The sequence below is a fragment of the Diabrotica virgifera genome, chromosome 8 (assembly GCF_917563875.1).
Source record: "Diabrotica virgifera virgifera chromosome 8, PGI_DIABVI_V3a".
In the NCBI taxonomy this organism is placed as follows: domain Eukaryota; kingdom Metazoa; phylum Arthropoda; class Insecta; order Coleoptera; family Chrysomelidae; genus Diabrotica; species Diabrotica virgifera.
Window position 1 is genome coordinate 20065663 of NC_065450.1, and position 209360 is coordinate 20275022.

At 32.4% G+C, this 209360-nt stretch overlaps 1 protein-coding gene across 4 annotated transcripts; it reads right to left on the reverse strand.

Annotated features, from left to right (window-relative positions):
* Positions 1–63683: 63683 nt before the first annotated feature.
* LOC126889283 (uncharacterized) lies at positions 63684–201984 on the reverse strand. Of its 4 annotated transcripts, none has more exons than XM_050657405.1 (9): positions 201885–201984; positions 178305–178428; positions 155302–155453; positions 140890–141073; positions 132545–132699; positions 122696–122836; positions 88166–88277; positions 71246–71533; positions 63684–63925 (listed from the first exon to the last, which is right to left on the reverse strand). In XM_050657405.1, the coding sequence occupies exons 4-9, from the start codon at positions 140999–141001 to the stop codon at positions 63816–63818; spliced, it is 918 nt and encodes a 305-aa protein (XP_050513362.1). In that variant the 5' UTR covers positions 141002–141073; positions 155302–155453; positions 178305–178428; positions 201885–201984; the 3' UTR covers positions 63684–63815. The 4 variants fall into 4 exon arrangements, with proteins under 4 accessions (XP_050513362.1, XP_050513361.1, XP_050513363.1 ...); XM_050657404.1 differs by having other exon boundaries at positions 155261–155453; XM_050657406.1 differs by lacking the exon at positions 178305–178428 and having other exon boundaries at positions 155261–155453; positions 201885–201959.
* Between the last annotated feature and the right edge of the window lie 7376 nt (positions 201985–209360).

Sequence of the window (209360 nt, forward strand, 5' to 3'; positions counted from 1 at the left end):
TTTTGCACTTCTTGGAAGGGGAAAAAGTATTGAAATTGCGATCGTCATCACTTCGCTGAAATAAATTTTGTACGTATATAAATTAGGTGTATGTATATATAAATAGTATAGGGCATACGCATCGCGTATATGATATGGTTATAGCACGTATTTTTGGATAGGGAAAATGCATTCACCTCGTTATTTATATACTATAAGAAGTTTTCACTTCTGTCGGCACTCCGACGAGTGCCTTCATTTTTTTTTATTTCTTAAATACAATCTGTTACATCACAAAAAAAAAGTAACACTAAGCATTTTTGTTGAACGAACAAATGTGAGAGGAGTTTTAGTCCAAAGACTATCAACTCCTAGTAGATTTGTTACTAATAACTAAACTAAGTCACTTATTTTCACTTAAAAATCTTAAAACACTTTAAAACACTTATGTTTTAAATGGCAAGTCAAGAGGAGTTCTAATTTTCAGTCTATTTAGTTGTGTAGAGTTGTCCAATAAATTCACTGCTAATTCGTTGGGGTGCTTTTCCAGTCGTTTGAAATATTTATCACTGCATTTTATGATCATCTGCTTCACTGTCTCGATCTTTAAGTCCCTGTAAATGTCTGCATTTGGAATGAACCACGGTGCATTTGTGATAGCACGAAGAACCTTGGATTAAAGCCGCTTCATTATTGCTAGGTTGCTGTCTGCTGCAGTTCCCCACAGTTCAATCCCGTATGTCCATATGAGCCGGATGATTGCTTTATACACTAATATTTTGTTAGATAGAGATAAGGTGGATTTTCGGCCGAGTAACCAGTAGTGTTTTTTGTATTTTATTCCTAATTGCTTCCTCTTTGTTCAGATGTGTGTTCGGTATGTAAGCCCCTTGTCAAGGTGTAATCCGAGATATTTTACAGTATTATTTTTAGGAATATTCTTGTTATGCATTAGGGTATTCGATGATTTTTTGTGACATTTAGTGAATACTACGTTAACTAATTTTGCTTCGTTGATTTTTATTTTCCATTTCTTAGCCCATATTTCAATTAGATGTAGGTTTTGTTGCAATATTTCAGCTGCCTGTATGGGATCTGGGTTGTTTACCAGAATTGCAGTGTCATCTGCTAATGTTGCGATTGTAGATTCTTCTCCAGTTGGGAAGTCAGCTGTAAAGATTGTGTATAGAATTGGTCCCAAGACGCTGCCTTGCGGGACCTCAGCATTTATGTTGTGAATTTCAGACACACTTTCTTCATATCTTGTGTAAAATAGCCTTTCTTCGAGATATGATTTTAGTATTGTATATAGCGGCTGTGAGATTTCTTTCTTCAATTTGAATAACAATCCTGGATGCCAGACCTTGTCAAATGCTTGAGTTCCATCCAGAAAAATGGCATTACAATAGCTCTTTTCCTGGAAGGCTGATTGTATCTTATCTACCACCCTATTCACTTTTTCAGTTGTGCCGTGGTTTTGGCGAAAACCTAACTGATGATTTGGCGTAATATTGTTTGTCTGTATATCAATAATTAGTCTACTTGCAGTGATTTCCTCTGCAACTTTGGACATAATTGGTAATAGGCTAATGAGTCGGTAAGATGTAATCTCATGTGGAGGTCTTCCTGGTTTTGGAATCGTTATGATTTCTGCTAACTTCCATTGTGCTGGAGCCTGTTCTTAGTATCGAGTTAATGATCTGTGTTAAACTTACTGTTCCTTTTCTGGGTAGGTTATTTAATATGTTGGCCGTTATCAGATCTTGTCCAGGGGACTTCTTTTTATTGAGATTTTTTATTAGACCTTTTACTTCTTTAGTAGTTGCCCATTTGGGTGGTAGATTCATTTGATTAGGACTAACTAAATATTCATAGACGTCGTCAGCTTCATAGGCTCTGTTTGTTAGTGGCTGAAATACCTTTCCTAGGTGTTTTGCGAAAGCGTCTGCTTTTTCCTGATCTGTCTTTAACCACTTTAAATCTTCTATTCTAATAGCCAATTTATCTAGTCCAAAAATGTTTCTAAGAGAACTGGAGCTCTTTGAAGATGACACCTTTTAAGTTTAGTTTAGTTTTTTAGATACTTCTACTAGAGAACGCTCCTATTTATCAACCAGAATAAAAAACCGCTAAACGCCGTAAAAATGAGTGGCGCATACAATATTCCAACTACAAAAGAGCTGATATGAATATTACGTGGTGCAAAAACATATTTTTCCGCAAATCGCCAGGAAATTTTGACATTCCTGTCAAAATTTCTTGAAGAAAAAGTCAGGACTTCCTTACTGTAAGGAAATGTCATTTCCTTACTGTAAGGAAATGATATTTCCGTACAGTTGTTAGTGTTCTACATAAATGATAGAAAAAACTACAAAAAACCTCAATACGTTTCCATAGTAACCCAAGTAATTTTATTAGGAATTTCAAAGCACCATTTATTTGGGAATAAAATTATCGCGTTTTTTTTTAAATCAATCAATATCTGTCGAATTTTAAACGATTTGCGGAAAAATAGTATGTTTACCTCGTAGGAAAAGCCACATTCCTGGACTCTGTGTTGCTAAGTCTCGGCTTGCGCCTCGACTTAGCAATCTTCACAGTCGTCCAGGAATGTTAAGCTTTTCCTACCCGGTAAACAATGTACTAATAATTTTGATGGAAAATTTTATAGTTTTATTTTGAAAGATTTTTCATAGTAATTGCTGTATTTAAAGTAAAAAGTACCACAAAATAGCCTCAAACTGCAAACTTTATTAAGGGTACTCTCTTGTAGCGCGTTTTATTCAAATATAGCAAATACTATGGAAAATCTTTAAAAATCTTTTATTTTCCATCAAAATGAAAAGCATTTTTGCGCCACGTAATGTTCATATTATCAGCTGTTTTGTAGCTGGGATATTGTGTGTGCCATTAATTTTTCAGGCGTTTAGTGGTTTTTATTCTCGTATCAGGAGTTTTTCAAAGTTTTTTTATTAGTTAGATGTATGAACTTAAACTTTTAAATGGATTAACCGATTTTCATTATTAAACATGAGTTTGACAGGTATTTACAAGTAGTGTCTGATTCAACTTCCGATCAGCTGTTAACCACAAAAATACTAATAGAAAACTGTAGCGAATACAAGTTTCCAGTTTTTATAGCATTTGTAGACTACGAAAAAGCTTTCGACACTATAGAACACACGGCTTTAATAAACGAAATGCAAAATTGTAGAATAGACAGCAGATATATTAACCCTTAAGTACTAACACCCCGTCTCTCATAGGGCATCGCTTGTTGAAAGTGGGATATTTCCCTTTCTATAAAATTTTGAAGGTCGCCCGTTTATGACTTTTCAAGTTGGGTTGTTCTTTAGTAGTATTGAATTAGGCAATTTACTGCAGGTTTTTATTCAAAAGATATTTAGACTCAAAATGTGATTTCCGTCTAATAGACGGTTAGTATTTGTGCCCAGTTCGTCATTACACATAATGTGACCCAGTTCGTCAAAAAAAACATCAAATAAGGGAATAAAGACTTTGAGGAAACTCTTTTGAAATGGTTTGGTGAGTTAGAAGACGACATAAGCGAAGTGGAATCAATTTGTGATGAAAATGTTGCCACTGACTACCATTGCTACACTGTAATAAATATAGTACCTGTCAGGTTTTTTTGGCTTAACATTTTTAAAAAACTTTTTATTTTTATGTTTCCTACTGTTTGTTTAACTCGATTATAATTTTTTAACAAGATTGCTTGAATTTGTTTAATTTTTATCAAAATTTTTTTTAGGAGCAAAAAGGCACGGGTCTAGGAAAGTTGGTCGAGAACACTTCGTCGACGGAAAATTGGTCGACAACATTTGGTCGACAAACAGTTGGTCGAATGCACAATTCATCGAATGGACAATTCGTCGACGAACATTTGATCGAATGGAATTTTCGTCGACAAACTATTATTTATCTTTAGGATAAAGGGATTAATGGTGACAAACGACCGACGGGTTGTTGGTATTTATTTTGTGAACGGGAATTTTGTATTAGGGTGATTCCATTTCAAATCACTCAATTTTGGATCGAAAAAACTTTTGGATCTCCGTTTTTTCTGAAACTTGGTGTATAGCTTCTGCGGGACGTAAAAATAAGAGATTTAAGGTCAAAAAATCTTCTGCTTCTTTTTTTTTTTTTTTTTTTTTTTTTTCAAAATGTTATTTTAAGCGAGTTTACAGTGATTTGGTATTTATTTAACAAATTTGCATTTTCTGTCGTAAAGTATCAATGAAAAAATTGATATTTTAATAAAAGGTACTCAAAAATGTCATTATATGACATTATGACAAGTTAATTTTACTCATAACAAGCTTTTGGTCAAATTTTATAGTGTAGAAAACGGTAAAATACCGTTTTTTACATTTTACTCCATTCCCAAAATACATCATAATCGATTTGGCTGAAAATTTGCCCGCAGATAGCCAAAACATAGGACTTTGAGTGGTTAGAGGGATTTGAATTATATTACAATACCAAAAAAGTTACATGCAATATCATAGTCAAAAATATAGGCGTCTACTGTAAGTATAATTAACTCGGAAAATATCGACCTCACGACAAAAATTGTTTCAGTTCCTACCATTTTTGTCGCAAAGTTGACTAATATACTTTTGAGTATGATATTATTGCATGTAACTTTTTTAGTATTGTAATATAATTAAAATCCTTCTAACTACTTAAAGTACTATGTTTTGGCTATCTGTGGGCAAATTTTCAGTAGTAATAACCCAAGGACATTGATAATTGTTCGAAAAAATTTTATAACAGATTTCGAAAGCTTGTTGCTTGGAAACAGACCGACGCCGTAGGCGGAGGTCTGTTGCCTGTAAGCAACAAGCTTGAGAAAGTTGTTAAAAAATTTTTGAGCATTTATCAATGTTCGAGGGTTATTCGGATAGAAAATTTTTTGCTGGTTATGAAAAAAAAATACAGAGCAGAAACAATTTATTTAAATGTGCAATTAACAAAGGAACAATTAGAAAAATTTAATGAAGATCCAGACATGTTAGTTTCTATAACTGATGAAGATGTAGTTCCACTACGCATGCTGTTAATAATTTTATTATGATGTTCTTCGTCAATGTTCAAGTACGGTTTTATTGACATTTTGAAATATTGAATATTTGAAATGTCAAAATCGAAATGAAACGAAATGTAGGTATCCATAGCTACATGATTGAGTGAAAACAGCCCATGGGATCTGTTTTCAGTATAATGTTGGTTTTATTGGTTGTATTCAATCAGATGACCACAAATTAATTGATTTCATTGGATTTCTAATTGAGCAAAAAATTTTCAGCCAAATCGATTATGTCGTATTTGGGAATGGAGGAAAATGTAAAAACGGCATTTTAACGTTTTCTACACTATAAAATTTGATCAAAAACTTGTTTTAAATCAAAATAACTTGTTATAATGCCATATAATGACATTTTTGGGTCCCATCTATTAAAATACATATTATTTTTTCCATTGACACTACGATAGAAAATGCAAAGGATACCCCCCGTTAAGACAGGCAAAATGCCCTCACTACCAGAATTCAATTTTTTTTTCATTTTTTTACGTCCTATGTAGTTAAAATATAAGATTACGCGGATTTTTAGCTCGCCATCCCCCTTACCCCTCCCCCACAGCCAAAAACTTAGATTTTTAGATTTATTTTTTTTTAGTTAGGCTGAAATTGATTTAACAATTTTAAAAAATTCACGCGTATAGCTGAGGCTTTCACAAAACATGCCCATTTTTTATGGACTCGTCGGTCTAGTGTATAACCTCAATTATTTTTTGTTTTTTTTTTTAAACTTATAACTTTTTTTTTTTAAGATGGCTGCAGGTCCAATTTTCTTTGCATTTTGTATATTTTATCAAAAACTATTTATCTGATTTTTTTCAGATTTTTCCGTTAACTGGGCCATCTTGAAAAATCCGGAAAACCGTTTTTTAGGGGGTTTTTGGGGACTTTCTCCATTTTATAGACTTCAAAATAGATCAACTCAAGGTTTTGTTGATAGATCATGTATAATTTGAAATAAGAGAGTATTTTATGATATTTAAAAATTGGACGAATCACTTTTAAACCCCCCAAAAACCATGTTTTTAAAGTTTTGTAAGGGTTTTTGCAGGTCTAATCATATTTTTTGAGGTCGATACAGCCTGAATATTTTTTTTTTTTAATTATTGTACGTTCTATGTGATTAAAAAAATTGACTCACCGCAATTTTTGCTCACCACCCCTTCCCCTTTCCCCACATCCAAAAATGTTAATTTTTCGATTTTATTTTTTTTTTAAGTTGGTTTGCAATTAAATTATAAATTACAAAATTCACACGCACAGCTGAGGCTTTTACAAAACATCTATTTTTATGGACCCGAAGGTCGAGTGTACATAACCTCAATTTTTTTTGTTTTTTTAATAGGTACATATAACTTTTTTGGCGATGGCTGCATGTCTAATTTTTTTTGCGTTTTGTGAATTTTATCAAAAACTATATTTCTGACTTTTTTCAGATTTATTCGTAAGGTGCGCCATCTTCAAAAATCCGGAAAACCAGTATTTTTGGTAGTTTTTTTTGGGATTTTCTCAATTTTATATACTTCAGAATAGACTAACTCAAGGTTTTTTATAGGTTACGTACATATAATTTGAAATATCTAAGTTTTTAGGGATATTCAAAAATTGTGTAAAACACCTCTAAACCCCCCCAAAAACTATGTTTTTTCAAATTCTTAAAAGTTTCTAATTCTTTCGTAATACCCCATGAAGTTTAATTACAAAGCCATTAAAATATAACTAGAGGTGATTCATACCTACCATCTCAATTGAATGTAATCATCGGCAAAAGCATCTATAGTGTCACCCCCAAAAATCTACCTGGGTCTTAAAATGCAGGTACTTGTTGCGTTAAGCGTCGTTTAAACACAACGATAAGTCACAGCAACTAGTTGTGATGACAAGTTGAAACACTGTTTAGACGCTGCGATTCAATGCGATACCACCTTCAACCCAACTCCAACTTTGATAAGTTGTGCGATGCACCGTTTACACACAATGATAAGTTGCAACAACTCGATTGACCTTGATAAGTTGTTTGATTTATCGCTGTGTTTAAACGACCCTTTAAGGTTCTATCTACAGCGCCTTAAAGGGTCGTTTAAACACAGCGATAAATCAAACAACTTATCAAGGTCAATCGAGTTGTTGCAACTTATCACTGTGGGTCACTTTAAGGGTCGTTTAAACACAGCGATAAATCAAACAACTTATCAAGGTCAATCGAGTTGTTGCAACTTATCACTGTGTGTAAACGGTGCATCGCACAACTTATCAAAGTTGGAGTTGGGTTGAAGGTGGTATCGCATTGAATCGCAGCGTCTAAACAGCGTTTCAGCTTGTCATCACAACTAGTTGCTGTGACTTATCGTTGTGTTTAAACGACGCTTTATAATTACCTAAAGAGTCTATCTTTTAAAATTTTGTAGTAGAGCATTTCTATAGCTATAGTGAGTTTATTGCCCTACCTCTTTATGTGACTTAATGATTTGGATGGTAAACACAGATAAGAAAGGGTGTGATAGACCAGAGAAATTAGCAAATAAATGGCCTCTTTCGCGACATTCATTGATACAGGTATAGGTACATATCTAAGAACTGCTTAGGGTAAATTTGGTTACAACGATATCCAATATAAAAATTATGCAAAAAGTCAAACGTACTTTTTAACTTATAAACAATATATAAACAATTAAAGATCACTATTTGATTTTAAATATTAAAGGTGGAGACCGGTATGCTGTATGGAAAGGTGATACAATTTTATTGAAGAAGCATAGAAAATTCTTTAAAATGAGTGTTTGGAAAGTTCTTTTTGTTAATTTGTTGCTTAGCTCTTGGGAAAATAGCTTCAAAAGTCGATTTTTTGTAAATGATTAATAACTTTTCTAAAAATACACTAAAAACTTTATTTTCGCGTAAGTAAAGGAACAATATTAGAAGTATTCAGCCGTTAAAATTTCAAGAAGTTTTACATAATAGTTATTGCAAAATTGAAATTTTTTATCCCAAAAAGCTTCTATCTACAGCGTTATTATGCATAAACTATTAGGTCAACATAAATTCTAAAGATATCAAATCAAAGAGAAAAGCTCAATTTATCAAATTAGATCAAGTTTTGATTAAAAAGTTTATAATAAATATTATAAAATAATTTTGAAAAAGTAGTGTTATTTGAAGCTTATAAACAACTAAAATAACTCAACCGCATTAACTTGTAGGAATTAACTAATTTTGATGGGAAATAAGCCACAATTTTACTAAAAAAATGGTTTTATTTTGACAATGACACCCAACTTAAGCATCGAAACGTTAATAAAATCATTTTTTTAGTAAAATTGTTGCTTATTTCCCATCAAAACTAGTTAGTTGCAAAAATGCCACAAGAAAATAGCTTCAGAACAACAACATGTAGGAAGTTAATTTTTTTTATTCGACATGTTGGTATTCTTATACAAACTGAAAAAAAAAGTTAATGCCCTACAACCCTTAAACCCCGAGTTAGCCACCTTTATTCAAAAATTCACTGGGGCTTTGTTTATAAATATTAGAAAATTTGAAAAGCAACATTTAAACGACTGAAAGAGCATTTTTGTAAAAAAAAATTAAAACGATTCTTGTAAAAATGAGCCGTCCATGATGCGCCAAAAGTGAAGAGTTTAAAAGTAAAGCGATTCTTACCCTCTTGATTTTATTATCAAAAACTTAATTCACAACTACACATTTATAAAAGGCGCAATACCTTCTTACCAACGAAAATTTATGTTCTTTTTGAAGTGAATACTTGTAATCGCTTGGTATGGAAATTTGACGCCAAATACTAAATACGTATTTGGCGTCATTCAAAAGTCGTGACGCGAGTGGTAACCTTGCGGTATACCGTACATATATAACACTTAATTTAACTTTCATAGTAAACCTGATACTGAATTTTCTACTGTTTGAATGGTTTCGGGATGACTTCAACTATACATCGCGAATTTTAAATAATTAATTGGGATTAGGTCGTTTCAACCCTAGAGGGGTGATGTATTAAATTTTTCTTAAAAATAAAGTACGACACATGCTTTTATGGTAAAACTAAATATAGATTCCAATTTTTTTATGATCGGCTGTCTTCGGGGTGGTTTCAACAATATAATTTGTAAAAATTTTTCAAAAATTATAGTAGATACGACACACATGTTTTTATAATAAATCACCCTGAAACCAGCCAAACAGTAGAAAATTCAGGATCATACTATGAAAGTTCGAATAAGTGTATATTACAGTGTAATAATAAATATTGACATTAAGGTATACCGCACGCTTACCACTCGCGTCACGATTTTTTTATAACGCCAAATACGAATTTAGTATTTGGCGACAAATTTCCATACAAAGCGATAAGAAGTATTCACTTCAAAAAGAACGTCAATTTCCGTTGATTAGAATAGGAGGTATTGCGACTTTTATAAATAATGTGCACTTGTGAATTAAGTTTTTGATAATAAAATCAAGATGGTAAGAATCGCTTTACTTTTAAACCCTCCACTTTTGGCGCATCATGAATGGCTCATTTTTACAAGAATCGTTTTGAAATTTTTTTGTATAAAAATGATCTTTCAGTTGTTTAAATGTTGCATTTTAAATGTTCTCATGCTTATAAAGAAAGCTTCGTTTAGAAAGAAAGTTTATTGCAGTCGAAAACATTGTACGGAATTGCGTCGATTCCCTAACAATTTATTGACCTCAGCATCTCGCATAATTCGTCTTATCCGCAAGTGCCCCCAAATTTGACTTGTCCGGAAATGCTCCGTTCGCAAGTACGCCGACACCAAAAAGAAGAACGGTACAACATCATGTTACCAAGAAAGACGCTTTCTCTGTAACAGCTATAGTTAATTTAAAGAAAACAAACAAATAAAAGTCAGACCATAGAGATTTGAGACTTCTCTGGGGTGGGTTAGAAAACATAAGAAGGAATCATTTTAGTCTGGCCTAAAATGATTTATTCAAAGTAGATTTTAGGAATATCTAATTACAGGGCGCCAGCAAAAATATGTGAGAATTATAAATTAAATAGTAAATACATATAACTTTATTACCAAAACAAATATTATTTATTATAAACATCAATATAATAAGTATATCGTTACAATGTTTGAAATGAAAGAGAAAAACACTTGCTAAAAAGTCACCTCGAAGAGGTTTCAACTAAAGTACCTAAATTCCCTAAGAGCTCTTTACATTATTTTAAAATAAAACTGTTGAATAATAATTTTATTATGACTTTAATGAAGTAATAAAATATTATCTATCTTAGGAACAGATTGACTAGTGAGATGTTGAGGTGTCTCTCAAATAAAAAAACAAACAAAAGAATAGTCTTTTCTACGCGAAAGTAGTGATGTAAATAATTTCACTAACCTTTAGTTCCAAAACTTGAACGTCTTCACACCATCAACATTCTTACAAACAACCAATAGAAAAAGTTGCATCCAACAACTTCATTACTGCATTTCGGCAAACATCAAATCGGAATAAATATCCGACTTCAGCGGACAAAGTTCTCCAACTAATATTTAAAATACATATAATTCACAGCCTGTATACAAAATTCTGGAAAATCTATGCGGTGGAAACACGTGGTTTTTTTCTTCGTGCAAAAAATGTATGACTAACGAAGGCTTTCACAGAAACTAGATTCTATAATCTCCAACAAGGAATCGGAAAACTAAGTCCATACGATGTTCCACAAACTGATGTAATCTTTAGAATAATCCAAAATATAATTTGTGATAATATATGCACATCTTGATCGAAGTCTGATCGGTTTACTTAAAAAACCATGCTTTTACTTCAAGCTATCAACGAAGACCAGCCTCAAAATTAATTATCTATTTCGCACCTGACAGAAACCTTGAACTTAGCCCAATCAAAATAAAATATAGTATTTACTATTTCCGTTACTATTTAAATGTTAAATAAGGCCTAATAGGTATACAACTTGTTATACATCTTATCAAAATTTGATATTCATTATGAATTATACAAGAACTTTGAGAAAAAGACCTTTCAACCGTAACAACTCCCCCAAAAACCGTGCAAAAAAAACTCGAAAGGGTTTTTTTTCTCTTTCCTACCAACCAAAATAACAAAAAAAAAATTCACTCATTGATGTAGACAATAATGAACCACATATTTATTAATGAGATCTCTTCCTTTCGTAAGAAATCGTGACAAGCAACAAAAACAAAAAAAAATATATTTCAACTAAAGGTTCTATATTGCCAAATACCAAAATTTAGGCCAACCAATCAAAAGAATTGAGCTCTCTGTTGCAGATACTCGTACATTTCTCCTAACACACACCTTTTATTCGGGCCCGCAATACAGATTCATCTACAATCATTCGCTCATCCATACAGCATCGTGCTTCAGATCACTTTCAAATCTGATTACCTGATCTAAACAAAAAAGTAAGGCATACGATACGAATATTTAGTAATATCCCTAACTACGAAATCCGTAACTTTTGAAGATCAGAACTATCCTGAAGAGCTATCAGTATCATCCATCGATGGATAGTTTTGAGAGCGGCCTCGCAGGATGTAAATTGCGCCGTGGCTCTGAACTCAAACCTCACACTATACACTATTCATATGAAAGAAAATCCGACAACACTCCAGTATGAACTTCGCAAACAAAAGAAACATCATTCACTTTGTACTCAAAACAAAATCCACGTACAAATCTAGAATTTAGGACAAATCCAAGTACTCCCAACTAAACCCTAGTAAATTATAGAATTTACCAATCTAAAATTTTTGACTCTACTAATTTACAATTGAGTGGTACTCCGACTAAAGTACTATGAATAATCTAACGAATCTGCAGAAGAGACCATGTTAGCAAGATAGCAGTAGTGCTGATCAGCTTAGTCGATAGCGACCCGTAGGAATATCTATCTACCCAACCAAATACAATCCACGTCGAACTCTGAAAACTTCTTTGTCATTAAAGACACAGTTTCGTAACCCATTCATACCACTAAAGATAAAGTCTAACAAAAAAAACCAATCAAAATTTAAAAAAAAATATATCTATATATATTAGGACAACCCTAAGTTACTACATATTATATCCTTCTCACCGAAATTCCTACAAAACCATTTATAACAGCGGTGAACTTACAAAAATATATATGTATACGTACATATATCAGGTCACTACAACCAAAATATCTACATACATAACTAAATTTGGGGTTATGAAATGTTTACCATAACACGTTGTATCTTTTACTGACTTAAACTTATCAGAAGTTAAAACACAACTTAAGGTATTGTGTACTGAGAGCTAACAATTAAAAGTACAATAGAATAGGTCAAATAAGGTGACCACTACCATACACCTATAAAATGCTTAAGGAAGTGTCACTTAACAACTGGATCATAGCTAAAGACACGAAAGTCTTGAATTAGGAAGCCAGAAAGCAGAAGTTTCCATGAAAATCTTACAGATTTACAGACAACAATTTCATATACACCAACTTAATGTTCTATTTACCTACCAAAGTAAATCAAAATTATGAATATAATTCCTTTGCACCAACTAACTAAATGGGATACATAAAATCAACCATTTATCGTTTGAACAAAACTAACATTAGAATTATGACTAAGCTCAACAGCTTTACCAAACTATAGTGTCGTGAACTTGACCGCAACAACAAAATCGAATGGAAGTTGTAACTATTAACTTAAGAAGTAAGTAATTAAAAGAACAACAAAAACCAGAATAGAAAGAGAACTGAAAAATTACGGACAACTAAGTTCTAAGCTTGTCATAATACTTATCATTAACTACTTATTTCAATAGAAACTACATCACCACATACTAAACTTTCATTGTATCCGGTTTGTATTAGTAATTAACAAAGTGAAATACATATATTCAACAAAGACAAAAACAAAATAACCACTCAAAAATAAAGGTTCCCAAATTCAACCTAAATGGAAAAATGTGTACCATTTACAAGACAATAACTCTATTACTAAACAGAGGAGTCAGAAGACTCATCATATTTATCATCATTGTTATCACCATCATGCACAGAACTATCAGAGTCATCAAAACCCGTAGTATCTGGGCGCAAAGTAGAAATATGCCATCTACCCAGACGTGTTCCATCTCGCGATTTAAGCTCATATACTAATGGACTAATAACCCGAGTTATTACACAAGGAACATACTTTGGCAACAATTTAGCTGCAGTATAATTACTTTTGTCAGACTTTTGGAAATTCTTCTTCCAAACAGCATCTCCAACATGAAACTGAATATTCCTTTTTCGCAAATCATAACGAGCTTTAGACTTTACATACGAGTTCTTGATACGTTTTCTGACATCTTCAAAAATCTTTGGCATGACTTGAGTATCTTCCAAACGATGAATCTTACTTTCAATTGACCATAGATTATCAGCGTTTTCATGAATTTTACCATAAAAGTCTCCACTTATTGGAACTTGACGAGCAAAAACCAAAAATGATGGTGTTTGTCCGGTTATTTCATGCTTGGATAGGCGAATAGCTTGACCTATCTGATGTATGTTTTCATCCCAAGTACGATGATTTTCGTGACAATACGAACGTATAGCAGTAACGATGGACTTGTTTACACGTTCTGTGTGATTAACTTGGGGATGGAAATTCGCATTATAAAAAATTTTCTGAACAGAATACTTAGACATAAGATTCTTAAACATGGTAGAGGTAAATTGCTTACCATTATCACAACACACAATTTGTGGAGCTCCAAAAATAAGAAAAACATGATTCTCTAAAAATCTACATACAGCTCTTGAAGTAGCTTTAGACAAAGGTGAACTAATGAACATTTCGTAAACCAATCCACAATAACAAACACGAATGAGTTACCATTTTTAGAACGAGGATAAGGACCTAACAGATCACATGACACCATCTGAAATGGATGATTAATATTTCTATACGAACCCATCAAACCAGCTTGAGGGAGATTTGAAGGTTTACAAGCAGCACATACTTGACATTTACGAACATAATTGTGAATAGTTTTTCGCATCTTAGGCCAATAATACAACTCTGATACACGAGCTAAAGTTTTATATACGCCAAGATGACTTGCAGTAGGATCATCATGAAATTGAGAAATTACTTCAGAACGATGGGCATTTGGTACAACTATTTTCCAGTTGGACTGAGAAGAAAGAAGATCAAAGCGATTAAAAAGATGTTTGTACAGAAGGCCATTTTCAACCTTATAAGTAGGGTATTTATCTGGATCCTCTATAACATTACTGATCATCTGACGGTACCATTTGTCAATTTTCAATTGTGACAAATCCAATAGATTGACATCATGAACTCTAGACAATGCATCAGCTACAACAGTACCAGAAGCTTTACGATGAACAACTTCAAAATCAAAAGCGGACAGACGAATAATCCAACGAGCTAACCTAGAAGAAGGAGTCTTCAAATTTTTAAGCCAAACTAGTGCTGAGTGATCGGTCACAGCATAGAAAAAACGACCATCCAAATAGTACCTAAAGTGTTCTACTCCATGCAAAATAGCTAATAATTCTTTCTCAGTGGTTGAAAATTTTTGTTCATTTTTGTTGAACTTCTTACTCATATAAGCAATAGGGTGTTCCAAACCATCCTCAATCTGGAACAATACACATCCCGTTCCTACATTACTAGCATCACACATGAGATAGAAAGTTTTAGTAAAATCAGGACTACTTAGCACAGGGGCAGTAGTTAAAGCTACTTTAATTTGCTCGAAGGACATTTGAGCGTCTGCATTCCAAACAATATTCTGACCTTTTTTCCTATCACGCAACAGATTAGAAATAGGGGTTGCTAAAGTTGCATAATTAACTAAAAAACGACGATAATAATTAGTCATTCCTAAGAAACGTCTCACTTGAGTAGTAGTCCTGGGAACAGGGAAATCACATATCGTAGAAACCTTATCTGGATCAGTTCTGAGTCCAAACTGATCTACAACATATCCTAAATATTTTAAAGAAGGACGACAAAACTTACACTTTAATAGATTAACTGTCAAGTTCGCTTCTTTCAATCTTTCAAAAACTTTCTTTAAGATTTCAAGATGAGTCTCAAAAGTGGGCGTAACGATCACAATATCATCCAGATACCAAAAAACATATTCATCAAATGCGGGACCTAGTACTAAGTCCATCAAACGACACATGGTTTGGGGTGCGGACACAAGACCAAAGTGCATAACACGAAATTGGTACAGTCCTTTACCATGAACAGCAAAAGCCGTCTTAGCTTTTGAACTTTCTTCCAATGGAATTTGAAAAAAAGCATTTTTCAAGTCAATAGACGAAATATAACGAGCATCACGAAGTTTAGACAGAATAGTGTCAATCAGAGGTAGTGGGAAGGCATCTTTGTTAACAGTGACTGAATTTAGTTTTCTACCATCAAAACAAATACGGTATGTATCATCAGATTTTTTAACAAGCCAAATAGGAGAAGCGTATGATGATTTACTCTCTTCAATAATTCCCAACTTTAACATATGATCGAGTTCTTTCAATAGATGTTCTTGCATAGCATGAGATAAAGGATATTGTCTCTGCTTAAAAGGAGGGGAATCACCAGTATCAATATAGTGTTCCAAAAGTGAAGTTCTCCCTAATCGATCATCAGAACCAATTTCTTTAAACAAATTTACAATTTGATCAAGTTGTTCCTTTTGACTCTTATTCAAGCAACCAAAATCTTGAATAGTGTTCACAATACATAAAGATAGTGATGACATTTCACAATTCTTCCTTGAGAAATCTATACTAACCTTAAATTGATTTAAAAAGTCCATTCCTAAAATTAAATCATGCTTGACAGAGGAAATCATAAAAAATTTTACAATTTTATTTTTACCGGAAAAAGTTACTAAAATGTCTACACAACCTAAGACTTCTTGAATCTGTCCATCAGCAGTAGAAACAGATAGATCTTTTACAGGGCTAAAAGTCAAACTAGAATCCTGAACTAAATTAATAAACTTCCCACCAATGACTGAAATATTTGAACCTGAATCAACTAATCCATTAAAATGACCATCTAACATTGACAAAGGCAAATATACTCTATTATCTAACGCGTCACCGAAACCAATAGAATCTATGTTTGGTTGGTATGAAAGGATACCATACTTCACAAAATTCTTCACAATTTTCAACCAATTTTTCCATTCACAAGAAGACCTACTAATACTTTCGACTAAATTTTCTGTCCTAACATAATCTGAACTATCATTACTAACACTATTTAAACTATTCATAACAGGACACTGACTAGATGAACCTAACTTATTCTTAACTCTGGAAAATCGTATTGATGAGATGGGCCTGGATTTCCTTTGGATTTTTGATTGTTCCTTCGTTGCATTCCTTTGCCTTGTTTTGGTGTGGTAACTTCGATTCCTGTTGTTTCCTGAGGAGAACTGCCGGAACTCACAATTTCCTCCTTTTTGAAGTTTTTTGAACAGTTCACACAATGAGAACGAATGACACCAGAAAGACCACATCCATAACAAAACATCCGTCTAGGAGCCGAACAACCAGAAGCCATATGACCACTTCCTTTACAATTCCAACAAACAATGTCTGAACTAAGAGCAGAAACATTCATAAAGTTCTTTGAAGTTTGATTGCGAGAGGTAGAAGCAGTATAACGAGAGAACTGAGAATTTTCTCTTTGAATAGGATCGGTAGGAACAGTCGATGAAGCTTTCATCCAAACTTGAGCTTCTTCCAAACGCCTACATTTATCAGTTAACTCACTAACAGTATTAATATCCAGTAGTGATAACGATTGGATATATTCTGGCAGCAAATTCTTACGAATAAATCTAACAATCTGATTTTCCTCTAAAGGTGTCTCCAATCTATGACATAAATTTTGAACAGCATTAATGAAAATGGTGACTGGTTCATTTACTTTTTGTCTTCGGTTCTTAATTTCAACCAAAATGTGATCCTGGTAGTCATAAGGCAGATAATTTGACTTAAGATTTCGAACTAAATCTGACCAAGACTGAAATAAAGACTTATTATTCTTGTACCATACAAAAGCTGAGCCAACAAATAAATCACCAGCAGACAAGAAAAGTTGTGTCTCACTTATATCCCTTGATGCACAAAGACATTCCAGGCGTTCCAAGAAGTCAATCACAGATTCACTCTTCTCATCCCCTGAAAAAGACAGTCCCAACTTATGCACAGGAAAAGATTTTTGACTGGTAAGATTCTGACTAACTCTAGGAATAGGAGAAGACTGAGCCAAAGGTACCTCACTATCAGTTTTTTCAACCAAAACACCTTCTAAACTAAAAACTTCATTTAACCATTTAGATTTCTTCATTTCTTCTTCTTCACTCTGACAAATTAACCTTAAAATACGACCTGTTACATGTGAAATCCTAGATAAGAGTTTTGCATAACTATTGGAGCTAGTATTTCCAGAAAAATTATCAATATTTGCTTTTAAATCTAGACGAGTGGACTGAATAGCGGCTTCCTCTTGCTTAAAGTCCATCATAACAGTTGTATCTAAGACACTCCTATTAGTAACTTCTTGATGTATTACTCCCCCCAAAGTTGACATTTTTAACTCAACAGTAGATGGTATCTTAAGTCCTCTAACTTTTAACTCATAGTCTAATTCTTCAGGAAGCAAATGTTCAACTTTAAATCTGGATGGAGCCATACTATCAATAAACTTTATTTCAGATACTAGTATTAACACTCAGAAAATAACACAGATCAACAAAAATCCGTTGGTTCAAAAGAAGTATCTACAATTCACCTATTCTTTACTATACTTACTTAAAATTCCAACATTACATCATAAAAGTAAAAGCATCTTCATTAAAAACTCGACAAAAAAAATTTAATATATTTCCATTGTTCAAAACTATTTAACTCTCACATATACTTGCAAAATCAATACCTAACCAAATAGATAGTTCAAAACTGTCCAAAACAAAAAAAAATAAAAACAACAAACAACCTTAATTCCTAAAATGAACTCCCTACGTATTCTCAAACAAAAATGTTACTAAACTATATCAGGTTTTATTATCCAATATAAAAAAAATAGCAGAGACTAAACCTATGATCAATTTATAATCATATACGAGACAATCAGTATAAGAAAAATTAGCAAAATAAGAAAATTATTTTAAGTTAGTTCAATGATCGAAAATAATAATACTTATATAAGAAAAATTAGCAAAATGAGAAATGATTTTAAGTTAGTTTAATGATCAAAAACAATAATACTAATTAGCAAGGACAATCTGTATAAAAGAATCAACCATTAGAAACAACATTAATTTACTTCAATAAACCAGTCAATTAACATTAATCAATTAACTAGTAATTAACATCAATTAGTGTACACATAAATATTTAGCAAACACCGAAGAAAACCAAAACAGGCTAGCACTAAAAATCATACAGCACAAAAAATAAAAAGAACAACAAAAGAAATGTCTGACCGGCAAAAAAGTACAAAATCGGGCCCCACGTTGGGCGCCAAAATATATTGTTACCAAGAAAGACGCTTTCTCTGTAACAGCTATAGTTAATTTAAAGAAAACAAACAAATAAAAGTCAGACCATAGAGATTTGAGACTTCTCTGGGGTGGGTTAGAAAACATAAGAAGGAATCATTTTAGTCTGGCCTAAAATGATTTATTCAAAGTAGATTTTAGGAATATCTAATTACAGGGCGCCAGCAAAAATATGTGAGAATTATAAATTAAATAGTAAATACATATAACTTTATTACCAAAACAAATATTATTTATTATAAACATCAATATAATAAGTATATCGTTACAATGTTTGAAATGAAAGAGAAAAACACTTGCTAAAAAGTCACCTCGAAGAGGTTTCAACTAAAGTACCTAAATTCCCTAAGAGCTCTTTACATTATTTTAAAATAAAACTGTTGAATAATAATTTTATTATGGCTTTAATGAAGTAATAAAATATTATCTATCTTAGGAACAGATTGACTAGTGAGATGTTGAAGTGTCTCTCAAATAAAAAAACAAACAAAAGAATAGTCTTTTCTACGCGAAAGTAGTGATGTAAATAATTTCACTAACCTTTAGTTCCAAAACTTGAACGTCTTCACACCATCAACATTCTTACAAACAACCAATAGAAAAAGTTGCATCCAACAACTTCATTACTGCATTTCGGCAAACATCAAATCGGAATAAATATCCGACTTCAGCGGACAAAGGTCTCCAACTAATATTTAAAATACATATAATTCACAGCCTGTATACAAAATTCTGGAAAATCTATGCGGTGGAAACACGTGGTTTTTTTCTTCGTGCAAAAAATGTATGGCTAACGAAGGCTTTCACAGAAACTAGATTCTATAATCTCCAACAAGGAATCGGAAAACTAAGTCCATACGATGTTCCACAAACTGATGTAATCTTTAGAATAATCCAAAATATAATTTGTGATAATATATGCACATCTTGATCGAAGTCTGATCGGTTTACTTAAAAAATCATGCTTTTACTTCAAGCTATCAACGAAGACCAGCCTCAAAATTAATTATCTATTTCGCACCTGACAGAAACCTTGAACTTAGCCCAATCAAAATAAAATATAGTATTTACTATTTCCGTTACTATTTAAATGTTAAATAAGGCCTAATAGGTATACAACTTGTTATACATCTTATCAAAATTTGATATTCATTATGAATTATACAAGAACTTTGAGAAAAAGGCCTTTCAACCGTAACAATCACTAATTAAAATATCGGTTTATATTTGCTGTCTGCTCTCCCACCGCAGCCAATTTGTTTATTAAATTTAAAATTAATTAAGATTTAGAAAAAAATTAACAAAACCCAAAAAAAAATAAAATGTAAATACAATATTCCAGTTAACAAAATAAAAACCAACAACTCGTCGGCGTCGTTTATCCAACCCAAAAAAAATAAAATCTATAATACAATATTCCAGTTACCCGTCGTTTGTCACCATTAATCCCTTTATCCTAAAGATAAATAACATTTTGTCGACGAAAATTCCATTCGATCAAATGTTCGTCGACGAATTGTCCATTCGATGAATTGTGCATTCGACCAACTGTTTGTCGACCAAATGTTGTCGACCAATTTTCCGTCGACGAAGTGTTCTCGACCAACTTTCTGACACCGTTAAAATCAGTATAAAGAGGAGAATCCACATATCAAATAAAAAAAGGTGGAAGTAATTTAACAAAAGGGATGGTGTGGGGGTGAGAGGGTGCCTTTCCCAGCAAGCTTAAGTATGGCATAATGTCTCCCCCTTCAATTATTATTTGACGTGTTTTTGCGCTTTTCCTAAAAATCATTGGTACATAAGTTATTTAAGGTGGATAGTTTTATCTGAAGAACCCTATACATATGTTAATAATTGTGTACTCAAATGAAAAATTTTAATCCTATTTTATTTTGCAGGAGAAAATCCAGCAGCTATGCAGCACGGTGGCAGAGGATTGTCCTGGCTACAATGTAGCCCATCATCATGGTTATTAATAATTTCTGTTATAATTGTGTGGTGCTAATAACTAATATTATAATTACAAGCAAGTACCATTGAAACTTGTGTCTAAAACGTGTGAACACATAGAAGTGAAGTGAATTTTTACTAAATATTTGATAATTACAAAAGTATTTCACGAAATCTTGTAATGCAGACTGCCCGAATCAAATTAAAAACAAGATAGTAAATATTTTATACATAAGTAGTTGTACATATACCGTAATCAGTAAATTTTCTAAATAATTTTACAACACTGAAGTCATATTTGTGTTATAGCGTTATAAATGGGGACATTAAACGTGAAACAAATATTGATGCACGTTACAGTTTACTCGTTGTTATATTTTGAATCTGGTGATACAATACGAAATGAATTACCTATTTGACTTGTTTAGCAAGTGAAACCTTCTCTAATTTACTTGTCATAAAATCGTAGAAGTGATGACTTTATTTGAGATGAGTTATATTTTTTATATAGTGATATTTTATCTTGTAGAAAAACTATAATATTCATTATATAGAAAATTATGTGCCGAAAAGGATATTTTTCAATAACTGTATGTCTCAGGTTGACTCTGTCTGAATAAAATGAGTACCTGGGTAAAACTAGGGGTAATAATAGGAGGTTAAAGCATATCACTGGCTCTGTTACCGGTATAACCTAGGCCAAGAGATAGCAGAGTACTCTGCTATAATCCCACAGCTGCTCTAGCGCTATAAAGGGAAACTCCTCTCCTCATTTCTTAAGCACTTGTCAGGAAGTGGTGACACTCTAAATCTTGTTAGTTTGTTGTGTCCATGGGCTGCGATCCTGTACCACATGGACAGATTCATGTGAAGATTTTCCCACCATAGTCTTCATTTCGTTTGCTCATCATGTTGGCCATCTTTGGCCTTCTTGATTTTCTTCTCCTACGAATAAATTTAAAGAGCTATTCCAGGTCAAATCAACACACTTTGAATTATTATTTTCTGACCTATTTAGACTTTGTTAAAATTGAAAGTGATCCCGACACCAATATGGTAGAAGGGAATTTGATTATATAAAATTTAGAGTACTCATAGTGGATGATTAGGTGAAGAAAAATACAAAATTTTAAATTTGTATCTCAAGCAGTTTCCGAAATATGGTTATGTAAAGTTTTCCAAAAAAATCCAAAACATCGCGACCATAGTTTATTGGAATGGTTGTAGAAGCTGTCCTAATTAAGCTAGAATGCTGGGAGAGGTATCATTTTGCAGCATTTTTAAAGCTCTTTTCAGTATTATAAAATATAAAGCATGATGTTATGATAAACAAATTTTTCTTAAACAAAAAATAAATTTTTATTAAGTTTTTTTCCAAAAAGTACATAATTAGTACAGTACAAAAGTACATAATATTCCTACAAAAACATAGTACTGTTGTTAATACCATTATAAAAAATTTATCATGGGATGGTGATGGGTTTAGCATAAAAAAATAAATTTTACACATACAGTATGGTGCAAATGAAAGGAATACATTCGTAATGTCGCAAGCTGGCGATTTTAAGGAAAAATCCAGAAATAGGTCTATTTTCTATATATCTATAGAAGATACATAGAAGATAATCTTGTATATCTATATAAGAAAAGAAGACGGTATGTAATTTATTTAATTTAAAATAGATTTTAGTGTTGCCAGAAGCAGATAAATGACATACGTTCTCCTTTTTTGTCAATTAATTTAATAAAAAGAAACTTTTTGCCACCCTGTATAAAAGTTTATATTACTGTTTATATTACTAAACAGAGAATTAAATAAACATTCAAATGAGCTAACCAGCGGCCTATAGTCTTATTTAAAAAAAAATCATCGATTACATCATCACGCCCAGATGGATGACGTCAATAGTATCATATGTATGCCAAACAATTACAATTTAAAAATAAAAATTGACCTATTTCGGGATTTTTCCTTAACCTTCCGATGACCAACCTTTTTTTGTTACACGGATGACCAACGGGGGTAAAAAATGTCCCCAGTCAAAAATGACAATTGACAAAAAAAATTAAGTTGTTTTAAGAAATAAAATAATGTATTCGTAATTTTAATATTAGTATTGTATCAATAAATGATAAATAAACATTAGTAAAACATATTTTAAGTACAACTGAACAAAAACAGGAATCATCATTCTGAACATAGAACTAAAGAAATTTTAAAATATACGCTAATTTACGTCACCACAGGCTTAACAAACAATTTTTTAAGATTGCAATGTTTCTTACAAACAATTCCACGTAATAGACGGTATGTATTTACTTACTATAAAATTTAAATATGGAAGGCCAAGGAAGTTCGCATTTGACTCCAAATTTAGATTTTTTTTTTGTAAAATATAGGGATTTTTTTTATTACAAAATATGAGGGTAACAAGAACGATATTAAAGTCAAATAAAAAAATAATGAGTTCAAATTGAAAATATTTCTGAATGTATTGAATAAAAACATACATTGGGGTCAAAATTTACCCCCTTGGTTATCCGAAGGTTAAAGTCGTCAGCTTGCGACATTGCGAATTTTTTCCTTTCATTTGCACCATACTGTATGCGTAAAATTTATTTTTTTTTATGTTAAACCCACCACCATGCCATGATAAAATTTGTATATGTTATTAACAACAGTATTATGTATTTGTAGGAATATTATGAAAATTTTGAATTATGTACATTTTGGAAAAACACTTAATATTTTTTTATTTGAGAAAAACTTGTTTATCATAACATCATACTGTATATATCACTGTCAATAGCTTTAAAAATGATACAAAATGACACCTTTCCCAGCATTTTAGCTCAATTCGGCAGCTTCTACAACCATTCCAATAAATTATGGTCGCGGTGTTTTGGATTTTTTTGGAAAACTTTACATCACTATATTTCGGAGACAGCTTGAAATAAAAATTTTAAATGTTGTATTTTTGTTTCCCGTATTAGCCACTATGAGTATTCCAAATTATAACCAAATCTGAAGAGGGGTTGGAAATTAGGCGGCAAATGGTAGTGTAAATGAAATGCTCGTTGTACACGCACAAAACTATCACCATTTTTGTAATAAGCTTTCCCAGCAAATGCGCGTTGTTTACAAGACCATGCCTCCATTATAGCTAAACTTCCCTCTCTCTAGATTCACCACGTTTACGTCTCAAGCCCGAGGCTCCTCTATTTTATCGTCAGCAGCGTTGTCAAATCGTACCGTTTCACTGAATCTCCCTTTATTTTCTTTTTATATTTATATATTTATTATTTATTAATGACATAACTGTATTTGTAACGTGTATCGCTATTTATTTTGCTGTTACTATAGAACCCTGATTAGTGGTAGGTGTTTACAGATAATAATGTTACTGACGCAAGATAAACAAGTTATTTTAATATATATTATTGTTATTAAAATTATGGTATAGTATTGTTACTTTGTTTTAAAGAATATACCTATTATATTAGACTAAATTTTACCTAAATTATTGCTTTTAATAATATATTACTCCAAAAAATTAAAGAAAAACTACAAGAAACCAATTTTAGTCTTCTTTGGAAAATACAGTGAAAATCAAATAACGAAATATTGGAGACAGTTTTCGATTTACAGAAAGAGCACATGCTCAAAACATTTTCAATAAAAAGTTCACTGTCGAAACCTATGGAACTGAATTTTCAGATCTCAAATCCAGATAAATCAGATATAATACCAGGTGTCCACTTATATTTCCCCCAATTTTAACTGCCTATAACTTCTAAACGGCTTAAGATAGAAATATTCGGTTTTCGCTGAAATGTTTTTTTTTAGTAAAAGTGTTGTTTGAATGGATTGGATTTTTTATATCGCTTTTAGTTACGAAAAAAATGGCGGATTTGTGAAAAAAATGTTGTTGACTTTTTTTAATGGAATACCCAGTATATTTTTTCGTAGATTAAAAGAACGGTCCTTCACCTATCCAGCGATATAAAGTTTTTTTAAATCGGTTGTCAAATGACTGAGTAATTAATTATTAAAATGAGAGATGCAACGTGGAAATCACATAAATAAATAACATATTAAAATATCTAAGCAAATTGATATTCTGTTATGTGATTTCCACATTTGCATCTCTCATTTTAAAAAATAATTACTCAGTCTCATTTTACAACCGATTTTAAAAACTTTTTTGCACGATTGCTCATTTTTGACTGTTTACCGTGACAGATTTTACGTCAGGAGGTGACATTTACTAGCAACTCGACGGTAAGTACTCCAACTCGACGGTAAGTAATTCACTTACCGTCGAGTTAAAAATCTCTTAATTTTAATTTATTTTTTGAAAAAATAAAGAAAACTAACGAATTATTTATTAATATTGAAACTTGTGGTACAATTTGTTAAATTATTTAATGAAATCCCACTTGTTTGGGCTGTGGTTTCACTTCTAACAGAAACTCCTGCAGAATCGCATACATTAGTAGTATTACTAGTATTGCACAATATTTTTTCGGCAAAATCTATTTTATTTTGAAGAAAAACGGTGGATTTAATCATTGAATATTCTGCCTAGAGGCTTCCAGGAGCTTTCAAATGCATATGTCTTTGAACGAAATATGCCAATAGAGTATTTTCTTCGATTCTTAAATTCTTGCCTTCGCACCATTTTTTAAAACTTTGGTAGGTATTTTGATAACGGATTTTGGATTTTTCGGGAATAATTGCGGAACACCCTTCTTCCCAAGCCCTTTCAATTTCTTCAAATTCACTTTCGCTCATATTTTAATTTATAATAATCAAAATTTTACTTAAAATTATTGACAACTAAATAAAAACTCAATTCTCCATTGTTGTTATGCACCCTAGTTACTACCTAACAACCAAAGTATCTATCTTGATAAAATGAATGAAACTAGTCAATATGACGAAAATGTTTAATTTTATAATTTATAATGGTATCAATCGTGCAAAAAACGTTATAAGCATGTCGAACGTTATGGGTAACCGATCTCAGACAATAATTGGAGTCGTCGCTCCGCTCCTCCTCCAAACAATTGTCTTCGATCGGTATAAAACCATTACCGTTCTCCATACTTAATATACTATATATCGCTGGGTAGGTGAATAATCGTTCTTCCACTTTACAAAAAAATATACCGGGTATTTTTTAAGAATAGTAGTTTACTAAAATAAAACCTTTCAGCCAAAACCGCCTATTTCTATTTTCAGCCGTTTAGAAGTTATAGGATAAGTGGACACCCGGTATAGTCCTGTCGCCAGGGGGGGTACAACGGCCTCGTTAATTCAGATGGACTTACTCAAGTTTTTTTTATGTATTTTGACCCGTAGAACACGAATTTTTTGGGTAACAGTTGATCCGGATGTCGATAAGATTGTTATAGACCAAGAACTTGAGGAATCAAATAACAGCGATTTTTGGCAAAACAAAACAATATTTTGTATTTTTTGGGCCATTTTAAGTAAAAAATATTTCTACAAGTTTTTTCGTAGGATGCACAGTTTTCGAGATAAACGCGGTCGAACTTTAAAAAAATCGAAAAATTGCAATTTTTGAACCCGAATAACTTTTGATTAAAAAATAAAATAGCAAGTCTGCTTACCGCATTTGAAAGTTTAAGTCAAATTATATCGGTTTTGATTATTTGCATTGGTAAAAATTTATTTTTTTATTGTTTAACAAAGCTATAAATACGTAGGGTTTCCCGTGCTTTTACATGCGTTTTAACGCATGTAACGTAGAAATAGTCTTGATTGCACTAGTACCTATTCTACCTACTCGTTCGATTTTAAATGAGAAATCATAGAAACATCACTCACGCACTAGTTGTTTGTAGCTTTGTTTAACAATAACACAATAAATTTTTAGCAATGCAAATAATCAAAACCGACATAATTTGACTTGAACTTTCAAAGGCGCTAAGCAGAATTGCTATTTTATTTTTTAATCAAAAGTTATTCGGGTTTAAAAATTGCAGTTTTTCGATTTTTTGAAAGTTCAACCGCGTTTATCTCGAAAACTGTGCATCCTACTAAAAAACTTGTAGAAATACTTTTTGCTTAAAATGACCCAAAAAATACAAAATATTGTTTTGTTTTGCCAAAAATCGCTGTTATTTGATTCCTCAAGTTCTTGGTCTATAACAATCTTATCGACATCCGGATCAACTGTTACCCAAAAAATTCGTGTTCTACGGGTCAAAATACATAAAAAAAACTTGGGTAAGTCCATCTGAATTAACGAGGCCGTTGTACCCCCCCTGGCGACAGGACTAGTATATCTAATAGGCCACTCATCTTGAGATTCCTAATATAAATATGTCAGTTAAACTTTAAATCAATTTGCTTAAATTATATCTGAATTTAATAGATTATCACGCAAAGAACAAGTGTGTAACAAGTAACGGGCCATCTTTCGCATTAGAAACCAGGGCCTTGTAGTAATAAGGCTGGTGATGAGTGTACCTATCTGCGGTGATGAGTTTAGGGGTCCCCAAAGGATACCGGTAATCAGTTTGCTATCAATTTTATGGGGGGCTATAAAGTGATTAGTTTGTACACGTCCATTTTCAGAGCAACCGTCTCTAAATTTCGAATAACTAAAATGTTTGCCGACTTCCGTCGCTGAGATGTCACTGAAAGATAATTTGTATTTAGTTTTTAGGTTATTGATTACGTATTTTAGAAAGGAACTACAACGTTAACGGGGTTTTATTGTTTCATATAGTCAATGGACCTCTAGATATGAAAAAACCGCGGAGTGCTATCATTTAGTGGGGTGCGTTTTTGAGAAAGGGATGAATTAGTCCCTAGGCACAGGGCGAATTAGGGTGAGTTCTATGCACGTTTGGTACAAACACTTCTACAGGAAAAATGTTCTAGGTTAAATTTACTATCGAAATATTACATTTTAAAGTCAAAAATATTTTTTTTACAAAAATATATTCAAAAGAAAAGCAAGAAAAAAACACCTAAGGTAGCATTTTTGTTTCTTGTCCCATAACTTTTTTTCACGGCGATATAGGTATAGGCATTACTCCACAGAAAAAAAACTTCCATCCTTCCTCTTTAAAATGACGTTTGGTATAAGTCTCTAGGATTTATAGTTTCCAAAATATGATTTTTGAAATTTCACCACTCACAGCGATTTTGTGCCATTTTCCTTGTTACTTTGCAAACATTGTTCTGTAACTATTTTTTACACAGCTTTAGGTATATGCAATGTTACATTTAGTAGGAAGAAAAGTCAATTACCTTTAAAATGGTCTATCGTAGAAGACTGTATGATTATTTTTAAGCAAGATATGGTTTTTCAAAATTTTATGCTTTTAATGATTTTTGATATATTTTACGATTATTTTTAACCCCCTCTGTGGCGCAGTGGTAAGAGCGCCCACCTTTGAAACGAAAGGTCGGGAGTTCGAATCCTACCTGGGGCAGAAATTTTTCATTTATTATAAATTAATAAATGAAAAATAGTTTCTGTCCTTGTGGGATCGGTACTCACCGGAGGGACCGCAGACGTTCGGAAACAATTAGCGTCTCTTTGCAAAGACAATGACGTCGACTTTGCAAAGTAACAAGACACTTACTCAACACACACACTACACATTACTCCCCTGACTTAGTGATAAGTTATACAATTACGTGGCTAAAGGTTCTAGTTCTAAACCAAAGTCAGAATCAGAGAAAAAAAAACGATTATTTTTAAATTTCTCATTATAACTTTTTTTATTGTATATTTAGGTATATACATTGTCCAATAAAAAAGAAAGCCTATTTTCTTATTTTAAAATGGTGTAATGTAAAAAATTATAGGTCTATTTTTGAAGAAGATATGCTTTTTCAAAGCTTGGCATATACACATGCAATTGGTCCCACTAAGTTGGAACCATATGGAAAACATTTTATTATTAACTTTACGAAAAAACTTATTATTTATAAAATGCTCTGCATAGTCTAAAACCTAAGATGTAATCATCACTTATAAAATTTTATCAATAGTGTACGAGGTATGTTAAAAAATATGAATTTCGCTCAAGAGTAAAGTACCTTTATATTTCACAATATCGAAAAGTGTTATTAAGAAAAGTTACTTGGAATTAAAAATTATATTACAATATGCAATTATATTCTTCTAATTGAAAAAATAAAATTTTTTCAAATTTTTCTCAAATTACGGATACTCTTGGATATCCTACGGATATCTTGTTTAAAAATAGTCCTAGAGGTGTTTGCAATACACCCTTTTAAAGTAAAGAAAATAAGCTTTTTTTATTCCACAATGTATATACCTAAATGTACAAGAAAACAAGTCATAAAAAGAAGTTTAAAAAATAATCATAAACAATATCAAAAATCATTAAAAGTATAAAACCTTGAAAAAGCATAACTTGTTTAAAAATAGGCGTACAGCCTTATACAATAGACCAGTTTAAAGGTAATTGACTTCTCTTTCTACTAAATGTACCATTGCATATACCTAGAAATGCGTAGAAAAAAGTTACAGAACAATGTTTGCGAAATAATGGGGAAAATGGCTCAAAAATTCTGTGAGCGGCAAATTTTGAAAAATCCTATTTCGGAAACTATAAATCCTAGAGACTTCTTCCAAACGTTATTTTAAAGAGGAAGGATGTTAGTTATTTTTCGCTGAAGCAATGCCTATACCTATATCGCTGTGGAAAAAAGTTATGGGGCAAAAAACAAAATTGCTTTCTTCCGTGTTTTTTTATTGCTTTTCTTTTGAATATATTTTTGTAAAAAAAAATACTTTGGACTTTAAGATATGATATTTCTATAGTAAATTTAACCTGGAACAATTTTCCTGTAGAAGTGTTTGTACCAAGAGTGAATAGAACTCACCCTAATTCGCCCTGTGCCTAGGGACTAATTCACCCCTTTCTCAAAAACGCACCCATTTAAATGGTAGCACTCCGCGGTTTTTTCAAACTTGGAGGCCCATTGGCCAGATGAGACAATAAAATCCCATTAAAGTTGTAGTTCCTTTTAGCTCTCTTATTTTGAACATAATCAATAGCCTATTTAGCAACGTTAAATATTTAAACTCATGTTTTTTGTAAATCAAGAGTACAGGGGAAAAACAAGGAATGTTACATTTTACACATATTTTGATAAACACGAATAAAGGTTTAATTCTTATGATATCTAAAAACTACTTAGGAAATTCTTAGCAGAATTCTAGAGTTTATAATCTTAATATATCATTAATCTATATTAACTTATTAATTTAATAATGCATCAAAAAACTGCTAATATTCCTTATTTTTGTTCAGTGGCGTGCGGACAATCCTGGTCCTTCGCCCGGATACAAATTTTTAGAAAATATATTAGTCCATTTAAATGTTACATTTAGGGTTTCATTTCTAAGAGGAGTCAATTTTATTTTTCTAATGTGTAGGAGTGCTCAGTAGAAGCTTAAGTTCAAGTTTTTGGGCTTGCAGCCCTTGTCCCCAGGCCGCCATCTTGGAAAAAGAGGTGCAAAGGGCTTTCGTGCTGTATCTCCTAAACTAGCAACCATACAGAAAATTTAATTTTACATAAACTGTAGTAAATTAAATTTTCTACAATTTTATATTCATCACTTTTTATCGTAAGTGACCAACAAAAAAGTTATAAACAAAAATAAGAGAAAATGTTGTAACAAGTTTTCTTTTGGAGGTTATAACTTTTTTTCTGTTCATTTTACAATAAAATCACATCATAGCGATTTTATAGAGGATTTTTCAACGAACAATTTTCAGTAAAAAGTTGTTTAATTTTATTTATTTATCTAGGTTTTACAGCGCTCTAAACTTGACCAGATTCTCGAATTCTCATAGGAATAAAATAAAAACAAATCCTTGATATTACTTTTCTATCTATATATCATTTATTATGATTTTTACATTCCTATGCTACTATTAAGCTATTTTTGACCCTTTTCCCGGCCACCTAAGAGGTAGAGTCTGGAGGCGCGTTTTTTGTGTGGTATCTCCAATAGGTCTAATCCACGGACAATTTCTAGACAAAATAATATTATTTATTATTATATGTTGAAAGAGATCTATCGCAGTTATTATTTTTTCATTTTTTTCGATGGTCCAGGCTGCAAGTCAAGATCGGAGTTAGTATCCGAGGTAAATTTTTGTGGTATAATGAGAGTTAGAGTTGGCGTCATTGTCGGTAATTCATCTACCAATATATTTTCTTCAATAATTAATGTTGATATGTCAACGATGTTGCTGCAACTTTCACCACCACAATAGAGGCACCCTGCTGAACATTTGAAGTCTGCTTTTCGGCAACCACATGCACTTCCAGTTTCAATTGCATCTGCTAAAAATGAATTTCATAAGCTGGGGGGTACTGGCGGCTTGGAATTTTGGATTGGTATCCAAAATTTTCCATGATTTTGCTAGCCCCAATTTTCTGGATCACAATGTTTACCGAGCCATGACTGAATCTGGTGATAGTCTCGGAGTCTATGGAAACGGGCTGCATCTTGTGTTGGAGGAAGTGACAAAATATTAAATGCATTTTTTGTCACTGTTTTATCGAGTCGTTTTTATCTCAGGGTTTCAAGAGAATCGTCTTTATTTACGCCATATAAAGAGACGAAAAACGTTCGCCGACAACAGTAAGTAAAGATGGCTCGACTGTCCCACTTACAAATAATTTTTCCTAGAGGTTTCTTACAAATAAGTTAACCATCACTCATGATGCGCTCTTAGAAAAAACACAAAATGCTTATCTAATGACAAAAATATAAATTTTACCCACAAGATTTTCAATAGTATTATCTATAAAACTCAAAAAACTTTGCACAATTTTTAATACGACTGCACGTGGCCAAATAGTTAGCACAACTGTAAGAATAAGTTAAGTAAAGGGGGACCGACTGCTGTGCCACCTAGGATAAATTATAATAATAAAAGTAATAGCAGGCAGATATTCAGTCCGGTACGGAAGAAAAATGACGTACTTGCAAATTTTGTCAATTAGTGTTTATTGCGCAATTAACTTCTAAAATACTATGTAAAGATGATACAAAAAACCGAACTGTAAAAACGTGCTAAGCCACTATAGGGTAGTTGCGTCATTACTGAAATACGCGCTATGTTAGACCTTGTTTCAGATGCATAATGACGCAACTGTATATAGGGTTGAAAATATCGATGAAAATAAAAGCCATCGTTGTCAAAAAAACAAACGCCATACCAATGCTCCTGGACGATTACTCTTCATTTAATTCCTATTTTAAATATTTAAAAATCGTTTTTTTTGCTCTTCTAAAGAATTTTGCATTTTTCGGTTGCGTCATTCTTCTTCTGGACCGGCGAATTTGTCCTCAAACAACTTCTTAAGCCTTTTCTATATATGCTTAGGGTTCTAAGTTTTATAGTGGGGAGAAAGGTCAAAAATAGATTAGTAATAGCATAGGAATGTTAAAATCACAATAAATTATATGAATAAAAAATAATAAGATAAAAAAGTAAGCCTAACGTTTTGTTTTTATTGTATCCCTATGAGCATTCTGGTCTATGAGAATCTGGTCACGTTTGGAGCGCTCTAAAACCTAGATAAATAAATAGAATTAAACACCTTTATAGTGGAAATTGTTCGCTGAAAAACTCTATACAAATTGCTATAATATTATTTTAACGTAAAATGAACTGAAAAAGTTATAACCTCCAAAAGGAAACTCGTTAAAAAATTTTACTTACTTTTGTTTATATCTTTATTGTTGGTCACTTGACGGTAAAAAGTAATAGAAACAAAATTGTAGAAAATTTAATTTGCTACATTTTATGTTTTATTAGATTTTTCGTAAGGTTGGTAGTTTACGAGATATGTATAGCGCGAAACCCCTTTGCACCCCTTTTCCAACATGGCGACCGGGGGACAAGGGTGGCGACTCCAAAAACTTCAACTTAAGCTTCTACTGATCCCTCCTACACATTAAAAAAATAAAATTGACTCCTCTAACAAATGCAAGGTATGGCCTAAAAAATGTAACATTTCAATTAACTATATTATAGACTGAACTTTCTGGTTATTGTTCTGAATCGATAGTCTAGTCGATAGTACTCAGTTTTTGCTACCACATGGCAAGAAAAGCCAAAATTCATGAAAAAGTGACATTCCTTGTTTTGCCCCTGTAGGTACTCTTTAAATGATCTTTAATTTTTGGAGGAATATATTCAAAATATTGTTCTGTATTTAAAATATTAATTAAATTAAAGGTTGTATGGTTATTTAGAATCTTTTATGTATTTCAAAAATGCTACAAGTGTATTGGAAAAGTAGAAAAGATTTTGCGGAGTCCCATTAAAAGTATTATAAAACGTTCTGTAAAAGCAATATCGGTCTTTATTGCATTTAATAATGATTTATGAATTTGAAGCTAAAAGTGAGCCGTTAGTGTTCGGTAGATTAGTCAAGAACAATAATGTCACTTTCTGCTTTTAATACGAGATTTTTATACATTTTTTCTAGGACCACTTAATAAATTTGAAGTGTTTTTAATTGAAATATGTATTCATACCAGTTACAACAGTAAAGTAAAGAAGTAATTTGTTTTTAGTATTATTTAGAATTCGTGAGTGAAAGATATAGTATTCTTTTTCTTATACTTGATCTGTCGATCTATTAATTTCGACGTTGAAGTATTTCTTTAGAGGTAGACTGCCAGCTATCTCTCCATTTTTTTGGTGGTCTCTCCGGTGGACGCTTGCTAGCTGGTTTTCCTTCTAGCGCAATAATTCTTGGTAGTCTGTGCTCCTACATTCTTTTTACCGTCCATTATTTGACCCTTATGTAATACCTGGAATGTTATTTATACATAATTTGTATTATTCTAATGATCTTAGGTGGAATTTTCGCGAGGCTTAAAATGTTTCAAAGAGCTTTGTGTTTTATGCTGTCAAACGCTTTGGCAAAGTCTACAAACGTCATTATTAGTACCGTAAAATGAGGCTACTTTGTGACACTTTTTTAGGTTTTGTGATGATATAGTACATACACTTTCGGTTTATTATAATTTTAAGAATATCACCTGAAAGCTCAATCTTTCCTCTATGTTCAGTGACAACTAGAATATGCTATATGTTATATAAATCAAGAAAATCTCAAAAAAAGTTGTCACAAAGTCGCCCCATGGGTGGGGGTTTCTTTGTGACATGTAAGTTTTTCTGCCATATTTATATGAAATTCTAACTGTGGCACAAAGAAACACCCGTACATTTTTTACAAACAACATTTTAATGTTGAATGAAGGTAACATTTGTGTTAAAATATAAATTTATTTGGTAGAAATATCTTCAAAAAATTCTACTTTAAAAGTCAAAGTTTTCACGCTAACCTAAAAGCACCTGTTTTGACGATGACCAAATCAGCTGTGGCATGACGAGCGAAGTTGCACTAGGAATTTTGGTTATTGTTCCCTAGATAGTGCACATAGTCTACTATTGAAATAAAACATTTTAATTATTTCAGCATTTCTAATGGCTCGGCCAAGTTAATAAGTTTAACTTTAGAGGCCACTGTCACAAAGTAACCATATGTGTCACAAAGTAGCCTCACTTTACGGTACTGCATTCTTTTCTTTAATTTCTTCTATAATGATACGTGATGTAGCAATCTGGTCAATACAGAATCTTCCCCTTCTAAAACCCGCTTATTCATTGCGAAGATTTCAATCGATTTCGACGTTAATTCTTTGATGTATAATATAGGCTAGTATTTTATTTATAGAACATAATAGCGTTACACCTCTCCAGTTCTCGCATAGCTGCGCGTCACCTTTTTTGTGAGATTTATTATGATTCCATTATTCCACTCTGTAGTTACATGTTCTTCATTCCATATCTCTGCCAGCAATGGTGCCAGTAACTCCAATGTTCCCTCAATGTCAGCTTTCCACAATTCGGATAGGATATTGTCAATTCCCGCTGCTTTGTTACTCCTCAGGTGGCGGATTGCTTCACATAATTTTTTCTTCGTTGGGCTCTCTGCATTTATTTTTAAACAGTTTTCAACTGGTCCTGCTGCATGGTCTTCTTGCGCAAATGGTTCCTTTTCTTGCTCTGCTATGAGTTTTTTGTAATACTCTTGCCGGTTATGGGTCTGTTCTTCTGTCGTTGTGAGAAGTTGCCCTCTTTTGTCTTTTAGTGGTTTGTTATTGTTTGTGTTCCTGTTTGCCAAACACTTGGTGTTTCTATATAATTCTCTTTGGTAATTTGTTGCTGCTGCTCGAGCCATTCGTCTGCCCATTTTCTCTTGTCTCCTCTAGCACTCTTTTTTACCTGTTTATTTGCAGCTTCATATTCTTGGGCTATTTTAATTTTGTTGGCACTTCTTTATACTCTATTTACTGTCGCTTTGAGGTCCTTTCTTTTTCTAATAAGTTGCAGGTATTTCCACTCTTTCCGTTCTTCTTCTTGATATCCTAAGATTTCCTGCGCATTTTAATGTACGGCAAGTTTAATCGATTCCCATTTCTCTTCTACACTTATCTGCATGTTGGTTATAGTTTCTGCATTCAGTTTTATTCTATTATTCCATTCATTATGAGTTTCGCTATCTTTCAGTTGTTGTATGTTGTATTTCTTGCGTCTGTTGAGTTGCTTATTCCTGTTTTTCGCCTTAATTTTTACTTTTATTTCTCCCAATAGTAGGTGGTGGTCACTCCCTCCATCTGCTGATCGCTTATTTCTTACATCCAGTAGACTGCTTATCCATTATGCTTATAATAAAAGAACGGAAAGTACAATATTTTAATCACGTCGTAATAAATCAAAAGTATAAACTGATCCAACTTATAAATTGAAGGCAAAATCAATAGCAAAAGACAGCCAGGAAAAAGACGCAACTCTACGGAAATGGACAAATATGACCTCCATAGAACTATTCAGGGCGGCTGCAAACAATACTAAATGGGCAAATGTAATGTCCAACGTCTTTAAGGATAAGTCATCCTAAGAAAAACACTTTTCCCTAACTGGTGTACTGCGTGTATGGATTTCCTGTCCGGTGCCTACTTAGAACGTACATTCCAACAGTCATAGTTCCTTTTGTTGAGATTGTCGTTATCCGTATGTATCCTTTCGAGGCAAATTTACAGTTTTCGTAACAGGTTGTTTTTTACAAAGGCAGATTGTTGGTTGCAGGCTGTTGGCATTATCGATAATAATCTTTTTTAATTACCTTATACCTTAAATTCTTTGATCGTTCCAAATTCCTTTTCTGATTGGTTTCCTTGAGTTTAAGTCAAATCTTAGAGACTGAAATCCAGTGCCTATTTATTCTGGATAAAGGCAAATAATATGGATATCCTTACTTTGCTGGTAGCTGCTCGTAATAGTCCGGTTGAAGACCATTCTCTCAGTGTCATTGTTTTATTAAGTGATTGTAGAATAAACGTATCAAATCGTTCTCTCTAGTACTGTATATTGTAATAAAGATATTGTAGCATTGTTGAAAGCACCATTGAGAGAAGTGCGGTTAAAATATTGTTAATAAATATAAATCCCAGTTCATAACAAAAATTGTATATTATAGTATAGACAATTACAAATTAAATAATAAACATCTATTTTAACCAGTATATTTTTACACCCCGGTTCTGAGAATCTGTTTTTTACCTTATATATGAAGTTAGTTTAATCTAGGAGAGATTTGACCTAGGATCAGAAAACTACGGCTTTAGTTGGATAATATGAAAATAAGGGAGTTATTAAAAGTAGTATTTGTATACAAAAAGTGGGGAGCATCCATTACAATTTTGCTAAGAGTAGACCTTGATTATTACAAACACATTTTTCAAGCTACATACCAAACAGACGACTGTGTACATGGCGATCGCCAACAGGTACATTGTAGAGAGTAGTTAGGAATCACCCACATAACAATGATGTTCGTATCATGTTCTAAGCATATCCTACCAACATTCGTCGAAGTATATCCTTTTTAGTATATGCGTAGTACAAGCATAGCATGTATCATAAAAAACATTCTAAATTTCATGTTCTTTGCATGTGCTTCAAAGAATATTCTTGCACCGAATATACTAAGCACATTCGTGTACGTAGTATCTCGGAATGTTCGTAAAAGTTTATTCTTAGAATATACCTTAATCGAATATTCTTAGTATATGCGTAAGTATATGCAAAAGTAATATGCTTAACACATACTTGTATATACTTTTAAAATATCTTAAAAATAATATACTGTATGTACCTATAGGAAGAAGAATAATATTAGCCTATAGATTATCAACTTCGCGTTAAGAATAATTAATAAAATTTAGGTATTTTGGTAGGAACTATACTGAACTATCTATTTCATTTTTTTAAACCGTTTTAATTGTATGGTAAAAAAGTTTAAAACTTAATTCTATTGAAGAAAAATGAGAAATTCTCGTTTCATTTTCAATTGCAATGAATATACCATTTTGATTTGAGTTTATACCATAAGTATTTTTACCTATAATTTTCGGGAATCCGGAAACGGCCATTCATTGTCATTCTGACCCTTGCATTGCATATTTTATACCTGCACAAGGGAAGGGGATAGGTAACAAAAGGGCAAAATATCAAAATAGTTTCATAGATGAGGGAGTGGAGTACAGTTCTACAGTTAGGTTAGGCATTTATGTCTACGCTGTTAGGACAAAGCGAAGACAAAGTATTTTTGGCTACAAGGACTAAAATATTTTTAAGAACATAAAAAGCAGTAAATATTTCCTAAATACCTAGTAAGTAAAATATGTATAATGTATATACCTATAAATTTAATAATTTACATACGTATTATATATATTTGGCTATTATATAACATATAAGCAGAATTTTTATTTTGATGTGCACATAATAACTAAATATATTACTTATATTTTATATATAGGCTACTTACCCATATAATATTTATTATACATAGGTACCTATACAGTGCTAGTCAAAAGTCCGTACCCCCCCTCGTATCTTTTGAACGGTTATACATATAATAGTGAAATTTGGAGGGAGGAAATAAACGGACGTACGCTTCTTAACTAGTCATGGCAGGTGACGTAATAGTGACAGATGACGTTACAGAGCCACTGTGACCGATAATTTTAAATGGGACCTTATGGCAAGTGATACCTCGTTTGAAAGGTATTCAAAATACCTATTCAGTCATACTAATTTTTTTGGGCTTAAGTTGATTTTGATTTTGGTGAATAAATTAAATAAATATAATATTGTAGTTTCGCATTTAATTATTAAAAATTCAAATCTCCGCCCATGGTTATTTTGTCAAAAAAGTTGACATTTTTCAGCTCTCTAGTAGTTTTTACGTCAACGTCAACCTTTTTGACAAGTAACCATAGGCGGAGGTTTGAATTTTTATTAATTAAATGCGAGACTACAATTTTATATTATTTCATTTATTTATCCAAATGAGCTTAAACTCAAACAAAATTAGTATAGCTGAATAAGTATTTTCAATACCTATCAAACGAGGTATCGCTTACCATAGGGTACCATTTAAAATTATCTGTCACAGTGGCGCTGTAAAGTCATCTGTCACTTTTACGTCACCTGTCATATCTAGTTAAGAAGCATACGTCCGTTCATTTGCTCCCTCCAAATTTCACTATTATAAGTATAACCGTTCAAAAGATACGAGGGGGGGTACGGACTTTTGACTAGCACTGTATAACTAACTAAAGTTTATACATTTTATAATTACTTTTTAGGTAATATTTGTAGAATGTAATAACTACATTCTCATATGCAATTAGAATATATAAATATAATATATTAGTAGAACCTAGGATGAGATTGGGTGATGTTGAAAACATACTTCTGAGAAATATAGCACATCCTTGGAATATTCTTCCCATATACTAAAAATATGTGCGATAGTACATTCTAAGTATATACATAGAAGGTGTATAGCACTTCCTTGGAATATTCTTCCCATATACTAAAAATATGTGCGATAGTACATGTACATTTTAAGTATATAAATAAAAGGTTTATAGCACCTCCTTAGAACCTTCTAAAAAGTATGTTCTTGGTATATACTGAATAGAAGTGCGGTAGTACATTCTAAGTATATACATAGAACGTTTAAGTACTGTAATGTAGTATATACTCAGTATATGCTCTGCACATTCGCAATGGTAATTACGCATATTCTAAGTACATACTTTTTCTGAAAAGTATGTTCTATGCATCTACTAAGAACACGAAATTGTTATGTGGGCAGATAGACTACAATCCGACAAGCGAGACCTGGCGGCTGACCTTCTCGTATTGTGTATTTCTCGTTGTGTATTTTCGCTCAAGGTCACCCGCCAGCTATCGTTTGTCGGATTTTACATTACGATAAGTGAAAGTTACCGTAATAATAATAAACTTTAAAAGCATATCGCGAAACAATCGTGGCCTCAGACCACAATCCACTTATCGTCAGGATTACACAAACACTTATAAATATTAAAAGACATCAAGGAATTCCTACAATAGACACAAGCAAGCTTAAAGAACGAAACGTAAAACAATGAGTCCAACACAAACCAATACTTCATAACTTTTATTATTGATACACCATTTAGGTTTCGCAAAGACCTAGGAACACGTCAATTTTTTTTCACTTAATATATTGATATAAAGGTTCCTGGACGTTAGTGAAAATATATAATTAAGATATATATTTTATGGACTTATATGGATTTATATGGATATGGATTTGGATTTTATGGATTTATTTATTATATTTAGCATGGACATAGAAGAAAACGAACACGGAAGTGTTACGAGAAATGGGTAGAGAATGCGAAATAATAAACACAATAAAAATAAGAAAAATAAAATTACACTTTTATAAAAAAGAACTTTTTTATAGAAAACCTTTTTATTATTTATAGGAGAGAATATAAAATAATTTAGCGATATTAAATGCTTAAAATTCCAAAAATTACACTGTAATAAAAAAGTACTTTTTATAATATCACGGTTTTGTTATTGTACATTATACAGTGCGTCCATAAAGTAACGCATAAATTCATTATTTCGTAAACCGGCGTCATTAAGGAAAAATCCCGAAACAGGTCGATTTTTATTTTTAAATTCCGATTTTTTGGCATATATATCATACTAGTGACGTCATCCATCTGGGCATGATGACGTAATCGATGATTTTTTTAAATGAGAATAGGGGTCATGTGATAGCTCATTTGAAAGGGTATTCAATTCTCTATTCACTAATATAAACATTAACATATTTATTTATACAGCGTGTTCAAAAAACATTTTTTTAATTAAAATAATTGAGACGAAAATAAGAATGTATGTAATTTATTTAATTCAAAATACGTTTTACTGTTGTCAGAAAACAGGAAAAACATGTTTATTTGACAAACAAATATTGTTTTTATATTGTTTTTTTTTTTTGACAAACAAAATCAAATGTTTATTTGTCAAATAATTTTTTTTTCTCTTTACTGACAGTAGTAAAATGCATTTTGATTTAAAATAAATTACATATATTATTCTTTTTGTCTCACTTATTTTAATTAAAAAAATGTTTTTTGAACACCCTGTATAAATAATTATGTTAATGTTTATATTATTGGATAGAGAATTAAATACCCTTTCAAATGAGCTATCACATGATCCCTATTCACATTTAAAAAAATCATCGATTACGTCATCACGCCCAGATGGATGACGTCACTAGGATAATATATATGCCAAAAAATCGTAATTTAAAAATAAAAATCGACCTGTTTCGGGATTTTTCCTTAAAGTCGCCGGTTTACGAAATAACGAATTTATGCGTTACTTTATGGACGCACTGTATAACACAACATAAAGACAACGTAAAGAATAATTAACTTACAAAATATGAATTATTAGTAGGTGTATTTTGTTATTTATAATTATGAATCCAAAAATTACACTAGTATAAAATAGTACTTTTTATAATACCACGGTTGTTTAAAATAGTATATATAGTTTTAAGTATATAAACTTTTAAATATTTATTAAAACAATTAAAAAAAGATACGCAACAGCAGGGGTTCCAACTCGGGACCTCTCGATCTGCAGTCTAATGCCACTGAGCCACCATCAAGTTTTATGTAGCAGATATCGATTTATTAACGTACTTTAAAATATCATTGCATTAGTTACATTTTTAAAATAGTTTGAAATTTAAAAAAATCGATTTATCCATACTGTGTGATTGGTTAGTGGGGTAAAGTTCTGTAGATCCGTTATAGTAATAGATAGTAATAAAAGTTAATAACAAAAATTGTAACTTTGATTATAGATTGATAATCAGTAATCGTAAATTGTCAGTTTTAGACAATTCAGTCATGGCTTACTTAAAATTTGGAAAGATTTAGACCCGTAATTATTCATAATTTTGCTCTGAAAAATGAAAATATCTCGAAAACTAATAAATTTACACATAGGCAATGTTAAGTATATAAAAATTAAAGTATGGTAATGGTACTTTTCGATGATATAAAATACAGGGTGTTCTATTTAAAATTACTGAGAAAATAATTTACTTGCACTTTGACTCACCCTGTATTCAATATAAATAAAATTAGCAATATCAATCATTTACGAAAATTTTGACCATAAGTAAAACAATATGACATCAATAAACCATTGCTCTTGTGCTTACTTTTATTTATACAGGGAGTTGAGCTTGTTACAATTTTCATATAAAATTGGTTATAACTTTGTAAATACCCTGTATAACATACCAAACCTTTATATTTTTGTAATGGAAAAGTTATGAAGAGTTCGAATATAAAATAAAATACAGGGTGTACTATTAAAAAAAACATAAGTTTGGTCTGCCACTATGTTATCGACCACCTTGTAATATTCTAACTAATTTTTTATTATGCCGCTCAAAGTTCGCTACAATTTTTGATATTAAGTTTTATCGCTATACATTACTATAACGGATCTACAAACCTTTACCCCACTAATTAATCACACTGTATAATAGCAGTTAAATATTGCATTGTTAGCTAGTTCTGAGATTTTCTGAAAATTTCAGGTGCCTAGGTAGCCTAGAACTATTTTTAAAATGGATTACAAAATTTGCGAAGTCCGTGACACCAACCAAGCCAAGGATATATAAAAAGGTTTTAATAATATTCAATAGTTTTCACAAATAAAATATGCAATTGATATGACATATAAAGTAACGCCATCTATTAAAAGTAAACATCAACCGAGTAAAGTAGTAGCGTCATCTTTTGTATAAAGCCGCAGCGAAATAACAAGAACGAACACTGCGGTTTCTGTCGTTGTAATATGGTCTTTCAACCAATTATGAGATATATCAGATTTTTATCAACATCCTAAGTGCTTTTAACTTTGTTGCAAACACACGCTAAACACAGTTACTCGAAATAATATATAGTGTAGTTTAAACTCCGAGGTCCAGATTATAATTCCAAACATTACACTAGTATAAAAAAAACTTCTTTTTATAATACCACGGTTATTTAAAATGCCATATATAATAATTAACTTATAAAGTATGAATTTTAAGTATATTAACTTTTAATTATGTATTAAAAAAATTTAAAAAAAGGTAAGCAAGAGGTAGGATTTGAACTCAGGACCAGTATATCTCCGGCCCAACGTTCTACCACTGAGCTATCAGTACTCGTTAAAATGGAATTGAAATGTCATAGCATTAGTCACATTTTTAAAATAGTTTGGAATTTAATAAAAAATTCATTTATCCATACAATAGCAGGTAATGGTTTTTCAACCAATTATGAGATATATCAGATCTTTATTATTATCCTAAGTGCTCTTAACTTTATTGCAAACACACGTTAAAAAGAGTTACTCGAAATAACATAGTGTAGTTGTTTACCTCCGAATTCAAGATTATTTTCCAAGAATTACACTAGTATAAAAAAGTACTTTTTCTAATACCACGGTTGTTTACAATGGCATAATATAATAATTAACTTATAAAATATGAATTTTAAGTATATTAAGTTTTAATTATGTATTAAAAAAATAAAAAAAAAGGTAAGCGAGAGGTATGATTTGAACTCAGGACCAGTAGATCCCCGATCTAATGCTCTACCACAGAGCTATCGGCCCTCGACGTGTTGACGTACGTTAAAATGGAATTCAAATATAATAGTTAATATAAAATGTCATAAAAATCACATTTGTAAAACAGTTTGAAATTTAAAAAAGAATCCATTTATCCATACAATAGCAGTTAAATATTGCATTGTTAGTCAGCTCTTAGCTATCCTGAAAATTTCAAGTATTTACCTAGTTAGTCTAGAACTATTGTTAAAATGGATTACAAAATTTGCGGAGTCCGTGACACCAACCAAGCCAAGTATATGAAAAGGTTTTAAAAAGTAGGTTGAATACTCGAATATATGGAATCTATAGGTATAAAAGGCAGGTGAAATGTTCTGCACAAAAACATTTGGATGAACCCAAAACAAATCTTTATTGGACTACATATCAAATACAACTGGTTAATTCTTTTACCTGTAACTGACTAAAATATAATGCGATAATTAGCAATACATGAGCGTCGCCAGTGGGGTTTATAATTACATGGCCAATACATTACATCACCCCACCCTAAAATCCTACTTATAACTAAATTTAGGAACACAACAAAACTAAACTCCTAAATACTATATTTCGAATCCAAAACGTTTTGGTTCTTTTCTAGATCTTATTGGACGTCTATGTGGGATGCCTGACTCTTGGGTAACATCACTATCATTTTGAGAGTCTAGCTGAGGCTCCCCACCTAGATTTCCTGTTGAGCTTGTAGCGGCTTGGATAACATTTTCCTCGTTATTTTGAATATTATTTTCCTCTGAACTATCGTGCATCGTCTCCGCAAAGGTAATACCTTCTAAATTACTATTAAAAACTATTTTAATTTGATTACAATGTCTTTTCCACGTAAGTTTACTCCCTAACGGATTTACCAAATATGCTCTTCTACCTAAAATTCGTAAAATCTTTGCTTTGCACCACGACACCTTGGTGTTTCTATAATCTTTAACTAAAACGATATCCCCCACTACAAACTCTACCTGTCTCCTCCCCCTATAATATTTCTTATTATTTTCTTGCGCTTGCATCAAGTTACGTCTAATTTGTGTTAAATCAACTGGGTTTGATTGTTGGTTTTGTAAATCATCAGGTTTAATTAAATCTAGACGCGTTCGCAAAGCCCTTCCAAAAAATATCTTAGCGGGAGAAGTACCTGTCGACAGGTGCACTGTGTTCCTATATGTCAATAAAAATTTAGACAATGATAAATTAATATTCCTTTGATCAATATCTTTTAACAAAAATTGCTTGACTGTTTTAACGCTATTTTCAGCGGCACCGTTGCAATGTGCTGAAAAAGGAGGTATTGTTATATGTTTAATACCATTAATTAAAGTAAAATGTTTAAATTCTTGCGATGTTAGCTGCGGGCCGTTATCGCTGACAAGTACTTCCGGTAAACCATAACGAGCAAAACACTCCCTAAGTTTAGCAATCGTAGCCATTGAGGTGACTGAAGACATTGGACAAACTTCTACCCATTTAGAAAAAGCATCCAAAATGATAAGAAAATGAGTTTTTCGCGTTTCGGCAAAATCTATATGCACGCGTGACCAAACATTTTGAGGAATGCTCCAGCCTTGTAAGGGAACCTTAGGAGGATCTGCCTGCATGTGCTGACATGGAATGCAGTTCTTGCTGAGAACTTCAATTTCTGTATTTAATGATGGCCACCAAATATAAGACCTAGCTAATAATTTCATCTTAACTATACCAAAGTGAGCTGAATGCAATTCATTCAGTAATTTGTTTCGTAGTTTACTAGGAACAATTACTCTTTGTCCCCACAATAAGACGCCATCTTCAATAGATATTTCATTTCGTTTAAGGAAATAGGGTTTAATCTCTAATTCAACATTTGTGGGCCATTTGGCCATATCATATTCAGTTACACGAGACAAAATCGGATCTAATTTTGTTTCTTTCCTTATATCACTCACATTAATAGGAATTTCTTCGCTGTCTGCTAAATAATTTAAATTAACAGTTTCCTCTATATTAAACTTAGAAGAATCTAGCCTTATCGGCTTATTTGAAGGCAATCTACTTAAAAAGTCTGCTACATTTTTTTGTGTCGATACATGCTTTATATTAATATTGAAACCACTTAAAAATACTGCATATCGCTGCAATCTATTTGCCGCTGTAACCGGTATCCCATTTTTAGGGCCAAAAATGGATACTAACGCCTTGTTATCTGTGATTAAATTGAACTCCTTCCCATATAAAAATTGGTAGAAACGTTTGATTCCCCACACTATAGCAGTTGCTTCTTTATCTAGAGTCGAATAAGCCTTTTCGGTATCGCTGAGCGTTCTACTAGCAAAATAGATTGGTTTGTCGCTACCATCTTTCAAACTATGCGAGAGAACAGCTCCGATCCCATAATCTGAACTATCAACCGTTAAATTTAATTCTGAGGTTGGGTCGTAATGAACTAATACTAGATCTGAAGCTAACATCTGTTTAACAGTGTCAAAAGCTAATTGACATTCTTCATCCCAGTGCCAAACTACATTTTGTTTTAAAAGCTTATATAAACAATGAAGAATGTTTGGGAGATTTGGAATGAATCGATTATAATAATTTATACTTCCCAAAAACGATTTTAGTTGTGTCACATTCGTAGGTTCTGGGATATCCTCAATAGCCCGAATTTTATCTTGACTTTTATGCAAGCCCCTTTTATCAATTATAAATCCAAGATAAGATACTGATTCCGCGAAAAACGTACATTTTTCTTTTTTTACTGTAAGACCACATTCTTGTAAAATCGCTAAAACTTTACACAAATTCTTAGTGTGTTCTTCCCTATTCCTTCCTGTAATTAGAATATCATCTAAAAAAAATAGATATACTTGGCATATTGAGAAATATTTGTTCCATAATACGTTGGAACTGGGATGGACCTGATACAACTCCGTACGGTAGACGATTAAATGCAAATAATCCCTTATGAGTACTAATAACCGTATATTTCCGGAAATCTGGATGAATCACAACTTGCTGATAAGCTCGACTCAGGTCAATTTTAGAAAACTCTTGACCACCCTGTAAATTAGCAAATAAATCATCGATCCGTGGTAACGGATATTTATCCGCTTCGATAAAAGGATTGATAGTTATTTTGAAATCACCACAAATCCTAACACCTCCATCATTTTTTAAAATCGGTACTATGGGTGTTCCCCATTCCGAAAATTCAACTGGAGATATAATGCCCTCCTGAACCATTTTATCTAATTCCATCTCTACCTTGTTTCTTAAAGAAAAAGGAACCACTCTGGGTTTAAAAAATTTAGGTCTGGCATCTGGTTTAATATTAAATTTTAACTGAAATTTATTAAATGTGCCCAATTTGTCAGAAACTACAGTGGGAAAATCTTTCATTAACCACCCCATTATTTCATTATGTTTATCTGCCTCAATAAAATTTAGTTCCCTGAAACCCATATTATAACACCTAATAAAATTTCTACCTAGCAAGGCTGGAGTTTCTCGATGCATAACATAAAAATCCAAATTATTTGTTTGTTTTGAAAAAGTTACTGGTAAGTTAATTTTGCCCTTAGGATGAACCTTGTCTCCCGAAAAATTAACTAACGATACATTAACTTGAGATAACGGTTGTGTATTAAAATATTTGTTATATATACTAAAAGGTAGGACAGAGACCGCGGCGCCCGAATCTAATTCAAATTTAAACATTTTACCTCTAATACTGATATCAATATAAATTGGCTGATCATTATTTGCTGATATACATAATACAGATGATTCAGTTCCTTCTTCTAATGAATTTAAAAATCTATTTCTACATACCCGTTTTAAGTGTCCTCGAACGTTACATAAATTGCAGATATAATCCTTATAGGGACATACTGCAGGCGGATGTCTTTTAGCACACCTGAAACACTTTTGAACACTACCACTGAACTCATCACGATTAAAATCCGAACTATGTCTCTGCATCCCTGAAGTTGAAGGTCTAGTCTCCTTAAATCGCCGTTCTTGTTGATGTGCTCTGCCATGTGATACTTGCAATATTTCCTTACTGCAACTTCCACTCGTTATTTGACACACCTCTCTTTCTTCTACTGGTTCCACTTTCACCACACTTCTGCTATCTACTTCGTTAATGCCAGTTATTGCTGCTTCTTCAATTTGTGCTGTTTCCATAGCTTTATTAAATGTGATATCTGACTTCAGTGCAAATAGCGTATTCTTTACTTTTCCCTCATTATATTTTGAAATAAACATATCTGTTAATTTCGTTTCCAAATTATTTCCAAATTCACAAGTACCGGCTAGTTTTTTTAAACGTACACTCCAATTTTGTACACTTTCACTTTTTGTTTTCGAAGCACCATAAAACTTTGCCCTTTCTACCCACACTAAACAAGTTTTGTTATAGTAGCTATCTAGGCTTTTTACAATGACATTAAATTCACATTCTTCAGGTTTTTTAGGCACGGACAAGTCGGATAGCAAGATATAAGCTTCTTCTGAAAGGCTATATAACAAAATAGCTCTTTTAATATTAACATCTGTAATTTCTCTAGCGATGAAATATTGTTCTAGTCTTTTTATAAACACATTCCATTCACAAATTCTGGGATTAAATTCCAAATTTAACGATAAATCTAATTTCCCGTTTTTCGACATTTTGTATTCACTTATACACACTTTAAAAACGTTTTTATCTTCGTCGCCATGAAATGTTCTGCACAAAAACACTTGGATGAACCCAAAACAAATCTTTATTGGACTACATATCAAATACAACTGGTTAATTCTTTTACCTGTAACTGACTAAAATATAATGCGATAATTAGCAATACATGAGCGTCGCCAGTGGGGTTTATAATTACATGGCCAATACATTACAGCAGGTTTCGAGCATCTAGTTTATTAAGTCTGGCCCAAGTATACTTTCGCTAACTTAGCATCATCAAGGGCATCTCAAATAAGCCAAAAAAACGCCATTGTATCAAAATAAGTAGGTGGAAAAAACTTTGACAAAAAATCGAAGTTGAAGTTAAACAAAAAGAATTACTTGAAGACTTACCTACTTAACACTTACTTGAAGACTACCGCCATAATAAGGAACTGTCATTAGTGTCATTCATTGCTCCTTCATTTTGACTTGCTAAGATTTAGCATAATTTTTATTTGATTGATTTTGATCTGTTTGTCCTTTGTCCAGTGTTTGTTATATGTATTTATTAGTTTCAAATTTTTAAAATTTCTTGCCAATGTTGCACTTTGCTGGGATATCTTGCTAATTTGACGAAGTAAGTCTACGCTATTTTAATTTTTTGTTTAACTTCAACTTCGATTTTTTGTCAAAGTTTTTTACACCTACTTCTGTTGCTACAATGGCGTTTTTTTGGCTTATTTCAGATGCTCCTGATGATGCTAAGTTAGTGAAAGTATATTTGGGCCAGGTTTAATAAACTATGGAGATCTTATCCAAAAACATTGAAGATATTCAAAACTTAAAGAAATAACAAGAATCTTATAATAAACAGAATCTATGTTCCACGGGTAGACAAATATGCATATCTTGGAACAATGACTAACTTTACAAATGATTACTTCCAGGAAATCAAAATCTGAATATAAAAGGCTAGAGCCATTTAAAAAAAAGAATGTGTGTGTACTTGGTACGCACGTAAAAAGTTATACTTCTATTATGTAATTTCAACGAAATTAATATACATAATATATATGTACTTTAAACAGTTTATTTATACCTATTTTATTTAAATATTAAACTAATTTTAATACTTAATAGTTTCCAAAAAAATTTATTAACAATACCAAACATTAAAAAAATTAAAGGATACAACACACACAAACACGTCGAAAAATGCCACAAGAAATTATTTCTGAACAATATAATTGTTGGCAGAAATTTTGACCAAATACGCATTTTCTGAAAAAAAAAGATGTATACCTATAACAAATACACTTACAATCATAAAATGTATAAAAAAAATTAAAAAAAAAAAATAAAAACTCGCATTGGGATTCGAACCCGCACATTTTAGCGTGCTTAGATTTATAATCGGAGCCCCTACTCATTTACCCATCTACACATATCTGTCATTTGGGATGATAGGCGAGCTGAGCTGATTCTGAATTTAATTAAATTAGTTTGATTTTTGTGAAATTAAAATATTAAAATACAACAATACATAGAGTAAGAAAATTATCTAAATCAAAGCATTACCTACTAGGTAGGTAATACCTATTTTCCATTTTTCAAGTAGGTAAGTACCTATGTAATTTTTTTATTACATTACTGAAACATTTTCAATTACGTACCTACCTGTTGCTTATAAAAACTATTTAAAAAGTCGCTACAATAAAATTATAAGCTTGCTTTTGTCTGTGTCCTCACAACAATAAAAACTAATATACACAACACTTGTTTACCCATAACCATTGATGTATTAATAAAATAACCACATATTGAACAATTATATTGTTGATAGGTCATTGTAATTACCCAATCAGAGCACATTTAACGGTTCAGCTGCGCTCAGGATCAAGACTTTTGATGAATTCGCGCACATATAAATTTACTCCCAACGCGCCTAAAGAAGTATAACTTCAAAAATGACAAGATCTCTGTACACGACATTTAAAGTTGGAACTAAGAGTTAAGTTGATGAGGTGCTAAGTTTTTTTTTACTTTCTTTCATTGAATTGAAGTTTTTACCTTATGAAATTTGGAATTCATAAAATTTGGAATTCATGAAATTTGGAATGGTGAAGCGTATTCCTTACGGATAACGAATGGATTTTTTCAACACAGATCCATCCATAAATACACATGGACGCAGCCAACCCGACAATTGAAATCGATTATAGATTACGTCATCATGAAGCAGAAATCATCAATTGTGACGAAAGATGTACGAGTCTATAGAGGTGCAGAATGTGGAACTGACCACTTTTTACTCAGAGCAGATCTATACTTTCCATATATCTTGAACAACAAAATTGAAGAGACCCAGGAAGAGATTACAGAAGAACACCAGCCTCAGTACAAATACAACATCGACGCACTGAAAGATAATTCAATCTCCTTTCTTTTTAAATTAAGACTGAGCCAAAAGATAACCAATACACAGTTTAATACAAGAACAGCAGATGAAAAATATGATCGGCTAAAAAAGTGCTTACATGAAGCTGCATTCGAAGCGTTAGGGGAAAAATCCTCAAATAACACTAATCACCCTTGGTTTACAGATTCTTTAAAAGAAAAGACGAGGGAAAAAAAAGAAGCATATCAAAAATGGCTCAGTACCAATTGCTCAGAAGACCGAAAAACCTACGCAAGAATAAGAATGGAAACAAAAAAAGAAGTGATTAAAACCAAAGAAAATATGTGGCTGAAGAAATGTGAAGAAATAGACACTCTTATGGGAGGAACAAAAAGCAGAGAAGCTTGGAGAACAATATCAAATACAAGACAAAACGTACAAGAAAGATGCCAGATATCCCTTATAAGTGTAAACGAGTGGGAAACATACTTTAGAAACCTATTGCAAGAGAATAGACAGGAATATGTAAGGCAAACCATCATCGCCCCAAACAACCTGGAACAACTAGAAGATATAACTATTCGAGAACTAGAACTAACGTTAAGAGAAATGAAAAACAATAAAGCTCCTGGTCCCGGAGGTATTCCAATTGAACTCATTAAGCACAGCACGACACAGGCAAAAGAAATTTTAGTTGAAATATTCAACGGATGCCTTTCAGGCAATAGTGGCGTGCCCTCTGAGTGGAAAAACTCCATAACTACCCCTATATACAAAAAGGGTGGTAGAAAAAATTGTAATAATTACAGAGGCATTAGTGTGACCAGCTCAGTTGGAAGACTGTACGGACGAATAATAAAGAAACGGATAGAAAAGGAGTGGCAAGATTCCGAAGAACAAAGTGGATTTAGGGCAGGTAGATCATGCACAGATAACATTTTCTGCATAAGGCAATTGCTACAAAAACGTTCTGCTAGAAATCTAGAAACTCACATGGTATTTGTAGACTTAAAAAAAGCATACGATACCGTTCCCAGAGGAAAAATGTTTGAGGTATTACAACAAACCACTTTAAATAGAAAATACATCCAAACAATAAAAGATCTCTATGCTAATGCAACAACAGCAATTAAAATTGGAACGAAACTTTCAAATACCTTTGAAACTTCGAAAGGCCTTTTGCAGGGATGCTGTCTGTCGCCCACTTTATTTAAAATTTACCTTACACATGTGTTAAAATATTGGACTAGGAAATGCCAAACAATGGGGATACCAGTAGGAGATTCTTATTTGTATACGTTGCTATTTGCTGACGACCAAGTTGTGATTGCTGCTGATAAAGATGACGCCAGTTACATGATTAGAAAATTGAAAGAGGAGTACCAAAAATGGGGTTTGGAAATGAGCATGGAGAAAACTGAATACCTTGTAGTCGGAGGTGATACTGAAGACTTAGAATTAGAAGGGGAATACATAAAAGGATGTGATGAATTTAAATATCTAGGTTCAATTTTTGACAAAAACTCCACATGCGATCAAGATATAGAATATCGAATAAGCCAAGGAAGAAAAGCTATAAAACAGCTAAATGGCATTTGGTGGAGTACAGGACTGCAAAATCAGACAAAGAAAAAAATCTACCAAACTATCGTGGAAGGAATTGTCCTGTACAACTCGGAAGTGTGGGAAGTAAAAGACCGACAAAATAAAAGACTTCAAGCTTTAGAAATGGACGCGCTTAGAAGAAGCTGCAGAATATCTAAACTGCAGCATATCCCAAACGAAGAAATAAAAGAAAGAATGGAAGTAGAAAAGGATATTATAGACAGAATAGAACAAAAAAGATTAATATGGTACGGGCATGTCCAGAGAATGGGACCAACAAGATGGCCCAAGAAAATGATCCAGTATGTACCACCCGAGAGAAGAAAAAGAGGCAGACCGAAGAGAACATGGATACAAGATGTAGAGAAAGCAATGAACAGTAGACAACTCAACGAGGAAGATATTCGTGACCGAAAAGCATGGCGAATAGGATGCGGGAAACGGCGAATGCTGTAGAACACCCGATATATATATATAAATTTGGAATTCTGGAGCACAAATACTTACGATGTCGGGATAGTATCAGGAGGTTTTCCTGGTTTTCCCTGTCGTGTTCATATTGACAATGATATATCGAATTCATCTCCAAATGCCAACATTGGTCCAAGAAACAAATTCGACATAACATCACCAACACCAACACGGCGAGCATGAGACTTTATGTGGGTTCTTGTATTCTACTCCTCTGCATTCTCCAGGCATATGGTACACTATCAGTAAAAAGGAATGAATTTCGGTATAAATACTTTATTTTCTCATTTCATTGGTTATAATTTAGGATCTACATTATAGTCACTGTGAAGCTAATTTATATAAAAAAACTGTCTCTGATGACAGGCAAATATAAGATTCAATTAAAGACTTAGCTTGTGGTGTGAAGGTTTCTTCCGATGCTGTTCTAGGTTTTCTACAGCTCCAGATCTTCTTAGGGAGGTGTCAGGTGGTAGTTTGACGTACTGATAGTTCGGTGGTTGCCTCCGCAGCTGTCTAACTATTCGTCGAACCCATGGGTGATGGTCCTGAAGAACTGCTATTTACCATTTGCGATGTAATTTACTTTATGGGGAACATTCTGTTATCAGGGCCAAAACAGACGATGTAAAGCTAGGGCCACGCCCTTCTCCTGGGTGCCTAGAAGAGAAATAAAGATGTAGATAACCCGTAGAATAAATTTATGAAGGGCCCCTACTACCCAAGTCAACAAAACCCTAATATTCCCCACCAGCAGCACAGAAAATCTTAGAGGTGACTTCTAAACCAAATGTAAACCCCAAGTGTTTTAATTTAAACACCCCAATTACAAAATACAATTACATAAATAAATAAAAATAAATTCATTAAATCCCACATATTTCTATAAAATTAACGTACTAAATTAAACTTGAAAATAATTAATATTTAATACAACTGCTGATGCTAATGAATTAGCATTCACGGAAAATAAATCAACAAATACTCCAAAATTATTTTCTTATTGGATGAATCAAATTTGCAATACAAATAGGTAAAAACCTAAATATATTCTGCAAATTCGAGTTAGTCAATTAATAAAAAATATGATCTGAAAACTAAACGATAAAAACACAAAAACAACTTACCAATTATGTCTGCAGTTGTTCGATGCCTACCTAGTTGGCGAAGATTATAGAAATGAAGTAGAAAGGCACCAGCATGGTATTTATGAAGGTAAAAGAAATTAATTGAAGGTCAGTATTAACTGATAACGAAAAAGACACTCTTATTGAAACTAACAAAGTTGAACGTTTTAAAATTACAAAAAATTAATGGCTTGATAAATAATTTTGCTTCGGAATAAAATATTTAGAAAGAATGAAAACTGGAAATAATTAAAATGTTTAAAATGAAAATGACAATAATATTTTCTCAATAAATATTTTTCGAGATGATGGAAATAAGTTTTCTAATTTAAATCAGGCATCATTAATTTCATCATAGAATTGAAAATGTATATACAGGGTGCACAAAAACAGTATAGATGGAACGACTAATGAATGTTTGCTAAAAATGAAAAACAACAGCTACCTGGGAGGACCTCTAAATGCAGAGTGGGTCTCATTAAAATAAATTCTACAAAGTAGCGGGTTTGCAGGCTACATCCCTCGTGATTTACTATAGAGTCTCTAGCGCGAGAATTTTACTACCACCGTTGCATTTGGTTGTATTTTTAAAGACAGATCACATGCTATGATTTTTGTGGCATATATTCTTGAGTTGGGTTGATTGCATGTAATTAAATGAACTCTCTTTTAGTAAAGTCGTCCCAGGAATGCAACTCATCAATATTGGCAATATCATTTTAAAGTCTTCTACCTTAAAATGTATAATACATGTCTGAATTGCCGATATAAATGAGTCAGATTAAATAAATTATTAGAAGAATGTTTTACTAAGTAACAACATTTTTGTTTAATTTAGTATTATTTTGTATTTTGACAACGACACCCGACTTGGGCGTCGAAACGTTAATAAAATCATTTTTTTGGTAAAATTTTGGCTTATTTCCCATTGAAAATAGTTGAATATAAAAATGCCACAAGAAAATAGCTTCAGAATAACACGGGGAAAATTTGCTACCAAAATGTTTAATGAAAAACTGCACAACTTTTTAAAATACAATTTGTAGATTGAAATGCAGGAACATTAGGGAAGATGCGCCATATATGTATGAAATACCGTTTTGCATTTGGATTTATAATTATTTTGGATTTAAAAAAAATGTTTGATTCTTTGTTCATAATAAAAATAGGATGCTGCATGCCGAATTAATTAAAAAGTAATATATGAGAAGGAGGAATTTTGGACCCACTATGGAATATGTACATAATATGGAAAATGTTATGCTACTAATACACGGTAACATGCATGTAAATGGAAAAATATAAATGTACAAAAAGTATGAAAATCAAAGACATCTTGTTTCATTTTGGTTCAGAGATGATCAATCATCCCCTTACGTATGTTTCAATCCCCAAACCTCATCATAGGAGCACATGATCACCTCTGGTGATCAGAGAGATGATCAATTATTCTCTTACCTACGTTTTAGTCCCCAAACCTCATCAAAGGGGCACATAATCACTTCTAGTGATCAGAGAGGTGATCATGTAGCCGGTCTGATAAGGTCTGGAATGACTGAAACGTACGTAAGGGAATGATTGATCATCTCTGAATAGAAATTAAACATAGGATATCTTTCATTTTCTCAGTTTACTCAGATTCTGAGTACACTGAACCAACATTCGTGGGAATATTTTCCTAGACGAATAGACTGAATGTGACTGCATATTGTAGAGTCCCTTTTCTCTGATTTATTCGTCGTGTCCTTGCCTTATAATTTACAAAAGGCACAGATAAAGGTTGTAACCAGAAATTGGTTCCACGAGAGGTTTCAAATTTATGGATCTGAGACTTCTTCTTCTAGAAAAGTAATATTTAAAATAGAACATACATGTTTCTTCGTTCTTAATTTTTATATTTTAAACATTAGGATTTAGAGATTTTCTACCCCTTGACAAAATATATTAATTATCTTTGCAAATCTCGCAAACAAAAAGATTTCAAAAATAAAAAAAAAATGTATAAACATTTATAATTTCTTTGCAACACAAAAATGCAGCAGCTGCATACTTTTTCTTCTTCTTCTTCTACGGCACTACAGCCCGAATTGAGCCTTGGCCTCCTTTATTTTTTGCCTCCACCCTTGCCTGTCTGTGGCTGCTCTTCTCCATATACGGACTCCTAAAAGGGCTTGTGCGTCGCTGTTTACTGTGTCTTCCCAGCGCTTCCGTGGCTTCCCAACCGGTCTCTTTCCTTGCATTCTAGCATTCAGTGCTCGTTTTGGTAGCCTATCCTCTCCCATTCTTATCACATGTTCGGCACACTGCAATATTTGTATTCTAATGAAGTCTGACAGGGGCGTTTCCTTATAAAGTTGATAAAGCTCGTTGTTGTATCGACTTCTGAAGGTTCCGTTTTCCCTCACAGGTCCTAGTATTCCGCTAAGTACTTTCCTTTCGAATGTGTCGAGTTTGTTTTTGGATGTTTCTTTCAGGACTCAGGCTTCATTGCCATAGCTTATTATTGGTCGAATTAAGGTTTTATAGATTCTCATCTTTGTATTTCGGTGGACACTTTTAGACCGAAATATATGGGAGAAGGCAAAATAAGCTCTGTTTGCCTGCGTTATTCTCTTCCGTATTTCTCCATCTTCTGATCCGTCGGCATATATTTCTACTCCCAGGTATGTAAACTTTTCAACCGTTTCAATGTCATCTTCATGTATAATGTTTTCTGGGACTATATTTCTTCTCGTCTGAGTCATTATCTTTGTTTTTTCTGTGTTAATTTCCAGACCTAGCATATTTGTTTGTGTTTTTAACTCTGCATATGTTTCCTGTGCTCCAGTTGATGTTCTGCTGCACGAAAATGCAGCAGCTGCTTACTACTCTGGTTAAATCGGAGAGTACAGGAAGAGTCTATACCGGTTTCGGAAGTCTTTTCCCCCTCATCAGTAGTCCCATATCCTCTTATCTCCGATTTCTCCAGGTATCACATTTTGGGCCTTTCCAAATTGCAAAGAAAGAAATGTCACAGATGAACTAGAGCCATCTACCGAAAAACAAAGTAAGTTATCAATCGATGTAGCACAGAAAACGACAATAAATACCGTTCCCATACCACCAGATTGACAACAGATGGAATACTTTCTTTGGTTACACCTCCTCAGATTTTCAAAATTGATAAATCAAACAGGAAATTAAGTTTTGCTTATTTAAAATTCTCTCATCTAAATTTCCTCGGCATACTGTGTGATTTATAAATTTTGAAAATCTCAGGAGGTGTAACCAAAGAAAGTATTCCACCTGTTGTGAATCTGGTGGTATGGGAACGATGTTTATTTTCGTTTTCTGTGCTACTTCCATTGATAACTTACTTTGTTTTTCGGTAGATGGCTCTAGTTCATCCGTGACATTTCTTTCTTTCAATTCGGAAAGGCCCAAAGTGTGATACCTGGAGAAATCGGAAAGAAGAGGATATGGGACTACTGATGAGGGGGAAAGACCTCCGAAACCGGTGTAGACTCTTCCTGCACTCTCCGATTAAACGTGAGTATTATGCAGCTGCTGCATTTTCGTGTTGCAAAGAAATTGAAAATGTTTATACATTTTTAATTCAACACCAAAGAACTCTTTGATAAAGTCAGACTACTCACACGTAAATTCAAACAGAAATCTTGGTCTATCAAAGATGATGAAGGTAATGTACATACGGATTTGGACAAGGTTATTGATGTTTGGAGGGCGTATTGTAAGTCTTTATACGCCAATACGGACCAGATGCCGGCGGACACCCCGTTTGTACCTGACTGCCAGACCTCCACTTTCCATTCTCCTTCAACAGAGACACACCACACTAGTTTTGAATCTGAACCTGACATACTTTTTTCCGAGGTGGAATTCGCTTTAAAAAGACTTAAGTTAAACAAAGCAGCAGGATATGATTTCATTACTGCAGACGTCTTGAAGCATCTTCCGGAATGTGGAGTGAAAATATTACATCGATTGTGTAATGAAATATGGCACACAGGCGTTTGGCCTGAGGATTGGAGAAAGACCATAATCATACCTCTTCATAAGAAAGGTTCAACAAATAATTGTAACAACTACAGGCTATTAGCTCTAATATCACACGCCAGTAAAGTGATCCTCTACATACTGCAACGGCGTCTAGAAAACTTCATAAGTTGGCAAATAGCACCTGAGCAGGCTGGATTTGTAAAGGGCAGAGGTACTAGAGAACAAATCCTTAATGTAAGAAACATCATAGAAAAAGCCAGAGAATACCAGATCCCGATATTTATATGTTTCTTCGATTATACAAAGGCCTTTGATAATGTTAGATGAGACAAACTATGGAACATATTGACGACAATGGGTGTACCTAAACACTTGACTCACCTTATTAGCAAACTGTACCAAGATAACCTGGCATATATTCGAATGGACGGATACCTGTCTGACAAATGCACTTTGGAGAAGGGAGTACGTCAAGGATGCGTTTTATCTCCCTTATTATTTAACATCTATTCGGAGTTCATAATGCGCAGAGTCTTGGATGGTTGGGAGGGAGGAGTAAACCTAGGTGGTGTTAAGATACCTAACTTGCGTTTCGCAGACGACACTACACTTCTAGCCTCTACTCCAGAAGAAATTATTGAATTATTAAAAAAACTCGAGGAAGAAAGTGCTAAATTTGGACTCATGGTTAACTACAACAAAACCAAAATCATGGTTATTGATCGCCAACAACAGTTTCCTGAAACCCAAACTATTGCGGGATGCGAGGTAGTCTCATCTATGATATATCTTGGAGCTCTAGTTAACAACACATGCAGTTGTGAACCCGAAATTAGAAGACGCATTCAACTAGCAAGAGCAGCAATGATTGAACTAAACGGGGTCTGGCGTGATCGTCACATTACTATGACAAACAAAAAGAGACTCGTTTCAACTCTGGTCTTTTCCATATTTTACTATGCATGCGAGACATGGACAGTCAAAGAATCAGATAGACGACGTATAGACGCCTTTGAAATGTGGACATGGAGACGCCTGCTTCGAATTCCATGGACGGCTCGCCGTACAAATGTCTCGGTTCTGGATGAAATTAAACCGGATCAGCGTCTCTCCAGTACCGTTTACTCTAGAATTTTAAAGTTCTTTGGTCATATCCATCGGAGTGATCACAAAATGGAGCGGTTGGTGGTCCAAGGAAGGCCTCAGACTCAACGCCAACGCGGAAGCTCTCCACAGCGATGGGCGGACATTACTAAAAAGCTTCTCAACAAACAGTATACTGAGGCAATACATGTAACTGATGACCGCGACCAGTGGAGAAATATTATCAATCAAACTGTCCGAGCTGCTGAAGCCCAATTATGAACCACAACACATCTACTAAGATGTTAATGACTATGATGATGATAAATTCATTTACCCTTTGGTAGGAGTATTAAGAAATCTTTATTGTTGGAACTTTTGCCACGCTGAGCTGATGAGTTGTGACTTATTTTAATTCTCTCATCTTAATATCCTCGGCATCTTGTTCGATTTATAAATTTTGAAAATCTCTGGAGGTGTAACCAAAGAAAGTATTCCACCTGTTGTCAATCTGGTGGTATGGGAACGATATTTATTGTCGTTTTCTGTGCTACTTCGATTGATAACTTACTTTGAAAAAGATATCAGTTTCTCACCCGGACCAATTTTTATGTCACAATTCTTTGTAGACAATCTATTCCATACTCTTCTCTCCTTTTCTGTCATCCAAAAATTTTCTATCGCAATAAAAAGAAGTAGTAACTTCTTCCTCTGGATTCTCTGCTGTAATATCTATCATGTCATCATCATAAAAATCGTCTTTAAGACTTACTTACACTATATTTCCTTCCACTACACCCTCTACTTACCGAACGATTACCGGTATAAGTAATCCCCCATTTGTTGGTCAACAGCTACGGGTGGAGGAACCGACACTTGGTAGGGCACTTCATTGTCCTGAAGCTCGGAAATTGACTCCGAAGACGGATGAGCTAAATTAGCCAACGGAATGTAGATGTGGAAAGCCACGGGATGACTAGCACATTAAAGATCCATAAGGATATCCCCAGGACATCACAATGGCTGAAAACCCAAAACAAACGGCCCTCAGTCCCGGGCAACTCTTAAGTGGGGAGAGGGTGTTAAGAATCCCCTGGTCAGCCAATAATGTCCCAAAAGTGAAAAAGATCGGTACGTGGAACATTCGAAGCATGTATCAAGCAGGCAAGGCAGCAAATATTATTCAAGAAATGACTCGCCTAAACATAGATATTTTAGGATGCAGTGAAGTTCGATGGCCAAATTCTGGCATAAAAATTATAGGTGAACACCATATCTATTATTTGGGAGATGACACAACAAGAAACAAAAATGGCGTAGCTCTGATAGTGAAAAAGGAAATAGCTAAAGCAGTAATATGATTTACGCCCATATCAGACAGAGTTATGCTATTGAAGATTAATTCAAGTCCCTCTAATATAAATATCATTCAGGTCTACGCACCAACATCCGAATCAACTGAAGAAGAAATAGAAAATTTCTACCAGAATCTAGAAAACTCTCTAAAGCTGACAAAAAAACATGAGCTAACTATCATCATGGGCGATTTTAACGCCAAAATAAGACTAGGTACAGTCAAGAATGTTGTGGGGTCATATGGTCTTGGCACAAGAAACGAAAGAGGAGAAATGCTGATACAATTCCGCCAAGAGACGGATATGGTTGTAATAAACACGTTTTTTAAATTACATCCAAGAAGGCTTTATACATGGAAAGCACCCGGTGATACCCCAGGGAAAATAATAAGAAACTAAATTGATTTTATCAACATAAGCAGAAGGTTTAGAAATTCTGTCACCTCAACAAAAACATATCCAAGCGCCGATGTCTTCTCAGATCATAGTCTGTTAGTTGCAAATATCAACATACGACTCAAAATAATTCATAAGAGAATGAGACCCAAGATAGATATAAAACTACTGAAAGAAAATAACATGCAGGAAAAACTAAAAACAGAGATTAATAAGAATTTTGCGAAAATAGTTGAAGACGCTCCTAGTGGCATAGAAGAACAATGGAATAAAATGAAGACATGTATTAACACACTTTCGCATAAATATCTTAAATCAAAAAGAGAAAAGAAGCTAGAATGGATGACAGATCAAATATTGCAGATGATTGAAGAGAGGAGCAAATTACAAGGTAGAAATTACAATGAATACAAAAAGTTACATAAGAGTATACTAAGGGAAATAAAAGGGGCAGAATAAGCATGAAATGTACAGAAATTGAAATACTACAACGCAAACATGACGATTTCCATATGCACAAAAAATTAAAGAAGTACAGAACATCAGAAAACAACGCAATACAGGCATAGTAGTAGAAGTTGAAGGTCAGATTTTGACTACAATTGAAGATAAATTAAGAAGATGGAAAGAATATTATGCAAGAATTATTCGAAGATGCTGCACGAAGTCCGTATGAAATAGTCAAACCCTACGGCCCAGAAATAACAAACGAAGAAGTAACTATGGCCATTAATCGGATTAAAGATGGGAAATCACCAAGACCTGACGAAGTGCATGGTGAAATTTTGTAGCTATTAGAGGCACACCAAATTACAGCTCTTACGAAGTTATTCAACAACATATACGAGACTGGTTACTTACCAAAAGACTGGTTACTATCCATATTCATTTCACTTCCCAAAAAAGTCCACGGTAGAAAATGTGAAGGACATAGATTAATTAGTTTGATGAGCCATGTACTTAAAGTACTCCTTACTATCCTTCACTTGCGCATATACACCAAATTAGAAGAACAGCTGAGTAAAGTTCAATGTGGATTCAGAGCCGAACTCGGAACGAGGGAAGCAATTTTCAGCTGTCAAGTTCTACTACAGAGAGCCAGGGATGTCAACTGCGATGTGTATGCATGTTTCATAGATTTCTAGAAGGCATTTGATAAGGTCCCACATGGAAAACTAATCGATATCCTAAAAATATCAGGACTCGATGGTAAGGATATAAGACTGGTTTCAAACTTATATCTCCAACAAAAAGCCACAGTTCGATTCGAAAATGAACTGTCCGAAATCTTCACAGTCGAAAAAGGAGTCAGACAGGGTTGCATACTCTCACCAGCATTATTTAACATGTACTCTGAAAACATCTTTAGAGAGGCCTTGGACGAATCAGAAGATGGTATTGCAGTAAATGGACAACTTATAAATAATATTAGATATACGGACGATACAGTATTGCTGGCAGATAGTGCGCAGGGGCTCCAAAGGATCATGGATAATGTTGTAGAAGCATGTAACAAATACGGCCTAAAACTAAACTGTAAGAAGACAAAAATAATGATCATTAGTAAAAACACCAATATAAACGCCCAAATTACAGTAAACAATACACCCTTAGAGAGAGTACAGAAAATATGCTATCTGGGCTGCAACATTAAGGATACTTGGGATGATAGCTACGAAATAAAAACTGGTATTAAAAAAGCCAGAAGCTCTTTTAACAGTCTTAGGAAAATTCTGTGCAACTTGTCTTTAAGTATCAATATTATACCCATAAGAATTCTTAGATGTTACGTCTTTAGTGTCCTCCTATAAGGAGTTGAAAGCTGGAGCCTGACAGAAGATGCCATAAAACGGTTAGAGGCGTTTGAAATGTGGTGCTACCGACGTATGTTGAGGGTGTCATATGAACTGTTCACCAATAATATAACTATTCTCCAGATACTAAGAAAAGACAAAGAAATAATTAGCACCGTAAAGAACAGAAAATTGGCTTACTTCGGTCACATTATGCGTAATGAAAAATACCGACTGCTACAGTTGATTCTACAAGGCAAGATTAAGGGCAGGAGAGGCCCTGGATGTAGACGTATATCCTGGCTGGCTAATCTTAGGAAGTGGACTGGTCTAACGTCAACTGATCTATTTCGAGCTGCCGTAAATAGAATAAGATGGGTCAATGTGGTCGCCAACATCTCCAGAAGATAGTCACTTTTAGAAGAAGAAGAAAACTTACTGATTCGGATTCATGAATGACTCTGTCTGTTGTTTCAATGTGCCTCCAGTAAGTTGTCGCTCCATCGTTTTCGTGGTCTTCCCACTGATCTTCTTACTATTGGAGAACCGTCTCTCGCTGCCCTTACTACTCTATCTGTTGTCATTAGGCTTATGTGAACATTCCATTCTACTCTTCTGTTTCTTACCGAGTTATTCATGTTGTCTACCTTGCATCTCCGTCGTATATCTGTACTTCTAGCTCTGTCCCATAGAGTCTTACCATCTACTTATCTGACCCTTCAGCTCCAGTTTACATCTTATTGGATTTGCTGTTATAACCATACATTTTTTCTTTTTGGGGAAATTAACATATTACATTTTCTGGCAGATACAGTGCGGTGGAATAAGTGTTGCCCCCCCCTGTTAACTTGTTTATTTTAAGAATATAAGCAAAACGCTCGGACAGGTCGATTTTTAAACTAATCATAGTATATCATAGCATCAACGTTTCGAACTTACGCGATCCCTCTTCAGGTGACAGGCATAACTTTGATTTTTTTAAATGGTAAAGTACATCATGTGACACCTCATTTAACAGCTTTTAAAATACTGATTTTAAAAATGTATAATACTTTAACCCTTTTTGAGATCGCAGGCCCAAAATTTCGGTCGAACTCTTTTTAAACGCATTTATTTTTTTCGAATTCTGAGAAAACTAATAAGTATTTTTGAAAAATTTAAACGCAGAATGAAAGATTAGATTATTACCGAAGGCTGACAGTTCCCTAGAATAAACAAAAAGTTTCTTTTGAATGATATATTTGAAATTAAAAATCACACTAAATTTTCTCCTTTTTCCACCACTGTGACTTATTAAAATAAACATTATAGGAGTTCTCAGGGACTTTGGACCATCGAGAACACTGTAATATTTTATTCTGCGTTTAAATTTTTAAAAATATTTAATAGTTTTTTCAGGATTCGAAAAAAATGATTGCATTTAGAAAGAATTCGACCGAAATTTTGCGCCTACGCTCTCAAACAGGATTAAAATATTATACATTTTTGAACTCAGTATTTTAAGAGCTTTTAAATGAGGTGTCACATGATGTACTTTCCCGTTTAAAAAAATCAAAGTTATGGCTGTCACCTGAAGCGGTATCGCGTAAAGTTCGAAACGTTGACGCTATAATATACTATGATTTGTTTAAAAATCGACCTGTGCGAGCGTTTTGCTTATATTCTTAAAATAAACAAGTTAACAGGGGGGGGGCAACACTTATTCCACCGCACTGTATATTAAATTGATGCAGCATACGTTGTAAATCATCTTTACTTTTTGAGAGCTTATTATTAGGTACATCTTCTGCATGGCAGGAGTATTTTAAGTTGTTTTTCTCCCATTTGGTATCCTCTTTTAGTTCTTACATGTTTTATTATTTCAACAATAATCAGGTTGCACAATAAAGGACTCAAGGAATCTCCCTCAGTACCAAATGTATGCAAGTAAAATAAAAGATAGGTGCTTTAAAATATAGAGGGTAAAGAAACAAAGTTAATGTTTAAAATTTTATTTCACATGAAACAGTTCATAATTTGACCAATTTGTTATTTGATAATAAGATACTTTTTATTTAGTGGAGAACTTGAAATTATACAAATTGGTAACTTTCTAAAAATCTTATATCTAATCATTGTCTAAGAAAACAAAACAGGATTATTAATATAAAGATAGTCATATGTCGTTCTTGGTGTGTCATTTTAGTACCATTACCATCTCCGAATGGATCACATCCTACCTCTAAAACACAAGAAATATACAATTGTTAGCTGCGATAAAGTAAACTGACTTTGTTATTTTAACCAGAACACCCTATATATTAATGCATTTTTAGATGATGCGCAAAATTCTAAACACATTTCTGTTAGATAATATAGGTCAAAACTTCATATTTTTTAAATTATTTATCCTTTTTCAAAAATTTTTATACAACCAATCTGTCAATGTCAGAAGACCCTGCCTTTCAGGGCGACGACCAACACAGTCACGGAGGTAAAGCTACCTGCGGAAAGAAAAGCCAATACCTTAAGAAATAACGGATGTTAAGTAAGCAAGTAAAACTATAAATATAGAAAAGACAAATCATTGGCAAAAAACTCGCAATGTGAATGTGAATACAAAATTAAAAATATAAAAAGATGGAATGCAACTGCAGACACGTGTTTCTGACTCATTAGTCGTCATCAGTACAGTGTAGCCAAGTTAGAAGAAGGAGCAGTTTAACTTGGAAATGGATCACTACAAGAGCAATGTTACCATTTGTGACAACAACGTCAGAAGCCCTGTCTTTAAGGGCGACGACCAACACAGTTACGGAGGTAAAGCTACCTGAGGAAAGAAAAGCCAAAACCTTAAGAAATAAAGGATGCTAAGTAATCGAGTACAACTATAAATATAGAAAAGACAAATCGTTGGCAAAAACTCTCAATGTGAATTTAAATACAAAATTAAATAAAAACGAAATTAAAAAAAACAGGCAGTTTATAGCGGTGTCGGAAAGTTGGTCGAGAACACTTCGTCGACGGAAAATTAGTCGACAACATTTGGTCGACCAACAGTTGGTCGAATGCACAATTCATCGAATGGACAATTCGTCGACTAACATTTGATCAAATGGATTTTTCGTCGACAAAGACCCACAGGGAATAATGGGTACAAATGAAGGATTATCGACTTTTATTTTTTTTCATGATTTTGTTTAAATTTTCTGCTGTAGTTTAAAATGTTGATAAGTATCAGTTTAAAAGTACATATAAACTCATATAGTACATGGTATTCACACCCTTTCTTATCTGAGTTTACAATCCAAATCATTAAGCCACATAAAAAGGTGTAGGGCAATAAACCCACTATAGACCAGTAAGGATCTTTTTTTAGGTAGATGTGAGAGGTGGCATTTAGATTTTTGCGGATAAAGTTAGGCGATACTTTCGTTAATAATAATTGATTTATGCTCCTTCTCAAATATGCCCGGATCATTAATAAAAAAAAATAAAATATTTCAAAATTTCAAAAAATTTCGTTTTTTTTTCTAATTTTTTTGCTTATAACTTTAAAACGATTCATTTTGGAACAAAGTCGTATAGGAATAAAACAAAGATAATTAAATTTTCTATCATATGTGATTGGTTAAAAATGTCTTAATTTATCACCCTTGCTGCAAAATAGAAATAAATATAAAATAAGGGGGCAAAACAAGCCTGTCCTTATTCAATAATTTTCCATCACTTAGATTACACTTGGAACCTTCTTAATTCGCTTAGAAAATTTTTGTAATATGCTGAAACCGTACACCAAATTTCATTAAAATTGCAATTCATAATTTTGCAATCTAAACTTTTTTAAAAAATTAAAATATTTATAATCTTGCACAAAAAAAACTAGAACATACAAAGATTTGTCAATTTTTTTGTATATAAATAAGCACTCTACCTATCTAATGCACTTTACAGAATTGAAATCGGATTATTTAAGCAGCCTCAGCAATGTTTTAAAGTTATAAACAATTTTTTGGCTTATAAACAAATTAGTCCTGTGGCCAGGAGGGGTGCTACGGGCTCCTTTATTTAGATGGACTTACCCAAGATTTTTATGTATTTTTTGACCCGTAGAATACGATTTTTTTGGGTCACAGTAGATCCGGATGTCGATAAGATTGTTATAAACAAAGAACTTAAATAATTACATAACATCGATTTTTCGAAAAATAAAACATTTTTTTGTATTTCTTGGGTAATTCTAAGTAAAAAATGTTCTTACAAGTTTTTTCGTAGGATGCATAGTTTTCGAGATAAACGCAGTGGAACTTTCAAAAATTCGAAAAATTGCAATTTTTGAACGCGAATAACTTTTGATTAAAAATTAAAATAGCAATTCTGCTGACAGCATTTGAAAGCCTAAGTCAAATTATACCGGTTTTAATTATTTGCATTGCTAAAAATTAATTTTTTTATTATTAAACAAAGCTATTTGTTTATAAGCCAAAAAATTGTTTATAAGTTTAAAGCATTGCTGAGGCCCCTTAACTAATCCGATTTTAATTCTGTAAAATGTATTAGATAGGTAGAGCACCTCCTTATATGCAAAAAAAATTAGACAACTTCTAAATGGTCTACTTTTTGTTCAAAAAGATTTTAAAAAATTTGAACTTTTTTTAAAACATTTAGATTGAAAATTTAATTTGCAAAATCTATTTGCAAAGTCGATTTTAATGAAATTTGGTACAGGGTTTAAGTATGTTACGATGAATTTCCTAAGCAAATTACTAAGGTTCTAAGTGCCACCAAAGTGGTTAAAACTATTGAATAACCACAGGCGTATTTTGCCCCATTATTTTGTATTTATTGCTATATTTCAGAAAAGATAATACGTTAAGACGTTTTTGACCAGTCGTATATCATACAAAATTTAATTATCTTAATTTTATTTCTGTACGACTTTGTTCCAAAACGAATCGTTTTAAAGTTATAAGCAAAGAAAACAGAAAAAAATTGACGTTTTTCGAAATTTTTAGATATTTTAATTTTTTTATTAATGTTCTGGGCATATTTGAGAAGGAGCATAAGTCAATTATTATTACTGAAGGTGTCACCTAACTTTATCTGCAAAAATCTGAATGCCACCTTCCACATCCAAAAACAGACGTTTTTCACAGATCCTTACTGGTCTACTATAGCTATAGAAATTATTTACTACAAAATTTTAAAAGATAGGACTCTTTAGGTAATTACAAATCAAGAATATTTAGAACAAAAATTAACAAAGCCCCAAGATAAATAAATGCAGATATGTATAATACAATATTCCAGTTAACAAAATAAAAACCGATAATCCGTCCTTTGCCACCATTAATCCCTTTATCTTAAAAATACATAACGGCTTGTCGACGAAAAATCTATTCGAAGAAATGTTCGTCGACGAATTGTACATTCGATGAATTGTGCATTCGACCAACTTTTTGTCGACCAAATGTTTTCGACTAATTTTCCGTCGACGACGTGTTCTTGACCAACTTTCCTAGACCCATTTATAACAGGCGGGCTGAATAATTCGTAGGCTAACATAGAAAAAAATTTGTTCTTGATAAAATTGGATTTTAATATTCAATATAGTTACCTTCGAGGGTGACACAACGATTATGGCGGCCATACAAGTTTTTAGTACCATTTTTATAATAAATTTGTCTTTAGCCTCAAAATAAGCCTCAGTTTCGGCAATTAACTCTTCATTGGTGCTAAATCTCCTTCCAGCGAGCATTTTATTGAGATCAGCTAACAGGAAGTAGTCAGTGGGAGCCATATCTGGTGAATACGGTGGCTGCGGAGGCAATTCAAAGCTCAATTCATGAAATTTTGCCATCATTTTTATTAATTTATTACACGGTGCGTTGTCTTGATAAAACAGCACTTTATTTTTTTTAATGGGGCCATTTTTGAGCGATTTAGTCTTTCAAACGCCCCACTACTGCAACGTAATAGTCGCTGTTAATGGGTTTTTCCTTTTCAAAGTAGTCGGTAAATATGATACCATGCTCATCCCAAAATATTGACGCCATAACCTTGCCAGCCAACTATTGCTTCTTTCCACGCTTTGGAGTCGTTTCATCACGTGCAGTGGACCCGGCAGACTTTCGATTGGACTCTGGTGTGAAATTATGGAGCTATGTTTCATCCGCTGTAATATATCGACGCTAAAATTCGGCTTTATTACGATTGAATAGCTTCAAATACTTCTCACAAACACCAATTTGTTGTTGGCTTTGAGCGCCTGTGAGCTCTCGCGGCACCCACTTTGCACAGAGCTTTCGCATACCCAAATATTCATGCACAATATATCCAACACATTTCTTTCATCCAAACAACTTTACTTAAGGGTCATCAAAAATTATTTTGTGGACTTTTTTGATGTTTTCATCGGTAAGAGCCTCTTTGGGGCGTCCACTGCATGCATCATCCTCGGTGCTAATTTCGCCTCGTTTATACTTAGCAAACCATTTCTCAACGGTTGATTTTCCTGGTGCATAGTCCGAATATTGTTTATCAAATCAAGCTTTGGCTTCAACAGTATTTTTTTTGTCAAAAAGCTATAAATTATTAAGGTACGAAATTCCTTTTTATCCATTTTTTTAAAACTAACATGTGCTTCACTCAAAATGCTATATAGACAAGGCGGAAACGGCGGGTTCGTTGGGAAAAATATTCCCATGAGATATTTTTGCATAATCACATTCGTGAGACATCCCAGAATAAGGTTCAAGAGGTCGCCCACGAGAAAAGTGGGCCAATTTTTTTTTAACAATTTTTTTTTAATCAAATTGCAAAAATCAATATTTTGGCCCGGACTAATTTTTTTTAGATTTTTTGGACCATTCTGGACAAAAAAGGTCTCTTATAATTTTTCTCTAAAGTTGATCTTTTTCGAGTTATAAGCAAGTTAAAATTTGAAAAACGCGAAAATAGCCATTTTTAAAGCTTAATAACTCGGTCAAAAATTATTATTTTGAAAGTCAGAAAGTGATTAAATCAAAGTTTAAAGTCGCCGTTACATGATCCTGAAGAAATCTGTGTCATTAATTTACTACTAAGCTGTTATTTTTAATTAATAACAATGAGTGGTTGTATCGTATTGACGCTGCTGTAAATGTGAGTGCGAGTAAGATGCACAATTGGACTGCTGGAATAGCTTCTCTCTCGCACTCAGCATTTACAGCCCCGCACACGTTCATGGCGCTTATTATTATTACTTAAAAATAACAGCTTAGTAATAAAATAATGACAAAAATTTCTTCAGGATCTTGTAGGGGGGGCTTCAAACTTTGATTTAGTCATATATTGACTTTCATAATAATAACTTTTAACTGAGTTATTAAGCCTTGAAAATCGCCATTTTTCGTTTTTTTCAATTTTAAACTGCTTATAAGTTGAAAACGATCAACTTTAGAGAAAAATTATAAGAGACCTTTTTTGTCCAGAATGGTCCAAAAAATTAAAGAAAAAATTGTTCGGGCCAAAAATATTGATTCTTGCAATTTGATTAAAAAAAAAATTGTTAAAAAAAAATTGGCCCACTTTTCACTTGGGCGACTTCTTGAACCTTATTCTGGGATGTCTCACGAATGTGATTATGCAAAAAAATCTCATGGGAATATTTTTCCCTTCGAACCCGCCGTTTTCGCCTTGTCTAATATCTCATAAACTAATAGGTCGACAACTGTCAAATTTATAAACGGATCTTTTGAAGGTTAGGGCTGACTAAAAATCATATGGATTTAATACCAGTAGCGCCATCTATGTGTCAGCCTACGAACTTTTCAGCCCGCCGATTAGATATTCTAAACTACTTTTAAAATTCGTTTGAGATATGACAATACAAACACTGTATAATTTTTTATAAATTATTTTTCAAAATTTCAAATGTTAAATCGCACGAGTATAACGTTCGCCAAATGACGCTTGGTAATTTTTGCCTTTCAGCCGTCGATATTTTTTCTACTGCAGAATAAACAAGCTGAAAATGCGAGCATTATCATAACGAAAACTTTGTTTATTTACGTATTTTAATTCATAATGGAAAATTACTATTATGAAAAGTAGTTTAGAATTAATAATTATCTTTTAATGTGCAATTATATCATTCTAATTTAAACATGTTATGAACTATAAAGGTAGTTTACTGTTGATCGAAATTCATATTTTTTATATACCTGGTATAAAATTAATAAAATTTTACATATTATGATGGTTGCATCATAAATCTTAGAACATAAAGAGCTTTTTATGAAGAATAACTTTTCTTCGTCAAATTAAAAATAAAAGATTTAAAAATGAAAATGTTGTTGGTATCCATAATTTGAGAAAAATCTTCAATTTTTTTTTCCATTAAGAGGATGTAATTGCACATATCAGACCATACTTTTTTTATACCAAACAATATTATTTCATATACTGTCGGTTCGCTAAACTCAAACCCAACTGGTTAGTGATTTTAGTCAATAATTTTGCCAATTTAGCAAAAAAATAATTACTAATTAGTTAATAATTACTAAATATTTAGTAATTTTGTCAATTTTGGCAAAATTCACAAAAACAAAAAAAATACCTACTAAAATCACTAGCCAGTTGTGTCCAGTTTAGCGAACCGACTATATTTTAATTTCATAGCAAATGGAACAGTCCATTTATCATAAAGGGGAGGCCGTATCCTCGAATAAACCTTTTTAAAGCTGTTAATAAATTATTGCTTTTAAAATATACTCAAATTGTATTTTTGAACATCTTATATATTTTATATAATAATTAAATTCACTATCAAATGTCATTGATGTTTTATTAATACTTAATTTAAAATTTAGTTTGACATTCACGAAGTGACAAACTCAAATGTAAATAACCTATGCTTTGCCTAACAAATCGAGATTAAAAAACTAGCCTACTTAATAAAAACGATTTCAGCTGGACGTGTAGTGTGTCGGAAGAAAATAAAACGATTGTGACGTCACATTTTAAATTTTGAGGTCGATTATCTCGATGACAGTTAAAAATATCGAAATGCCGTTTTCATATTTGTGTGTGTGTGTATGTTTATGTTTTATTGGCACTGGTTTAAGCAACCAACTGGCCAGTCAATGTGTTTTGAATTCTCTCTTTTACAAAATATATGCTTAGTATCTAAATTTAAAACTATTAGTACTACTGTTTTTTTTACTCTGTTTTTTTTATTATTTTTTTATTATATTTTTTAACATTTTTTTATTACATTTTTTATTTTTTTTTTAGTTTTTTTTTTTTTTTTTTTTTTTTGTATATTTTTTTATCGCGCTAAGACCTAAACCCGATTCAACCTCGCATATTTGGATTCAATATTTTTTCATATTTGGATATCGTTTTCATATTTGGATTCAGAATAAAAAACTACATAAGAATCCATCGATAAATCTGATCTGAGTATTGCAGGAACGGCAACGCAATAACACACACACTTTTGCGAATTTATAAACGAAATGTTTTCGTTGAAAAGTGAGCATTGTAGGGTTAAGAAAAAAATACGTATATATGTTCTCACCTCCGTAATACACCGTAACACTATCCAACCTCGCGTTCGACGGCACGCACGAGTAGTTCCCCGCGTGCGTTTTGTTCGCTTTCTGAAAGATCAGTTCGCTTCCCTGAGGTCCTTCTCTGACGGTGGCCCCGTCCTCGAGGTCATAGTTTATCATCCTGTCCCCATGATACCAAAATATATAAGACGGCTTTTCCATCGAGTTTATCAGCTCGCAGCTAAGGCGAAGGGGAAGCTCTTTGTCACTCGGTATCACCTTTACAGGACCTCCAATTATTTTTGCACGTGCCTCTTAAAACAAAATGGAACATTATTATTAAAATTTTAAATAAGTTTAATTTGAAAACATGGAAGAAAAGTTTGCTTGTTTTCTAAACTGCTTACCACTTAATGCGAGGTTTTTTCTGTGAAATGAAGTCACAAAAAAATCAAAAAATCAGGTTTTTTTGTTTTTATTTATAATGTTGATAAAGTAGAAATCATAATATAAACTTATGCAAAAGGGCACCTTTGATTTCACTCCCGTCTTGAGCAGGTAGTTATTTTATTAGTCGAGTTCACTCCTGACACTATTCGAATTCACTCCGTAGCGATTTTACAATAAAGGACGATTAAAGAATATTATTTTTCTGAAATTTAAACATTGTTGTAAAATAGTACTTTTAACGCAAAACGCAACTTCATATATAATATGTGAGCGTTCGAGTATTTTATAGAAGTATTTAAATCTATAACCAGTCAACAGTTTTTCTCAAAAGTTATAACAGTAGATTTTGAGGCAAGTATACATAGGCCTCGAGAAGCTTTTCCAGATACTGAACTTAAGGTTTACCTGTTTCACCTGCGTCAAAGTTGGTATAGATAAATTCAAAAGTTGGGACTGTCCCACAGATATTAGTTAATTAACGGTGCAGAAACAGATCTGAATGTCTTACTTATACAGGGTGTTTCATTGGGAAACGGAAATACTTTAATGGTGAATAGAGGTCACCTAGCCGGTTCTAGATATACTACATTTTTTGCCCTACCGACTTTTATAACCGAGTTACAGGGTGTTTTATCGATTTTGCCCATTTTTGTACTAAGCCATACATTTGGAACCACCCTCTATATTTTTTTGATATTTGGTACACATATGTCTCATTTAAAACCCAAACGACTGACATATTCCCCATAAGAAAAATCCAGGTCCGGACCAACAAAAAATTACAAAGTAATTGTGACCTTAAAACAACACCCTGTATATTCAAATTTTTGAAAATCTGTTTGCATATTTGAATAGAGCACAAAAAAACTAAATTTAATGGTCCGCTTCAATTTTTCGGCCAGATAATTTTATGACTTTAATTTTGAAATTATATTGAATTTTTTAAGAACTCTGACATTAAAAAGCTGCCACTATTAACTTTTAGTTACAAATTATTAAAGTTAATGAATAAATACTCATTTCAAAAATAATCAATACTTATTTACCACATTGGAACGACCCAATTACTAATCACAAGAAAAATCTAGGTCCGGATTAACAAAAAAATATAAAGTAATTGTGACCATGAAACAACACCCTGTATATTGAAATTTTGAAAATTTGTTTGCATATTTTAAAAGAGAATAAACAACTACGTTAAAACGTGCATATCAAATTTTTGCGCTGATAATTTAATTACGGCAATTTTGAAATCATATTGATTAATTCTGTCACGGTGACAAGAAGTTGCCAAAAAAATTAAGGTAGTTAGAATATCGATTCGAAATCTTTTAAAACGAGCAAGTAAATGCATCGAAAAAATGGCAGACACTTTGAGCAACTGCTATAGTTCAAATATTTTTAATTTGTGTTAAATTGTTGAATTGTTTAAACGAATTTTTTTTATTAGATATAGCTGTTTTTTGATTTTTTTACTAAATCATTAAAATATCCCAATTCTCGCAATCCTAATTTATAATTATGTGCATACAGCTTCAAATCCAAAGAATCCATGAAGCCAGCGTAGGTAGTAAATAAGTAGTATTAAGTATTTTTAAAATTATTATTGATGCATTAACATTAAATTATTAAAAGTTAATAATACCTGGTTTTTAATCTTTAGTTCTTTAAAATTTCAATATAATTTCAAAATTGATGTAATTAAATCATCTGCGCAAAAAATTAAAATGAACCTTTAACCACAGTTTTTTATGCTCTTTGAAAATGCGCAGACAAATTTTCAAATTTTCAATATACAGGGTGTTGGTTCAAGATCAAAATTATTTTATTTTTGTTAATCCGGACCTGGATTTTTCTTATCATTAGTAATTGGGTCGTCCCAATGTGGTAAATAATTATTGATTAGTTTTAAAATGAGTATTTATTCATTAACTTTAATAATTTATAATTAAGTTAATGTTGCTTTTTAATGACAGAGTTCTTAAAAAAATCAATATATTTTCAAAATTAAAGTCAAAACATTGTCTGGCCGAAAAATTGAAGCGAACAAATAAACTTAGTTTTTTGTGCTCTTTTCAAATATCCAAACAGATTTTCAAAATTTCAATATACAGGGTATTGTTTTAAGGTCAGAATTACTTTATAATTTTTTGCTAATCCAGACCTGGGTTTTTCCAGTGATTAGTATGTCGATGGTTTGGGTCTAAAATAAGACATATGTGTACCAAATATTAAAAAAACATACAAGGTGGTTCTAAAGTTATGGTTTAGAAAAGAAATGAGCAAAATCGATAAAACACCCTGTAACTCGGTTACACAAGTCGGTAGGGCAAAAAATGTAGTACATCTAGAACTGCCTCAGTGACCTCTATTCACCATTAAAGTATTTCCGTTTCCCAATGAAACGCTCTGTATATTTGGTTTACCATTTCTCAAAGCAGAGGACGTTGGGGATTGCTTTGCCATAGATCTTGTTGCAATTCAATCAGAAGATGAAAGAGTGGTTAAGTTTGGTGACTATTTACTTGAAACCTATATTGAAGAAACATCAACATTTCTTCCTCACATTTGGGATGAAAATTCTTCGTCTTTACAACGGACAACAAATGCATGTGAGTCTTTTCACTCTCGAAATAATGCTTTATTTTACAATACACATCCAAATTTTAAACAGTTTATTCATGTCCTTTGAAATTTTCAATTAAATACTTATATAAAACTTTATAGTATATATGTATACCGTTGTGAAAGTATACGATAGAAAAGTAATATTGAGAAAAATCTTTATATGGAATAATTTGAAAGAACTACAATATAATATCAAATATGTTGTAAAAAAAGTAAGCGGGGCAGTTATAGCAACTTCATCTTTATTCTAATGTATGTATTCAATGAAACTTGGTGACCAAATATTAACAAAACATATACCCCATTCCACGAATATACGTCTGTTTTGGATTATCGCGACAACGAATATTTTACTGTGCAAAATAAGAAGAACGAAAGTAAATTGCAAATTGTATTGTTGTTTATTGGAGTAATTATTAGAGCAAAATACTTTTGTACGTCTTATGTTGCACACTAAAATATTCGTTGTCGCGATAATCCAAAACAGACCTATTAGTATGATAAAATTTATCCAAATAATGGCATAACCCAGACATCCAAAGTGAAAGTTATCCTCTTACACCAAATTGTTCTATATGGTCCACATAATGTTCAGAAAAAGATCACACCATTTTGAGCGTTGGGTTTGGGGGGAGAGGGGGAAGAAATCGGTAAATTCGTAGTTTTTTTAAGTTTGTCGTCAATATTTCTAAAACTATGCGGTTTAGCATGAACCATTTTCCATACAAAAATATTCTACATTAAATTTGAAATAAAAAAGGTCCTATGCATAATCCTTCTAAAATGAACGGTTCCAAAGTTACGGGGGTGGTATAGTCTAATTGGTCCAAAAAACGCCTAAACCAGACATCCAAAGTAAAAGTTTTCCTCAAACTCCAAATTGCTCTATATGGTCCACATATTGTTCAGTAAAAATTTACATCATTTTGAGCGTCCGGTTTGGGGAGGGAGATGGGAGAGAAGTCGGTAAATTAGTAGATTTTTTAGGTTTTTCGTCAATAGTTCTAAAACTCTGCTTTAGCGTAAACAATGTTCTATACGAAAATGTTCTACATAAAATTTAAAACAAAAAAGGTCCTATACATAATTGGTATAAAATCAACGGTTCCAGAGTTACGGAGGGTGAAAAGTGGAGGTATTCGATACTTTTTATATTATTTGGACAATTGATGATGATTTTGGATGGTGAGGTTGACGTTTCTTCAAGGGCTTATCACTAACATACCATCGGCCACTGAAATAGCAAATTTTATTTAGAAAAAAATTTCTTTCATCAGTAAAAATATAATAAATTGCTTAAAATATATAAAAATTATCGAAAACCTCCACTTTCCACCCTCCGTAACTCTGGAACCGTTGATTTTATAAGAATTATTTATTGGACCTTTTTTCTTTTAAATTTTATGTAGAAAATTTGAGTATAGAACCTAATTTACGCTAAAGCACAGTTTTAGAAATATTGATGAAAAACCTAAAACAACTACTAATTTACCGACTTCTCCCCATCTCCCCCCCCCCCCAACCGGACGCTCAATTTTTACTGAACAATATGTGGACCATATAGAACAATTTGGTGTTGGACGATAACTTTCACTTTGGATGTCTGGGTTTGGGTCTAGGTATACTATACTATATAAGCATTCGTGGAATACACCATAACAATGAAACTTTGTTTTCTTTAATTACTACAAAGTTGCATTTTTCAAAATCTTCCCAATTAGATGTAGATCTGCAAGAACGCTAAATAAAAAATATACTTTTAAACGAATGTTTTGTCAACAGTGTTCAGATTTTAAGGTATAATAATAGACGGCCAGAGTGTGACGTCACGGCCAACTGCGAATATATTCAGTGTTATGATGATCACCTTCCAAACAAAGATGGTAAACACGTTAAAAAGTAAGGTATTACCGAATCGCAAGACTTTTTAATTAGTATAGAATCTAAAAAAAAATAAAATAAAATATAAAATCCAATATTTCTATAAATCAAATAAATTCTAACCTTACTTCACCCATACATATATTTTATTGCTATGTATATAAAACATCATGATTTATTATTTACGCAACCTTGTAAAATTGTTGTAGTAACTATAACAATACTTACATATTGCAAAAGACGGAAATATTCTCTGGAAAAACTGAAAAAAAAAATACAAATTTGCCACAATAAACAACGTTTGTTTGGAATGGTTTGGAAAAATCTGACATGACATATGTCAATAAAAATTGACACTTCTACGTCATCACTCCGGCCGTCCATTACTTATACTAATGACGGCTTGAAATCGCCTGGGAGTGAATTAAATCATTACCTTTTACGGAATCAGGCAATATCCATATTTTGAATTCAATCATTACCTTTTACGGAATCAGGTAATATTCATATTTTGGGAGTGAACTCAACTCGTCCCATGCAAAAACATACAAAATTAAAAAACGTTAGTTTTATAAAAAAAATTAAAAATTTAACTTTGTGATAAATCTTATAGATTTATACCTTTATCTGGAGCGATACCTTCTCGCCCGTTTTTATTCCATAGAGCAATGAGAATATAATATACATTGTGCTGTTTTTGCCATGTTGTCATTTTTGTTTTCTTTTTCTATGATACCCTCAGTGTCTAATCCACTTTCAATCGACGTCTCTTACGTGAAAATCGAATCAACAGCAAAGAAGATACGATATATTGCACTTTTGGCAATGTCGATGTGTTTGTTTTTTATCTACCCTTTCATTAAACGTCTTTTACGTCAAAATCGTATCAATTACAACGTAGATATCATATAGTGCTCTATTGACAATACCATTGTATTTGTATTTTTCTCTGTTAGCATCGATATCCCCTTCCGTTTTATGTTTTTATGTTACGTGTCAAACGTAGGAATCGCACCAATAACAACGAAGATATGATGTAATATCGTTTTGGCAAGGGAGAAGCAGTATGTTAGTACCTGTCTACAAAAACAAGGGAGACATACAACAATGCACAAGCTACAGGGCTATAAAACTACTTAGCCACACCATGAAAATATGGGAGAAATTAATTGATAGACGGATACGTGAAGAAACCGAAATATCCGATAATCAATTTGGCTTTATGCACAGCAGATCAACAAGAGATGCAATTTTCATTGTAAGACAACTGATGGAAAAGTACAGGAATAAATAGACCAACGCTAATATGGTATTCATTGATCTTGAGAAAGCATATGATAGAGTTCCTCGAGAGATTCTGTGGTGGGCACTCAATAAGCAAGCGAATATGTCCCTGATTTCCAGTCTGGCGACAGAATATGTCGCCAGAGTCCCTGGCGAATATGTAAAGATTGTGAGAGATATGTATGAGGAAGTAACGACTAGTGTTAGGACATGTGTGGGAGAGACTGATAAATTTCAGGTGAAAGTAGGATTGCACCAAGGCTCGGTGCTTAGTCCTTATTTATTCTCATTAGTTTTGGACCAGATAACAGCGAAACTACAGGGTAGTGTTCCATGGTACCTATGTATGCTGATGATGTAGTAATAATAGGAAATAGTGAAAGAGACTTAGAACAAAAGCTAGAACAGTGGAGACAAGCTCTGGAGGAAAAAGGTTTAAAACTTAGTAGGACAAAAACAGAGTATTTGGAATGTTAATTTAAAGAAGGAGTTACTACAAATAAAATGGTATATTTGGATGGTGAAATGATTGTGAAAAGCAATAGTTTTAAGTACCTACATAGGATCGGTATTACAGAGTAATGGAGAAATAGATGGAGATGCATGTAGTAGAATTAGGGCTGGATGGATGAAGTGGAAAGAAGCGAGGGGTGTGTTGTGTGACAGAAAATTTCCAATGAAGCTGAAGGGAAAATTCTATAAAACAGCCATAAGACCGGCTATGATGCACGGAACTGAATGTTGGGCAGTGAAAAAGAAAGAGGAACAACGAATGCATGTGGCGGAAATGAGAATGCTTAGATGGATGAGTGGAGTGACAAAGAAGGATAAAATTAGAATTGAGTATATTAGAAGAAGTCTACCTGTGGCACCAATTGATGCCAAAATGAGAGAGCATAGGTTAAGATGGTTTGGTCATGTTCAACGTCGAGACGTTAATCACCCAATACGAAGAATAGCTGAAGTGCAGATTCCTGGAAGGAGTAGGAGAGGAAGACCAAAGAAGACCTGGGGAGGCGATAAGGCAGGACATGTTGGTAAAGAGGATTAACATTGCTATGACCCAAGATAGAGTTGTGTGGAGAAATGCAATTAGGGAAGCCGACCCCGCATAGGGATAAGGCAAAGAGAATGATGATGATCGTTTTGGCAGTGCCACCATGTTTAATTTTTTCATGTCTTTTTATTTACCATCATCTTCCCTTTTCAAACGACCCCTCTTATATTACGATCCGACGAGTCTACACCACAAAAGCACGAGCAGAATGGACCTTAGATTTTGGTGGAGGCATCCATGTTATTTCTTATAGGCGTATCCACCAAATCAAAGTTTATAGTTTCTTTTTACTCTATCTTGTTCTTAAAGTGCCTATCCTTTCCTGATGTTGGCGATCATCATGGTTATCTTGACTTTGTTAACCTTAGCACGGAACAGTTCAGTGATAGTCGTGTTATACCACGTAAATTTTGAAGCCAGGAAATGCGTCTTCTTCCTGGTCCCCTCTTGGAGAATCAGTTGGAGAAGGCCGTAACGTTTTTGATTTCTCATTACACGTCCTTCTTCTTTTTCTTCTTCGTCTAGCCATTCACGTCCACATCTGAACATAAGCCTCTTCAAGACTTCCTTTCCATTGTTTTTTGTTGTACGCTACTTGTAGCCAATTTTTCGCGGCAGTTCGTTTCAGATCATCTGACCATCTCATAGGAGGTCTGCCTCTGGGTCTTTTGTGTTCGTATGGTCTCCAGGTTAGAATTGTTCTGTGCCATTTGTTAAGATCGCTCCTAGCTACATGTCCAGCGTATTCCCATTTCAATTTAAGTGATTTTTGTACCACATCGGTGACTTTGGTTTTCTGTCTTATCCATGTGTTTGTTTTTCTGTCCTTAAGTGATATGCCAAGCATTGCTCTTTCCATCGCGTGTTGAGTGACTCTGAGTATGTTCTTATTCTTTTTTGTGATTGTCCATGTTTGTGCCCCATATGTTAATATCGGAATAATGCATGCATCAAAAACTTTAGATCTAAGATATAGTTGAATTTGCTGATTTCTGAGTATATAGTTCAGTTTGCCGAATGCTGCCCATGCTAACTTTCTTCTTCTTTTTATTTCTTCCGTTTGAATTTCCCTATTTATTATTATTTTTTGTCCTGAGTATATATTCTTCAACTTTTTCTATAACTTTGTTGTTTATTATTGTCATCGTTTCTTCGGAGTGCATGACTTTTGTTTTGTTTAAATTCATTTTCAGTCCTATTTTAGAAGATTCTGTGTGTAGTTCTGAAAGCATGGTTTGCAGTTCTTGTAGGTCAGTAGCTATCAGGATTATGTCATCCGCATATCGTAGATTACTGAGGTAGCGGCCATTGATGTTTATTCCCTTATATTTCCAATTTAGATTTTTAAAAACGTCCTCCAAAACTAAGGTGAACAGTTTGGGTGATAGAGTGTCTCCCTGATTGACTCCCCTGTTTAATGGTACAGGGCTCGTGTATTCATTTTCATTTAGGTAGTATGTAGCTGTAGCTTGGTTCATAGTTTCTTTTATTAAGTTAATATATCTGCTGTCTATTCTACAATTTTGCATTGCGTTTATTACGGCCGTGTGTTCTATAGTGTTGAAAGCTTTTTCGTATTCTACAAATTCTATAAAAACTGGAAACTTGTATTCGTTACATTTTTCTATTAATATTTTTGTGGTTAACAGGTGATCGGAAGTTGAATAGCCTTTTCTAAAACCTGCCTGTTCATATTGGTTGGTATTCATCTAATTTTCTTGTTAGTCGGGTAGTTATGACTTTGGTGAGTATTTTAAATAGGTGTGACAATAGACTGATGGGCCTGTAGTTTTCCAACTTTCGATTATCACCTTTCTTGTGTAATAAGATTACTTTAGAGTTGTTCCAGCTCTTAGGGACTTTGCCCTGGTGTAAACAACTGTCTATAAGCTTAGTTACAATTGCAATGAGTTCCTTACCTCCTTCTGATATCATATCTCTAGTAATACTATCTCCTCCTGCAGCTTTATTTTTCTTCATGTTTCCCAATGCTGTAGTTACCTCTGAAATTTTTACTTTTGGCATTATTTCTGATCCAGCATTTTTTATTAATTTCCGTGCTGGTCTCATTACATCGTCTTGTTGATGTGTTCTGTAGAGTTCCGTGTAAAATTCTTCTATTCGTTTCAGTATGCTTTCCCTAGTTGCGATTTCATTTTCGTCTTTTCTCATTAATTATATTATCTGACGTCGTCCTAGTGTCTCTCATACTCTTATTTTTTCAATAGTTGTTGTTATTAATTTTTCTTCTTCTTTTCTTTTTTGTTTTCTGATTCCTTTTCTAATCTGCCTATTAAGTTCTCTATATTCTGCGGTTCTCTTTTTGTTAGATTTATTTAAGATCTTAATTTTTCTATTTGTTGTAATATTTCTTTATCTAATTCATTGTGTGTTGTTTTTGGTTTTTTCAGTTGCAGAAAGCTTTTGTTCACTATTTCGGTTATAAGGTTATTCAAATCATCAACATCCTTGGAGTTGATCTGCTGCATGTTAACTTGATTTAATTCATGCATTATATTTTTATTAAATTCACTATTTTTTATTTCTTCAGATGTCCATTTGTATCTTTTTTTCATGTATTCTTTTTCTTTCTAGTTTTTTGTTTATTACTAGTTTCGTTTTTACTAGTCTATGGTCGCTTCCTAGGTCAAAATGATTTAATACCGATACGTCTTTTACTAGGTTTCTATTTTTCGTTAAGGTATAATCTATTTCATACTTTGTCTTTTTATCGGGGCTCATCCATGTCCATTTTCTGCTTGGTTTTTTTATTGAAAAAGGAGTTCATTAGGTACATGTTATGTTCATTCATGAAATTGAGAAGCATTTCTCCTCTATCGTTTCTTTGCCCGTAGCCATAATTGCCAATTAAATGTTCATAACCTTCTTCTTTTTTGCCCAATTTAGCATTAAAATCTCCTAATAGTATTTCGTAGTTTGCTTTATTTGTTTCTATAGCTGCTCTTATTTCATCATAAAATATTTCTACTTCTTCTTCATGGTGGCTTTTGGTTGGTGCGTATACTTGGAGCACTTTCAGAGTGGCTCTTTTATTAATTCTGATGATAAGATATGCTACTCTGTCTGATATGGGCTTGAATTCTTCGATACACTGTGTGAGACTTTGTTTTACCAAGAATCCCACTCCAGTGTATATTCGCCACCTTTATGCATAAAATGTGTGCCATTTTTTAGTATTATATACTCATCACTTTTTCTGCTGATTTCGCATATACCCAGGATATCCCATTTTATATCCTTTAGTTTATTTTCTATTTCTGGGAATCTATTGTCGTCCGTCAAAGTTCGAATATTGTAATAACAGAGCCAAATTGTCATCTTGTGGCAGCCGGGTCCTGCCCAGGGATTCTTGGCACCTCCTCTTCCGTCTGTTGTTTGATCGCTGCCTTGATCAAGAGTTTGGGAAGTGCTGGGGACTGGCGGACTTTTCTTTTTTGTGCTATCCATTGACTTGAAGGTTTGGACCGTTATCTCCTCACGCTGGTCCAGTGCGGGTTGAGGAGGGAAGGATTTGGGTAGGTTTGGGTTGGTGGGTAGGATATAGGGACTAGGATCCGCTTCTCTCTCGGAAGAGGATTGGGAGAAAAAGCCGAGCTCGCGTACGCAAGGGCACGTCCTAGATATTCCAATTTCTTAGTTATGATGGTCATGAGCATTTCACACTCTTTCCCCATTCTCCACAGGACTTCCACATTAGTAATTCGGTCAACCCAGAAAATACGTAATATGCGCCTATAACACCACATTTCGAAAGTTTCGAGCCGATTCATTGATCAACAGTCAGTGTCCATGGTTCCATTCTGTAGAGCAGAACCGTGAATATGTAGCATTTTAACAGAAGGTATTTTTTTTAATGATACGTAACGACTGTTGAAAGCCCTCTCATTCTAACGTATGCTGCCTTTGCTTTTATTATTTGCTGTTTAATTTTTGTTGAGTGGTCCCATTGGCTATTTAAATTGGTGCCCAGATATGTACACTGCGGTGAAAAAAATCGATCTACTAAAAATTTGGTCATTTTTGATGTTTCGATTTTCCTAAACCTGTTTTCCGATTTAAGTGATTTTTACCACGTTATGTTCTCGATACTACAATATGGACTTGAAAGCTGGACATTAAAGCAAGAACACATAAATAAGCTACAGTCATTTGAAATGTGGTGTTACAGAAGAATGCTTAGAATAGCATGGACACAGAGGAAAACGAACACGGAAGTACTGCGAGAAATGGGTAAAGAATGCGAAATAATAAACACAATAAAAATAAGAAAGTTACAATATCTGGGACACGTAATGAGGGGACCGCGATATGAAATGCTAAGACTGATAATACAGGGAAAGATAAGAGGCGGAAGGAGTATAGGAAGAAGGAGAGTGTCATGGTTAAAGAATTTAAGGGACTGGTTTAGATGTAGTTCTATAGAACTCTTTAGAGCAGCGGTGGATAGAGTAAAGATAGTGATGATGATATCCAACCTCCGATTAGGAGACGGCACTTGAAGAAGAAGACCACGTTATAGCCTTATTCATGGCCATCGAAATTAACTGTGACAACTATCAAAGTCGTCTAGATGTTAGAAATTAAAATAATTAAGTCGTCGCGTCGGTGGGATTTGCGTCTCCCTGGTTACAGTGGTTTGACAGTTGTTTGCAATTATTAAAGACAGCTTATTGTTGTTGCAACCGCAAGCGCAAATTTAGTGCGAAAATGGAAAACCTAAACGAAATTGAGTCCGCGGCTAATGATGCAGTAGCACGTTTGGGGCCCTCCAAGTTCGGAATAAAGTATCGGTTAGCGTACAAGCACTTCCAAGAGTGGTGCGATACAAGAGGAGTACGGCAAGTTACCGAAGACGTTTTACTGGCATATTTTAATATAATGGAAAATGAAAATAAATGGAAATATTCTACAATGTGGTCACGATACTCTATGATAAAATCCGAGTTAGTTATTAGAAAAAATGTGGATATAAGCAAATTTTTAAAGTTACGTGCCTTTCTGAAAAAGACAAGCGAAGGATATACTGCAAAGAAGTCTAAAGTTTTCACTAAAGACGAGTTTGATAAATTTTTGTTTCAAGCGCCAGGTAAGTTGTATTTAGGATTAAAGGTAAAAAAAATTATATTGCAAAGCATGTAGTATACTCTACTAAATTATAAAAATATTTCAGATTGTTTTGTTAATTGGGGTTACCGGCGCCTGTCGATGCGACGAAATGGTAAAAATGAAGACTGTGGACATTGAGGATAAAGAAAATGTAATAATTATCAAAATCCCAGACAGTAAAACACGACAAATTAGATCTTTTACGATAATTGGTCAAAACTACATTAAACTGTATAAAAAGTATGCATCACTGCGGCCTGAAAATTTCACAGAAAACCGATTTTTTATCAAGTACCAAAATGGAAAGTGTTACCGAAGCGTCATGGGAATACATTCGATCAGCGCAGTAGCCCAAAAAGTAGCTAGTTATTTAAATTTAAACGATGCAAGCGCATACACGGGTCACTCTTTACGACGAACTTCAGCAACACTTTTAATTGATGGAGGCGGAAATCTAGAATGCCTCAAACGACATGGGGGCTGGAAATCAAGCACGGTTGCCGAAGGATATATAGAGGATTCAATAAGAAATAAGAAAGATAATGCTCAAAAAATTTTAAACCCTCATGATTCGCCAACATCGGGAATGATTGCTGAAAGTTGTGCTCGACCATCAGTATCATCAACAATTACCAATGCGTATCAAGAGTCGGGAACATTTTTTCACGGATTCAATTTTGAAAATGTCTCATTAACTAATTGTACTTTTAACATTACTATAAATAAAAATGATGTTTAATTGTTGTTAATGACATTTGTATTGTGGCTTTGTGACATGTTTCATATTGTTGCCATGACAACATTTTTCCCTCTGTCGTAAAGAAATGGGAAAAAAACTGCTGCCGACGGAGAAATCAAACTTTGACAGGATCAAGTTAGATAAGTAATGTCATCATTATTTGACGTTTGAAGAAAAAAGGTATTTATGTACCAAGTCAGTAAAGTCACTGGTCTGTTATTCGCCTCGCTCGCTAACGCTCGCTCTGCTCATAATATCAGACTCGTTCGATAGAGTCTTTACTGATGTGGTGCATACAAAATTGTATGGTCAATCATAAAAAACATTAACACTTACTTAGCACGTAAGAGGTTATACTTCTATTGCTATAATTTCAACGAAATAATGGAAATAAATATATTTTAAGCAGTTTAATTGTATTTTTATTTAAATATTAAACCAATTTTAGCACTTAAAATAGAATATCAAAAATTAAAAATACCGTTAATAATTACGTTATTATTTATGAAGTGTAGTCTTTCAAAGCGCAGTTGCTCTTCCCTGGATGAATTGTAGAAAATCTGAATAAATATATTTGCTAACAAATTACCATTAATATCTGTGACCGTCCTATATATAATCGAATTAACAAAAACACCATTTTATAATATATTTGCATTAATACAAAACTTAAAAGATTTAAGAATTTTATTAATTTAGACGAAATAAAAATTTCGTATGACAGTAATGACGATGACAGAATGCTTTTGCATGATGGCCGATTTTAATCGATAGTTGTTCAAGTAATCAATATTGAATAAGTACCTAATTACTAAATCTGTAAAGTTTTAATTTATGTTTTATGAATATGATACAATAAAATTGTGTTTTGACTGGGAAAGTTTTGGGGTAGTTCTGATTTCTTTCATTGTATATGGCTTCTGGGCTGCTGAATCCGAATATGAGGTTTGCGGACAAAATTTCTTGCCGGAACATTGAAAAAATCGCGAAAAAGGCGAAAAATTTTAGCTTTTTTCCGCTTTTTTGCTCAAATCTCGAAAACTATTAATTTTTAGTAAATGGTCTGTTAACAGAAATTAAAGTACTTAGAATTATCTACAAACATCACTAATTAATTTTTTCTCAGACGAACCGTTCGGTCTAAAGTACAAGTTTAAAATTGCCAATTTTTAACGGTCTCGGCAAAACCCAATTTTTACATTCCAAAATTTTATTTTTAATTAGAATGCTGTCATTTGATAAATTCCTCCTAGTTTTCTGTACAAATAATAAATGTTAGTTCATAGGTATGGTATGTCTCTTGTGACAGCTTCCATGAGTCCATTCCGTCCTAAGAGGCCGCGAATGTCTCTGCTTTTCCCTTAGAGCCGCAGAAGATCAGGCACAGATGGAGTCACAGTTTCAGTTGGTTTGAACATTTCCTTCGGATCTGTTATCTTGCTTTCTGATAAACCTTGAGGTTTTGTCCTTTTAAAATGAATTAGTTGAACAGCTCCCTGACTTCCATAAACCTCAGGCGCGGGTTTCTTTTTTATCCGAGGAATGGATTGCTTAGGAGCTACTGCATGTTTTGGTGCAATACAAGAAATGCCACATATGACGTGAACAGTGTGGTATTCGTCAATTGTATGTACGTTAAAATCAGCGGTATCGTACACCTGCTGTGTAAAGCACGGCAGGTCAATTTTCTGCGGATCGCCTGCGAATACTGACACTTCCAGGCGAATAGCTTCTGTATAGGATGAACAAAACTCCAAAGAGGAAACTACATCAACCTATTTTCTTGAGCCGTACTTTTTGTAGAGAAAACGGTCAACCCTGCAAGGAATGGTGAGACCAACTATCTGGGCCTTACTGCCGCTACAAGACCTTGAGCAAGCGCGTTGCTTATCTGGAAGTGTCAGCAATCGCAAGCGATCCGCAGAAAATTGACCAGCCGTGCTTTACACAACAGGTGTACGAAAATGCTGATTTTAACCCTTTCTATGCCAGGCCTTAACTTGAAAATTGGTCCCTTAATCCCAAAGGTGTTTTCATGCTTAGAGTCCCATTGCCTTATATATACGTCGCATATAAATAAGCAAATAAATGATCAAAACATGTTTTTTAATGAGTTTTTTAACCAACTTAAACGTTTTCTTTTCAAAAGTACTAATCAGAGAGCAAAACCAACTTGAAAAAATATAACTAGCTTAAAAAAAATAATGTAATGTAAATTAACATTAAAAGTTTTCTTTTGTGTGGTACTCCTCAAAACATGACACTACGCAAAGACCGACCCCGCATCTTGCATACATGTATCATCTCGATTCACTTCTTTTTTTTTGGTCTTTTCTGTAGCTACAAACGCTTCACCTTCTAGCAGCTACCTGTAAGCGTTGCCACCAGTGCTACAATAAAGCATATATCTAAAATATGTGAACAAATATAAGCGGCAATGGGTCCGCATGACCTGTCTTAGGTGCCAACATTTTGAGGCTTTGGGAACAATAATCTAACATTTTCGAACATATTTCTACCGCATTGGGACACCAATGTCTAAAATTTTATAAGCAACGCATATTTTCGGCTTTGGTAAATTTTATATACGGCGGCTGGGAATACAGACCCACTTTTTTAAAAACATATATATGTAGCGTTGGGACGGAAAGGGTTAACGTACATAAAATCGACGGATACCACACTTTTTACGTCATGGGTGGCATTTCTTTTATTGCACCAAAACATGCAATAGCTCCTAACCAATCCATTCCTCGGCTAAAAACTAAACCCGCACCTGAGATTTATGGAAGTCAGAGAGCTGTTCAACTAATACATTTTGAAAGGACAAAACCTCAAGTTTTATCAGAAATCAAGATCCGAAGTGAATGTCCACACCAACTGAAACTGTGACTCCATCTGTGCCTGATCTTCTGGGCTCTAAGGTAAGGGAAAAACAGAGACATTCCCGCTATTTTAGGATGGAATGGATTCATGGAAGCTGTGAGAAGAGACATAGCATATTCATATTATGAAATAACATTTATTATTTGTACAGAAAACTAGAAGAAATTTATCACATGACAATATTCTAATAAAAACTGGATTTTTATTAAACTGGGTAAAGTTTTGGAATGTAAAAAGTGGGTTTTGCCGAGACCGTTAAAAATTGGCAATTTTCAACTTGCACTTTAGACCGAACGGTTCGTCTGAAAAAAAAAGTAATTAGTGATGTTTGTAGATAATTTAAGTACTTAGTTTCTGCTAACAGACCATGTACTAGAAGTTAATAGTTTTCGAGATTTGAGCAAAAAAGCGGAAAAAAGATGAAATTTTTGGCTTTTCTCGCGATTTTTTCAATGTCCGGCAAGAAATTTTGTTCGCAAACCTCATATTCGGATTCAGCAGCCCAAAATCCATATATAATGAAAGAAATCAGAACTACCCCAAAACTTTCCCACTAGAGGGCTCGTAGAGTACAATTTCACTGAATCAATATATATGTAATTGCAAAATACTACAAAATTTCACTTTCTGACATAAATTTAATTAATAATAACGTAAACCTTGTACAATATTTTTAATAATAATTAATGTAAATAAATTTTTAGTTCACTCAAATAAATAATCGATTACTGCCATCTACCGCTTAAATTCAATCTCAGTTAAGTTGATTACTCGCGGCAGATAAAGTAAAATTCTTCTTTCAGTACAATAAAGAGTTACTTTACTGTCGCAAATGAGGGCAAATGAATACAACAATGAATGGCTTTAGTGACGCTTGGCGATAAAATATCTTACCTTGAAGTTTGAGGTGGACAATAGACGTAGAGCATTTCTCAAAAATGCATATTTCGCATTGGTAATTTCCAGCGTCTGAGAGTTGTGCAAATTTTATAGTGAGAATCCAATCCTAAAATTTAAAATGCAAGAGCTGATCTGACAAATAATTTACTAAAATTAAGCAAATGCATATAAGGTCAGGTGGGGTAAGTGTGTAGCAAAATATTAAAAGTTAGTATAGTTACCTCCCGGATTTTGAGACCAAGTAAGATTTGAAGCTAATGTTTTAATATAATATTTTAATATGTATTACCTACAACTGCTTCATTTTATAACTTTCCACGGCAATGACGTCACCATATTTTAATTTTTTTTTAAAACTATGTCCGTAGTACACACTTTCCCCTTTAAATGGGGGAAGTGTGTCTACGATTTATTTTTTAGACATGAATCAATAGAAATGGAATCTGGGTAAGTGTGTAAAAGTAGAATGTTCATTCTATCGTTAGCTAGTTAAATATTTTAAATAATCGTGAAACTGTCAAAGTTACAAACTTTTAATTTAATAAAGTTCAATACAAATGGCCTATGCTAGGTAAAAAAAAAACAACTTATTGAATATTATAATTAGTAAAAGTGACACTGAATCGGTGTAATCCTCTTTTGGTCACCACTGGCTCTGGAAGAACCAGTACAATGTCATCAATTCCTACAAAACTTTTTTCCTCTGGGTCTGCCCAAATAAAGGAATTGGAAGCAGACATATCTAACGACCTCACCTTTCTTGTAAACTTTATTTCCACTTCATCATCTGCTTTATTTACTGAGACAATTTGGCCGATATAATGTTTAAGTGTTTTTTTAGATGGGAAGACCACCAATACCCAATCATTACAATCCACATTTTTTTGGTGTTTTGTTTATTTGATGCAAATAGTTGTTCAAGTCTTCTTCCTCTCTAAGCTCTTCTTCAATGTCATTATTAGAATCCTCACATATTACTTCCTTCTCCCCTTCTTCCGATGATGATTCTTCTGACTCAATTACAGAAACTTTTTTTTTCTTTGAGGGCTTCTTAGTTTCTTTTTCTTGTAGACGCTTAAGTACCTCTGGAGTTGTTATTATTTCAGCACCAGTTGCAATTTTTCTCTTCGGTTTTATTCGATCTAAAGGTTGGTGTTGTTTTACCATGTCTAATAAGAGTTCTTGAAATGTTACAGTATGCTCATTCGAAGTGCCAGAAACTGATAGTTCCTCTATGTGTCCATTATTTTCTTCTTCTAAGCGAGGGATATTAGGGCTCTTTTTGTATGTTTCCCATCGCTTTAACGCCAGCGGGTCATACTGGTCTGTTGAGATAACATTCGAATTAAAAGGATATATTCCACCTTTTCTAAACCCATTGCTTATAATTTCAGTATTTGCTTCAGACCATATCTTTCCAATCAACGTACTAAAATGTTTTTTGGGAATTCGTTGACCCTGGTTATGCCTTTGCCACTCGACAAGTTTTGAATCCCATCGTAATTTAAGCGAACGAAAAACACTCAAATCGAGTGGTTGAAGCAAATGACTAGAATGTGGAGGGATCTTTAGTATTGTTACATTGTTTTTCAATGCGCATTCTATTAGACGTTCATCTACATGGGATACATGACCGTCATATATTACAAGGACAGGTCTAGCATCACCGATTTCGTTCAAGAAGCTTTTCTTAAAATAGTTCAAAAATATTTCAGATTCCATCCATCCGTTAGCTGTGGCGGCATATGTAGTTCCTCGAAAATCTTTTCCTTCAGGCGCAACCCATCCATCCCAAATATTTTTACCTTTAAAAACTATTAATGGGGGCGCCTTATGTCCTGCTGCATTTGCGGCCATTAGAACGGTTATATTATCTCTTCCACCTCCTGCTGTCGTTCTGGAAGAAGCAGTTCCCTTCTTTCCCACAATTTTTACCTTAGAAGGGTCAAGACAAAATCCTGATTCATCCAAATTCCAAATAAATTGTGGTTTATTTTTTAAATCTAAGTCATTTAGAGACTTCTCTAATAACTGAAAATATTCGCCAATAATAAATGGGTCCATACACTTTTTGCGGGAAAATTCAACCGACTGGGGTTTTTTAATAGATAAACCATGCCGCTTTGTAAATCCTAGGAACCAGTTTTCGCCGGGCACACCATTTTTAAAGGGAGTTTTAAGTTTATTGCGTGCGACATAATTACCTACGATGCTTAAGACTTCCATCCGACTTAAACCCCAACCCCACTTCATTTTTTGTAGGAGTAGGTGGAGAAAATGAGGTATTCATTATTTTCCTTTTTTTTTGCCTGTTTCTTACCCTTACCCATTCTGTTTCTTTAGCCAGTTCCTCTTCATCAGTCTCGTATTCTTGCCTGGGAGGAGGCGTTGCCTCAGTATTTTTAGCGTTATTATTTGATTGATTGCAAATCTGTTTGATTTGATTTTCTAGCATACTTATATGTGTTTGCATTTGCGTGATCATACTATGTAGTTGATCTTTTTCATTGCTGACTTTTACCCATTCTGTATATAATAATTGTTCGTTTTGGGAACGCTGACAATTTTCTTGAAATAAATTATTATTTTGTTGCATTAAAAATGCTTCGTTTATTGTAGTCGGTTGCATTCCTCCTGCAGCCATATTTATATTTTATTTTTTATCCAAACACGGTTAACCTGTATTTGTTTTGAATTTAACTTTAATCAACATTTTCGATAAATGTAATTCTTAAATTATATTATTTAAAATAACCACTTACCGACCTGAATCGTGTGGTCCACAAAAAGAAGTTTCTGTCCAAGTAGTAGTTAAGCACTTAATGAGTTTTTAATTTACCGCACTTAAACTACAATAGTTTGTAAATTTCGCGTATGAAGAAATTTTGCCCACTTCGACAAAAGGCGCAGATTTCTTCTTAAAAACACTATTATTTAGTTTGTTTTAGTATAATTAATAACTTTAATTTAAAGTCTAAATAACTGTTTCATATCACAACAGATTTATTTTTGTGTTTAAATTTATCTAAATTTTAAGTAAGCCATGACTGAATTGTCAATTGAAGATTACCGATTATAAATCCGGTAATCAATGTAACACTGTAGCAAACAAAGAAATAAAAATAATTTATTAGTAATACATTTAGTATTAGTAGTACAAAATTAGTAATTAATTTTACAAAAAAACACACAAACACAAAATGCAATATTTTGTGAAGACAATTAAACACTATTTTTGTATGTAAATATAACAATGTAAAAAATAAAGAACGAAACATAATTTATCAGTAATACATTGTGCAAAAAAACATGTTTGAAAAAATTAGAAGCTACTTTTAATAAAATATTTTTAATATTTAATTACTTAAGGTATTCAAAATTATCTCCTTACACATTTATGTACGCCTAAAAACGATCATTGAATGAGCTACTCTCTACGGAGCATTTGTAACTTAACACATTGAAATATACTTTGTATTCTATTTTTCATCTTATCTCTTGTTGTTGGAGGTATTTTATAAACTTCATTATTAACGTAACCCCAAAAAAATCAGTTCAGTTTATTAAATTTTGGTGATTTGGGTGGCCACGCTACTGGTCCGTTAAAAAATGAAAATATCTCGAAAACTAATAAATTTACACATAGGGAATGTTATCTAAAAATTAATGGTACTTTTCAATAGTGACATAAAGTACAGGGTGTTCCATTTAAAATTACTGAGAAAATAATGTACAGGGATTTGACTCACCCTGTATTTGATATAAAGAAAATTAGCAATAGCGACCATTTTTGAAAATTTTGACAATACGCTAAAAAATATGGCATTAATAAACCATTGTTGTTTTGCTTATTTTTATTTATACAGGGAGTTTAGTTTGTTACGATTTTCATAAAAAAATTGGTTATAACTTTTTAAATACCCTGTATAACATTACAAACCTTTATATTTTTGTGATGAAGAAGTTAACAGGATTTCGAATTTAAAATAAAATATAAGGTGTTACGTTTAAAAAAACCTAAGTTTGGTCTGCCACTGTGTTATCGAACACCCTGTGACATTCTAACTAATTTTGTAATGTAAAGCTCAAAGGTGGCTAAAGTTTTTGTTATTACCTTTTATTGCTATCTATTACTATAGCGGAGCTATTGAGCTTTACCCTACTAATCAATCACCCTGTATTTGATTATGTCAAAAATAATAACAATGAGGAACTTGCACATTTTCATTTTATTACATAATAATGTTCAGTTTCGTTTAAAAATAGGATTTTGAAAATTTTACGCCTTTAAACCTCATACTAACTTAGAAGCAGAGATTTAAAATCTTCTTTATTTAAATCATTTCAAACGATCAAAAACGCGCGCGAGCCCCTGTGACGTCATATAATTATATTTTGTAATGAAATTTCTCCTGTCTCATAAAATTATAATTCATTTGGTTTACTTTCGAGTTTAATACAGTTTTTGAAGAGGTACTATTCAATTGTGTGTGTTGTGTTAGACCTGGATCCCGCGTACCTGGATTCCCCGTAGGGGAAGTTTTAATTGTGGAACAGTTTAAAAATTTGGAACGCCAGATTACGAAAACGTTCCATGTATTTTGTCGGACAGAACATCCAATTGATTTGTTAGCCTTTCATTATACTCTCATGCAAAAATCATAGGCTATTGATTATGTACTATAGAAAGGAACTACAACGTTAATGTGGTTTTATTATTTCATATGGTCAATGAATCTCTATATATGAAAAAACCGCGGAGTGCTACCATCTAAAGGGGTGCGTTTTTGAGAAATGGGTGAATTAGTCCCTGAGCACCGGTTACATTAGGGTGAGTTCTATGCACCTTTTTGGTATAAACACGTCTACATAAAAATTTTTCCTGGTTAAATTTCCTATCTAAATATAACTTTTTAAAGTCAAAGATACTTTTTTTTACAAAAATATATTCAAAAGAAGAAGCACAAAAAAACCCAAAAGAAAGAATTTTATTTTTTGTCCCATAACTTTTGTCCACGGGGATATAGGTGTAGACATTGCTTCACAGAAAAAAAGCTTACATATTTTGTCTTAAAACTGATGTTTGGTAGAGGTCATTAGGATTTATAGTTTTCGAAATATGATTTTTCAAAATTCGCCACTCACAGCAATTTTTATCAATTTTTTTTTGTTATTTCGCAAATATTGTTCTGTAACTTTTTCCTACGTAACTTTAGGCATATGCAGTGGTACATGTAAGAGGAATAGAAATCAAATACCTATAAAACGCTGTACTGTATAATGTTGTACGACTTCTTTTAAAGAGGTTATCTTTTTCAAGACTTTATACTTTTAACTAGTTTTTATATTTTTTACGATTATTTTTTCAATTTCCCATTATAACTTTTGTTTGTCTACATTTAGGTATATATTATATAATAAAAAAGAAAGCTTATTCTGTTTACTTTAAAATGGGGCATTATAAAGTTCTAGGATTATTTTTGATTAAGATATGCTTTTTCAAAATGTAATAAGTACTTGCAACGATTTTTAATTTTATGATTATTTTTTAAATTCCTCATTATAAATTTTTTACGTGATTGTGTGTTATGATTGAATCTTATTTTTTATTGGTAATACTTTGGATCCACTTGACTAGGCAAACTTCAAAATATGGATTAATTCCATTATTTACTGTCAAAGCTCCTGCACCACAAGCTTTGCTTGAAAAAATAGCATGCAAATGTACCAAAGGATGTACAAAAAACTGCGGTTGTAGGAAGATAGGAATTAGTTGTTCAATATTCTGCAAAAGGTGCGTGTGCATGGGTACTAATTGTGGGAACTCTAAGATAACTGAGGTGTCAGAGGAAGATATTGAAGCTAATGCTAACGAAGAGATGGACTTTGATATTAAAAATATTTTAAATGTCAACGTTTAAATAATTTTAACTAAAGTGATGTTTTCTAAGACTAATGTTTATGTAATTTTTTAAAAGAAATAATTTTAAATAATACAGGTAAAAAAATATCAAAGAATTACTCGGTTTCCATTACATATTTAAATATAGATGATACACCACTTTAAAGAACAGAAAGTAAGCCCTCTTTATTGAGCAATATATAGTATATTCATGTACAAGAAAAAAAAGTTATAATGAGAAATTTCAAAGATAATCGTAAAAAATGTAAAAAAAAATATTTTTTTATATAAGGTATTATATGATATATAATATAATATTATATTATATATATATATATATATATATATATATATATATATATATATATATATATATATATATATATATATATATATATATATATATATATATATATATATATATATATTAATGTGATATTCAAAGATCGGTGTGCTCAAAGCACTTGATTAGATAATTAACTAATTAATTAAATTTAATTTTAATGATGCACTTATGATTTAATCACACTATTTAATGCTCTAATCTCAGGGTTTTATATTCTCGTGCTTCAATATCTCCTTTGCTTTACATATGATAAATAAGGTCAAAGATTATCGGAATAAAACACATATATGGTACAAAAGCATCTATTGAAATAAATTCACCCTCAAAATATCCTCTAAAAATAATATTTCCTATTCTGATTATTGAAATAACCCTACCACTATCTAAAGTACTTATTGAAATTTGTTCTAAAGTACTTATCCCTTTGTTCGTTCGTATTCCTAGTCGGAGGATTTTGTGCATCTCTGTTTCTGTTGTGATTTTCATATGTTCTATTTTTTTCGTGATTTCTGTTATCATAATTTTGTTGTCTATTGTAATTTTGGTATTCTCTCGGCCTATCTTCGTTTGTTGATTGGGCATGTCGGTTTCTCTGGTCATAATTTGATTGATACCTTCTTGCCGGTCCATTATATTGTTCATGTTGTCTTCTGTTTCGCATTTCTCTTCTTTTTGCTTCCCTTACTTGAAGGAATTGGCACAAACTATCAATATCTTGATAGTTTCTCAAAATCACGTGGTCCTCCAGCGTTTCTTCGAAATGTCTGCTTATCATTTCTACCAGTTGTTCGGTAGAGTATTTGTAGTCTAGATATTTGGAATTGTTATATATCTGCAAAGCATATCTTTCTTCCGATATTCCCATTTTCTCGTGATATCTTCCATTCTGTAGCTCTTGGTTGATTTCCCTCTGTTTAACTTTCCCCCAGAAATAGTTGAGAAATTTATTTTCGAAATCTGTCCAATTTTCAAACTCATCTTCTTTACTTTCATACCATAACGCTGCTCCTTCTTTCAGATGGTTTCTAATTGTTTCTTTGCAGTCGTCAAAATATCTAATATGTTGCAATTTGGTTTTCAAATTTTTAACAAATGGTACTGGGTGTGTTTTTCTAATATCCCCTCCAAATTGTATTTTCGCGTCGCTTGTACCAAGGATAATCATTTCCCTTCTTTCTCCACAATTCTGTTGATTCTTGAGTTCCGCAATTTGTTTTTCGTTTTGCTTAAATTTTTCTTCTATTTCTCGCCTGTCTTCTTGTATTGCATTTTCAAATTTGCTTTCTAACTGTTCTAATTCCATCTTCTGCACAGTCTTAATATCCCTCATTTTAGTTTCTATTTCTTCTCGTTGCATCTTCAGTTTCCTTTCTGTTTCTTCTCTAACTTTTTCTAAACAGGCTTTCACTTCATTTTCATATTTTTCCAAATGCTTTTCCAATTTGCCATCATTCTCTTCCAATTTCTGTTCTATTCTCTGTGATATTTCTCTTTGTGTTTCTTCCATTTTTTGTTGTGTTATTTCCATGGCTCGTTTTGCTTCCTGTTGATTTTTCTCTATTTTTTGTTGTGTTTCTTCCATGGCTCGTTTTGATTCCTGTTGATTTTCTTGCATTGTCCTTTTTGTTTCCTGTTGATTTCTATCCATTTGTTGTGATTGGAGTTGCATCAGTTGCAATAGTTTCTCTATTCCTGTTAATTCCTGTTCTTTTCTCTCCATAATCGTTGTATCTCCTTCATTACCCAATCCTTCTTCAACAATTTTTTCCTCTTCTCTGTTATTCTCTCTGCTTTCTTGCATTTTGCTTTGCCTCCTTGTGGTCGACATGTTGTTTCTTTTTGTTACTGTTTTCTTTGTCCCCGCCAAATGTGAAATTTTACAACACTCTATAAGTTGCAGAACACGACAAATATTTCTCCCCAAATTTAATAAATTTTCGCCACAAATATCAAATATGCAATCAGTAAATTTCAAAATAAATATCAAATGTACGATTGGTAAAAATATTAAATAATTCAATAGCAGTAAATATCAACTACCTACGATCAATCCATAAATCAAAAATATTTTTACACCTGGAAAAATTGTCAAATTATCTCTGCATCACCTGTAGTTATTCCTTATCTCTTTCCCTACCATCAAATGCAAAGCTGCGATATTTTTTAAGCCACCACGTTCTGGGCTCCAGTTAATGTGATATTCAAAGATCGGTGTGCTCAAAGCACTTGATTAGATAATTAACTAATTAATTAAATTTAATTTTAATGATGCACTTATGATTTAATCACACTATTTAATGCTCTAATCTCAGGGTTTTATATTCTCGTGCTTCAATATCTCCTTTGCTTTACATATGATAAATAAGGTCAAAGATTATCGGAATAAAACACATATATGGTACAAAAGCATCTATTGAAATAAATTCACCCTCAAAATATCCTCTAAAAATAATATTTCCTATTCTGATTATTGAAATAACCCTACCACTATCTAAAGTACTTATTGAAATTTGCGTTATGAATAATTCTACAAAAAAATTAAACTGTCTCTCGGATGATGAGTTGTCCAAATTCTTGTCTCTGGTCGCCTACAATTTACTCTTAGCAGCCCCCTATGTAGTCAGCAATCTCGCAACAAATTATTGCAAGCCTATTGTCATTAATGACCCCCTACAGATGCACGTATCTTTCAAAAAACAATGCTAGCCTTTTCTCCTCTCGATAAACTGAATCTATTTCTCGTTCCGGCATGCAACGGTGACTCTTGGAATATAAGTAGAACAATATAACTTACAATGCTTTACGTGATGAGCTTCCGTCAGGACACTTATTTCAACAAACTCACAACTATTCACTTATCTGCCTTACTAATTCAGGAGACTCTTAGAGATCACCACTAGTCGACTTAACGATCATTTCACAACTGACTCTTCTTCCACCCTCTAACATTTCGCTAAACTCCCATTCTTCATACCTAGCCCCTCCTTTTTCCTTCTTCACCAATCCGAGTTCCTCAATTTTATCCCCATCTACCTTTCAGATAACAAACACCAATTTTCCCTACCATTAGAAATTTCCTAAAACTAATTACATGCCAATCGGTTTTTTTTTCCTTTCTTAATATCTAAACAAAGATTACATTCATCTAAATTTCTAAATACAATTGTTCCCTCGCCGCAAAAGTCCATTTGGGAAACCCGGTCTCATTGTCCAAACACATAACCACTTTCTTATCATACTAACTGTACAAAGAAAATACTTAATCCCTATTTAAATTTTGTTTACCTACGGCCATCCAAAGATAATTGACTTTCATTTCTTCGAAATGAATTTTGGTATATTTTTATTATATGTTTTAACTTTTCTAAAATATTAAGATCGAAACCATATTAATTCAAATTTTACATATCTTAACAACTCCCCGCCATTTGATTTACCGAAAAAATTCTGTTATTTATTTAAATGACACAAGTTTTTTTAGGATCAAATTATTCCATTATGTTACCAAACTCTACTCATGATACTTATAAATGTCGTGAATGTTAAAAATAACCCGTATCTTGCCTGTCTCTATATGCGTTAATTCATAACTATTTACCCCATTTTCCGTATTGACCCTATATGGACCTTCAAATACCGGCATCAATTTAGCACAAATACCATTTTGTAAATTGGACACCCTCAGTGCCCTCACTAAAACTTTATCCCCTTTCTGGAATGTAACCGGCCTTCTTCTTCGGGTCCTCTCTTGCCTTTGGAGATATTTCTCTCCACTTCGTCTCAATCTTCGTTGAACCACCTCGATCACTTCTTCGTATTGTCTGGGGGCGGTGTCTTCCCACGGTCTCGTAGGCATTGTTCCTTTCATTACATATAAAGGCGTCTCCTTGGTAACCGTATTTGGTGCACAGTTCAAATACGTCTCTATTTCAAACACTTTTCTGTCCCAATGTCGATGATGTTCTTCCGCAGCAATTCTTAGAAATTTTGTGACTTCTTGTATAAAACGCTCTGATGGGTTGCTCTGTGGATGTCGGATGCTTACAAATTTTGTATTTATGCCTCTCTCTCTTAATTCCAATTTAAAACGGTCATTCCTAAAGTATGTCGCACTGTCCAACAAAATATTGTCTGGTCTTCCCACTGTTTCGATAAAATCGTGTATCTTCCGAAGTATTTCAGCTCCTTTCGTGGTTCTACATGGGTACAGTTTTAAATACTTTTGAGAAAACATCCACCATAACTAATATGTGTTTATTCCTCTGTGTTGTTGTTATTAAATCGCTCAACATATCAATGGCGACAATATCCAGTTTCTTCCGAGCTATGACGTTTTTTGTGATGTTTTCGTTTTTGAAATTCTTACTTTTACACTTTTGGCATGTCTCGCAATTTCGAGTCATCTCTTTGGCTATTGTATAGTCCTGTCGACAAATGTAGTTCTCCCTGAACATAAGCCACACCTTCCTGCTTCCAATGTGTCCGTTGTCACAGTGTAATTTTGCTAAAACTTCTTTTGCCATCTGTTCCGTGATTACATATAGTTCTTTACCATCGACCCTCTTAAAATATAAGTTATCTTCTTGTTCGGCCCTTTGCTTTTCTCTTTCATCCAGTTGTTCCTGATTTTCCCTGATCTGAGCCAAAGAAAATAAGCCTGCTTCTTCTCTCATTATGTTCATGCCAACGTGGAGAGTTTTGTGGTCCTCTTTGCGGAATTGTTCATCTCTCGTCAACGCATCAGCCAAGATATTGTCAGTTCCTTTGATATATTTAAATTCAAAATCATACTCTTGAAGTAAAAGAATGCCCCTATGAATTCTATTATTTACCAGCCTATTTTTCATTATATGTACCAAAGCTGCATGGTCTGTTTCAACGGTGAATTTTGCCCCTAGTAGGTAAAACCGTAATTTATTTACACAAAATAACACACTGGCGAACTCTAATTCAGTAACGCTGTACTTTCTCTCATATGTTTTGGTTACACGGGAGACAAAACAGATTGGCACCTCTACATCGTCTTGGATCTGTGATAACACCCCTGCGAATTTTGTTATGGAAGCATCGGTCCGGAGAATGAAAGGTTGATCATATCTTGGGTGGTGTACTCTTACAGCTGTGGAGAAAGCTCCTTTTAAATTTTTGAAAGCCATTTCTTGTTCCGTTCCCCATTTCCACCTAACATTTTTCTTAAGTAATGCTATCAACGGTATTTCTTTTGTGCTGATGTCTGGTATTAGTTTTTTGAAATAGTTTACCATTCCCAAAAATCCCCGCAATGTTTTTAAATTGGTTGGCCTAGCGTAGTTATTTATAATTTCGATTCTATCTTCTGCAAGACTAATCCCTTTTGTGTCTAATTTGAATCCTAAATACAGTATTTCCTTTTGGAAAAACTGACACTTTTGAATATTTAATTTCAATCCCGCTTGATCCAGTTCTTCTAGCACAGTGTGAATATGTCGTAGATGGCTTGTTATATCTGGTGAGAAAATTAATAAATCATCTATGTAATGTACAACAAATTCTTCATGCCTATTTAAGATTGTGTTCAATGCGCGAACCAAAGCAGCGCATGCACTCTGTAGGCCAAATGGTACCACCCTAAATCGGTATACCACTCCGTCGATCGAAAAAGCGGTATAATTTCGACATTTCTCTGCCAAAGGTATTAACCAAAAACTATGTTTCAAATCGATTTTGGAAAAAATGTGTGACCCTGTGATTCGTCCAAATATGGCTTCGATGTTCAAAGGCGCTTCGTATTGCGCGATTGTGTGTGAATTAATGTTTCTTGCATCTAAACATAATCGCAAATCACCACTCGATTTTTTAACGCATACTATCGGGTTGATATATGGAGAGTCACATCTTTCTATCACCTTGTCTTCGATCATTTTTTCAATTTCCTGTCCGACGCTTTGCCTGTATTTATACGGGATTGGATATGTCTTGGATTTAAAATTTTCTAAGTTTTTAACTTTAAAAGAATGTTCATAATTTTTAGCCACTCGGCTTTCTTCATTAATCAAATCTCCATAATTTTCTAGAATCTTCTCTACTTCCTTTTCCATGTTTTCTCCACATTTTAATTTTCTTTCATCCTCATTTTGTTCGCATGTGTTCACTGTCCATAATATTTCTTCATAAAATTCTGGATTCTCGTCCATTATTGCCATTTCTTCTCTGTCCTCATCCTTTATTTCTTCTTCTGTTTTTTTTTTATCTTCAATTTCCATTTGGTATCCCGAGCACCATGTTTCTACTGCTTTCATTTCTCTTATGAGAACTTCCTTTTCTTCCTGCTTCCTTTCTGTTTTATCGTCGATTGCCGACAATTCTTCCGTATCTTCGATTTCCTGTCTTTCTCTTGTATCCACCGTGTTTTCCTTCTTTCTTTTTGAACTCTTCTTCTTTTTCTTCCTTCTTTTTTTTTTCTGGTTGATTTTTTTCTTGTACTTTCGGTTTTTCCTCTACAGTCATATTGATTTCTTTATGTTTTTCCTGTTCATTTATCTTTTCAACAATTATTTTCCTCTCTATTTCCGTTTCTTCTTCTATGTTGTCTGGTTCTGCTCTGATTTCCAGTTTATTCTCCGAAAAATTTATGGTGATATGTTTTTCACTCAATTCATCAATTCCCGCTATCATATCATGGTTTAAATCTTCGATCACCACACATTGCATAATATAGTATTTGTCTCCCACTCTGATCCGCACTCCCAAACCTTTATTTACTGTCGTCAATTTTTTGTTGTTTGCACCCACTAAAGCAACCCTAGGAATTTTATACACAAATCTGTCCAAATTTAATTCTTTTACTAGTTTCTTATTGATTAACGATATCTCCGATCCAGAATCAATCAAAATTTTAATCGCTTTATGTTTTATAAATGCATCTAAGAATATTAAATTTGAATTAGAACTTTGTCTTTCATTTCCCGCCAACTGTATAAACTCTCTCGGATGACAAAATATACCGGAGAGTTGTTTATGTTTGTTCAGTGGATGCTTTATTGAAAATCCTGTCTGGATTCATTGCATACATCTTCTTCCTCGTTTTCTATTGTTACATGATTCATCTCCCTTCTATTTTGTCGTTGGAAATTCTGATTGTTTCTACCGTCCCTTTGTTCGTTCGTATTCCTAGTCGGAGGATTTTGTGCATCTCTGTTTCTGTTGTGATTTTCATATGTTCTATTTTTTTCGTGATTTCTGTTATCATAATTTTGTTGTCTATTGTAATTTTGGTATTCTCTCGGCCTATCTTCGTTTGTTGATTGGGCATGTCGGTTTCTCTGGTCATAATTTGATTGATACCTTCTTGCCGGTCCATTATATTGTTCATGTTGTCTTCTGTTTCGCATTTCTCTTCTTTTTGCTTCCCTTACTTGAAGGAATTGGCACAAACTATCAATATCTTGATAGTTTCTCAAAATCACGTGGTCCTCCAGCGTTTCTTCGAAATGTCTGCTTATCATTTCTACCAGTTGTTCGGTAGAGTATTTGTAGTCTAGATATTTGGAATTGTTATATATCTGCAAAGCATATCTTTCTTCCGATATTCCCATTTTCTCGTGATATCTTCCATTCTGTAGCTCTTGGTTGATTTCCCTCTGTTTAACTTTCCCCCAGAAATAGTTGAGAAATTTATTTTCGAAATCTGTCCAATTTTCAAACTCATCTTCTTTACTTTCATACCATAACGCTGCTCCTTCTTTCAGATGGTTTCTAATTGTTTCTTTGCAGTCGTCAAAATATCTAATATGTTGCAATTTGGTTTTCAAATTTTTAACAAATGGTACTGGGTGTGTTTTTCTAATATCTCCTCCAAATTGTATTTTCGCGTCGCTTGTACCAAGGATAATCATTTCCCTTCTTTCTCCACAATTCTGTTGATTCTTGAGTTCCGCAATTTGTTTTTCGTTTTGCTTAAATTTTTCTTCTATTTCTCGCCTGTCTTCTTGTATTGCATTTTCAAATTTGCTTTCTAACTGTTCTAATTCCATCTTCTGCACAGTCTTAATATCCCTCATTTTAGTTTCTATTTCTTCTCGTTGCATCTTCAGTTTCCTTTCTGTTTCTTCTCTAACTTTTTCTAAACAGGCTTTCACTTCATTTTCATATTTTTCCAAATGCTTTTCCAATTTGCCATCATTCTCTTCCAATTTCTGTTCTATTCTCTGTGATATTTCTCTTTGTGTTTCTTCCATTTTTTGTTGTGTTATTTCCATGGCTCGTTTTGCTTCCTGTTGATTTTTCTCTATTTTTTGTTGTGTTTCTTCCATGGCTCGTTTTGATTCCTGTTGATTTTCTTGCATTGTCCTTTTTGTTTCCTGTTGATTTCTATCCATTTGTTGTGATTGGAGTTGCATCAGTTGCAATAGTTTCTCTATTCCTGTTAATTCCTGTTCTTTTCTCTCCATAATCGTTGTATCTCCTTCATTACCCAATCCTTCTTCAACAATTTTTTCCTCTTCTCTGTTATTCTCTCTGCTTTCTTGCATTTTGCTTTGCCTCCTTGTGGTCGACATGTTGTTTCTTTTTGTTACTGTTTTCTTTGTCCCCGCCAAATGTGAAATTTTACAACACTCTATAAGTTGCAGAACACGACAAATATTTCTCCCCAAATTTAATAAATTTTCGCCACAAATATCAAATATGCAATCAGTAAATTTCAAAATAAATATCAAATGTACGATTGGTAAAAATATTAAATAATTCAATAGCAGTAAATATCAACTACCTACGATCAATCCATAAATCAAAAATATTTTTACACCTGGAAAAATTGTCAAATTATCTCTGCATCACCTGTAGTTATTCCTTATCTCTTTCCCTACCATCAAATGCAAAGCTGCGATATTTTTTAAGCCACCACGTTCTGGGCTCCAGTTAATGTGATATTCAAAGATCGGTGTGCTCAAAGCACTTGATTAGATAATTAACTAATTAATTAAATTTAATTTTAATGATGCACTTATGATTTAATCACACTATTTAATGCTCTAATCTCAGGGTTTTATATTCTCGTGCTTCAATATCTCCTTTGCTTTACATATGATAAATAAGGTCAAAGATTATCGGAATAAAACACATATATGGTACAAAAGCATCTATTGAAATAAATTCACCCTCAAAATATCCTCTAAAAATAATATTTCCTATTCTGATTATTGAAATAACCCTACCACTATCTAAAGTACTTATTGAAATTTGCGTTATGAATAATTCTACAAAAAAATTAAACTGTCTCTCGGATGATGAGTTGTCCAAATTCTTGTCTCTGGTCGCCTACAATTTACTCTTAGCAGCCCCCTATGTAGTCAGCAATCTCGCAACAAATTATTGCAAGCCTATTGTCATTAATGACCCCCTACAGATGCACGTATCTTTCAAAAAACAATGCTAGCCTTTTCTCCTCTCGATAAACTGAATCTATTTCTCGTTCCGGCATGCAACGGTGACTCTTGGAATATAAGTAGAACAATATAAATTACAATGCTTTACGTGATGAGCTTCCGTCAGGACACTTATTTCAACAAACTCACAACTATTCACTTATCTGCCTTACTAATTCAGGAGACTCTTAGAGATCACCACTAGTCGACTTAACGATCATTTCACAACTGACTCTTCTTCCACCCTCTAACATTTCGCTAAACTCCCATTCTTCATACCTAGCCCCTCCTTTTTCCTTCTTCACCAATCCGAGTTCCTCAATTTTATCCCCATCTACCTTTCAGATAACAAACACCAATTTTCCCTACCATTAGAAATTTCCTAAAACTAATTACATGCCAATCGGTTTTTTTTTTCCTTTCTTAATATCTAAACAAAGATTACATTCATTTAAATTTCTAAATACAATTGTTCCCTCGCCGCAAAAGTCCATTTGGGAAACCCGGTCTCATTGTCCAAACACATAACCACTTTCTTATCATACTAACTGTACAAAGAAAATACTTAATCCCTATTTAAATTTTGTTTACCTACGGCCATCCAAAGATAATTGACTTTCATTTCTTCGAAATGAATTTTGGTATATTTTTATTATATGTTTTAACTTTTCTAAAATATTAAGATCGAAACCATATTAATTCAAATTTTACATATCTTAACAATATATATATATATATATATATATATATATATATATATATATATATATATATATATATATATATATATATATATATATATATATATATATATATATATATATATATATATATATATAAGGAAGATATATATATATATATATATATATATATAAAAAACAAAATATGCACAAGGTGGAATGCAACCATAGACACGTGTTTCTGACTTATTAGTCGTCATCAGTATGATATAGCTAAACAGGAGCAATGCAACCAATTTGTGGCTATAATGTTAGAAGACCCTCAGGATTCGAGAGCAACAACTAACAAATCCACGGAGGAAGCTACAGCTACCTGAGGCAAGGAATGCCAAACGTTTAGAACGTTTTAAACAATCAAACAAGGAGAGGTTAGCGCGAGTTAATAAATATCGGCATGGCTCGCAATAAGTATGAAAAACAAAATATGCACAAGGTGGAATGCAACCATAGACACGTGTTTCTGACTTATTAGTCGTCATCAGTATGATATAGCTAAACAGGAGCAATGCAACCAATTTGTGGCTATAATGTTAGAAGACCCTCAGGATTCGAGAGCAACAACTAACAAATCCACGGAGGAAGCTACAGCTACCTGAGGCAAGGAATGCCAAACGTTTAGAACGTTTTAAACAATCAAACAAGGAGAGGTTAGCGCGAGTTAATAAATATCGGCATGGCTCGCAATAAGTATGAAAAACAAAATATGCACAAGGTGGAATGCAACCATAGACACGTGTTTCTGACTTATTAGTCGTCATCAGTATGATATAGCTAAACAGGAGCAATGCAACCAATTTGTGGCTATAATGTTAGAAGACCCTCAGGATTCGAGAGCAACAACTAACAAATCCACGGAGGAAGCTACAGCTACCTGAGGCAAGGAATGCCAAACGTTTAGAACGTTTTAAACAATCAAACAAGGAGAGGTTAGCGCGAGTTAATAAATATCGGCATGGCTCGCAATAAGTATGAAAAACAAAATATGCACAAGGTGGAATGCAACCATAGACACGTGTTTCTGACTTATTAGTCGTCATCAGTATGATATAGCTAAACAGGAGCAATGCAACCAATTTGTGGCTATAATGTTAGAAGACCCTCAGGATTCGAGAGCAACAACTAACAAATCCACGGAGGAAGCTACAGCTACCTGAGGCAAGGAATGCCAAACGTTTAGAACGTTTTAAACAATCAAACAAGGAGAGGTTAGCGCGAGTTAATAAATATCGGCATGGCTCGCAATAAGTATGAAAAACAAAATATGCACAAGGTGGAATGCAACCATAGACACGTGTTTCTGACTTATTAGTCGTCATCAGTATGATATAGCTAAACAGGAGCAATGCAACCAATTTGTGGCTATAATGTTAGAAGACCCTCAGGATTCGAGAGCAACAACTAACAAATCCACGGAGGAAGCTACAGCTACCTGAGGCAAGGAATGCCAAACGTTTAGAACGTTTTAAACAATCAAACAAGGAGAGGTTAGCGCGAGTTAATAAATATCGGCATGGCTCGCAATAAGTATGAAAAACAAAATATGCACAAGGTGGAATGCAACCATAGACACGTGTTTCTGACTTATTAGTCGTCATCAGTATGATATAGCTAAACAGGAGCAATGCAACCAATTTGTGGCTATAATGTTAGAAGACCCTCAGGATTCGAGAGCAACAACTAACAAATCCACGGAGGAAGCTACAGCTACCTGAGGCAAGGAATGCCAAACGTTTAGAACGTTTTAAACAATCAAACAAGGAGAGGTTAGCGCGAGTTAATAAATATCGGGTTAATAAATTATAGCCACAAATTGGTTGCATTGCTCCTGTTTAGCTATATCATACTGATGACGACTAATAAGTCAGAAACACGTGTCTATGGTTGCATTCCACCTTGTGCATATTTTGTTTTTCATACTTATTGCGAGCCATGCCGATATTTATTAACTCGCGCTAACCTCTCCTTGTTTGATTGTTTAAAACGTTCTAAACGTTTGGCATTCCTTGCCTCAGGTAGCTGTAGCTTCCTCCGTGGATTTGTTAGTTGTTGCTCTCGAATCCTGAGGGTCTTCTAACATTATAGCCACAAATTGGTTGCATTGCTCCTGTTTAGCTATATCATACTGATGACGACTAATAAGTCAGAAACACGTGTCTATGGTTGCATTCCACCTTGTGCATATTTTGTTTTTCATACTTATTGCGAGCCATGCCGATATTTATTAACTCGCGCTAACCTCTCCTTGTTTGATTGTTTAAAACGTTCTAAACGTTTGGCATTCCTTGCCTCAGGTAGCTGTAGCTTCCTCCGTGGATTTGTTAGTTATTGCTCTCGAATCCTGAGGGTCTTCTAACATTATAGCCACAAATTGGTTGCATTGCTCCTGTTTAGCTATATCATACTGATGACGACTAATAAGTCAGAAACACGTGTCTATGGTTGCATTCCACCTTGTGCATATTTTGTTTTTCATACTTATTGCGAGCCATGCCGATATTTATTAACTCGCGCTAACCTCTCCTTGTTTGATTGTTTAAAACGTTCTAAACGTTTGGCATTCCTTGCCTCAGGTAGCTGTAGCTTCCTCCGTGGATTTGTTAGTTGTTGCTCTCGAATCCTGAGGGTCTTCTAACATTATAGCCACAAATTGGTTGCATTGCTCCTGTTTAGCTATATCATACTGATGACGACTAATAAGTCAGAAACACGTGTCTATGGTTGCATTCCACCTTGTGCATATTTTGTTTTTCATACTTATTGCGAGCCATGCCGATATTTATTAACTCGCGCTAACCTCTCCTTGCTATATATATATATATATATATATATATATATATATATATATATATATATATATATATATATATATATATATATATATATATATATACAGGGTGGTTCATCTTATTCGCCTCGGTCTCTGTACGGAAAACCACTTGATATTTTAAATAAATTTCTTCACAGAAATATACAGGGCCTTTAATACTACAACCTAAAAATAATGTGAATTATACAGGGTGTTCCAAAAAAGAGTGGTATATCAAAGTTATATTTTTTCTTATGGAATGCCCTATATCTGATAACATTATTGAATTGACCTTGAAAAATAAGCTATATTTTCATAAGGGTTCCCTATACCTAAATACAGCGTGTTTTGATTTATTTCGATTTTTATAAAAATGTAAGGTTTTAGAAAAAAATAAATATCTACGAATCTAAGAAGCAGTAACAAATTCTTTCTTGGATCTTAATAATAGACTATTTGGCATACTTAAACAGATGCTTATTGCAACAAAATTTCTTACAGGGTGGTCAAAATATGAGATTGTTCTATTAACAAATTCAAGCTGTAATAACTTACTTATTTTAAATGGAACACCCTGTATCTTACTAGTCTATCGCGTAGAAAATTTTCTTAGCTTTCAATTTGTATTAGGGTTTCTATACCTATCTTTTTACAGGGTGGTCAAAATATTAGATTGTTCTATTAACAAATTCAAGCTGTAATAACTTACTTATTTTAAATGGAACACCCTGTAGCTTACTAGTCTATCGAGTAGAAAATTTACTTAGCTTTCAATTCTTATTAAGGTTTCCTATACCTATCTCCCTTCATTTTTTAAATATTTAAAGATTTCCTAATTTGTAAGCTTTAAAAATTAGAATTAAGTACCTATGTCGTGGTTATGTACAACACATCACCAACACCGGCAATATACTTAGAAAAGATACTGTCATTAATAATAAAATTTTCATTGTTATCATGTAATCACACAGAGTGTTGTATTATTTTAGTTGATTTTGGCCTACATGTGAAATTGAATAATATGTTTATCTTAAACTGCATACCCTATATTAGATGCCGTATTCTGGAAGATATTTAAATTATATTTCATTCCGTATAAGTATTTTCCATATCTTAACCCAACGGTTATTAAGTAAATTTAAGAACGCCACTTTTTGTTCGAATCTTTAAATCGCAATTACAAACAATTAAATGCAATGGCTACTTTGACTAAAACGAGCCTATTGTACAAAAATATGTAAAAATGGGTATTTACAGAATAACATGGGAATTTATATTTACAGAATAACATGTGTATTGAGAATGTTAACATGGAATTGAAGAGATTTTAAATATCTTCCATTATAAAGAATAGAATATCGAGTATGTCATTTAAAATAAGAACACTCTGTGTGATTAAATGATAAAAATGTGAATTTTATTAATGAAACTATCTTGACTAAGATATTTAAGTATATTGCCGGTGTTGGTGATGTGTTGTACATGACCACGACATAGGTACTTAATTCTAATTTTTAAAGCTTACAAATTGGAAATCTTTAAATATTTAAAAAATGAAGCTAGATAGGTATAGGAAACCCTAATAATAATTTAAAGCTAAGTAAAGTTTCTACTCGATAGACTAGTAAGATACAGGGTGTTCCATTTAAAATAAGTAAGTTATTACAGCTTGAATTTGTTAATAGAACAATCTAATATTTTGACCACCCTGTAAAAAGATAGGTATAGGAAACCCTAATACAAATTGAAAGCTAAGTAAATTTTCTACGCGATAGACTAGTAAGATACAGGGTGTTCCATTTAAAATAAGTAAGTTATTACAGCTTGAATTTATTAATAGAACACTCTCATATTTTGACCACCCTGTAAGAAATTTTGTTGCAATAAGCATCTGTTTAAGTATGCTAAATAGTCTATTATTAAGATCCAAGAAAGAATTTGTTACTGCTTCTTAGATTCGTAGATATTTATTTTTCTCTAAAACCTTACATTTTTATAAAAATCGAAATAAATCAAAACACTCTTTATTTAGGTATAGGGAACCCTTATGAAAGTATAGCTTATTTTTTAAGGTCAATTCAATAATGTCATCAGATATAGGGCATTCCATAAGAAAAAATATAACTTTGATATACCACTCTTTTTTGGAACACCCTGTATAATTCATATTATTTTTACGTTGTAGTATTAAAGGCCCTGTACATTCCTGTGAAGAAATTTTTTTAAAATATCAAGTGGTTTTCCGTACAGAGACCGAGGCGAATAAGATGAACCACCCTGTATATATATATATATATATATATATATATATATATATATATATATATATATATATATTATATAATATAATATTGTATATTATATAATATATTATATGTATTATTTTATTTTTATATTATATAATAAAAAATCGCTAAAAGTATAAAACCGTGAAAACCCATAATCTCTTTAAAAAAAGTCGTACAACGTTATACAGTAGACCATTTTAAAGGTAATTGATTTCTATTCCTATTACGTGTACCTAAAGTTACGTAGAAAAAAGTTACAGAACAATATTTGCGAAATAACAAGGAAAACTGCCCAAAATTGCTCTGAGTGGTGAAATTTGAAAAATCATATTTCGAAAACTATAAATCCTAATTACCTCTAATAAACATAATTTTAAAGAAGAAATATGTAGATTTTTTTTCTGTAAAGCAATGTCTACACCTATATCCTCGTGGACAAAAGTTATGGGACAAAAAACAAAGTTTCTTTCTTTTGTGTTTCTTTGGGCTTTTTCTTTTGAATATATTTTTGTAAAAAAAATACCATTGACTTTAAAAAGTGATAATTAGATAGTAAATTTAACCAGGACCAATTTTTATGTGGACGTGTTTGTACCAAAAGCGCATAGAACTCACGCTAATGTAACCTGTGCCCAGGGACTAATTCACCCATTTCTCAAAAACGCACCCCTTTAAATGGTAGCACTCCGCGGTTTTTTCTTATATAGATGTCGATTCACCATATGAAATAATAAAACCCCGTTAACGTTGTAGTTCCTTTTAGCTATCTTATTTTGAATATAATCAATAGCCTATCAGACTGCTATTAATAACCAACATGATTCCTGTCATTTGACACGTTCTTCGTGTTCCTCTCATTAAAATGGTCAGTTGATGATAAACACCAGTCTGATTTTTGCATGAGAGTTTAATGAAACGATCTGACGTTTAAAATTTTTAACCTATTCCACAATTAAAACTTCCCTTTTCCGGTGTTCCCATACATCAAAGTTTGTTCGACTAGACACCGTTAAGCTATTAACAAATTTTCAGCTTGCTATTAAGGATGGGAAAAACCTACCGGTTAAAACCTAAAACCGGTTTTTTTAGTTCGCAATAACCGGTTTTTGCGGTTGTTTTTTTCTCCCGGTTATTACCAGTTTTTTTTTACAGTAATAACCGGTTAACAACCGGATAAGTTACTTCTAAAAAAAATAAGGAATTTGAAGAAAAAGTATTGTTTGTTTAAATTCATCAATAATTCTTGATTTGTTTATGAGATGTTTATACATATTCGTTAATGACTCTCGCACCCTCTGAAATGTGTTTAAGGAATGTGATAAGCTGAATTGGCTATTTTGATGAAATTGAGAATAAACTTATATTTATAAATCCAGGAGAAAAAAACCATTCCTCTGGAATCACTTAAAAAAATGAAAATAATAAAATTGTTTTGTGTACCTATATTGTGCAAAAAGGTTTTTTTCGGAAATACAATATACATATTATTGTGTTTTCAATTTTATCAATCAAAGGCAAAATAAAAATTAAATTAAATTAATTTTTTTTTTAAATAACGCGGGCACATAAATTTGATACACCCTGTATATTGAGCTGTAAATATTTATTAGAATTTAGTTTGGATGTAAGTGGATTTCTCTTTTTAATGAGCTTTCCGATGAACCATTAAAGACTTTTGTGAATAATTAAAGTGAAAAGGACGATGTATTTAGATTTAAAATGAAAATAGATTATTTATTACGAGAACTATAGAATCCACAGGTAGATGTAATTATCACTTTCTGGGAAAGTGGTTTAAAAAGAAAGTTTGGAATTTTAATATCTTTGTTCAACACGAGTAAATGTTGTAGAGTTTCTCCGAAAGTAATTAGGATGGTCGGAATAATTTTGAAAATGACTGTTTGTTTGTCGAATGGAAAAGTAGATGTTTCTGATTCTTGGCAATGTGGAAGGGGAAAAGTGGATTGGATGATTGAGAGAGTTTGAAAAAGAAATCAGTATGTTATTTGGCAGCGCTGAGGAGCGGTCGACGTTTTGGTGGATAAGTAGTTAGCAAGTACCAGGGGTTGTTTGATAGTGGAGAATAGTGTTGAAAAGTGGAACGAGAGACAGATCAAATTGAGACGAAATACCTCTTTGATTCTGTATTATTGTGAGAAGGAGAGCAGAGAATTTTTTGAGTTTTGTTTGAATCGAGTACGTGTCAAAAGAGGCTCGGCTTGTTGGAGAATTGGTGCTGGTATGCTGATAGTTTTGAAGCTGGAGAACGGAGAGGGCTTTGATGAGTAGCCTTTAACATAGTCAACGAGGGAGAGCTGTTTTTGAGTCACGAGAAGACATCAGAGTGAGTGAAGAAAAAGGTCAGTCAACTTATGTGAAAGATATTTTTATGTTCGGAAACTAAAATTTTGAGTAAAAAGCATATGAGTTAAAATTCCAATATTTCTAAAAGTATAGCTAATCTTGCGAATACATAAATTTGTGTTGTTTAGTTTGTTTTACCAAAGTCATCGGGAACAAACCGATAAATTGTTTTTTTTTTACTATAATAAATTTAAGTGGTAAAAATTTCATTCGGACATCTGTGTCCACAGGTTTTTAGATTTGATAGATTTTAGAGTATTGATTTTGATAAATAAAAGACAATTCTGTATTTTTATTTTAATATTTTGCTTTATTTATCTTATTGCTCTTTATTTCTTTTCCCTATTTTATCCCGATTAGGATCAACTAAGAGATACTGAACCCACGAGAGAAGATAAGTATAACGTGAGATAATTTGGATTTTTTTTAATAGTATGAAAAGGCACCCTGAGAGTTTTTATTCATTTTTTATGTATGATTTGCGACAATTAACTAATTAATCAAATAAATAGTAATTAATATAAAATTAATAAGAAGCAGATCATAACAACATGGCGAGCCAACGTAGGACATTAAAATATCTCTGGTTGTGAATTTGAGGGGAATAGGAAACGGAAAAACAGGCGAAGAAAAATTTATTTGCCCGTCGGAAAGAGTTTGATATATTTAAAATTTTTTGAAATATTTGTTTGACTTAATTTTTTTATCTCGGTACAATTTTACATATTTATTTTATTTTTGATTTATTTGAATTTTGAAATATTTAAAAATTTGTGGAATAAATTGATTATATTTGGGGAGAGAAAAATTTTCGTCTCGACAGCATACAAGGTATTTTCGAATTTCATATTAGGCGGGGATAAATTTTAACTACATGTCGATAACAACCAGAAGCAAAAGCAAAGAAAACAAAAAACAAGAAGAACATATAGAACAAGAAGACGGGACAAGAACAAGGAATTATCAGGAATAGATAAAGTAATACAACTGATGGAACTCCAGTTACAAAGATGGGACGAAATATTAAATAAAAGGGATAAAAATCAGGAAGAAACATCAAATAAATTGGATAAAATGGATAAAATGCAAGAAAATCAGGAAGAAACAAAACGAGCGATGAAGGAGACACAACAAAAAATGGATAACAATCAACAGGAAACAAAACAAGCAAAAGAAAAAGAACAGGACATTCTGGAAATGGACAAGGAACATGAGAAACGGAAAAAGGATAATTTTGACAAAAAACAAACGGTGGAAATGAATTTGGCAATGAAGCAAGGACAGAGAAGAAAGAGGAGAAAGCAACAGAAGATCAATAAAAACAATGAAGCCTGGGATTCCTCGAAAAAAGAGATGAGCCCAGAAGAAGAAAAAGAAGAAAAAAGAGTGACAAAGGAAACTGACGATTGGAATTCCTCGAAAAAAGAGATGAGTCCAGAAGAAGAAAAAGAAGAAAGAAGATTGATAAAAGAAAATGAAGATTGGGATTCCTCGAAAAAAGAGATGAGCCCAGAAGAAGAAAAAGAAGAAAGAAAATTGTCAAAAGAAAATGAAGATTGGGATTCCTCGAAAAAAGAGATGAGCCCAGAAGAAGAAAAAGAAGAAAGAAGATTGACACAGGAAAATGAAGCTTGGGATTCCTCAAAACATGAGATGAGCCCAGAAGAAGAAGAGATCAGAATAGAAAAATAAGGCGAAAGAGATATCTTTGAAACTGTGTTATTTGAAGAAGAAGTAAACAGAGGAGAAGCCAGAATTGAAAAAAGTGGTATTTGCGCAGCAGTCGCGCTGAGATATTATTTTATTTACGAAAATGTATGCGGAGGAGAACCTGAACTTCGTTTTGTGCAACATCCCTTAATCGAACTAGAAGTTGATATTCCAAAAGAGGACAAAGAGGAAGAACTAACTCCAGAAAACGTGGACTATGAAGACGATGTAGAATATTTGAGAAGTTTAGACCCTAAAGAATGGAAGTCACAAGATCATTACAAAGTCCTAGGTATCCCAGATATAAAATACAAAGCAACAGATGACATTATCAAAACTGCCTACAGGAAGAAAGTCTTAAAGCAACATCCTGACAAACATAAAGCGCTAGGGGAAGAAATCAAAACAGATGATGACTATGTTACCTGTATAACAATGGTTTATGAAACTCTAGGAAATATAAGTAGGAGAAGAGCGTACGATTCTTTTGATCCACAATTCGACAATGATCTACCTTGTACTAGTGATATAAAAAAAGACTTTTATAAAGCGTTTACGTATTATTTTGACTTAAACTCCCGATGGTCAGAAAAAATACGGGTGCCCAAATTAGGAACTGAAAATTCGACAAAGGAAGAGGTGGAACACTTTTATTCGTTTTGGTATGATTTTAAATCATGGAAGGAATATTCCTATGAAGACGAAGAGGATAAAGGTAAATGTCAAGATCGTGATGGGAGAAGGTATGTGGATAAGTTAAACAAAGCTGAGAGATTAAGAAAGAAAAAAGAAGAAATAAAATTGATATGTGGAGAAGAAAAGGAGAAGGAACTACGTGTAATATTGAGGGAATGTGAAAATTTAATAAATAAAGAGAACAGAGTAGCCAAAAAGTATGAAAATTCATTTGAGACTAAAGACTTAGGAAATTTTCGAGCGAAAACTTACCATATCCCATCTAAGTACAGACAGTGGGAAAAAGAAAGCAATTGTTTTTCAGGTGGGACTAAATATTTTGACGCAATAGAAAAGTGTTGTTGTCGAGAGAAAATCATATTTTTGTTGCACTTATTAATACTAATTTTATCTCAAAACAAGGCGGGGATGTTATTGTGTTTTCAATTTTATCAATCAAAGGCAAAATAAAAATAAAATTAAATTTTTTTTAAATAACGCGGGCACATAAATTTGATACACCCTGTATATTGAGCTGTAAATATTTATTAGAATTTAGTTTGGATGTAAGTGGATTTCTCTTTTTAATGAGATTTCCGATGAACCATTAAAGACTTTTGTGAATAATTAAAGTGAAAAGGACGATGTATTTAGATTTAAAATGAAAATAGATTGTTTATTACGAGAACTATAGAATCCACAGGTAGATGTAATTATCACTTTCTGGGAAAGTGGTTTAAAAAAAAGTTTGGAATTTTAATATCTTTGTTCAACACGAGTAAATGTTGTAGAGTTTCTCCGAAAGTAATTAGGATGGTCGGAATAATTTTGAAAATGACTGTTTGCTTGTCGAATGGAAAAGTCGATGTTTCTGATTATTGGCAATCTGGAAGGGGAAAAGTGGATTGGATGATTGAGAGAGTTTGAAAAAGAAATCAGTATGTTATTTGGCAGCGCTGAGGAGCGGTCGACGTTTTGGTGGATAAGTAGTTAGCAAGTGCCAGTGGTTGTTTGATAGTGGAGAATAGTGTTGAAAAGTGGAACGAGAGACAGGTCAAATTGAGACGAAATACCTCTTTGATTCTGTATTATTGTGAGAAGGAGAGCAGAGAGTTTTTTGAGTTTTGTTTAAATCGAGTACGTGTCAAAAGAGGCCCGGTTTGTTGGAGAATTGGTGCTGGTATGCTGATAGTTTTGAAGCTGGAGAACGGAGAGGGCTTTGATGAGTAGCCTTTAACATAGTCAACGAGGGAGAGCTGTTTTTGGGTCACGAGAAGACATCAGAGTGAGTGAAGAAAAAGGTCAGTCAACTTATGTGAAAGATATTTTTATGTTCGGAAACTAAAATTTTGAGTAAAAAGCATATGAGTTAAAATTCCAATATTTCTAAAAGTATAGCTAATCTTGCGAATACATAAATTTGTGTTGTTTAGTTTGTTTTACCAAAGTCATAGGGAACAAACCGATAAATTGTTTTTTTTTTAACTATAATAAATTTAAGTGGTAAAAATTTCATTCGGACAGCTGTGTCCACAGGTTTTTAGATTTGATAGATTTTAGAGTATTGATTTTGATAAATAAAAGGCAATTCTGTATTTTTATTTTAATATTTTGCTTTATTTCTTTTCCCTATTTTATCCCGATTAGGATCAACTAAGAGATACTGAACCCACGAGAAAAGATAAGTATAACGTGAGATAATTTGGATTTTTTTTAATAGTATAAAAAGGCACCCTGAGAGTTTTTATTCATTTTTTATGTATGATTTGCGACAATTAAATAATTAATCAAATAAATAGTAATTAATATAAAATTAATAAGAAGCAGATCATAACAATATATACAAATTGAAAACAATAATACATCCACTTCAGAATTTCAAGATTGATTTTATAAGTTTTAGCATTTTTGATGTCACATTTTTGTTTTTATATTTCATTATATATATAGCTCTACTTACACGTTATAATATAATTTCCTTCATAATTTATTACGTTTATAGTCTTATACCTAATTTCACCACCATTTGTATTTTGCAATAATTATTTGATATGATTTGGAGCCGAAATGTTCATTGCGTTAGTTTATTATAAAAGGTGCAACAAAAAGGTAGGTAAGAAATTAAATCACATATTCTGGGACCAAAACTAGATCCATTGAACCTAACTTACGTTAGTACAAAAGTGTACATAAAAAAAGTTGCTGACCTTAGAAATTCCAAAATGAAAATATATTTTTTGCAATATATCGAAAACTGTTAGGGATTTTATATTAAAAATGGGCATGTGGAGTATCACAAACTAAAGTGCAATACAAATTTAACGTTTTAACCTATTGGGTATTGAATATTGATTCAAAAAACCGAAAACCGGTTTTTGGAATAACCGGTTTTTTGACCGGTTATAACCGCCAGGTTAAACCGTAAGTAAAAAAACCGGTATAACCGAAAACCGGTGTTTTGACAAAAACCGCCATCCCTACTTGCTATTAATCAACTTTTTTTGGTACGCGGGATCCAGGTATATGTGTCTGCTGTGTAAAATAGAACTAAAGACTAAGTGCTGTTTAGTACCATTGTGTTAAAAAACAACCATTAAAACCCCCAATAAAATATTTATTAGATTACCAGTCGATAAGGAATGGCATTTTATAAAGTGATTACATGCATGTTGAAAGGACATTAAAGACATTTTAGTTCATTCTCAAGGTCTTGATGTATCTGAAAATAATTTTAATGTAAGTATTTAATTTCTGTTTTCTGCCTCATTTTTTTTAATAAATCAAGTGTATTTTGAACAAAAATAAAATATATCTTTTGGTGTATTTTGGTACACTGTATTGTACATTATAGATTAAATGATATTTATTAATTTTTTATTATTTTATTAAAATAAACTAATCATTATAGTAAAGATTTATGTCCATAATGGATAAGTTATCATACTGCCCTTTAGAACATCCCTCTTCAGTAATTAAAAAAAAATGGTCTTAACAAAAGCACTCAAATATTAGGTTTGTTCGTAGAACGCAACTGCTTTCTAAGGGAGCTAGAGCTCTAAAGATGTCGTCTTGGAATTAGTTTTTCTTAATTATCTCCAGAACGCCTCTATTTCGAAAAACTAATAGTGGTACGCTTATTTATCTCCCTGAGATAAATCGATTCCATTAATTATGAATTTCTAGTACCGGTCATTGGCGTCTATTTTGGGTAAAGCAATTAACCCAATTCATCTAGTCCGAAAATGCTTCCTAAGGGAGCTAGATCTCTTTGAAAATGTCGTCTTGGAATTAGTTTTCCTTGAATATCTCCAGAACCCTTCTATTTAAAAAACGAAAAACTGGTACTTTTATTTATCTTCCAGAAATAAATCGATTTCATCAATTACGAATTTCTCGTACCAGTCATAGGTGTCCGTTTTGGGTAGGGCAACGGTTATTTTATCGCATAACTTCTTTAACTTCTTAGTATTTTTGACACTATATTATTAAATTACGAGGCATTCTATTACTAAAAAGTACTTTTACTTTGAGTCGGTAGAATGCACTGTTTTCTAGAAAAATCGAATTGAAAATCTTTAGTTTTTTGACGGATAAAATATCCGTTGCCCTACTCAAAACAAACGCCTATGACCGGTACTTAAAATTCGTAATTAATTGAATCAATTTATCCCAGGAAGATAAATAATCGTACCACTTTTCGTTTTTGTAAATAGAAGCGTTCTGGAGATATTTAAGGAAAACTAAGTCCAAGACGCCATCTTCAAAGAGCTCTTTTAGCCCTTTTAGGAAGCATATTCGGACTAGCTGGATTGGGTTAAATTATGTAGTTGTAAAAGCTCTAACGTATTGTGCAACTCTAAATACCATAATGCTTCAACATGTGAGAATAAATACTAATTTGTTTATTTTAATTACGACAATATAAAACTAATAAACATGAAAATTTTAAAATGACGTTTTATTAAACCTAATCTAACAAACGCAGCACACTAGTTCGCTCCCGTGGTCAAAAAACTCTTTTAATTATATACTAGTTCGCTCCCATGGCTAAAGCGGATTAAATATTTATCTACTAAGTTCTAGGAGAATTAATATCGGCAAAATTGGTTCTGTGATTTTTGTATTTTATATAGAAATTATATTAAAATATTATTTGTTACATATTTATTTACAAGGTAGTTAAATTAGATTATTTGTATAATATTCACTTCAAATTGTGAACAGCCGTATCTTAACCAAATATTTTACTTAGAGTAAAACCAAATACCAACACCTTTAGGAAAGCAAAACCTACATTTTATACTCCTTGAGATTTTTAGTATCATTAATAATTTTTAACTTATTTTGAAAAAAAAAATATTTTTGGAAAAGAACTTAAAAATAAAATGTTTTTAAATTAAAACTTTTTTTTCCAAACTGGGCACTTTAAATCGATTAAACTTACAGATCATAGTACAATACATACAGTGAGCACGTAAAAGTTGGAATAAATTCATTTTCTCAAGAACGGACGATTTTGGAAAAAAAATCCAGGAACAGGTCAATTTTTATTTTTAAATTACGACTTTTTGGCATATATATCATACTAGTGACGTCACCCGTCTGGGCGTGATGACGTCATCGATGATTTTTGTAATGAGAATAAGGATCGTATGATAGCTCATTTGAAAGGTAATTCAATTCTTTATTCAGTAATATAAACATTAACATAATTATTTATACAGGGTGCCTAAAAAGATTTTTTTTAATTAAATTTATTGACATAAAAAGAAGAATGTGTGTAATTTATTTAATTCAAAATATATTTTACTGCTATCAGAAAACAGAAAAAATGTTTGTTGGCAAATAAATGTTGTTTTTTTTGCTTAAATTTAATATTAAAACAGCCACCCACCAGCCTCGTGACAATTTGAACATTTAATTTAAGCCAATATCAATGATTATTTTTCAAATATTCATTTTTTTCTGTTTTCTGAGAGCAGTAAAATATATTTTGAATTAAATAAATTACATATAATATTCTTCTTTTCATGTCAATAAATTTAAACAAAAAAAATTTTTGGACACCCTGTATAAATAATTATGTTAATGTTTATACTACTGAATAGAGAATTGAATTACCTTTCAAATGAGCTATCACACGACCACTATTCCCATTTAAAAAAATCATCGATGACGTCATCACGCCCAGATGGGTGACGTCACTAGTATGATATATATGCCAAAAAGTCGTAATTTAAAAATAAAAATTGACCTGTTTTGGGATTTTTCCAAAATCGTCCATTCTCGAGAAAATGAATTTATCCCAACCTTTACGTGCTCACTGTATAACGTGTAGAACGTTAATGATTAATTTTATTAGGGATGCTAATTAGTGGGTAATTTTTACGATTTTTTTGCCCAAAAAAAAGGAACCAACTTTATTTTGAGCGTAACTTACTTACACTTGATGCTAGAAACTTTTTAAAAAACAAAAATAAAGCTTTTTTAAATACTTTAAAAAAGTTGTGATGAGTTTTCCCGCAGAAGTGGGAAACTCCACAAGGAATTCAATCACAAAAATTGGAAAAAATACTTTGTAAAAGGTATAAAATTTTTATTAAAAATCCCTTTAAGGGACAGGACGTTTTCGATTTTATAAAAAAACCATCATCAGTGTTAAATATGTTGGATTCCAGCTGTGCCACCAAAGAAATATTAGGATAAAACCCTTTAAATATAATATAGATGCATTAAAGGTGCATAATTTAATAAAACTCCTTAGGATGGATAAATTATATACGATAATACGCCCTTAGGTAAGGTTTGGACCTTCCCAACACGTGGGGTGTAAATTGAGTTGTTTACACCATACTCATGCATCTATATAATAGTTAAAGGGTTTTTACTCTAATATTTCTTTGGTGGCTCAGCTGGCATCCAACCTGTATAACACTGATGATGGTTTTTTATAAAATAAATAAATTTATTTTTTGGTTATTTCACGTTGAAATAGTGGATTTGGAATTTGACGAATACGAACCTACTTTTCATTAGTTACAACTCTGCTTCGACTGGGTCTATAAACTTCATATACACAACATTTTTTATCTTTTTTATAAGCCATATTTTTGCTGAAAATATTTTTTCAATAAGATGCTTATGGTAGGGGAGCGCGTCAGATTATCATATGGGAGAAACCTGGTACCCTGCAGATGTACCTCTACCATATATTGGTTCTTAACACAGGGAGGTTCGTTAAGGGGGGTCCGAAAAAAAATATCTATGGTTAAAAATACTCAAAATTGTCATATTAAGATAAGGTGAGTTAGGTACATGCCAGAGAGTGTCTATTTAAAAAATCTGACGATTTGAGTGAGGCGTAAGGAAATGGGTGAGTCAAAAAGTTTCACAAAAGAAAAGCGAATATTTCGCGAAATGAACCTCAGATCGAAAAACTAAAAAACACGTCTTAATATATTTTTCATATAAAAATATTTTTCAAAAATCTATCGAATGGTATTAAACATTACCCCAACGGAGAGGGGTGGGGGTAAATTTAAAATTTTAAATACAAACCCCCCGATATTTCGCAAAATGAACATCAGATCGAAAAACTGCAAAATACACTTTCAAAATGTTTTTGAAAAATCTATCGAATGGTACCAAACACGACCCCACGGGGGCGGGGTGGGGGATACTTTAAAATCTTAAAAGGGACCCCCAAATTTTTACTGCAGATTTGGATTGTTTACGTACAAATAAGCAATTTTTATTCGAGACATTTTTTCGAATTATGGATAGATGGCGCTATAATCGGGAAAAACGATTGTTTGAAATGGAAAATCAAATTAAAAAATGGCAAGCGCCCGCTAAAATGGAAAATTTTACTTAAGAGTAAACAGTAGCGATCAACAGGTAGCAACAAAATATAACTTCGGGAGATAGTATCATAAACTTTGGCTACACTGGTAATCTTTGACATTATCTAAGATTAATATTTTGACAATATCATACTCGCGCTAAATGGAAGTAATAGAAAACGAGTTCATTATTAATATATAGATATTTATAAAAATAAACCAAAATGGGTGAAAATTTTATGTTAAGATAGGTATTTAGAGAGGTATTTGCATGAAATATCTAATAATAAAACAATAATAAATAATAATTTTTTGTTGTGAAGCGAAACAAATTGCGATTTTCGCGTAATTTTGGCACGGTTTTTAATGGACTTTTTCTTGGAAGGTTTCACTTTATTTTTCGTTTGATTTACTTTTTCCATTTTGTTAAACTATATCTGTACATGATGGTATGCATGTCGTGGCGTCAGCTGCTCAAAACAATCGACAGTTTTGCTTTTATTAAAATTAAAACAATATTGAAAACAAAACTTTATAGGGACCAATTTTTTGGTAAAACCTTCGTAATTTCTGAAATTTGCAAATCGACGAATTGCCGAAGCAAAGAATTTTACCGCGTTAGAGAGGCGAGAAGTGAAATGTAACTTTTAGATCTCCCTCAGCCCTTTTTGCTCCGGCAATTCGTTGGTTTGCAAGTTTTATATACCACGAAGGTTTTGCCAGAAAAACTTTCGCTTGTTTTAGTAGCTTGTTAAATAGTTGTCGCCATGACATCCGTACCATCATATTATTTTATTGTAAGTCGATACTGGCAACCTGAATTTTAGTTTTTTCAGAGGTAATCATATATGCACTCTTTAATAATAACCTAATAAGGTTTGAAACCGGTTAGGGTGCTTATGATGCTCTCTGAACAAACTGAAATATAAGACGAAATGATAATTTATTTATCTATATATTTACTTATCGGAGTATGCGGGCCAATTTTTCGTTGGAATTTTACCGCGCTGGACAGGTGAGAAGTGAGATGCAACTTTTACATGTCCCTTAGCCGTCTGTGCCCCGGCAATTCATTAGTTTGCAAATTTTAAAATCAACGCAGGTATTACTAGAAAATTGGTCCCAATAAAGTTTCGTTTTTAATATTATTTTAATTTTATTTACACTTCAAAAGTTTCTCTTGTCTAAAGGTACGATTCCGACAACGACTACAGACGGCAGACGGCAACTGTAGACGTCAGTTGCAGTTTTCGCTATGACAGACGTCACTACTTTGCACTATTAATATGTATAAGACTGATTCCGATATCTGACTGCAACTGCTGTTCGGCACAATATCAGTTGCTAATATTTATACAAATTAATAGTACAAAATACTGACGTCTGACGTCTGTAGTCTTTGTCGGAATCGTACCTTATAAATACGTTACAATTTTTTTCTACTTACTTTATCTTCTTGGTCTAATGTTGAATTATACCTTTTATCGTCACCAACCCACATCGACGATGATACGTTCACCATGTATGTTGTGTCTAATGTTGTTAAAGGAAAAAATTCATTGGAAGATTGCTGTTTTGACCATTTAAACTAAAATGTAGAAACATATTGATTATAGTGTCTATCTACTATTAAAACAAATGTGTATTGAACGGTTACGATGTAAGGTGAGAGTTGGACAACAATACTCGGACGGAGACATTTGAAATAAACGATGAACTAAAACAGGGAGATGCACTTTACCACAACTCGTCAACTTATGCCATAATCAGAAGTGCAAGAATCGAATGCCGACTACAATACTTCATCGAGAAGGACCAAACTTGGTGTTGGCATTTGCAGATGATATCGATCTAATAGGAAACTCCTGATTAAGTATGTAAATGAAATATGGTGGGTTTTAGAAGGTAGTTATGGCGCATTTTTTGACATACAATTAAGAATTTTGTATTTGTCATTGGCGCGCATACGGCAATCGGTTTAATTGTTTAAAGAAAAGAATTGTAGGTACGCCACTGATATATTTTTTCATATGGGGCACCATTTTTATGCAAAAAAATTAAAGGACTTTGGCGCGCATTTTTCATTTCTTAATTTTATCAAGAACTGTCCAATACAATAATACTAAACTAGAACAATGACAGAATATAATAAGATTTTAACTAGATGCAAAGTTACAAAAATGTTCAAACGGGTGATGTCGAGTTCGCTCCGCTTCGTTCAGGTATATTTTAGAAGGGTACGAATTGGCTCCCGCATGAATGCGGGTAGGCTCTCATGTAATCGCGGAAACAGTAGACATTTTTGCCAAATCGTGTAATATTTATACTGCTTAGGAAATTTACATAGTGATATAGACTTTTTATAGGAAAATTATACATTTAGACAAATACTTTTAGAGTTTATTTTAGTTCAACATTGGCATATGTGGCAATTTTAACACAAATTATCGGTGTCGGCCGGTATGCGCTCGAACGTTTTGCGCTCTTACCTGAAATCGGCCGGTTTGCGCTCTACACTCTAATACCCGAAAGTTAAGTTAGGACCGAAGGGTTAGGTCTTCCTCCTTTCCCATAGATATTTCTAGGAAGGTACCTGTTTCTAACAAAAAGAGAAAATTTGAAAGAAGTGACAACGCTGGCTGATATTTTCGACATGTTTAGGTAAAATAAATTTTGTCTATGGAAGCCAATTCGGACTCTACCTTTTTTAGTTCAGGTAAAATTCTTACCATTGGGAGCGAACTCGACCCCGTCCTTTCAAACTGTCCTCCCTTAGAGGAGAGGTGATATAAGAATGTTTTATTCATCATTGACGCACGTACGGGAAATGGTCTGAATTTTTTAAAGAAAAACATAGTAGGTACTATCAGTTATAGAATTTCTCGTTCAATTTGACAAAAAATCTTTCATAAGAGGCGCAGTTTTTATGCAAAAATATAAAACATCTTAACCTTTATAAAGTATTTGAAATAAGTTTCTATGCATATATCAAAACTACCTAGAGTACTTTGTAAGCGTTAAGATGTTTTATTTTTTGTATAAAAACGGCGCCGCATAGGAAAAAAAGGCAAGATATATTTTTTATCACAAATTATACGAGAAATTTAAAAATAATTTTTAATTTGACATATCCTAGTGGAGTTATTTTTTTCTTTTAAAAAGTAAGACCATTACCCGTGCGCGAGTGGCGGATCCAGAAAATTTTTTTGGGAGGGGTCATGGGCCTTGAGGGTGACTTAATTACTTCTCTCTGATGCAAGATCACTTAGTCTTACCAACCCTAGGATAAGGTGGTTTACAATTATGGGGGGGGGTCATGACCCCCGTGACACCCCCCCTGGATCCGCCAGTGAGCGCGGGCCAGTGATGAATATAAAATTCTTCTGTAACCAATTAAGGAGATCATTTTGAACATTTGTTGTAGCTTTGCACCTAGTTAAAATCTTATTATTAATAATAATTTCTGTTATTTTTCTAGGTTAGTATTATTATATTGGATTGTTCTTGAAATGTATTAAGAAATGGAAAATACGCGCCAATATTATGTCTAATTTTTTTGCATAAAAACGGTGCACCATATGAAAATATGACGAGTGAGGTTTTTTATCACAAAGGACCCCGCAAACACTCCTTATGGAAAAGTGGTCCCGGTCAAATTTAACGAAACTTCGAAACTTTGGTCAATGATAGCTCTCAGTGAGTAGATTAAAAAAGTCCATAGCACCTGGGTCTGAAAAACTATTATTCTCCAGCTACAGCCTTCTGAAGTTCTTAAATTTAGGTACTCGGTTTACGCTAAGTGCACTAATTCACGGTAAATGAAAATATCTATTACTGAAAGAAGATTGACTAATTTTCTACATGTATATTTGCGTGTTGCATATAAATTCGTGGTCAAAAATAGATGCATCGTATTTTAGCCTTCAGAAAGTCTCCGAAAATTCCTCAGATAACTGAAGAAGTGCCATAGAAAATGTGGTGCTAGAGTGGCATAACAATTATCATGTTTTCAAGAATGCTTTACACTTATCCAATACCAGCATATCTGCAGTTCCACCTTATCTTAAAAGACTATTGAACAGTGGCTGATTTAGGGGGAATAGGGGAATTCCCCCCGTATCACGGTCCAGAATTAAAGAAAAAATGTGGAAACATAATTATTACACGTTTATGTTAGTTTATATGCAACTTACTACAGACAGACAAATTCAACCCAATTATCTCAACGGTTAGGAAAATAAAGAGTACTTATTGCACATGCCATGTTCTTACCTATATCTATTATGTAGTTTGGGTTCATCTATTTTATATAGTATATATTTTGGGGTTGGTGTTTTATTGGAAGTCGCCCCCTTTCCCCAAGGAAAATGTTCCGCCATTGCTACTACGCCTGTGCATCTAACCGAAATCAGCAAAATCTTAACGTACAGATAGTCGAATATCACATAAATTCGTATTTTTCCATAGAAGATTGCAATTAATATTTCGTGTTTACCTACTACCATGTATGTACTTTGTTTTTTCTTTTCGTATTGAGATCAAGTCCATTTTATCTACTCGTATCTGATATGCTGGAGATTATCATTTGCAAATAATCTAAGCCATTTGCAAGAACTACTGCTTTGTCGACATCCCATCCATCCATCCAATAGCACTACAGCCCAAATCGAGCCTTGGCCTCCTTCAACAAGCTTTTCCAATCATTTAGATTTACCGCTGTTCTTTTCCATGAATGCGTTCCCAGGAAGTTCCTGGCATCCTTATCGACTTCGTCTTCCCATCTCTTTTTAGGTCTTCCAACAGGTCTTTTTCCCTGCATTCTTGCATTTAGCAATTTTCTGGGGATTCTATTCTCATGCATGCGGACCACGTGCCCTGCCCACCGTAATCTCTGCAGTTTAATGTATTGTGCTAGAGTTGGTTCGCTATATTGCTCGTATATTTCTCTATTATGCCTAATTCGCCAGTTGTTATCTATGCTTTGTCGGCATATCTAATGATTTTTAGAGGCACTCTATTCTGCTTGCGTGAAAACGTGAGATGTCTTGTTCTGCTCTAGCACCATTTATTGTGGTTGTTCCTTAATTTATTGAAGGCGCTTTACTAGCAGTGGTGGAACATTTGCCTTGGGACAGGGGGCGATTTCTAATAAAACACGAACCAATAAATACATAAAATAGATAAACCTAAACTACAAGACATAGATAATGACATGTGCAATAAGGTCCCTTAATTTTCCTAACGGTCGAGATATTTTCATTGAATTTGTTTGTCTGTAGTAAGTTTCATCATCATTCAGCCTACACTTGTCCACTGCTGAACGACTCCTGTAGTTCACCTCACAAATTCCTGTCCTGAACCGCTTGCATCCAATTTTGGCATATCCGCTTCAGGTCATCTGTCCATCTTGTTGGTGGTTGCCCTCTGCTTCGAAGGGCTGGGTCTATCTGCCGTCCTTCGCTCGCGCAATATGCTCTGCCCAGTTCCATTTTAAGGTCTATATTCTTTTGATTGCGTCGGTCACTCCTGATCTACGGCGGAATTCTGTGTTGGTTATTCGGTCTCTTAGGGTGCGTTCACTACGGAGATTAAAGGATGGTATCCTAGCCTAGAGCATTGTATCGTACTCTTCATATTCGTGAATTCTCGCATTTAAAATATTGCATTTATTTTACATAGCGATTGATAATATAGTTTCGCTCGCCAGGTAAAATAAATACATTATTTTAAATGCGAGAATTCACGAATATGAAGAGTACGATACCATGCTCTAGGCTAGGATACCATCCTTTAGTCTCCGTAGTGAGCACACGCTTAGGGTTAATCCCAACATGCCACATTCCATTGTTCTCTGTGTTGTTCGAATATTGTTTTGTGTTACGTGTAAGTGTTACGTGTATTACGTGTTTTGTGTAAGTTTCATGTAAGCTAATATATTTTTTATGTTTCAACAATTTTTTTTAATTCTGGACCTTGTTACGGGGCGAATTACCCTGTTCCCCCTAGATCCGCCGCTGTTCAGTAGTTTTCTGAAGATAAGGAGAAACTGCAGCTATGGTGGTATTGGCTAAGTCTGAACCATTTATGAAAACATGATAATTCTTATGTCGCTGTAGCAACACATTTTCTATCGCATTTCTTCAATTTTTTGAATACTTTTCGGCGGTTTTCTGAAGACTAAAATACCATACATCTATTTTTAACCATGAATTCATATGCAACACGCAAATATGCATGAAGACAATTAGTATCTCTTCTTTCAATCATAGATATTTTCATTCACTTGACCGTGAATTAGTGCACTTAACGTAAACCGAGTACCTGAATTTAAAAGGTTCAGAAGGCTGTAGCTCGAGAATAATAGTTTTTCAGGCCCAGGTGCCATGGACTTTTTTAATCTACTCACTGAAAACTATCATTGACCAAAGTTTCGTTAAATTTGACCGGGGCCACTTTTCCATAAGGAGTGTTGCGGGGTCCAAATTAAATGTGGTATTTAGAAATGATTTTTAGTTTGGCATATCTCAGTTGGGTACTAAGTATTTTTGTCTTTAAAAACTATTCAGACCACTACCCGTAGGCAAAAAATGATAAATAAAATTTTTTTAATTGTACGTCAAAAAATGCGCACCCGTCAAAAAAACCCATACCTAAGTATTAAATATTTGTATCGACTACTCTAAAAGTATTTGACATATCCTTATTAGTATGATAGAATTGATTCAAAAAATGACATAACCCAGACATCCAAAGTGAAAGTTATCCTCCAACACCAAATTGTTCTATATGGTCCATATAATGTTCAGAAAAAAGTCACACCTTTTTGAGCGTCGGGTTTGGGGGGGAGAGAGGGGAGAAGTCGGTAAATTCGTAGTTGTTTATGTTGTTCGTCAATATTTCTAAAACTATGAGGTTTAGCATGATCAACCTTCTATACAAACATGTTCTACATTCAATTTGAAATAAAAAGGCCCTTATACATAACGAACGGTTCCAAATTTACGGAGGTAGTATAGTATAATTGGTCCAAAAAAATGCCTAACCCAGACATCCACAGTAAAAGTTTTCCTCCAACACCAAATTGTTCTATATGGTCCACATATTGTTCAGTAAAAAGTTACACCATTTTGAACGTCCGGTTTGGGATGGAGATGGGGGAGAAGTCGGTAAATTAGTAGTTTCTTTACGTTTTTATATGACGTTTTTATTACGTTAAAATTCTACATAAAATTTAAAACAAAAATGATCCTATCCATAATTGTGATAAAATCAACGGTTCCAGAGTTACGGAGGGCAAAATGTGATGCTTTTTATATTTTTTGGGCAATTGATGATGATTTTGGGTGGTAAGGTTGACGTTTCTTCAAGGGACTATCACTAACATACCATCGGCCACTGAAATAGCAAATCCTGTTAAAGAAAATTTATTTTAATCAGTAAAAGTATTATAAATTGCCCAAAGAATATAAAAAGTATCGAAAACCTCCAATTTTCGCCCTCCATAACTCTGGAATCGTTGATTTTATAACAATTATGTATCGGGCCTTTTTTGTTTTAAATTAGATGTGCAGAACATTTTTGCATTGAACATTGTTTACGCTAAAGCATTTTTTAGAAATTCTGACGAAAAACATAAAAAACTACTAATCTACCGATTTCTCTCCCATCCCCCCCCCCCCAAACGGGACCTTCAAAATGGTGTAACTTTTTACTGAACAATATCTGGACCATATAGAACAATTTGGTGTTGGAGGAAAACTTTTACTTTTAATATCTGGGTTAGGCCTTTTTTGGACCAATTATACTATAATACCTCCGTAACTTTGGAATCGTTCATTTTAGAAGGATTACGCATAGGCCCTTTTTTGTTTCAAATTTAATGTAGAACATTTTTTTATAGAAGGTTGTTCATGCTAAACCGCATAGTTTTAGAAATAAAAACGAAAAACTTAAAAAACTACGAATTTACCGATTGCTCCCCCCCCCCCCCAAACCCGACGCTCAAAATGGTGTGACTTTTTTCTGAACATTATGTGGACCATATACAACAATTTGGTGTTGGAGGATAACTTTCACTTTGGATGTCTGGGTTTGGATCTAGTGATACCATACTATATCATACTTAGCAGAAAGTGTAGGTATTGTACACACTAACAAAGTATGTTAAATAAACCTATGTAACTACTACCAGATGCGTACTACGGGGGAAAGTGAATGGTTGACCCATCCCACATTCTACGCCACTGGCGGAAGTACTATTTTAGCCCAATCTTTAAATTCTCCAATAAAATATAATATGTAAATAATATACCTACTCTTCATTTGTAACGATAAAATCATTAGTTTTCGAGATCTTTGAAGTTAAATATTAAGGGGCAAAATACATTAATCAAAATAGCTGTGCCGTTTCATTTTCAATTTCAAATATCTCGAAAACTAATGTCTTTAACGTTACGAATGAAGAGTAGATTATTTACATAGAAAGTATTAGAGAACCCAAATATTTAAATTATGGAGAAAATAGCAATTCTACCAGTGGCGTAGAATTTGAGAAGGGTCATCCATTCACTGTTCCCTATCGTACGCCTCTGGTAGTAGCCAGAAACGTTTATTTATCATAGTTTAATAAAGTGTATAGTACGTAGACTTTTTGACAAGTATGAGAAGTATATGTCAAATAGTTTTAAAGTATAGTGGGTAAAAATAGTTATATAATTTTTAAATCAAACCGCCCTGTAACTCAGTAACGAGCCACATTTTATTTAAGCGATTTTGGTTAAATCTTAATATTTTGAGATCTAGCTAGAGCAGTCATGTCAAAGATACGGCCCGCGGGCCGCATCCGGCCCCCGGGCCATACCAATACGGCCCGCGATCGCAATGTGTCACAGAAAGAAGAATGATGTTTTTTAGAGCTTTTAGACTTCACTCGATTGCTCTACGGAAGTTTTAAAATGCGTACACTACACTACATTTATAAGTCATTTCAAAGGCAGCGCGTGCCTAGACAAGCGAGAGAGATAGGCAGTAACACCATCTCTTAGCGGAAACACCCTATTATTTTTGTTGAGAACAATAGAATCTTCCATGCGCTTCGAGTCTAGACTAGAACCTTCCTTATCGATATTCCTGAAGTAGTGGTTGAGAAGGTATTGTACATTTGTTTGTGTCGTGCGTGTGCGATATCCATAATTGTGTCGAGTTCCATATTTGTTACGATTTCGGCATAATGTCACAAAAACGTAAAGTTGATAGTGAACGTAGAGTTTTTCAGTCTAAATGGGAAAATGCATATTTTTTCATAGAATGGAAAGGTAAACCACTGTGTTTGATTTGCAATCAAACAGTTGCTGTTTGTAAGGAGTTTAACTTGAAGAGACACTATGATACGAATCACAAATCAAAATTCGATTGTTACACTGAAAAAATAAGAATGGACAGATTGTCATCTTTAAACTCTAAACTTCAAGGTCAACAATCGATGTTTACTAAAGCTAATACTGAGAGCGAAGATGCCCTGAAATCAAGTTTTATTATTGCATTAGAAATCGCGAAGAGATCAAAACCTTTCACTGATGGTGATTTTATTAAAGACTGTATGTTGAAAGTTGCCGATGTTTCATTTCCATTTCAAAAGTCAATAATTCAAAATATTTCGCTGTCAAGAAACACTGTTGCCTCAAGAATAAATGATTTATCTCAAAATTTGGTTCTTCAACTGAAGGAGAAAATTAAGGAATTTACAAACTTTTCACTGGCTGTTGATGAGAGCACTGATACTGTTGATACAGCTCAACTTGCTGTTTTTATACGAGGTATTAACAGTAACTTTGAAATAACTGAAGAACTATTAAAGTGCGTTCCATTGACAGGTACTACAACAGCAAATGATATTTATTCTGCATTGGAGCATTTGATGGCAGAATATGGACTCGATTGGAATATACTTAGCAGCACAACTACGGATGGCGCTCCTGCCATGGTTGGCCAACATTCGGGCGTTGTAACTAAATTAAAACAGAAAACATCAGGAAATTTTGTGGGATTTCACTGTATAATTCACCAGGAATCATTGGCATCCAAACATTTAAAAATGGACCATGTCATGCAACCTATAATTAAAATAGTAATTTTATAAGGAGCAGAGGACTAAATCACCGACAGTTCAGGCAGTTTTTACAAGATTTGGACGAAAAGTTTTCTGATGTCCCTTATTTCACCGAAGTTCGTTGGCTCAGTCGAGGAGTAGTTTTAGAAAGATTTTTTGCATTACGTGACCCTATTCAAGCTTTCATGTTAGAAAAAGGCAACCCAATTGATTATGACAATGACTGGTGGGTTGATTGTGCCTTTTTGGTAGATATGAATAAACACTTGACTGATCTGAATGTAAAGTTACAGGGTAAAAATCTGATTGTCACTCAAATGTACTCATGTATTCAAGCCTTTGAAACAAAGTTGAGGCTGTGGGAAAATCAGGTAAAAAATCAAACTTTGGATCATTTCCCTCATTTAAAATCATTTGGCACAGTGGATCAAAAAAAATTGGATCAATATTCTCAACTTCTGCAAAATCTTATCACGGAATTCAACAATCGTTTTGAAGACTTCCACAAAATGAATGAAATGGAATTCCCAATTTTCAACAATCCATTCAATTTTGAAGCTTCACAGGCACCAGTTCATTTGCAAATGGAGTTGATAGATCTTCAATCGGACAGTATTTTGAAAGAAAAATTTAAAGAGGTTAACGCACTTACATTTTATACACAATATTTCAAGAGTTTGGATAACTACCCGGAATTAAAAAAGCATGCAGCACGCATTCTGTGCATGTTTGGTAGCACCTATTTATGTGAGCAGATGTTTTCCGTCATGAAAATAAATAAGAACAAACATCGCACAAGACTTACAAATGAACATCTCCAATCAATTCTTAAAATAAATACAACGAATATGATACCTGACATCAATGAGCTTGTCAAAAACAAGAGAAGTCAGGTATCTGGATCCTCGGGCTCAAAATAATTACCCTCTTTTATAACTTTGATATGATTTTTAACAACCGTATATCATAAGTATACTATTAAATAAAATGTTATAATAATTCAGTACATTTTTTTTTATTTGAATCTGACCCGCCGACACATTCTGAATTTAATATATGGCCCTCTGCAAAATTTAGTTTGACACCCCTGAGCTAGAGTCTACAACTCAGTGATTGGACATTCTTAGCGAATCACCCTGTATATTATATTAGTGTAATTATTAATTTCTTGTTTAGTATTTTACTTACTGTAACATTCTGCTTTCCTATGGTTGGAACAGTACAATGTAATTTGGAGGTTGACCAAGTTTGTCCCTTAACAGTTGGGACATGTTTTTTTTGTGGATCCAGTTGAACTTTTCTTTTTTGTACTTTATGATTTGAATTTGTTACTTGTTTCTGATCTAAAAAATTTAAAAAATGTTTTGGGTATGTACCTGCTTCTAATTATTAAAATTTTCTCTCCCTTTCTAAAATATCATACAAACATATACAGGGTGGGCCAAAGAAAACAGTCCACCTCGATATTTGGCAGTATTTATTAAATTTTAACGAACTGACGAACCAGGTCGATTTTTGATCTAAAGGGGACATTGTCACATATCAACCCCATCCCTTCCACTTTCACCACTCCTTATTTTTAAATAGGAAATAGGGGTCGTCTGCTAGCTCATTTGAAAGATTATTCAATTTTTGATTCAGTAATATAAACATTAATATAATTATTTGTACAGGGTGTCCAAGAAAAAAAATTAATTAAATTGGTCTGCCAATACTTCTTCGTCCATTTGGTGACGTATCTCGTGTTATTCGTGGTATCCTATCCTCTGCCATTCTACTAATGTGTTGGTTCCACTTCTATTTCCGTTTTGTCACCCATACATTTATGTCTTCTACATTGCATGATCTTCTTATGTTTTCGCTTCTCTCCCTATCCTTATCCAACACACTTTTCCCTGATATTCGTCGGAGTATTTTCATCTCTGTTGTTTCTAGTAGTCGTCTCGTTTTAGATGTGTTAGGTCTTGTCTCCGCCGTGTATGTCAATATAGGTCTAATTGCTGCTTTACAGATTCTTGCTCTTGTGTCTTGTCTTAGGTGTTTGTTCTTCCAGATTGTGTCGTTAAGGAATCCCGCCACTTTACTTGCGTTTAAGCTTTGTTGTCGTACTTCCTCTTCAACATCTCCGTAACTGGTTATATCTCTTCCCAGATATCTAAACCTTGCTTCTTGCTTTATTATTTTCCCATCAATTTCGATTTTACATCGTAATGGGTATTTAGATGTTGTCATACATTTGGTTTTTTCTGGTGATATTATCATATTGTATTTCTTGGCTGTTGTATTGAAGATGTGTGTTAACCTTTGGAGATCATCTTCTGTCTCGGCGATTATTGCGGCGTCGTATGCATAACATAATATTTGGATTTCTTTTTTCCCCATTCTGTAACCATGACCTTTTCGTACTGCTTCTATTATTTCATCCATTATTATATTAAAGAGCAGTGGGCCTAATGAGTCACCTTGTCTGACTCCGCTGTGTAATGGTATAAACTGCGTTAGTTTTCCATTTATTTTTGTCTGGAAAAATGTATGTAATTTATTTAATTCAAAATACACTCTACTGATGTCACAAAACAGGAAAAAAATGTTTTTTGATAAATAAACATGGCTTTTCGCTTAATTTCAATGTTCAAGCTGCCACCCATCTGCCTCGTGGTAGGTTGAATATTGAATTTAAGAAACAAACAATGTTTATTTATAAAATAAACTTTTTTTTCTGTTTTTCGTCAGAAGTAAAATGTATTATGAGTTAAATAAATTACTTACATTCTTCTTTCTGTATCAATTAATTTAATTCAAAATAATTTTTCTTTGACATCCTGTATAGGGATTGCAAACCAGCAGCAGTTTCAATCCAGCTGGATTTTTGCAAGATTGGCCTAAATCCAGCTGGATCCAGCGCGAATCCAGCAAAATGTGGAATCCAAATAAAAACACGATTTTAATGATTTTTTGTCTGTATTCTAAATTTCTAAACAACCGAAACAAGATTATTTAGTTTTTTGGAAGTGAGACCTAAAAAACATATTTTATCTATCGTCTTATCTCCTAACCTACTTTGTACAGAACTGCACATACTGCTGGTTGCGGAAAAAGCATTTTCGGCCTCTATACTGGTCGGTGTTAAGGGTATCAAATAGACATAGACCATGGACAATGATCGCCTATCACTCATTCGGTCTCATAAACGGCCATTTCCTTTTCCAAAATCTTTTCGTAATTTTTTTAAGAACCAGTTTTTTTGGTTATAGAAGTTTTCTCTTTCTCGTTTCAATTCAATCTCAACTTCTTGTTCCAAAGTAAAATTCACGGGCTCTGGATTAGTTGGTCCATCTTCTTCTAATAAATCCTTTTGCGCTAGTTCCACAATCACTTGTTTTAAGTATTTTCTATGGGAAATAAGCCACAATTTTACTAAAAAACGAATTTATTAACGTTTCGAAGCCCAAATCGGGTTTCGTTGTCAAAATACAAAATACTATTAAAATATACAAAAATGTTGTTGCTAAGTAAAAAAATTCTTCTAATAATTTATTTAATCTGACTCATTTATATTGGCAATTCAGACGTATATTATACATTTTAAAGTAGAAGACTTTAAAATGATATCGCCAATATTTATGAGTTGCGTTCCTGGGGCGACTTTATTAAAAGATAGTTCATTCGATTACATGAAATCAATCCCAACTCAAGAATAACCGTCGCAAAAAAAATCATAGCATATGATCTGTCTTTAAAAAGACAACCAAATGCAACGATGACAGTAAAATTCTCGCGTTAGAGATTCATTATAGATTGATTTCATGTAATCGAATGAACTATATTTTAGTAAAGTCGTCCCAGGAACGCAACTCATAAATATTGGCGATATCATTTTAAAGTCTTCTACTTTAAAATGTATAATATACGTCTGAATTGCCAATATAAATGAGTCAGATTAAATAAATTATTAGAAGAATTTTTTTACTTAGCAACAACATTTTTGTATATTTTAATAGTATTTTGTATTTTGACAACGAAACCCGATTTGGGCTTCGAAACGTTAATAAATTAATTTTTTAGTAAAATTGTGGCTTATTTCACATAGCAAATACTTAATTATGAAAATGCCACAAGGAAATAGCTTCAGAACAAAATCACTTGTTTAATGTTGTTCTGTTGCGTAATGTTTCCGATAGGTCGGCACTAAGGCTAGAGTCCTGGCTATTTAGTTTTTCTAAGACAAATTTCATGGTTGTATCGGCTGTTATCAAATGGCCAGTTCTACAACCAGTTTTACCGGTTAAAGAGTGGCGATCAACTCATTGATTATTGAGCAAAGAATTTTATCGCAAAATCAATGTCTATCAACGCTATATCGATGCAAACTTTTAGGCTGTAGAAACTTTCCAGCATACTGAGCTACTGCTAGCGCGATAGAATGGCAAGTTGTCGACTCACGGCTTTGAATAAAGCGGCTAATGAAGACATTAAGTAACAGGGTTTACCCTTTTTAAGGTCTGGCGCATATTGAACCTAAGCGAGTCACAACCTGCGCTGGTGGGACCGGTGACCTGTGCAGTTATTTTTCTAGCGTGGCGCATATTGATCACAAGCTAACCCGACCGTCGGCTGTCGCCGTAACGAATAGAGATGGGCAAAATAAGTGCAAACGTGTAACGGTTACTATTGATACCGGTTCTCAGTGGTACTGAGTACAAATACTGATTAAAAAATACTGATGTATCTGATCCTTGTACTGAATTGAGTAGGCAACTAAAAAACGGTAGTTCCGTACATGTAACTAGTAACGTTTTAAAAATATCTTACACGTCCCTAGTAGTCGTAGCGGTATGACTTTCGAAAACATCGAATTTGATCATAAGCGGCTGCACAAAAAGACATCTTACACTGAGTATTCTATTTCTACATAACTTTATAATAACAAGCATAAGTTAAACACTGCATTGATTGTGATTGCAAAAACGGTTCGCATGTTTAATAGCTATTTGTATAACAAGGGAAGAAAGTGCTACTTTTCCTCCCGAGAATGAAGTTTACTGCCCGACGCGTAGCGGAGGGCAGTAATCATTCAAGGGAGGAAAAGGCACTTTATTCCCATGTTATACATATGGTTTTTCCACCTTCCTCAAATTAATAACAAGTCATTTTTCATTTTTACTTAATTTATTTATGTAACTAACCAACAAAACTTATTAAAACTAAAACTAGCAAGTAGGTACAATATAACCGTCAACTGTCAAATATAAGTCAAATTATTAATGTAAACATTGTTAAATCAAAATAACAATTTACTGTTTTCTACCATTCTGTAAAATACAGGGTGTTTATAAATAAACGTTAAAATGTATAGATACTTACGTAATAGAAAATAGATATTGTACAGGGCGTCAATAAGTTATATTTCATGAATCAAATACCATGACGTCACTTTTACTTTTCCTCCCTAGGGAGGAAAAATATTTTCCTCCCTAGGGAGGAAAAGTACAACTTTGCTCCCTACAATCAGGTCCGGAAAAGTATACTTTCGGCAGAGGTAGGTGGAAAAATAAGATTTTTGCTGATTATGTTTTTGAAAAATATTAAATTACACAAAAAATACAATTCACAACCATCATTTCATTTTTAACGATAAACAAAAGTCTAATAAATATATGATGCCAAGTTTAAAATTGATCGACTTTGTCGATAACAGTGTCATTAATAGATATTTTTTACCATGAATCATTTTCCAATGATTGTGTGGATTTAGAAATACATAATAAACAATTTTTTGATCTGTAGAAAGGAGATTATAATTATGACACATTATGGTACTCCTTATTTTTCAAATAGTATGCTCTTCTAAACGCATAACTTTGATTTATTGGCTAAAGCCACACTAACTACAGAGCCGTGCGGTACATCTTTTTAATATGATGCAAGTCTTCGAAATTCCGCCTCTTGAGTATTACAGAAACTTAACTTTTATTTTTATTAAACGAACCTACACAAAATGAAGGACATCTTTTATTTTAAAAATAAAACACTTTATGGACCTGGATCCGGCAAACTGAAAATTTGTTAGTAGCTTAACGGTGTCGATTCGGACAAACTTTGATGTACAGGAACACTGGAACAGGGGAAGGTTTAATAGTGGAACAGTTTAAAAATTTGGAACGTCACATTACGAAAACGTCCCATGTATTTTGTCGGACAGAACAAAAAATCGATTTGTTACCCTTTCATTAAACTCTCATGCAAAAATCAGACTGCTATTACTAACAAACATGATTCCTGTTATTTGACATGTTCTTCCTGTTTCACTCATTAAAATGCCCAGTTAGTGATAAACACCAGTCTAATTTTTCCATGAGAGTTTAATGAAATGGTAACAAATCAATTGGAAGTTCTGTCCGACAAAATATATGGAACGTTTTTGTAGTCTGACGTTCCAAATTTTTAACCTGTTCCACAATTAAAACTTCCCCTGTTTCAGTGTTCCCGTACATCAAAGTTTGTCTGACGAGACACCGTTAAGCTATTAACAAATTTTCAGCTTGCTATTAATCAACTATTTGTTGGTACGCGGAATCCAGGCCTAGAAATACTATGTCACAAATGATGGCGTAATCCCTTTTTTATAGGTATAAAAATTTTGTAAATATCATTCATTTCTTAAATCTACACAACATTATCATTAAAAATGATCCATTATTAAAAACCGTTAAGCATATCTGTGAATATAGTATAACCCTCAAATAAAATGTGTCATCATACCGGGCTTGTTCATGCTTAAAAATAAAATATGTAGACAAGATATAAATATATGTAATAGGTAAGCAGTTTTTGCAACGACAATCCAATCACAGTCAGTGTTCTTTATAATAATAGTAATTCCGAACGAATTCTATTAGCTTCTCTACGTCCATCTCGAAAACAAAACCGCAACTGAGAATTGAGTCACGCGTCCCACGACACCAGAAAACTGTACGCCGATGACAAACGTTCGCATGGCTAGACCTGGCACCGTATTGACTGATATTAGGATGCGCAGAACTCTCTACGCAACTCGCAGGTGCCAGGTTGTGTTCGCTTAGGATCAATTTGCGCCGGGACTAAAGTTTTAAGTAACTTATTTCGAATTTGACACGTTTGCGGATCCGCGCTGCTGGATCCAGCCCGGTTTGCTGGATCCAGCATGTAAAAAAGCGCTGGATCCAGCAGGATTGCTGGATTCTGGATCCAGCAATTGCAATCTCTAATCTTGTATAAATAATTATGTCAATGTTAATATTACTGACTAGAAAATTGAATAGCATTTCGAATGAGCTAGCACACGTCCCCTATTACCTATTTATAAATAAGGGGTGGGGAAGTGGAAGGGAGGGGTTGACAAATGACAGATGTATGTACCCTATAAATATGTCCTCCTTAGATCAAAAATCGACCTGTTTCGTCATTTCCTTAAAACCTAATAAATACTGCCAAATATCGAGGTGAACTATTTCTTTGGCCCACCCTGTATATATATCATTGATATTTTGTGTGACCCCAAATTTATGTTTAGTATAAATTATGGGCGATCTTCGTAAGAGTAACCAAACCGATCATGTGTTTATCACGTGATTACACGCTCCATGATTTTTGCATAAATACACGCCCTGTAGCAGTTAGCCCGTATACTCAATGGGTTTAAAATTAGCCAAATATTCTTAAAAGGTGTAAATTGTATTTCAAAAGTCTTTGAGTATTCCATCTCGATTAGAAAAGTTCTCATTGGATGTAAAAATCGGGAACTAAAAATAATGCATAAATTAAATAAACGAGAGACGTACATACCTAGGTACATACAAATCAATGGTATTACCCTCCAGAGTTCCCAAAGCTTCAGATACCTAGGCAGAGAGCTAAATAGCCAGCTAGACCACTCGAAAGAAATTAAAAGACGCATTGTAATAACAAGGTCTAGTTTTATGAACATGCGTAAAATGCTCTGTAACCCCAAGCGCTATCAGTCACAATAAGATTGAGAACACTAAAGTGTTATAATATGTGGTCCCTATTACTGTCTGTAAGACCTGGACATTAAAACAGTATGACGTCAACAAATTTAATTCATTCGAAATGTGGATGTAGGTACCGCCGAATACTAAGAATAAGTTGGACCAGTAGAACTATGAACGAAGAAGTACTGAAAATAATGAACACAGGTCCTCATCTGGTACATACAATCAAAATTAGAAAAGCGTCATATCTAAAACACATAATGCGCCATAGAGAATTTGAGCAGCTCCAGGTAATATTCGAAGGCAAAATCGAAGATAAAGGGTTATAGGAAAAAAGAAAAAATCCTGGCTACGAAACATCAGAGATTGGACTTTCACAACAGGGAACGACTTAAACTCATCAAGCCCAGAACAGAGAGATATTTGCCATATTGATCGTCAACCTCAATAGGGGTTGGCGATCCTCCACTTAGGAGGAGGAGGACCTACTTGCCACTTCCACGTCAGCTTCCTTTATACCACAAAAAACTTTTCTCAAAAATTTCCTCCCCAGATCTCTAACAGTTTTCCTTCTTTCTGATTCATTATCCAAGTTTCACAGAGACGCATAAAGCACTGTTATGGTCCTTTTCATGAGCATTTTTCAGTGCATCACAAATGATAGAAAAAAAGGTAAGTCCGTGATAATACACATTTAAAACATTTATTCTAACATGACATTTTAATTAAATCTGACAATTGTTTTATTTGCAATTTGGCATAAAAACAAATCAATTGTGTTTATTGCATTTATAAAATGGTATTTTCTTTGATTTGTATAGTCTTATAAATTGTACAGATTATATCCGTAGATATATTATATAATTCGTAAATTTTTTTTTCGATTATAGTGCCATCTATCGACAACTAGAATAAATGTTATAAATGTGTGCAATCACCGACGTGCCTTTTTTTCTGTCACATACAATTTAATGCGTTAGAAGGAAATCGAAAAACTGTGATGCACTGAAAGGTGATCATGAGAAAAAGATAGTCTCACTATTGTTTCATAAGTTCGAATCTTCGCTGCCCTTGAAAAGTTCTTCTCCTTCAACAGTGTATTTAATGATCCTATTACTCTGCTATTTTTCAATAACCGTTTATCTATTTACCTCTCTTCGCCTCCTCTATTGGTAACTGTTACTCAAATTCTTTTACGTTCTCACTTTAATACTCTTTTATCTTTCATTCATCTTTAAAGTGGTCCATTTATTTTCTTCTGCATTTTCCCTTTTCATTTCCATATAATATTATGTACTTCGTTTCTTCTTGATTTATAGTCAGGCTATATTTTCTAGCTTCTTCTTCAAATTTTGTACGAATGAAAACATTTTTCGAAGATTTACATAGTGTAAACCTACTTATATATTTGAAAAATCGCTGGAGTATTGTGGTTTGAAATTTGCAGGAGGTATTACATATGTCTTAGAAATTCTACATAATCTACCTACAATAAATATTAAACCAAAAATTTTAAAATGTAATATAAAAACTTATATCTACCTAGAAATTTTATAGGGTAGATGTTATTCGAGATGATACTACATATTCCCAAGTCGAAACCAAGTATTAAAACCATTAGTGATGCATTCATGTGTTTGTAATTAATATTCATGTTAAGTTCATATATATATGAAGCTTATTTTTAACAATATGAAAAATTTTGGATTTTCTTCAAAAGAGAAAGCTAAAATTTAATAAATATATAAATAGTAATATGGTACGATTCAATGTTTTATTCACTGTTGCACACATAATTTTCTACAAATTGGGGTTTGATGCTTGAAATGGCAAGAAAAGACTGAATCCACGGAATGAAGAAGAAGAGAACAAATAGTTTTAAACATCGGTGTAGTTTTCTAATTAAAGCTTTTCATAAGTCAATTAACGCCAGGTTTATTAGAAGGCTGTATTGGTTGAGGTTTTCTGTTGGTTTTTAAAAATTACATCTCAAGATTATCGTTTGCAGCGTATACATTTCGCACCTTCGGTCAAACAGTGCAGTGCCATAATAAGTCAAAAAAGCAAAATATCGAGAAAACGACGTTTAAAATTTGTGCTACTACTTTTCCGGGTTTAATTCAAAAACTATTAAAATTAGTATAATAACTGTTTGTCAGTTAAAAAGGTTTTTGAAGTTCTACAGAATACTATATTAATTCTGCTAAAAATATTTAAAAAAAAATTTTTTTTGAGCTGTAACACTACACACGTAAAATAACGAAACATTTACGAAATATTATTTATCAAAAGTGGCTCTTGTAGTATAAAATATAATATCATAGGCGTATAATATCATAAATATAATATCATATATATAATAAAATATATATATCATATAATATCATATAGAATTTTAATTCAGAAAAAATCAAACAAGATAGAACTTTTTGTAATTTCATTGAGAAATGTTTAATAAACAACATATCAAAAAAGAATGTGTGTGTACTTTGTACGCTCGTAAGAAGTTATACTTCTATTATATGATTTAAACGAAATTAATATACTTTTTATTTATATTTTATTTAAATATTAAACTAATTTATACTTACTACTTCTCAAACATTTTTATTAAAACAGTGCCAAAAATTAAAATAATAAAAGAACACAACACACACAAACACATTAAAAATGCCACAAATGATTTCTGAACATTAATTGTCGGAAATATTTTTTTAACTAAATACGTATTTTCTGAAAATAAAATTATATAATAAATATACTTACAATCATAAAATGTAAAAAACAATAAAATAATAAAAGTTTCTATTGGGGTTCGAACCAGCTTATCAGCGCGGTTGGTATTGGCGTTGTATTGTGGTTCATTCGCCTTAAACGCTTCGCCACGGAGACAATGTGTCATTATGTGCGAAGATCGACTAACTCAACGGATTAAACTTTTGAAATTTTTGAATTAAATCAAATTATTTTGATCTTGAATTGAAATTATTTAGAATTGAAAAAATACAACAAAACATAGAGTAAGAAAACAATAATATATTAGGTGAATATTGATAGAAATTTTGATGGTAATCAAATTATGTAAATAATAGTCTTTTTGATAGCAGTTGCCGCTAGGGCATCTGTTCCATTTCGTTCGTTGCAATCCTGGACTGCACGCTGGGGTTTGTTTTGGTTGGATCGGGGAGAGCAGCATATGTACCTCCTGATGAGAGACTTATAAGTTTCGAAACCGGTAGAGGTGTTTGAAGCACTCTCTGATTGTACTAGAATATGGTTCGGCTGTATTTTCGTTTCGCAACGAAATTGAAAATGGTTATTCATTTTTTTTTGTAAATAAAAGTATTACATACTATGTATTTTCGTAGGTTCAAATGGGTAGGTACCTATGATACATTTACAATTATTACGTACCTGTTGCTTTAAAAACTATTTAAACGTCACTACAATTATAAACTTTTTTGTTTCTGTCCTCACAGCAATAAAACTAATATATTATACATTTTTTGTTTACCTTCATATTGAACAATTATTTATTATTGACAGATCATTTCAACACCCAATCAGAGCCCGCATAACGACTAATACCATACTGTCGGTGTGCGCATGCGCGCAGATCAGTATAAATTCACCCTCAATTTCAATCGCGCCTAAAAAAGTATAACTTCAAAAAGTTCTACTCGAGAAGTGGGTGCTTCATTTTTTATTAAACAAATGAACTACGAAGTTTTATGTTTTTTTTTAATAACTCCGAAAATATAAATCTCGTATTCAAAAAATTCATATTTTTTACATACCTCGTATAAAACTAAAAAAGTTTAATACATGATGGTTTTATCGTAGATTTTAGATGAGGGAGAGCATTTTATGAAGAATAACTTTTTTTCGTAAAAGTGATAATAAAATAGTTGTCATAATTGTAATAAAATGATGATGAGTAACCGTAATTTGAGAATAAATTGAAAAAAAATTTCGATTAGAATAATGTAATTGTATATTTAAACATAGTTTTTAATTTCTAACAACTTTTCATAATAGCATTTTTTGATATTCTGAAATATAAAGGTACTTTACTCTTTAATGAAATTCATATTTTTGACATAACTCGTATAAAATTGATAAAATTTGATATCTGATGGTTGAGTTTTAGATTTTTGACTATCCAGAGCATTTTATGAAGAATAACTTTTTTTCGTTAAATTGATAATAAAAAAGTTTTCCATGTGGTTCCTAGCTACGCAGACATACTGTATAAGAGCTTCTGTATAAGAATTTTTAAATTGCAATGCCATATTCGGATTCAGTATAATCAAAAACAAAATAGAAACATATTTGATCAAAGTAAAATGATGAATTTAACGATATTTTTAAAATTATTAATACAAAACAATTGTTATTGTTTAAACAAATAATAGACAATTAGCGGCCAAATCCGCGAGTAGAACTTTTTATTTTAACATGTATATAAACTAACAAAAAAAAGATTTAGAAAAATATATTTGTTTGAATTTTTCCGAAACAATGCATGTTTTCGTTCTAATTGCACTCCCCTATCAATATTATTATCCGGTTAACAGACTTATACTTCTTAATGGTGTAACTTTAATTTCAAGTAACAACATTGAACAAAAAATACTGCAAAAAGAAAGATAAATAAACTAAAAAGGGATACTTCCCTGGGTTAACTGTATACCATATAGTTAACAAACTCAAACACCGAAGTAAAACAACTTCTATGTAATAGGTATATTAAAAAATTCTAAAAAATCCCAATGGATTGTCTACAATGTGTTCAGAACGAACGTTTTCGGACCTATCAGTCCATCATCAGTGAACTCAAATACTTGCTAACTAGCCCCAGAAGCAAACAATGGTTGTAATTAAAATTCAGTCTATAGTATAGTGTGTTGAAATTAAGAAGGCTTAACACCGATGTTAGAAGATTCCTCTGGGAACATGGTGAAACCCTAAACGAAATCTTTTACAACCATCTTGGGCCACGAATGTCCTTGGCATGTTCTTGAATGTCCTTGACATTCGTGGCACAAGATGGTTGTTAAAGGTTTCGTTTAGGGTTTCACCATGTTCCCAGAAGAATCTTCTAACATCGGCGTTAAGCCTTCTTAATTTCAACACACTATAATGTAAACTGAATTTTAATTACAGCCATTGTTTGCTTCTGGGCAAGTTAGCAAGTATTTCGTCCTATTAGAGGTAAAACTCACTAACTACACTTTTCAGAAAGTGGAGAAAAATCGATTTAAGGGTACAAATTGTTTTTTAAATTCACCTGACTTGAATATTGGAATTTTTTAATGCAACTTTAAAGAATAAATAAAAACAGATATTTTAAGCCAAATTTCGTCACAGGAACTATTAGTCCAGAAAGCCACTGCGCATCCGCTAGGAAAAATATTCTAATTCGGATTTTTTGCGATCTTACTCAAAAAGGACTCCTTTTAACAAATTTGCATGTTGTCAGAACCAAAAGGTGGTCAAAAATTTTTTATACATTTTTTTTTGTTTTTTTACTAAAATTATTTTTTTTGCATGGAAAAAAGTTTTTTTAGGTTTTTTGGATCATTCCAAAGAGAAAAAATCTTTAGTGACTTTTCTCTAAAAATGATAGTTTTTGACAAATAAGCAATTAAAAATTGTAAAATTGCGAAATCGGCCATTTATAACCCTCAAAAATTATGTGAAAAACTGAAAAGTTGAATGTTGCCAAGGTAGGTAGATATTCTTTAAACATCGATTGATACAATTCCGAAGAGCTGTTGGCAATACAATATTCAAAACTGCTTTGTTTTTTAATTGCTAATCAAGCGTGCGCGACACTATTTTCCACCGACAGTATGGTGCAAATGAAAGGAATAAAAATTCGTTATTTCGTAAACCAGCGACTTAAATCCCGAAACAGGTTGATTTTTATTTTTAAGCTATGATATTGTGGCATATATGGTATACTAGTGACGTCATCCATCTGCACGTGATGACGTAATCGATGATTTTTTTAAATAAGTATAGGGTCGTGTGCTTGCTCATTTGAAAGGTTCTTCAATTATCTATTCAGTAATATAAACATTTACATAATTATTTATACAGGGTGTCCAAAAAATTTGTTTGACAAAAAATAAGTAGAAGAACACCCTGTATAAATAATTATGTAAATGTTTACATTACTGAATAGAGAATTGAAGAACCTTTCAAATGAGCTACCACACGACCCCTATCCTCATTTAAAAAAATCATCGATTACGTCATCACGCCCCGACGGATGACGTCACTAGTATACCATATATGCCACAATATCATCATCATTCTCTTTGCCTTATCCCTATGCGGGGTCGGCTTCCCTAATTGCATTTCTCCACACAATTCTATCTTGGGTCATATCAATGTTAATTCCCTTTACCAACATGTCCTGCCTTATTGTCTCCCCCAGGTCTTCTTTGGTCCTCCTCTCCTACTCCTTCCAGGAATCTGCACTTCAGCTATTCTTCGTATTAGGTGATTAACGTCTCGACGTTGAACATGACCAAACTATCTTAACCTATGCTCTCTCATTTTGGCATCAATTGGTGCCACACCTAGACTTCCCCGAATATACTCATTTCTAATTTTATCCTTCTTTGTCACTCCACTCATCCATCTAAGCATTCTCATTTCCGCCACATGCATTCGTCGTTCCTCTTTCTTTTTCACTGCCCAACATTCAGTTCCGTACATCATAGCCGGTCTTATGGCTTTTTTTATAGAATTTTCCCTTCAGCTTCATTGGAATTTTCCTGTCACACAACACACCACTCGCTTCTTTCCACTTCATCCATCCAGCCCTAATTCTACTGCATGCATCTCCATCTATTTCTTCATTTCTCTGTAATACCGATCCTATGTACTTAAAACTATTGCTTTTCACAATAATTTCATCATCCAAAGATACCATTTTATTTGTAGTAGCTCCATCCTTAAATGAACATTCCAAATACTCTGTTTTTGTCCTACTAAGTTTTAAACCTTTTTCCTCCAGAGCTTGTCTCCACTGTTCCAAGTCTCTTTCACTATTTCCTACTAACACGACATCATCAGCATACATTAAGCACCATGGAATGTTACCCTGTAGTTTCGCTGTTATCTGATCCAAAATTAATGGGAATAAATGCGGACTAAGCACAGAGCCTTGGTGCAATCCTACTTTCACATGAAATTTATCAGTCTCTCCCACACCTGTCCTAACACTACTCGTTACTCCCTCATACATATTCCTCACAATCTTTACATATTCACCAGGGACTCCTTTCTTATTGAGTGCCCACCACAGAATCTCTCGAGGAACTCTATCATATGCTTTCTCAAGATCAATGAATACCATATGAGCGTTTGTTTCTTTACTCCTGTATTTTTCCATTAACTGCATTAGAATGAAAATTGCATCTGTTGTTGATCTACCCTGCATAAAGCCAAATTGATTCTCGGATATTTCGGTCTCTTCACGTATCCGTCTATTAATTACTCTTTCCCATATTCTCATGGTGTGGCTAAGCAGTTTTATAGCCCTGTATTTTGTACATTGTTGTATATCTCCCTTGTTTTTGTAAACAGGTACCAGTATACTGCTTCTCCATTCGTCTGGCATTTGTCCAACTTCCATAATTCTATTAAATAGACCTGCTAGCCACCTTGTTCCTGTCTCTCCTAATGCTCTCCATACTTCCCCAGGAATATCATCTGGTCCTACCACTTTTCCTTTCTTTATTTTTTGAAGCGCTTGAGCCACTTCCTCGTTGGTTATTTTGGTGACCATTGCTGCTACAGTCTCCGTTGACTCTACAGGCTGTCTGTCAAATTCTTCATTTAATAAGCTTTCAAATTACTTTCTCCATCTCTTTTTGACATCCCTTTCGTGAACTAGTATTTTATTATTTTCATCTCGGATACATCTAATCTGATTAAAATCTTTTGCTTTCTTTGCTCTCTGTTTGGCTATTTTATATATCTTCGTTTCGCCTTCCCTGGTATCAAGTTGATCGTATAGGTTTGAATACGCTTCTGCTTTGGCTTTTGCTACTGCTACTTTCGCTTCCTTTTTCGCCACCATATAGTTTTGAAGATCTGTGTCGGATCTGGTTTCTTGCCACTTTTTATATAATTTTCTCTTCTCTTTTCCATATATGCCACAATATCATAACTTAAAAATAAAAATCGACCTATTTCGGGATTTTTCCTTAAAGTCGCCGGTTTACGAAATAACGAATTTATTCCTTTCATTTGCACCATACTGTCGGTGGAAAATAGTGTCGCGCACGCTTGATTGGCAATTAAAAAACAAACGAGTTTTGAATATTGTATTGCAAAAACTCTTGGGGATTTCATCAATCGATGTTTAAAGAATATCTATCTACCTTAGCAACATTCAAATTTTCAGTTTTTCACATAGTTTTTGAGGGTTAAAAATGGCCGATTTCGCAATTTAATCGCTTATTTGTCAAAAACTATCATTTTTAGAGAAAAGTCACTAAAAAACTTTTCTGTTTGGAATGATCCAAAAAACCTGAAAAAATTTTTTTCCATGCAAAGAAAATAATTTTAGGGAAAAAACAAAAAAAAACGTTTAAAAAATTTTTGACCACCTTTTGGTCCTGGCAACATGCAAATTTGTTAAAAGGAGTCCTTTTTGAGTAAGATTGTAAAAAAAATTCGAATCAGAATATTTTTCCTAGCGAATGCTCAGTGGCTTTCTGGACTATATAATACAATCAATATTAGATCAATTTTTTACTTAACGGGTTTTTCCATGAACACAATTATTGGATATTAATATCCTATTAGAGATAAAACTCACTAACTACACTTTGTACTTGATGGGTTTTCCTTGAACACAATTTTTGGATATTGAGAAGTTAATGAATTTGTCTACATAAAATTTCGCTGACAACAAACGAACAATCAAAAATAACAGTATATTATTTAAAAAATTAACAATAAGTTTCGTTCTTCGAAAATAAATGCAATTCTTTCGGCATTTATGACAGCTACAAAAGTCCCCTGCTTAATTGTAAAATAGATTATGTTACCCTTTATGTAAGCTATTACGGTCACAAAGAAATTTAATCTCATATTTCTTTAATCAATCGCCGAACAGATAATACACACAAATATAATGTACAGTTTGTACAGTTTCATCAATACAATGTAACACACAAGTCGCTTGCTTAATCGCAAAATAAGTTATGTTATCTAATGTATTGTTTGAAAGATCACTAAGTACCGATTCGGCATTCCAGATTGTAAGGAAAAATTCACTAAGTGCAATAATAAGTTTTAATGAGTTTTACCCCCTGAAACCGAAATTCACAATATTCCACTCCATATTGGAAGGAAAAATTCACTAAGTGCAATAATATGTTTTAATGAGTTTTTCCCTGAAACCGAAATTCACAATAATGCACTTAGTGAATTGTACCATAAATTATCTCAGCAATTAGAAGGGTTAGAGCCCCAGGTGACTTCTCCAGAGCTGGGCAGTAGCGTATTGAGTTCAAATTGATAAAAATGTCAAAATCTCAAAAAAGTGCACTTAGTGAGTTTTACCTCTAATGGGACGATTTGAGTTCACTGATGATGGTCTGATAGGTCCGAAAACGTTCGTTCTGAACATTTTAGACAATCCATTGGGATCTTTTAGAACTTTTTAATATACCTATTACATAGAAGTTTTTTTACTTCGGTGTTAGAGTTTTTTAAAGATAAATAAGTGATAAATGTGTCACTTTTCTCGAGCACATACGCAGATTGTTTTGAATAAAGTAATCACATATACTGTCTTAACTCGACAAACGACGCTTTTTACAGATGTTTAAGTTATTTATGATACCGTACGTTTAGTTTTCGATTATGTATAGGTGACTGAAAAAAAGCGCTAAAATCGGCAACACTGCTTATGAGAATGAGCTGCACTGTAGAATCGACGAACTACTAGACCAGTAAGGATCTGTTTTTAGGTGGATGTGAGAGAGAGGTGGCTTTCAGATTTTTGCGGATAAAGTTAGGTGATAACTTCGTTAATAATAATTGATTTATGCGCCTTCTCAAATAATCCCAGAACATTAATAAAAAAAAAACAAAATATTTAAAATTTCGTTTTTTTTTCTAATTTTTTTTTCTTGTAACTTTAAAACGATTCATTTTGGAACAAAGTCGTATAGGAATAAAACAAAGATAATTAAATTTTCTATCAGATGCGATTGGTTAAAAATGTCTTAATTTATCACCCTTGCTGTAAAATAGCAATAAATATAAAATAAGGAGGCAAAACAAGCCTGTCTTTATTCAATGATGTTCCATCACTTAGGTTACACTTGGAACCTTCCTAATTCGCTTAGAAAATTTTTGTAATGTGCTAAAACCGTACACCAAATTTCATTAAAATTGACTTACTAGATTTTGAATAATAATTTTGCAATCCAAACTTTTTTTTAAAAATTAAAATTTTTTGAAATCTTGCACAACAAAAACTAGAACGTACAAAGATTTGTCAATTTTTTTACATATAAAGAAGCAATCCACTTATCTAATGCACTTTACAGAATTGAAATCGGATTATTTAAGCAGATTCAGCAATGTTTTAAAATTATAAACAATTTTTTGGCTTATAAACAAATTAGTTCTGTGGCCAGGAGGGGGTGCTACGGGCTCCTTTATTTATATGCACTTACCCAAGATTTTTATGTATTTTTTGACCCGTAGAACACGATTTTTTTGGGTAACAGTTAATCCGGATGTCGATAAGCTTGTTATAAACAAAGAACTTGAGGAATTACATAACATTGATTTTTCGCAAAATAAAACATTTTTTTGTATTTCTTGGGTAATTCTAAGCAAAAAATGTTGTTACAAGTTTTTTCGTGGGATGCATAGTTTTCGAGATAAACGCAGTGGAACTTTAAAAAATTCGAAAAATTGCAATTTTTGAACGCGAATAACTTTTGATTAAAAAATAAAATAGCAATTCTGCTGACAGCATTTGAAAGTTTTAGCCAAATTATATCGGTTTTAATTATTTTCATTGCTAAAAATTAATTTTTTGAAGTTATACTTCTTTACGGGCGTAATGACGGTGCGCATTATAACTTTGTTCTGATTGGATGTTCAAATGACATGACAAAAATTATCCAATATGGCAGCTGTGGCACAGCTGTGGGACTGTGGTTTGGTTATAATGTATGCTTGTTGCGTTTTAAAATTTGTAGGAACAGAAACAACAAACAAAAAGTTAGTTAATGGTTATACTGCCTTTTTAAACCGTTTTCATATTATATTTTTGGACTTATTTACATAGAAGAGATGATTGTTGCATGCCAATGTGAAAGCTCATCAAACTGTGACTAGTAGGTATGAGTGCCGCAGATCTCGCTTATTCAAAGCTAAAGAATCTTTCACTGGTAAATGTTTTATAAATAATTGATCAAATTTTGTTATGATATTTGAACATAGCCACTTTGCACGACGCAAGTGATTGCGAAATTTATTAGTCGTTATACGGGCTCCGATACCTACCTTAAACCTACCAAAATACATAAGTAGTATGTAATACTTTTATTTACATAATATGATTACCATCAAAATTTCTATCAATATTCACCTATAGTATTTTTACTAAAAAAGCGATATTACGTAGGTCAAAATTTTTGACGTAAGAGAACTGTCAAAACATTAGAATGTGACTTTTCATTATTGCCATGTTTATTATAAACAATTGCAATAATGAAAAGTCACATTCTAATATTTTGACAGTTCTCTTACGTCAAAAATTTTGACCTACGTAATATCGCTTTTGTAGTAAAAATACTATAATATATTGTTTTCTTACTCTATGTTTTGTTGTATTTTTTCAATTCTAAATCATTTCAATTCAAAATCAAAACAATTTGATTTACATAAGTTAAAAATGTCAAAAGGTTAATCTGTTTAGTTAGACTATCTTCGCACATAATGACAAGCTGTCTCTGTGACGAAGTTTTAATGCGAGTGAATCCCAATACAACGCAAATACCAGCCGCGTGGTAAGTTGGTTCGAATCCCAATAGAAACTTTTATTTTTTTATTTTTTTTTATACATTTTATGATTGTAAGTATATTTATTATATAATTTTATTTTCAGAAAATACGTATTTAGTTAAACATTTTTCCGGCAATTAATGTTCAGAAATCATTTGTGGCATTTTTAATGTGCTTGTGTGTGTTTTATTTTTTTATTATTTTAATTTTTGGCACTGTTTTAATAAAAATGTTTGAGAAGTAGTAAGTATAAATTAATTTAATATTTAAATAAAATATAAATAAAAAGTATATTAATTTCGTTTATAATCATATAATCATATAATAGAAGTATAACTTCTTACGTGCGTACAAAGTACACACATTGTTTTTCAAACAAAGTTTCAAACATTGCTGAGGCCCCTTAAATAATCCGATTTTAATTCTGTAAAGTGTATTAGATAGGTAGAGCACCTCTTTATATGTAAAAAATTAGACAACTTCTAAATGGTCTACTTTTTGTTCAGAAAGATTTTAAAAAATTTGAACTTTTTTAAAAACATTTAGATTGCAAATTTATTATGCAAAATTGACAAATCTGAATTACTGGCTTTTACTGGTATATTAATTTTGATGTACATTGTAATTTTGTTGTAAGATTTGTAAATTGTTTATATTAATATTTTAGAAGATGCTGTGTTTATTAAGCATAAGATTTTTAAGTTTAATTTATTTCCAACAACTCTCAATAAGTATATTAGCTATTTGCGAGGTGGACATTTTTTACCCACCCTTGGGCATACATGGAACCTAAAAAAGGTTGGGCGTTTAAGGGTTAAGTATGTTACAAAGAATTTCCTAAGCGAATTACTAAGGTTCTAAGTGCCACCAAAGTGGTTAAAAACATTGAATAACAACAGGCGTATTTTGCCCCCTTATTTTGTATTTATTGCTATATTGCAGAAAAGGTAATACGTTAAGACATTTTTGACCAGTCGTATGTCATACAAAATTCAATTATCTTTATTTTATTTCTCTAAGACTTTGTTCCAAAACGAATCGTTTTAAAGTTATAAGCAAAGAAAGCAGAAAAAAATCGACGTTTTTCGAAATTTTTAAATATTTTAATTTTTTATTAATGTTCCTGGCATATTTGAGAAGGAGCATAAGTCAATTATTATTAGGGAGTTTTTGTGCACACAAATACGTAAACGTAACGCATCTTTTTGACATGTACGCTTGCGCATTAATGGTTGAACTCCCGTATCTCGATACGTATTACCTAAAGTAACGCTCTGATACGTACGTTCAGACGCAACCCTATCGAGACGAAAGTTACCGAATGCACAAGCGGATCTTACCTGATTGCGGCTATTACCTACTAAATCAACATTTCATCAGAGTATCAGAGGATTGCCCGTGTATAAACATTTAAGGTTATATTCATTTAGTCTATTTGAGTAAAATTATTCTGTTTGTTATTGGAAATTGGAACTTCATAATTTAAAATTTGATTATTTTTTAAGTTGTCTATTAATAAAGCAAATAAGCAAAACAAACAAATCTTGTATTTACGAAATACAGTGATCACCACAGTAACTAGATAAACAAATGCCCTAATTTCAGTAAAAATTTCAAATAAATATGAACAACCTATTTACATTATACTGGAATTCTGATGTTGGTACAATAATTTACAACTAAAAAGTAGGTACTTATAAACAAAAATAAAAAATTTAAAACTAAGGAAAATAATATTTTTATATTTAAATAGAAGCAATTTTTTTTTATTTAAATTTATGTGTCTCGGCTGCAATGGCCATTGACACAAACAATATTGGTTATACAATAATTAATTACAATAAGGACTTAAAACTAATTATTATAACAGTTAAAACCATACAATTTCATCATTTACCTTTACATTTTTTGATATTTATACATTAATTGTATTTATATTGTGTAAACATTGTTTTATTTTTTTAATGTCAACGGAATTTAAAAATGACTTTACGTTACGTTAGGCAGTTACAAAAACTACCTATTAACGTTCACCATTCTTACGGTACGTTAGTGCTTTACGTATAGGGAGATACGTTACGTTACGTAGTTACAAAAACTCCCTATTACTGAAGGTGTCACTTAACTTTATCTGCAAAAACCCGAATGCCACCTTTCACATCCAAAAATAGATGTTTTTTCACAGATCCTTACTGGTCTATACTAAATATATGGTGACTTCGGTGTGGGAGGCGGGAAAGCCGTGTTGCCATGTATTGGGTGTACTCATATATCTAATTTTAAAGTAAACACACGGTATACTGTGTATGTGTTTTGTGTATATTTTATATACTATATGTTTTGTGCATTTGCGGTAGAAGGATTAAGGTCTAAATAGTCCATGTGGTGAGACCGCTCCCGTCTGAAAAACATTTCTAATTCGGTTTCTCTGCGGATTCGTATTCAAAAATGTCCCCTTTAAACAAATCTGAAGGGTGCCGGACAAAATTTTTTGGCAGAAATTATCGTTTAAACAATTTTTTTAAACAAATCCATAAAATCACATTTTATTGCTCCAAAAAATATATTTTTAGGTTTTTTGGTTAATTCTAAACAAGAAAGGTATCTTGTGATTTTTCTCAAAAATTGACAGTTTTCGAGTTATAGGCGATTTAAAATCTAAAAAATGCGAAAATACGCATTTTCGAGGCTTAAAAACTCATATTTAAATTAGTATTTTTAAGGGTGCCAATAACTTGGATTAAAGTATAAACATTCCTTTTCAAGATTCCGAAGAGTGATCGGGTCTAACTTCAATTTAGACCGAAGTTTTTAATTGTTAATTATGAGTGGCCATCCGGTTTTTTTGCCGGTGCGGCGCACACTATTTTCAAAAATCTCCTATTTTCCTCCGAAAAATATTTTTTCTAGATTCTTTGGGATATTCTAAATAAAATAAGTTTCTTCACATTTTTATCAAAAGTTAATAGTTTTAAAGTTATAATCGATTTAAAATCCGAAAAATTACAAAAAAAAACACATTTTTGCATTTTAAATCGCTTATAACTTTAAAACTAGTAACTTTTGAGAAAAATGTCAACATTTTCGCATTTTAAATCGCTTTATAACTTTAAAACTAGTAACTTTTGAGAAAATTGTCAAGAAACTTATTTTATTTAGAATGTCCCAAAGAATCTAGAAAAAATATTTTTCGCAGAAAAATAGGAGATTTGTGAAATAGAGCGCGCCGCACCGGCCAAAAAATCGGATGGACATGCATAATTAACAATTTAAAAACTACGGTCTAAATTGAAGTTAGACCCGATCACTCTTCGGAATCTTAAAAAGGAATGTTTAAGCTTTAATACAAGTTATTGGCACTTTTCAAAATACTAACTGAAGTATGAGTTTTTAAGCCTCGAACATGCGTATTTTCGCATTTTTTAGATTTTGAATCGCCTATGACTCGAAAACTGTCAATTTTTGAGAAAAATGACAAGATACCTTTCTTGTTTAGAATTGCCGAAAAAATCTAAAAAATATATTTATTGGAACAATAAAAGGAAATCTTATGTATTTGTTTAAAAAAATTGTTTAAACAATTGCTGCCCAAAAATTCCGTCTGGCACTCTTCAGATTTGTTTAAAGTGGACATTTTTGAATATGAATCCGCAGAGAAACCGAATTAGAAATGTTTTTTAGACGGGAGCGATCTCACCACATGGACTAAGACATATCTAAGGTACAGAGGAAGGAGCTTCTACAGTTTCTATAGCTTCTATAGAAACAATTATTATGATACACATTTTTAAGAAACTATTTAAGATAAAAAAATTATAAAAGGTTAAATCATCATGAATATAACATTGTATCCTACCAATTTAATATCCATTTAAATGAATAAAAGTATAACATTACTTTGGATTTCCACATTTAAAATTAGTTTTCCTAATGCGTCCTACGTTTATTGTATTTTAAAGTTTACACAACTGTTTTTTCCATCAAACCTATTAGTGTGGACCATTCTTTACTGGAATTGTTGGCGTAGTTTTTGGTTCGTCATCATTGCCCTAAAAAATAGCATAGTGTAAGTAATGTCAAATCACTCAGGCAAAAAATTTTGGATCTCCGATTTGTCTGAAAATTAGTATATAGCTTCTGCGGGACGTAAAAATAAGATATTTAAGATCAAAAAATCTTCTTCTTCTTTTTTTCTCAAAATGTTATTTTATACGATTTTACAGTGATTTGGTGTTTATTTAAACAAATTTGCATTTTCTGTCTTAAAGTATCAATAAAAAACATAATAATCTAATAGAAAGGACTCAAAAATGTCATTATATGGCATTAAAACAAGTTACTTTGAATCAAAACAAGTTCTTGATCAAATTTTAAAGTGTAAAAAACGTTAGAATACCGTTTTTTACATTTTCCTCCATTCCCAAAATACATCAACATCGATTTGGCTGAAAATTTGCCCACATATAGCCAAAATATAGGACTTTAAGTGGTTAGAAGGATTTGAGTTATATTACAATACCGAAAAAGTTACATGCAGTAATATCAGACTCAAAAGTATATAATTAGTCCAGTCGGGATAGCATTTGACCTTGAATGCCGAGCTGCTCAAAATTTTATTTTTCTGATCTTTAGTGGTGTCAACAGTAGCCTAAATTTAAAATCATGAATGAATTCCTCCGTTACGTTAGCCGCCATCTTGATTTTAAAGGAGAACCTGTTTTGCTAAATATCTCTGCCATTTTTAACTTTTCGACAAAATGGTAGGAACTGAAATTGTTCCAAATAAATCATATTTACAATTTCTTTTTAACAGTTTTTGTCGTGAGGTCGATATTTTCGAGTTAATTGTACTTACAGTAGACGCCTATATTTTTTACTATAGTATTGCATGTAACTTTTTTGGTATTGTAATATAATTCAAATCCTTTTCACCACTTAAAGTCCTATGTTTTGTCTATATGTGGGCAAATTTTCAGCCAAATCGATTATGATGTATTTTGGGAATGGAGAAAAATGTAAAAAACGGTATTTTAACGTTTTCTACACTATAAAATTTGATCAAAAGCTTGTTTTAAATCAAAGAAACTTGTTATAATGCCATAGACATTTTGAGTCCCTTCTATTAAAATATTATGTTTTCCATTGATACTTTACGATAGAAAATGCAAATTTGCATTTTGCATTAATATTGCGACATAAATATAAAATATTTACGTCTCTTGTACGTCTATAGACCAGGGCATTTAGCAGTAAAAACACACGAATAAATCGATTTTTAAATACAGCATCTAGAGGCTTACACATTTTGCATTTTGTTCAGGATGATGTCAAGAAAAAAGGTTACTACAGAAAAATGGATGAAAATGATGAAAACCTCCCAATTTTTTCGTCCAGCATCGATTTGTACAAAAATTTGGGATTAGGCATATTCACCCTCTAGTTGATTTTCTATATTGAGCCGTTGTACGCTTTTGGTTTTTTTTAAGGGTGAAAACTACCCCTAAAAAACTACTTGTAAAAAACTTTAATATTGTCAACATTTGGTTCTTATTAGTTACATAATGATTGTTTTATGCTTTAAGAATACTATCATAATATTTCAACCCGTAAATTCACCCTTGTTGGTGCTATATATAAAAAATTACTTAACCTAAAAGAATAATTTCGGCTTGCATCGAATTACATAAAAATTTGGGATTAGGATCATTGCATCCTGTACTTCATATTCTATAACACGCTCAAGGGCGTCGATTATTTTTAGGGGTGTAAACTACCCCTTATTGTCAAAAATTATATAAAAATATTGTAAACTTTATTATGGGTAAAATTTGGTTTTGATTGGCTAAAAATAATGATTGTTTTATGCTTTAGGATATAATATCATAATATTTGAACCCTTAAAAACCATCCTTAAGAACATTACAATTTTTATAAGTAGATAATTTAATAGATCTGCACAGAAAAAAAAGTAGAATTAAAGAATTACAAAAACATTTATTTACACAAAAATACGAATTTACAAATATATGTAGAAGTACAAATACAAATAGTTTTTAAGTCATCTTCCAGTATACGAACCAGTTCTGTGGTATTATACATGCATTGAATATGTTCCATAAGCGAACTATTCGAATATTTCGAAAAAAATTGGTTTTATAAACATAGCTCCTTCATTTTTGGCGATAAAAATTTTTTCAAAAATAATTTTGTAGGATTTTTAAAGAGCTATAAAACTGTGTAAATTAAATTCTGTTAGATCCCTTAGTTTTTAATTGGGGTGGGTTTAAAGGGCTCGAATAAGGGGGTGTTTGCTCGTAAATAGAGGTTTTAAACAGCTATATCTCGATAACTATTCACTGTAATGAAAATCTATGTACAGTATAATTTTAACAATTAAAATACCTACAATTTAGTAGTCTATCATTTTTTTCGTGTCTCCAGTATTTTCGAGATATTTTGAAGTAAAAGGTGAAAAATACAAAATTGCAAAAAATCAATTTATCTTTAAACTCCAATTTTTCTAAAATTAGGCCTTTTAAATAGGTCAACCTTTTTGAGTGTATTAACAATACAAATATATAAGGAATCACAGAAAGGTGAAGACCAATTTTTAATTAGGAGGGTAGGTAGGGGATTATTTTCACTGACTTTTTCGTAGACAAAAGCAGGTACCGACTTTTTTTTGATCATTAGTCGCTCTATTTTCATGCTAGAAATTTTTTATTATTATTCTTTAAAGGGTTTAATTGTATACTTGAAAAAAGATAATTTAAGTTTTCCTCGAAAAATGCAAAGTTTCCCCGTTATTTGGCTTTGAATATTTCAAATTATGTATTTGACGAGAAAAACTAACATTTAACATGCCGTATCTCGGTTTGTATTGGTCTTAAAGATATTATAGAAAAAGAATTTAGTTTGCTTTACTAAAATATAAAAGTTTGTTATCTGCAGTTTTTTTTGAATAAATGCGTATTTTTCGAGGTACTCTCAAAAAACCCTCTAAGAAAGTCGATTTTTTCGACGAAAAACTGTTACTTTCAAGCGCGAATAACTCGAAAAATATTAGTTTTACGAAAAAAATGTAAAAAACATTTTTTTGCTTAGAATTACTTTTTATATCGATTTACATGGTTAAAATGTAATAAAAAATTCCCACCCACGAGATGGGGTGGCAACCACCCCCAAGGTTTTAGCGTACAGCAGCATGATATAGAAAATTATTCTTGGACTATTCCCTACCTTCTGTAAAAATTTCAAGTAAATCCATGCTGGACGAAAAAATTGCGAGCCAAAATGCTTCATTTCCTCGACTAATAGTTACATTTTAAAGTGCATAAAATGCATCCAAAAGTGTATAAACGTGGATTTTTACGTTTTAGTCTGTGAGTTTGTTGACTATTATCAAGCAAGTTTATTGCCAGGGCATTTGGATGGCTTTCTAGGCGTTTTATGTACCGAACACTGCACTGAACTATCACTTCACTGATCGTAGGTACTTCTAGATCACAATAAATATCTTTGTTTGACACGAACCATGGGGCGTCTGTTATAGAGCGTAACACTTTGGATTGCAATCTTTCCATTATGGATATGTTGGATTTTGCTGCTGCACCCCATAGCTGGATCCCATAGGTCCAGACTGGTTTGAGTATTATATTGTATACCAACAGTTTGTTACGTATAGACAACGTCGATGTTCTGCCCAGTATCCAATAATGTTTACGAAATTTTAAATTTAACTGTTGGCGCTTTTTCCATATATGTGTTCTCCATGTCAAAGTTTTGTCCAGGTGCATACCAAGGTATTTAACGCTTTCGGCTTGTGGAATTGCTTTGTTATTTATTTCTATATTAGGCGATATTTTACGACATTTTGTAAATATGATATGTTGTGATTTTGATTCATTGATCTTTATTCGCCATTTCTTTGTCCACTTTTCAATGTTCCTAATATGCCTTTGAAGAGATTCGGTAGCTGTTGCGGGATTTTCATCTGTGACTAACGTGTCATCTGCGAATGTTGTAGTCGTTACATTTTCGTTTGTTGGTATGTCGTGTGTAAATATTAAATATAATATATGACCCAGAACACTACCTTGAGGGACTCCAGATCGTATAGGGTAGATTTTCGATGTATCTGCTTCATGCTTGACACGGTAGTACCTTTCTTCTAAATATGATTTTAGTATAGTAAACATTGAATCAGGAACGTTCATTTTTATTTTGAAGAGCAACCCTTCATGCCAGACTTTATCAAAAGCCTGACTGACGTCAAGAAAAAGTGCAGAACAGTACTTTTTTTCTTCAAAAGTTTTATTTACTATATCAACGACTCTATGAACTTGTTCTATTGTTGAATGCTTCTCTCTGAAACCAAACTGGTGATCCGGAAAAAGATAATTATCAGTTATTATCTTCATTAGCCTGGTCGCTAATAGCTTCTCAAATAGTTTAGCTCGTACCGGTAAGAGACTAATAGGACAATAAGAGGTATTGTTCGTAAGGTGGTTTACCATGTTTATGGATCATTATTATATCAGCAATTTTCCATTGCGTTGGTACAATTTTCAGCCTTATTGCGGCGTTGAATAGTTGTGTTATCATAATTACACCTTTATCTGGTAACTCTTTTTTTCGATATTGGTGTATTTTTATTCAATCCATTAACAAATTTTATCCAACTGCCCTGTTGTTTTGTCTTACAATCTTTTCGTCTTGGCCTGAACATGTTTTAGGTTGATGTAGTTATGAAAGTTTGACAATTGATTGTAATCAATCAATGCCGATTTTCATTCTGAAACCATTCGGATACATTCTTCGTCCCACCAAATTGGTTTTTTGTGATTAATTACTTTGCAGGTACGAGACTTTATAGAATTAGAAGCTGCAATATTTATAGCATTTGTAAGTTATTCAAAATTATTATTTTGTTTTTTATCTTCCCTATTGCTTATTATATATTCATTTACCAGGTTTTGAAAAAGCTGCCAATCGGCAGTAGATTCAATCCATTTCCTAGTTAAGTTAGAAGAAGGAGAATGTTGGTCTCTACCTACAGAAATAACAATTGGAAAATATAAGGTACCGAAATCATCATCTAATGGGTTCCATTCACATTGGCTTATTAAGCTTCCGGAGGCAAGAGTAAGGTCTATACCTGATGGTCTTTCATTAGGACGACTTAGTTTAGTTGGCCTACCATCATTTATTATAGTTAATTTAGTCTCTTCGATTGCATCTGACAACTTGTTCCCTTGTGTACTGGTTAGTGCGGATCCCCAATTGGTGTGATGGGCATTGAAATCACCACATATCAATGCATCACCATGTAGTTGTGAAAATATTGATAACCAATCATTTGTAGCAGCCTTTACGTTAGAAGGTTTGTAAATACAAACCAGAGAAATTTTGAAAGTATTAAGTTTTATTCCGCAAAGTTCAATATCACTGTTATAATTTTTTATTAAATTTAACTCCGAAAAACATAAGTTGTCTTTAATAAGTACAGTCGAACCCGCTTATTGGAATAGCCTTTGTGCAAGGCAAAAATATTCTTATAACCGGGATATTCTAATAACCGATCAATGGTGGCTAGTCGAAATAAGTGTTACCGAATATACGTAATAATATTATTTACATACTGTGCCAATGTGTAGTTTTACATACTATACCAATATGTAGTTTTATTACATACTATGCCAATATGTATATCATATTATATGTACCTACATATTCAGTGTATGTAAATGGTTTTGTCTTTTTACGTCAATAATACAGTAGTGTAACTAGTACTTATCTATGTATGTGTTAAATACCAAATTACATTACATGTATGTGAATGAATACATTATATAATTAATATGAAATGTATGCAATATGTAGATATGTAAATATTTTCTTATTAAAATGCATACCTACATAACAAAATTACTTTTTTTTTCTTGAGAAATTATTGGTAATTATAGCTTTTTCGTTGTTAATCCGTGTGGTCATCCTTAATCCATTGGTTGAATAGAAGTTTTATTGGCGTCAAGAAATGAATTGTTACATTCTTGTTCTTTTCTCTTCTTTTCGAATTTAACAAAGCCATAATTCCATCTTGCAAACAAGTAGGTACTCTCTGAGTGAATTCTAACTAAACTGCTTCTAACAATTTTATAACAGGCAACAGTGCCTTTGTGTAGACAAATAAAAATTATTTTATGACCCATGCATTTGTCGGCTATGCTAAAGATCGAATTGGTATTCCTAACAAAGTAATAAATATTTATTACCCTAATAATATCTAATCCAGCACTACCGGCCGTTGACGACAAACCATAATACCAAACATAATTTAAATTTTTAGTAAATTGTAAAAAAAAATATTCTTTGACCTGCAAAATATGCTAATAAGCGGTATTATCTAGTTAGATCCTATTCCAATAAACAGATAAATTTATTAAGGAGTAAATGGAAATGTTTCGGGAACTTGAATTTATATTCCATAAACCGGGATATTCCTATAACAGGGATTCTAATAAGCGGGTTCGACTGTATACCAACCCCTCCGTAACCATTTTGTCTATCCACATGAACAAAATTAAATCCACTAAGAGAAAAAGTTATTTTCTTGGATAACCAAGTCTCATTTAAAATAATAATATCAAATGATAAGCTAGAAGAATTTAAGAAATATTGTAAGTTAGCTTTATTTTCAACGAAAACTTTTCGTTTATAAATTTGCAAAAGTCTGTGTGTTATTTCGTTGCCGCTCCTGCAATACTTAGAGCAGATGTATCGATGGATTCTTATGTAGTTTTGTCTTCTGAATCCAAATCTGAAAACGGCATTTCGATATCTCTAACCGTCTTCGAGATAATCGACCTCAAAATGTAAAATGTGACGTCACAATCCGGTTATTTCCTACCAGGCACTAAATGTCAGCTGAAATCTTTGATTAGGAAGTAGGCTTATTTTTTTATCTGAATTTGTTAAGCAAAGCAAATGTTATTATTTACATTTGAGTTTGACACTTCGTGAATGTCAAACTAAATTTTAAATTATTTAGCTATTAATAAAATATAAATGACATTTTATGGTGAATTTAATTATTATATAAAATAATATGTGTAATAAATGTATAAAAATACAATTTCAGTATATTTTGAAAGCAATAATACATATTATACTATATTAATAATGAATCAGTAGAAACGATTATATTTAAATTTGGTAAATCATAACTCCACTCGACCAGCGCACGACCACACAACTCAAAACACAAGTACGCAAATAAGGTTGCGTGAAGCGTGGCGCAAAGCCGTGGAATTTACGAAACTCCTCGGTCTATAGACCCAAGTAAAGTTCATCAGTAGAAAGTATCTTTATCATGTATGTATGTATTATTTATTTTACAATATTGGAAAATTGTTATTTAAAATGTGGTTTGGAATAAAAAAGTATGTTCTGATATATGAAATTACATCCTTCTAATGGAAAAAAATATTTGACGAATTTTCTCAAATTATGGAGACCAACATCATTTTCATTTATAAGTCTTGTATTTTTAATTTGACGAAGAAAAGTTATTCTTCATAAAAATCTCTTCTTGGTCTAAGATTTATGATGCAACCATCATGAATCAAATTTTATTAATTTTATACGAGGTATGTAAAAAAATATGAATTTCGAGTAAAGTATCTTTATAGTTCACAACATTTAAATTAGAATTATATACTTGCACATTAAAACATAATTTTTAATTCTAAATAGCTTTTCGTAATAGCAATTTTCTATATTATGAATTTAAATACGTATATAAACAAAGTTTTCGTTATGATAATGCTCGCATTTTCAGCTTGTTAATAATTGAGTTACAATTCCATTGAAGTATATGTAACATTTTAACTATAGTTATCGTATTCGCTATCACTAATTGATATTGAGTTTAATATGTATTTTACTTCGTTTTGTGTTTCATTAAACAATTGTTTATTTGGTACCGTCATTTCAAATTTTTTGAAAATATTTTCAAAGATTTTGGGTATTTTCTCTAAAATTCCTAGTTGAAGTTTTTCTTTATATTGTTGAAATTCGTTTCTATAAGGATTGGGTAAAATGGTTTTAGAAGTAGATGGTTGGGTAATTGCTTTAGGTGTGAAAGTAGGTGCATTTTTAACTTCTATGGGTGAGTTAGCTTTACGCTTTTTAGGAAAATGATGTACTGGCTTAGGTACAAAATTTTTAACCGATGAATTACTATCCTCATTATGTTGAAGATAAGGAAAATTTTCTTGATTGTTCAATAAATCGTATCTATTATTAAGTACTATTTTAGAATAAGTTGGATTTTTTTCTAGTGTTTCTGCTTCTTTGAAGGTAATATTTTTTCTGACATTATTTTTTTAATATTGTGTTGAGTTTGATATTTTGGACAATTTTTTGAAATAGATTGATGTCCAGTTTTATTACAATGAATGCAGAATTCTACATTATTTCACTGAAAATTCTCGTCACTATGCTCTTGGCTGCATCTCTTACATTTAAAGTTTGTACTCCTGCAATACTTTGCCGTGTGTCCAAATCTAAAGCATTTGAAGCACTGAACTACCGGATAAATATACGGCTCTACCGTAAAACGAACCAAATTAATTTTTACTGTTTGCGGTAGGCCGTTTCCTAAAAAGTTAACTCTAATCACTTGCCTAGGAACGAACTGTACTTCTTTATCCGAATCAATAATTTTGCGCTTCATTCTCTTTACTTCAACAACTTTCCTATCGCATTAAATGTGTTCTAATAGATATTTTTCGTCAAAGAATGTATCCACTTGGCGTATAATGGTTCTTTTGTGGTTGAAAAAAAGAGGAATGTACGCTATTAATTTATTTGATTTTATTATTCCATGACCAATAATTGAATTAGCAACATTAAAACTTTTAAAAATAATTTTAACTTTGTCCTTCCCTACATTTTTAATATCTAAAACATCATTTTTAAATCTATTATTATTAAAAAGATAGAAACCCATTTTTACCGCTGACAAACGGTTTGTTGTTTCTTTTGGTTCTACATTAACATAATAGGGACCAATATCATTTTTTGAATATTTGTTATCCAAATTATATTTACCTATGTCATTTTCCTCAATAATCCTATCATCTGGGGGTTTATTACCCCCATCAGATGTAACGCTTATTGGAAAATAAATATATTAAAATCTCCTACCTTTATATAGTTTGTTAAAACTATAATCTAAATATGCAACCTTAATCGTAAAAGCAATTACACTAAAAACTTATCACTAATTGCTATGCGGAGCAGGTATTCGATATGTTTACTGTTCAGAGATCCGAACTAGAAGGGAATTACACATAATAGACGCTATTTTACTAAACATCAATTTCAGAATATATTTTTTATTCGTAAAATATAGGGAATTGTTTTATTTCAAAATATCAGGATATCTAGAATGATATTAAAGTCAAATAAAAAAATAATGAGTTAAAATTTGAAAATACTTTTGAATTGATTAAAGAAAAACATACGTTGGGGTCACAATTTCCCCCGCTTGGTCATCCGAAGGTTAAAAGGCATTGGCTCGAAATTTTGCGTCTTAAAAAAATTACATGTTCGGCGGTGAAGACCATTAGCGGTATATTTCAAGTTCCGTATTGCTTTTTTTCAAAATTAGCAGAGAAATAATTATCTTTTTAACAAAATCAATGGGAAAGTGCCAGTAGCTGGCTGTATACCATAATTAAAAATCATACAGAACAAGTAAAAACTTCGTTTGTATAATGGTATAAAAAGTTTATTGAAAAACTATTAAAAAGTCATCCAAAAGGATTGTCCTGTCAAAGGACCTGTCTTGTCATGTCACTTCAGTCTGATAAATAGATTGTCATCTCCTATATTCTTGTTGGTCTGTGTCCATCTAACTGGCAAGTACCACACGTTACCATCGAGCAGTGAATCATGTTGCCCTTTGAGCACTCTTAAAAATTTTATCACCTAACATCGACTTAGAGTCGCCACTAACATCATTTTTTAAAAATGTAAATCATGTTTCTCGATGTCACCCACTCTACAAGGTTGCTAGTTTCATGTACTAAGCAGAACGTAAGTATATTCCACATTTTTTCTTTAACTATTCATAATTTTAACCTTTTGTGTTCATTCTAACGTGGAAATACTTCGTTCTAGGCACTGAAGATGATCTGCTCTAGATTGAAAACGTTTTGCGAATCCTTTTGGATGACTTTTTAATAGTTTTTCAATAAACTTTTTATACCATTATACAAACGAGGTTTTTACTTGTTCTGTATAATTATCTTTTTATGTGTAAAAAAAGATATTAGGGGAGTGCAATTAGAACGAAAACATGCATTTTTTCGGAAAAAATCAAACGAGCTTAATTTTTCTAAAACTTTTTTTGTTAGTTTATATACATGTTAAAGTAAAAAGTTCTACTCGCAGATTTGGCCGAGTGCCGCATTGAGGCCGAATGCCATAAACAGTTGGACCAAATCAGTCTTTATTCTTGCTATGATGACGATTCCGTCGGCATACAGTATTTGTACACGTACACTCCTATTGATACCGGTCCCTCTTATTGTTATTCCATTGTAAATTAATAGAAAAAAAATATTATAAGAAGACCTTTGGATGCGTAGATATACATATAATGAAAACGTTATTAATTTTAATCTTGAAATTACTCCAGTATAAACTATCAAAATAGTTATTAGTTTATTTCACTTAATGACTAAATAATTTATTTTACATTCTTTAACGAAGATTATATACAATAATAACAAAATCAAAATTTGATAACATGTTAGATAATTCGTATATCAAACAGGAATTCCATATACTTATGTGTTATTTTCCAAAGCCACCTTAGATAATTAGAAATAAATTTGTAAGACAAGGTTAAAGTCAAAATATTCATTGACAAAAATTTCAAATCGATTTTTCTTTGAAACTCGACATCATTGGGAATTCAGAAAAAAATATTTGTTTACATCATAAATCGAAATTTTTTTTAATAGGGAAAAGATCAGTCAATTATTCACTAGTAAAATCTATAACTTCTGTAACTATAAACGAGACGATGTCCTGTGAATAGTCTTAAAGCGAATAAAAATAGTATTACCTAAATTATTGTGTTAAGATTCCACAAAAAAAAATAGTTTTGAGAACAATATTGTTTTGTGCGTATTTCACCACCGAATTAAACATTAGGCTGACTAGGCGGTCGCCTAGGGCCCGCGCGTTTGATGGGGGCCGCCCAAATGCATTAATTAATATTGAATTATTTAAGTAATAAAATATGAAAACAATATATAAAATGTTAATTAAATAAAATAATTTATCACAAACATCAACATAAATTATAAATGCAATCTTACACTTAACATATTATTTAAGTGTATTTGTGACCATCTTTTACTGATTCGGTATTTAATGACCTTATACTAAATATTTATGACGCTAGCGCCATATACAGGGTGTGACAAAAAGGCAGGTCATAAATTAAATTACATATTCTGAGACCAAAAATAGTTGAACGATTGAACTTAACTTACCTTAGTACAAATGTGCACATAAAAAAATTACAAAATGAAAATCGATTTTTTCCAATATATCGAAAACTATTATGTCTGTTTTTAAACCAAGAGGAGTAATTCAAATTTCCCGCCCCGTAAAGCTTGTTTGTAATTGGTCCAAACTCAGGCAAGTTTACTCCGCTGTTATCAAATTTTGACACTAATGACATTTATAAAATTTTGCCACTTCTGTCATTTTATAGGTTAATTAAGTTATTCGCAAAATTAAATTCCGACAGAGGGCGCTCAAAATTTCAAAGATGGACGATAACTCTAGGAAAACAATTAATTTTGTCATTAGACCTCACAGTTCTAAAACGTTAAATTAAAATCATTTACACGAGTGTTTTGCCAATGTAACCACTAAGTTTTGCCACTAAGACATCTTATAGGTTAAAGACGACTCAAAATTATGTTTCATCTGTATGCATTCATGTAAATTTGATGCTAACTACTGATTTGTTTTTACCTTTTTTTCATAAAAAAATCTGGCCCCCCGATAATCACACAGCGTTTTAAAAATTATTAATCTATCTTAGAGTTTCTAATTTTGTTTTTAATTTAGTTAACCCTCGTAAGGCGGTGCGGGGTGCAAATTCACCCTAGACCTCGTTTTTTTCACCTATCTTTTTTAATAAATTTTTTGAATTTTATCCATTTTTTTATTCGCATTAAATTAAATTCTAAACGCATTCCACTCATTACACCGTTTAAGACTCTTAGCGTTTAAGTGCTTTTTTGGAAAAATGACTGTAGGGTACAAATGATGAAAATTTCATATCCTGAATTGGACGTTTCTGATGTTCCATCTGGAGCTAAGAGAGCTAAGAGACAAATTCGGTGTTACTTATGTCAGAGAAAAAGACCGAAAATTCCGACTTAACTGTATTGTGTTTAAAAAATTTGTGTTGCTCACTCTGTGAAAAATTTCATGTGTTTGTTTTGCAACCATAATATTTTTTTTTTTTTTTGAAGAAATTTTTGTAAAATTATGTTTCATAGAATAATAAACAAGTCCTAATTATGTTTTAAATCAATTTTCCCGACGTTTACATACAAAAAATGAATATACAGACGGGGTGCAAATGCACCCCGCATCGTTGTTTACGTAAGAATCTAAGCACCGCCTTACGAGGGTTAATAGGTACACTACAATTTATTTTACACCAACAGATAACAATTTTTAATTAAATAAAAACTGGAAACTAAGAAGTTGAATTTATTTTATAATAGGTAATTGTGTTCTGAAAATTATGAGGTGGTCGGAATATTTTGCATAACAATGTACATTCTATGTACAGAATATATACTACATTTTATTTTTTATTTAATTTTGCAGTCGCTTAAACATTAAAAAATACTACGTTTAGCACAAACTTTAAATTAACAAAATGTGTGATTTGGCATTGGTTAGTTTACGTCATTGCGTAGAGTGTAATAGGAATGAATCCTGAGGAACACTGCAATATTTTTTTAAGTCGAAATCATTGTTAATTACAACATAAACTGACCGCAAATATGTACACAAATTAATATAATGACAAAGTCAATGTCTCCTAGAGTTGATGCTTTTCAAATTCGCCACCAGGCGTCGCCCACTTTGCGGTTCCTCGCCAATAGAGCCCTTTTCATGAGCATTTTTCATGAGCATTTTTCAGTGCGTCACAAATGATAGAAAAAAAGGTAAGTCCGTGATAATATACATTTATAACATTTATTCTAACATGACATTTTAGTTAAATCTGACAGTTGTCACATTTTATTTACAATTTGGCATAAAAACAAATCAGTTGTGTTTATTGCATTTATAAAATGGTATTTTTTTTTATTTGTATGGTCTCATAAATTGTAGAGATTATATTCGCAGATATATTATATAATTCGTAAATAATTTTTTTTTCAATTATAGCGCCATCTATCGACAACTAGAATAAATGTTATAAATGTCTGTAATCACAGACGTGCCTTTTTTCTGTCACATACAATTTAATACGATAGAAAGAAATCGAAAATGTGACGCACTGAAAGATGCCTATGATAAAAAGAATATCAGCAATTTTTTGTATTTTCAGTAGTAACTGCACGAGAGCTCTAAAGTTTTGGATTTGTATCCCGAGTGACACTTTGACAGTTTTAATTTTGTCAAAGTGGCACGAGGGAATAAGTCGATAATAATTTTCGAGATCGAGGGTAATTCGCTGAGATTATTTCATGAATAAAACTGTCTTTTAAATAATTTTAACTAATATTTTTTTCATATCTTCACCTGAATATTTGCTAAACGTGTTTCTTGGTGTTCTCTGTAACAAGTTGTAAAACATTAATTGTCATTAATGTCACTGAATGTTCATTTTTGTATAGAATAATAGAATAGAATAGAATAGAATTTATTTAATCAAACATACAAAATTTCTTTTGTTTTTGACAGGTCAAAAGAATATAGTAACGAAGTATATAGGTAGTAACGAAGGGCATCTGAAGAAATGCTTGACGACAGGATATTATCAAAAATTGTCATTTTTTGTAGCTTTCTATAGGTCAGAATCTCCTATGAACGAAATAATCAGTAGTAATTGCACAAGAGCTCTAAAATTATTGAATTTTTCCCGAGTGACACTTTGACAGTTTTAATTTCACGAGTCAAAGGCGAGTGAAATTATGTCAAAGGGCCACGAGGACAAAAATTCTATATTAATTTTAGAGATCGAGTGCAATTTGTTGCGATTATTTCATGAATAAAACTGGTCAACACCACAATTTTATTGTAATTTATTTATGTAAGTACAAATTAGTACAATTAAACACACAGTTGTTATAAATATTAATTTGACGGTTGAAAGTCATCAGTTATCACTTTTATAATTTTTAAAACATTAATTGTCATTAATGTCACTGAATGTATTTTTCGTAGCAACGAAGGGCATCTGACGTAATATATTTGACGACGTGAAATTATCAAAAATTATCGATTTAATTTAGATTTATGTAGCTTTCTATTGGTCAGAATCTACTATGAATGAAATAATATACGTTATTCCTTTAATTTTTAAATTTTTACTCTGTTTTTATATAAAAAAACAGTTGTTTTTAGAGCTCTTTAGCGATGAATTAGTATAATATAATATTTATGGAGTACGGTCAAAGGCTGATAATATGATCAAACAAAAAAGAAGATGAATTTGGTGATATTTCTAGTGACTTTCTTGGGTGTGAATCTACTCCTCTTAAGTAGTTTATAGTTTCGTCCTTTTTGTTTAAAAATAAAGCTGGAGATTTTTTATTGAAAATAGACAAGTGGCCTTCTTATGGCAGGAATATCTTAAAAAAGTAACAGTAAATGTATGCACCCCATAAAAGTTTTAGGGAGTTTTGTTCCTTTAAACTCTCCCAAACTGTTGTGTACTTTCCAAATTAATAAATACAATAACACAATAAATTATTATTGTGGTACCATTGAGACTTGGTAATAATATGAAAATTTATTTATATTTAAAATTTTTAACTATATTTGGAAAAATATTAAACAAGAAGCCACATCTCTCGATAAAAACTGGCTTATCGAGAAAAAACTAAAATGCCAAAAAAGTTTTAAGAACATTGTGTTTAACTAATGGCACCACAATAATAATTTAATGGAACGTACACAAGCATTTGGGGGGCTTAAGGGAACAAAATACCCATATTTTTTATGTAAACAATTTAAAAAGAAGCCGCATCTCGATAAAAACTGGCTTATCTAAAAAATACTAGGAAGTAAAAAAAGTTTTTAAAATATTGTGTTTAACTAATAGTACCACAATAATAATGTAACTGGAATGTACACAAAAGTTTGGGGAGGTTTTTGGGAACAAAATCCACATAAAATTTTTATGGGGTGAACAAATGTCCAATTTCAATAAACAATCTCTAATAGTTTTCGAAATATTGAAAAAAATCGATTTTAATCTTGTGACTTCAAAGGGCTGTAAAGGACCCCGCACAAACCTTATGGAAAATAGGTCCCAGTGGATTTCGTTCATACTTTGGGAAAATACTCTTTGAAGCATCCTGATAAAAAGTTCTCATGGGCACAACTCAATCGTAGGAAGGATTTTCAAGATATAGAAGCCCAAACTCGGAAAATTATAAGATTTACGGGGTATTCCAATTCCGTGAGTTACTGGTTATTTGGCAACATGTAGAAATTTAGATGAAGGAAAAGTACTAGTAGTCTATGATTTTTTCCTGGCTATCCAATGGCGACCTTTACTTTGACCTTGACCTTCAACGGACGTCATCGTCTAGAGTTTTGAGGGTTTTCGGCATTAAATTGATATAAACAGATTACTCATGGGTTTTTGGGATCGCTAAACAAGAATATGCCATCAGAATTGCCCTCCGGATGACGTAGTGGCCAGGGCCTCTGCAAGGGACGTCATCTTCTAGAGTTTCGATGGTTTTCGGCATTTAATTGATGCAAATGAATTACTGGAGGGTATTTTGAGGTCGCTATACACGAATATGCCACCAGAACCGACTCCCGGAGCACCTGATTTCCAAGGTCAATGAAAGGGGCTCCTGGAGTTTCGAGGGCCTTTGGTACCACATTAATGCAAACGGATTAGTTATAGGTTTTTGGGGTTGCTGAACACGAATACGTGATAAGCACATACACAGGAGCATCTTCTGGAGTTTCGGAGGAATCAAATGGATTACTTTTAGGTTTTTGGGGTTGCTGAACATGTATACACTATCAGATCCGACCCACGAATCACATTGTGCCTACGGCACAATGTGATCACGTATTCGTGTTCAGCAACCCCAAAAACCTATAAATAATCCGTTTGCATCAATGTAGTACCAAAGACCCTCGAAACTCCAGGAGCCCCTTTCATTGACCTTGGAAACCAGGTGCTCCGGGAGTCGGTTCTGGTGGCATATTCGTATTTAGCGACCTCAAAAAACCCTCCAGTAATTCATTTGCATCAATTAAATGCCGAAAACCATCGAAACTCTAGAAGATGACGTCCCTTGCAGTGGCCCTGGCCACCACGTCATCCGGAAGGCAACTCTGATGACATATTCGTGTTTTGGGATCCCAAAAACCCATGAGTAATCTGTTTATATCAATTTAATACCCCTCGAAACCCTCGAAACTCTAGAAGATGACGTCCGTTGAAGGTCAAGGTCAAAGTAAAGGTCGCCATTGGATAGCCAGGAAAAAATTCTAGACTACTAGTACTTTTCCTTGATCCAAACTTCTACATGTTGCCAAATAACCAGTAACTCACGAAATTGGAATACCCCGTAAATCTTATAATTTTCTGAGTTTGGACCTCTATATCTTGAAAATCCTTCATACGATTGAGTTGTGCCCATGAGAACTTTTTATCAGGATGCTTCAAAGAGTATTTTCCCAAAGTATGAACGAAATCCACTGGGACTTATTTTCCATAAGGTTTCTGCGGGGTCCTTTTTTTGATGTGCAAACTTGTACTAAGATTATGTGCACATTTGTAAATTAGATTAAATCGAACTATTTTTGGTCCCAGAACATGTGATTTAATTTATGACCTGTCTTTTTGTTACACCCTTTATTATCAGTTTGTATAGGTTTGATCAGTTTGTATCCATAGAGAATGAAAACAGGTAACCTAGTATTCAAATGAAATTCATAGCAAAAGTGAAGGAAGTAAAAAAAGAAATAATTGTTTTTTGACGAGAATTTAACCAATGAAGTCATATTTAGCAGGAATGATCAGTTTAACATTGAAATCTTTAATGTTGTTTGTGGCTCCAGTACAAAAGATTTAAGTCGCAGACTCGAATCATATGAAATAATTAAAAATCTCTTCTGTTTTTTTTTAAATTCCTCAGAGTAGAGTACTTCAATATCAAAGTTAAAAGTATCTCTGAAGGCAACACTGATCCCCATAGCTTAGAAGAGGAAATCATGCGTTTTATTATACATATTATGCAATTAAATAAGTAAAACCAATATTTGGGAAAAACTTGAGATTGTTCGTTTGAGGCGTCAAAATCTATGTTCCAAATGTTCTAACGCTAATACAGATTTTTGGTAACCGGTCAATTGCTCGAATGCAATTGCTTTAAATCAATTGGTCGAAATCATTTGCTCGAATAAAAAAAGAAAATTGCATATCTAAATATTTATTCATAATAATACAAAGTATAGACATAGGTAAGAAAGATATTTGAAATAAGACAAATTATGTGATATTCTAGGTATATTAATTTATGCTGAAAAATATTTGTTACAAATCTAAAATGTCTTTGAACTTTGGAAATAAAAAGAAAAATAATAATTTTGATTTAGTCTCATTATGATATAGGGATTTTGATAATTTACAGGTATTAGGGAAGAATTAAAATCATTACCTTAATAATTTTATCGAAGATTGCCATCGCGGATTCTAAAATGCAAATAAGTGATGATAGGTTATTGCGTTTAATAATCGATTAGGAACAACAAAAAATAACATTTATGTGATTATGTACATGGAATATTACATGGAATGTAATTACCTGGAATAAAAGTATTTTTCTTATGTATATTTATGTATATATTTTGTATTATTGTGAATAAGTACTTGGATAAATATATAATTTTCTGCTTTATTCGAGCAATTTGTATTTCGAGAAATTTTCATGTCGAGCAATTCGTTTGCGAGCAATTGATTTCGAGCAAATGATTTCGAGCAATTGATCCAGAATCCAGATTTGTATATTCCTACCGGTATCTAATTAAACCGGGAGATATTAACAGAAGTTCAACCACGATTTTCTAAGTCCTGCCCTTTGCAATACTGGAAGGTTAGGGAAGGTACTTACAATTTGTGAAAAAATCCACGGGTTTCCTGTGACATTTTTCTGTGAAAATTAGATTTTCCATGAATAAAAAAATTGGGAGTTGCCATGAATTTTTAAGTCCTGCCATATCCATAGATTAACAGGATATTATCTATTTTATGAAGAAAATTTTTTGGGCAGGACGGTCGCAAAAGGACTAAGGGAGTATACATATATACAAACATGTAATGAAAATAATGAAATTTTCATGATTTTCTAAGTCCTGCCAACTTAATAAATTAATTATATTTATTTCAAAATGACCAAAAAAAATATTGGCATGACGTCACCTAATGTTTAACTGAACTTGTTTCTTGGAAAATTTTGTATAAAATTTTCACTCTGGTTCCGTGATTTTCTAAGTCATAAAATAAATTTTGTTACAAAATAAATAATTTCAGTATACATTATGCAAAATGGCAGGATGTTTAGTTACACCTTTTTTACTATATATAGTTAAAAAATTTGTAAGAAAATTCGTAGAAAATTACACGATTTTCTAAGTCATGCCATTTCGCACATATCTCAAGAAGGTTAATATAAATCTATTTTCACAGAGGCAGGATGGTTGTATAGTTATTTCGTATAAAAAATTAAATTATCTGTCTGTAATATTATTTCAGGGTGTTATACAAACATATTCATATCACCACATTTTTCTTGAGTCATACCATGTCGAGTATGCTTAAAAAACACTAATCTAAAACCGTTTACAACTTTAAAAATGTCATCAGACCATCTGGTTGGCGGACGACCTCTACTTCGATATGCTTCGTCTAGAAGAAGCATGTCGAAGTCTTGTAATTAGTTTCTTTAAAATAACTGCAGAACGCTTTTATTTGGAAAAACGAAAACTGGTACACTTATTTATCTTCCAGAGGTCAATTGTCAAATGTCAATTATCAATTGTCAATTTTTAGTACCGGTCATAGGGGTCCGTTTGGGTACGGAAAGCATCTCTGACACTGGATTATTGAATTCTGGGTAGTTTTGTACTAAAAGGTACTTTTCCTTTAACTCAGAAGAATACGCAGTGTTCTAGAAAAATCGATTTGAAAAATTTTTCGTCTTTTGGTTTTTTGAGTTTAAAAGAATTTAGAGAAATTCTATTTAGAAAAACGAAAATTGCTACGTTTATTTCTCTTCCAGAGATGAATCGATTTTATCAATTGTGAATTTCTAGTACTGGTCAGTGGTCATAGGCCTCCGTCTATTTAAAAGTACGCCCACCAATGAAACGAGTGTGATTCATGTGCCTGAAACTTTTTTATCTTCGAGAGGCCCCACACCAAAGAAACATGAAACATAAAACATGAAACGTAAAACACGTTTCATGAAAATAAAACACAGCTAAACAAATACAAGTCCGCACACACAAGAAGCGAGTGTGATTCATGCACATAAAACATTTTTATCTTGGTGAAATCTGTTTCAGGAAAGAGATCGTGTTGTATTTTTCGGTTTCAGTTTCATTGTTTTGGACATTTAATTACGTGCATAATATGAATTCCGACCAAGAATTTAATATTGCATTGGTTTCTGCTGTAAAGTAGAACGAAGAGTTGTACAATTATAACCTGGAGGGGTACTCGAATAGGTAATGATAAGAAAATATCAGTTTTCTTTAAACCAGGACCCACAATAAAACAATGTAGATGTTTGAATACTCAGTCGATAAAATGATTTAAATTTGGGAAGATGATTACTTAGTTCGTTTGCAACCAAATACGTACTATGGTTATGATGTTGGGCAGTAATAAAAAGTTGCCACAAGAGTAACAACCTCGTCATCATTACTTTCCATTGTTGGCTATACAAATTTTCATTTTGTTTCTTTGATTAGTATATAATATGAAACGGTTTCGTCCTTCACAATTCATTTTGTTTCATGTTTTACGTTTTATGTTTTTATTTCACGTTTCTTTGATCTGCGGCCTCCCTTAGACAGTAATAAAGGTTTGCCATGACAGCAAAGACCTCGTCATAACTTTCCATTGTCGACTATACAAATTTTATTTTTGTTTCTTCGATTAGTATATCACATGAAATCAAATGTTTTTTCACAATTTATTTGTTTCTTATTTCAAGTTTCATGTTTCACGTCTCATGTTTCACGTTTTATGTTATTTTAATCTACCTTAGGAAGCATTTTCAGATTAAGTGAATTGTGTTAAATTGCCTTAAAATTATCTGAGGAATCTCCGGTCGTCATTTGTTAGAGTTTCTGGACACCCTGTATGTTGTTAGTGGTAGATATTATCCTGATATTGTAGATATTATCCTGATATTGTTTCCTATATTTAATAGCAGAATGTACTAACGGTAACAACACTAGAATAAATCGATTTTTAAATACAGCATCTATCTACTTGCAACTTTTTGCATTGTGTTCAGGATAACATCAGGAAAAGGTGTATAATATAAAAATGGGTAGAAATTGCATTTTAGTGCATAACATGCATCCAAAAGTGCATAAACCTGTCAAAATCAGTGTATGAAGGGCAAAATTTTGTTATTTGGGAGGTTTATGGAGTTACGAAACGCAAGCAGAACCGACCTCAGAATCATCTAGTGCCCAGAGTTGCTGCTAAGGCACGTCATCTGGAGTTTCGGGGGATATCGGCAATAAATTTTATAAAACAGAATATTCGATGGTTTTTGGGATGGCCGAACACGAATATGACATTACAACCGACCCTCGGAGCACCTGGTGCCCAGGGTGACTGATCTCGAATTTAAGAGAGTTTTTCGGGGTCGATTCTGATGGCGTATTCAGTTCAGCAACCACAAAACTCTTCGAGTAATCTACTTGCATCACTTTAGTGTCTGAAAGCCTCGAAATTTAAGAATACGGCGTGTATATCAGTCACCTCGAGCACTAGGTAAAGATCTGTTCTAATGTGACATTCTTGTTCAGAAACCCCAAAAACCACCTGAGTAATCTGTCTGTATTAATTTACTGCCGAAATTAATATATAAATATGGTATAGAAAATGCTTAGCAAATAAAAAGGTATCATAAAATATCATTTTATTATAATACTAAAATACAGGGTGTCCCATTTAAGAAAACTCAGAAAATAGTCATTCCGAGTTTCAAGTTTCAACCAACCCCGTATACTAAAATTAAACATTTTGCTATACTATTATTAACTGACAATAGTAGACTATATTAAAAATCGGTTAAACATAAATTAATAGAAGTTTGTATATTAAATCACTAACAATATGTATAGGGTGTGAATGTTCCTACAAAATTAAAAAAAAAAACGTAATTATATTTAAAACTACCTCGTATAATATTTCGAAACACTATATTTTATTAAAGAGAACATCGAGTAGAATCCAAAAATGTAAAAATGTACAGGGTATTCCATTTAAAAAAACATAAATTTTTGTCACCCTGTGAAAACGGGTAGCCCTGTATATTAGAAAATACTGTTAAATTATAGTCCTATCTGTGGCACATGTTTTACCTAAATAACTTTTTTCGTATATCTTACGACAAACGAGTAATTGGACTAGCCCACACTAATGCCCCACCCTGTATACAAAATAACCATAAAACCATCCTGCCTCTTTGTATATAGACTTATATTAAGATTCTTGAAACATGTGCAAAATGGCATGACTTAGAAAATCGTTGACTTTTTCACGAATTTTCTTACAAATCTAGGACTCCTGCCGTCTTACAAGAACCGTTTAACCTTCCTGCCGAGTACCGAAAAGTTATTGATTGTATTTGAGTATTATAACTTTTTAAAGGCAGGACTTAAAAAATCACGGAATCAGGGTGCAAATTTTCCGCAGAATTTTCCAAGGGACAAGTATACTTAAACATTAGGAGACGTCATGCCAATATTTTTTTTGATCATTTTGAAATAAATATGTTTAGTTTATTAAGTTGACAGGACTTAGAAAATCATGAAAATTTCATTATTTTCCTTACATGTTTGTATACATATATACTCCGTTACCCCGTTTGCAACCCTCCTGCCCAAAAAATTTTCTTCATAAAATCGATAGTATCCTGTCTATCTACGGATATGGCAGGACTTAGAAATTCATCGCAAAACCCTATTTTTATTTTTTGGGAAAATCTAATTTTCACAGGAAAATGTCACAGGAAATTTGTGGATGTTTCCACAGATTGTAAGTACATCGTCTACCCTTCCAGTATTGCAAAAGGCAGGACTTAGAAAATCGTGGCTGAACTTCTGTATAATATCTCCCATCGCTGGGGATCATTTTACGCTATTGATTGATGGACTCAACATTAAACATGAGATAAGACCTATAAAGCTAAATATAGAACGGTAATAAATAAATTAAAAAATAGTCTCAACAAAAAAGTTAGTATTGTTAAGATTTAATACAACACTAAGGTTGAGAAATACAAAACTATCGAGTGAATTACATAAATAAATTATTAGATAATATTTTTAGTAATATATCTTACCTTTATGGAAATAGTGATACAAGTGTAAATTTTTCACAAATTGAGTTACCAACACTACGATATTACTAATACTCGTCTTTGTCTGGGGACCCAAAGTAAGAATTGCAACTCTTCCTTTATTTAACTGAAATATTATAATCAAAAATGAATAACCATTTTAAATTTCGTTGCAACACGAAACTACAGCCGCATCGTATTCTAGTTCAATCAGAGAGTGCAGCAAGCACCTCTACCGGTTTCGAAACTTATTAGTCTCTCATCAGGAGGCACATATGCTGCCCTCTCTGACCCAACCAGGACAAACACCGGCGTGCAGTCACGGATTGCAACGAACGAAATGGCAGGGATGCCCTAGCGGCAGCTTAGCAAAAGACTAAGTTTTCAATCTAATGCACACAAAATAACACTAAAAATATTACTCTACATCAATCATTGTTTTCAACCTGGTAGGATGTAGAGCAGTGATTCCTAAAGTGGTCCAGGTGGACCCCCAGTGGTCCACGAGGGGCTCAACGGGGGTCTACGTTGGCGTGAAATAAAAATGGGGGTTCACAAGTTGTAAGTGGGGTTCCACGAAAATTTTATAGATATTTGGTATTTTTAAACAAATTTCCATTTTTTTCGTAATACATATGGGTGGTTCGCCAAAATAAGCGGCATATTGTGTAACTCGCTTTTTTCTTAAGTCCTTTACATACTGTGTTTCAAATTGTGTTGCCAAAGTTAAGTTATACAATAGATGAATGTACGCCACTTAACATTAATTTAAAAAAAAAAGTATTTTTACAAACATTCTATGCAATTTTAATGTCAAAATATCAACTCCGAGGCTGTAACCCACCTTGGTTTTTGATGTGTTTTATAGTATTACACACTGAAAAGTTACAAAAGTGCAGATTATTTTATCAATAATTAATTGAAAACCCAATGTTATTTAAAACTGTCAAATTAATAATTTTCATTTTTAAAATTAAACCATAAAAATCTACTACTAAAAACTGTAACCAACTTTGTGCATCAACACCGAGGCCTCATGAAAATATATGAAAATTTAGGCCAAACTGCACTATACTGTATGGCAGGCAGCTTGAAAAGAGAGGAACGCTTCAGTCTAACCCAAATTGTGGAAGAAAGTGGACGAACATATATCGTTAAGCGATAGAAAATTTTTCAAGGTGTCTTAAGCTAAGCGTATGTTTTTATACAGTCAACACCGAAGCCTTCATAAAAGCTTAACTTTGCTAATTTGTTAATATGTTTTTCTTCTAAGTATGCGCTATAAAGTTTTTTTGACACACGATGAATAAAGCAGAATTATTTTTAATATTTTGTAGAAAGTAGAATTAAAAATGTATGAAATCATCAACACCGAAGCAATCAACTCCGAAGCCCAGTCGTGCCTCGGAGTTGACGAACGTGCCTCGGAGTTGTTTAAAGTGTGTGAATGGTCATTCTTAAACTAAAAAATACAATTTTTTAGTCTGATATAGGAAAAGGCTTACTGGGTAAGCTGTCAAGTTGTTTCGGTCGGTTTGGTAATTTTCTTCTTTTTATAGAAAATGGCTCGTATACACTGGAGTATGACGGAAAAATGAAGGCGAAAACACCCAAAATCGTTAAATAAAGATTTTATGAAAGAAAGTAATTTTTTATGCACCTATGCTTATTTCTGTAAGAATATATCATTTTGGGTAGTCTTCTCTAATGTTGACAAAAGAGACATCTGCTGTCTATGTAGGCACATTATGTGAAAACATGGAGCTTATGTGTGGAAGCGGATAACAAATAATTATGTTGACATGGAGAAAATGGAGAAAAGACAGAAGAATGTGTAGAAAGGAAATGCCAAGATTGTGTTTAAAAGCAGATTAGATTTTTGAAGTTTAACGGAAAAGACACGGCTACATATTGGAAAGTTTTGTCAACACGAAGGCCGGTCTAAATCAACTCCGACGCAATTGATATTTTACCTATTTTTCATGATTTTCTGTAGTACTTTATATCAAAATGGAAGTGTTTTGTATAGTTTTATTACATACCAGTTTTTATTTAATTGTTACGATCATAAATTTCAATTAACAGAGAATTACGTCAACACCGTGGACACTTGTCAACACCGAAGTCACATTTCCGTTTTTCGGAAAATATTTAAAAATGATCTCTGCTGGTATCATGGGTAAGTTGAATAGCTCATTTTATAAAATATATTTAAAAATGAAGTAATTCTAAACCATGTTTTAAATTAAATTTCTCTACCTCGAAATTGCCGTCTATTTTGGCGAATCACCCATATATCAATGGAAATCAATGAAAAATATAGTTTTACAATATAAAAAAACGCGTGGAATGATATCAGAGTCAAAAATATAGGCGTCTACTTTAAGTACAATTAACTCGGAAAATATCGACCGTACGAAATAAATGGTTAAAAAAAATTGTAATAATTATTGTAAACACGATTTATTTGGAACAATTTCATAAAATTTTTGTCGAAAAGTTAAAAATGGCGGATATATTGAACAAAAACCACTGCTATCAAACCAATCAGGTCTTATGCTCGCGCCTTTACCGCATATGTACTACCTGAAATATTGATTTTAGCAAAAAAATGAACGAGATTAAAATTGTATAAAATTTAATTCTGTTCATTTTTGTATAGGTAAATTTTTGTTATAAAACTAATAATAAACGAGATAATTCAATAATTATGCTCTAATTGTCACTATTTCCCCCCCCCCCCCATAACTCGGAAAATATCGACGGCACAACAAATTTATAATAAAAGTAATTATTTATAGGAAATCATATTTTCAACAATTTCAGTTCTTACACTTTGTGTCGGAAAGTTGGAAAAACGCAATGGCAGAATTCATTCGCGATTTTAAATTTACACTACTATTGACCCCCTTAAGCTCAGAAAAAGAGAATCTTGCTTGGGTATGCCAACCCAAAAAATGCTTACCCGAGTGGACTATAATTTTGACTCTGATATTAGTGCATGTAACTTTTCTTGCATTGTAAAACTATACAAATTATTTTAACAACTTAAAGTCCTGTGTTTTGACTATCTCTGGTCAAATTTTCAGCCAAATAGAAGAACATGTATTTTGGGAATGGAGGTAAATGTAAAAACAGTATTCTACAGTTTTTCTACCCTAAAATTTGATCACAAACATGTTTTAAATAAAGAAACTTGTTATAATACTTAATAATCACATTTTTGAGTCTCTTCTTTTAAAACGTTATTTTTTCCATTGATACTTTACGATAAAAAATGCAAATAAATTCCAAATCACTGTAAAACCGCTTGGAATGATATTTTGAGAAAAAAAGACGGTTCGACCTTCATTAATGTCTTATTTTTTCCACTTAAATTCCCCCCAACCCCATTCAAATTTCTAGACCCGCCACTGACGTGCACAGCTACGAAATACCACTTCTGCTGGGTGTTCACCGAAACCAGTAAATTTTTTAAACTGGTCTACGAGAAAAGGTAGTTTGGGAACCTCTGATGTAGAGTTTTATTTTTAGTGTTATTTTGTGTGCTATTAGATTGAAAACTTAATCTTTTGAATTATTATAGTTTTTATTGACAAATAAATAAAACTTTATTGATTTATAAAACTAAATAAACCAATAAACTGTCACTGTCATTGAAAATTATAAACGTCAAAATTCATAAACTATCAAAGACATTCTATATTGTTTATCCTTGTTTAACTTATTGTGGCCAATTTTATGGAAAAGCGGCTTAATTTTGTGATACTAGTTTCTGTGAGTTAAAAAGACACAGTATACGCTCTGAGCTCCGCTGGTGTCGCTCCTAGTGGATTATAATTCAACTTTTACCGGTAATTTTTAAATTAATTATTAAATCGATATCGCTTAATATTTACAACGCTAAAAAGTAATTAAATTGTAAAAGATTTTTTTAAGATTTTGCTAATTAGTCCAGAGAAATAAGATTTTTCTCGTGACACATCCCCCTCCAGGCCGAAACAAAATTTTTTGAGCAGTATGAACATCTATATTAATAACCTATATGTTTCCTGCAGCCGATTTTGATGATTTACATAGTTATAAACAAATGAAGATCAAAAAACGCTAAATTTTCGCTTTTTTCGTCTATTACTAAAAAGTGAAGCATTTTAAACGAATTTGAGAGTAAGAAGCTAATAAATCATATAAAAATCTTCAATATGGCGTTCACTGCATATCTATATCCTTATTTGTTGCTTAGAAAATTGCAAAATAAATCATAAATTTTGAGATTTTATAAATGTTCATAACTTATGTAAAAATTAAGTTATAACTTTCTTATTTCACAGAATACTGAGACTTCTGGTGTTTAAATTATATTCTAAATTTCAAAGCAATTGGTTAAATAGTTTAAAAGTTATTTAATTTGTTTTTCCCAAATTAATGTTCCTTGCGACACTATAAGTCAGAAAACGATGAGGTTATAGTAATACTTCTGAAAGTTTATGAAAGAAGAAGATTTATGCTATTAACTTAATTTAAAAAAAAATTACAAAAAATAATTCTAAACAGTGTAAAATTATTTTGCAAGAACATGTCGATTTTTTGCTTATAAACAATTAGAATAACTTTTTAACCGTTACCTGCAGAAAAGTTATTTTTCCATACTTAGAAAGACTGAATTTTTATACACATTTATAAAGAAAAACAATTGTCATAGCACAATTAGGGACGAAGTTAGCACCCTTCTTTTTTAATTCACAGCAGCTTTGTTTATAACAACTAAGACATAAAATTAGCCGCATTTGAAAGATCATACTTCAAAGTTTTAACTTACCAAGTATACAAAAGATTTCCTTTCAAGGAAATCGTCCACAAACTTTAAAAATATGGCCCTTAAAATCGGCCGGCGTTGAAACTTGGGATAGCGATGAGAGGGGGGAAGGAGCTGTTAACTGTTTCTCTGGTTCTCGATTATTTATTTCGTTGTTTCTTTTTTTAATTTGTATGTACTTTTTACATACATTACGAATAGGCGTTATTTAAATAAACTAATTGTTATATACACCATCAAATTTGTTTAAACAATTTTTTTTCAATTTTTTAAATAATATTTGATGTAACTTTTATTGTAAAATGTACATATTAGTTATACAGGGCGTAACAAAAATATAGGCCATAAATTAAATCACATATTCTGGGACCAAAAATAGATCGATTGGACCTAACTTACCTTAATACAAATGTGCACATAAAAAAGTTATAGCCCTTTGAAGTTACAAAATGAAAATCGATTTTTTCCAATATATCGAAAACTATTAGAGATTTTTTATTGAAAATGGACATGTATCATTCTCATGATAGGAAGATCTTAAAGAAAAACTGTAGTGAAATTTGTGCATCCCATAAAAATTTTATGGGGGTTTTGTTCCCTTAAACCCCCCAAACTTTTGTCTACGTTCCAATTAAATTATTATTGTGGCACCATTACTTAAACTCACTGCTTTAAAACTTTTTTTGCTTCTTAGTATTTTTCGATAAGGCAGTTTTTATCGAGTTGCGGCTTCTTTTTTAATATGTTTATATAAAAATTTTATGGGGGTTTTATTCCTTTACACCCCCAAATGTTTGTGTACGTTTCAATTAAACTATTATTGCGGTGCCATTAGTTAAACACAATGTTTCTAAAACTTTTTGTCTCTTAGTATTTTTTCGATAAGGCACCTTTTATCAAGATGTGGCTTCTTTTTTAATATGGTTCAAAATATGCCTAAAAATGTAAATTATAAATAAATTTTCATACGATTACCAAGTCTCCATAATCGTACTTAACCATATTTACAAATATGTGGTGGATTTAAATAATATTCAAAATATTTCAATAAAAACTGACTTTTCGAAAAAGTACTGAGAGGCAAAAAAGTTTTAAAAACATTGTGTTTAACTAATACCACAAAAATAATTTAATTGGAACGTACACAAAAAGACACTCCGTAAAATTTTTATGGGGTGTCAAAATTTTACTATAATTTTTTTGTAAGATGCTCTTGCCATAAAAATACCACATGTCTATCTTCAATAAAAAGTCTCGCGGAATTTTCGATATATTGGACAAAATCGATTTTCATTTTGTAACTTCAAAGGGCTGTAACTTTTTTTATGTGCATATTTATACTAAGGTAAGATAGGTTCAATCGAAGGATTTTTGGTTCCAGAATATGCGATTAAATTTATGACCTGTATTTTTGTTACGCCTTGTAATTAATATATACTAATCCTATTCAATTATTCCTAAATCTAACATTGGCTTATAATATTGAATTGAAGATAAAAAATCTCAAATAAACTAAGTTTTATTTCTTGATAAACATGCTACTAGAAAACGAAAAATGAAATATAACAAAATTAGAGAGAGGATAAAAAGAACAAAATTATTTTCAGAAATTTTCTACAACATTGTATTAATTGTATCTTACAAGATTGAAAGTTATAATTTTAAGATTGCAAAAAAGCAAAAATTAAGATATTTCATACATTTTGGTATTATAACAAGACTATTAAAATAAAATTAAAGGAGATTTATTTAGGAATACTTGTATTTTTATGAAAAACGTAACAATTATCAGTTACCTATTTATTATAAGTTATTGTAAAGTCAAGTGCATATGATCCAATCCTATGATTGCCAACAAAGTCATCCTAAAAATATCGTAGAAGAATTTCCAAAAATTGTTTACACAATTTACATAGTTATTTAAATAACCACTTTATTAACAAAAAAACATATCCGTAACGTACGCAAAGAGTACATACAGATTAAAAAAAAGAAACTCCAAAATAGATAATAGAGAAAGATAGAGGTTTTGGTTATCGAAGTCCATAAACTATTTATATCTCTGTACTAACAAGTACTCGGTGCAACCAGTTTTGCAAGAGTAGATAGTTTATTTTAATAAAATATCTGGTATAAAGATATTCCATGGGCAGGGGGGGGGGCGTGGCCCCCCTAGCTTTTCGGGTGCTATTAACTATATATGGTTATCCAAAGTATACAAAATATAATGTGCAACATCTTCACGTCTGCCCCCCCTGAAAATTTTTATATGGGCGCCCGTGTATAAAGAAGATCTGTTGATCGGATTGATACTAACGGTTCTTAGCTTAATTTCCAACCCCAATCAATTACGTTTATCTCTTGTTTGGTGGTTCTGTAACTTCAGTTTTTCATTCATCTAATAGCATGTTTACCAAAAAATAGTGTACCAAAATCTCATTTGAGATTTTCTGATTTCCATAGACCAATACTATTTTTAGAAACAATTGAATGGGATAATTTGTTTTTTCATACTTTAAATTATTACTAAGTTTAATAAAAAACTATGTATTATTATATTATTCATAAATATTCATGCTTTGTGATTAAAATTACTTAAAGTATTATAAAAAAAATTGAAAAAAAAAAAAGTTTAAACAAATTTGATGGTGTATATAACAATTAATTTATTTAAATAATGGATACTCGTACTGTACGCAAAAAGTACATACAAATTAAAAAAAGATACGTCGAAATCCATAGGCGAGAACAAGAGATAAAGCTAATAGTTCCTTCCCCCTTCTCATCGTTCTCCCAAGTTTCAAAACCGGCCGATTTTAAGGCTCACATTTTGAAGCTTTGTGTAAGATTTGTTTGTAAGTTTATATTTTTTATATTTGGTACATTAAAGCGGAGGTAGGGCGGAGGATGCTCTAAAGCTGTAGAGAAAGCAAATCCTCTAGGAGAAGGAATACTCCAAAATCAAACCCTGGTCCTCCAGGTCGGGGGTTGAGGCATCGGGTTAACTCCCCGTTACTCGGAAAAATTCAAACTGTTAAAAAACCTAGCGAAACGCCTCGGAATCGATTGATTATAAAACGACGACACATGCTACGGAAAAGGATGACGAATATTGGAACTTGGAACGTACAAGGGTTTAAACAAAAAATAAATGAAGTAATACACGAAATAAATAGACTGAACATAGACATCGCAGTGATTACCGAAACAAAACGAAAGGGTCAAGGATCAGAAAATATCGGAGAATATGATTACTTCTACAGCGGGGTACCAAAGGAGAAAAGAGCACAACAAGGTGTAGGTATACTTATACGCAAGAAACTAAGGAGATTCATAACTGCTTGGGAAGCCATCAGCGAAAGGCTCATAAAAATGAATTTAACTATCAAAGGAAAAAAGATTACGATTATTGGAGTATATGCAGTAAACGATGATGCACTGGTGAATATTAAGGACGACTTTTTTGAAAAGCTACATTCAGAAATTGCAAATATCGGCAGATCACGAGAAATTATAATCTTGGGGGACCTAAACAGTAGAACAGGCAAGAAACAGCACAATAAAGTCATAGGCCAATATGGTGAAGAAGCTATAAATGACAATGGTACTAGGCTAATAGCCTTATGCGAACAAAATGATATGAAAATCACAAACGGATTCTTCCAACACCGAGATATCCATAAATATACATGGACACAAAATACCCGAGGGCTGAAATCAATCATAGACTATACAATCATAAGACAAAAGACTAAATTGATCGTACAGGATGTGCGGGTATATAGAGGAGCCACTTGCGGCAGTGACCACCATCTATTAAAAACAAAGCTCACAATAGGAATAGATAGAGCAAGAGATTTAAAAGAAGCTGCAGCGGAAATAGAAAAATTAACAGAAAAGAAATACAACCTAAACAGCTTAGAACAAGAAAGCGTGAGGGATTTATACAGGAGTAGATTAGATAAAAAGTTAGAAACCATGCAATTTACCAGCAATGAAGAGCATTATCATTATATAAAAACATGTCTTCAGGAAGCAGCAACAGAGGCCCTCGGACTCCAAATAAAAAACCACAGAAAAACTCCGTATTGGTGGGACGAAGAAATAGAACAAGAGATTAAAAATAAAAGAGAGAAGTATAAAAAATTTCTGAACACAAGGACCGACGCCGATAAGGTAGAATACAAGAGGGTCCAAGCTAAAGTGCAAAAAATGATATGCCAAAAGAAGAATGAGGCTTGGGAGCAAAAGTGTAACATGATTAACACACATTTAGGAGGACGGAGAAGTACAGAAAGTTGGAAAGTATTAAAATCGCTACGACAGGAAAAGAAAAGAGATATAATATCAGCAATCACACCGGATCAATGGGACGAATATTTTGAAAAACTCCTAAATGAGGACAGAGCGGAATTTTTAAATAACAGTGATACCAGCAATGTAAATATCTTAGCCTCACCATTACGGGTAACAACAAAAGAAGTAGAAGAAGTATGTAAGCTTTTAAAAAATAACAAAGCACCAGGACCAGGGAACATACCAGCTGAACTAATAAAATATGGCACAACAAAATTATATGAAAACCTGGCTAAACTCTTTCAAAGATGCATCAACGGAGCGGAAATCCCAGAAGAATGGAAGACATCATGGATATCCACCATACATAAAAAAGGCAGACGGGATCAATGTGACAACTACAGAGGCATCGCTGTAACGAACTCGATCAGCCGAATATACGGAAAACTGATTAAAAATAAAATCGAAAACGAATATAAAGATATAGAAGCTGAAGAACAGGCAGGATTCAGGGCAGGGAGATCAACGGTTGACCATCTGTTTTGTATTACACAGATTATTGAGAAGAAACTGGCCGTCAACCAGGAGGTGCATCTGTTATATGTGGACTTAAGAAAAGCGTATGATAGCATCCCACAAAACAAATTATGGGAAGCATTAGAGAAAACCAATATAAGCGCAAATTTAATAACAGCGACGAAACAATTGTATACCAAAACTGCATCAAGGGTGAAAGTTGGAAGCAGGCTATCGAGAGGATTCCAAATTAGCAAAGGCCTAAAACAAGGGTGCTGCCTTTCACCGACATTATTTAAGATCTACCTCGAACAAACTCTAAAACTTTGGAAACGCAAATGCAAAAACATGGGATTACCGATCAGCAACAATACAATATACACTTTGTCATTTGCAGACGACCAACTTGTACTAGCGCAAGACTACGATGATATAGAATATATGACAAGGAAATTAATAGAGGAGTACAAAAAAGGTGGTTTGGAAATAAACATAAAGAAGACCGAATATATGTGTATCGGTGGGACACAGCAGGACCTTACACTGGGGAATGGCGAAATTATTAAACATTGCGACGCATATAAATACCTTGGTATGACCATCACACAAGAAGGAAGCGTAGACCGGACGATAGAAGAAAGAAACAACCAGGGAAGAAAAGCAATTACCCTTCTCAATAGCATCCTCTGGGACCAGTCAATATCAAACAACAACAAACATAGAATATACAATACAATTGTTAAGAGTATAATCACTTACAGCAGTGAAGTATGGCAAATAAAAGAAAGATACAAGAGAAAACTTGAAGCAACAGAAATGGATTTCTGGAGGCGCTCAGCAGGAAAATCAAGATTAGAAAGGGTAACCAACAACAGAATTAGGGAAATAATGAATGTGAAACACACAATAGTAGATGACATTAGTACCAAACAGCTTAGATGGTATGGACACGTACAAAGAATGTCCGAAGAACGACTCCCGAAACAAATCCTAACGTGGACCCCTCATGGTAGACGAAAAAGAGGAAGACCCCGCCTGAGTTGGAGAGAAGGCATAAATCGAGAAATGAGAGAAAGAGAATTGGATGAAGACCTTTGGATGGACCGAAGTGAATGGCGACTAGGCATCGGAAGACGTAGGAGAACGTTTTAAAACCGATATATATATATATATATATATATATATATATATATATATATATATATATATATATATATATATATATATATATATATATACATTAAAGCTCTGAAGTATGTTCTTTCAAATGTGACTGATCTGATTTCGTAATTGTTATAAAGAAAGCTGCTGTGACTTAAAAAAAAGGGTAGGGGGCAACTTCATCCCTAATTGTCCTAGGACAATTTTTTCTTTTTTAAATTTGTATAAAAATTCAGTCATTCCAAATATGAAAAAATAATTTTTCTACGGGTAATGGTTAAAAAGTTATTCTAATTGTTTTTAAGCAAAAAATCGACATGTCCTTCCAAATAATTTTGCGATACTTAGAATTATTTTCGTCATTTTTTTTAAATTAAATTATTAGCATAAATCATCTTCATTCATAAACTATCCAAACTATTACTGTAATTTCATCATTTTCTGACTTACAGTGTTGCAAAAAAAATTAATTTGGGATAAACAAATTAAATAACTTTTAAACTATTTGACCAATTGTAATAAAATATAGTGTATAATTTAAGCACCAGAAGTCCCAGCATTCCATGTAATAAGAAGGTTCTAAGTTAATTTTTACATAACTTATGAATATTTATAAAAACTCAAAATTTATGAATTATTTTGCAATTTTCTAATCAACCAATAAGGATAGACATATTCAGCGGACGCCATATTGAAGTTTTTTATACGATTTATGAGTTTCTTACTCTCAAATTTGTTTAAAATGCTTAACTTTTTGGTTATAGACGAAAAAACTAAAATTTACCGTTTTTTGATCTTCATTTGTTTATAACTATGTATATCATCAAAATCGGCTGCAGGAAACATATAGGTTATTAATATAGATGTCCATACTACTCAAAAAATTTGGTTTCGGCCTGGAGGGGGTTGTGTCACCAACATGATATTTTTTTTTCCTTATTTCTCTGAACTAAATCATTTTGACGTTCTATTGATGAAATATTAATTTCTTACTTCGGATACTTTCACAATTATCGTGTAGATGGCGCTAAGATTAATTTATAATTATATATTACGGAACATTAAAAAAACGTAAATTGAGTATTTAAAACGTATATTTTTAAAGAATATTTAAGGTAAAAATATATACCACAGCTTTGGCCAAATAATTAATGTTTTTAATTTTAATTGTAAATTAATCACTTTGATATTTATGTCAAATTTCCAGTAAACGTTTACAGACTTGTCACTACTGGCGCTCGTGAATTTATAAATATCCCCTCTACGTACGAGCTCACAGCGTATAGAAAGTAATTCTTTAAAAATTTCATGCATGGGAAAATAGACTAAGAGCCGGGATAGGTGAAATTTGCTAGTCATTTTAGGCACGATAAAAGTCTATAACTTAAATAGTAGAACCTAAAAGAAAACGTTTGAACACTGTGCCGTCACTTTTCAGTGGCACATGCGTCGAGAGTGGCGCATCAAACTTTCCACTTTTGGACCGGATAAATAAATTATTTATAAATTGACGGCATTAAGACGCAAGGAAGATATTAAAAATATAAGATAAAAAAACTATATGCCGTACAAATATTGGTTCTGCAGCGTTAAAAAAAATTTCATTTTTCGCATATTTTCATTGATAAAAAAATTATAGGAGACTGTACGGCGTGTATGATTTTAAGTAAATATATTTATTTCACAACTATATTTTACTATGCCGTACAAATTCACGGGCCCAAATTCAGTTTTAACCCAAGTATTTTTGAAAAATTTAAACGCAGAATGAAAGATTACGTTATTAGCGAGGGCCGAAAGTCCTTGAGAACTTCTATAATGTTTATTTTAATTAATAAGTTACAGGGGTGAAAAACTAAGAGAAAATTTAGTGTGATTTTTAATTTCAAATATCTCATTCAAAGTAAACTTTTTATTTATTCTAAGGGACTTTCGGCCCTCGGTAATAATTTAGTCTTTCATTCTGCGTTTAAATTTTTCAAAAATATTTATTAGTTTTTTCAGGATTCGAAAAAAATTAACACAATGCCGTGGAATATTTTCCAAATCTATCTTTGTCTTACAACGCACTCAGCCGAATATAATATTGTCAGCATATACTGTCAGTCAGACACTGACAATCAGTGACAATTTTAAATATTTGACATTGCATTGGGAATATTTTGAGTTATTGATTAAATATTATTGATATATAGTGTATTTGATAAATAATTAATTTAAGACGTGAACTTAATAAAAAGTTATTTATTGTGTATTATTTGTGGGAGATCCAAGCCGAGAATACGTCAGGATAATATATTCTGTGATCCAAGTATTTTGTTGTTAAAGATGTTCAAAATTGTAAGCGTAACATAACAATATATTATTAAAAAATCACTTTAACACTTTTCCTCTTTTCTCGATTGAGTATTTGTTTTTTGTTGTACAAATAAATTATTACAATCACTGAATACACAGTTAGTGAAAAAATTATCACATTTATTAACTGAATTAATAATTTGCAATTATAAAAATAACAGTTATCCAAGAACATTCAAAAGCCATCTCTTTAAATTAATGATGACATTTTGAAGGAGAATGACATTCTAGTAATGTTTACATATCCATACCAGTGTGAATTTTACTACACGTAATTTGCCGTGTAAGGACAGAAAAAGTAGGGATACACGTAAAATATTTGCGAATTATGTACCCATAGCCTTAAAAAGCTAATCCCGTATAAATATTGTGGCACGATGAAGCAAAAAGCCTCCAAAATCGTTTGCATATTAACTGCAATAACTTTTTTCATGCATTGTTTTTAAATTTTTGTACGCGCGGCTACCTCACAATCTATTTTGTTTACTTTGACTTGCAAATTATTTTTCCACTTTCAATAACTTTCAATAAGGCCTTGTATATTTTTAAAATAATTCAACACAAGAAAGTGTTTAATACATAATAACCCGAAATTAAAAAATTAATATTAATTTTTATTTAACTTATACTTCTTTATGCGCGATTGGTTCTTCATCAAGAGAAAAGCAATTTCTTACGTTAGTACACATTTCGTATACACAAAGTACCTCTTTTTTATATAATAATATTGTGTAAATATAATAATATTATATATTATATTTATTATATATAATAATATTATTATTAATTAAAAAAAATAATCAACGATGAAAACCATTTTGCTAATGATTTTAGGCACCGTAAGAATATCTAACTTAAATAGTAAAACCTAAAAGAAAACGATGCGCGGGAATTCCGTTAAGATTTTTAAAATTCACTGCATCTAGGTACAGCTGCACTGGAGCTAGGTGGTGGCTAGCTTAAGTAAGTCCGGAGCAGTCCATTTGACGAACAAGGGGAGGTAGTCATACAGGAAATCGTAGGAGTCTTTGATATTTTGATATTATAATAATTACTTCCTGTATGACGACCTACCCTAGTTTTTTATTAAATAAATTAAATGGGTATTAAAATAAAATAAAAAACAAAAAAGGTATATTTTTTATAAAAAAGACCCATTAAATATGTGATAAAGATACGGATTTATAAAAGCGTAAACATCGTGAATTAGAGGGAAGATTTTGTGCCTTTTGTATTATATGCCCTTGAAATGTGTACAAGAGAGAAATTTCTACAGTTGGCCAGTTAATTAGTAAATACAGTTTTTTCCAGTAAAAGCAGACATACCCTACTTGTTAAGAAACCACAAGTTTAATAAGAGTAAAAAATTTCAAATTTTCTGAGAAAAATAATCTTTGTACTCTTATTTTATCAATGATGTAGCCAAGTAGAGATGATCTTAGATTTTTGAAGATATTCTTCTTTAGCGGCGAATCGATTGAGGGTAAAATTGTACATGAACCACGCGCCTGCGCACACTGACAGTATGTAGTTCTGACAGTATGTAGTTCATTTCTAATCTTTCAAGATAGGTATGTATGTATCTGTAACCGTGCAAATAAGTCATTAAAAGAATATATTAGTGGTTTTAGGAAATGTATTATTTATTATAATTCTTGTGTTTTTGGATTTGTGTTTCCCTGTAGTAAAATAATAAAATATGTAGGCATAACATTTTTACAGTTTGTCGCCGTGTTGTGTAATTATATCCGAAACTTACGTGTCAATTCAAGTGGCTCGATGGCGTAGTTGGCAGAGCGGTGGGACAGAGAACGGAAGCACACGGAAGGTCGCGGGTTCTAATCCTGGACGATTCATACTTTTTTTTTATTTTTCGTTATTTTAATAAAAAAATTTTGAAAGTGGTAGATAAGAAAGTTAGTTTAATTTTTAAATAAAATACAAATAACCTGTTAAGTATATTTACTTCGTTTAAATTACCTATATAATAGAAGAATATCTTCTTACGTGCGTACAAAGTACACACACATTCTTTTTTTTATAGTATTCAGGTCAAATTATACACAAATTCTTAAATTTTTTCCTTGCTCGCAAATAGCTTTAAAACGCCCTTTTTGAGGCTAAATTTACAAAGTTTTCCCGGGGCCTGACTCCCCTTCTGAATACCCCAGACTCCCGGAACATTGCGTACCGGAACCTATATTGTTACAAAAACAGCACTGCTCATTGCTATCATGTGTGCATAGAAAAAAGTGATATTGTGACGACGTGTGCTTTGCTCTGAGGGTGAGTACCACCCCTTCTCGGGGATGAAAAAACATACGTTCAAAATAATTCAGGAAATAAACTGACTAACTCTAAGCAACTTATGTTCTAGAGTATTTTCACTAACTCAATACTTTTCGAGCGAGTGAATATGTTCATTTTCGATAAAAACAAACCACGTTTTTAGACGGTTTTTCGCAAGTAACTCAAAAAGTAGGTATTTTATCGAAAAAAAATTCTTAGCAAAAATGTAGCTTATAAAAAACGAAAAAAGTAGTGTATTCACGAAGTATATAGATCCAGCAAAAGTAAAGTTGTAGCTCATGAAAAATAGGTTTTTATTCGTCAAATTCCAAATCGAATAATTCAACGTGAAATAACCAAAAAATTAAGCACTTTTCGGAGAAAACACATCGCAACTTTTTTAAAGGAATTTAAAAAAGCTTTATTTTTGTTTTTTTTTTAGTTACTAGCATCAAAAGTAAGAAAATTACACTCAAAATAAAGTTGGTCCCTTTTTTTGGTAAAAAAATTATCGCTTACAGTTAGTTACCGCTTCACAAGTTGCTTTACCTACGTATGTTTTGTTTATGTTATCTGTAAGTTTCATGGGTTGAAACTGCTTATTTTTGAAATGACAGTACATACTTGAAATGGTTTCTTTTAGGAACGAGTCACTAATCAGGAGTGTATGCAAATTTTGAACAGCCATTTCTTAACCAATTTTTATCTTAAAGAAAGACAAACATCCAAAATGTTCAGAAAACATAACCTACATTTTTTTCTTTGAAATGTTTGGTATTAGGTAGTAATAATTTTTACGTTATTTTGTAAAAAAAAGAAATTTCTTTCAAAACCAAAAAAATACTTTAAAACCAATTGTTTTTCAAAAATAAGCACTTTCAACCGATGGAACTTACCGATCATATAATTGATACATAAGTAAACTAACTTGTGAGGCGGTAACGATTAATTTTATTTATGATGCTAATTAGGAAGTAATTTGCACGATTTGTTTTACCAAAAAAAAAGGGACCAACTTTTTTTAGCGTAACTTGCTTACTTTTGATGCTAGATTTTTTTTAAGATGAAAGTAAAGCTTTTGTGAAACACTTTAAAGTTGTGATGAGATTTCCTCGACAATTGCTTCATTTTTTGTTTATTCCAGGTTGAAATATTCGATTTGAAATTTGACAAATAAGATCTTACTGTTCATTAACTACAACCAAATACTATTGACTGTAATACATCCAACTCCCACAGAAATCTGGAAGCACGATGCCATGCACTAGCGCCACTGTCGGCTTGAGTTGAACTACGTTTTGACAACGTAAAGTTTGACGTAAACATTCAAATTTAATTTTATAAATTTTTGAATAACGAACTAATTTTGCTAAATTAAATTAAAAAAAAATAGTTCAAACACTTATACAAAAATATTAATAAAGCAATTTTATAAATCTAAGGTTAGATTGCTCTGGTTATCCTACTCATAACGCTAGATGGCGCTATTTTTTGGCTTCCTTAAAATTAATGGGGAATGTCAAGAGTTGTATGTATTACAGTCTATAGTATTTGCTACAACTCGCTCTTACTGGGTCCACAGAATTGATACACACCCCATTTTTTTTTTCACTTTTTTTTGAGCTGTATTTTTGCTGAGAATATTTGGTTCGGTAAAATACTTACATACTGAGTTATTTGCGAAAAACCGTCCAAAATCGTGTTTGTTTTTTGTTGAAAATGAACATATTCACTCGTAAATAACTCGAAAATTATTGATTTAGTGAAAAAACTCTATAGAACAAAAGTTGCTTAGAATTAGTCGGTTTATCCACTTCCTGACTTATTTTGAACGTATGTTTTTTACCCCAAGAAGGGGTGGTACTCACCCTCAGTGCAAAGCACACATCGACACAATATCACTTTTTTTCTCTGACATGTTAGCTATATGTATACCAAATTTCATGTCAATCCAAGCAGTTCTTTAAAATTCGCAGCAAAAACCGTGAGTTAATGGACTAAATATTTTTACCTTTATACAGTACCCAATAATAAATGATCTTGTTTACATTTTCGTATTATTTTCAAATTTGTTTTAATGCAAAGGACCGCTATAAAGGTGTCTACTTCTTATGGCCGCCTAGGGCCCCATGATGCCTTAAACAGTCACTGGAATCATTAAATCCTTATACGATAGAGCCAAAATAACTTTTGTCCTTAGGAAAATTCGTTCTTAGAAGAAAAACAAAAGTAATTATTCCTTGTCATTTATAAATAATAAATATCCAATGATAGACCGAATGGAACAGAACAGCTTAGAACGGCATTTTATAACATTCACAAGAAATAATACGAGGAAAATACCAAAATCATACACACCATTTCAACAACATTCAGAACAACAAACATATTCAGATTCATTTTATCTAAAACTATACGTAACAATGAACAAGAAATAACAAAAAATTGTATTAAAACAATACATTGTGAATGCGAACATTTTTATTTAGGTAAAACATCAAGAACATTAATGTTAGAATAAGTCAACAGCAATCTCATATGAAAAAAAGAGAATTTATGCGATCTCAAATATGTAATAACGCATGGGAAAATAAACATAGTATTCAATGGAAAGATTCAATTATTATCCTGAAAGAAACAGATGGTAAAAAGAGAAAATTCATTGGAACGGCTCTAATTATGTAAAACGAAGCCAATTTCTTCGCAAAATACTTCGGCATAATGCAGTAGGATCTAGTTACCATATTAATAGATAAAATTAATTGAAGGAAAATACCACAATTAGTAAGTCGTAACCACATATCGAGGATGCATCATTTATGTTTTAAAATAACCTACAAATATAAAATCTGAATTAAATATTAATATTCAGCGTAAACTAAATGTAAGTAAATATTTACCATGTCGGGATAGTATCATGGAGTTTTTTCCTGGTTTTTCCCCATGATATACTATGGGAACACTAACCCTAGAATTTTACTGTAATCATTGCGTGTGATTATCTTTTTAAAGACAAATCACATGCTATGACTTTTGATGGATTTTTGATGGATACGTATTTTCGGCTGCAATTGTATTTAAATGGGGATTAATTTTTTTCGAATCCTGAGAAAACTAATAAGTATTTTTGAAAAATTTAAACGCAGAATGAAAGATTTTCTTACCGAGGGCCAAAATGGAAACTTTTATAATGTTTATTTTATTAAAGGGGTGAAATTTAATTTAAGTTACAGGGGTGAAAAACTAAGAGAAAATGTAGTATGATTTTTAATTTCAAATATCTCATTCAAAAGAAACTTTTTATATATTCTAAGGGACTTCCGGCCCCCGATAATAATTTAGTTTTTCATTCTGCGTTTAAATTTTTTAAAAATATTTATTCGTTTTTTAGGATTCGAAAAAAATGGACTCAAAAATGGCCGTGGTGATATTATCCAAATCGAACATTCGCTATCTTTGTCATGCAACGCCCTGAGTCAAATATAATATAATGACAAGACAGTGGCAGTTTTAAATATTTGACATGGCATCGGGAATATTTTGAGTTGATGATTAAATAATATTGATAGTGTATTTGATAAATAATTGATTTAAGACGTGAAATTAATAAAAATTGATTTATGGAAGATCCAAGCAGAGAATACATCAGGATATTTATATTCTGTGATCCAAGTATTTTGTTGTTAAAGATGTTCAAAATTGTAAGCGTTCCATAGTAACAATATATTATTAAAAAATCACTTTAACATTTTTCCTCTTTTTTCGATTGAGCATTGGTTTTTGTTATACATATAAATTATTACAGTCACTGAATACATAGTTAGTGAAAAAATTATCACATTTATTAACTGAATTAATAATTTGCAATTATACAAATAGGAGTTATCCAAGAACATTCAAAAGCCATCTCTTTATAGACCAGTAAGGATCTGTTTTAGGTGGATGCGAGAGGTGGCATTCAGATTTTTGCGGATAGAGTTAGGTGATAACTTCGTTAATAATAATTGATTTATGTTCCTTCTCAAATATGCCCGGAACATTAATAAAAAAAATAAAATATTTAAAAATTTCAAAAAATTTCATTTCTTTTTCTACTTTTTTTGCTTATAACTTAAAAACTATTCATTTTAGAACAAAGTCCTATAAAAATAGAACATCAGATGCGATTGGTTAAAATGTCTTAATTTATCACCCTTGCTTCAAAATAGCAATAAATATAAAATAAGGGGGCAAAAGAAGCCTGTCCTTATTCAATGATTTTCCATCACTTAGGTTACAGTTGGAACCTTCCTAATTCGCTTAGAAAATTTTTGTAATATGCTAAAATCGTACACCAAATTTCATTAAAATTGACTTACTAGATTTTACATAATAATTTTGCAATCTAAACTTTTTTTAAAAAATTAAAATTTTTTAAAATCTTGCATAACAAAAACTAGAACATACAAAGATTTGTCAATTTTTTTACATATAAAGAAGTACTCCGCCTATCTAATGCACTTTACAGAATTGAAATCGGATTATTTAAGCAGCCTCAGCGATGTTTTAAATTTAAAAACAATTTTTTGGCTTATAAACAAATTAGTGCTGTGGCCAGGAGGGGGTGCTACGGGCTCCTTTGTTTAGATGGACTTACCCAAGTTTTTTATGTATTTTGACCCGTAAAACACGAATTTTTTGGGTAACAGTTGATTCGGATGTCGATAAGATTGTTATAAACAAAGAACTTGAGGAATTACATAAAATCGATTTTTCGCAAAATAAAACATTTTTTGTATTTATTGGGTAATTCTAAGCAAAAAATGTTCTTACAAGTTTTTTCGTAAGATGTATAGTTTTCGAGATAAACGCGGTGGAACTTTCAAAAAATCGAGAAATTGCAATTTTTGAAGGCGAATAATGTTTGATTAAAAAATAAAATAGCAATTCTGCTGACAGCATTTGAAAGTTTAAGTCAAATTATACCGGCTTTAATTATTTGCATTGCTAAAAATTAATTCATTTATTATTAAACAAAGCTATTTTATTATAAGCCAAAAAATTGTTTATAAATTTAAAACATTGCTGGGGCCCCTTAGATAATCCGATTTTAATTCTGTAAAGTGTATTAGATAGGTAGAGCACCTCTTTATATGTAAAAAAATTAGGCAACTTCTAAATGGTCCACTTTTTGTTCAGAAAGATTTTAAAAAATTTGAACTTTGTTAAAAACATATAGATTGCAAATTTATTATGTAAAATTTATTAGGTCGATTTTAATGAAATTTGGTACACGATTTAAATATGTTACAAAGAATTTCTTAAGCGAATTACTAAGGTTCTAAGTGCCACCAAAGTGGTCAAAAAATATTGAATAACAACAGACTTACTTTGCCCCCTTATTTTGTATTTATTGCTATATTGCAGAAAAGGTAATGCCTTAAGACATTTTTTACCAGTCGTATATCATACAAAATTCAATTATCTTTATTTTATTTCTCTACGACTTTGTTCCAAAACGAATCGTTTTAAAGTTATAAGCAAAGAAAGCAAAAAAAAATCGATGTTTTTCGAAATTTGTAAATATTTTAATTTTTTTATTAATGTTCCGGGCATATTTGAGAAGGAGCATAATTCAATTATTATTACTGAAGGTGTCACCTAACTTTATCTGCAAAAATCCGAATGCCACCTCTCACATCCAAAAATAGACGTGATTTTGCAGATCCTTACTGGTCTATTAAAGTTAATGATGACATTGTCAAGTAGAATGACATTCTATTAGTAATGTTTACATATCCATACCAGTGTGAATTTTACTACACGTAATTTGCCGTGTAAAGACAGAAAAGGGTATGGATACCACACTGGTATGGATACGTAAATATTACTAGAATATCATTCTACTTGAAAATGTCATCATTAATTTAAAGAGATGGCTTTTGAATGTTCTTGGATAACTGATATTTTTATAATTGCAAATTATTATTCAGTTAATAAGTGTGATATTTTTTTCACTATGTATTCAGTGATTGTAATAATTTATATGTACAACAAAAACCAATACTCAATCGAGAAAAGAGGGAAAAGGGTTAAAGTTATTTTTTAATAATATATTGTTACTATGGAATACATATGACTTACAATTTTGAACATCTTTAACAACAAAATACTTGGATCACAGAATATATTATCCTGATGTATTCTCTGCTTGGATCTTCCACAAATAATATACAATAAATAACTTTTTATTAAGTTCACGTCTTAAATCAATTATTTATCAAATACACTATATATCAATATTATTTAATCAACAACTCAAAATATTCCCGATGCCATGTCAAATATTTAAAATTGTCACTGACTGTCACTGTCTGACTGACAGTATGCTGACAATATTCTATTCGACTGAGTGCGTTGTATGACAAAGGTAGATTTGGAAATATTACCACGGACATTGTGTTCATTTTTTTCGAATCTTGAAAAAACCAATCAATATTTTTGAAAAATTTAAACGCAGAATGAAAGACTATATTATTACCCAGGGGCGAAAGTCCCTTAGAATAAATAAAAAGTTTATTTTGAATGAGATATTTTAAATTAAATATCACACTAAATTTTCTGTTAGTTTTTCACCCCTGTAACTTATTAAAATAAACATTATAGAAGTTCTCAGGGACTTTCGGCCCTCGCCAATAACGTAATCTTTCATTCCGCGTTTAAATTTTTCAAAAATACTTAGTAAATAATTAGTTTTCTCAGGATTCGAAAAACAATGAATTTCCATTTGAATAGCATTGCAGCCTAAAATACGTACCGATCCTCTTAAGTTAAAATTGATTTCATGTACCTCATCGAATTAAATATTTTCTCATGCAGTTATCTCAGGACTTTGTCAAAATTTTGACAATATCATTTTAAAGTCATCTTCTTTAAAATAAATAACTTTTTATTAAGTTCACGTCTTAAATCAATTATTTATCAAATACACTATATATCAATATTATTTAATCAACAACTCAAAATATTCCCGATGCCATGTCAAATATTTAAAATTGTCACTGACTGTCACTGTCTGACTGACAGTATGCTGACAATATTCTATTCGACTGAGTGCGTTGTATGACAAAGGTAGATTTGGAAATATTACCACGGACATTGTGTTCATTTTTTTCGAATCTTGAAAAAACCAATCAATATTTTTGAAAAATTTAAACGCAGAATGAAAGACTATATTATTACCCAGGGGCGAAAGTCCTTAGAATAAATAAAAAGTTTATTTTGAATGAGATATTTTAAATTAAATATCACACTAAATTTTCTGTTAGTTTTTCACCCCTGTAACTTATTAAAATAAACATTATACAAGTTCTCAGGGACTTTCGGCCCTCGCCAATAACGTAATATTTCATTCCGCGTTTAAATTTTTCAAAAATACTTAGTAAATAATTAGTTTTCTCAGGATTCGAAACAAAATGAATCCCCATTTGAATAGCATTGCAGCCGAAAATACGTACCGATCCTCTTAAGTTAAAATTGATTTCATGTACCTCATCGAATTAAATATTTTTTCATGCAGTTATCTCAGGACTTTGTCAAAATTTTGACAATATCATTTTAAAGTCATCTTCTTTAAAATGAGTAAACGTATACGTATTATGAATTGTCTATGTGAATGGGTCAGATACAATTAAATTATTAGACGAATTTTTGACCAAGTAACAAAAATGAAATTTGTTTAATTTAATAATGTTTTGTATTTTGAGAACGATTTCCGAAGTGGAAATCGAAACGTCAAAAATAAACTTAATTTTAAAAGTAAAATTGCGCATTATTCGCAACAAAAATAGTAAATAAACAGAACACGTTTAGAGATATGGACAATATAGAATAAATATTTTTAAAGAAACTAGTAAATGCATAATATATAATATGAAAAGTAAATAAACTATAAATAAACATGTGAGATCGAGTTACTAACATTTGCAATTTTAGGAAAAAGAATTTATAGGAACGCGCTATGTAATAATATACCCTTAAAAATATTTAGCCCATCATGATATTTAAGAAAATGAATGGAAATAACTATGTATATAAATGTTTGTATAAAATTGCTGTTTGTTACCTTGCTAAAATATAATATATTATACATAATATTGTATACTTACATTTATTGGTGATAACACTCAAACTTCCAACATCCATACACAAAATAATCCAGGATATCGGCAAAGTAAGCAAACTCTCAGCCCCGTCTGTCGGGCGCCACTTCTGATTTTGCGCACGCAGGATTATTCGACATAACGCAAAAATTATAAAACTAAAGGCGCGTTGACACGAGTTAGAATAGAATAGAAAGAACAAGCTTTATTATTAAAATATTGTAAAATTTTACAATGTTATAAAAAGCGTACAAGAAGTCAGAGAAAAAAAATAATAACAGATACAATTTACTGAAATTACATAAATCGTCAATATTATAAAATAAAAGGTAATGAAATAGGACAAATACAATTTATTGCAAAGAAAGAAAAATTTTTCGAGGACCTCCAAATGCAAATTGATAATGGTGAAGAAAACATAATTGTAATGGGAGATCTAAACGGTAGAGTCGGAAACAACAACAGCGGAATAGAGGGGTGCATGGGAAAAGAAGGAGAAGAAATACTAAACAGAAATGGTGCAAGAATAATAGAAATATGTAAGGAGAACAAACTAGTTATAACAAATATAAAATTTAAACATAAAGAAGTACACAAATACACAAAAGTACAAGACAGCAGAAACGAAAAATCAATCATAGATTACTTTTTGGTAAGCAGCAACAAATGGAAAAGAATATAGGATACGAAAGTGAAAAGAGGCCCAGAGATTGGCAGTGACCATCATCTAGTAATAATGAGAATGAGAACAACAGAGGAAAAGAATTAAAGAGAACAAAAGTAGTAAACGAAAAAATAAAAAGTTACAAATTAAAAGAGGAAAGGTATAAGAAGATATTCCAAGAAAAATTAGATAATACTTTGAAAGGTAGGGCAAAAAATACAAATATAGAAGAAAAATGGGAATATCTAAAAATCAGCAAAATCAAAGCAGCTGAGGAAACTTGTGGGAAAGCAAAAATAGCAAATACTAACATGAAGAGAACGGAATGGTGGACGGAAGAAATACGAGAGAAAATAAAGAAAAAAAAGAAAAATGGAAGAGATACCTAAGTACAGAACACCCGGAAGATTACGAGGCATATAAAGAAAAAAGTAAAGAGGTTAAAATAGCGGTGAAAGCAGGAAAGGAAAGGTCATGGGAGAGATTTGGACAGAAAATGACAAAAAATTATAGGAAAAACCAAAAACTCTTCTACGGCGCATTAAAACAACTCAGACAAAAGAAAGAGCACACAATGCCGAATATAAAAGACAAGAATGGAAACGTACTAACAGAAGAAAAACAAATAATGGAAAGATGGAGAGAACATTTCAAAGAGCTAACTCATGCAGATACGGACAACATAGGGGAGATACAAGAAAGGAATGAAGAACAACAAGTGGAATCCATAACAAGAGAGGAATTAGAGAAAGCAATAGAAAGAGTAAAATTGGGCAAAGCACCAGGCAAGGATCATATTACCCCGGAAATGATAAAATTCATGGGGACAGAGGGAATGGATAGCATGAAAGAACTAATGAATAATATCATAAATAGGGCGGAATTACCAAAGGACTGGAAGAAAGACATTATACTACCAATACACAAAAAAGGAGACAAGAGAAACTGTAATAATTACCGAGGTATCACCATATCAAGTATCCCTGGGAAGGTATTCGCAAGAATAATAGAGACAAGAATAAAAACCTAAATAGAAACAACTATGGAAGACACACAGTGTGTATTCAGGAAGGACAGAAGCACGCAAGACCTAATATTCACATTAAGACAAGTAAGTGAGAAGGTAATCAAGAAGAATAGAGAGATACATATGTGTTTCATTGACCTGGAAAAGGCGTTTGACAGAATCCGAAGAAAGGACGTATGGAAGACACTAAAAGAAAGGGGAGTCGACAGACACATAATAGAAGTAATAAAGGATATGTACAAAAAAAATACAAATACAATAAGAACCAATAACGAGGAATCCAGAGAATTTACTACAAGTCAAGGCGTCAAACAGGGATGCGTGCTGAGTCCACTGCTATTCTCAGTGGTACTGGATGAAGCGATAAAGAAAGCCAAGAGAAGAATGAGAAAACTAACATTAGGATACTGGCAAATGAAACGGACTCAACTATCGGAGCTACTATTCGCAGACGATCTACTCGGAGCTACTATTCGTATTGATAGCAGAAAACAGAGAAGACCTACAGAACAATCTTGAAATCCTAGAAGAAGAACTATCAAACATAAATATGAAAATTAATACAGAGAAAACAAAAACAATGATAATTTCAAATACGAAGAAGACACACGCAATAGAATTAGACGGGAAACAACTAGAGCAAGTGGAATATTTTAAATACCTAGGAGTAATAATCGAAGCAAATGGTAAACAAGACATGGAAATAAACGAGAGAATGGGACGAACAGGAAGCTTATTTAACGCTATGAAAACAACATTTTTGGGAAAAAAAGAGATACCGGAGAAATTAAAAACGGCAGTCGTTAAATCAGTAGTTAGACCAACAATCATGTATAGCAGCGAGACATGGACATTGACGGGGAGACAAAAATCCAGAGTCAATGCTATGGAAATAAGGTTCCTGAGGAAAATAGCAAACAGAAAGAGGACAGACAAAATACGAAACGAAACAATTATACAAAACCTAAAACTGGAACCAATCAATGAAAAATAGTGGAGGGACAACTTAGATGGTTCGGGTACGTGTGTAGAATGTCAAACGAGAGGCTTACAAAACGAGTGTTCGAAACGAGAGTGCAGGGGAAAAACAAAAGAGGGAGACCAAGAGTTATGTGGGTAGATGAAATCAGGAAAGAAGTCAAGAAAAAGGGATTGACATTGGAAAGTGCAAAAAACCTAACGCAAGATCGGAAAGCATGGAGACTACAATGCCAAACTCAACTCCACCAGCCTTACACCTAAAGGTAGAAAGGCTTAGGACTAAGTAAGTAATATTGTATACTTACATTTATTAGTGATAACACTCAAACTTCCGACTTCCAAAAATTATAAAACCAAAGGCGCGTTGACACGAGTTAAAATAGAATAGAAAAAACAAGCTTTATTATTAAAATATTGTAAAATTTTACAATGTTATAAAAAGCGTACAAAGAGTCAGAGAAAAAAAATAATAACAGATACAATTTACTGAAATTACATAAATCGTCAATATTATAAAATAAAAGATAATGAAATATGACAAATACAATTTATTGCAAAGTTTAATAAATTGCAAATTGTATAATACTAGTTACCATAGGAACTAACAAGTTTAAGCTGCTACACATGACACCCAAATATAGATAAAAATACTTTAGTTACTTATCCACAGAGAACGGCAGTTCTCACCAGTGGCGCACAACACCCCTACAAGTGACACTATACAGGGTGTCCCGAAAAGATTAGTCATAAATTATACCACAGATTCTGGGGTCAAAACTAGGTTAATTAAACCTCACTTACCTATATACAATAGTGCACACAAAAGAAGTTACAGCCCTTTGAATTTACAAAATGAAAATTGATTTTTTTTCATATATGGAAAACTCTTAGAGATTTTTTATTGAAAATGGAGATGTGGCACTCGTATGGTAGCCACATCTTAAAAAAAAATTAAAGTTAAATTTGTGCACCCCATAAAAATTTTATGGGGGTTTTGTTCCCTTCAACCCCCCAAAGTTTTGAGTACGTTCCAATTAAATTATTATTGTGGCACCATTAGTTAAACAAAATATTTTTAAAACTTTTTTGCCTCCTAGTACTTTTTCGATAAGCCAGTGTTTATCGAGATATTTTGAATATTTGTCGAATCCACCACATATTTGTATATGGTTAAGTACGATTGTAGCGACCTGTTAATAATCTGAAAATTTATTTATAATTTACATTTTTAGGTATATTTAGAAAAAGAAGCCACATCGACCACATCTCGATAAAAGGTGACTTATCAAAAAAGACTGAGAGGCAAAAAAGTTTTAAAAATACTGTATTTAACTAACGGTACCACAATAATAGTTTATTTAGAACGTACACAAATATTTGGGGGGTTTAAACAAAACTCCCTTAAAATTTGTATGTAAACATATTAAAAAAGAAGTCGCATCTCGATAAAAACTGGCTTATCGACAAAATACTAAGAGGTAAAAAAGTTTTAAAAACGTTGTGTTTAACTAATGGTACCACAATAATGAATTAATTGGAACGTACACCAAAGTTTGGGGGGGTATAAGGGAACCAAACCCCCATAAAATTTTTATGGGGTGGAAAAATTTCACTATAATTTTGTTTTAAGATTTTCCTGCCAGAATAATGATACATGTCCATTTTCAACAAAAAATCTCTAATAGTTTTCGATATATTGAAAAAAATCGATTTCATTTTGTAACTTCAAAGGGCTGTAACTTTTTTTATGAGCACATTTGTACTAAGGTAAGTTAGGTTCAATCGAACTATTTTTGACCCCAGAATGTGTGGTATAATTTATGACCAATCTTTTCGGGACACCCTGTATATACACGAAAGGCTATAGCGGGATAAGATGGTCAAAATTGCACCAGGCTCGATTGAGTTTTGGGTTTAGCCATTCGAAAATATATAACTGAAAACTCACTCAGTCAAATTTTCAAGTCGCTAGGTGCACCGCTAGGTCCGCTATGGAAAAAAAAGTGTTTTTTTGAAAACATTTTTTTCCTGACGCTGTATTGCTTCAAAAAATCTGAAAAAATTAATGAATGCGTATCTTAACAACACAAAGCTGTCTGATTTTTTTCAGATTTTTATCTTCAAAATTGAGCGCAGGAAAAATTTTTGAAATTTTCAAAAAAATTTTAGGTTATGTTGTAAATTTTTCGCCAACTTTAAAATATTGTTATTTTGTGTATTTTTTTCCATTCTTTCGAATGGCATAGATATCATTATCATTTTCGACGTGGAAAATACCTAAAAATCGAAAAAACTGTTTTTTTTTGCATTTTCTGAAGTTTTTGACTCATGGACTCAACAACATACAGCTAAATTAATTATCATTTACATTTTTATATGTATTGTTACATTTGCAATCAAAATCAGCTATTAGAACTTGTTTTTTTTTCTACAGCATGCTCGAAAACCCCGTTTTCGGCGTTTTTACTAAATAGCCTCAGAAATCAGTAAAAAAATAATTCTTTTAACGTTTAAAAAATTAAAATTTTGTTGTTCTCGATAGAATGTAATACAATTATTACTTAAATAAATTATTTTTTTGTTTTGCACGATTGTTTGAATTTCAAATATAATAATATCATCCCATTAAGGGTACCCTGCCATAGGCTTATAAAAAAATCAATAAATTATTTTTTTAACGTTTTAACGTTTAAAAAGTAAAATTTTTGTAGTATTCGATAGAAAATGTTGCCCCTTTATAAAAATGCTTGTTGCGGTTGTGATTTTCAAAGCGCGCTAAGGTTAAAAAATCTCGGCACTTTGGTGCCGTACGCAAGGAAGCGCTTCTAGCCACGTTTTTGGAAAAAACTCAGGATAAACCAGTCCCCAAGTACCCGCCGTCGAAGCCACTAACTACTTACGTAATAAAAATATTTTTAAAATAATAAAATAAGAAAATCTATGGTTTCGTTTTGATTAAAAAATAAAAAAAAATAAAAAAAATATTTTTATTAAACGTTAATGAGGAATTATTATTTAAATAAATAATTATTAAATTATTTGAATTACTTACTTGATTAAATAGTGCAACCTAAAGAGTGCAGCGTGTTTAAAGGGATTAATAAATTAATTATTAAAAAGTTACTACATAATCATAAAATTACAAAATTCAAATTAACCCTTAACTTGGCGCGCCTATAACCGCTGAGGGAAAAATGTTTTTGCTTACTGGATGTCATTTTTAGAGGGCTCCATTATCAGAGTCAATTACAGTTTTTTTTCTATTTTAAATTTTTTGACATTTTACTGACATTGTATCCCATAAGATACCGTACATTACAATGTACCTCGCAAGACACATTGCCAGGAACACTATAAAACAAGTACTGATGCCCCATAGATACATTGCCAGGTTATTAAAAAAATACCTCCGTATCTAGAAAGATACATTGCCAAGATGTATATTTGTAGTTTGGACCAATATATTAAATATTATTGGGTCATTGAATTAAAGCAAAATTATCAAAATTCCACAAAATATAATGAAAACGATAAACAAATCTACAATAAATTGTTCCGCTAAAAGTCTTTAGAATTTTCAAGACTTTTAGCGAAACATTTGTAGATTCGTTGAATGTTGTCATTTTATTTTGTGGAATTTTGTGTTACTTCAATAATTATGAATAGATGGCTTTTTGTGTAGGGGTTTCAACCATACACATAGTATTGTATTAATTAATATATAATCATGTACATTTATAAATTATAAATAAACTACAATGATGATCAAACATTTATTTTTTAAACTTAAATTCAAAACTTCAAATAAAACTTGGAACACTCAAAAAATAAAAGTAGAAAGTAATTATAAGTATAAAAAATTACAAAATTTAGTTATTATGAAAATCATAAAAACAATTACGGGATTCCGTCAAACATAATCTCGCCCTACATTTTGTACAACTCATTGCTGTTTGTCCTTTGCAACAGTTTCGGCATCGTCCTTTGGTTGTAAAAATTGGAAAATGTCCGAAAAGATCTCTTCTGACATCTTCTCCAGGTATATTCTACGAATATATGACGTGACTACGAATCTTCTTTTTCGGTGTCATCGATAATGTCATCACGGCCAGATGGATGACGTCACTAGTATTATGCCAAAAAATCGTAATTTAAAAATAAAAATCGATATGTTTCGGGAATTTCTATGTTTATTTAGATAATATCTAATGAATTTATGCGTTACTTTATAGTCGCACTGTATATACCTAATATGTAAAAAATAGAATTTGATAATATGATAACATACTGTAACATTTTTTATACTAATACTTTCAAGAAATATTGACGGGACATACATATATGATTCATACATACAAGCTGGGACATACATACAAGCTTTTGGAGTAGATAAGAACATACGATAAATCATTACAACATAATATACCAAATGTTTTTATCACTTTTCTGTTAATTCTCTAATGGGCAAAGTAGCTAATAAGAAACAGTTAGTATTTGTCCGTATACCGGGTGATGTATCCAAAAAGATACTCATTCAATTTTCATCAGTACCTGCCAATGTATATTCAAGGATACTATCTAAATTGCCGCTAACCTGGCCATGTATTTTCAGAGATACTACTTTTCAAAGTGATCCTATCTGTTTGTTTATAAACAAATCCTGAATATTATTTTATACTATTGTTTGTTGCAGGCCTATTTATCTAGAACTATAGTTTACCAATTCATATAATAACTTGAAACATTTAAAAAATGAATTTACTTTCCGAATGACACAAACTAACACCTTTTTTGGAAGCCATTTTTAGCA

Excerpts from the sequence above, each read along its gene's own strand:
- LOC126889283 (XM_050657405.1), bottom strand. The coding sequence starts at position 141,001 with ATGAATATTAATTACAAACACATGAATGCATCACTAATGGTTTTAATA. Across the intron at positions 88,278-122,695 it reads CATTAGACCAAGAAGATAAA|GATTGGATTCTCACTATAAA; the intron begins GTAAGTAGAAAA and ends TTTAAATTTTAG. Across the intron at positions 71,534-88,165 it reads TGTCCACCTCAAACTTCAAG|AGGCACGTGCAAAAATAATT; the intron begins GTAAGATATTTT and ends TTTTGTTTTAAG.